The sequence below is a fragment of the Bos mutus genome, chromosome 4 (assembly GCF_027580195.1).
Source record: "Bos mutus isolate GX-2022 chromosome 4, NWIPB_WYAK_1.1, whole genome shotgun sequence".
Taxonomy (NCBI): Eukaryota; Metazoa; Chordata; class Mammalia; order Artiodactyla; family Bovidae; genus Bos; species Bos mutus.
In genome coordinates this window covers 83,219,606-83,507,963 of record NC_091620.1, presented here as the reverse complement: position 1 = coordinate 83,507,963, position 288,358 = coordinate 83,219,606, and positions in this window count along the sequence as shown.

Below are 288,358 nucleotides of genomic sequence, written 5' to 3'. Positions count from 1 at the left end.
GTTTTCCAAGGATAAATACTTCTATCTCTTTTTAAATTAAAATATGTTCAATTTATTTCTCAAAGGAAAGAGACTCAGCTACAAATTTGTTCAACCTCCCCTTATCTATATTACACCTGTACCTATTCTTATCCATTTAAACTGTATCTTAAAATTTGAAGCTAATCTGTCCACTTATGCTCTTGACCTCTTCTGTCTTCATCAAGAAATTCAGTCAGTTCAGTCACTCAGTTGAGTCCAACTCTTTGAGACTCCATGGACTGCAGCACGCCAGGACTCCTTGTCCATCACCGACTTCCAGAGTTTAATCAAACTCATGTCCATTGAGTCAGAGATGCCATGCAACTGTCTCATCCACTGTTGTCCCCATCTCCTTCTGCGTTCAATCTTTCGCAGCATCAGGGTCTTTTCCAATGAATCAGTTCTTCACATCAGGTGGCCAAGGTATTGGACTTTTCGGCTTCAGCATCAGTCTTTCCAATGAACATTCAGGGCTGATTTCATTTAGGATGGACTGGTTGGATTTCCTTGTAGTCCAAGGGACTCTCAAGAATCTTCTCCAACACCACAGTTCAAAAGCATCAATTCTTCTGTGCTCAGCTTTCTTTATAGTCCAACTCTCACATCCATACATGACTACTGGAAAAACCATAGCTTGATCAGATGGACCTTTGTTGGTAAGGTAATGTCTCTGTTTTTTACTATGCTGTCTAAGTTGGTCATAATATTTCTTCCAAGCAGTAAGCGTCTTTTAATTTCATGGCTGCAGTCACCATCTGCAGTGATTTTTTGAGCCCCAAAACATAGAGTCTCTCACTGTTTCCATTATTTCCCCATCTATTTGCTATGAAGTGATGGGACCAGATGCCATAATCTTAGTTATCTGAATGTTGAGATTTAAGCCAACTTTTTCACTTTCCTCATTCATTTTCTTCAAGAAGCTCTTTAGTTCTTCTTCACCCTCTGCCATAAGGGTGGTGTCATCTTCATATCTCAGGTTATTGATATTTCTCCCAGCAATCTTGATTCCAGCTTGTGCTTCATCCAGCCCAGCACTTCTCATGATGCACTCTGCATATAAGTTAAATACACACGGTGACAATATACAGCCTTGATGTACTCCTTTCCTGATTTGGAACCAGTCTGTTGTTCCATGTCCTGTTCTAACTGTTGCTTCCTGACCTGCATACAGATTTCCCAGGAGGCAGATCAGGTGGTCTGGTATTTCCATCTCTTTCAGAATTTTCCACAGTTTGTTGTGATCCACCCAGTCAAAGGCTTTGGCATAGTCAATAAAGCAGAAATAGATGTTTTTCTGGAACTCCCTCACTTTTTTGCATGAAAGTTCCCTTGGTATCTCTAATTTCCTTAAAGAGATCTCTAGTCTTTCCCATTCTATTTTTTCCTCTTTTCTTTGCATTGATCACTGAGGAAGGCTTTCTTATCCCTCCTTGCTATTCTTTGGAACTCTGCATTCAAATGGGTATATCTTTCCTTTTCTCCTTTCCCTTTTGCTTCTCTTCTTTCCACAGTTTTTTGTAAGGCCTCCTGAGAAAACCATTTTGCCTTTTTCCATTTCTTTTTCTTAGGGATGGTCTTGATCCTGCCTCCTGCACAATGTCACAAACCTCCGTTCATAGTTATTCAGGCACTCTGCCTATCAGATCTAATCTCTTGAATCTATTTCTCACTTTCAATGTAAGGGATTTGATTTAGGTCATACTTGAATGGTCTAGTGGTTTTCTGTACTTTCTTCAATTTAAGTCTGAATTTGGCAATAAGGAGTTCATGATATGAGCCACAGTCAGCTCCCAGTCTTGCTTTCGCTCACTGTATAGAGCTTCTCCATCTTTGGCTGCAAAGAATATAATGAATCGATTTCAGTATTGACCATCTGGTAATGTCCATGTATAGAATCTTCTCTTGTGTCATTGGAAGATGGTATTTGCTATGACCAGTGCATTTTCTTGGCAAAACTCTGTTAGCCTTGGCCCTGCTTCATTTTGTACTCCAAGGCCAAATTTGCCTGTTACTCCAGGTATTTCTTGACTTTCTACTTTTGCATTCTAGTCACCAGAACTTACTGCATCAAATTTCAACATTATTTCTTTCTTGACTATAGTCGCTGGTTATATCTCTTCAAGTCTCCTTTCTTTTACAGTCATGGTTCAAGATGATGTTGCTATAAATGCTGTATATATTTCTTCCGTTTCCTCATATTCCTCAAATCAGTTTTCCTATGATAACCTGTAATGTAAGAGGTGATATTTCCAACATACATTTATTATTTACTCTGTCTACCAACTCTGACACTAATGATTAATAGTGAATTCTTCTTGAGTTAATTTCAGGTTGGTGTGAAATTCTGAATTTTGAATTCGAAATTTCAAATAGTGAATTCCTAAAATAGTGAATTCTTGAAATAGTGAATTCTTCAATTAATTTCAGATTGGTTTCTTTCACTTAGTAATATGCATTTAAGTTTCTTTGATTTTTTTTTATGGCTTTATAGCTCATTTGTTTTACTGTTGAATAATACTTGACTGCTTGGATGTACTATAGCTTATTTATCCATTCACCTACTTAAGGACATCTTGGTGCTTCTACATTCTAGCAATTATGAATAGAGGTGCTATAAACATCTGTATGCAGATTTTTGTGTGGACTTAAGTTTTAAACTCCTCTGTTTGGGGTCAATACCAAGGAGTGTGACTGCTGGATGATGCAGTAAAAATATATTTAGTTTTATAAGAAATTGCCAAACTGTTTTCAAAAGTGGCTGTACCATTTTTATTCCCACCAGCAATGAGTAAGATTCCCTGTTTCTTCACATTTTCACCAGCATTTGGTGTCCCTGTTCTACAGTTCGGCCATCCTAATCAGTGGGCAGTGCTGGCTCATTGTGGGATTCTTCATAGGACTGAATAACTAAAGACTGAGTCCAGAGAAAAAGAACGTGTAAAGGCTAGAACTAGTTTTACATTTATGGGAGTCAGGTAGGAACTTGAAGAAAGATTTTGACTATATAGAAAAGAGAAGCATGCTAAGGAGCAACATACATGGAAAAAGCTGGGAGGAAGCTTCTGTTTCTTTATACCACATGTTATCAGGTTTCTTGAAGACCCAGAAATCCATGTGCGAGAATCACAAGCAAGAAAAATAAATAGGTTTCTTTTATGTACACTAGAATTTGATAATTTTATCTATAGTGTTTGTGATACTGAAATCAAAAACTCTCTTTTTTATAACAAATAATCATGAAGCATTCCCTGTGAAAGTACTACAACAATGCAATTATTGCACAAGATGGTTAAATTAATCCAAATTTTATCTTGATTTGAAAAAGTAATTTTCTGTAATGGAAATAATAAGATTTTTAAGCATATTTTACTTTCTGAGTTATTTCCAATTTGGTAAAAGTTCACTTACTATTCAATGTACCACATAGTTTAAAAGCCTTTAGAAGAAAGTTCCAAAAAATCTTTGCATAAAAACAGTGCTATTTTTTTCCCCGAATCAGTCTTTAACAGTTACAATCATACCTAGTTCTGTTTACTGAGTTAAGTGCTCTCATAATGGCTTACCATCAATACTTTGCTCCAAGAAACTAATATAGTCTGTATATTATTGAAATGTAAAATTTGATTAATAGCAAAACTACTTATTTATAAAAGGGACTTCAATCAATGCTTTATTCTGAGTAGGCAGTAGATATATAAACACTGGACTCAGATTAAATGCACAGTTGTGGGAATGAAGAGAAACATGTTATAGACTAACATGAGCTATTTGACCATATTTTGCTGACTATAATCAAAGATTTAAACAAAATCATTCAACTTATATTGATACCTATCACTTGCATCATTTAGTTTATACTAAAAGAGAGTCAAATATAAACAAAGCTGCTGAATAAAACACAGCAGCTTTGGTAATTTTGGCCTCTTTACTTGATTGGAAGTACATTAGATAATGAAACAACTCTTTAATAAATTAGAAAATAGTAAAGATACAATATAATTTTATATAGATAAGTGTGTTCAACAATGCTTATCTAGTGTTGATATGTGTACATCTTTGACGTGTGATGTGGTGGAAAAATTAGGCTGGGAATCATGATCCTGGGTACTATTCTGGGAATTGACTCTAATAGATGAATTCTATCAGATTTCTTTCAGAAAAATGAGAATGTGTGGATAAATATGAGTTTTTAGAATATTCTTCTAGAAAATATTAACAGGTATGAAACTTAAAGAGGGTGAGTGATTATATAAGTTTGGGAGATACTGTATTTTATATCAGGTCTTGAAAATCCACAGTGTATATTAATAAATGAGACTCTAAATAAAGGCTGCAATTTAACTTTCAGGGGGATATGTGTTTAACAAGTTTAGTTGAACATGAAACACATTTTTTATGTTATTTTTAGACCCATTTATAAGTCAGATGACTTTCAAAGTTTTTCCTCATTTTTTTAAAGTCCATGATTGTCTTTCTGAGAGCACTTAGATAACATGCCAGTTAAAAGAAATCTGTCTTTTTCAATGGTATCTAAATTCGTGAGCAATGACAAGAATAGAAATGATTTTAAGGTATTTTGCTTTGATCAGGCACTGATGGATGTGGAAATTACGGACTCCCTATTTTACTTGTAAACTGTGTTTTTCTGAGCATGTCACGGAAATACTTACATTCTTTTAGTAACATTCACTGGGATCAAGGACGAGTGATTAGGATTTTGGGGATGGGAGGAGGGAGGAAGTTTGAAGCATCAGTCAGTTCAGTGGCTCAGTCATGTCTGACTCTTCTGAGACCCCATGGACTGCAGCACACCAGGCTTCCATGTCCATCACCAACTCCAGGAGCTTGCTCAAACTCATATTCGAGTTGGTGATGCCATCCAAATATCTCATCCTCTGTCGTATTCTTCTCCTCCTGCCTTCAATCTTTCCCAGCATCAGGGTCTTTTCCAATGAGTCAGTTCTTCACATCAGGTGGCCAAACTATTGCAGTTCCAGCTGCAGCATCAGTCCTTCCAATGAATATTCAGGACTGATTTCCTTTAGGATGGACTGGTTGGATCTCCTTGCAGTCCAAGGGACTCTCAAGAGTCTTCTCCAACACCACAGTTCAAAAGCATCAATTCTTCGACACTCAGCTTTCTTTATAGTCCAACTCTCACATCCATATGTGACTACTGGAAAAACCATAGCTTTGACTAGATGGAACTTTGTTGGCAAAGTAATGTCTCTGCTTTTTAATGTGCTGTCTAGGTTGGTCACAGCTTTTCTTCCAAAGAGTAAGCATCTTTTAATTTCATGGCTACCATCTGCACCATCTGGAGCCCCCCAAAATAAAGTCTCTCACTGTTTCAAGTGTTTTCCCACCTATTTGCCATGCATGATGGGACTGGATGCCATGATCTCCATTTTTTGAATGTTGAATTTTGAGCCAGCTTTTCACTCTCCTCTTTCACTTTCATCAACAGGCTCTTTAGTTATTCTTCATTTCTGTCATAAGCGTGGAGTCATTTGTATTTCTGAGGTTATTGATATTTCTCCCAACAATCTTGATTCCAGCTTGTGCTTCTTCCAGCCCAGTGTTTCTCATGATGTACTCTGCATATAAGTTAAACAAGCAGGGTGACAATATACAGCCTTGATATACTCCTTTCCCTATTTGGAACCAGTCTGTTTTTCCATGTCCAGTTCTAACTGTTGCTTCTTGACCTGTATACAGATTTCTCAGGTGGCAGGTAAAGTGTTCTGGTATTCCCATCTCTTGAAAAGTTTTCCACAGTTTGTTTTGATCTAGACAGTCAGATGCTTTAGAGTAGTCAATAAAGCAGAAGTAGATGCTTTTCTGGTATTCTCTTGCTTTTCTGATGATCCAACGAATGTTGGCAATTTAACTTTAACTTGATTTAGCTTCTCTTGATAAAAATCTTCCTTAAGAACAGGTCAGCAGGTTTAAAAGTTGGCTGTCACTAGATAAGTGTATGTTGGAATGCTGGGCTCCATGGCAGGACACCTGAGGCTTCCCTAAGGGTACTGAGATCATTTTTGAGTCTATTTACTACAATCGTTTCATCTCCCATTTCAAAAGGGAAATTTGCCTGAGAAGTTTGGATGATGAAATTTTGCAGCAACTATAACCATTTGCATGTGGAAAAAAAATACTCCTGGAAGATACATCTTTTCTCTTTCATTCTCTAGAAATCACAAACATTTCTCCAGATAAAAGAGTGAGATGACTATCTCTTGAAGCAATTATTCTTCTCTCCCCACCAGCTCCCACTGAAATTATCAACAGAATATAAATAGAAGAAAAAGTTGCATCAGCATGGAAAACTAAAGAAGTCTACTACTGAAGACCTCCCAGAAACTTCAGAAACTGTTATATCTAGACAGATGGGATAAGGTTAAAGGAGAGTATGGTAAAAACACTTGGAATTTTCCCTTTATTACTGAAGTTCAGAGTACTGACAAACTCCACTAATATCACCTATACATAACAGAAACAAGGGCAATTTAAGGTGGGAAGGATTATCAATCCAAAAATTAGATAGTTGGGGGCTGTCCTTGATTTGTGCAGCCAAGCCCGACTTCAGACCCTACAAGGCTCATTTATGCCCCAGGACAGGATAGCTTCATAGGAGATTCCATGCTGTGACGTCTCTGACTCTTGACTGTCTTCATTCCCCAAGTGATCTGAAGATTTCAGGAAGAGACCCATCAATATCTGACAGGATTTTCTCATCTTCTGGCTTGATTGTGAATCAGCAGTCTCCATAGAAAAGGCTTAAAGGGAGGGGCAAACAATAACAGGAAAACAAGAACTATAACCATATGAATAAAAGGATTCTGCACTGAAAAAGTTGGAGGTCTGGCAGTCGTAAGCTGGTAGCTAGACCTAATGTTTCCAACCGTGCATAAACGATGCTTACAGAATACTGCTATACCTCGTTTGATTATGATTCACTGTATTGCCTTCAGCAGATATTGCATTTTTTTACAAATTGAAATTTCATGACAATTAAGCAAGTGTATTAAGTGCCATGTTTCTAACAACATTTGCTCACTTTGTGTCTCTGTGTCACATTCTGTCAATTTTCACATTTCAAACTTTTCTGTTGTTACTATATTTGTTTTGGCGATTTGTGATCAGTGATCTTTGACGTTACTACTAGGACTTGCTAAAGGCTTGGATGATGATTAGCAACAAAGTATTTTTCAATTAAAGGTACAGACATACTTTTTTTTAAACAATGTTATTCCACACTTCATTGACTATAGTACAGTGCAAACATCCCTTTTATAGTCACTGAGAAACTAAAAACCACATATGATTCATTTTATTGCAATATTCACTTTCTTGCTGCGGTCTGGAAAGGAACCTGAAATATCTCAAAGGTATGTCTGTATAAACAATACTCAAACCCGGCCACCTGGTGACTATGGTGGACAAGACAGATGAGGCCACTCAGTGATTATGCCTGAAACAAGACAGAGACAAGGATACCCAGAACTATAAAAATAACAGCCCTTCTGCTAATTATCACAAGGGACAACGGCTTCTTTATCAATGACAACTTTAGCTTGACTTTAATCCTTTCTCTTTCCAGATAAAAATGACTAAGACAACTGTAACTGAACTGCTCTGTTTCCTGAGAGAAATCACTCCAAAATGGACCTCCATGTTCTCCATCCCTTTGTGGAATCACAGAATCCAGACCCTAATATTACAATAAGCATCGCCCACCCCCCTAAACTTCTCCAGAAAATCCACGTGTTGATAGTAAGGCAAATAAAGTGTGTTTTTGGAAGTCATGGCTGGTGGGCTTTGATCCCAGTTTGACTCATCAGAGGCTGTGACTCTATATGAATTAGTTGGACAAAAAACAAACCAAAACAAAAATGGCAACATTAAGGATAATGGGGAAGAGAAAATTTCAGATTTCTTTTATTTTTTTTCAAATTTATTCAAGAGAATATAGAACTCTGAAACCTGAGCAGACTGATAAAGAGAAATTTGAACCAAAAGGAGATTTCATGAAGACAAGAAGCAGAATCCATAAATTTACAAGTAAAAGGTGGTCAGTGACCACTAGATTGGAAATTGCCTAAAATTAGCTGAGTGAGAGAGGACAGTGGAATGCTGAGCAGACAGAATGATATAAAGCACACAGTGGATGAATGAGCAGGGATTGAATCCAGCACCTGGAACCTGTGCCAAGCAGTAGGTTTTACGAAGCTGAATCCACCTAAAGAAGAGAAGCATTTTTACCATCCCCTTCTTCAAAGCACCATCTGTGCACAATACATAAAGGTTAGAATATGTTAATGACAGACCTGAAGAAAAGTATATTTCAGGCATATTTCATGATTTAGGTTAGTGCTTCCCATGTAATGGGCCACAACACATGCAGGTTGTCAGAAACTCAGCTGCTCATCCTTTGGGCACCCCTAGGATCTGGAGTCGGCTGGAACCCTGAAAGTCAATACTCTCCAGCTGCAAGTGACCACATCTATTCATCCCTCCTTGCCATACACTTTATGAGCCTGCTGTGACATGAAAAGATATGGATTCATTGGCCTTAAACAACTCATTTATTCAGTCAACCAGTACTGATCATGGTGTGTTTAGTTCTGTAGAACAACTGGACAAAAACACTAAGGACCCTACAAGTTTTCCAATTTTATCGTCTCTGCTGCCTGTGTGTTCAGTTGCCTCATTCGTGACTGACTCTCTGTGAGCCTATGGGCTGTGGCCCACCAGGCTCCTCTGTCCATGGGATTCTCTCCAGGCAAGAGTCCTGGAATGGGCTGCTATGCTCTCCTCCAGGTGATCTTCCCAACCCAGGGATTGAAGCCACATCTCTACACTGAAGACAAATTCTTTACTGCTGAGCCACCAGGGAAGCCCTATTATTTCTCCTGCTACCGTCTCTCCTAATACCATGCAGCTCTTGTCTTCTATCTTTCTGTCCCTCCTCTTCAGGAATCTTGTTAGGTACTGAACCTGGACTCTTTATAAATATAATTTCATTTATGTATTTAATTTTGGCAGTGTTGGGTCTTTGTTGCTGTGCATGGGCTTTTTCTAGTTGTGGCGAGCGGGTGCTACTCTTCGTTGCAGCGAGCAGCCTTCTCATTGCAGTGGCTTCTCTTGTTGCAAAGTACAGATTCTAGGTACATGGGCTTCTTCAGCTTTATAGCACAGGCTCAGTAAAATGGCACACAGGCTTAGTTACACCTTGGCCTGTGGGATCTTTGCTTCCTGGATCAGGGATCAAATCTGTGTCTCCTGCATTGGCAGGCAGATTCTTTACCATTGAGCCATCAGGGAAGCCCTGGACTCTTTCTTTAGCAGCCTTCACTTCAATTCCTTAAAAGGATTGTATTAAGATACATGGATCAACAACCCACAAAATTCTTAAAATTGTTACTGGCAAGCAAGCATCAGCTCATGGTGGCAAAGAAGAGAAACACTGTGCCTAACTTCAGCAAAAAAGGAATGAGTGAACTGTAAGCAAATTCAGATTGATAAAGCTTGGTAAATTGCCTTAAAGAGGAGAAGGGCTGTGTGGCCCTATTTAAATGGTTATAGCTGGATGTCGAGTTCTGCTGTGCCTTCCCAGGTGGCACTAGTGGTAAAGGTTCTGCCCGCCAACGCAGGAGACACAGTGAGATGTGGGCCCAACCCCAGATCAGGAAGATCCCCACTCCAGTACTCTTACCTGGAAATTCCTTGGACAAAGGAGCCTGGCGGGCTGTAGTCCAGCGGGTCGCAAAGAGTTGGACATAACTAAGCACACACATACACACACTGTGACCTATTTAGGTATTTTTCTGAAATAGAAGTTGTGTTCTAGAAGTTCAGATGTTCTTAGCAAATTCCAGATAGAAATTCCTTATTTCAATGTTGCTCTCTCCTGTTCTACTCTTTCTGTTCTAGCTCCTTTTTATGGGATGTTACTGCTAGTGCCCATTTTCCTGTTTATGATGTGCTCAACACAGTGTCTGACACACAATAGATGATAAATTAAGGTGAGTTTCACTTTTCTTAAATTTTCTGCTTGAGTAGATCTTTTCCCCAAGGTTCTTCTCTCCTATCTAACCTACCAAAATTTTTCCCATACCTTTTATCACACTTCCTTCTGTATATAATCTGGGCTGACATTGTTCACAATTCTGGACTTCATCACATTTGTAATTTAATGGCAATGCCAACTTCAACTATGCTTTTAAAATACTAAAGGCCCAGTGATTACATTTCAAAACAAATATGTTAGGCCCATTGTTTGGAAAAGTTATCAAATTCATAGTTCTTTTTCTGGATATGATGTTATTCTAATATTCACCCCTCCTGGAAGTTGTTCCAACTAATTAGACCCAGAGTCTTTTCCTTTTACACATCTCTTCACTTAGCCACTTGTTCAAATCCTATATTAGGAAAGTCAACCAAGGGAAGAGATAAAAACCCATTCCTAAGCTTTTAAAGTTTTCCCCTGAGTTCTCTTGAGAACTAGGACTCAAAACCATATAGATGCTGCTCCCTTTAAGATAAAAGGAGATACTGTTACCCCACATGGTGAGTAAATCATAATAAATCTAAGACTCAGAACAAGATGAGCATTAGCAAGGGACCAGAGAGCAAGTTTGGAGAATCTGAGGATTAGCCAATTGCTCCCTAATGTCAAACCAAGACCCGGTAGAAATAATCATTCTCACATCTGACAGAAGAAGTCAAAGGTCAGGATTTAATGTCACCATAGTCTGATTCCCCAACTTCACTGAGCAGGTGCTTAATAAGGCATGATTATTTGTTACGTTTAAAGAGCTCAGAGCAAATAAGATATAGAATCACAAGAGAGAATGATTCCTGGCTCTATTATTCTGGTGAGAACACTGTAACCTTTTTGTTAATGACAGTTATGTTAAGGTCATTACTTTATCATAGTTGATTTCTCTGCCTAAGGAAAATATGGAATGAAAACATATTATATTACACGAAACTAGTAATGTCACTGATGAGTCTTCAGTGATTACGAAGGATAAGAAAGAATTTAGGGTCAGCAGAAAGAGCTCTGGGTGATCAGATAAAAATGCACTTAACTGAAATTTCTAAGTGAAAAGTTTGTGTAAAGCAAGCAGAAATTTTCACACAACCATCACAATTTATCCATGAAAAGAAAGAGAATAAGAGCAAGCACGAGATCAAAGAGTCAGATCTTTCCACCACAAATATAGACAATGCTGTGACCATAAGTAGGTTCAGTTAATGAGAACTTCTTTAAGCATAACAAGCATAACATCAAGCATTGAAAATATTTCTTAGTAGGAGTCAATTTTTGTCCTTAAAAGTTGTTTATATAAACAAGTTTATATAAACTGAAACAGTTAACAAAATGGGCAGGGGCTCAGGAATCCAAAGTGCCTGGGTTTGCGGCCCATGTTCCCCACTTACTGAGGAACCCTTGCTTGAGCGTGTTTCTTAACTTCTGTATCTCTGTTACTTTGAAGTAACAGTACACGATTATGAGATTAGTAGTGACAACCCTCATGAAATAAATACTTGCTGAAAACTGAACCAACACTCAAGAACACTAGTCTCCAAGTCTCTTGGTATTTATGCCCTTGTGCATTTTCCTTCCATCTTGAATCTGCTGGCTCCATGACTCACGTTAAATAATAGCAATCTTTAAACAATAATAGTGAAACAGTACAGAAGTGACACTGTGCCAAGTCTTACATCTAATCCTTAAGAAGGTGTGGAAGGTTCTATTTTGAGCTCTGGGGAGCCCTGTACCACAGATATATTAAATCTGGCCATCTTACTGGAGAGACCACAAGCAGAGATCCTGAGGCTTCAGGGCAGGAGAGAGAGGCCTAGTTCAGCCTGGTCTTCCAGCTCTCCCGGCCAAAGAGCCAGACCTGTGATAAGGCCACTTTGGATATTCCAGCCCCAGTGGTTCTCTAACACCATCAGCATGAAAGACATAAAGCAAGAACAGAAAATTATTGCAAGGTCAACTGAAAGCATTATGAGATATAATAAGCTATTGTTATTTTAAGGTAATAATTTGGCAGGAAGGGGTAGTTTGTTATACAGTATATCATAGAAACCAACAACAAGGAAAACATTTGGAGTTATCCTGTTCAGTGAGGTTAAGCACTTGAAATGTAGCTTGCAAGCCTGAGAAATGAAATTTTGAATTTTTTAAAATTGCACTTCACTTTGCTTCTTGATTTCCTATTTTATATAGGAGTAGAGATGATTAATGATGATCTGATGATCTGACATGATGAGCTGATGATTGCAGATCATCAGCTCTTACAGCAAAATTCAGGCTTTAATTAAAGAAAGCGGGGAAAACCACTAGTCCAGTCAGGCATGACCTTAATCAAATCCCCTATGAGTATACAGTGGAGGTGATGAATAGATTCAAGGAATTAGATCTGGTAAACAGAGTGTCTGAAGAACTATGGACAGAGGTTAGTAATACTGTACAGGTGGCACTGACCAAAACCATACCAAAGAAAAAAAGAAATGCAGGAAGGCAAAGTGGTTGTCTGAGGAGGGTTTACAAATAGCTGAGGAAAGAAGAGAAGTAGAAAGCAAGGGAAAACAGGGAAAGGTATACTGAACTGAATGCAGAGTTCCAGAGAATTGCAAGGAGAGACATAAGGCCTTCTTCAATGAACGATGAAAAGAAGTAAAGAAAACAACAGAAGGGGAAAGACGAGATCTCTTCAAGAAAACTGGAGATATCAAAGGAAAATTTCATGTAAAGATGGGCACAAAAAAGGACAGAAACAGTAAAGACCTAATAGAAGCAGAAGAGATGGCAAGAATACACAGAAGAACTATACAAAAAAGCTCTTAATGACCTGGAAAACCATGAAGGTGTAGTCACTCACCTTGAGCCAGACATCCTAGAGTGTGAGTTCTAGTGAGCCTTAGGAAGCACTGCTGCCAATTAAGATAGCAGAGGTGATGGGAACTCCAGCAGAGCTATTTAAAATCCTAAAAGGTGATGCTATTAAAGTGCTGCACTCAATATGTCAGCAAATTTGGAAAAACCAGCAGTGGCCACAGGACTGGAAAAGGTCAACCTTTATCCCAATTCCCCAGAAGGGCAGTACTAAAGAATATTCATACTACTGGACAATTATACTCATTTCTCATGCTAGTAAGGTTATGTACAAAATACAGGTTTCAGCAGTAAGTGAATAAGAACTTTCAGATGTACAAGATGGGTTTAGATAAGGCAGCGGAATCAGAGATGAAATTGTCAACATCCGCTGGATCATAGACAAAGCAAAGGAATTCTAGAAAAACATCTACTTCTGTTTCACTGATTATGCTAAAGTCTTTGACTGTGTGGATCATAACAAACTGTAGAAAATTCAATGAGATGGGAATACCAGGCCACCTTATCAGTCTCCTGAGAAACCTGTATGCAGGTCAAGAAGCAACAGTTAGAAACTTATATGGAAAAACTGGTTCAAAATTGAGAAAGGAGTACAAAGAGGTTGTTATATTGTTACCCTGCTTATTTAACTTATATGCAAAGCACATCATGCAAATGCCAGGATGGATGAGTTACAGGATGGAATCAAGATTGCCAGGAGACATTTCAACATTCTCAGATATGCAGATAATACCACTCTCATGACAGAAAGTGAAGAGGAACTAAAGAGCCTCTTGATGAGGGTGAAAGAAAAGAGTGAAAAAGCCAGCTTAAAACTCAATATTAAAAAAAACTAAGATCATGGCAGCCAGTCCCATCACTTCAGGCCAAATAGAAGGGGAAAATGTAGAAGCTGTGACAGATATCCTCTCCTTGCACTCTAAAATCACTGTGGATGGTGACTGTCACCATGAAATTAGAAGACGATTCTAGTTTCTGCTTAGAAGTAATTTCTGCTTCTTGTCAGAAAGCTGTGACAAACCTAGACAGTATTAAAAAGCAAAAACATCAGTTTGCCAACAAAGGTACATATAGTAAAAGCTATGGTTTTTCCAGTAGTCATGTATGGATATAAGAGGTGGACCATAAAGAAGGCTCAGGGCTGAAGAATAGATACTTCTTAACTGTGGTGTTGGAGAAGATGCTGGAGAGTCCCTTGGACAGAAAGAGTTCAAACCAGTCAATCTTAAAGGAAATTAACCCTGAATATTCACTGGATGGACTGATGTTGAAGCTGAAGTTCCAATACCTTGGCCACCTGATGCAAACAGTTGACTCATTGGAAAATATCCTGACGCTAGGAAAGATTGAGGGCAGGAGAAGAGGGTGACAGAGGATGATATGTTTGGATGGGATCACCAATTCAATGGATGTGAACTTGGGCAAACTCTGGGAGATAGTGAGAGACAGGGAGGCCTGGAGTGTTGGAGTCCATGGGGTTGCAGAGTTGGATATGACTTGGTGACTGAACAACAAATAGATGATTAATAATGTTATGCTAGCTTCAGATGTACAACAAAGTGATTCACACACACACTTATGTGTGTGTGTGTATATATATACGCACATGTACCTATTTTTCAAGTTCTTTTCCCATTTAGGTTGTTATATAATATTGAGCAGAGTCCCTTGTGCTATACACTAGATCCTTCCTTGTTGGCTATCCATTTTAAATACAGCAGTGTGCACGTCAGTCCCAAACTCTCAATCTATACTTTCCCCACACATAACCATATGTTCATTCTCTAAGTCTGTGAGCTTGCTTCTATTTTATGAATAAGTTCATTTATCATTTTTCATTCTGCATATATATATACATGGAAGATGTGGTACATATATCCAATGGAAAGTTACTCAGCCATTAAAAAGAATGAAGTAGTGCCATTTGCAACAACACAGATGGATCTAGAGAGTGTCATACTGAGTAAAGTAAGTCCGATAAAGATAAATATCATATAATATTGTTTAAATATGGATAGTTTTGAATTTTATATAATCTAATTAATTTAAACAAAAGCTGAAGCAATGTATTTTTTTCCCCCACTGAACACAACTTCATTTAGTTAGGGTGATGTTTCACTTTGAGCATTATTTGTAGTGTTATTAGATTGTAGTTCTATCATGACTTGTGTGATCTGCATATAACATATTACCAAGAAAAGATTGTGATAAATGTTGCTAATAATATTTATGTCAATTAATTATTGAAATGATATTATTTTGGATATATATTGTGTGTATATGTGTGTGTATGTGCTCAGTTACTCAGTCATGTCTGACTCTTTGTGACCCCATGAACTGTAGCCCACTAGGCTCTTCTGTCCATGAGATTTTTCAGGCAAGAATATAGAAGTGAGGTGCCATTTCCTCTTCCAGGGGAACTTCTCAACCCAGGGATCAAACTTCCGTGACTCCTGCATTGGCAGGTGCACTCTTTATCACTGAGCCACCTGGGAAGCCTCATAAATATATTAGGCTACATAAAATGAAATGTATTATTAATATTAATTTCACTTATTTCTTTTTACTTTTTGAAATGACTTCTAGGAAAAAAAATCACATATATGGTTTACATTATATTTCTGTTTGACAGAACTGTTATAAAGGATTAATCATAGAGTTGTTTTAAAGCAGACTTTGAGCTTTAGAACAGTTTTAGATCCAATATGACCCACACCCAATTTCCATTATTATTAACATCTTGCATTAGAATGGTTCATTTGTTACAATGGATAAACTAATGTTTGTATATCATTATTAACTAAACTAATTCTTTATTCAGATTTCATTAGCTATTTCCTAATGTCCTTGTCTTTTTCAGGGCCCCAATTCAGGATATCAGATTATATTTAGTGCTCATGTCTACTTAGGCTCTTCTTGGATGTCACAGTCTTTCAGACCTTCTTGGTGGTCCTCGAAATGGTGGTCCTCAAAAATAAATTTCCATGTTTTAATTCCTGAAATCTGTGAATGTGTCTTTATCTGGAGTAGTCTTTTCAAGTCTACACTCCAACCACTAATGTCAAAGAAGTTGAAATTGAAAGGTTCTATAAAGATCTACAAAACATTCTAGAACTAACACCAAAACAAGATGTCCTTTTTAACATAGGGGGCTGAAATGCAAAAGCAGGAATTCAAGAGATACTTGGAGTAACAGGCAAATTTGGCCCTGGAGTACAAAATGAAGCAGGGCAAAAGCCAACAGAGTTTTGCTAAGAGAACACACTGGTCATAGCAAACACATACTTCCAACAACAAAGAGATGACCCTACACATAGATATCACCAAATGGTCAATACCAAAATCAGACTGATTATATTCTTTGTGGTCAAAGATGGAGAAGCTCTATACAGTCAGCAAAAAGAAGACCAGGAGCTGACTGTGGCTCAGATCATGAATTCCTTACTTCAAAATTCAGACTTAAATTGAAGAATGTAGGGAAAACCACTAGGCCATTCAGATATGACCTAAATCAAATCCCTTATGATTATACAGTGGAAGTGACAAATAGATTTAAGCGATTAGAGCTGATAGAGTGTCAGAAGAACTATGGACAGAGGTTCATAACACTGTACAGGAGGCAGTGATCAAAATCATCCCAAAGAAAAATAAATGCAAAAAGGCAAAGTGGTTTTCTGAGGAGGCCTTACAAATAGCTGAGAAGAGAAAAGAAGTGAAAGTCAAAGGAGAAAAGGAACGATCTATCCATCCAAATGTAGAGTTCCAAAGAATAGCAAGGAGAGATAAGAAACCCTTCTTAAGTGAGCAATGCAAAGAAACAGAGGAAAATAATAGAATGGGAAAGACTAGAGATCTCTTCAAGAAAATTAGAGACATCAAGGGAATATTTCATGTAAAGATGGACACAAAAAAAGGACAGAAATTCTAAGAAACTAACAGAGGCAGAGAAGATTAAGAAGAGGTGGCAAGAATACACAGAAAAACTATAGATAAAAGGTACTGATGACCCAGACAACCACAATGGTGTGATCACTCACCTAGAGCCAAACATACTGAATGCAAAGTCAAGCAGGCCTTAGGAAGCATTACTACCCACAAAGCTAGTGGCGGTGATGGAATTTCAGCTGAGCTATTTAAAACCCTAAAAGATGATGCTGTTAAAGTGCTGTACTCAACATGCCAGCAAATTAGGAAATCTCAGCAGTGGCCACAGGACTTGACAAGATCAGTTTTCATTCAAACCCCAAAGAAAGGCAATGTCAAGGTATGTTCAAAGTACTACACAATTGCACTCATTTCAACTACTAGCAACGTTACGCTCAAAATTCTTCATACTAGGCTTTAGCAATACATGAATCAAGAACTTCCAGATATACAAGCTGGATTTACAAAAGGTGAGGAACCAGCGATCAAATTGCTAACATCTACTGGTTATAGAAAAAGCAAAGGAATTCCAGAGATACATCTACTTCTGCTTCACTGACTTTGCTAAATCCGTCAACTGTGTGAATCACAACAAACTATGGAAAATTCTTAAACAGATCACCTTATCTGCCTACTGTGAAACCTGTATGCAGGTCAAGAAGCAACAGTCAGAACTGAACATGGAAAAACAGACTGCTCCCAAATTGGGAAAAGAGCACATCAAGGCAGTATATTGTCACCCTGCTTATTTAACTTATATGCAAAGTACATCATGAGAAATGCCAGACTCGATGAAGCACAAGCTGGAATCAAGATTGCAGGGAGAAATATCAGTAACCTCTGATATGCAGATGACACCACCCTAATGACAGAAAGTGAAGAGGAACCAAGAGCCTCTTGATGAAAGTGAAAGAGGAGAGTGAAAAAGCTGGCTTAAAATTTAACTTTCAAAAAAAACTAAGATCAGGGCATGCAGTCCCATCACTTCATGGCAAATAGATGGACAATGACAAACTTTACTTTCTCAGACTCCAAAATCATTGAGGACAGTGACTGCAGCCATGAAAAGACACACTCCTTGGAAGAAAAGCTATGACAAATCTAGACAGCATATGAAAAAAACAGACATCACTTTGCTGCAAAGGTCCTTATGGTCAAAGCTATGGTTTCTCCAATAGTCATTTATGGATGTGAGGTCTGAACCATAAAGTAGGCTGAGCGCTGAAGAATGGATGCCTTCGAACTGTGATGCTGGAGAAGACTCTTAAAAGTCCCTTGGGTGGTATGAAGTCAAAGCTGTTAATCCTAAGGGAAATCAACCCTGAACATTCATTGGAAGGACTGCTGCTGAAGCTGAAGCTCCAATACTTTGGCCACCTGATGCAGAGAGACATTAGAAAAGACTCTGATGCTGGGAAAGTTTAAGGGCAGGAGGAGAAGGGGATGACAGAGGATGAGATGGTTGGATGGTATCACCAATTTAATGGACATGAGTTTGAGCAAACTATGGGAGATAGTGAAGGATGGGGAAACCTGGTGTGCTATAGTGGGTGGGGTCTCAAAGAGTTGGATACAATTGAGTGACTGAATAACAACCAGTGAAAGATCCCAGGTAAGACCTTCCTGAACTATCTGAGCAGGCCCTCAATCCATTACAAGTGTCCTTATACAAGGCAAACAAAGAAGACACACATAGAGAGAAGAGGAAGAAGCAAAGTGATCACAGAGGCAGAGACTGGAGTGATGCCACCACAAGCACAGGAATGCAGAAGCTGGAAAAGTCAAGGGACAGAATATCTCCTAGAACCTCTTTGGGGAGAACAGCACTGCCAATTCACTGAGAAATTAAAACAATGACTTTGACAGCTTTGATAGTGCCAGTCAGGTTTTTTTCCTCACATGCCCTCTATTGGCATTTGGCTGATGTGTTTCTCATCGTTAAAATGGGGATATGCATTCCTGGGAGGAAAACCACAGAGATAAAGTACACAGTGTATCAAATGCACATACTATCAACATGATTTATCACTGCTGATATTGACCTTGATCATCTGGTTCAGGTAGTATTTCCCCACTATTAAGTTACTCTTTTTTCCCCTCCTTTGTATACTGTATTCTTTGGAAGGTATTGTGACAAATCAAAATAAAATTTATAATCCAAAGGGAAGGAAGAGATGGCCATGAGAGTTTCTGAAAGGAAGGCATAGATACTGAGTGACTAGTGGTCTTGGAGAAAAATAGATCAATAACAACCATGATTTAAACTGGTGGGATCACACTTGAAAAAGAGGGGAGAACTCTACTTCTCTGAAACAAGAAACAAAGAGAGGTAAAAGAGATAGACATGGATTAGGTAATGTAAAGAAAGACTGGAGACCTCATAGAGGTCTCTTCTCAAGAAAGCAAAATTCACTTCAACAGACATTGAAATTTACTATATATCAGACATTTAACTTAGATTCTGAAGAATTCAAATTTAGAATATTTAATTTGTCTTAAGGCTTCCCTCATAGCTCAGAAGATATTTATCACTTGAAAATGAAGAATATCATATGAATAAGGTATAAAAATAAGTATAGCAATGTAGGGATATTTTAAAAGAGCAGGAGAAAATAATATTCACATCCCTCTGAAACTCAGGAAAGTTTCCAAAGATTAGCTGGTATTTGAGAGAAAAACCACTAACCACAAAAACTGACATGGTAGAATGACCTAAAAATAATTGTCAAAATAGTTCTCAACTTTGCTGTTCCTGAAATGCTATTTGTCACTGACCCAGAATTGATTAGACTTGGGGATAGAATTCAAGCCAAGAAAAATCATAAAAATATAAACCAGACTGAAAAGTATTAATTATATTGAGAACTAAAACTGTCAGACAAGCTCTATATGGAAAAGTTATGTGAAAAATTGAAATCTTAAAAGATTGTTTGATAAACTTTGAATGGGAGAATGGAATATTTGTTTTTTACATGGGTTCAATGTGTAAGATCATTAACCAGGCAAGCTTCAGTTGCATGGTCTGTGAAAAATGAGAATAGAAATAGGTCTTACATCAAAGGATCAAATGGAGGAAGGCATGCTCGGCACAGGGTCTGGAACATAATAAACTCCCAGGAATTATTATCATTACTATGACCGTTATATTTGTTTAGTCATCAATTTCTTTCCTTATCCTGGTTTCCTTCAAGATGGCAGCCATATCATACTCATTTATGCCCCTCAAGTGGCCAACAAAATACTTGTCATCAAGAAGAAATGCAGTAATCAGCTTATTCCACTTAATTAAAAAGGAGCTGATTGTGTCAAAGAACAAGAAATAAAAATAATTTAGAAGTTGATAGAAACAATGTGCTTCAAATGAATTTGCTCCTTAAAAAAAAGGAAAACGTAAAATATTTACCCATTTAAAAAAAATATCTTATTAAAAGCAATTTTAAGGCTCTTAAAGGTATAGTTAAGAAAATGTATACATGAAAAAGTTGTAATTCCCTTTATAGCAATACTATGTCCTGTTCTTGATTAAATGGAAAGAAGGACAAGCATGAGGGAGTGGGGTTGGGGTAGCTGTGGTTTGGAGACTAGGTTACTATTTATAAGTAAAGAATGGAAAAGAAGGTGTCATGAAGTTAAACTAGGGAGGTCCAGCACTAACTAAATCGTGGGATTGTCTCTATGGACTGACTTAAGCCCTTTAACAACTTCTCTGTTTTATTCTCTCCATCTGTTTTACCAGACTATCAGGAGGATTATTTAGTTAATGTTGAAGACTATATTTATCAGCTCACAAAATGTCTGTGATTTAATGATGAGAGAGCTCTAAATGATGCCATGGGAGTATCACAGGGACCAGCAACAGCGTTATTGTCAGTTGAGTCCTTCAGAGACCCACAGGACAAAATATGATATGCCATACTCAGAGCACTTGGAATTGCATTTCAATAATCATTTCTCCCTTTTACTCGTCCAAGGCAATTGAGTTTTATACTTTGTGGGCTTGAGAAGCAATTTGGTTTTTATGATGGTAGAAATTTAGAGAGGTCTCAACATTATCCTGAAAATGATTCTTTCAAATAGAAATTAAATAGTGACACGATGTACTACAACTGATAACTTTTCTTTCTAAGGATCTAAGAACATGAATTCTTTGCTTGAAATCCTTGTCTAAGATCTTTCTCTTTTCCTTTAGTAAAAGAAACAGTATCATGTTTAGTAACCTGACCCTAAATTACAGACTTGGAAGCCTTTAATATATCAAATGTTATTAACCGCATTTATTTTCTAAAGGCCATACAGTACAGAGTAACTCAGAATTTGAAATAGTGTATTTTGAATAAGTCAAGGAGAAAAGAATTTCCGTTATGATTCAGGGTTTTAAACAGTCTGCATTTTTAATAATTCCATAATAGGTATCATCCTGACTCAGTGAGGATGATAACACAGCCCAATACGCTTCAGCACACCAATGATTTTCAGGTCTAGAATGTTAACTCAGCGCCTTGTAACCTGCAACTAAATATCAACCTTCCTATTTCAAAAAAGGACCATAGGGAAGCAAAATATTCCAATACATTCTTAATCAGCATGCAATGTGTCGGTCTTACAATGAAGCCTGGTAAATAAAATTTCCTCTAAAATGAAACCTCCATATGAGGTAAATCAGTTTTTTTGAGTCAGTAGGGTACCATTTGGTAAATTACCTCTGTTCTTTTCTACCATAAGAGATTGATAGTCCCTCACCTATGTGAGCTAGTAATGCTCAACACGCATTAGACTCTTCTGAATTGCTGCTCCAAGGATCATGCCCCGTTTGAATAAAACTGAAAATATTATTAATGGATAATTTAGACTTTAGGCCTGAGGCTAGATTCATGCTGTTACTTGGTCAGGATATTGGCACTTTCTCTTCTTTATGTTTGCACAACAGTGACACGAGCTAAGCTCAAATATCCTCCCAGAAATCTGGCCTGAATCCCTCTTTGTGTGGGTTTAATTTGCACCCTTCAAGGTATTTCTGTGTATTATAGTTGCTTTCATACCAGGTTGAATGGAATTTCAGACATGATTGAAAGGAGTTCTATTTTCATAATTCAAAATAATCATGCCCAGCTACATGAATGGAGTTCTCTGGGTGGTAATCCTGCAGTTAATCCTCTCACTTGAAAATGAAAACATTCATTTGTGATCTTTATTGAAGGTTATCATGTCTACAGAGCATGTGTTTGGCGTGACTTCAGAGTATGGTTCCAGTAATTTCTACTGTGCTGTATATTAATCATGTCAGTGCAGGGGCTCAGTCTCATGTCAGAATCAAAAACAGAGTCTTCATGTTTTCCAGTGTGGAGGAGGGTGGTGGTAACCAAGCAGTCCAGGAAGGGTCAGCAGGCTCAGAGGAAGTATCATAGAAAATGGGGATTAAGAGACAGATTCCCTTCCCTGAATTTAAATAGTGTCTTTTTTTTTTCCCTCTGTACTAATAGAGGGGCTTGCAGGCATCATGGACTTGGAAATCACTTCTGGAAAAATTAGTACACTCAATCTATGTGTTCCAACATAAATTTCACAAATCAGCATCATCCATTCCTGTTGTCTCATCCAGTCAACTCAGTTCCTCTTCCTACCTCCCCTTACTCTCACAATGCAGGTTCTGCCTCCTGCCCAACCACCCTCCAAAAACTGCTATACGTTCTAGCACAATAGTCAGATCTGGATCATCATTCTTACAATAGTGATTACTTGACTGGATTGGGGATTCCCTAGTGGCTCGGTGGTAAAGAACCCACCAGTCAATGTAGGAGACGAGGGTTCGATCCCTGGGTCAGAAAGTTCTCCTGGAGAAGGAAATGGCAACCCACTCCAGTGTTCTTGCCTGGGAAATCCCATGGACAGAGGATCCGGATGGGCTACAGTCCATGAGGTAGCAAGAGAGCCGGACACAACTTAGACTTAGCGATTAAATAGCAAATAACAAACAATAGTTGAATGGATTATTGGAATTTGAATTAGCCATTTGACACGCACACTGTGAATGTGTGTGAGAGAAAGAGGTTTTCCTTTATCTGCTGCAAATCATTTTCTTTTTTTCCCTAGGGTTCTATTGCACTTTCTTGTTCTTCCTCCCTTCCCTAGTTCCCCTTACTCTCTTGGTCTCTGAATCTCCTTCTCTTTGTCTTTCTCTTTATTTCCTGTCTCTTTAGCTTTCTGTCCTTTTCATTTTCACTCTTTTCTGTACTCTCTCACTAATTTTTTTTCTCTCTCCAATTCTGCTTCCTCCCCTCCATCTCTCTTTAAACTTGAATTTCTCTAGATTTATTTTCCTTGCAATTAAATAGAATGATGGTTGTTAAGCATCTTGTAAGACAAGCAAGCAATCCAAGTTTATTTTGTAAGTGATTATGCTGTTTTGGGAGATTTCCTTTGCACCTCACAAATCACCCACTTTATCTAAGTGTAGGCAGGAACAGCATTTGTGGCGATGCCTTTTAAACACTGGATATTAAAGGCTCTGCTGACCTATTTTGAAAAATGGCGTGAACTGTTAGCAGAACTATGATCTATTTTCAGATGTGAGAATGGACATTGTGAACTCTGAGAAGCCTGGTGGTATTACTGCTAAATCATTTGTAAACCGTTAAATGATATAGTGATGGGGGTGCCAGTTCCTTCAGCAGTATTCCCTTTATATTTCCAACTCTCCAAGACTTCTCACAACTGCTTTCTCAAAAAATTTTGAGTAGAAAGGGACATAAAATGTAGAAATTTGGAATTCCATCTTTCATTTGGGAATTCACTAACTAGAAGGGGATGTGTGTTCTTCCAGCCGTTTAAAGATCTGAGGACAAAATAGGAGAAGTGAAAGCTCAACATTCTGCATGATGGTGTAGTTCCACACGTGGCCATTTTAATGAGACTAAATTATCACCTGCCTAAAAAAGCAATTGGTTTAAATAACCTAAGGTTATTTCCTCACCTTTACCCAGATTAAATACTCTGTTATGTTGTTTTTCCTGACTTAAACTTTATCTCAAAACTATACATTGATGCAAACAATAGTTTATAACATTACATCTACATGTTTCTACATGTTAAACTGTAATAAGAATATCAACCACATGTACCTACCAACCAATTTGAGAAACAGATCACTTGACTAAAACAAGCCCCTCTATAATCCTGGTACAAATTTTAGTCTTTTTCAACCCATTTTGTCCTTCTGGCTCCCTGCAACCCTTCCCCTCACCTCCCATATGTCCCTGCCTAGGATGCAAGGCAAAGGAGAATATAAGGAAAGACAGTATTCATCCTTGCCTATTCTCATCTTATGGTTTTCAGTGTTTTACTACTAAGCATGACTGATGTTGAAGCTGAAACTCCAATACGTTGGCCACCAAATGCGAAGAGCTAAGTCATTTGAAAAGACCCTGATGCTGGGAAAGATTGAGGGCAGGAGGAGAATGGAATGACAGAGGATGAGATGGTTGGATGGCATCACTGACTCAATGGACATGGGTTTGGGTGGACTCCGGGAGTTGGTGATGGACAGGGAGAATCCATAAACCATCAGAATCTTTTTAAAAAAATTCTTTCTGCACAGTATACTATTGAAAGAGTGTATGAATCTTCTTGTTAGATGAAGGACAAAGTATTATATTAATTTATATTTAACTTAACACACAGTATACTTAGGGGATCATCATAAACTGACAATATTTCTCATTATATATTTTGGTACAATGCCAAGTTTGACATTAGTTGACAGTTATTCTGACATATAAATAAATCAGCATTTTTTAAAAGTCCTCAGTGACAAAGTAATAAGCCTACATGCATCTGTGCATGGATGATAAACACATTATTGATGTAGCACATAGAAACAAAGAGGTGTGGTGCAGGTTTGGGCCAAGTGGAATGACAATGAATTATGAAAAAAAAATAAAAGGCACAACAAAATTTAAAAGCCAATGATTTAAATTCCTGTCCAGGCATGAAGGGTTGGAATAATTTTCTATCAAACATTTCCAAAATAAAGCCATCTGTCAATCATCAACTCAAAACCCTAAGGATATTTAACAATGCAATAACTTATTGGGATTTTTCCTTTAGCTGTCAGTGATATTTGAATATATCCAGGAGTCATGTACAGATGTGAGAGTCAGACCATAAAGAAGGCTGAGCACCAAAGAATTGATGCTTTTGAACTGTAGTTCTGGAGAAGACTCTTGAGAGTCCCTTGCTTGGGCAGCAAGGAGATCAAACCCCTCAATCCTAAGGAAATCAACCCTGAATATTCATTGGAAGGACTAATGCTGAAGGTGAAGCTTAAGTATTTTGGCCATCTGGTGCAAAAAGCCAACTTGTTGGAAAAGACCCTGATGCTGGGAAAGACTGAAGGCAAAAGGAGAAGGAGCTGGCAGAGGATGAGATGGTTAGATAGCATCACCAACTCAATGGACATGAACGTGAGAAGAGACAGTGAAGGACAGGGGAGCCTGGCATGCTGCAGTCCATGGGGTTGCAAGGAGTCAGACACAACACAGCAATTAAGCAAAAACAATAATATTTGAATTGTTATTAGCTTCTCATTTATTTTAATTTAGAAAGCCACTTTCTAATAAGATTGAATTATGGAAAAGTGGGAGCTGGCACTCTCTGCAATAATTTACCTGCTGAATGATACACAGTATGGAGGAAAGTAATATTTTCACCAAACTGTCAGTGAACAAACCTGGAACTACTTTTATATCAAGAAAGTGGATATACAAATGGGCAGTGGCCAGATCATATATGACAAAGACCCCTGACTCATAATCTGAGTGATCAGCAGGAAAGCCAAACCATAAACCATGGTCTCTGAAGCCCAGAACAGACAGCATTTGGTCAATGAGTGTCAGCTTCCCTAGTTTTTATCCCTGCTTCCAACTCGTGATCAACCAGTAAAAGCCAAACACTCTCTTCAACGAACCATATAGAATTCTTCACTATAGTTAACCTCATCTAGCTTCCCCTTGCCAACAACTTTTAATCGTATACATAAAGCCTCCCTCTCCCTTTTTAAGCTATAAAACTGTCTTTGGGTCTTTGCCAAACCAAAGTGATGGTGGCCAACTCCTTTGTAATAGCAAGCTCTGAATAAGTAGCCTCTGTTTGTTCTCATTTGGTGGTCCTCATTTATTTCTACCACACATTTTTCTGTAACAAGATATGTTGAATATTCACTGAAAAATGTAATAACAGAACATTTTATTCTAATTTTTTAAATATTTAAAATATTTCATAATATCTTTGAGGAGATATCTAGGGCCAGTGGTAGATTGAACACATGCATTATCTACTTTCAATGACCACTCATTAAAATGAACTTTCATCAATGAAGAGAATGGTTACTGAGCATTAGCAGACAAGGTATCTCAGTAGATTTCTAAAAGACTAGGTAAATTACCTCATGGGCACTGTGGTGGACACTATAGTCAAGTATAGAATGGAAGAAGCATGTTTCTCTGAAGTCACAAAGGCCTTAATAAATGGTCTTATGTTCAGGAAAAAAAAAAAAAAATTTTCCCTATAGAAACTAAATGAATTTCGCCAAGAGATCTAAGGGATCTAGTGTCCCCAAATAGAGAGGTCTGGGTTTTTGGACTTTAAACAATAATAAGCAACTCTCTGCCCTCCTATATTTATCTGAAGAGCACGAGATAAACATAAACTGTTCCTAATTGGCACAAACAAATGGGGAATTCTATTGCTGTATAAGATATAATAAGTCCAGGCAAGACCAAATTTCTCATTACAACAGGTAGAAAAAGCTGATTAAATTACAAAGTTCATATTACTTTTTAAGGCATGAGAGATCTGTAGAGTGAAAGAAGTCCTGACTGGCTAAAACTCCAGAGATATGCTCGTCATTCACGTATAAGCTAACAAGAAGCAGCTTATTTCCTTCCATGGTATCTGGTGATTCTGAGAATGGACTTAGCAAGTAGCCTTTATGAGGGGAAAGAAAATCCAAGAAAAGCTTTTAGCAGCTGCAAAGAGAGGGTAACAAACTGGGTATTTGCAGGTCCCAACTGAGGAGTGAATTTGTGAAGAATTTGCTTGTCTAAAGGTCGTGGAACAAATGAAGCTTAGTCTGATAGGAATGTAATCTGCCTTCTTATATTATTAAGCAGAGATTCTGGACTTAAGGTGTTAAGCAAAGAGAATGATCCTGACAGTTTTCTTGGTTGGTCTACAGCAAATGAATTTGAAATTGCAGATTTTCCTTGATATGTTATAGAGGAAGGTGTGCAAAAGCTCATAGAGACTGGAAGCCTAGAGTAGATTTATCATTTAAGGTCAGTTCAACCAGTAAAATGTTCTTGCCTGGAGAATCCCAGGGATGGCAGCGCCTGGTGGGCTGCCATTTATGGGGTCGCACAGAGTCAGACACGACTGAAGCGACTTAGCAGCAGCAGCAGCAGCAACCAGTAAAAGCGTATGCCTACAATGAGGGAGACAAGGGTTCAATCCCTGGGTCAGATAGGTCCCCTGGAGAACGAAATGGCAACCTACTCCAGTACTGTTGCCTGGAAAATCCCATGGATGGAGGAACCTGGTAAGCTACAGTCCGTGAGGTCGCAGAGTTGAACACAACTGAGCGACTTCACTTTCTTTCAACCATCCTCTTAATATGTCCCCTGGGAGTGTCTATGGAGAAGGCAATGGCACCCCACTCCAGTATTCTTGCCTGGAACATCCCATGGACGGAGGAGCCTGGTAGGCTGCAGTCCATGGGGTCGCTAGGAGTCGGACACGACTGAGCGACTTCACTTTCACTTTTCACTTTCATGCATTGGAGAAGGAAATGGCAACCCACTCCAGTGTTCTTGCCTGGAGAATCCCAGGACGGGGAGCCTGGTAGGCTGCCGTCTATGGGGTCGCACAGAGTCGGACACGATTGAAGCGATTTGGCAGCAGTAGCAGGGAGTGTCTAGTGGACACTCTCTTTACAAAGTTTTATAGGACTACATTGTTGAGGAGAGTCCTGGCATCCTACAGGAGTTCTGTGGAGGCTGTTCTCCACTGGCTAGGGATACTTTCAGAATGCCATTGAACTGGACTCTGTGCGTTCACTATGGATGATGTGCTCTGACAGTGGAAGCCAAGTACTGGCACTTAATCACCACAGAAAAGGTGATTGTGGGGACTGTGATGGGCATCACAATCAAGGCAGTAATTAAAATGGCTTTATCAGCTGATGTTTTTGCCTTTGGCTAATTGGCCCTGGTTTCCCTATAACTGAAATGACATTCTACAAAAATCTTAGTTGATTTATATATGTAAAAGTATTCTAAATCTGGTTAATGTTAATAGAAATCTGACTTGAATTAACAAAATAGAGAGGTCTAATCCCTCCACCAATTCCTATACTTGATTCGGTTCACAGACTCAGAACCCCTAGACTATATGAGAGGGCAAGACCTCTGGAAGAAGGACCTTGCTATAATGACAAAAACATACCATAAATCTTCCTCCTTCTTCAAAGAACTTCTGGCCATTTTTCAGAGTGACTGCACTTGTGAAGGGGGAATAAACAAACTACTCATGGATTACTGAGCACTGACTCTGCACTGACCCTAAATCCTGGAGACACCAAACAGTAACACTGGCCCAGCAGTGAGAGTTGGAGTTATATGGAAGTTACATGATCAATGGAGGGTTGGCTCAAGTCCATCTCAGGGTGAGTCCTGTCAGTCCATAAATACACTCCAGGTTTATGTTTTTGTTTTTTGATTCACTTCTGGGATTCTTTGCTGGAATAAATAAACTTAGTAACTAGTAGAATCCTTACATGTGTTCCTTGACCTATGGACTTGGTGAATGTTGGGTAACTTCTGCAGCCCACACTCATAGCAGATGGGGGATGGGTGATCCATCGAGTAAAGGGGATCTGCAGATATTTCTGGGTGATTGGGTATGGGGATGGACCCTGACATTTAAATTATTTACTTATATTTTATTTTCATCTCATTCCTTTAAATCCTCATCATTCCTTTGCATGTTTGAATTTTATTTCCATAGGATATTTTATACCAATTATAAACAATTCAGAGATAAATGAAATTCTACCTTTGAATTTGACCTTAAGGTAATACAGTAATGGTTTTAAAGCACCTTTTTAACAATTTCTATTGTATAAACTGGGGATGCCAATGATTCAACCCAAAGCATAATGCCTCATTCTTCAGAAAATGTGGGGTAACTGATACCAGTTGGCTTTAAAATGTCTTGAATTTATTACAATTCTCATTATTTCTCCATGTTTCTGCTGATATTTACATTGTGTGATGAGAGCAAAAAGGTCTTTGCAAACATAAAACAGAATCATCATGTTAGTACTGAGAAACTTGGAAATCACTTGGCTCAACTCCCTTATTTTAGAGATAATATTGTGGACACACAGAAGATGATGAGTTGATGGAGTTGACAGATACTTAGAACTAGGACCCCCCTCTCCTGTGCTGTGTATTTAGTCACTCGGTGGTGTCTGACTCTTTATGAACTCATGGACTGTAGACTGCAGTCTCCTCTGTCATGGGAGTTCTCCAAGTAAGAACACTGGAGTGGGTTGCCAGGACCTCCTCCAGGGGATCTTCCCAACCCAGGGATCGAACTGAGGTCTCCCTCACTGCAGGAGGTATCTTTACTGTCTGAGCCACCAAGGAAGACCAACTCCTGTGTTGCAGTCCCCCGTTTCCCCACTTTTCACAAATTTATGAAGTCTTAATTTTTAGACTGAAAAGGTTTGTTTATTGGGCTTCTCTGATTATCTGTTATGTTCTTATATATCAGGGAAGAGATAAAACTAAAGAAGACTTCTTTTGTTGCAATGAATATTCAGTTAGTTGACTATTAGAAAGAAATGATGGGATGATTTATTTATCAACGTTTTCCTTAGTATATACATTTCCTCCCCACCATCGCTCCCATGTAAGGGGAGAATAGATTGTGGGAACGTCTGGATAGGATGAAAAATTTCTATTGTACACATCAGAAGAGAAGACAAGGTAGGAGCTTGCGTGACCCAGAGATAGCCAATAAGGCTAACTAGGCTACAAACTAGTGGTCAATTCCAGGGAGGTTGAATAAGGAGAGGGGAAATTTACTGATTAATATATCTAATAATAAGCAGGGTACAAAAATGTGTTAATCATACTCTGCAACAACATGTATAAAAGTAAATAATATTTTTGTATTTACCTTCATATATGCAAAATATCTCTGGGAGGATACATAAAGAATTGGTCATATGAGTTTCTCCTGACAGGAAACCAACTGGTTGGAAAGAAGGAGGAATGAAGATTCTCCAATATATACTCTTTGTTAATCTTCATTTTTAAATCATTTAAATTTTAAACCATTTAAATGTGTTGTCTACTTTAATTTTGAATTATGAAATGAAGGTAGAGCTCCAGATTAAAAAATTATGATGACAATAATATTTAAAACCTTATATTTGATAACCACACACATATGACTGGTATTTTACATGCATCGCCTCATTTAATCTTTACCTCTGTCTCCTTTTGCAGACTTGGGAAAACTGAAGTTTGATGAGGTTCTTTTTATAAGTTTATGTAGGTTTCACTCTGTGTGAAAGACAGCTATTGCACTAAACAGTTGCTTTCAATATGACACTAAAAATTAAATATCCAGACAAATCTTGCCTACCAACTGGCATTACAATTTCCCCAACTGTTTTCTGGTGAACATTGCATGTTAGCAAATCTATATTCTAAAATTGTATTGACGTGGACTAAAATAGAAACAGTATGAGGTACCCGAGGAATCGACCAGAAAGACTGAATTGTGGATCCAGAACCTTGTTGACTGCAGTTGCAGAGTACTGCCAGTGGATTTGGACCTGAAATCACTCTGCCCTTGGTATCTTCCCTCTCCTGCCATTGAGAATGATCTTCAAAGCAGAGAATTGGTTTGTGGCATGTTAAAAGCCATGTGGAAAGCATTTTCCTCACTGACTGCTGAGATCGAGTGTGAGCTTAAGTTTACCTTTTGAAAAATCTTTATATCATTTAGCAGATTGCCCAATATTACACTTTGCATAGAGAGATACTCATACAAATTCTACCCATAATTCAAACATTATGTTTATAAGAGAAGCAACCTAGACTTGAACCAGTGTTACAATTCTATAATCTTGCTTTATATTTTGTTGAATATCTGAAAGAAGATATTTTTCAAAGAAACTTCAAAGGTTGTAAATAATTCCTAAAACAACAAAATGTGTGATACTTTTACACATGTAACAAATTCATGAATCTCTGAGTGTTTCTCATTTGTGTGTGTGTGTGTGTGTGTGTGTGTGCTGGATATTTGTAAGTTTATCTCAATTATTGCACAAAGTTTGAAAAGAAGTGATTTTAAGTACATAAGAATTATGTTGATCATTTTAACTTCCTGTCCTCAATCTATAATTTCAGAATTGATCCTGTTAATATATACTAATTACTAATTATTTTAATAAAATAATACTTCTTGTATTGGCTCTTTTTTGTGTGTTATCAGATCATACTTGCTTCAACAACAGATGCTTATTCCACTTTAAAAGAATTTCAGAGATAGGCCTTTCCTAATAATTCCTGTATTCTAATATAAATACCTTCTTTTACATTATGAACTCAAACTGCATTCCATAAATTCCATAAGTCACTTTTAGTGACTTAGTATGATTCTTAAAGCAACTCAAATTGAGAATTATACACTTCACATGCCAATAACATTAGCACAAAACTATAGCCTTCTAAAACTGTATTTCATCTCCTATAAATTTATTTTTAAAAGAAACTAAAATTTTCAAGAGCAAACTCAAATGTCCTTCATACTGAATAACATTTGAAACACTATATTCTGCAGAATGATGTGGAATGAATCCTCCATGTTATCAGATTTTTATTTTTCTAATACGGGAAAAATTGGCTTCTAAATTTCACTCACACACCACTCTTTTCATGAAAACGCCACACCACCTGAAAATAATCTAGCACAGGCTACATCTCACCAAGTCTAAGGGAGATGGAAACATTTAAGTATCTCTTTGGAGGGAAGGAAATGCTATCTCTAGTGTGCCTCTCTACACACTGTGTCAACTTCATAGTTAAATTATACTGTGGACTCATACCAAGCCCTCCTCTTGGTCATACCTTTTATCGCTTTATTAACCTTTAGGCTTTTATGATGTGTTAGGTATAGATAGATACACATCTGCTCCACAGACGAAAATCATACATAGGCACCTGCCTAAATATTTCAAAGGCTACTAGTAAAAATACCTTGATGTATAAACAGTGCCCAGCTTCACTTTAAGATGAACATATTTTCGATGCACCACAATCCTCCTGGCCCTGTTTTCAGCAACTCACATGGTTGACACCTGTGGCTAGTTGGTTTTGGATTTGTGTGAGGCTTAATAACATCTCAGTTTCAAAGTATCTTGCATCATTTAACAGGAGGAGGGTGCAAATCAACCATGGGACCACATGATAAAAATTCACTAAAAAAGTAGTTGTACCCAAGTGGAAATTTAATTTGAATGGGTCCAAATAATATTATTGGAATCTTAATTTTTTTGAAAAGCAATATTAGAGTGTTTAAAAATACCTTGATTTTGTACCATTTATTTCGAAGCCTTAAAGAAGCTAATTAATATGAGATGGATATTTTATCATTTAAACATTTTTTCATTAAAATTTTCTAGTTTTTTCCCCAAATGTCCCAACAAATGTTAGTGTATGTTAAAATATAAGGAGTACACTCAATAATGAATAAATCTGGGTTTAACTGAAGACAACAGAGATAACAGAAGTTCACTTTTAACTAGAAAAAGTCTGGATGTCTATCAAATGGTACATAGAAATAAGAAAGCTATAGTTAAGATTATTATTATTTTTCTTTAACCTTGGCAAAGTACTGTATTTAGAAACAGTCACAAGTAAGAATATAATACTAATCATATAATTGATGGGGCCATATTATTATACAATTGAGAGAAACAGTATTCAAAATGACACCAGGAAGCTAAACTGGCTTTTATAGTATTTAAAGAAAATATGGCCAAACAGCTATATGCCAAATTTAGGATTGTGTTGCATTTGGGAAAAATATAGTCCAGAAAGCCTTTGTTAACATTTTGGCAATGCTATAAGAGGAACAGAAAAAGACGCTGGGGATTCAGTTTGAATAAGGGCAAGAAAAATATAAACAGGAGTAGCACTGTTCATTGCTACTATAATATGTTCTTTTGTCGAAGACAACAGGGTATTCTTAGGGGAGTATTATTTGCAGGCCATGAAGTTTAGAAATTAGAAAAATAAAAGATTTCACAAAATGCCATTAATTTTATAATTATAGAAGTTTCCTGCTATCTTGAATAATAAATGATAGAAATCTGACTTGAAAATGCAATGTTATTGATATGCAAATAGAGAACACTTTCCATTTCCTCTTTCTCCCTCATCCTGAAGGAATACTAAAGTAGATGTGTTATTAGCAGTTGACTGTATCATTAAGTGTCTGTAGAATTTGAGTGGATTTTGAGTATGGCTACAGTCCCCAGCAAAATAATTGTTCAATGAAGACATTACAGGCAATTTTTAATATTGTTAATTTACAGTGGCTTCTGTGGTCTATTTTTTCATGAAATCAGGAAAAGTCAAAAAGTTGAATGTGTGGAAAATCCAATAGCTCATGAGCAATTGAACATTCATCACATTGTGTGTATTTACAGTAAAAATAACACTTAAGATTTACAGCTAAAGACAATCTACTTATTGCCCAAAGCTACCTCAAGAATAGATGATTTTTATTACATTGTGTGTCATATGTCTTTCAGTTCAGTTCAGTTCAGTTCAGTTCAGTCACTCAGTCGTGTCTGACTCTTTGTGACCCCATGAATCGCAGCACACCAGACCTCCCTGTCCATCACCAACTCCCGGAGTTCACCCAAACTCATGTGCATCGAGTCGGTGATGACATCCAACCATCTCATCCTCTGTTGTCCCCTTCTCCTCCTGCCCCCAATCCTTCCCAGCATCAGGGTCTTTTCCAATGAGTCAGCTCTTTGCATGAGGTGGCCAAAGTACTGGAGTTTCAGCTTCAGCATTAGTCCTTCCAGTGAACACCCAGGACTGATCTCCTTTAGGATGGACTGGTTGGACCTCCTTGCAGTCCAAGGGACTCAAGAATCTTCTCCAACACCACAGTTCAAAAGCATCAATTCTTTGGTGCTCAGCTTTCTTCACAGTCCAACTCTCACATCCATACATGACCACTGGAAAAACGGTAGACTTGACTAGATGGGCCTTTGTTGGCAAAGTAATGTCTCTGCTTTTTAATATGCTATCTAGGTTGGTCATAACTTTCCTTCCAAGGAGTAAGCGTCTTTTAATTTCATGGCTGCAATCACCATCTGCAGTCATTTTGGAGCCCCAAAAAGTAAAGTCTGACACTGTTTCCACTGTTTCCCCATCTATTTCCCATGAAGTGATGGGACCAGATGCCATGAAATTAGTTTTCTGAATGTTGAGCTTTAAGCCAACTTTTTCACTCTCCTCTTTCACTTTCATCAAGAGGCTTTTGAGTTCCTCTTCACTTTCTGCCATAAGGGTGGTGTCATCTGCATATGTGAGGTTATTGATATTTCTCCCGGCAATCTTGATTCCAGCTTGTGCTTCTTCCAGCCCAGTGTTTCTCATGATGTACTCGGCATAGAAGTTAAATAAGCAGGGTGACAATATACAGCCTTGATGTACTCCTTTTCCTATTTGGAACTAGTCTGTTGTTCCATGTCCAGTTCTAACTGTTGCTTCCTGACCTGCATATAGGTTTCTCAAGAGTCAGGCCAGGTGGTCTGATATTCCCATCTCTTTCAGAATTTTCCACAGTTTACTGTGATACACATAGTCAAAGGCTTTGGCATAGTCAATAACACAGAAATAGATGTTTTTCTGGAACTCTCTTGCTTTTTCCATTATCCAGTGGATGTTGGCAATTTGATCTCTGGTTCCTCTGCCTTTTCTAAAACCAGCTTGAATATCTGGAAGTTCATGGTTCCTTTGGCACCTTAAATTTTATTTAATTGTTTTTATAATGATACTATTGAAAATAGTACCATGGGAAATGTTTTTAAAATAAGATGGAAGCAAAGATATATTTAGTTGCATATTTCTCATTGGTTACTACAACTTTCTCTAAAAACCAAGACACAAATACCATTATAGGTGAAAAACATGGACACAGATGCCTTCACAATTCTTTGTTTTTGGTTTCACTGGGTGTTCTCCAATACTATGAGTAAAATAACAGCAAGTAAGACACAATTATGTTGTCAAGGAATCAAGAGCAAATGTAAATTTGCTGCTGCTTCAGTACTTCTCATAATTTTTAGTGTCTAGCCCTTTAATACAGGTGTTGCAGTTATCACTGAGAGAATCTCTTAGCTTTACTTCTCTTTCAGTCAACTTTCACTGACTTGTTGATGCAAGGAGTGCATTTGCCTCCAGCAACTAGCTTAAAAGCACTTGTAATTCAGAGAGGGACATTTATATTGTTTCTGCTAAAACATTACAATTATAATGTTCTGCAAAATTTATAGATGGAGAAAAGAATCAATTTATGATTTCCAGGTGGAAATTACTGGTGTCATGAGAGAAAGGAACCAGTAATTTTGCAGTTATTAACAGTTTCAAGAAGGTTCACGTCCACTCTTGTTTACCCCTCCAGTTGAAATTTGAAGGTGCTGTCTGACTGATGGCAACTCTTACACAGGTTGGAATGTGAACAGCTTGTGTAACCAGTATTTCTTTAGACCACCACAGGAAGCTAAGGAATCAACACTGTCATAATCATAATGAAAACAGTTCAAGCCGAACTGTAGAACTGTGAGGATTACAGATTCCTTCAGATCCTTATGCTCAGTCGTGTCCAACTTTGTGACCTCATGTCCTGGAGCCCACAAGGCTCCTCTGTCCATGGAATTTTCCAGGCAAGAATACTGGTTGGGTTGCCATTCCCTACTCCAGGGGATCTACCTGACCCAGGGATTGAACCCACATCGCGAGTCATTGGATTGGCAGCCGGATTCTTTGCCACTAGCACCACTGAAGCCTACCCAACTATTTTAAGCATTTCCTATTAGGAAGGGGTCTCACAGTGCTCCCAAGAACTCTTTTGGATTCTATAAAATACATAGTTACATTTTAAGTGTATTCCTTCTCTGCTAAGGCTCAGATACTAGTGAATGGGGGCTGAATTTAGTAGTCATTTTAGAGATACAGTATCAAGAGCTAATATTTCTCTCTCACTCCACACTTTATAGATGTTGTCTCTCTCTTTCCTCAGCAAGGTGTTCTTCCTTCAAAGCATCTCATATATGCTGATCCACGTCACTGGCCCTTTAGATTTGCTGTTGCAGGCCTTCTGATATTTAAAAATAATTTTTATTGTGGTAAAATGTACATAAAACCTACCATCTAAACCATTCTTAGGTGTACAGTTCAATGGTATTAAATCATTGATATTGTTGCACAATCAGCAACACAATCCATTTTCAGATGGTTTTCAACATTCCAAACTGAAGCTCTGTACCCATAAACAATAATTCCCCATTGTCTCTGCCACCCAGGCCCTGAAAATTGCCCTTCTACTTTTGTCTCTAAGAATCTGACTGCTGATGTGACCGGAAGGGCTCGTGACGGACGCCGTCCCTCCTCGGCGCGGCCTGAGCGCCCGGCCCGACCCCCGCCATGGGGTGCTGCTATAGCAGCGATAAAAAAAAAAAAAAGAATCTGACTGCTCTAGGCATTTCATTAAAGTAATATTGTACAATATTTGTCCTATTGTGTCTAGCTATTTCTCTTGGCATAATGTCTTCAAGGTTCATCCATGTTGTTACATATATCAGAATTTCACTTATTTTTAAAAAGGGGTAATACTCCACTGTATGTGTATGCCATATTTTGTTTATTCATCCATCAGTGGACATTTGGGTTGTTTCCACCTTTCAGGTACTGTAAAATAATGCTACTATGAACACTGGTACACAAATATCTGTTCAAGGCCCTGCTTTCTATTTTTCTGGGTATATATGTGGTAGTGAAATTGCTGAATTATGTGCTAATTCTATGTTTAACTTTTTGAGGAACTGGCATACTGCTCTCCATAATGGCTGTACCATGTTACATTCCCACCAGCAAAGAGCAAGTGTTCCAGCTTATCCACATCCTCACCAGCTCTTGTTATTTTCTGATTTTTGACAATAGCTATGCTAACAGGTATGAAGTGGTATTTCACTATGGTTTGATTTTCATTTCCCTAGTAATTAGTGATAAGCATTTATCATATCCTTATTTGGCCTTCTGATATTTTTAGATCATGCTACCACATCTAGAATTGTTCTATGCTAGAGCATGTAGATGGAGAAGGCAATGGCACCCCACTCCAGGACTCTTGCCTGGAAAATCCCATGGACGGAGGAGCCTGGTGGGCTGCGGTCCTTGGGGTTGCTAGGAGTCAGACACAGCTGAGCGACTTCACTTTCACTTTTCACTTTTATGCGTTGGGGAAGGAAATGGCAATCCACTCCAGTGTTCTTGCCTGGAGAATCCCAGGGATGGGGGAGGCCTGGTGGGCTGCCGTCTATGGGGTCACACAGAGTCAGACACGACTGAATCGACTTAGCAGCAGCAGCAGCAGAGCATGTAGAAACAACAATAGATTTAGCCATTGAACTGTAGGTCAAGAAAACAAGATCCTGGTCCTTAAAATTCATTTCTATACAAATTAAGGGAATCTTTTTAGGCATCTAGTGCCTTACTTATACTGAAATTAGTACCTTGAAGAAGGTACAATCATAAACAAAAACTGACTTGTAGGTCATGGGCCAAGGTATTAAGTTGCAAATGGCAAAAATAATAGCTATTCAAGGTTGGAAAACTGATGAGCTATCATATGCAAAGTGAAAATTTTCTGTAATAGCTGGAGGGGAACTAGCAGATTTTGATCCCACTGAGAATAATTCTATGTAAACTTTTTTCTTTGAAAAATAAACCAATGTCATTAAAACATGCCTCAAAACAAATCCAGGGTATAACCTTTAAGACAAAGCCCCAGGACATGATCTACTTAAGGCTGTGACTGGTACAACCTTTGTTAGGCCTCTGAAAGGATTAAGGTAGATGCTTTGAGTCAGACATGAAGAAACAATCCTAAGAAAGTTTAAACTCACAGTGTGCAGAAATCTGGTATGTCCAAAGCCTTAGTGAATAAGTCTAGAGGAAATGTACAGGTCAAAAAGAGTTATCAGTTATGACTCATACTGTGGAATAATAGCTACTGTATGATTCTCATCCCTCCCCCTTTTACATGGAGTGTTTATTACAGCTGTTCTCTGGTACTAATGGTATGCAGAGGACAGTTTATTTATCTTTTAGTTCATCAGTCTCCTGATCAAGAGGCTCCTCATCTGGCTCTAAGGTAAATCATTAGATCCTGGACCTCAAGCCTGATGTGACTACATGGGAATTTGGGAGTTGGGACAGGGAGAGTGAATTTTGCAGTGGTAGACTGAAATTCCCCCACAACTCTCCACATTCCTTTTGCCATAGGATCTTTCAGGTCTCTAGAATAAAAGGATATACGTTCTCATACCACTAATACTGAGCAAGGCCACATGACCAGTTTTGGCTGAAGAAATTTTACTGGAATGTGATGCAAACCAAGATCTTTAAACTGTTTGCATGGCATGGCTTTGCCTCTTGTATTCTACTTAATAATCATGATATAAACATGCTCTGGAACACTGCAAGCACAGGAACCTTTAGATACTTGTGGGCTGAATGAAATCCAGCGTGAAGCCTGGACTCAACTTGAGCCATTATGTTAAATGATTGCCTTCCTATTCAAATTACAAACCTGTCAGTGGGAAAAGTAAATGCTCTTATTGCAAGCTACTAAGATTCTGCAGGTTTGTTTTACATCCTTATGGTGGCAATACTTGATTAATAAGGAGATAATTAAAGTAAATTTCTATTCTGCAAGGAATTTGTCCTTTTAAATTGCCTCTAAAAATTATTAATAATGAAGAGCCATTCACTGAGGACAACCTAACTATTGATACATTGCTTTTGGTATCTTGGTTATATTCTTCTTAAAAACAATTTTCCACTTCTCCATCCACTCCACACACCTATTTTAATATAGTAAATGAACATGATTTCAATCTACTGTCTACATATTTATTTAGAGTTTTTGTATAGTATAAACTATATTGTATCTGTGCACATTTACTTTGCATAAATTATACACACGTTTCTTATTATTTTTCACAAAAATATTTTATTTTGAGACTGCAATGCTGAGATATATGTCATATTCCTTGACTGTGAATTTTCAGTGGTATTCCAGCACAAGTATGTAACAATCTTGATTCTCCTATTCCCCTGGTCATAACAACCCAGATGGTTTTTTCTTCCACAAATACCAATAAGATAAGTACCCTTGTCTATGTTTCGGTATGAACTGCATGCAAGTTTCTCTGTGTTGTATATCTAAAGGTAAAAATGCTTGGATACCCTGAATTCTGGAAAAATTTTCTACTTTGAGTTTATAGTAGTATTCGTTATTTTAATTTACACATATGTGATTACTTGTGAATTTGTACCACTTTCCCTTTCCTATTGGATTTAATACGTTTCTACTTTTCCCAGGGCAAATGAGGAACAGTCATAAGGACACAGGGCTTCCCGGGTGGCACTAGTGGTAAAGAACCCACCTGTCAATGCAGGAGACATAAGAGACGCGAGTTCGATCCCTGGGTCAAGAAGATCCCCTGGAGCAGGGCCCCACTCCAGTATTCTTGCCTAGAAAATCCCAAGGATAGGGGAACGGGCTACAGTTCATGGGGTAAAGAGTCAGACACGACTGAAGCTACTTATCAAGCATAAGAAAATAAAAAGCACTTGTGTCTGAAACCCTGTCCCCTTTGTTGTTTGCTAAAGATCCTCCCATGCCACATCCAAAGCACCCTGGGTCACCCTAATGATTTTTCCTAGTGCTGAAGGGTGTTGGTAAGAATTGGCACTGAGATCAATTAACCTCCCTAATCTCTCTATGGCACACTTAAGCTTGGGATTCATGCTATTTTCCACAAAATCCAAAGTCTCTAAAATATTTTAGCTTTATCAGCTTGTTATGTTAGTACTTTTTAATAGTCCAATAGAAATTTAGAAAAAAAAAGAACATATTTAAAATCAAGTAATATATTTCAGCACTAATGTGGACTGAATATTTATGTCCTCCAACATTCTTATGTTAAAGCCCCAATTCCCAATGTGATGGTATTTGGAGGTACAGCCTTTTGGAGGTAATTAGGTTTAACTTAGCTCATGAAGGTGTGGCCCCATGATGGGATTAGTACCTTTATAAGAAGAGAAGAGAATGGGAATGTAAACTGGTATAGCCACTGTGGAAAACAGTATGGAGATTTCTCAAAAAATTAAAACTAGAACTACTATATGATCCAGCAATCTCACTTCAGGTTATATATCCAAAGAAAATGTAAACAGGATATCTATGAGATAACCACACTCCCATATTCATTGTAGCATTGTTCGTAATAGGCAAAATATGGAAACAATCAAAGTGTCTGTCAATGAATGAACAGATTAAAATGATGTGAGTTTAATACATGTAATTATATTAATACATGAAGTGAGGCAATGGCACCCCACTCCAGTACTCTTGCCTGGAAAATCCCATGGAGGGGGAGCAGCCTGGTAGGCTGCAGTCCATGGGGTCACTAAGAATAGGACAGGACTGAGTGACTTCACTTTCACTTTTCACTTTCATGCATTGGAGAAGGAAATGGCATCCCACTCCAGTGTTCTTGCCTGGAGAATCCCAGGGATGGCGGAGCCTGGTGGGCCGCTGTCTGTGGGGTCGCACAGAGTTGGACACGACTGAAGGGACTTAGCAGCAGCATGAAGTCAATAAATACATAATGGAATATTAATTAGCCTTACAAAAGAAAGAAATCCTGCCATTTGGATAGGACATGGATCAACCTAGAGGGCATTATCCTAAGTGAAATAAGTTTAGACAAAGTCAAATGTTCTATAGTATTACTTATAGGTGAAATCTAAAAAGCCAAACTCATAGAAACAGAAACTAGTTACCAGGTAGTTACCAAGGGCTGAAAATTGAGAGGAGGTAAGTAGGGGATATTGTTGATCAAACAACATAAACTTCCAGCATAAGATGATTAAGTTTTAGGGGCTTAATACACTGCATAGTAATTATAGTTAATAGGCTGTATTATATATTTGAAAGTTGCTAACAGAATAAGTCAAATATTTTTACTACAAAAGAAAACGGTAATTATGTGATGTGTTGTAGGTATTAACGAAAGCTATGGTGGTAAAATAGCAACCCACTCCAGTACTCTTGCCTGGAAAATCCCATGGACAGAGGAGCCTGGTAGGCTACAGTCCATGGTGTCGTGAAGAGTCAGACACGACTGAGGGATTTCACTTTCACTTTTCACTTTCATGCATTAGAGAAGGAAATGGCAACCTACTCCAGTGTTCTTGGCTGGAGAATCCCAGGGTCGGGGGAGCCTGGTGGGCTGCTGTCTACGGGATCCCACAGAGTTGGACATGACTGAAGCCATTTAGCAGCAGTAGCAGCAGCATGGTGGTAATCAATTCTGTAATATATTAGTATGTCAGATCAATATGTTGTTCATGTGTCTTAACATTACACAATAATATATTTTATTGCGTTAAACTTCCATAATACTATGTATCAAGTCTATCTTAATAAATCTGGAAAAAGAAAAAAAGAAGAGGAAGAGAGACTAGAGCTGTTGCTTTCCTTCATGTGAGGACATAGACCAGCTGCCTGCAGGCCAGGAGGAAAATGTCACTAGGAATCAAATTAGCAAGGAACCTTGATCTTGGACTAAAGTTGCCCCATCTATTTTGCTATGATGGCTTGAGCTGACTAACACAAACGTCCTTCTATGAGCAGGTTCTCATGCATAAAAAATTATCTAGTGGAATACTTTGCTATTTTTCTTCAAATTTATGTCAGTGCTATGCATAGAAAGATGATTTGTAACACCTTCCAGCACCTTTCTTGAATTATTGCTGGTATTCCTCCACAATTCCAAGCACATTAGTGTGGGGATTTTCTTACTTCTTTCTGGGGTATTATAGATGAGCACCTATATTTTTACCTTACAGCATTGTCTTCACCATTTTATACCATAATGAAATAACTATAAACTAAAAGATCTTAAGTACAAATTCTGAAATTTAAAAATATTACTTATCAGTATTATGTCTTATTGACATGTAGAACTAAAATTTTTCAGACTATTTGTTGTAGGAAGGGGGGAGGGCCCTCTCCAAGGCCCCAAGAGAGGGCTCTTGTCTAACACTTAGAAAAGAATTATCCGAGGAGATACGTGCTAACAAAGCAAGAGACTTTATTGCAAGAAGGCACCGGGCCTTCTTGCAATTAAGAGAGCAGCAGGGTAAGGGAACCCAGGAGAACTGCTCTCAGTTGTTAGGGGAAGCACACCGACTGAAACCGCCTACCCTGGCCAGGATCTCTGGTAACAATTCGCATGAGTTGTTTTAGACAGGAGGTCCTGGTAAGGAATAGGGAAGTAATAAGCCACCACCAACCGGAAGAGTTTGGGAAAGGTCAAAAGGAGACACCGCGTGTCCGTCCACTTCCCAGAATCCCTGTCTAGCATCCATCTTGGCTGAGCGATGCGTGTGCCACCAGGACGGACTCAGAATCAGAATGATTGGCCAAAGACAACCTGGAAATCAATCCCATCACCATAAAACCTGAGACTGTGAGCCACGTGGCAGAGCAGTTCTCCTGGGTTCCCTTCCCCTGCTGCTCTGTGCCCTGGTGCCTTCTTCCAGTAAAGTCTCTTGTCTCCTTGGATGATTCTTTTCCGAATGTTAGACGAGAGCCCACTCTTGGGGCCTCTTCCTACAACACATTCAGTCTCCTTTTATTTTCTAGACAATTTGAAAAGTAAATTTTAAAGTTCAGTGTTGTTAATTCTAATTTACAGGCAATTAAATTCAGTAAATAAGCAAGTGATTATATTAATTCTTATCAATAAATTATTTCTTTCTATATATACTCATACATACACAGAGAATACGAATTCTATGCAGATCAGAAAGATAACAGAAATGACTTCTTTAAAAGGGGAGGATGTGTTTCCCCATCTATTTTCTATTTGGAAATTCAAACCAGTGGAGGATTCAAAGTCATAAACACTATCCAAGTGACAATGCAAGACCACACAGCCAAAGAAGACAGCTCTTTCCAAGGGTCATCACAGTTGTCAATTGTCTTTCATTAGCATGTACACAGTGTCAGTTTGAACAGACTCTATTGATAACCACTGAAAATACATCACTTCAATAGTTGGGTAAACATAAACACTCTCAAATTGAGATTAAGACATCTTTCCGATCATTTTTAAGGAAAATCTTGCAGATGGTGTGTTTTCAACCCCAGGACCAATAACATAGTTCAACGGGGGACGAACATTTCTCGATACATTCCAGTGATAAAAGGTATATGAATTAGAATGAAATAATACAGATGGCAGGTTTTTAAAATATCTTACGATGCCTTTCAAACATTATTTTAAACTTTTTAAAAGCACATGACTTATCAGAAAACATTATACTGAAAATAAGGAATTATAAGACTGTATACATTTTTTTCCTTCTGTTGAAGCCATCTATCTCCTCTCTAGTCATTTAAAAGCTTTTCATTTCTTTTTACTGTAACTTAACTTTCGAATCATAATTTCAGCTACCTTTATTGTAGCTTACTAACCTGAGGTTCAAATATATTTCAGAGGAAAATGATAAAATAATACATAATTAGCTACTTCATATTAAAAATATTTATAGAAAGTATTCTCATTATTTTCATCACTGGTATGTATTCTCTACTTAATGAAGTTAGACCAAAAAGTAAAGGCCTACTATGGAGCAAAATGTATCTACAGTTAACACTTTATTATCAGTGTAGAAATTCACATCCCCTTTGCCTAATATGAAAACATTTGAGGAAGGAATCTCAAAGTTATCCAAAGAAATGACTTTTCTTTTTTTAAAATGTCAATCACCCACTCGTGTGTATGGGTACAGAAAAGGATGCTTAGATCTACCCCCACCTCCTCACACACACACACAAAATAAAAGCTAAAATGAGATTTCATGGACTTTAATTCCCACAGAATTTAGCAAGCACTGAAATTAATCAGCATTATAAAAGTCTATGTAAATGTGCAGGAAACTGAGACAACAAGGATGAGATTTTATTTAAACTAGAATCAATTTAGTTGAATACAGTATGAGAAAAACTGGACTTCATTCAAATCAATTTTCTCCAGGCTAAAATGAAAATACCCCTTTCTCTTATGGACTATTATGCAAAATTCTTTGACTTTTTTATCTATTATGAGTCTATTTTTGACATAAGTAGATACAAAAACAATTATCATTTGAATCTACTTAGTGAAACAGAAAAAAGCTATAGAAATTCTAGGAGAAAATAGCTATTGAGATACAAATTAGTTTGCAAGAAAACATCAAAAAGGGCAATTAACATTCTGTTGAATACCTTGTCTGTAATCTCTGTATAATAATTAATAAATTAAACTGTTTTTTTAAAGAATTATAAATGAAGTCTATTAACTTTTTATTTCAAAGCCATGTGTGAATATTGAGTCGGTCTTTCTTACTCAGAAACCCAAGTTAATTTTGAAACTAGGACATTTAAGTATTTTATACATCTATTCCAATAACAAAATCTCTTTACATTATAATACCTATAGATTCTAGAAGGCTATTAGATAAAGAAATCATATGTATTCATTAGGAATAAGGGTTTACTTAGACTTTCTACCTCATAAATAACACTGTTTTCCTTTACATGCTTACTGTAAATTAGACTGAAAGTTATGGCTATGGGGAAATGCAATTAAACATAATAGTTTAATATGAATAAAATTTTACTTAGCACTTGAAAGTCCACTTCTCCTTATCTTACTCAAAGTTACAGTATTATTTGGTTTATAAGATAGGGCATATATAGGTGACTATTACTCAGATATTGAAGAAAATAGATAATAATCAATTACACTGTGGTTCTGCCCTTGTTGTAGGTGGGGAAAAGGACTGGGATTAAATACAGATTTTACTCAGGGATTAACTCCACTGGCTATGGTTTTACATGACTCCTTTTCATCTTCTAGGAGAGCCTTCTTTGACCACTTCCTGAAGTGGGTTTGGAAAGTATTCCTTCTTGGGTACTGAATGAATTTCACAGCAGGAATCCTGATCCTGTAAATCTGGGCATCCAATGTTTGTTTTAAATTTCAAATAATCAAATGACTTTGAAACCCAAGCTTGTGAGGTTTCTTTGGAATACACTTTACTCAAAAATGTCTTAGGCTTCTGGTCTGTTTCTCATGAATAACCAAGCCAGGAGTTCTTCCTTAGAACTAGTTTTCATGAATAAGCTCTTTCTTTGCATTCTCTCTTCCATGACTCTCTCAACTTAATGCTGTCTATTCTAAAGCTATCTGGGAAAGAGGGATCTCCATAGTACCTTTAAATTCTGCTTGCAAACTGGCCAGTTTTTTTTTTTTTCCCCTTTCTCTGAGCTTATCTCTCTTGTGGTAACATCATGTACATGCTGCTAGCAATAATGCACTCATGATATCAACATTCTGCCTCACAGCTTGGCCAATATCAGAAGTTCTTTGGGTACATTTTTTGACTTCCAGGTTACCACAGATAACACTTTTACCAAATATTTTGCTACAGTATAATGGAGATTTTTATGTTCTCAGTCCAGTATAACAGTTTCATCGACATCCACTACCCAATTGTAAAGTCAGCTCTTGGCACACATGTTTTGGAGTTCTGTTGCTGGCACCATTCTATTTCTGATACCATTTTCTATTGGTCAGCTAACACAGAAATAAGTTTGCACAGTGAAACTCTCCAAAATTTGATGGCTTACAATAACAAGTTTTTAATTTTTGCTCATGGTAAACCAGCTACATGCTAGGTTCCAGCTTGAGGCTGCAGGATGGGTTCAGGCATGCTGCATGTGTTTCTATGTATTTTTGGACAAGCAGCTACCCAGGCCAAGTCATCTCAGCCAAACCATGCAAGCTTGTTTAAGATCTCTGTAAGTCATGCCCCTTAATATTCTGTTTATCAAAGTTAAGTCCTGTGGGCAAAGCTCAACATCAATTAAATGGAAAATTTTACTCTGGGGCACAGCAGAGTCATTTGGTTGCATGACGCAGGTGAAGATTGAAGAAAAACAATTAAATCTACATACATTCATCTATCATCTGTTCTTACCTATTATGTTTTTATTTTTTTCCTATATAATAAGCAGAAGTGATGCTATAACAATATAAAAAGAGATAATGTAATCTACAAACTAAATGCCAACCTATTTGTGTTTTTTAGTAAACTTCTACCCTCTTTTTAACATGATAATTTAAGAGAAAAGATATATACCTATGTATACATATATATATATATGCATGTGTATGTATATATGTGTAAATGAATATACATATTTTACACATAATATGTAATATCTATTTTGTCTATAGTTTAATACAAATTATGTATAATACTTATATATCTGTTCTATGTATAAAGTACACATTTTATTTGTAGATTTTTTGATGATGGACTCTCTGGTCTGAGGTGATACCTTATTGTAGATTTGACCTGCAATTCTCTAATAATTAGCACTATTGCATCTTTTCACATGCCTGTTGGCCATCTGTATGTTTTCTTTGGAGAAATATCTATTTAGGTCTCTGCCCATTTTTGATTTTTTTTTAACATTAAATTGTATGAACTCTTTGTGTATTTTAAAAACTAATCCCTTGTAGATAGCATTGTTTGCAAATATTTCCTTCCAGCCCATAGGTTGGTTTTTCATTTTATTTATGGTTTCCTTTGCTGTGCAAAAGCTTTAAAGTTTAGTTAGGTCCCAATTGTTTATTTTTGACTCGATTTCCATTACTCTAGGAGATGGAGCCAAAAAAATATTGCTGAGATTTTTGTCGAAGAGTGTTCTGCCTATGTTTTCTTCTGAAAGTTTTACAGTATTCAGCCTTATATTTAGGTCTTTAATCCATTTTGAGTTTATTTTTGTATATGGTATTAGAAAATGTTCTAATTTCATTCTTTTACATGTAGCTGTCCAATTTTCCTGGCATCACTTACTGAAGAGCCTTTTTTCTCCATTGTATATTCTTGTTTCCTTTGCTATAAATTAATATGTGTGGGTTAACTTCTGGTGCTCTTTATTCAGTTCCACTGATCTGCATATCTGTTTTTGTGCCAGTTCCATACTGTTTTGATTGGTATAGTTGTAGCATAGTCTGAAGTCAGGGAGCTTGATTCCTCCAGGTCCATTCTTCTTTCTCAAGATTACTGTGGCATTCTAGGTCTTTTATAATTGCATACAAATTTTACATTGTTTTGTTCTAGTACTGTGAAATGCCATTGGCATTTTGATAGGGATTGCATTGAATCTGTAGATTGCCTTGGGGAGTATGGTCACTCTAACAATATTGATTCTTCCAATTCAAGAACATAGTAAAACTTTCCATCCGTTTGTGTTGTCTTCAGTTTCTTTCATCAGTATCTTACAGTTTTGAGGGAATAGGCCTTTTGCCTCCTTAGGAAGTTTTGTTGCCTGGTATTTTTGTGATGCAATGGTAATTGGTATCTTCTTAATTTCTTCTTCTGATATTCCATTGTTCATGAATAGAAATGTTATCGATTTCTCATATTAATTTTGTATCCAGCAACTTTACTGAATTCATTGATGAGCTCTAGTGTACAAATAATAATGCTGCAGAGTGTAGGGAGGAAAAGGAACCCTCCCACGCTGCTGGTGGGAATGTAAATTACCACAGCCACTGTAGAGAACAGTATAGATGCTACTTAAAAAAACTAAAAATAGAGTCATCTCATGATTCTATTTGACGGGCATATATCCATCCTGGGCATATATCCAGAGAAAACTCTTATTCAAAAAGATACCTGAACTCCAATGTCCATAGCAGCACTATTTACGATTACCAGAAATGGAATCAACCTAAATGTCCATTGACAGATGCATGTATAAACAAGGTGAGGTGGAATATTGTGTGTAAATGTGTGTGTGTGTGTGTGTGTGTGCATGTGCATGCTCAGTCACTTCACTCATGTCCCACTCTTTGTGACTCTATGAACTGTAGCCCTCCAGGCTTCTCTGTTCATGGAATTATCCAGGTAAGAATACTAGAGTACGTTGTCATTCCCTCCTCCAGAGGGTCTTCCTGACCCAGGAATTGAATCAGAGTCTCTTAGTATGTCTTTCGCATTAGAAGGCAGTTATTTAATACCACTAGCGCCACCTGGGAAGCCCTACAGTGGAATCATTTTTTTAAGATTCTGCATATAAAATATATTATATGATATTTATCATTCCTTACCTAACTTACTTCACTTAATATGATAATTGTGGGGCCCATCCATGTTGCTGCAAATGGCATTATTCCACTCTTTCTTATGGTACAACCATAAGGCTCCTCCATCCATGGGATTCTCCAAGACAAGAATACTGGAGCGGGTTGCCATTTCCTTCTCCAGGGGGTCTTCCTGACCCAGGGATCGAACCCGGGTCTCCCACATTGGAGGCTGACGCCCTAACCTCTGAGCCACTCAGGGAAACAATTATTAAGTGAAGGCAGAGAAAGACAAATATAATATGATATCATTTCTATGCAGGATCTTAAAAAAATGATACAAATAAACTTATTTACAAAACAGAAATAGACTCACAGACTCAGAAAACAAACTTATGGTTACAGTTGGTGGAGTGGGTGGGGGAGAAGAGGGAAATTAGGAGTTTGGAATTAACATATACACATTACTCTACACAAAGCAGGAACAACAAAGCCCCATTCTATAGAGCAGGGAACTACACTCAATATCTTTAAAAATTCAGATTTTAAATATTCTATAGATCCATATATAAACTTTATGCAATCTCTTTACTGGTAATCTACACAAAAAGTGAAGCTTTTTATTGAAATGTCAGGACAGCTGATTGAATAGTCATTTATTCACTCATTTCTTCGTAAAACATTTAATGTCTCTCTATATGCTGGACGCTGTGAGAGCAACTAGGGGTTCATAATCATCATCCTCCATTTTTCCTTTGGTCATATTTATTTTTAGGGATTCTTTATATAGAAAATATATTACCTTTTTGTTTATGATGTGTTGCAGGTAAGTTTTCTACTTAGTTTATCATATATGCCTGCTTAGGTGTGTTTTTCATCTACATACAGTCAAATTTATTGTTTGATACATATTTAATTGGATTCATCAATCACAATTTATCAATTATGGATTCTGAAATTTAGTCATAGGCGAGCTGCACTGTTGAGAAAAAAAATACATATAAAAAAGTTAATGGGAAATCTTGGGAAATAATGGGAAATCATTATTTAATGAGTCTGTAAGGAAGATGACCATTCATGCCATAAAATCAAAATAAAACAAAACAAATAAAAGCAAGAAGGAATATATTCTTTAGAATCTGTGACTTACAGAAGCAAAGAAGAAAAAAATAAGAAAAGGGAAACATGAAACTATAGTCAGTTGTTTTCAAACCAAAAGCATCACAATCTATAGCAAGGTAAGCCAAAAGTTTGTCTCTCATTTAGTTTTTAATCATAGGCAATTTTACCAACTGAGCAGATTATTCTTCAACTGTCAAGCTTCCCTGGTGGCTCAGATATTAAAGAATCTGCCTGCAATGCAGGAGACCTGGGTTTAACCCCTGGGTTGGGAAGATCCCTTGGAGAAAGAAACGGTTACCCAATCCAGTACTCTTGCCTGAAGAATTACATGGACAGAGGTGGCTCCCTTTCAACAACCTTGAACTGCTTCTTAGAGTTCAGTCTTTTGATATATTTAAATCTGGAGACAGTCAAAGCTATCTGAGAAAAAGACTAGGCTTTATAGAGTGGAGTCCATAGTCATCTACTTTTATGGAACCATAGAAAGCCTTTTCTTGAATATGATTTGCCATAGTAAAGCAATTGTGAAGCCTGAATTTATTACAGTAATCTCAGCATTACCTGATACTGCATCAACTTATATCAGGCACCCAGGTGCTAAGCAAACCTCACAGTATAAAGCAGCTGACAAGTTGAAGATAACCAGACGTTCAGTAGAAGTAAAAAATGTGGTTTCTAGCCAAAAAAATAAGAGAAATGTCCATGTGAATGACAACATAACATACCAAGGGTTGGTAGTCAAAATGAACAGTAATCGCTGCAGTGTTCTATAGTAACAGATGCTGTGTGCTTTTAGTGTGTGTGTGTGTGTGTGCGTGTGTGTGTGTGTGTGTGCATGAATAACCTTGTGCATGGAGAAAGGGGATCCTAGTATGTTTAAATAAGGATAGATACATCACCTTTATGTAAAGTTCTGCTGAAAATATGACACTTGTACAAGCCCATTTTTGTTCTTGACGGTAGCTTGCTTTGCTTCACTACATTCAGTGCACATTCTTTCTCTTCATTGGGAAGCCATAAATAGACCAGTTTATATAAAGAATATCACAAAGCTATTTTACTTCAAACATTTTTTTAAAATATTTACTTTAATTGTCTCCCTGCACGTGCTGTTGTGTTTGAAGACCCAGTGCTAATATAGAAAAGATTCTGTGCCAGTTATGCCATTAAGATATTCAGGACGCTGTACTGTAAAATAATTGGACATTGGAGAGCCTGGGAAATTTGGAAAAATCATTTGGGTAGCCAAACATTTATGATTTTACAGAGGGGAAGCTAAAGACTCTTTAATGTGAAGAATGCAAGACAGAACATCTGAGAAAGATCTGGCATATTGTTACTGAATCCCACTCCCTAATGCATATTATTAAACTCTTCAGATCACTTTAATCTTATAAATCATGAAATCACTTCCAGTCTATCCTTGTCTGTCCTTTCCAAACATTTTTAAACACACTCCTGATTCTCTATGTATTATCTGCATGCCTGTTGAGAAATGCAATGCCAATGTTTCTTATTTCCAATAAATTTATGTCGTTGCTATCTAGGTGACAAGAAAAGTAAAAGGAAAAATATCTTTCTAAAAATCCTTTGATGTTATGATACTTTCTCACTGATTAAAAAAAGTCACTGTTAGACTATCACACATTTAAGAGCTAAAGCATAATGTTATGGCAGGTTTGAAATTTAGAAACAGTAGGACTTCATCTTGATATGACTGAACATCGCATCATTCAGATACAACTCGTAAAATTGGGCTACTCTTCCCCTAATTAAAATGAAATAAACATTTTTATACCCAAAGCAATATACATAACTGTATTACTGGTCTCCAAGATTTATATATGAGTCTTGCTGCACAGTCATTGAATTTTTCATGAAAGCAGACCATTGGATAGTTATTGAAAAATTGTAAACACTGGAAACAATTTTTGAATTGTTTGAATTGTTTTGTATCAAATGGGTAGGAATTACCATTAAGAAAATGTATTGTTTATATTTGCTTTATTAGTACTGATGATCATTTTGAAATTAAACAATTATAGTAAAATAATTTGGTGATTAGAATTTTATCTGACCACAGTTTAACAAGCCAAAAAATGATATACACCACTCTCTCTTTTTCCTGACAATTCTGTGATAATCTATTAGGAAGATAATGTATGTCAGGTTGGTTTATATATTTATACATCTTACAGATATTTTGAAGGTCATATTTGCTTAAAGTCCACAATAAATAGTCTAAGTAAACACACTTCCCACAGAAACTAAGGGGGAGATACATGTTCAGTTTCCAGGAAAGGAAAGAGATAACTGGGATTATAAACTAGCATCCCTTTAAATATGATATGACTGTACAGTGAACTTGACTGCATGACTAAACACAATTATATGAAGTAATATCTCTAAATCTGGTGTAACATCCTCTGATTGGATTGAGTCTCTTTCTTAATAATACCTACTATTCCTTGGGTAGTATGAAAATAAAATATTAGAACTTACAATAATTAGACATGTTGATTTGTATTGTATTTTAGACTCTACACATAAGTGGAGAGGAGGAGAGGAGGAAAGGATTGGGAGTCTGGGATTAGCAGAGATAAATTGTTGAAGACAAGGTGGGTAAACAACAAGGTCCTACTGTTTTACAAAGGAAACTGCATTCAATGTCTTGTGATAAGTCATAATGGAAAAATATGAAAAATAGTATATATATATATGTATAACTGAGTCACTTTGCTGTACAGAAGACATTATCACAACATTGTAAATCAACTAGATTTCAATAACATTTGAAAAAAGTAATTACTGCAACTACACTCAGTTCAATAGTCACTTTGTGAAAGACATGGCAGCTTAAAAAAGATATTTTTTGGCTATTCTATCCAATGTTTGGAAAAATTAACTGGTGAAATATAACACCTTCATTTATCTGAAGCACTTAAATTATTTTTATTTTTAAAAAAGATTGTATTTAAACCCTACTGTATGCTAAATTTAAACCATACAATTCTGTTGCTAGTCACTCAGTCGTGTCCAATTCATTGTGACCCCGACTGTAGCTCGCCAGGCTCCTCTGTCCATGGAATTCTCCAGGCAGGAATACTGGAGTGGGTAGTCATTCCCTTCTCCAGCAGATCTTGCAGGCCCAGGGATCAAACCTGGGTCTCCCACATGACGGGCAGACTCTTGACTAACTGAACCACCAGGGAAGCCTTACCTGCCTGTCGATGCAGGAGACGCAGGGGGCCCGGGTTTGATCCCTGGTTTGGGAAGATCCCCTAGAGAAGGAAATGGCAACCCACTCCAATATTCTTGCCTGGAAAATCTGATGGACAGAGAGAGCTTGGCGGGCTACAGTCCATGGGATTGCAAAGAGTCACATATGACTAAGTATGCACACGCATGCGCACATGCACAATTTTGTCTCATGAGAATATTATTTTTGCCTAACAGGACAACTACACATATTTTTTGGAATATCAAGCTGTATGTCTGGGAAATGCTTTTGAAAGTCAGTAACTTGTCTTTTTTCCACTTTGGCCACAAAATTTCATTTTCCCAATACCAACCACTTATTCATCTCCAAATCTTATTTTAGGAAAAAGGTGATACCAAATCTCATGGCTTAAATGAAAATGGTTATTGGGGAAAAACAAAATAATCTATTAATTACTGCAAATTGATATTTAAAATTCTTAATCTAACATAGCTATTGGTTTAGGAGAGACTTGGGGTCTCTTAGACACCAAAGCCATTGACCTCTAAATGAATTTTTATCTTTTTTGATTCTTAGGCTGGTTACTTAACCCATATTACTTTGCCCTAAGCTACTGTTCCAGAAGTGTATGGAGAAACCATATGATTAAATATTTGCACTTACTCTTATGGGACAACAGAACAAGCAAAACATAGCTTCTGACAGATTTATAGTCTAATAGAGGAAAATAATAAGTTTCTATCTTACATCAAGTCATATCATGAATTCCAAAATGCCAAATTAAGACTTAAATTGAAGAAAGTAGGGAAACCCACTAGCTCACGCAAGTACTACCTGTATCAAATCCCTTAACGATTATACAGTGGAAATGACAAATAGATTCAAGGGATTAGATCTGATAAACAGAGTGCCTGAAGAACTATGGATGGAGGTGCATGACATTGTACAGGAGGCAGGGATCAAGACCATCCCAAAGAACAAGAAATGGACAAAGGCAAAATGGTTGTCTAAGGAGGCCTTACTAACAGCTATGAAAAGAAGAGCAGAAAAAGACAAAGGAGAAAAGGAAAGATATATCCATTTGAATGCAGAGTTCCAAAGAATAGCAAGGAATGATAAGAAAGCCTTCCTCAGTTATCAGTGCAAAGAAATAGAGGAAAACAATAGAATGGGAAAGACTAGAGATCTCTTCAAGAAAATTAGAGATACCAAGGGAACATTTCATGCAAAGATGGGCACAATAAAGGACAGAAAAGGTATGGCCCTAACAGAAGCAGAAGATATTAAGAAGAGGTAGAAAGAATACCAGAAAACTATTTTTTAAAAAAAGATCTTCTTGACCCAGATAATCATGATGGTGTGATCACTCACCTAGAGCCAGACATCCTGGAATGCTCAGTAAAGTGGGCATTAGGAAGCATCACTATCAACAAAGCTGGTGGAGGTGATGGAATTCCAGGTGAGCTATTTCAAATCCTAAAAGATGATGCTGTGAAAGTGCTGCAACAATATGCCAGCAAATGCAGAAAACTCAGTAGTGGGCACAGGACTGGAAAAGGTCAGTTTTCATTCCAATCCCAAAGAAAGGCAATGCCAAAGAATGCTCAAACTACCGCACAATTGCACTCATCTCACACGCTAGTGAAGTAATGCTCAAAATTCTCCAAGCCAGGCTTCAACAGTACATGAATGTGAACTTCCAGATGTTCAAGCTGGATTTAGAAAAGGCAGAGGAACCAGAGATCAAATTGCCAACATCCATTGGATCATCAAAAAAGCGAGAGAGTTCCAGAAAAACATCTACTTCTGCTTCATTGACTATGCCAAAGCCTTTGACCATGCGGATCACAACAAACTGTGGAAAATTCTTCAAGAGATAATATCAGACCACTTGGCCTGCCTCCTGGGAAATCTGTATGCCGGTCAAGAAGCAACAGTTAGAACTGGACATGGAACAACAGACTGGTTCCAAATTGGGAAAGGAGTACATCAAGGCTGTATATTGTCACCCTGCTTATTTAACTTACATGAAGAGTACATCATGAGAAATGCTGGGCTGCTGGAATCAAGATTGCCAGGAGAATTATCAATAACCTCAGATATGCAGATGTCACCACCCTTATGGCAGAACGTGAAGAAGAACTAAAGAGCCTCTTGATAAAAGTGAAAGAGGAGAGTGAAAATGTTGGCTTAAAACTCAACATTCAGAAAACTAAGATCATGGCATCCGGTCCCATCACTTCATGGCAAATAGATGGGGAAACAGTGAAGCAGTGACAGACTTTATTTTTTGGGCTCCTAAATCACTGCAGATGGTGACTGCACCCATGAAATTAAAAGATGCTTACTCCTTGGAAGAAAAGTTATGACCAACATGGACAGCTTATTAAAAAGCAGAGACATTATTTTGCCAACAATGGTCCCTCTAATCAAAGCTATTGTTTTTCCAGTGTCATGTATGAATGTGAGAGTTGGACTATAAAGAAAGCTGGGTGCTGAAGAATTGATGCTTTTGAACTGTGGTGTTGGAGAAGACTCTTGAGAGTCCTTTGGATAACTAGGAGATCCAACTAGTCCATCCTTAAAGAGATCAGTCCTGAATATTCATTGGAAGGACTGATGCTGCAGCTCAAATTCCAATCTTTTGTCCACCTGATGCAAAGAACTGACCCATTTGAAAAGACCCTGATGCTGGCAAAGATTCAAGGCAGGAGAAGGGGATGACAGAGGATGAGATGGTTGGACGCCATCACTAATTCAATGAACATGAATTTTAGTAAATTCAGGGAGTTGGTGATGGACAGGGAAGCCTGTCGTTCTGCCATCCATGGGGTTGCAAAGAGAGGGACACAACTGAGCCACTGACTGAACTGAACTGATCACGTCATAGGTATAATCTATTCTGATGAGAAGTGAAGAAAACTTCACAAAGTGACATCTGAACTACTTCTTGCAGAATCAAGAGTCTGATAGATGATGATAGGCAGTAAGTGGAGGAAAACATTCTGAGAAAAGAGTGCAAAATGGTCCATGAGTTTTATCAGTGTGAACCCGTCATTTGTGTGAATTTGAAATTATAGCAGAGCTTCGCTGTAATAGTTTTCTTGTAGTATATGTCACAATTCTCCTTCTTGGAGCAAAAACTAGAATTTGTATAGCTTGCCTTTTCAATAAAGTAAGGGTCAAGTGGGAAAATTAAGGTAGTTTTAGTTTAAAATAAATGTCATGCATTGCCTTTTGTTATCTGCGTAGTAAAGTTTCACTCTTTATTTTACAAAAATAATATTAGAAAAGTTTGAATGCTCAACATTTGGAGAATATTATGTTAATAGGCAAGAGTTAGTATTTCTCTAGTACACGATCTTTATCATGAGTCCTTCAGAACTTTATTTAATATTAACATTTCTAGTTTTTAAAAACAAACTTTCTTTTCTTTTACATTATCCGGAGAAGCAAACTGACAATTATGGAATAATTGTAAAAAAAGTTATGGAGTAAAGTAAAAAAAAAAAAAAAGAATTAGCTTCCAAAACACATATAGTTTGAATACTACAAGCTGAAAACAGTGATGATAATCAAAGTCTGATGATGAAAACAATGATAGCAAGCAGATTATATATGAAGAGAAAAATCAGTTCCACATGTTTGATGCCATGTTTATACAGTCTCTGAATTCATGAGAGGTGGGTGAAAATCTACTGAAGAAAGATGGGTAAGACCGTATGTAAAATACTGAATTCTATTCTTACTGGTATTGACAAACTGTGAAAGACATATATAGGAAGCATGAAAATGATCAAGAGGCCAAAGACTCAATTCTTGATAAAATATTACAATGTAATTTGGAGAGATTAAGTAAACAATGTGATGCCCATACAAATATTAATAACATATTACTCATAAAGAAGTGAAATTACTTGGATAACCCAAGAGCAAATTGTTAGAAATGATTAACTATGATCATATAATTACCTTTTATCTTATTTTTTTTGTAAACTGTTAAACTTAGTATTACATATTTGCTATGTCTAATGACATGATAAAAGAGCAAATTGTTAGAAATGATTAACTATGATCATACAATTACCTTTTTATCTTAATTTTTTTTGTAAACTGTTAAACTTAGTATTGTACGTTTGCCATGTCTATTGACATGTGATAGAGTTTGAAGCGATAAATATGAGGTCATTCTAAACCCTTAGTTTCTTGTTGAAGATATTTTGAAAATTATAACGCTAGTACTTGCTGTTTCTGGAGCTACAAAAGGTGCCATAATCAATTAGAAAGGAGCAATGTGTGTGATTTAAAATTAAGCACATGTGTTCAGGTTATTTTTCTTAATCCTTCAAATACATATTTTTCTTAATACCTTTTACTGTGGACACAACTTTATTAGAATACTAATCCTGATCCATACAATTGAATTTCTGTTGATTAATTTTATCTCAAGTGGGAGATTTCTAAGGGGAGGCTAATGTGTAAATGATATTCAGAATCATTGTTACTTTGACTCTGACCTGATTAAGTGAAATAATAATATTTTGGACACACTTGCTTTTCTTTATGTTACAATAAGTATAGTTATCATAGAACATTCACAGATAGTTCTCCCAAAAGCATTATATTATAGTCATGAAAAACAGTTCCTTAGGATAACAAAATGATATCTGAACATTCTTCTGCCCTTTGTCTTTTAAGTTGTGTCCTGAAATAAATGAGAAAGTGGAAAATGCAATTTCTACCTAGCCACTTTCATTCCTTTATTGATCAGGAACTTCTCTGAGAATTCATTAACTTGCACTTAATAAGTTGCTTCATCATGTGTCTGATATAGTTGGGTGTCTGACATGTATAGGAGACATAGAATTAGATTACGTTAGGTAGCAGAAGAAGTGGTGAATTAAAAATGAAGAATGAATAAAGACGTAATTACAGGAAAAATACAGTGAATAAAAGAGGAGGAAAGATGTATGTTGAGTCAGTCTTTTTTCCTCCACTCATTATTCATACATTAGCTTGAATTAGAATTTCAGTAATATAATATTTTTATACTCTTAAAGTAACTTCTAATCCACTATCCTAATTTTAGGCACTACAAGAAGACAATGTGAATTTTATCAAATCTCTCAAACATCCTAGTTTTAAAATTCAAAGGGTATATTATCTTAAGCAGGGAACCTTGATCTTTTTGAAGGGAATTGATATTAAGTAGGTTATTGCTCATCATGTATGAAACTATTTAGCTTGAAGTCTTTGAGTAGAAAAGGCAGGGAATGCTAATGCTGAGACCAGGTCTCGCAGGATACCCCTGAAGGGTGGGATGCAGGTACACTGCAATTGACAAGCTGGCCACCGAGTTTAAGTTTATATATCAGTACTTCAAAGCCTCTTCCAACTTTAAGATTTTGTGGCAATTTAGTAATTTCCAATTAAAGTTTTATTACTGGAAAGGACAGAAGACTAAAAAATTGAATAGAGGACATTTACTTGGAGTCAACATGTACATAAACTAATAGAACATTTTATAACAAACATATCTATGATCAATACATTCTTACTCTTCCTAATTCAATCTCAGATCACAGGAAAGTGATATTAAAAGTCACTAGTTCTGATATAGGTCAGCCTTAAAGAGAAACTTGTTTTGCACTTTATCTAATGCAAATCTTTTTCCACTTCAAGAAACAGCTCAAAGGTTTTCATCATGAATAACCATAACCATAAATGCTCAGTAAATATTTAAGGAGAACTAGCTAATGCTATATAACAGAGCTTTCCCATTTATAAAACCAACAGTTTTGGCCTGCAAACTGAACTATAAAGTGTATTTTAGATATTTACAAACTATTAAAATTGTTCATGAGTATCTTCAAAATAAGATTTGAAGAAAAGAAAGAGTCTGGAGTTTAAGATTCGCAAAATAAAATCTTATAATGCATACCAGTGATATTTTTAATCTGTGTTAGAATATATTGTACTCTAAGATTGATTCCATTTGAGAAATAAATTTATGGCAGAAAAATTCACCAAAACATTCAATGTACTTTACATTTAAATTTCACATATAATAATGTACGTGTTTATTTCTAGTAGTATATAATGTCCTAAATTGACTCATCTTAATTCACCTATATACAGACTGGCAGATTTGCCTTTATCTATTCTTTTTGCAAGTTTTTAGGGTAAAATTTATAACTAGATCATGAAAATGTATAGGTTAAAATTCTCAACTCAAATTCCCAAAACTTTTCAATTCATGGTGAAATTAAAATAGATTATATGGAGAGAAAAAAGTTGAAATGTGCCAAAATTAGAGACTTTGACGCTGCCCAACTTTAGAGATCATATGGCTGATATTACTCTGGATTAGTTCATCTGATATGAGTAGCTATGATCTTATGAAATGATGTGAATTACCATTATGATAGGCTATAAATTATTATTATTTTTTTTTGCAGAGAATCAAAAACATGGAAAACAAAGATAATCTTAAATGCTATTGCAAAATATCTGCCAAGCTAGAAAAACACATTTAGTGTCATCAAGAGGTATGAGTCAGGCAGATGATTTCTGGTGATGACAGTCTGGGTGATTCCTTCTTTGAATCCCTTATACAATTAGATTGCAGTTAGATAGAGACTGAGGCTGGTGACCTTTGAAGACTTTTCCCCCTCACCTGCTTAGCACCTGGGCTGGGATGACTGAAATTCTTGAGGTCTTTATTGGTCACCTCACTCCCTAGGAAGTATCTTTCTATTTTGTACAGGCTCTGTGGCTTTTAGTCAAGCAGGAAATGCCTCTTCAAGTATCACTCTATTAAGAACTTTGAGCTTCCTATTAATAATATTAGAATTTACTATAAAAACAAAAGACATGGCCTCAAATCGCCTTCAGAAAGGTTATTTTCTATTTTGGGCCCTATGTCAGGCTGTTGTGGAACAAGTTCCTTAAAATTCTCAGGAGCCCTATTATTTAACAAAATTCTTTAAGGCCCTTAAGTCTTTTGAGATTTTCTATGGTGCAGCATTTTTTATCTTTTTTTTAAATTTTGTATCTTAGTAAAGGATTTAACTGCCTCATTTTGAATTGTATCTTTGCCCATTTCTCACTCTGAGAATACTTTGCTGGGGAAAAGAAAGATTTTTATTTTTAAATCCAGCAATTCCTTGTTCCTATATATGTCCTCTAAATTATGCTAAAAAATGGAACTACTTTTTCTTTAAGGCATCTTTCTCTTCCCTATTATATACATCTAAAAGAAACAATGTAGAACTTTCAATTTTTGGTGTTGAAATCTTAATTATACACAAATTATAACCCCTTTCCATTTTTCACATTACAGAGAAAAAAATTTCTGCAACTTTTCTGTCAGCATGTAATTGGTACCTTTCCTTCACTGTCCTTCAAGCCCACATCAACAGTTTCCTTGAGTCCTTTCAAGCTTCTAATAACTTTTTTAAATGTCTTTTCCATTTCTGCCCACTGCATGGTATGAAAGCTAATGACATACATTTTATATTTTTTTCATACATTTATCCTGCATCTAAAAAGTAAACACCATTTCAGTTATTTATTGCTGCATAATGAATTACCCCAATATTTAAGGATATACAGTGACAACCATGTACATAAAATATTGGGGCTTTCCAGCTGGTGTCAGTGGTAAAGAATCCACCTGCCAATGCAGGAGACGTAAGCGACATAGGTTCAACCCCTGGGTTGGGAAGATCCCTTGGAGGAGAGCATGGCAACCACTACAGTATTCTTGCCTGGAGAATTCCATGGACAGAGGAACCTGGTGGGCTATAGCCCATAGAGTCGGAAAGAGTCGGATATGACTGAAGTGACTTAGCACCCAATGACAATTAAATTTTTTAAATTTTATTTCTTTTTAATTGAAGGATAACTACTTTACAGAATTTTCTTGTTTTCTGTCAAACCTCAACACGAATCAGCCATAGGTATATACTGAAATTCTGTGGTTAGGAACTCAGGTGGGCCGCAGCAAGGAAGGCTTAGCAGTGGAGCCCTACCTAGAGTAGGTCAAATGGCCGAAGTGGCTGGGACAGCTTAAGTAGGGCCGTAGGTTTTCAGCTTCAGCTGTTGCTTTTAACTTTGAGACCTCCTAGAGCTGGAATTGGAGAAGGCAATGGCAACCCACTCCAGTACTCTTGCCTGGAAAATCCCATGGGCGGAGGAGCCTGGTAGGCTGCAGTCCATGGGGTCGCGAAGAGTCGGGACACGACTGAGCGTCTTCACTTTCACTTTTCACTTTCATGCATTGGAGAAGGAAATGGCAACCCACTCCAGTGTTCTTGCCTGGAGAATCCCAGGGATGGGGAGCCTGGTTGGCTTCCATCTATGGGGTCGCACAGAGTGGGACATGACTGAAGCAACTTAGCAGCAGCAGCAGAGCTGGAATATGCAAGGTGATTCCTTTACTCACATGGCTGACAGCTGGTCTGGGATAGCTATTTTTATATGTACTCAGTCATTCAGTCATGTCCAGCTCTTTGTGAACCCAGGAACTGCAGCCTGCCGGGCTACTCTATCCATGGAATTTTCCAGGCAAGAATACTGGAGGGGGTAGCCATTTCCTCCTCCAGGGGATCTTCCCGATCCAGAGACAGAACCCACATCTCCTGCATTGGCAGGCAGATTCTTTACCACTAAGTCCCAGGGAAGCCCATAGCCATCTCCACGCAGCCTCTTTACTTGGCTAGCCTGAGTATTCTCATAGCCTGGTGGTCTTAGTTTCTTCGACTTTTGACATGGCTATTGTGATAAGTGGGTATTCCTAGAGTCCAGTATTTGAAAGCTAGTTTTGAACCCATGCGTCATTATTTATGCCATGATCTTTTGGCTATATATGGTCAGACCAGATTCAGTGCTAGCATGGCCCATCCAAGGGTGTGAATATCAGGAGGCATGATTCACTAGGGGACTATTTTGTAGTCTTAACCAACAAATGCCTATTGTCTAGTACAAGAAATGGCTAGAGGCCCAGCAGAGCACATAAAATTAAAAGAGCAATTCTAGAGATTATCATACTAAGTGAAACAAGTCAAAGAAAAATATCATATGATATCACTTACATGTAGAGTCTAAAAAGATGATATAAATGAACTTATTTACAAAATAGAAATAGACCCACAGACTACAAAAACAAAATTATGGTTACCAAAGGGGAAAGGTGGGGATGGGGAGGGAAAACTTAGTTTGGGATTAACATAAACATACTGCTGCTGCTGCTGCTAAGTTGCTTCAGTCGTGTCCGACTCTGTGCGACCCCATAGATGGCAGCCCACCAGGCTCCTCTGTCCCTGGGATTCTCATAAAATACATAATCAACAAGGACCTACTGTATAGCAGAAGAAACTCTACTCAATATTCTACAGTAACCTAAATGGGAAAGGAATCGAAAAAGAATAGGTATATGTGTATTTATAACTCAATCACTTTGCTAATAGTCTGAAACTAACAACACCATAAATTAATTATACTCTAATATAAAATGAAAAATTTTAACAATCTTGAGCAATTCCATAGTCTTTTATTGCTCCATAGCTTCACCAGCTCTCATCAACATTTAATGTCTTCAACAGTCAGGTTTTAAAGGCATTTTACTGTGGTTTTCATTTTTATTTACGTTATTAGTTATTCAGTTGTGCATTAAAAAAAATCGGAGACTCATTTTTAATCTTCTATGTCTTTTGACTATGGACTGTTTTTTCTTAATGTTTTTTAGAAATTATACACACATGCATATGTAATTCTCCTACTAGATGGCATGCTATTTTTATTCCCTTTATAGTGTATATTGATTGTCAATAATTCTTAATCTCAATATAATAGAATTTATCATTCCTTTCTTTTATATTAGTGCTTGAAATTATTTACCAACCTGGGGTCATAAAGCTATCTTCCTGTATTTTCTTTTAAAAAAAATTTTTAATTGGAGGATAATTGCTTTACAATGCTGTGTTGGTTTCTGCTATACAACCATGCGAATCAGCTATAAGTATACGTATATCCCCTCCCTCTTAAGCCTCCCTCCCACTCCCCACCCCACCCCTCATAGAGCATTGGTGGGAACTGGTGAGGCTATGGGGCAATAAAAGATTGTGGAATTGCTAAAGATTGTTTAAATTGGTATAAAAGCTTTGAAAAACAATTTTGCATTATTCAATACAATTGAAAATAAAGTTACCTTTACACCATAAGAAAAAAAGAGTGACAACTAGACATATGTCTCTAGAGGAGATGCAATAAGAAGACATAGCACCATCTGTAAAACATCTTGGACTGAATGTGTAGAAAATATAAGAATAAGGGAGTAAGTTAAATCTCACCACGAGGAAGTCATCACCCATTCTAGAATGTGTAATGCAAATGAAAAAACGGGGCGGGGGCGATAAGAGGGGAACTCTTACAATTTAAAAGTAATTTAAGAGAGTGTACTAGTCAAATGCAATGTGCATACATTGTATACAAAAGGAATATTGTATATACAATATTTCAACTGATTTCAACAAACCAACTGTAATGAGAAGCTTTTAGACAACTGGGGAAATGCAAATATGGACTGCACAGTAAGTGATATTAAGGAATTATTGTCTATTTTGATAGATATGCTAATAAAAAGGTTTAAAAGAAATTTTTTTAAATCATTTCTGGTAAGCTAGAATTTAAAATCGTGGTAGAATTTATAAATTTTAATTTATTGCCACTACTGGTAATTTTCATATTCTTTCATGTAGATCTCAACATACCAACATTCATCTTATTAGGATTTTTGCAAATCCTTCATAAAAACATATGGCAATCATATGTATACTTCTGTACATATCAAACTGAGATAATGTTAGATTTTTTTTTCCTTTGAGGCTGTCTTACAATCTTACCTGATTATTACAAAAATTAATGATTTGTACCACTAAAAGAATTTTCATTCAATCCCTTAATTATGATAATTTCTTCTTTCTTCAAATTTTTATGTCAGTCCATGGATGACATTCACGGTTAAAACTTAATCAGCTTGAAATAATTATCTTAAAAAATTCTAGTCTATTTAAAGATGCTTCCTTGCTAACCTCAAGTTTAAAAAAAAAAATAGCTTTTCCTATTTGTTAACCCTGAAAAGTTCTCAGTTGACCAAAACATATTTGGGGAATTCTAAAGAGATAAATATTGTCTATATGTTAAGACATAGCTTTGGAAAGAGTAGGAACTCAAGGGACACATTGTGTTTGACACTGATACTTTGTTAGTAAAATAGAGATTCAAAATATTCTTTGAGTGTGTGATTATCAGATGAGACATTATGGGCACAGCATGGAACACATACTGTGACTAATGATCCTAAGGACGCAAAGTGTGGAACAGAGCATGAAATGGTATTTGAATACACAAACCTTATGTTGCCCATCAAATTTAGCAGGGAATATTGTGTCTACGAACATGAAATAGACCACTGGTTCACAGGGTCAGGGAACCGGAAAAAAGAAGATAAGATAATGAATTAAGAGGGGGGAAAAGGAGGCGAAACATGTAGCACAGATGGTAAATGAAGTATGAGATAAGGGGAAGAGGGGTGGCAGTGATGCTCTAGTTACATGGTTTTGTTTTTCACATTTTTAAGTGAGTAAACTTGGATAGATTATTTTAATAGCCTGGTCATAGTTTGTTTTCTTCTCCTTCTTTCCTTCTGTGTACATCAGTTCAAATCATTTCCATATTGGCATAAAGGGCGCTGATACAGATACAGGTGGAGGAAATGGTCCCCTGCTAGTTTTTCTATTAATTTAAAGCAGAAACAATCCTTCTCTATCCATCTTCTCCTTTTCTTCTTTGGGTTCTTGAATATCTCCTTCCAGCTTTCCCCAGACTGTTGCAGCTACAGCTGCAAAACACACACTAAATAGATAGGGAAAAAGAGAGAAGTTAGAAGAGCTTTGGTTCAGTGAGTGGTCTCCAATGTCTGTTCTTTGTAATATCTGTGGACAATTATCATGTGATCTGATTGTGAATCTTTTTCTTTCAAGAGAGAAGGTGCATTTTCTTTTTTTTTTTTCCTGGTGAGTTTATCTTTTATTCTTGGTTACTGCTCTGGTGTGTTTACTACATGGGGGCATGAGGAAATACCCATTCTGCCCTGTAAATATCTTCAAAAGGAGATTTGTGTTTCAACAAAATTACATTTAACAAATGAAAATAATCCTGGTATTTCTGCCCTATAAATTTTATTTCCATTAGGCTAGAAGTTTAAAATTGAGTCTTATAATCTGTTTATTCTTATTTGGAGCAGAATTCATGACTAAAGAGAATTTCTTTTTGATCCTGAATGTTTGACAGATAGTGAGTGGTCAAGACCACACAAGATTAGCTGAAGCTGTCGGAAGTAAATTTTAGAAGGGAGATGATTAAACTACTTTCTTACAAACATGAATTTTTGAAACTATTCCCTAAAAGAGTTCTATACACCTCTACAGTATTCTTTTAATAAGATTACACCTGGAAATCTGTGTGTTTTGCTCACGGCATTTTGCTAGAGAGGTATTTGAAAGGTATCAGAGAGATAAATGAAACCACCTGGAAACTGTCACTCCAGTTGCAATCACTTGCCTTCCCTGGGTCGGAGTCATGTTCTCTTTACCACAGCTGTCAAGCTCCTCCCCTGCTCTTTACAGCTCCTCTCAAAGCCATACCCATCAAAAGGTGTCAACTAGCTTTCATAGGCAGCAGCAGCTCCACTTTTCTGAAGTGCTGTTATTAAAAATATGTTAATAATATTGATAATAACTATTTAAATATTTATGAGGGCAAACTATATGACTCAAGTCCTGGAAGAAAATAAAATTGCTCACAAAGTCAAGAAGCCCAAGAAAGCAGAACAAAGCACCTCAAAGGAGTATAAAATAATAATTTTCACCCTAAAATATTAAAGTCTGAGAGACAACCCAGGAGAGGAATAATCAATAGGAGAATGTAATAAAAAAAGCTTGAGTAGCCCTGTTGAAATTATTGTCACTATGCAGATGGAAGTCCCTTCTCACATAAAATATGCCTAGAATTTTCAACTTACTTTTATATTTTCTCTTCCTCAGATTTTAAGAACTTGTAAAAAGCATACACTTGGGCATAAAGCCAGAAAAAAACCACAATTCAAAAAGATATACACACCAATGTTCACTGCAGTACCATTTACAATAGCCAAGACATGGAAGCAACCTAAATGTCCATTGAAAGAGGAATGGGTAAATATGATATGGGACATATGCACAATGGAATATTACTCAGCCATAAAAGTGAAATAATATAATCTTCACCAATATTCATGGACCTAAGAGATTATCCTAAGTGAAGTAAGTCAAACACAAATGTCATATGATATCACCTATACGTGGAATCTAAAAAAATGATACTTAAGAGACACACAGAATACAAAAACAAATGTATGATTACCAAAAGAGAAACACTGTGGGGGATAAGCTAAGAGTTTGGGATTAACACATACACACTACTGTACATAAAATAGATAATCGACAAGAACCTACTACATAGCAGAGGGAACTTTACTCGATATTCTGCAAAAAATTACATGGGAAAGAATCTGCAAAAGAAAGGTATATATATAAATCAATATAACTTAATCACTTAACTGTATACATGAAACTAACACAACATATTCAGTAAATCAACTATACTTCAATATAAAATAAAAACTAAATTAAAAAATATATAACATGAAATAAGGAGAATTTAGAGAATCATATGTTAAACATACCCAAATATTTCTTCAGGTGGATGACAAAGAAAGATAACACTGTGTTTAAAAGGGGTGACAGAAAATGAACAAGCAGTAGTAAAATGTAAACTCTGTATTATGACCACACAGATATTTCCACTTTTAAAAGCCTACTGATATCCTTAAACAATTTTATACATATTTAATCTTCTACCTTCATGCATATATACTCAGAATAGTTGCTCAGGCATGTCTTATTCTTTGAGACTCCATGGATTGCAGCACACCAGGACTCTCTGTCCATCATAACTCCCAGAGTTTACTCAGACTCATGTCCATTGAGTTGGTGATGCCATCCAACCATCTCATTCTCTGTCATTCCTTTCTCCTCCCTCCCTCAATCTTTCCCGGCATCAGGGTCTTTTCAGATGAATCAGTTCTTTGCATGAGGTGGCCAAAGAATTGGAGTTTCAGCTTCAGCATCAGCCCTTCCAATGAATATTCAGGACTGATTTCCTTTAGGATGAACTGGCTGGATGTCCTTGCTGTCCAAGGGACTCTCAAGAGTCTTCTCCAACACCACAGTTCAAAAGCATCAATTCTCTGGCACTCAGATTTCTTTATAGTCCAACTCTCACATCCATACATGACTAATGGAAAAACCATAGTTTGGACTAGATGGACCTGTGTTGGCCAAATAATGTCTGCTTTTTAATAATCTGTCCAGTTTGGCCATAACTTTTCTTCCAAGGAGCAGGCATCTTTTAATTTCATGGCTGCAGTCACCATCTGCAGTGATTTTGGAGCCCCTCAAAAGAGTCTGTCATTGTTCCACTGTTTCCCCATCTATTTCCCATGAAGTGATGGGACCAGATGCCATAATCTTCGTTTTCTGAATGTTGAGCTTTAAGCCAACTTTTTCACTCTCCTCTTTCACTTTCATCAAGAGGCTCTTTAGTTCTTCTTCACTTTCTGCCATAAGGGTGGTGTCATCTGCATATCTGAGGTTATTGATATTTCTCCTGGCAATCTTGATTCCAGCTTGTGTTTCATCCAGCATTTCTCATGATATACTCTGCATATAAGTTAAACAAGCAGGGTGACAATATACAGCCTTGATGTACTCCTTTCTCAATTTGGAACCAGCCTGTTGTTCCATGTCCAGTTCTAACTGTTGCTTCTTGACTTGCATACAGATTTTCCAGGAGGCAGGTCAGGTGATCAGGTATTCCCATCTCTTGAAGAATTTCCCAGAATTTGTTGTGATCCACACAGTCAAAGGCTTTGGCATAGTCAATAAAGCAGAAGTAGATTTTTTTTTTTTTTGGAACTTTCTAGCATTTTTCTATGATCCAGTGGATGTTGGCAATTTGATCTCTGGTTCCTCTGCCTTTTCTAAATCCAGCTTGAACATCTGAAAGTTCATGGTTCATGTACTGTTGAAGCCTGGCTTGGAGAATTTTGAACATTCCTTTGCTAGCATGTGAGATGAGTACAATTGTGCCATAGTTTGAGCATTTTTTGGCATTGCCTTTCTTTGGGATTGGAATGAAAACTGACCTTTTCCAGTATTGTGGCCATTGCTGAGTTTTCCACATTTGCTGGCATATTGAGTGCAACACTTTCACAGCATCATCTTTTAGGATTTGAAATAGCTCACCTGGAATTCCTTCACCTCCACTAACTTTGTTCATAGTGATGCTTCCTAAAGCCCATTTGACTTCATATTCCAGGATGTCTGGCTCTAGGTTGGTGATCACACCATTGTGATTATCTGAATCATGAAAATATTTTTGGATAGTTTTTTTCTCTGTATTCTTGCCACCTCTTCTTAATAGCTTCTGTTTCTATTAGGTCTATACCTTTTCTGTCCTTTATTGTGCCCATCTTTGCATGAAAAGTTCCTTTGGTATCTCTAATTTCTTGAAGAGATCTCTAGTCTTTCCCATTCTATTGTTTTCCTCTATTTCTTTGCACTGATCACTGAGGAAGGCTTTCTTATCATTCCTTGCTATTCTTTGGAACTCTGCATTCAAATGGGTATATCCTTCCTTTTCCCCCTTGCCTTTCACTTCTCTTCTTTTCATACCTTTTGTAAAGCCTCCTCAGACAGCCATTTTGCCTTTTTGCATTTCTTTTCTTTGAAATGGTTAATCCCTTTCTCCTCTGCAACGTCATGACCCTCTGTCCATAATTCTTTAGGCACTCTGTCTATCAGATCTAATCCTTTGAATCTATTTGTCACTTACACTGTATAGTTATAAGGGATTTGATTTAGGTCATAACTGAATGGTCTAGTGGTTTTCCCTACTTTTTCAATTTAAGTCTGAATTTGACAGTAAGGAGTTCATGATCTGAGCCACAGTCAGCTCCCGGTCTTGTTTTTGCTGACTGTAACAAACTTCTCCATCTTTGGAAGCAAAGAATATAATCAATCTGATTTCAGTATTGACCATCTGGTGATGTCCATATGTAGAGTCTTCTCTTGTGCTGTTGGAAGAGGGTGTTTGTTATGACCAGTGCATTCTCTTGGCAGAACGAACTCTGTTTGCAATTGACCTGCTTCATTCTGTACTCCAAAGCCAAATTTGCCTGTTACTCCAGGTATTTCTTGACTTCCTACTTTTGCATTCCAGTCCCCTATAATGAAAAGGACACCTTTTTTGGGTGTTAGTTCTAGCAGGTCTTGTAGGTCTTCATAGAACCGTTCAACTTCAGCTTCTTCAGCATTACTGGTCGGGGCATAGACTTGGATTACAGTGATATTGAATGGTTTGTCTTGGAAATGAACAGAGATCAATTTGTCATATTTGAGATTGCATCCAAGTACTGCATTTCGGACTCTTTTGTTGACTATGATGGCTACTCCATGTCTTCTAAGGGATTCTTGCCCACAGTAGTAGATATAATGGTCATCTGAGTTAAATTCACCCATTCCAGTTCATTTTAGTTCACTGATGCCTAAAATATTGATGTTCACTCTTGCCATCTCCTGCTTGATCATTTCCAATTTGCCGTGATTCATGGACCTAACATTCCAGGTTCCTATGTAGTATTGCTCTTTACAGCCTCGAACTTTATTTCCACCACCAGTCATATCCACAACTGGGTGTTGTTTTTGCTTTGGCTCTATCTCTTCATTCTTTCTGGAGTTAGTTCTCCATTGATCTCCAGTAGCATTTGAGCACCTACCGACCTGGGGAGTTCATCTTTCAGTGTCCTATCTTTTTGCCTTCCCATACTGTTCATGCATATATACTACATGTACATAAAATACTGGGTCTTCCCCAGGGCGCCAGTGGTAAAGAAATGCCTACCAACATAGGAGACATAAGAGACAGGGGTTTGACCCCTGGGTCAGGAAGATCCCCTGGAGAAATGACTGGCTACCCACTCCATTATTCATGCCTGAAGAATTTATGGACAGAGGAGCCTGGCGGGCTATTGTCCATAGTGTTACAACGAGTCAGACATTACTGACATAACTTAGCACGTATGCACACATAAAATATCAGACTGCCATGTGCTAATTTTCATTGGTATTTTTGCATGTTTATGTACAGAATTCATCTTATCAGTAGACTTGGAATTCTCCAACTATACCTCTACTATCTTTTATAGCTGGTTTGGCTAAACCACAATTCAATCCAGACTCATTTACTGCATTTACCTGCCACATCCCTTAAGTCTTCTCTTCTTTAATCTAAAACAGATTTTTTGTTGTTGTCATCTGTTTGGTTTTGTTTTCATTTCAAAGATTCATTAAAGAGACTAGGCCGGTTTTCCTGATGAATAATCTATTTTGATTTGTCTGATTGCTTCCTTGAGGTATCTTATAACTTGTTTCTCTATGCCCTATATATTATATATTTTTAATTTAATTCAGGCAACTTTATTTATTTTTTAAATTAATTTATTTAATTGGAGGCTAGTTACTCATAATTCTATGACTGTGAATGTGGATCTGAAAGGTTGGATATTTTTTCTTTCCAGAATATGTTCAGGATGATGTTGTACACTTTATATTTTATCTGCCCAGGAGGCTCAAAATATATGCTTGAACCACCATTACGGATGCTGAATCATCACTAAGGTTGCATAGCACTCACTTATGCTTCCTTGTACAACAAGAAAGTAACATGTGCAATGATATTTTGGTACTACATAAATATCCATCTTCTCATTTATTGTCCACCTAATGGTTTTTAAACCATTCCAAAATTGGGACAGGAGTATATCAAGGATGTATATTGTCACCTTGCTTATTTAACTTATATGCAGACTACATCATCTGAAATGCCAGACTGGATGAAGCACAAGCTGGAATCAAGATTGCTGGGAGAAACATCAATAACCTCAGATATGCAGATGACATCACCCTTATGGCAGAAAGTTAAGAACTAAAGAGCCTCCTGATGACAGTGAAAGAGGAGAATGAAAATGCTGGCTTAAAACTCAATGTTCAGAAAATGAAGATCATGGCTTATAGTCCTATCACTTCATGGCAAATAGATGGGAAAATAATGGAAACAGTGACAGACTTTAATTTTTGTGGCTCCAAAATCACCGTAGATGGTGACTGCAGCCATGGAATGAAAAGATGCTTGCTCCATGGAAAAAAAGCTATGACAAACCTAGACAGCATATTAAAAAGCAGAGATACTGCTTTCCTGACAAAGGTCTGTATACTCATAGCTATGGTTTTACCAGTAGTCATGTATGGGTGTGAGACTTGGACCACAAAGAAAGCTGAGCACCAAAGAATTGATGCTTTTGAACTGTGGTGTTGGAGTAGACTTTTAAGAGTCCCTTGGAAAGCAAGGAGATCAAACCAGTCAATCCTAAAGGAAATCAGTCCTAAATATTATTGGAAGTACTGATGCTGAAGGTAAAACTCCAATCATTTGGCCACCTGATGCGAAGAACTGATTCATTGGAAAAGACCCTGATGCTGGCAAAGACTTAAGTCAGGAGGAGAAAGCGATGTCAGAGTTGAGATGGTTGGATGGCCTCAATGACTCAATGGACATGAGTCTGAGAAATCTCCAAGAGTTGGTGATGGACAGGGGAGCCTGGCATGCTGCATCTCATGGGATCACAAAGAGTGGGACACAACTGAGTGACTGACTAAATGGTTTTTAAATTGTCACTTATCTTTTGACCTTGATGACAGTGTTTTCTATCTTGGATGCCTTTGGCTTTATAGAGGCTTTTCCTACTACAAAATTTAGTGGTTTGCATTTAGATCTTTAGTCTTTTTGCAGTTTATACTAGTGTATGGTGTGAGGCAAAGAGTCTAACCTGAATTTTTTTTTAAACAAACTGTACCTACATGACCCAACACCATTTATTAAGAAGTCCATTTTTAACTCAGTAAATTGAAGGGCTGTCAATTTCCAAATGTGTGTGGTAGTATTTCTGGCTTTTTGGTTTCATTTCCTGTCTTTTTATATGCCACTACTACTAATTTTTTAGGTTTTATGATATAATGTAGTATCTGGTAATGCAGCTGCTGCTGCTGCTAAGTCACTTCAGTCGTGTCTGACTCTGCGTGACCCCAGAGATGGCAGCCCACCAGGCTTCCCTGTCCCTGGGATTCTCCAGGCAAGAACACTGGAGTGGGTTGCCATTTCCTTCTCCAATGCATGGAAGTGAAAAGTGAAAGTGAAGTCGCTCAGTCGTGTCCGACTCTAGCGACCCCATGGACTGCAGCCTACCAGGCTCCTCTGTCCATGGGATTTTCCAGGCAAAAGTACTGGAGTGGGGTGCCATTGCCTTCTCCCATCTGGTAATGCTAGCCCTATCTTATTTCTTTTCAGACTTCTCTCGGCTGTTCTAGCTGATGTTTTCCCCATAAGAGCATCAGAATCTATTTGTCTGCTTCCATCAAAACACCTGTTTGTATTTTGTAGGAATTAATTTTTAATTCATAAATTTTCAAATATAATTGATATCTGTATGGTTTTAGTTTCCTGTTGAATGGCATGGCAGATCTTCATACCCAAGTTTACTTCTGTGTCCTTGAGGAGTATGTTAAAGTTTGCTTCATTTAAGAATCAACTCTTTCAAAAGGACTGATGTCTATTTTATGTTTTATTACTCCCAAACCTACAATTTGGAAAGCATATACATATATATAATCTGACAATACTTCCTCCTCTTTTCTATGGGTTAGCATACCTTTATGAAATGTCTTAATTTCTTCATTTTCTGCTATCTCTTTTCTTTTTCATGTATAACTTACCCTAACATATTATTGGCATTTGTTTTAAAATTTATGTTTGAAGGGAGACTTCCCAGCATTACCTATGCTGACTCCCCTCTGTGTTTCTTCTTTTTTTAAAGATGTCTTTATTTTAAAATGAGGCTGAGCCACATTTTAAGTTACATAAACTCCATTTCGGTGTTCTTAAGATATAGCTGTGATAGGTTAACTTCAGAATGTAGTATCTTAAAAAAGGTATGAAAGGATTTTATTCTGAAGCAAAAATGTCCACACATTATTAAGCCTGCATATAGTACTTTTTAAAAGTTAACACATGCTGTGGAAAGTAAACTATGCTCACCTATTTTGTCTGTTGTTTCTGGAGAATTTCGCGCTATTCCTAAAAATTAACAAATGTATTATAAAATAAAAATATGGTCATATCAGTAAAATTCAAATTCCATCTTAAGGCTTTAGGAAAATACAAATATTAAAATTAAATTTAATATTCTTAATATTTAATGTTGATCCTTCTTAGGTGATATAAGAAAAGAAATACTGTTCAGAAATAAACTTTAGACAGAGGTAGTGTTCCCATCTTTACAGTTAAAGTAATTCATGAACTGTCTACATTTCCCAGACAGTTTTTTTAAAAAATGTCATTCTTTTTAAAAATGAACCAATACCAAATGAAACATAGTACACTAAAAGAAAGTAAACATATTAATAAAAAAGATTATATGTGAAATAATCTAGCTGCCAAAAAATAAAAATAATAAAAATATATCACCTACCTAAGAACAACTACAAAAGCTGAGCCACCAATTATAGTAAACAGTACATTAAAACTAATATGAAAATTTTAATTTAGTGAAGAAAAACAGCAAATAGTTTAGAAATATGTGAGATTTCTCATTTTTCAGGTATAGAACTAATTCTTGGAATGTGAAGTCACTTACTCAGAAAATCTATCTCCTTATTTCAAAAAAAGAATTGCAATTTAAGTTTTCTGAAAATCAGTCTAAAATATTAAGCAGAAAGTGAAGAAGAACTAAAGAGCTTCTTGATGAACGTGAAAGAGGAGAGTGAAAAAGTTGGCTAAAGCTCAACATTCAGAAAATGAAGATCATGGCATCTGGTCCCATCACTTCATGGGAAATAGATGGGGAAACAGTGGAAACAGCAGCTGACTTTATTTTGGGGGGCTCCAAAATCAACACAAATGGTGATTGCAGCCATGAAATTAAAAGATGCTTACTCCTTGGAAGGAAAGTTATGACCAACCTAGACAGCATATTAAAAAGCAGAGACATGACTTTGTCAACAAAGGTCCATCTAGTCAAGGCTATGGTTTTTCCAGTGGTCATGTATGGATGTGAGAGTTGGACTATAAAGAAAGCTGAGTGCCGAAGAATCGATGCTTTTGAACTGTGGTGTTGGAGAAGACTCTTGAGAGTCCCTTGGACTGCAAGGAGGTCCAACCAGTCCATCCTAAAGGAGATCAGTCCTGGGTGTTCATTGGAAGGACTGATGCTAAAGCTGAAACTCCGGTACTTTGGCCACCTCATGCGAAGAGTTGACTCATTGGAAAAGACTCTGATGCTGGGAGGGATTGGGGGCAGGAGGAGAAGGGGACGACAGAGGATGAGATGGCCGGATGGCATCACCAACTCAATGGACATGAGTGTGAGTGAACTCCGGGAGTTGGTGATGGACAGGGAGGCCTGGCGTGCTGCAATTCACGGGGTCACAGAGTCAGACGCGACTGAGCAACTGAACTGAACTGATGGTACTGAATGCCTGTTATCTTAGTTATCTGAATATTGAGTTTTAAGCCAACTTTTTCACACTCCTCTTTCATTTTCATCAAGAGGCTCTTTAGTTCTTCTTCACTTTCTGCTATAAGGGTGGTGTCATCTGCATATCAGAGGTTATTGATATTTCTCCTGGCAATCTTGATTTCAGCTTGTGCTTCTTCCAGCCCAGTGTTTCTCATGTAGGTTAACAATAACACTCTTTCTCATAGTGACTACTGGGATTAAAACCTAGTAAATGAGTGGGTAAATAGTTGAGTTAATCCATGATCCACTAAAAGTAGATCTTTTAATCTTTTTTACCTTCATGAATTACTATACCATTACTGTTGATCTCATTATTGTAACTACAGCTATTTTATAATCAAAAACTAAAATCATATGCTGATTATGGATTGAGTTAAAAAAAAGAATAAGATCTTAAATCAAATTTTAAATATGTCAATACTTGAAATAATTCTGGTACCTTCATATTATGAAAATAAGACCATTTATATTGGAGCAAACCAAATTACATCACACTTTGGAGGATTCTTAATGATACTTGATGAGTGTTACCTGTGCATTTTTTAGTTTAGGTTATCTAATTTGACATGATTCTTTAGAGACCACTGAACTTAAAAACAGGAATTGGTTTAAATAATTGGAAAAATAACCTTCACTACAAGTTATGGCAATTTCCTACAGCCCTGAATAATGATAAACCCTCTTCTTATTGATTAACATGAGGTTTTATTAGTATTAGGGCAAGAAAAAGGTATAATTGGATTCACTTTAAATAGAAAATTGCTGGCAGAGGCCAGGTATATAGATTATAATTGCTCTAATTCTAAAGAAATCTAAATTCTTCTGAATGGTTAGGGAAATGAAAGGTGGCTTCAATTTAATGTGGAAAAATCCTATTGTAACTGTGTCTACTAAAGCATAATAGACATATGGAAATAGCCTGTGACTCAAATGAACTTCCATATATAATGCATTTATTGCGATCCTATAAAATGCCAAGATCAAAAGCCGGCGGTATTGGCTAATCCAGGGACTGTTACAATTATAGGAGGAGGATCCTGTCATTTACTGTGTGTCACTTGGGACTCCTTTGTTACGTTTAGTGCAGATAGACAGGATATTTTCAGATTACAACTTATTCAGAATAGCTGATATTAGAGTTCATTTTGATATCTGAATAAGCTTTCCTCCCCATATTGCTTTGTTGGCCCCCATGACTGTCCTGTGCTGTTTCCGCTATGCTTAACTTTCAAATAATAGATTTTCTCTGTTTAACTTATTTTATAGGGCTTAAAGCGCTTTAGCCAGTTCCTTTTAAGGGATGCTGAGGAATCCTAGTGATTTCATGGATAATTATGCAGTGAAACTAAGTCTCTCTAAATTAGAGTGAGTTAGGTTTCCAAAATCTAGTTGAAGGGATACTGAAACAACATGACATTTTTAAATTAAAATACTGTCATTAAAGATACTGTCTATCACTGCTCTAGGAGTAAGATTTTGAGAAACCATCTTAAAAAATAATTAACAAAAATTAAAAAGTGTAACATATTTTTAAGTGACTGTTTAACTTAATGAAGTACAGACAGACTACCTATATTAAACTTTCTATTCTCTGAGGAGCCATTACACTGAATAAGCTTCTGTGAATATTTTACAAGAAAATTTAAAGAAAGGCACTTTCAGGATACCACTATATGATTTATCTGTGAAAACATGTCACCACATGAAAAATTCCGTTCTGAAATTCCTCCTCAAAACTCAGGGACTATGCGCTAAGGCAACAGCACAGGCTGTGCTATGGAGGCCAGTGGGGATTACTAGCTTGGGTCCGTTTTCCTCCCTTTGGAACTGAAACCATACTCAAACCTCTAAACTGCTAGCCCCAGGGACTTGGAAGCATGGTGAAAATTTTTTTTTTACAAAAACACTCTTCAAGTAGAAGAATTGCAAAAAATTCACACTTACTAGTTAAAAAGCCACAGCATTTTAAATGATGTTTTTTGAGAAATAAAATTAAAATTTAAAGGATATTTAGTATGTTAGCATATGATAGGCTAACTTAGTTCAATTAATTCAATTTTTGCTCCAAGATCTGGGATATTGCTGAAATTCCCTGTATTAAATTACATTAAACCAATATTCTAGGATCCATAATTCTAGGGTCATCTTTCTGCCTCTCTTTCCATGGCAACTGGAGCAATATTAAAGGAAATCAGATCATTTATCTTTCTATTTATCACTCTGGATTACAATTTTTAATGGCTTTCTTTCACTGTTAGAGTTGCCAGATAAAATATAGGATGTGTTACGTGTTATATGTCATATTACTGTAGTATAAGTAGTGATGAAACATTTTATAATAAAAGCTATTGTTTATCTGAAATTCCAATGTGTATATTTATCTGCTAAATCAGTCACTCTAGTTTAGTTCACAAAACAAGTGCTTTTTAGTGGCCTACACATCTCATCTTCTCTGGGACCTGCTTATCTTGGCTACCATTATCATCCTAATCAGTTTCTACCATACTCTTTTCTACCCTGTTTTACAAACTGCAAGGTGAGCAATTAGGAAAAAGTGAAATCAACTTATGGTTCTCATCTATATAGAGAGACAGAGAGAAAGAGAGAGAAGAGGAGGAGGGGGAGAAGGAGGAAACTGAAGCAAAGATCAAAGCGTATTACAACATGTAGTAAGTAAAAATGTTTCATAAAGCTCTTTCAATATACATATGTGTATGTGTCTGGGTGTATATTAGGTGGTAATATAAAACTAATTAACTTTGCTGTGTGTCAGAGTCAAGAATTTTGAAAGTCAGTGCTTAACCACATTGCCATTCCTTACCTCAAACCTGAAAGTGCATTTTCCTGTTTCTGGGCTTTTTAAAATTTTCTGTGTCCTCTGCCTGGAATAATTATCTCCACATACCTTATTCCTCTCATGTATCTATCTGTTTGTCATTCTTTAGTTCTAAATTTAAACAGCACTTTCTAAAGAGGCTTAAAACAGTGACATCTGTTGAGTATGGAGAGCCTGCTTGGCCCTCCTCTAATGCCCTGGGTCTGACAAATACAGTATGTTAAATGGTAATACAAACCTTTTGAACTGTGGTATTGAAGAAGACTCAAGAGTCCCTTGGACCCCAAGGAGATCCAACCAGTCAATCCTAAAGGAAATCAATCCTGAATATTCATTAGAAGGACTGATGCTGAAACTTCAATACTTTGGCGACCTGATGCAAAGAGCTGACTCATTGGAAAAGACCCTGAGGCTGGGAAAGATTGAAAGCAGGAGGAGAAGGGGAGGAGAATTATATTTCATGCTTTCTCTTTGTTAAACATAATCACAAGTAATGAAATTTGAGAATAGGAATTTATATTGGTTGATCTAATTTACATATTTCTTATAATGTATAACTACCTGATTTTTGGAAAATAACTTTCTGTGTTCTGTTTTAATACATAAGAGGGATTCACATCTTGTTGTGTGAAGTAATTTGTAGAAATCTGTTTTGAGGATCGGAGAAAAACTCTTCTTGAATATGCTTATGTGGACTAAATAGCACTGATTTTATTCTGAGTGATACTTATAAAAGCCTTTGCATAATGTCACTTTTTTCCATTTATATAGACTTCTAAAAAATGAGCATGCTTGTCTTCTAGCTACCAACAACAGATGTGCTTAGCAGAAAACATCAGAAGTAGATTTTGCAGACTGTAACTAAGATCTAGTAAAATTGGAATGAAAATTTGCCTTCAAGGGAGCCATGTGCTATTTTTTTTCCTGCAAACCTGTTTCATATTTTCCTTAGAAGGGTAGGGGAAAGTATGAGACCCATTCATACTTCTGTGCTAGCACTACCTCTGCTTACCAACTTTTAAAAGACTTTTTAAAAAGGTTCAAATTAGTCCTTGTTTTAGGTTTTTAATTAAAAATCCCTTCTGCCACTTGTACCTAAATAAGCCAATTTAAAATTCAATCGCCTTTGTCATAGAGTTTTCAACCTAAGCATTCGTTTTCATTTTTTTTTCTTTTTAAAATTTGCTCTGAATTTAAAAGCCATAGTGTTAGTCGCTCAGTGGTGACTTTGTGACCCCATGGACTGTAGCCTGCCGTGTTCCTCTATCCATGGGATTTCCCAGGCAAGGATATCAGAGCAGGTTGCCATTTCCTCCTCCAAGGTAAACTCAAAAGCATATGAGACTGCCTCTTCTAATTTATGACAAAGAAATTTACTGTGTAGGCTTCTTTTAATATTTATAAGCACTTTTCTAAAGTATTATATTCTATCACACACAATTTTCCTTTTAATAAAAATTATGAGAGGTTTTCAACTTCCTAAGAGCAATCTTTTGATATACTGCAATGTTTTGGTATATTTGTGTTAATAATTTGGGTAATAGAGTGGCTATTAATAGTAGATTTCCATAGCACTGCAGTTTGGGAAGGATAAATTTATTCTTTTAAATTCTAAACTATATTTTTATTTTGCAAAGATTTAAATGTTTTGCTTGGGGAATTTTAACAAACCAGATTCAATTTTTAAGCTAGGTTGTTTTTTAAAAAATTAAGACTTGGGATCTTTTCCATTAACTTTTTAAACTGGCTCTATTCAACTATGCTATGAAAGTCAAAGGGTTAGTCAATTAGTCGTGTCCTACTCTTTGTGAACCCATGGACTGTAGCCCACCAGGCTCCTCTATCCATGGAATTCTGCAGGCAAGAATACCAGAGTGGGTTGCCATTCCCTTCTCCATGGGATCTTCCTGACCCAGGGACTGAACCCGGTGTGGGCAGATTCTTTACCATCTGAGCCACTAGGGAAGCCCATGCTATGAAAGCTCTTTATTAAAATCTATAACTAATCATCAGGAAGTACTATGTAAATATTTTACAAGCAGTAAAAAATATCTTTTATTACATACTTTTGAGCCTTTATTTCAAGAAAAATATTGAAATTTTATTTATTTATCTGGATTCATTGTACTATACCTTTGTAGAAATACTATGCAGCTGTGAAAGAAATTGACTATATCAGCATATACCCCATTTTTTGTGGAACTGATTAGTTTTGTGTTTTGTAATATGATTTGCATGATGACAGACTAGAAGTTTGTTTCATATTAATGCACAAGTAAATTCATTCTTTGATTTGCTACTGCAGAACTAATCACTAATCACTATTTGAAAAATTGTTTCTGACTTGTCGTTGGCTAGAAGTCTTGACTGCAGAACACACCCATTCTTGAATGTAAGGCACCAGGTGCTATTTTTTTTTTCCCTCAAAACTTGACAGTTGCAACAGTGTAAAGCCAAGTCTTGATGCATTGCTAAATTACTCTCTTCTTCCATGTATAGATTGACATTTCATAACTTTCAAGCATTTTGCTCCCTCTTTTGTTGAAATGAGCACATGATTGAAATCACAATAGGAAATGAAATTCAAAAGACTACAAAATTTTTGGTGATCCTGTATTGGCTTTTTAATATAAAAATTCCTGTAAGAGGAAAGTAGTAGTATTGTTAGAGAAACTGACAATGAAATATAGAAAGTATTTGTGGTATGTTTAAATTTCAAGATTTCATCTATAAAAGATGATTGAATATTATAATTTTCAGATTGCCCCCAGTACTTGATCTATGCTTGTGCATCATACAACACCTTGAGCATTTGCTACATGTGATTTTCATCAGTTTTTTCTTACATTTTTCTTAATGTGCTTCATTAAGTAAAGAATTCAGAGGGAAGAAGCTGCAGTGACAAGTGTGCAAGTCACATGAATTTCCTGGAATATGCTGAAAAGTGTCCAGCCTTAACTATCCAAAGCACTGTAAGAATTCTGCAAGACTTCCAGAAGCCTCACACATTCTAGGATCTTAATTCTAATTGTTTAGTTTATGCACTTAACAAGACAAATTGGAACTGTGTTCAAGATGACAGGAAGCAGATGTTGATAGCACCTGTAAATCAATGGTCATTTTATGTTTATTTCTAAAGGAACAAATTTAAAGTTTAAGAGTTTGACTCATCTGGACTCACTCTGCAAAGGCCACTGAACAGTCAATGTAACTAGGGTGACGATGAGAATTGCCCCAGTGGCTCCTCAGATCTTCAGCTACAGGGAGTTTACTTGTCAGATGACCCAGAATGCTTTGAAATTCACATTGCTTCTTGTGCCCAGGGGCTTCCCTCAGGCTGTTCCTTGCCAGTGAGTGAGCAAGTGAGGAATTCCAAGACAGGCTTGTTCCTGGGAGACACAGGAGTCCGCTGATGAATATTTTGCCTTATGGACTCAAGAGCTGCCTTGCATAACTTTTCTGAGAACTGACTACATGGTAGTCTGAGATGCTGCCATGCTCACTCACCTTCTTTTCTGCTTAATTTTTTAGGAATTAGACTTGCATCATGGTCATGGCTAATCTCTCCCAGGTTTATCCCCAGTTCCTTTCACAGGCTTTTACCTTTTGAGATTTCTTTCTAATTTAATCCTGTTTTGGAGGCTGCATCTCAGATGACTTCAGTTCAGTTCAGTTCAGTTCAGTTGCTCAGTTGTGTCCAACTCTTTGCAACTGCACAGACTGCAGAGTACCAGGCCTCCCTGGCCATCACCAACTCACAGAGTTTACTCAAACTCATGTCCACTGAGTCATTGATGCCATCCAACCATCTTATCCTCTGTTGTTCCCTTCTCTTCCACCTTCAATCTTTCCCAACATCAGGGTCTTTTCAAATGAATCAGTTTTTGTATCAGGTGGTCAAAGGATTGGAGTTTCAGCTTCAACATCAGTCCTTTCAATGAATACTCAGGACTGATTTACTTTAGGATGGACTGGTTGGATCTCCTTGCAGTCCAAGGGACTCAAAAGAGTCTTCTCCAACACCATAGTTCAAAAGCATCAATTCTTTGGCGCTCAGCATTCTTTATAGTCCAACTCTTACATCCATACATGACTACTGGAAAAACCATAACCTTAACTAGATGGACCTTTGTTGACAAAGTCATGTCTCTGCTTTTTAATATGCTGTCTAGGTTGGTCATAACTTTTCTCCCAAGGAGTGTCTTTTAATTTCATGGCTGCATTCACCATCTGCAGTGATTTTGGAGCCACCCAACATAGAGTCTGCCACTGTTTTCACTGTTTCTCCATCTATTTGTTATGAAATGATGGGACCAGATGCCATGATCTTAGTTTTCTGAATGTTGACTTTTAATTCATTTTCATCAAGAGGCTCTTTAGTTCTTCACTTTCTGCCACAAGTGTGGTGTCATCTGCATATCTGAGGTTATTGATATTTCCCTTGGCAATCTTGATTCCAGTTTGTGCTTCATCCAGCCTAGCATTACTCATGATGTACTCTGCATATAAATTAAATAAACATGGTGACTATATACAGCCTTGACGTACTCTTTTCCCAATTTGTAACCAGTCTGTTGTTCCATGTCCAGTTCTATTTGTTGCTTCCTAACCTGCATACAGATTTCTCAGGATGCAGGTCAGTCGGTTTGGTATTCCCATCTCCTGAAGAATTTTCCATAGTTTATTGTGATCCACACAGTCAAAGGCTTTGGCATAATCAGTAGAGCAGAAATAGATTTTTTTCTGGAACTCTCTTGCTTTTTTTATGATCCAGCAGATATTTGCAATTTGATCTCTGACTCCTCTGCCTTTTCTAAATCCAGTTTGAACATCTGCAAGATCATGGATCAATTGGTGAAGCCTGGCTTGGAGAATTTTGAGTTACTTTACTAGCATGTGAGATGCGTGCAATTGTACAGTATTTTGAACATTCTTTGGCATTGCCTTTCTTTGGGATTGGAATGAAAACTGACCTTTTCCAGTCCTGTGGCCACTTGAATTTTCCAAATTTGCTGGCGTATTGAGTGCAGCACTTTCATGGCATCATCTTTTAGGATTTGAAATAGCTCAACTGGAATTCCATCACTTCCACTAGCTTTGTTCATACTGATGCTTCCTAAGGCGCACTTGACTTCACATTCCGGGATGTCTGGCTCTAAGTGAGTGATCACACCATTGTGATTATCTGGGTCATGAACTTTTTTGTACAGTTCTTCTGTGTATTCTTGCCACCTCTTCTCAATATCTTCTGCTTCTCTTAGGTCCATACCATTTCTGTCCTTTATCGAGCCCATCTTTGCATGAAATGTTCCCTTGGTATCTCTAATTTCCTTGAAGAGATTTCTAGTCTTTCTCATTCTATTGTTTTCTCTATTTCCTTACACTGATCACTGAGGAAGGCTTTCTTATCATTCCTTGCTATGCCTTGGAACTCTGCATTCAAATGGGTATATCTTTCCTTTTCTCCTTTGCTTTTTGCTTCTCTTCTTTCAGCAGCAATTTGTAAGGCCTCCTCAGACAGCCATTTTGCTTTTTTGCATTTCTTTGTCTTGGGCATAGTCTTGATCCCTGTCTCCTGTACAATGTCATGAACCTCTGTCTATAGTTCATCAGGCACTCTGTCTATCAGATCTAGTCCCTTAAATCTACTTCTCACTTCCACTGTATAATCATTAGGGATTTGATTTAGGTCACACCTGAATGGTCTAGTAGTTTTCCCTACTTTCTTCAGTTTAAGTCTGAATTTGGCAATAAGGAGTTCATGATCTGAGCCACAGTCAGCTCCCAGTCTTGTTTTTGCTGACTGTATACAACTTCTCCATCTTTGGAAGCACAGAGTATAATCAATCTGATTTCGGTATTGATCGCCTGGTGATGTGCATGTATACAGTCTTCTCTTGTGTTGTTGAAAGAGGGTGTTTGCTATGACCAGTGCGTTCTCTTGACAAAACTCTATTAGCCTTTGCACTGTTTCATTCTGTCATGCAAGTGTCTGTTCCTCGGTTCTTCGTCTCGTCACAACAAAGATTTGGAGCAACGGACATTAAAGCCCTCGGCGCGTCACAGCTCTCAGGTCTTGGACAAACCGTGCTACAGCTCTTAGGCAAATCAGTGTTACAGCTCTATTTTATTTTAAAGATAGGAGAAGAATCCAAGACCCGAAGAGAAGAGAGTGGAGAAGTGCGTGGGGAGGGAGAAAGAGAGAGAGAGAAAGAGAGAGAGAGAGAGAGAGAGAGAGAGAGAGAGAGCGCGTGCATGCACGCGGGAGAGAGAGTCCGAGAGAAAGCGCTTTCTCTCCTCCTTTTATATGTTTTTTCCTCCACCTGGACCTGCCCTATGCAAATTGGGCTTAGCCAGGAGTGCTGTTTGTTCTGTTTGTTCTGCCTGAAGTCTTCACTCTGGTCCTCGGACCTTCCTTGTCTTTTAGCCACCACCATTTTGGACTCCTTTTCCCTATTCTACCTACCTAACACTATGCAATATAAATCTTTACAGCATTGGACCTTGCTTCCATCACCAGTAACATCCACAACTGGGTGTTGTTTTTTTTTGGCCTCATCTGTTTATTCTTTCTGGAGTTAGGTCTCCACTGATCTCCAGTGGCATATTGGGCACTTACTGACCTGGGGAGTTCATCTTTCAGTGTTCTATTGTTTTGCCTTTTCATACCATTCATGGGGTTCTCAAGGCAAGAATACTGAAGGGGTTTACCATTCCCTTCTCCAGTGAACCACGTTTTGTCAGAATTCTCCACCATGATCTTGGGTGGTCCTACAAGCATGGCTCATAGTTTCATTTAGTTTGACAAAGCTATGGTCCATGTGATCAGATTGGTCAGTTTTCTGTGACTGTGGTTTTTAGTCTGTCTGCCCTCTGATGGAGAAGAATAAAAGACTTAGGAAAGTTTTCTGATGGGAGAGACTGACTGAGGGGGAAACTGGGTCTTATTCTGAATAGCAGGGCCATGAGTAAAGTTAATCCAATTTTCTGTTAATGGGTGGAACTGTGTTCCCTCCCTGTTATTTACCTGGGGCCAAACTATGATGGAGGTAATGAAGATAATGGTGACCTCCCTCAAAAGATCTCATGCATGTACCGCTATGCTCAGAGGACCTAGAGTAAGACAATAACCTATTCTTACACTGTGAAGTCTTGACGAAGTCTCTGTGAATATGTAGATCTATTATTTTATTATAATGAGGTCCACACTTACTATAAAATATCCAAGGAAGTCAGAAATAATTTCATAAGTAAATTCAGTTTGATGAATAAACAAGACATAAAATATAAACAAAAAAAAAGGAAGAAAAATGCTTTCCATACCTCCATACCTGAAGATGTAGAAATAAAATATAGTGCTAACCTCCATATTACATATTTTAACAATAGGAGTAAGAGGAATAAGTGAGTTAATGCTTTAAAAGACCTTTGCAAAGTGATTGGCATTAGCATGTAATCCATAAGAGTTAAACATTAGCTATTTTATACTGAGAATTGTATGTGTAATTGCCAGGGTCCAGCCCCAGTGGATCCAGGGAATTCGAAGCGGGGACGGCGTCGGCGAGGATCAGGAAACAACTGCTTAATTAAACGTTAATTAAGGATATAAAGAGTAATAGAATAAGGATAGCTCAGTGAGGAAATTCAGTGGAGAAAAGAGGCTGAATAATTCAGCCAGAAGGTAAGAGAAAGAACGACATGGGGAGACCAAGTTTTGGTGAACAAGGCCCGCACTTTATTTTCCAAAGTAGTTTTTATACCTTAAGTTATGCATAGAGGATAATGGGGGAAGGGGTAGAGTCATGCAGCAAGCCAGGCTTTCTTCCTGCAAACTTACCATATGCAAAAGCTTAGGTGATTTGCATCATCTTCTGGCCCGGAGGCCTGTTAACATTTTAAGACCCTTTCTTCAGAAAACTTATTTTTCTCTAAAGGTGATAAGTCAAGCGCCACCCTCCAAAAGCATTAGATAAAGTTGCATTCCTACAGAGCAAAGGTGTGGCCGGCTATAACAAGAAAAAGAATTAACTCAAGGGTCCCAGGTTACAAACATTAAAGCTACTACTTACACCAATTATATTAATCAATACACTGCCAGGGACACAGCCGGTAAGGGATATGGAAATTTAGCAGCAAACATTGGCCCAAAAAGTGGAAATCCTTCACCAATACAATTTCTAATCAATCTTTTAACTGCTCAAAGGAATCTGTATTTAGACAGTTTAGAACATCTCATGCCTCTCACAGTTGGGAGGCTCTGAGCAATCACATGTGGCCGGAAAAACCTATTCAGGCAGGCTAGAGGACTTCCAAAGGAGTTTGTAGGTTGAAACACTGTCACACCCAGGAATTATTAACTGGAGCTGTAAGCTAACTCTTTTTTCAGAGAGAGGTAGTGGGGGACAGCCCCCCATAAAGTCAGAGGTGTAGGTGAAAGCACAGAGCAGAAAGTAGGCAGACTCTGGTTTTGGGTGTAAATGCTCGAGAATTTCCAGGGGGACCCCTGAGGCTCGATCCCGCCTTTGCGTATGCTGAGCCTCCTTCCTCATGACCTTTGTCATGGGCAGAGTTCCTCACACTGGCTCCCAGCAGTGACAGAATTCCAATTGAGCTATTCCAGATCCTGAAAGATGATGCTGTGGAAAGTGCTGCACTCAATATGCAATATGCACTCAATATGCAATATGCCGGCTCCCGGCATGTAATCATATTTCTAATTTCAGGATTGTCTTGGTTTCGTTACGTGTTTTTATTTTTATTGTAGACTACCACTAGACTATTTATCTTCATTTGTCTTGATCCCCTTGAGGACAGAGACTATGACTAATTTACTTTGTATTTCAGGTACCAATGAAGGGCAAATTCAGAGTAAGTGTATAATTGTGTTTAGTTGCTCAGTTGTGTTGGACTCTTTATGACCCCATGGACTGTAGCCCACCAGGCTCCTCTGTCCATGGGGATTCTTCAGGCAAGAACACTGGAGTGGGTTGCTGTGCCCTCCTCCAGGGGATCTTCCCAACACAGGGATCTAATCCGCGTTGTAGGTGGTTCTTTATGCTCTGAGCCACCAGGGAAGCCCAAGTGTATAATCACCACCCTTAAAATTTTCTAGTCAAATTGCCCCAGGGCAGCATTATTGGCACCATCTCAGGAAAGTTATGACCAACCTAGATAGCATATTCAAAAGCAGAGACATTACTTTGCCAACAAAGGTCCGTCTAGTCAAGGCTGTGAGAGTTGAACTGTGAAGAAAGCTGAACGCCAAAGAATTGATGCTTTTGAACTGTGGTGTTGGAGAAGACTCTTGAGAGTCCCTTGGACTGCAAGGAGGTCCAACCAGTCCATCCTAACGGAGATCAGCCCTGGGATTTCTTTGGAAGGAATGATGCTGAAGCTGAAACTCCAGTACTTTGGCCACCTCATGCAAAGAGTCGACTCATTGGAAAAGACCCTGATGCTGTGAGGGATTGGGGGCAGGAGGAGAAGGGAACGACAGAGGATGAGATGGCTGGATGGCATCACTGACTCGATGGATATGAGTTTGAGTGAACTCTGGGAGTTGGTGATGGACAGGGAGGCCTGGCGTGCTGCGATTCATGGGGTCGCAAAGAGTCGGACATGACTGAGCAACTGAACTGAACTGAACTGAGGAGTTTGTTAGAGCTGCCAACAATTCAAAGTTCCCCTACAGCCTTTATGGATTCTAACTTTGCACTTTATCAAGATCTCCAGGTGTACATATTAAAGTGTGAGATGCAGTGATCCAGAAGACCTGTCTATTGAATGTTCATCCGTTCTATATCATCTTTCCTAAAATAACCCTGGTTGTAATCAGGTTATCACAGCCATTTAATTCAGAGAAAATGAGTACTGCCTTTGCATGAGGGGAGAAGCCACATTTATCTAACCTTATGGGTGCCTGATTCTTTTTGCAAATGATTTGTTTACCCACAGGCCAACAAGTCAGGAGGTAAATATACTGGAAGGAACTCTTCTGGGCAAGGAGTTATTTATTTCAAAGAGAGAAAATGCCCTTTTTTATCTTCAGATGTTGCTGTTTCTTTATGGCACTCTTAGCACTGACTTGGCTTCTTTTTTACTTTCCTGATAATGAAGCCAACAGAAGGTAGGATCATGAGAAAGAGAGGGGTAGAACCACAGCCTTGACCTATTTTTATAAATGGTTTTTGTCTTTGGAAACCAAAGCCTTATTGACCGTATTTCAGTTTAATTACTCTGTCAAATACTCAAAATATATAATAAGGGTAATACTCTTTGAGTATTTAAAGCTCAAACCCTCCTTCTTGAAACACGTGTCTTTGGTGGCCTATGAGACTCCAGTCTCTTCTTTATGGATCTTTTACCTGAATTCTTCAAATTAAGCCTCTTCATTACCTATTCTTTGCATTCAGGTATTACCTGTGGACAGCTTGTAATCCCATGCCAGACATTTTTCTTGAGCCATTCCTTCCACACTGCCATGGCTTTAACCACCATACACACGCAGATGACTTCAAAAATCTGTATTTGTTAGCCTCAGCTTTACTTTTGAGTTTCACAGAAAACTAAAAGGTACATAGTGCTTTCAATATGGACCAAACACTGAACTAAGTGCTCTAAGAATATTAAATCACTAAATTCCCACAGTGATGCTTTGAGGTTGGTACAATTATTATTGCCATTTTAGAGATGATGGATTTGAGGTACATAAGGTGTGATGGCTAGTTTTTTATATTAACTTGACTGAACCACAAGGTGTCCAGATTGAACATTATTTCTGAAGGCCTGTGGGTTTTCTGGATAAGATTAACATTTGAATTGGTGGACTCAGTAGACTGTTCTCTTCAGTGTTGGTGGGCATCATGCACACTGCCCTTTCCAGTATCTGTGGGTATTATCCAATCAAATCAGTGGGGCCTGAATACAACAAAGAGAGGAAGAAAAGTAGATCCATCCCCTTCCTGCCTGCCTGACCTGGAACACAGCTCTTTCCTGCCCTCGGGTTGGGGTTTACACCATTGGCTCACCTAGTTCTCAGATATTTGGACTCAGATTGAATTACACCACTGGCTTTCTTGGATCTTCAGCTTGCAAACAGCAGATCATAAGACTTTTCAGATTCCACAACTGTGTGAGTCAATTTCTCGTACTAAATCTCCTATGAAGTTAGGCAGCTTGACTTTCAATCTGAGCTGTACTTCTCAACAGCTCTGCAACTTAGGCAGCCCTCCCAGTGGTCTGCATCTCTGGAGACCTTGACTAAGTCACAGAGCTAACAGTTTTACAAAGAGAACACACTGGTCATAGCAAACACCCTCTTCCAACAACATAAGAGATGACTCTACATATTGACATCACCAAATGGTCAATACCAAAATCAGACTGATTGTACCCTTTGCAGCAGAATATGGGAAGCTCTTACAGTCAGCAGAAACAAGATGTGGAGCTGACTGTGGCTCAGATCATGAATTCCCTATTGCCATTTCAGACTTAAACTGAAGAACGTAGGGAAAACCACTAGACCATTCAGATATGACCTAAATCAAATCCTTTATGATTATATGTAGAGGTTATGAATAGATTCAAGGGATTAAATTTGGTAGACACAGTGCCTAAAGACCTAGAAACAGAGGTTTGTAACACTGTACAGGTGACCAAAACCATTCCAGAGAAAAACAAATGCAAGATGGAAAAGTGATTGTCTGAGAAGGCTTTAACATGCTTCAGTCGTGTCCGACTCTGTGCGACCCCTGAGATGGCAGCCCACCAGGCTCCCCTGTCCCTGGGATTCTCTAGGCAAGAACACTGGAGTGGGTTGCCATTTCCTTCTCCAATCCATGAAAGTGAAAAATGAAAGCGAAGTCACTCAGTCGCTCAGCAACCCCATGAACTGCAGCCTACCAGGCTCTTCTATCTATGAGATTTTCCAGGCAAGAGTACTGGAGTGGGGTGCCATTGCCTGCTACCAAGAAAAGAAGAGAGGTGAAAAGCAAGAGAGAAAGGGAAAGATAAACCCAAGTGAATGCCGAGTTCCAGAGAAGAGCAAGGATAGATAAGAAGACCTTCTTAAAGGAACAATGCAAAGATACAGAGGAAAACAATAGAATGGAAAGACTAGAGATCTTTTCAAGAAAATTAGAAATATCAAGGGAATATTTCATGCAAATGTGGGCACAATAAAGGAAAGAAATGGTAAGGACATATAGAAGAAGAAGAGATTAAGAAGAGGTGGCAAAAATACACAGAAGAACTATATAAAAAAGGTCTTAATGACCTCAATATAACCATGATGGTGTGATCACTCAACCTAGAACCAGGCATCCTGGAGTGTGAAGTCAAGTGGGCCTTAGGAAGCATCAGGACAAACAACGCTAGTGTAGGTGATGGAATTCTAGCTGAGCTTTTTAAATCCCTAAAAGATGCTGCTGCTAAAGTGCTTCATTCAATATGTCAACAAATTTGGAAAAGTCAGCAAGTGGTCACATGACCAGAAAAGGTCAGTTTTCATTCGAATCCCAAAGAAGGGCAATGCCAATGTTCAAACTACCATACAGTAGTGCCAATTTCATATGCTGGCAAGGGTATGCTCAAAATCATTCACTCTAGGCTTTAGCAGCATGCGATTTGAGAACTTCAGATGTACAAGCTGGGTTTAGTTATGGCAGAGGATCTAGTGATCAAAATGCCAACATCTGTTGGATCAGAGACAAAGCAAGGAAATGTCAGATAAAAGGGCTTCCCTGGTGGCTCAGCTGGTAAAGAATCGACCCACAATGTGGGGGGATACCCTGGGTCGGGAAGATCCCCTGAAGAAGAAATTGCTACCCACTCCAGTATTCTGGCCTGAAGAATTCCTTGGGCTGTATAGTCCATGGAGCCACAAAGAGACAGACACAACTGAGCGACTTTCACTTCACTCTGTGTTTCACTGAATACGATAAAGCCTTTGACTGTATTTAGTTCAGTTCAGTTCAGTCGCTCAGTTGTGTCTGACTCCTTGAGACCCTATGAATCGCAGCGTGCCAACCCTCCCTGTCCATCACCAACTCCTGGAGTTCACTTAAACTCGTGGCCATCGAGGTGATACCATCCAGCCATTTCACCCTCTGTTGTCCCCTTCTCCTCCTGCCCCAAATCCCTTTGAGCATCAAGGTCTTTTTCAATGAGTCAACTCTTTGCATGAGGTGGCCAAAGTAATGGAGTTTAGCTTTAGCATCAGTCCTTCCAAAGAACACCCAGGACTGATCTTCAGAATGGACTGGTTGGATCTCCTTGCAGTCCAAGGGACTCTCAAGAGTCTTCTCAACACCACAGTTCAAAAGCATCAATTCTTTGGTGCTCAGCTTTCTTCACAGTCCAATTCTCACATCGATACATGACCACTGGAAAAACCATGGCCTTGACTAGATGAACCTTTGTTGGCAAAGTAATATCTCTGCTTTTGAATATGCTATCTAGGTTGGTCATAACTTTCCTTCCAAGGAGTAAGCGTCTTTTAATTTCATGGCTGCAATCACCATCTGCAGTGATTTTGGAGCCCAGAAAAATAAACTCTGACACTGTTTCCACTGTTTCCCCATCTATTTCCCATCAAATGATGGGATCAGATGCCATGAAATTAGTTTTCTGAATGTTGAGCTTTAAGCCAACTTTTTCACTCTCCTCTTTCACTTTCATCAAGAGGCTTTTTAGTTCCTCTTCACTTGCATAAGGGTGGTGTCATCTGCATATCTGAGGTGATTGATATTTCTCCCGGCAATCTTGATTCCAGCTTGTGTTTCTTCCAGTCCAGCGTTTCTCATGATGTACTCTGCATGTAAGTTAAATAAGCAGGGTGACAATACACAGCCTTGACGTACTCCTTTTCTGTATGGATCACAATAAATTGTGCAAAATTCTTAAAGAGATGCAAGTATCAGACCATCTTACTATCTCCTGAGAAACCTGAATACACAGGTCAAGAAGCAACAGTTAGAACTGGACATGGAACAACAGACTGGTTCCAACCTGGGAAAGGAGTACGTGTAGGCTGTATACTGTCACCCTGCTTATTTAACTTATATGCAGAGTACATCATGTTAAATGCCATGATAGATGAATCATAAGCTGGAATCAGGATTGCTGGGAGACATATGAACAACCTCAGAAATGCAGATCATACCAGTCTAAAGCAGAAAGAGAAGAGGAACTATAGAACATCTTGATGAGGGTGAAAGAGGAGAGTGAAAAAACTGGCTTGAAACTCAATGTTCAAAAAAATTAGATTATGGCGTCTGGTTCCATCACTTCAGGGCAAATACAAGGGAAAAAGCATAAACAGTGACAGATTTTATTTTCTTGGGCTCCAAAATCACTGCAGATGGTGATTGCAGCCATAAAATCAAAAGACGCTTGTTTCTTAGAAGGAAAGTTATTATAAATCTAGATAGCATATTAAAAAGCAGAGGCATTTCTTTGCCAGCAAAGGTCTAGATAGTCAAAGCTATGGGTCTCCAGTAGTCATGCAGAGATGTTTGAGCTGGACTAAATAGAAGTCTCAGCACTGAAGAATTGATGCTTTTGAATTGTAGTGCTGGATAAGACTCTTGAGATTCCTTTGGACTGCAAGGAGATCAAACAAATCAATTCTAAATGAAAAAAACTCTAAATATTCATTGGAAGGACTGATACTAAAGCTGAAGCTCCAGTATTCTGGCCACTTGGTGTGAAAAGTTAATTCAGTGGAAAAGATCCTGATGCCGGGAAAGACTGAAGGCAAAACGAGAAGGGGTGGCGGAGGATAACATGATTAGATAGCATCACCAATTCAATGAACATGAATCTGAACAACTTACAGGAGACAGTGAAGGACAAGGAAGCCTGGTGTGCTCCAGTCCATGGGGCCACAAACAGCCAGACATGACTTAGAGTGACTGAATAGCAACAAAGTCACAGACCTAGTGAAAAACTGAACCAGAATGTCTGTTTTTAGACACTGTTCTATTTTCTAGTTGCTTTCATATTACCAAAAAATGAATTAAAAAAAATTTGTTGCTTTTTTCCATATAATAATGTTGACATCTACCTAATCACCAAATTAGAAACCCAAAACTCATGCTGAACTCTGTATTTCCCTCTTGTGTTATGTAGTCGCTCAGTTGTGTTTCATTCTTTGTGACTCTATGGACTGTAGCCCACCAGGCTTCTCTGTCTCTGGGATTCTCCAGGCAATAATACTGGAGCGGGTTGCTATTTCCTTCTGCAGGGAATCTTCCTGACCCAGGAATTGAACTGCGTCTCCTGCATTGCATGTACATTCTTTACCACTCAGTCAGATCAGTCGCTCAGTCGTGTTCAACTCTTCGTGACCCCATGAATCACAGCACACCAGGCCTCCCTGTCCATCACCAACTCCCAGAGTTCACCCACTCTCATGTCCACTGAGTTGGTGATGCCATCCAGCCATCTCATCCTCTGTCGTCCCCTTCTCCTCCTGCCCCCAATACCTCCTAGCATCAGGGTCTTTTCCAATGAGTCAACTCTTTGCATGAGGTGGCCAAAGTATTGGAGTTTCAGCTTTAGCATCAGTCCTTGCAATGAACACCCAGGACTGAACTCCTTTAGGATGGACTGGTTGGACCTCCTTGCAGTCCAAGGGACTCTCAAGAGTCTTCTCCAATGCCACAGTTCAAAAGCATCAATTCTTCAGCGGTCAGCTTTCTTCACAGTTCAATTCTCACCTCCATACATGACCACTGGAAAAACCATAGCCTTGGCTAGACGGGCCTTTGTTGGCATCTGCAGTGATTTTGGGGCCCCAAAAAATAAAGTCTGACACTGTTTCCACTGTTTCCCATCTATTTCCCATGAAGTGATGGGACCAAATGCCGTGATCTTAGTTTTCTGAATGTTGACCTTTAAGCTAACTTTTTAACTCTCCTCTTTTACTTTCATCAAGAGGCTTTTTGGTTCCTCTTCACTTTCTGCCATAAGGGTCATGTCATCAGCATATCTGAGGTTATTGACATTTCTCCCGGCAATCTTGATTCCAGCTTGTGCTTCTTCCAGCCCAGTGTTTCTCATGATGTACTCTGCATATAAGTTGAATAAGCAGGGTGACAATATGCAGCCTTAACATACTCCTTTTCCTATTTGGAACCAGACTGTTGTTCCATGTCCAGTTCTAACTGTTGCTTCCTGACCTGCATACAAATTTCTCAAGAGGCAGGTCAGGTGGTCTGGTATTCCCATCTCTTTCAGAATTTTCCACAGTTTATTGTGATCCACACAGTCAAAGGCTTTGCCATAGTCAGTAAAACATAAATAGATATTTTCCTGGAACTCCCTTGCTTTTTTGATGATCCAGCAGATGTTGGCAATTTGAGCTCTGTTTCCTCTGCCTTTTCTTAAACCAGCTTGAACATCTGGAAATTCATGGTTTACGTATTGCTGAAGCCTGGCTTGGAGAATTTTGAGCATTACTTTACTAGTGTCTGAGATGAATGCAATTGTGTGGTAGTTTGAGCATTCTTTGGCATTGCCTTTCTTTGGGATTGAAATGAAAACTGACCTTTTCCAGTCCTGTGGCCACTGCTGAGTTTTCCAAATTTGCTGGCATATTGAGTGCAGCACTTTCACAGCATCATCTTTCAGGATTTGAAATAGCTCAAGTGGAATTCCATCACCTCCACTAGCTTTGTTCATAGTGATGCTTTCTAAGGCCCACTTGACTTCATATTCCAGGATGTCTGGCTCTAGGTGAGTGATCACACCATCGTGATTATCTGGGTCATGAAGATCTTTTTTGTACTGTTCTTCTGTGTATTCTTGCCACCTCTTCTTAATATCTTCTGTTTCTGTTAGGTCCATACCATTTCTGTCCTTTATCGAGCCCATCTTTGCATGAAATATTCCCTTGGTACCTCTAATTTTCTTGAAGAGATCTCTAGTCTTTCCTATTCTTTTGTTTTCCTGTATTTCTTTGCATTGATCACCAAGGAAGGCTTTCTTATCTCTCTTTGCTATTCTTTGGAACTCTGCATTCAGATGCTTATATCTTTCCTTTTCTCCTTTGCTTTTCACTTCTCTTCTTGTCACAGCTATTTGTAAGGCCTCCTCAGACAGCCATTTTGCTTTTTTGCATTTCTTTCCCATGGGGATGGTCTTAATCCCTGTCTCCTGTACAATGTCATGAACCTCTGTCCATAGTTCATCAGGCGCTCTATCTATCAGATCTAGTCCCTTAAATCTATTTCTCACTTCCACTGTATAATCATAAGGGATTTGATTTAGGTCATACCTGAATGGTCTAGTGGTTTTCCCCACTTTCTTCAATTTAAGTCTGAATTTGGCCATAAGGAGTTTATGATCTGAGCCACAGTCAGCTCCCAGTCTTGTTTTTGCTGACTGTATAGAGCTTCTTCATCTTTGTCTGCAAAGAATATAATCAATCTGATTTCTGTATTGATCATCTGCCGATGTCCATGTGTAGAGTCTTCTCTTGTGTTGTTGGAAGAGGGTGTTTGCTATGACCAGTGCGTTCTCTTGGCAAAACTCTATTAGTCTTTGCCCTGCTTCATTCCATACTCCAAGGCCAAATTTGCCTGTTACTCCAGGTGTTTCTTGACTTCCTACTTTTGCATTCCAGTCCCCTATAATGAAAAGGACATCTTTTTTGGGTGTTAGTTCTAAAAGGTCTTGTAGGTCTCATAGAACCATTCAATTTCAGCTTTTTCAGCCTTACTGGTTGGGGCATAGGCTTGGATTACCATGATAGGCTGAGTGCTATTACCACTCAGCCATCTGGAATTCCATCACCTTTGTTCCTAGGCCCACTTGACTTCACATTCCAGGATGTCTGGTTCTTGGTGAGTGATCACACCATCGTGATTATCTGGGTCATGAAGATCTTTTTTGTTCAGTTCCTCTGTGTATTCTTGCCACATTGTACAGGAGATAGGGAGCAAGACCATCCCCAAGAAAAAGAAATGCAAAAAAGCTAAATGGCTGTCTGAGGAGGCCTTACAAATAGCTGTGAAAAGAAGAGAAGCCAAAAGCAAAGGAGAAAAGGAAAGATATACCCATTTGAATACAGAGTTCCAAAGAATAGCAAGGAGAGATAAGAAAGCCTTCCTCAGCAATCAATGCTAAGAAACAGAGGAAAACAACAGAATGGGAAAGACTAGAGATCTCTTCAAGAAAATTAGAGACACCAAGGGAACATTTCATGCAAAGATGGGCTCAATAAAGGACAGAAATTGTATGGACTTAACAGAAGCAGAAGATATTAAAAAGAGGTGATAAGAATACACAGAACTGTACAAAGAGAGCATATTTTTGGCATGAAATAAATATTTAATAAAATATTGTTTCTATTGAGTTTAAGTCAGACTACTCTCTGTGGGCAAATACTTCTATGTGCCTAGTTCTATGTGAATATATTTTACCTGTTACCAGTTTGCACTCTGATTTATCAATGTCCAGCAGTCAAACATAGTACATGTAGAATAAATATATAAACGCATGACTTACATCACTCCAAATGTGTACGCTGTTGATTTCATTACTAAAATTTTTTTTTCATTATATATTTAGTTACTGGATTAGTTGGAGATGGAGTAGGAATAGGATTCATGAATCCAGAGATACCAACTTAAATGCATTAAAGGCTTATTTAAACATTTATCTTGCTAGCTCTTGATTGAAGGATTTTAAATTACTAGTGAAGAGCAGAACTAGACATTACCATGTGCACTGTGACTAGCTAGAGTCAAGATACTATAAAATTCAGTCTTTATTTAACAGAGTTGACCCTTTACATGAAAGATTCCTGCTTTTGATTAAGAACTAATTCAAGGGTTATTCAGAGACTATTATGTAAGGCCCTGTGTGTGTCCTCCTGGGATACAGGTGCTTAAAGCAAAATCTTGAAAGAAATAATAGATATGGAATGCCCAAGAGATACCTTAGAATAACAGAGTTCTGTTAAGAAGGAATTAGAAAAATGTATAAATATCTTAACATATATACAGACTTTTTAAAAATACCCCTGTATGCACAATTTTTAATTTTTAAATAAGAGAAGGAAAAAGAGATACACTACAGAAACATTTTGAGCATACAGTATAGTCTATAAAGTAGTCATCGAGAAATGTATCAAGATTTTTCAAAGTTAGAAAACGTGCTTCTTTAGAAGTTTACAATTATTTTTAGTATGGTATCAAAGGATTTGTAGATTTGATCTTGATGCAAAAGAGAGATCTCTAACTTGTTAAGAAAGACACTGCATGCTAAGGGGAATTTACAAGACTTATTGAATAACAGAGTAGGACATAGTGAGTTGGTTTTCTGCATTAGAAGGACAAATTCTTGGTACAGTTCACTGTATCAAGTTGATCAAACTTGAGAAGGCTGACTCATGTTGATTAAAATCAAAAGTGACATATATAAGCTACAATGCCAATTTATTTTTTTACAATAGAAATATAGCTGTCATAGCACATTTCCTTCACACAAGCTACATGAGGAGACCATTATCAGAAGATGGCCAGCTGACAACAGGATCAGAACTGGAGTCTGGGTGGTGGCAGTATGGTGGAGGCATAGTTATATGATCTGAATATTTAATGCCCACAGGTTAAATTAGACAGATGTATCCATTTTCTCAATAGATTTTGCTTTCTCATTCCATAAGAAGAGTTACATTTTTAATTCAGGGCAATCTCTTTCTTGAATAATGTTAGATGGCTATTGCCAAAACTCTCCTTTTTCCCCTCCATATACATTTTTGACAAAATTCATTTGGTACAATTTTTTTTTTTTTTTTTAGCAAAGTTAATTTTTTAATCCATTTGCTGTCAGGTTTTTCTTAATTCTATGTTCATCCAATGTTATCTCTGGCCTTATATTTAATGAGTTGAATTTAGAGTTCATCTTTTCAAGTGACATTCTTTCTGTCATATTTCATGCTTCTGGGTAAAGCTTCCTTGCCCTTCCATGCACTAAAATGGCCAAAGAGCTGAAAGCTAGATTTACAGAGCCAACACACAATAGTTTCTTCACATTAAAATTATTCTGCACATTTATATTATAGTAAACTGTATTTTTACTACCATCATTCTGTAGAATAATGATTAGTGAGATAACATTAGATTATTGGAGGCTTACATAACATTTAAACTGTTACTACATATCTAACAAAAATACTCAGTGACATTGATAAGGTGCTTCTGTGTAGCAATTAAGGGATTGATTAAGAATAACTTTTTCTTTTTACATTCAATCAAAGATTAAACAAATTATCTTATACACAGTAGTCTGTACATCCTAATTCCCTACCCCTGTCTTGCTCCTCCCTTCCCTTTTCCCACCAGTAACCAGTCTTAACATTCATGCAGACTTAAAAAAAATCCTCTTGTATGCATAATATTCAATTTTTTTTAACAAGGGGAAAAGGATATACCACAGAAACATTTTTAGTCTGTAATACAGTCTATAATGACATGATCTAGAAATTTATCAAGATTTTTCAGTTAGAAAACATACCTCCTGGGATGTTTATAACTATTTTTATTTTATGTTTATTCTATCTGTGAGTCTGTTTCAAAAATCAGTATTTTTCACAAAGGCAAGCTTGGTTGACATATGCCTAACTTTTTGGTTTGGGAGACCTGATATTGTCAAAGCAGAATGCAACCTAAAAGTCTTAATTACTCAATTTCCTTCACAGTGTCTCAAGTGAGATAAATTCAATTAAATGAAATTTGGGAGTTGCATTATAGGTAGTTGTTATCATTCTAGAATTTTGTATAAACTGCTATAGAAAAAATTAATTTATAGATAATAATTGCTGAGTTCAAAAAGAGATTTCTGCTTATCAGTGTATTTCATTTATGCCATCTACTGAATGGGGAGACCATTCAGAATTTATTAAAGGCATTTAAGGCTCTTTCCATAATTTTCACAATTAAGAAGTTCAGATGACCAGAAATAGTTTTACTAAGCTATTTAGCAATTAAAAGAAAAATCATGTTATAAAAAATAATTTTCTTATAAACTATTTACCTAATGAAATACAGAAAATGTTCTAAAATTGGTAGTTTATTAAAATTTTCTTCAAGTTTTGTATATTAGCAGTTTTTGCATATACTTAAAAACAATATTTTTTACAAATAACCAATATATTATTTTGGTTGATATATTCAATATACATTCACTGAGCACCGATGGCATAATACCACCATTCTAAGCCTGGGAATATTCTTGAGAGGGAAGTTAGACAATAAACAAGTAATTATAAAATATGTCAAGTAATGAAGGCAGTCTGAACCAAAAATAGAACAGGATAAGACAGTAAAGAGTGAAAGATGGTTGGGGAGAAAGGGAAGGTACTATTTTAGATAGAATTGTGAGGGAAGCCCTGGCATTTAAGGTAGGCCATAAAAGAAGTCAGAAAGGTGGCAGCTACAATAGGAAAGAGTATGGAGATTCCTCAGAAAACTAAAAGTTGAATAACTGCGTGATCCAGCAATCCTACTCTTGGGAAATTACTGGACAAAACTATAATTCAAAAAGACACGTGCACCCTATGTTCATGGCAGCAACTATTCACAATAGTCCAAACATGGAGACAACCTAAAAGTCCATAAAGAGATGAATGGGAAAAGATGTGGTAAATATATACTGTGGAATACTACTCAGCCATAAAAAAGAATGAAATAAGGCAATTTGCAGCAACATGGATGTAACTGGAGATTATCATACTAAGTGATGTCAGAAAGAAACAAATACCATGTGATATCACACATATGTGGAATATAAAATATGGCACAAACAAATTATCAACAAAACAGAAATACTCACAGACATAGAGAATAGACTTGTGGTTGCCAAGGCAGGGGTGGGGATAGACAGACGGACTAGGAGTTTTGTATTGGTACATGTGAACTATTACATTTAGAATGGATAAATAGCAAGGTCCTAATGCATGTAGCACGAGGAACTATATTCAATATCCTGTGATAAACCACAATGGAAAGTAATATAAAAAAGGGATTCATATATGCATATAACTGAGTCATTTTGCTATACAACAGAGATTGGCACAACATTGCAAATTAACTATACTTCAATTTTTTAAAAAAATGAAAAAAAGAAGTTGGAGAGGTATACTTTATATTTCTGGATAATGGGCAGCAGTTGGTCTGAGATTGAGGCTGACCAACTACACTTAAGCTTTTTACAAAAAGATTTACCTTTAAGTCTAAACCTGACTACATTACTCCATTAAACTTTATTGGAGATTTCAGACTACAATGCAGTCTAACACTAAATGAAGTTCTGAAGAAAAAAAAATGGACTTTTAGTGCTAAAATCTAAGGGAATACAGGGCCCAGCCTCATTGTCCTTGAACTTAAGAAACATTCAGGTAACATATCTAGTATGAGTTAGGCCAATTTTAAGTGATGTATTTGAAGAGTATATTGACTTAGATGTGGGGGGAGAGGCAGTGGTTATTTTATTAGAACAGAGGTAAGGATTATAAACGGAGAAGGCAATGGCACCCCACTCCAGTACTCTCGCCTGGAAAATCCCATGGATGGAGGAGCCTGGTGGGCTGCTGTCTATGGGGTTGCACAGAGTCGGACACAACTGAAGCGACTTAGCAGCAGCAGCAGCAGCAAGGATTATAAAACAGCCTCGAGCTTGGCTTAGAGTAAACACTTCACAGGGGTACATGCTATTGCTATTATTATTATATTGGTGCTTGCTACTATTATTATATTGGCCTTGAAAAATGGAGGTAAGTGGGAAAATATGTTAACTATGCATAGGATGAATAAATGATGGTGGACCAACTGCTAATCCTCAATCAAACATGGCTTATAAGTCTTAAAAATCTACCAAAAGAGATGTTTCCCTGATTTTCATCATCCTTATGGAATTTTTTAATGCTATAGCCACTGCCCTATTTTAACTCAATAGGTGCATGTAGCCCACTAGAAAATGCCAAAGAAGGGATTTTCCTGGCAGTCCAGTGGTTAAGATTCTTTGCTTCCAATGCAGGGAGCCCAAGATCAACCCCTGGTGGAGGTACTAAGATCCCATATGCCATGCAGATTGAGCAGAAAAAAAAAATAATATTTTTAAATTAAAAAAAATGATATAAAGCTGAATTTCTCTTAAAAAAAAAAAGCCAAAGCAACCCTCATTGCTTTATCCAAAGTTACAGAGATTTATCCAGTCAAACCTCTGTGGAAGAACTGTGGAGTAGAAGGGAATTAAGAAGGTATAGGCTGCTGTTGGAGAAGGCGATGGCACCCCACTCCAGTACTCTTGCCTGGAAAATCCCATGGACGGAGGAGCCTGGTAGGCTGCAGTCCATGGGGTCTTGAAGAGTCGGACATGACTGAGCGACTTCACTTTCACTTTTCACTTTCATGCATTGGAGAAGGAAATGGCAACCCACTCCAGTGTTCTTGCCTGGAGAATCCCAGGAATGGGGGAGCCTGGTGGGCTACCATCTACGGGGTTGCACAGAGTTGGACACGACTGAAGTGACTTAGCAGCAGCAACAGCAGCAGTAGCAGACTGTTGCTGCGTTTCAAATGTATCACACTGGAATCTGACTTTTTGTAATAAAAATACCCAAATACCAAATTGTTCTTTCCAGCTATTTGTCTAAATTCATACTGTTCTCTTTGACAGGACTGCTGTTTCCCCACCCACTACTTTCTTTCCTATCCAAACAATTTCTCATGTTTCATGACTCAAGAATAGAATGAACTTTTCCAACAAGGCTTCACTTATCTCTACCCGTAACTTGCTTTGATGGGTGCTGCACCTTCACTTTCCAACAGCATGTTACATTTTGGCAAAATTGAACCTTGTGTATGAAGCTTAGTTCTTCCTAAGTGTTTGCCTGCTTCCATAGAGCAAGACAGTTTGTTTTGGTTTGAATGCTGTCTTGACTCAATTTTAAGGCCCTGGCTAGAGGCCCTTTTCCTTTCGTGACAGTTAATTAGGACCACAGCAGACCTTTCCCTTTCTGGCTCTTATACTTTGGGCCACCTCAGGAACAGGTACCAGAGACTAGAGACAACCCCCTTGAATGTGCAAAATTATTCAAACTGGCCAAGCTGCAGAGATTCCGCAAAACCTAGTTAATTCTACCTTGCTTGCCATCCTTAAACTAGACCCCACAGCTCCAGCTTGTTCCTATGGGTCCTCAGTGCAATCCCCTTTGTGAGTCCACAACTATAGCCTTCTCTGTTTGAGCTGCAAATACCAGAGAGTCCTGTCTTTTATCTATCCCAGTGTCACTGTATTATGTCCTTCCATCAAAATAATCTTAAAATTCTATAAAATATATAGCTAGCACACCACTGTCTGGTTTCTATCAAGATTACAGGAAAAATTTCTGGTTTCTAGGTACACTGGGTGGTTGTATACCCCACCAGCTGGAGTCTCTCTGGAGAGTTTCACACTCATTCTCACATTCCATTAAGCATTCCTATAAACAGAACCCACCTGTGATCACTTGAAATTGAATCACATGAAAATGCTAATATTTAATATTCAGTTCAGTTCAGTTCAGTCTCTCAGTCATGTCCGACTCTTTCTGACCCCATGAATTGCAGCACGCCAGGCCTCCCTGTCCATCACCAACTCCCGGAGTTCACTCAGACTCACGTCCATCAAGTCAGTGATGCCATCCAGCCATCTCATCCTCTGTCCTCCCCTTCTCCTCCTGCCCCCAATCCACCCCCAGTATCAGAGTCTTTTCCAATGAGTCAACTCTTGGCATGAGGTGGCCAAAGTACTGGAGTTTCAGCTTTAGCATCAGTCCTTCCAAAGAAATCCCAGGGCTGATCTCCTTCAGAATGGACTGGTTGGATCTCCTTGCAGTCCAAGGGACTCTCAAGAGCCTTCTCCAACACCATAGTTCAAAAGCATCAATTCTTCGGTGCTCAGCCTTCTTCATAGTCCAACTCTCACATCCATAATGACCATAGCAAAAACCATAGCCTTGACTAGACGGACCTTTGTTGGCAAAGTAATGTCTCTGCTTTTGAATATGCTATCTAGGTTGGTCATAACTTTTCTTCCAAGGAGTAAGCATCTTTTAATTTCATGGCTGCAATCACCATCTGCAGTTATTTTGGAGCCCCCAAAAATAAAGTCTGACACTGTTTCCCCATCTATTTCCCATGAAGTGATGGGACCAGATGCCATGATCTTTGTTTTCTGAATGTTGAACTTTAAGCCAACTTTTTCACTCTCCACTTTCACTTTCATCAAGAGGCTTTTTAGTTCCTTTATCTCAAATAGAAATTTCATCATCAACCTGAGTATATATACCATATCATATAACACACAGCATGTGAAATATCTAGAGGTAGGAGACGTCACTACTCCATGCTTCTAAACTCTTCCCTATCATTCTCCAGTCAAATAGTAGTTGGTAAATTGGTTGATTATAGTGATGGCTCTTCTCTAAGGACCATTCTTACTGTGGCTCAAAGCTAACACCTGTACACTGCCCACTCTCCGCTGTAAGCAAGTAAAGCAGGACCTAGTGCCAAGGCTTCTGCCCATATTTGTCAGTTCTTCCAAGCCATTGAAATTAAAATTATCCTTAGAATACTACTGGGAAGGGTAATTTAGGACAGAATCATCCCTCTTCATGCATGCCTATTCTAGTTTTCACTTAGAGATTTCAGTACCATTTCTGATAAAACCACCACATTGGAAGTTGCTTTATCAGAAATTATAATCAGCAACATTTAGGAAGGAGGCTATATGGCAGAGGTCGTGTGTTCTTACTGACTCTCATAAAACACAGACTTGGGAAAGGTCAACAATAGTGGTAGCACAAGGCTAAGAACATGTTTTGTTACAAAAGCAAATTTAATCTTTTCAGTTAATTTCTTGATATGAGGTTTGGGTTTGGTGATGTTTGAGGGGGAAGGAGGGTAGTGCTGGAGTCTCTACTTAAACCAAAACAAATGCTTCAACAATTCATCCCTTGACAGAGTACACTGTATTGCAGAATGTGAGATGTTATTCTTCTGTTAATGAGGAAGTACCTTGATTCGGAATATACTCTGCACTCCTATTTCCTAGGGAAGTTTGGATGAATTGCGGGGCAAGATTCAGGAAGTTTGGGGAGCTGGTAAAATCTTATCATAGCTCCAAAATCTTTTTTCTACTCTCTAAGAAAATCTTACTTAAACAATAAAAAAACATAATGATATAAGGGGATTGACCTACTTCAAAGACAAAGATCCTCCAGAGAATTCAGAAGCTATGAGAATGATGAGGAGCAGAAGAAAGGAAGAATGTTTAATGTGAAAAGAGATTACGTGCACACGCGCGCGTCACACACACACACACACTTTTATGATCCAGAGAGGAGCGCCATACAATCACATTTAATTATTTCTTAAAAAAGCTATTTCAATGATTATCTATCCAGCAATTAATTCTATCACTGAAAGTTCTGACTAAAATGCCAGAAGTAGCTCCACTGATCTCTAATAGGAAATCACTTAGAAAATTCCTTTCTTCTGGAACCAACTATTCTCAACCAACTATTTCTCTTTGACAGCCTAGCAAATTAGAGGGGTGACCTTGACGAGTTCCTGACAACAGCTGTGAGAGTCTGTCATAAAAGACTAGCTCTGAAGATATATTCCATATGTGATAGATTAAATGAGGTCAATGAAAAAGTTCTAGCTGATTTCAAGTGTGCAAATACGAGGGTCACATGTGACAGACAGGTAAAGGACGAATCAGTTCAGTTCAGTTCAGTTGTTTAGTCATGTCCGACTCTTTGTGACCCCGTGAATCGCAGCATGCCTCCCTGTCCACCAACTCCTGTAGTTCACTCTAACTCACGTCCATCGAGTCGGTGATGCCATCCAGCCATCTCATCCTCTGTCGTCCCCTTCTCCTCCTGCCCCCAATCCCTCCCACAGACAGGTAAAGGAGGAATACACCTACAAAATTGTTTTTCTTTATGTCTTCTGCCATTTAATAATTGCAGTTAAAGTCAGACTGTAAGAGATTAAGTATAAGGCATCACTGTGAGAAATTTGGCATTAAGTGAAAAGAAACAGAGTGTTATGGGATTTTATTCATTTGTATGTTGTGTGTATGCATGCATGTGAGGACATGCATTTTGTTATTCATAACACAGGGAAAAATGTTTGTTGATGGAATGGAGTAAGAAGAGGCCATAAAAATGCTACACTGTGAACAGGTGAAATTAGGAACGAAGATGAAATTAACCATGGACATGGGTGGGAAGCTCATGCTAAAAAAGGAGGTAAAGAATAAGAGATATGGTTCCTTCAAAGACCCTTACTGACCTGTGAATTAAGTGATTATTCCTGTAATTTATTCCTTTCTGAGGTATTGTATTAATAAAGTTCCCAGCACACTGGATTATTTGCCCCAAGCTTCTCATTTCTCACTGTGTTTTGCAGTTAATATCACAGGGTTTTAAGCTGACTGTGGATGTGTTAGAAAGACTTGAAACCCTTGAATTTTCTGTTACACTGGCTGCAGCCCAATTTTTACTCTTATAATTACAGCGCATTCTTAAAAAAAAAAAAAAAAAACTCACAGAGTTGGATTGGGTTTTAACAAGTAAACAATGCAAGCTAAATGACCGCATTCCCTTAAAACCACTCAGTAATTCGTCATTTTCTTGAAGAGACCTAAAATCAAGACGCTGCTATAGAAGCTTTCTTCCCTTCCATTGCAAGTATGCTATGCTTTCCCTCTTGAACTTCATGTTTTAGAATCTCAGGTACAATTTGTGTTTCCCTGAACCCAAAAGTCCTCTTGTGTATGCCTTTTTTACTCAATCTTTTCTTTTCCTTCATCTCTACCTCTCTGTTCGAACTAAACCCATGTCCCCAGGCCTCCCTTAGTGCACACACACTTGATGGGTGTTAATTACCACTAATCATCTAAGTCTCAGGCTGGTTAGTACTTCCACAAAGACCCACATGAACTTTACTTCTATGACTTTGATTTCTGGTTTCTTGGAATTAATTATAACTTATCTAAACAATATATTTACTAACCTGTTATTTGCTAACCAGAGAGTATGCTCCTTGAGAACAATCCATTTCATCATTTTTTATAACAAAAATCTTAATTATGTCTGGCACATGAGTAGTCAATACATACTTTTCTTATGTATGAACTCTAAGCCTTTTTTTGTTTGTTTTGAAGTGGCAACCCAAGGGGAGAGGGACATATTTCTAAGTTCTTGTTTTTAGTAGTTTACATATAGAAGATTATACGCAGATAAGTGATAGATGTTATTTTTAGGTAAATGTTTAGAAGGTACAGAATGCAAATAAGAATTACCAGTGATTTAAGTACAATACAGTAAGTAAGGCAGTGAAAATTCACTCTTCTGGTAACTGGTAATTTCTCAAGATAATTTAAGCTAATTTGATAACACTGAACTCACTGATACAATACACAGCTAAATATTAATGTTTATAAATCTAGTATTTAATACAAAATACTTGCTTATTTAAGACATTTTTAAGTTAACTAAGACAAGTTAAGACCTTTATGTGAAATAATTAGAAAATTTGTCAACAGGAGTAGAAAGATACAGAATCCATGTGTATAAATGGAAAGTTAATACTAAGCCAAATTAGTAGCAAGACCAATGTTTATAGGAATATATTTGTTTCAAAGTGGTACCAAATAATGTATCTACTTTTAATTTATGTACTTAAATGCCTTCTACATTCTTTCAAAGAAAAATCGGGGGATTCTATGTCTCAATGCAAGAGAAATTACTGGTTCCCCCTACTTGGAAATGCCATCTAGGTGGCACATTTCCTAGGGGTAAGGCATATTTTTCAAAGATAACAACTGTGTATTCTCTAAAGCTACCCTTTGGTTACTTTGAACGCTTCAACTGCAATATAAGGTCATTTTATAGAAGAGCAAATATTAGTCATATATATATATGTATATATATTACCAGCTTTCTACTTACCAAATGAAAGCAGTGAACTGATCCACTTTTTATCAAAAAAGAAAATCATAACTTTAAAAGTAATAATTCAAATTAAGCATCTTATGTTTAGTTATAGAGGAGCATATAGATACTATTTGTAATCACAATATTATGCTTTCATGTTAGCCTGAAGTAACAGCTGTCTACTGAAACCATTTTGAAAATTTATAAAATACGTAAATATGTTTTAAATTACATATGTTGTATTTGGACAAAATTAATGTTTTTACCATTCTAGAGACTGAGATATAAAACTGCCATATAATACACATACCATTTATAATTAAGCTACACCTTTCAAAACACACACAAACACAAAACCCACCATAAATTTTAGAACATAAAAGATGCACTGTTTTTATCAACATGTAATTTTTCCATTTAACATATATTTTGAACATTTTAATTCTGAAAGTAATCACAAGGATTGTAATACTTCCTTATTAATTGAAAAAAATGCATTCTACCCTGTTGATAATTAAGATTATTAAAAATATATCTAAATAAGAACTGTTCTAAGTTGAGGGAAAGTTTAGGAACATTCAGTCAATAAGCTATTGTTCAAATTAAATCACTTACATTTATTTAGGAATAAACAAATTTGAATTAGAGGTAAATTATTTCAGGCTAACTATAACAAAGTAAGATTTCCTTTGTATTTATTTTTCTTCATTTCTGTCAGAGTTGAATGTTTCTTCCAATTTATTTCTGTAATGTTTATTCATATATCAATTGATTCTAATTCAAGTAAGTTACATTCAACTGAAGTTCATTCAATGTTGATATTCCATTCAACAATCATTTTAAAATTAACTTTTCATTTTAAAAAATTTCAAAAGCAGGTTAAAACAGGTAAGACAGTATAATAAACTTTCACTTACCCATCACACATTTTATCACACAATTATTAACTCATGACCAAGACCATGTCAAATCAATCCCTACCTATTACTCCTTGTTCATTATATTATTAAATTCCAGACATAATATCATTTATATGAATTCCAATAAATATCTGAAAAGACGGACTCTTACTTTTCTAAAATAAAATCACAGGACCGTTGCCATACCCAAAATAAGAATACTGATATTCCTTCACTGTCACCAAATATCCAAAAGTTTTTCTTGAATGTCTCAGCTTGTATGTCTGCTAAAAACAAAACAGGCCCCAAATGAAGTTCCTGTGTTAAGCGCCACATCACAAACACTGAAAGTTTATTAGTTTCAGCTTTAGCAATAAGGAATCTTAAACCAGTTAAGTAGGAATCACCCTGATCAGCATTAATTAAATAATCTGCCTAATTCACGCAGTTCCCTCAAGGAAAGTTAACTTCCAATAACCAACTGCTATTTTTGCCTAATATAACTTTCTTGCTCCCTTTCCCTTCTGCCAAGCCTTTCATTTTGTACAGGTCCTCAGAACAGTTTACTTTCTGCCAGACTGGATACTGTCCAACTGGAATCCATTTTTGTACAAATAAACACTTACAACTTTTTTAATATCCCTCAATTTATCTTTTAACAGTCCTGGTATCTGAAGAGGGAACTGAAGGAGGCTCCTGCCACCCCTACCCAGCCCAGGCCAAACCCCAGGCCCCTGGAGCACTGAGCAACCAGCCCTAGGTATCTGTTAAATCTCACAAGGTCGCTGCTTTCTCGCTGCCTCTGGAGGCGGCAGGCGCATCCCTGGATCTTAGTTCTGCAGCTTTTGCGTTAAGAGCCTCCAGACTTTATTTGAGCACTTCTTTTTCTGAACTGGGTTGAAAAACTAGCCAGAGTTGAACAAGGACTGACTCAAAAACCCGGCTGGGCCCAGGGATGAATCAGTTTTAACTCCGAAGCTGGACCGGTTCCGGGGTAGGAATGATTTCGACTCAGAAGCAGGATCAGGTTTGGGGACGGACTGGTTCCGACTCAGAAATCTGATGGGTCTGGAACATGAGTGGATACGGCTTAAACTGAACTGGGCCTGGTGTCAGGCCTCAAATGAGTAACATTTTGTTTCAAGGCTGTACAAGTAGGTTAACAGTAACTAAAGATAATCTTGACTACCCGTGGCCACAGTGGGGACAGCCTAAGCTAGATAAAGGGAATTGTTTATGAGGTGCCCTCAAGAAAAAAAAAAACAAAACAGCCTGTCGGCACTCACTAGAAAGGATGAAGGGAAAATTATTTTTCATCTTCTACGGTTTCTAGTGACCAGGATAGGAAGTGCTGGCTCACCCTAGTTACTCTTGGTGCCGGTAGACTGGATCCTGAGAAACAAGCAGAAGTTACCAAAAGGTGAGAATTCTTACCAAAGTCATTTCTTCCTAATTTCTAACTGTGGTGCATAGTGGAGAGAAAGATAAAATTTAATAGGTCCTTTTCTTTCCTTTTTATTTATTTTTTTAAAAGAATTGCCTTTTTGCAAAATGGTAGTCTGAGGAGGCCTTACAAATAGCTGAGAAAAGGAGAGAAGCTAAAGGCAAAGGAGAAAAGGAAAGATATACCCATTTGAATGCAGAGTTCCAAAGAACAGCAAGGAGAGATAAGAAAGCCTTCCTCTGTGTTCAATGCAAAGAAACAGAGGAAAACAATAGAACGGGAAAGACTAGAGATCTCTTCAAGAAAATTAGAGTTAGCAAGGGAACATTTCATGCAAAGATAGGCACAATTAAGGACAGAAATTGTATGGACCTAACAGAAGCAGAAGATATTAAGAAGAGTGGCAAGAATACACAGAAGAACTATACAAAAAAGATCTTCATGACCCAGATAGCCATGAGCAAGACATCCTGGAATGCAAAGTCAAGTGGGCCTTAGGAAGCATCACAATGAACAAAGTTAGTGGAGGGATGAAATTCCAGGTGAGCTATTTCAAATCCTGGAAGATGATGCTGTGAAAGTGCTGCACTCAATATGCCAGAAAATTTGGAAAACTCAGCAGTGGCCACAGGACTGGAAAAGGTCATATCAGATCAGATCAGATCAGTTGCTCAGTTGTGTCCGACTCTTTGCGACCCCATGAATCGCAGCACGCCAGGCCTCCCTGTCCAACACCAACTCCCGGAAAGGTCAGTTCATTCCAATCCCAAAAAAAGGCAATACCAAAGAATGTTCAAACTACAGCATAATTGCACTCATATCACATGCTAACAAAGGAATGCTCAGAATCTTCCAAGCCAGGCTTCAACAGTACATGAACCGTGAACTTCAAGATGTTCAAGCTGGTTTTAGAAAAGTCAGAGGAACCAGAGATCAAATAGCCAACATCCATTGAATCATAGAAAAAGCATGAGAGTTCCAGAAAAACATCTATTTCTGCTTTGTTGACTATGCCAAAGCCTTTGACTGTGTGGATCCCAACAAACTGTGGAAAGTTCTGAAAGAGATGGGAATACCAGAGCACCTGACCTGCCTCCTGAGAAATCTGTATGCAGGTCAAGAAGCAACAGTTAGAAGTGGACTAGGAACCACAGACTGGTTCCAAATCAGGAAAGGAGTACGTCAAGGCCATATATTGTCACCCTGCTTATTTAACTTCTATGCAGAGTACATCATGTGAAATGCCGGGCTGGATGAAGCACAAGCTAGAGTCAAGATTGCCAGGAAAAATATCAATAGCCTCAGATATGCAGATGACACCACCCTTATGGCAGAAGGTGAAGAAGAACTAAAGAGCCTCTTGAAAGTGAAAGAGGAGAGTGAAAAAGTTGGCTTAAAGCTCAACATTCAGAAAACTAAGATCATGGCATCCAGTCCCATCACTTCATGGCAAATTGATGGGGAAACAATGGAAACAGTGACAAACATTTTTTTGGGGGGGGAGTTCCCAAATCACTGCAGATGGTGACTGCAGCCATGAAATGAATAGACACTTGCTCCTTGGAAGTAAAAGTTGTGATCAACCTAGACAGCATCTTAAAAAGCAGAGACATTACTTTACCAACAAAAGTCCGTCTAGTCAAAGCTATGTTTTTTCCAGTGGTCATGTTTGGTTGTGAGAGTTGGACTATAAAGAAATGAGCACCAAAGAATTGACGCTTTTGAACTGTGGTGGTGGAAAAGACTGTTGAGAGTCCCTTGGACTGCAAGGAGATACAACCAATCCTTCCTAAACGGAATTAGTCCTGAATATTCATTGGAAAGACTGATGCTGAAGCTGAAACTACAATACTTTGGCCACCTGATGCGAAGAACTGACTCATTGGAAAAGACCCCAATACTAGGAAAGATTGAAGGCAGGAGGAGAAGGGCGTGACAGAGAATGAGATGGTTGGATGGCATCACCTACTCAATGGACATGAGTTTGAATAAGCTCCTGGAGTTGGTGATGGACAGGGAGGCCTGGCATGCTGCAGTCCATGGGGTCACAAAGAGTCAGACACGACTGAGCAACTGAACTGAACTAAACTGAATTGAAAAATATATTTTATTTTATAATCATGCAGAATACTTACATGGTTCTAAAATCATATTATAAAACATGACATAGGCAAGAAATCTAGTTATAATCTCTAATGGTATACCTGCTTAACTCCTTCTATAGGTAAGCATTTTAAAATTTTTATTTTCTTCCACTTTTACATATATGAAAAAATATTCATAGACATAGTGTGTATCTATGTATATGTATTTACATGCATATGTGTGTATGTATGTGGATGTACATAAATATTTTCAAATCAACCTCCACCTTTCTTTGATAAGCAGGGGAAAGCATATAAACTTTTCTCTACTTTGCTATTTTCACTTAATATATTTTGAAGATCACTCTCTGGCAGTGTATAAAGATTTTCTTCATTGTTTATAACTTGATAGACTCTACGGTGTGAATTTTCCATAGTTTATATTACAGCTACCTTTGGGTTTCTTTTTTCTTTCTTGTTTTTTTAAGCAGCATTTACAAATACTGCTAAAATAAATAACCTTGTTATGGATACCTCTGTATATTTTCCAGTGCAAAAATATGTGAATAGAAAGTGGAATTGCTGGGTCAAATTTCATATTCATGGCATTTTTTTTTTTTTTTTTTTGCCAAATTTTCTCAATAATGATTTTATTTTGGCATACTCTTACTGATTTTTGTAGGACATAAGAAATATAAAATGACTATCTAGTTTCTAAGGTTACTTTGTGCCTTCATCTGATTATTTCTCTGGGGAATAAGAGGACGCCTTTTTGAAATCATAGACCACAATGAATAGGGCAAACAAGTTGAATTCCTATTTGAAAGTTGGCCTAAATAAAAAGTTGCTCATGCCACTAAATTATATGCATCCATAAGGTGGAGAGTACATTTCTGGAAATGATGCAACTGGATGAGTTATCAAACCATAAATATTTTCTTATATTTATAGTCTCATAGAATTGCAGGTACCATTAATGCTTGTTGACTATATATTTCCATGTTTTATTCATTTTTGTATTTGTTTGTATTTGGGTATTCTCTTGTGATTTTTTTTTCCTGAGATGATGCTCAAAAAAAAAAAAAAAGAAAAAAGAAAAAAAAACTTTTATCATGAAAATAATGGAACTAGAAGGGAAGATTTTGCAAAGTCTGGCATGTTGAAAAACTTAAACATTTTAAAGTCTTCTGTGTAACAAAACCCCACTGTTACAAAAAGTAATTCTAGATTTTATTGGTTAATAGTTCACTTAAATTACAAATTGGGTAATTTTTTCCTAGAGTAGTTCAAGACCTATAAATCATTTTAAGAATGTTTCACTTTCTTAAAGTGAAAGCAATGAAAATTACTTGTAATCAACAGAGCATTAGAAATTTTTTGTTAAAAGGTATAAAGAGGGAAGATAGGCAGAGAAAACATCTCAAAGGATTTCAAGTTTTGAGCTACTTCTCATTGTCACTCTTCTTTTTCAGTAAAGTTTTGTTTTAGTCCAAACTCATTCTCTTTGCCTTATCATCTTGCATTCACACTTCAGCTCACCTTTATCTGGCTTCCACTCTTCTCTGAAATGCCTCCCAAACTCGGAAACAACATCCCACTGACACTTTTTAATTCTTATCTTACTGGATATCACAGGTGCTTTGAACACTGTTGACATCTTCCTCCTTTTTAAAACTTACTACTCTAGAATCAGTGGACCAATCCTGTTCTGATCTCTTCCTCAGTCTCCAGACATTAAATGATGGAGCTACTCAAGTCTCTTCAAAATTCCTTCTTCAATTTTCTTTTTCCTATGTAAGAAAAAGTTTCACGTGTATCTATTCTTTTTCTTTTATTCTTCTGGCCCTCTGTCTCATTTATACATTTGATTCCACATAAGCATGACTATAGAGTTTCTGAATCATGATGATGTTTCTTGGTATCTCTAATTGAACGTGCTATAAGCCATGTTCAAATATTGATGGGAAAGGTTATGAAGAAAGATGAAGCTTAAAATATTAATCTTTCTTCATAATCTTTCCCATCAATATTTCTAATCTCAGTTTATGTAATATTCACTAACAGAATTTCAAAACTTGAGCTTTTATTTCAAAATTTCTTTCTCACATTCACCTCTAATCAGTTATGGTCTTGATATTTCTCCAGTAACTCTCATTACCTACCTGTCTTTTATCCAAGGACCGGATTTAACCCCTTTTCATTTCATGCCTTGTCCCTTTCAGTAATCACTCAACTTGTCTCCTTGCCTGTAGTCCTACCTAAATCAAGCCAGTTGTCTACACTGGGGCCAAAGGATTATTATAATGCAATATGAATCCTGTCACTGGCCTGCTTAAAATATCCATTGTGTTCCCATCACATACGGATATAACGCAAGTCAACAAGAAATGCCTGTCCCCCTGGCTCATCCCTTAAGAATCATGCATTTGTTTTATTAGATGATGTTTCCTAGCTCTATACCTTCACAAATGTTTCCTCTGGTCAAAATTGTCATGTTGCAGTTCTTTCTTATCCTGCTAACATTTACATATGCTTCAATATTCAACTCATTGATTCCCCCAGAACAATCTTATCATTCTCTGTACAACTTTGTCATAGAAATGGCCACAAAAAATTGAATGTCTATCATTGTCTCTTTTCACAGTAATAGCATTGATTTTCTTCTTGTTTTCACAGCCTAAATACTTTATTTTTTTATTTTATATCTTATAATCAACTAACAATATTGTGTTAAGTTCAATTGTACAGCAGAGTGATTCAGTTACACATACATAGGCATCTATTATTTTTCAAATTGTTTTCCCATTTAGACCATTACAGAGTATTGAGCAGAGATTCCCTGAAATATATAGTAGGTCCTCATTGGTTATTTGTTTTTAAAATAGCAGTATGTTCATGTAGTGGTGACTTCTTATGCTCCAAATTCTGGCAGATTGTATGGTGTGAGCAGTGTTTAGTAAATGTGAATTAAATTGAACTAAGAAAGGTGTATTAACATTTCTGTACTGATTATGAAATCAGATAAGTTGGTGGAAAGAAAACCATACAAAAGAATCAAGTCAATGGCATTGAAAAAATATAGACAGTAGCAAATGCTGCATGAACATCATGTTTCTTTTCAGCTTGTGAATTCCTTGATAGTGTTCAATAGCCACAGAGAGGCTGAAGATCAAATACCCAGAAATTAGCCTTCAAGATGATCCATGCAGTGAATTTATAGACAGTTATGGAATTCCAAGCCTTGTTACTTACACCAGATTTCCTATCCAGCTTTTTAAATTTGTATTTCATGCTCATATTTACTAGACCTTTTTTTTTCCTGCATATTGCAGTGGGCATAGCTTAGAGAAAAATTGTTTATAAGTCGTGTTGAAAATATTTCTATATGCAAAGCATTTAGAAACAACTTGTGGCATTTTGAAGCACTTAGCACACTGCTAAGTTCTTCTGTCTTTCATCTCCCCATTTGATATAGCCTAATTATTGCCAGTGCAGACAATTCTTACAAAGGATTAAGAACTCATATGACAAATAAACAATAGGAACAGATGACTTCTTCAAAGCAAAGCTTTCTCAAAAAATAGAAATTTAAATAAAAATCATATATATAAACCCTGCTTGAAAAGTTTATATGGTTCTTGCCTTGGAGATTGCAAAAAAGAAGACATAACAAGCCTCAGTTAAATTTGGAAATTAACTTCAGAAATAATGTGGTTGGCATAGAAGTTTTCTAGAGAGTCTGGTAGGTAACAAATGAACAAATATATACCTAACTAAAGATGTATTGAATGTGTAAATAATTTATGTAAGTTTCATGTTATATGTATATATATATATATATATATATATATATATATAATTTTCTGAAAGTTTCTGTATACTTCTCTTCCTACATACTTTTATGGTTTCAAGAAAGACTCATTTAATATTCATTTTATGAAACAGATATTCGTCATTGGTGTTACAGCATTTTTCATACTGCATTATAGTCTGTAAATATTAGTTTCTCCCACAAGATATTTCTTTGTGACTAAAAGTACTAGGTCAGCACTATATCCTTTCAGCCTAATTGTTTCATATTGTATAGACCTATATTTTTTGAAAAAAACAAATAAACACATAAAACTTCTATTTATAGTATCTCTTTGCAAGCTTATAAGTATGGATCAAACAGTTTGCAAGCAGACAATAAGCAAATGAATAGAAATATTAAATGAAACATTCATCAGTTTCTAAGTGTTATTTTTCAGCAATCTCAAAATAGTCAATATTTGATGGATGCTATCCAAAAAATATAGTGTAGATGACATAATTATAACTAAAGCATAAATATTATTTCTGTTGGATAGAGGTTATATAATTTTTCCCTGTATTTAAAACAAGGGAGCAGTGGGAAGGGCATAAATAACAATTTAAGCAAAAATTCTCTTTAGATATTCCAAACATTTTTTTAAAAGTATAAGCTCTCAAAGCAAAAGCATGCTTACTTTTAAATCTAAAACCACTGATTATGTATTAGCAGAGGACTGTTTAAATCACAGTATATTGAATTATTCTGTAATTGAATCTAGCATAAATAGTACTTTATTAATCAAAGAAATCAAGGACTTCAGCCTGAGTTTTACATTCTACAACTTGTAACTTTAGATGAAAATTAAACTGTATTTTTGGTATTTCTGACATTATTCTGTACTTGACTTGCACAAAACAAGACTCAAATCAGAGAAGCAGAGGATCTTGTAGGAACTTTACCACTTTAATGATTATAGATGGATATGTTGGTAGCCACAGATAAACTGAGGGGGTTAGACAAGTACACAAATCATATATAGACATATAATGGACTTTTCTATTGTGGTTAATAACATTTCAATGTAATAAACACATTGTCTGGATTTGTGAGCACTACTTTCTCATGATAATCAACATCCAACACCCCTTCCATTACTGCTCTGTTGTCATGAAGAGCCTAAAATGACAAGGGCCAGTTTTAGATGTTACTGGTAGAAATATCTCCTCCCTATTCACAACAAAACAAAACCCACATTTCAGAAAGCAATAATCATTTTCAAATTGATGTTAGTTATCTAATGTCTTTTGCCTTAAAAAATGTTAACTTATAATGTTTCCTTTAGTTCTAAACACAAAGCTATATTTTTAGCTATAATCAAAAATACATGCACACATTACAAAACAAGCACATTTTTAAATGTACAAACATTTTATGGAAAAAAGTTGGTTTTATTTCAAACTTTAGTCCTTTGTAGAAGAAGTGAAAGAAATAAAGTATAGATATTGCCACTATGGGGCTTCTCTGGTGGCTCAGATGATAAAGAATCTACCTGCAATGCAGGAAACAGGTTCACTTGGGCTGGGAGAAGGGAATGGTAACCCGTTCCAGTATTCTTGTCTGGAGAATTCCATGGACAGAGGAGCCTGGTGGGTTACAGTTGACAAAGGTCTGTAGAGTCAAGGCTGTGGTCTTTCCAGTAGTCATGTATGAATGTGAGAACTGAACCATAAAGAAGACAGGGCACAGAAGAATTGGTGCTTTCAAACTGTGGTGCTGGAGAAGACTCTTGAGAGCCCCTTGGATAGCAGGGAGATCAAATCAGTCAATCTTAAAGGAAAGCAACCCTGAATACTCATTGGAAGGGCTGATCCTGAAGCTGAAGCTCCAATACTTTGGCCACCTGATGGGAAGAACTGACTCATTGGAAAAAACCCTGATGTTAGGAAAGATTGAAGGCAGAAGGAGAAGAGGGTGACAGAGGATGAGATGGTGGATGGCATCATCAATTCAATGGACATGAACTTGGGCAAACTCTGGAAGATGATGAGGGACAGGGAAGCCTAGTGTGCTGCAGTCCATGGGGTCACAAAGAGTCAGACAAGACTTGGCAACTAAATAACCATAATAACAGTAACTGCCACTATTGCTAAGGTATCTTATCTAATATTTTTGCTTTAAAATTAGTTTCTTAACTGCATGGAAACTGATATCATGATTCATAATAAAAAATGTTTATTTTGTCTGTCTCTATTTCTGGCACAAAGTTCCTAAAACCCTTAGAATTTGCTAAGTGATGAGAGTCACAAAGATGTCTTTGGTTTTGTTCAAAAGGTTACTTCGGATTGCGGATTGCAGCTAAGGTTGGGGGCTGGTTGCCAGGAGAACCGACCAAGTGATTGGAGGATAGAAATGTTTAAGGGAGAGAGGGTAGAGGTTGAATCAGTCATTGATGAAAAATGAGTTAATTAATCATGCCTATGGAATGAAGCCTCCACAAAACCCCAAATGGACAGGGTTTGGAGAGCTTCAGGGTTGGTAAACATCTGGGGCTTTAGAAAGAGGGGCATACTTGGGAAGAGCATGGAGGCTCTGTGCCCTTTCCTCATACCTTGCCCTATGCATGTCCTCCATCTGGCTGTTCCTTTTATAATAAACCAGTAATCCAGTAAGTAAAATGCTTCTCTGAGTTCTGTGAGCCACTCTAGCAAATTAGTCTAACCCAAGGAGAGGGTTGTGGGAAACTCTGATTTATAACCAGTCAGGCAAAAGTACAGATAACAACCTGGGCTTGCTTCTGACCTCTGGTGGGGATGGGAGAGGGGCACACAGTCCTATAGGACTGAGGTCTCAACCTATGGAATTTGATGTTATCTCCTAGAATATAGTGTTGGAACTGGTGTAGAACTTGCTTGGGTACATGCAGGAACCCCTCCACCCCCCACACATGCATGCACACACACACACACCTTTCACAGGCTTGAAATTTTGTCCCCAAACCCAAAATAGGACCTAATTCTTCTTACTAACAGTGAGATGAACTATATAGTTCTGTAATTTCAACATCAAAATTAAATTTGATATTATGTAATATGGTATTTCACATGCTATAAGTCTTTGATTCTATTATGCATTCATGTAGAAGATAACTTTTAAATATTCATTTTATATCATAGTAAGTTTTGGGTATAGATTGCTACATCAGGAAAAAAAAAAAACTGTCATAACAGCATTGGGAAGAAATCCAAGACATGTTGATCAATGTTGATCAATTCAAGATTAAAATATAAATATTCAATAAGTTAGATAAACTTTACTTATTAAGGAAATTAAATTCAATCTCTATCATGTTTATCATTTAAGTCAAAGCAAATGATGGTGTTAGAAGAGAGTAATGGGAAGTATTTTGTCTAGAGATTAAATTCATTGAATATAACTATACAAATGAAGGTATATCACATTCATAGGGATAATTTATAAAATGTATAAATTAAATATTTATTATAATAAAGTTATAAAAAGGAAATTTGTGAATGTTTAAAGATATTGCATTATCTAGATGTAGAATTCCATGTTTTAAATAGAAATGTGTCTAGCCACCAATTATCAGGTGTTGATCATCTGAGAGATAATAATTTAGGTGTTATTTGCTGAAAATATGCCATCTGTTGGAAGATTCAGAATATGTGGAATAAATTAGCTATTTCTTTAGCATCTTTAAGTCACTTTATATCTTTGTGATACATATAAGTTTTTAAAATATTTGGTAGTTAAAAAATATATCAATTCAGAGATGTGAAAATATATACTTTAACACATTTTTCCCCTCTGAAAGAGTTACAATTTTTACAGAACAGTAAGGCCAAATTTTAGCACTTAAGAATCTTCCCGACGGGGAACATCTATTTTGGCATGATATAAACCACCAAATATACATGCAAACTTCATGACTTAATACCTCAAACCATGACAAATGTTTTGCTGCTTTAGCTTGCCTTCATTTTAAAACATTATATGTACTCTGAACAGTAACAGAATATGTGCACTGTCAATAAAGCTAGTTTTCATCATAACATTTTAAAAACATATTTAACAATGGCTCTTCAAATGTATCAAAGACTGTCATTTGAAGGGAGGGATAAAAGGGAAAAAGACAGCAGTAGCATTTTGTATTAATAGTTTAAAATGTATTCTTAAGATTATAATTCATGTACCTGCTTATATATACATGTAGATTTTATATATATGATGATAAATGTTGACATAATATTTTAATAGTACTAAATACATGGATATGGAGTCATTGGTAAGTATTACTTATTGATGGTATACTTTATCCTTGATGCTGCTCTAGAAATTAAACATTTGTTTTAGAAAAGAATCTCCTTTTCTGCCAAGCCATTACTTTAAAATAAAGGCTATCTTAATAAATTTACCAAATGAGAAGCATATGTGACCTATGAAAAAGGCCTACTAGGTGTCTTATAAATTTTCGAAATCTAGAATCTTATAAGGACATTTAAGTTGTATTTCCTTTCTTGGGCGATCTGCTTATGAGACCAATGTAGAAAGTGTGACTGGTCATTTCAGGAATCGCCTGTCATCCCCACATCTTACAGGACTTATGCACACATGAACTTGGGGTGCTGCAAATGTATGTTAGAAATACTTCTTTGGGTTTTTGAGTGAATATCAGAGTGGGTCTTGCTGTGAAGATTGAAGAAAATGTGTATACCTAGTGTCACGTAAGGAAAAAACGATGGTTTGAAAAACTACACATATATACTCACAAAGAAAGAAAAGCTTAAATTGGTATACTGTACTGCTGCTGCTGCTGCTAAGTCCCTTCATTCGTGTCTGACTCTGTGCAATCCCTGAGACGGCAGCCCACCAGGCTCCCCCGTCCCTGGGATTCTCCAGGCAAGAACACTGGAGTGGGTTGCCAGTTCCTTCTCCAATGCATGAAAGTGAAAAGTGAAAGTGAAGTCGCTCACTTGTGTCCAACCCTCAGCAACCCCATGGACTGCAGCCCACCAGCCTCCTCCATCCATGGGATTTTCCAGGCAGGAGTACTGGAGTGGGGTGCCATTGCCTTCTCCAGGTATACTGTACTAGTTCAGTGCAAATTCTGGTGTCAGAACTTAAACTAGGTAATTAATTGCTGTGTGCTTTGGTCTTTCTCAGTTTTAAACTAAGAATGATAAAAAATAACTGTCAGGAGTTTTAAGAGAGCACTAAATGTATTAATAAATATCAAGTATTTAGAATCATGTTTGATCCTTAGGAAGAGCTTCATATTACCTATGATGATGATCATGATGATGATAATGATGGTGGAACTGGTGGTGGTGATGAAAACCAACTAGAATGATGTCTTAGTTTGAGTAATTCAAAAAGTAGACATCAAGACAGGGACTTAGTTATTGGGAAGAGGGTGCTCCTGTGAATGATTACAATGGAATAGGGAAAAGTAAGACCTATGAGAGAGATAAGATAATAAAGAGTGCATTATAAATAGGTTATTAGTAGGGGCAGTTGGAGCCCATTCCTACTGGGGACTCTGTAAGAAGCTATGTAGAACATGCCTTAGAATCATCCCACTGGATTGTGGAAAGGGGAGGGAAGGGAAGAAGAAAGAAAACTGGGCATTTATTCACTGACATCATGACCATTAGTTTAAGGTTGCCTCTGGTGTTGTTCTCAAAGGTCCCTGATGCAGAGAAAAGAGAGACATAGGTACTTAACAGGGAAACTCAGCTTACTGGAAACCATCTGCAGTGGCTGTAGGTGAACCTGACGGGCCAAGAAGTTAAGAGTTAAAGCATCAATGTGGTCTGCTTCTTCCAAGTTAACCTGTAGCTATGAAATTAAAACATGAAGCTTTAGACAAATTCATGCAGAATTCACCACTAGATTATAAACCAAAGTTTTTCTGATAATAATTGGCTTGGTAAAATATGAGGGGAAATTTGCATAATTCTAGATTTTACATGCATACATATATTTTATGTAACAAGTTTATTACATATTAGTTGTTAACTTATAGAGGAATTTTTCTTTATAAATATTGTCTACCCACTTTTTCTAGCTCTGGTCAGCAAAGGATTACTATGAAATTCATTGTTCAAGTACTTTATTTTTTCTATAACCTGTGACGGCCCCTTATAAGAGAAAATTCCACTACAGAAAGTTGCCAAAAGTAGAGCGACTTCGTGTTGTTTTCCGAAAGGCAGATTAAAAACTCTAAAAGCACTAAGTAGGACTTTGACTTTAATCTATTTTCAGCTTAGCTGTGGGCTAGTCTGATTTATGCACACATACAGTGTTTTGTAAAATGCATTTCCCATATGAATCAGAATCTGACATCCCACTTTCAGTTTTACTATAAAGAGACTGTCTTCTCAGAGGATTGATTCCTTTTATAAACAGAGCAAAATAACTACTGCACTGTAATACCAGAATAATTCAAAAGTAAGTGATTATACTAGAGTTGTGTTCCCAAACTGAGGGTGGAGAGTTTTGGATTTATGGGAACAGATACCTAATTTCAGGTATATACCAAGCATTCCTCATAGTCTGAATAAATAAAATATTTAGCACAGATATGTGACAATAAATTGTGTTTCATGATGTAAAAGTTTACTTAAGAACGTAACTGAATTTTTTGTAATATTTTATCAAGTATTTATTTACTAAAGATAACCCTTATACATATCTTAGCATTTTTGGAAAGAGCTGTAGATCTAGTATTAAAAATTTGGATTCAAGTCCTCTTTTAATTTTAGATAAATAAAATTAGGCTAATTTACTTAGCTTCTCTAGTTTATAGTCTTATTTCTAACTAATTCTAACACTTGTCAGCGATTGTTACTATGTATATATGTATTACTTTGTGTTTATGTAAATAGCATTTATATCGTGCTTACAGTATACACACATATACATATAAATTATAACATATATACTGTATATGCTCTTTAACATGAAACATTTCACGTTAAAAATTGCTAAGACTGTTGGGGATAAAGAAAAGAAAGAGACTGATGAAGAAGGCAAAGTCAGCGTAGGGACTGGGAGACAGTGGGAGATGCATTTAGGAGGGTCTACCTAGGGTTTTATATCATTGCGATTTTTTTTTTTCCTGAAACTCTTGAAGAGATGTGTTTGTTAATGTTATTTGAACTTTATATGTGCATCTTTATTTTTTTTTATGAAGACAGATCTCAAAAAATTAAAGAGGAAAAAAGTACTTGTAAATTGCCACTGTAGTATAAGCATTGCCCCAGAATCACTAGGGGAGCTTCTCACACTGCTCAAAGTTTCTCTGGGTAATGTTCTCCAAACTTGGGAAGTTGTGTATTTCTTTTTGTTGTTTATCTTGAATTTTTCAGTTTAAATTTTGCTGACATAAAAGTTCACTTGTTCAGTGAATGCTAAACTACTAAATAGTGTGATTAGACCTTTCATGTAATTTCTTATTAATACAGAATAAGTAATTTTTATACAAATATCTTTGGAAAAGATTTAGAGTATATTTCCTCTTTATGCTCTAATGGGGCCATTTTCCAGTTTGCCCTGGCAATCTAAAAAATAAAAGTAGTACAGTAAATTCAATTTTAATTTATATTTAATTTATATCAAATAACCTATAGTGAAATTTTCTATCTACCTCTTACATACTACAGAAAATTGTTACTACAGTGTTACCAAACTATTATTATACAGTTAATTTATTACCAGCTTTGTTTTTAATAATCAACATCATCAAAATGTCTAATATATATAGACTATATCTAATCCTAGTCTGAAAGAAAATAAATTTCTGACTAAAACTATTGGATCTTAACATGTGGCTCATTTACAGTATCAAAATTTATCATTACCATATACTCATAAAACAAGGGTCAATGATTTTATTATTTACTTCTCATCTTTGAAATAAGTGTTCTGCTTTTCAAGAAGTTACCTTAGAAACTTATTTTTCTCCCAGCATGTATAGAAGATAAAAAATTAAATTACCTGCCCATCATCATGTAAGCTTTTCAAAACTGGGAGATATAAAAAACATTATAAAAGTAAACTTGAATGTTTATGATTATGGCTAAGAGAAGTGCAGTCATGTAAGTTTCACTGTACCAAGAATAAATCTCTGGATGAAGACTTGAAGGAATCTAGTTTTTTCTTAACCTCAGAAGAGGCCTATAATATGTTAGTAAACTTATATTCTATGGTGACACACTGTATTACCATAGATTAACCCAGAATACTTTAGTCTTGAAGGATTTATCACATTCTGGTCAACTGATCTAAAAGCCAGCAAGAGGACAGATGTGCTGGTGGTCAGGCCCTTCAGAAATAGTTCACATGACCATGAAGTAGAGTGAAACAACATTTTCTTTTCCAAAATCTGGCCCTGATAAGGCACATTTTAATGATAAAATCATATTATCCTAGACTCTGATATGCAAGTAAAAATACCATCGTAATTTCTCAGCTTTAGATGGGCCCACTTAAGTTCTCTTAAAAGCAGATGTTGTGCTAGCCACTGAACATTAGGCTGATCCAAAAGTGCTCCTTCAAACCTGCTTACCTATTCCTTTACTCTTTCCTTTTCCTCCCATATGTCCTCCCTTTTCACTGTTATGTCTGGATGTTTGAGTCATCCTGTGGGTGAAGAAAAATATTTAAATCTACAAAGAGCAAAAATAAAATAGATTTGGAGTCCTGTTTAGCATACGTTTCATTTTGTGAGATCATCAATTGTTACTGCTTGCCAGGTTTTGATCATTTGTATCTGCTTTTATTGTGGTGTTAGCACATAGATCTTATAGTTAAATCAGAGTTGCACTAGTAAATTCCCAGTACAACTCAGTATAGGCATAAAGAAATTATCAACACAAGAAAAAGCAAGAATCAATGTTTCAATGCTTTGTGGCAAGAAAGAAATTATAGTTGCAGAAAAGATCAAAGACAATATAGCCCTGCAAACCATGATGGAGTTCAAACTTTAGTCTAATTACCAAGGGGAAGACAATGATGCATTTCAAGTAGGGGAATCATATGTTTTGGTTTTTATTCTTAAAAGATTCTTCTGATTTCAGGGGGAGAATGAGTTGTAAGGACAAGAAGCTAAGGAATTGTTAGAAAACTTATGCAAGAATAGTGGTTACTATATCATGATGGTAGTAGCTGCCCAGAAGGAGAGAAATCAGTTGATTTGAAATATGTTTTGAAATATATCCTATATAATTAAATGGTGGGATAACTATTAATAGAAGGAACTGGAAAGAGAATAATCAAAGATGGCCAATAGTTACCATTTGAGCAGTTGAGTGTTATCATTTACTGAAAGAGGAGCCTAAGTAAGAACAGATTTGATATTGGGGTGAGGACTAAAGAGTCCTTTTGTGACATGACTTCATCATATTAAATGCTAAATCTTTTTAACAACATTAAAGTAAAACAGCATAAAAATCTGCCTCAATCTTCCTGCTTCTCTTATTTTTCTACTATATCATTTCTTGAAAAAAGATTATGTTTCTATTGATACAGATATAGTTATTTTATTAAAAAATATATAAATATAGATTTAGATCTCTCACTCACTTGACAACCTCTTAAATTTTGCACTCTGATTCCACTACCTCACTAATATGCTTGCAATTATTGCTATAGTTCATTGATTCTCAATGTGTAGTTCTTAAATCAGCTATATATCAGCATCACCTGGGACACTGTGAAAAAAAACTTGCAGGCTCTACCCAAGAACTGATTCTGAATCAGAATGGGCCAAGGAATTTTTGTTTTAGAAAGTACTCCAAGTGAGTCTGATGTGAGGCAAATTATGCAAAAACACTTCAGCGTAGGATGCTCTAGTGCATCACCCGGATCTCCCCTTCAGGTCTGAGGCATTCATTCTCCCACCTTCTAGGAGCAGAGATACTCTTTTGGCAGCAGGGAACTCTTGAGTAAGCCACCTTCACTAAGAGAAATTGCCCTCCCTCAAAGAGAGCTCAGAGCCTTCTTGTCCCAACAATATATCTTCCCCTCAGAAGCCTCCTGTCTTATATAACAATAGGTGGAGGTGATGGTATTAAAGACAAGGCTCCCTTGCTTCAAGGTGGGCAACTGTGAAATGTTATCCCATTGTCAGCATTTCCTCAAATTCCAACTGTAATCACATTACAGTTCATTGTCTCCCTTTGTTCAATCCTGATTCCCTCACCCTTCATAGGTACTTTTTCCATAGTATGGTCCAATAATCCTTTTACAAGCAGATCTCAGACTTTTGATTTCTGATTCCTGGGGAATCTACACTATGATAATTACCAGTGGCATCCTCAATGACAAAGGTAATATAATTTTCAACATTTCATTCAACTGCTGTAATAGTGTTGTTATACAACCACCATTCTCTACTTTTTGAAACATTCTCTATTAGTTTCCAGCACACCTTTCTTGCATTTTTGCCTGGTCTTTCTCTCATCTCTTAACTTCACTTTCTCAATGTTCCTTTGTTTCTTGTTTAATAATTTTATTTATTTGTCTATTTTTGTCTGTGCTGGGTCTGTGTTGCTGCAAAGGTTTTTCTCCAGTTGCAGCGAGCAGGGGCTACTCTCTAGTTGCGGTGCATGGGCTTCTCTTGCAGTGGCTCCTCTTCTCGTGGAGCACGGGCTCTAGAGCACAGGTTGAATAGTTGTGGTGCACAGGCTTAGTTGCGCCACAGCATTCTCAGTGTCCTTTTGAAGATTCTTTCCCTCCATTCATTCCCTCAGTCTTGATATTACTCTATTCTTCCTTGTCTTTCCACCCAACTCTCCCTAAAAATGTCTTTAACCATGTTGTACATCAGATCTCCAGAACTTATTCATGATGACCATAGGTAATAGCACTGTATTACACACTTACCATTTGCTAAGAGAATAGACTTTAAGTGTTCTTACCACAAGGTATAAGAGACAACTATGTAAGAGGTGATGGATGTGTCAGTGAACTTGGTTGTGATATTTTTTTCACATTGTATATGGATATCAGATCATCATGGTATACATCTAAAAATTTAAAAACCTCATCATATTCTACAATCTAAATATATACGATTTTTATTTGTTACTCATACCTCAGAACTGGAAAAATATTTTTTACATCCATAGAATCAAAAAGATGCTAAGCTTATATTCTACTTCAGACCTCCAGTATTATGTACTCATTTATTAGACATTTACAACCTGATATTCAAACAGCATTTCATGGAATAATTTATTAAACACGTACTGATTAGGTATATCTTATCAGACATGAATCAGCAAATTCAAAATTGAACCCTGTCTACTCTCTCAGATTCTGACTTGGTGTGAACAAGGTATGAGAGTGAAAGATAAAATTGTCTGAACTTGGAGAGCAACTGTTTAGGGGATTTAAAGCAAGTATCTTGTTTCTGGAAGCCTGTGTTGGATCAATAGATTTTAAGATAAATTGAGAAATGAGTAGCTTCTACCCTGAGAAGAGGGAGCCAGCAGTCCCAGGGAAAACTGCTATGTCATCCAATAGATGAACCCATTGGTCTTTCAATTCTGTCCTAGAATAGAGTCCAAACTCTTTAGAGCCCTTCAGATAACATGTGAAGTCGTTCAGTGGTGTCCGACTCTGCGACCCCATGGACTTTAGCCCAACAGGCTCCTCCATCCATGGGATTCTCCAGGCAAGAGTACTGGAGTGGGTTGCCATGTCCTTCTCCAGGGGATCTTCCTGATCCTGGGATCAAACCCAGGTCTCCCACACTGTAGGCAGACTCTTTACCATCTGAGCCACCAGGGAAGTCCAATAATACAGTGTAATTTTCTAGTCTCACATCCTGACATTCTGGTCACACAAAGCTTGTGATTTGCTTAATACAACTTTCTTTTTTTACCTCAATATGTTTTCATGTGTACAAATTATTTATTTTGCCTAAAATGCCTATTTTCTTTCTTTCCCATGCTTTTCTCATTTTTTCTTTTTTTTGGGTTGAAGTATGAAAGTGAAAGTGAAAGTTGCTGTCATGTCCTACTCTGCAACCCCATGGACTATGCAGTGCATGGAATTCTCCAGGCCAGAATACTGGGGTTGCTGGGACCAGCCCAACAACGAACTGACCTGAGGGAGAGGTGCCGCAGAAGAATAAAGAAAAATAAGACTCAAAGGTGGGGATCAGGAGGCTGATGCCGCTCGCAGGCAAAAGCCCAGATCCTAATCCTTGCGTGCTTTTTATTGCTAACATCTACTTCCTTGTACACACTCTAGATATATCTGTTTTTTACAATCTCAGATCGGGGATAAAGATATACAATGCATAGTTCTCAATGTCAAACCTTCAGGCCTTTCATGACTCTGTTTAGCCCTTCAGCTAGTGACAACCTTTCCCAGCAACTCCCTCAAGGCTCTGGTTACGGGAACAGTCACTAATGGTTTTCCATCAGTCACATAACTACTTCAACATCTTGTTTTCAAGATATTTTTCCAGGATGTACTTTTTACTGCTCCCAGCCCTTTGCCTGGGAGTGATGAGAAGGTCATTCTTATTTTTCAAAGAAGCCCTGTTATAGTACAGGCCTGTGCATAGCATATTCCCTATAGGAATGGGTAGCCATTCCCTTCTCCAGTCAGTTCAGTTCAGTCACTCAGTCATGCCCGACTCTTTGAGACCCCATGAATTGCAGCACACTGGGCCTCCCTGTCCATTACCAACTCCCAGAGTTCACTCAAACTCACGTCCATCGAGTCAGTGATGCCATCCAGCCATCTCATCCTCTGTCGTCCCCTTCTCCTCTTGCCCCCAATCCCTTCCAGCATCAGAGTCTTTTCCAATGAGTCAACTCTTCGCATGAGGTGGCCAAAGTACCGGAGTTTCAGCTTTAGCATCATTCCTTCCAAAGAAATCCCAGGGCTGATCTCCTTCAGAATGGACTGGTTGGATCTCCTTGCAGTCCAAGGGACTCTCAAGAGTCTTCTCCAACACCACAGTTCAAAAGCATCAATTCTTCGGGGCCCAGCTTTCTTTACAGTCCAACTCTCACATCCATATGTGACCACTGGAAAAACCATAGCCTTGCCTAGATGAACCTTTGTTGGCAAAGTAATGTCTCTGCTTTTCAATATGCTATCCAGGTTGGTCATAACTTTTCTTCCAAGGAGTAAGCATCTTTTAATTTCATGGCTACATTCACCATCTGCAGTGATTTTGGAGCCCAGAAAAATAAAGTCTGACACTGTTTCCACTGTTTCCCCATTTATTTCCCATGAAGTGATGGGACCAGATGCCATGATTTTAGTTTTCTGAATGTTGAGCTTTCAGCCAACTTTTTCACTCTCTACTTTCACTTTCATTAAGAGGCTTTTTAGTTCCTCTTCACTTTATACCATAAGAGTGGTGTCATCTGCATATCTGAGGTTATTGATATTTCTCCCAGCAATCTTGATTCCAGCCTGTGCTTCTTCCAGCCCAGCATTTCTCATGATGTACTTTGCATATAAGTTAAATAAGCAGGATGACAGTATACAGCCTTGACGTACTCCTTTTCCTATTTGGAACCAGTCTGTTGTTCCATGTCCAGTTCTAACTGTTGCTTCCTGACCTGCATATAGGCTTCTCAAGAGGCAGGTCAGGTGGTCTGGTATTCCCATCTCTTTCAGAATTTTCCACAGTTTATTGTGATCCACACAGTCAAAGGCTTTGGCATTCCCTTCTCCAGGTAATCCCACCCCAGGGGTTGAACCCAAGTCTGCTGCCTTGCGGTATAGTTGATTTATAATATTGCATTAGTTTTAGGTGTACAGTGTAGCCTTCCCAGGTGGCACTAGTAGTAAAGAACCCATCTGCCAATGCAGAAGATACAAGAGACATGGGTTCGATCACTGAAATGGGAAGATCCCCTGGAGGAGGACATGGAACCCACTCTAGTGTTCTTGCCTGGAGAATCCCAGGGACAGGGGAGCCTGGTGGGCTGCCGTCTATGGGGTCGCACAGAGTTGGACGCAACTGAAGTGACTTAGCAGCAGCAGCAGCAGTTTCTTCTTTATATCTGTGATGAGACCTACTTAACTTTAAGTTTTGCTAAATAGATGATTATCCCACAAATATTTATTGAGTATCTACTCTGTGTCTGGAAATCCTGAAAACTAGTAAGTAAATGTAGTATGACTCTCTGCCATACAGAACTCACATTCAAATGAGAGAAGATAGACAATAAGCAGTAAACAGTATAAATAAGTATGCATGCGATCAGGTAATATCTGATATGGGTTAACAAAACAGAGTAGGTTAAGGGAGATTGGACAGTGCCAGAGGATACAAGCAGCCTTGCTGTATTTAAATATGGTGATCTAGTTAGGTATATGGAGAAAGTCATCTCTGAGCACAAACTGAATTGAGATATGGGAATTTGCCATGTGTCTCTCTGGTAGAAGAGTCTTTCAACCTGAAGAATCAGTCAATGACAGGATCATAAGAGTGTACCTGACATCTTTGAGTGATAGAAAGGAGCTTTGTGGCCAGGTAAAGTGTGCAAGTAGAAGACTTGGAAACTATCATAGGAACACATCATAGACAATACTATGTGTCACTGTAACAACTTTGGTTTTGGATGAAATTGGAAACTATTTAAAGTTTTGAGTATAGGAGTAGCATAATCCAAATGTCTTTTTAAAAGAATTCCTATAGGTGTTGTTTTGAAAATAGCTATGGAGGGAACAGGGGCAGAGCAGAGATAAAATTATTGGAGCCATGGCTATACATAGAGGTTTTGTGTGTGTGTGTGTGTGTGACTAAAGTTCTGACATTTTTTATTATATCCCAGGTTTTATTTTACATACTTCAAACCAAATATTCTATTCAGCAACTCTGTAAACATCTCTTTACAAAAGTGTTAGGATACAGTCCTGCACTTTAGGGGGAATGTGTACAACTAAGTCAGGGAGAGCCAGCGACTAAACACTTGGCCATCACAATAGTATGAGACTGAGCGTGATAATATTGGGGTATCCCAGTATTGTGCCTGGGATACCCCAATATTAAAAGTCATGAATGAAAAGGAAGATTGAGAAAAAATAGCTAAGGAATTACTTCCTTTCTTACAAAGAAAACAGGGAGTTTGGTGACATAGAAGCTAAGTTAAATAAGAAAAAGTTTACTGTGGATGAGGAAATAATCAATTTGGCAGCTCTGTGAAATAAGATTACATCTTCTATTACTTTTCTATTATACCTAACAAAGCACTGCAAACTTAGTTGTGAGATAACTTGCTATTTTAGAGTTTTCCATGGTCAGAAGTTCGGTATGTTTTAACTGGGTTCTCTGTTCAGGATCTCCCAGGGCTTAAATCAAGGTGTAAGCTGGTTCACCCTCATCTGAAGACTCAACAAGGGAATGCTCTTCCAAGTTAATTCAGGTTGCTGGCAGAATCAAAACTATGATCATATATTTTTTTTCCTTTTTTTTTTTTTTTTAAAGCAAATACTTATCAAGTATCTTACAATGTGAAGTTGCTGTACTACGTGCTACAAAGAATTAAAACTTTAATTAAGTTGAGATATTTTCTTTAGAGAAAGTGTAATATTGTCGGTTAGATAAAATCAATAAATGAACAACTATGGAGATTATTCTAAGAAATACACATTTATTTTAAATTGGGGCCTTAAGAGTGTGGGGAACACTTTTTAAATGAAGAATAGAATATCACAAAAAGAAAATGCCTTTAGCTACTCAACTACCATTCAATCTGATCAAAAACAAGCACAACTGTCTTAACCAATTGTCATTAAAATATCTAATTTTGCAAATTTTCAAATAATGTATAACCATGTGGACACAAAACTAGTGTTCCCCCTAAGGTCAAAGACAGAACACATTCCATAGGAGCCCTGAAACCAAATTTCATTCACTTCATGGGAACCCCACTTATGCTGGAAGTGTATGGAACCAGATCACGTAAGGGTTGAAGGCATGGCTAAGCAATTGGTCTTTAGTAGTTAAGGGGACTTACTAAATCAAATGTAAATGTGAGGAATTACCTGAGTGATTTGAGTCATGAGCCAATTCTACCTAGAACATCCAGATAACTGATGAGGGAGAAAGGAGTTTGTTGGATTTTTATTTTGTTGTGACCTGTGTATAAATTTTATTTCACTCTCAATGTTATATTATACAAGTACATTTAAGAGAATAAAAAGAAACCATTTATTCATGTGTATTTTATTAAATATTAATTATATGTGTTTATGAAGAATAGGTCCTTTTACAATTTATTTAGAAATATGAAACATTTAAATGAGCTTTGGGATTTGCCTTTGAAGTGACATAGTAAAGTATGTAGATGTACTATTTTTTCCAATAAAAGAAGGAAAAATTTACAGTTTGTGTTTATTGTTACTATTTTCAAATTTATATTGTCTACTCCTTGATTCCAATTGCAAGGTGAAATTGAATAAATTATTTCTCAGAGTGCTACATAACTTTAACTGAATTAATATGCCTTTTCTAATCTGTTACCTATAACCTTGCTACTCAGAGCGTGGTCGAGGATATCATTAAAGTTTGAGAACAGGCCTATAAAACCTAGAAAAAAGACCATTCAGGAAGTTGATGGAAACACTTTAAAAATCCTTGTCAAAAACCCCATTATGTTATGTATATAAATACAACTAAAATGTCTTTATTTGATCTTTATTGGTGATATAATTATAGTGACAATCTGTAGTAATAAAACTGGCAGCTAAAAATGTTATTCCCATGCCTTCTAATCCCTCCTAATTCCAGGAAATTCCTTCAAGGAAGAACAAGGGAAAATAAAGTCTATTCATTTATATGAATAATGGAACACAATTCATAAGGCATTCACAAGATTGGACTAGCTATAAAAATAATTTTTTGAAAGCTGAGAGTGTACTTATATTGTATGTGCTTATTATCTTATGATTTATATAAATACTACTGCCAAAAATGAGCAGAGACCATTTTTTACTTTATCATAAAGAATTATTTTATTCCTAAACATAAAATACCACTGGCAGTTTTGTTAAAATGATAACCTATTATTTGTGAAATCCTCTGTATTGCTTTCTTCCATGTAAAGATGTTAGAATAATAGATTTGTAGAAGTGAAATCATAAAGGTCAATTAATCCAACCTCTTACCCAACAGATAAGTCTGTTCTGTATTAGAAGTTTTTGCTTGGTTATATGGTGGTGACAAGCAATCCCCAAATTTTTGAAGCGTACAACACTTAAGTCATATTTGACTGCAGGCTTAGGGTGTTGTGTGAGGTTCTATTCCTTGTGGCTTCATTTCAGAATCTAAGCTGAGAGATCCAGCTTCTATTATTGGAAAAGACTCTGATGCTGGGAGGAATTGGGGGCAGGAGGAGAAGGGGACGACAGAGGATGAGATGGCTGGATGGCATCACTGACTTGATGGACGTTAGTCTCAGTGAACTCCGGGAGTTGGTGATGGACAGGGAGGCCTGGCGTGCTGTGATTCATGGGGTGGCAAAGAGTCGGACACGACTGAGCGACTGATCTGATCTGATCTGATCTGATTCTCAAAACAGAGAAAAAGAAAGGAAAAAGAGAGATCTAGTAGAAAGACCAGTCAATGGTTCTTAAAACTTTTCCTCAAACCAGGAATATGTTATTAATAGACTTTCATTTTATTGACCAAAGCAAGTGTCATTCATTGCCTTTCCATGGTGCTAAAAAGGAAACTCCTTCCAAGAGAAGGCAGCATAGGTACATCACATTTGTGGAAATGGATTAACTTTTTACAGGGAAGAGAAGACAAAATAATTAGGAATGATAACTTTTTAAATACAGTTCCAGATTTGTATAAGCTTAAGTTACCAGACCACCTGATCTGCCTCTTGAGAAATATGCAGATCAGGAAGCAACAGTTTGAACTGGACATGGAACAACAGACTGGTTCCAAATAGGAAAAGGAGTACGTCAAGGCTGCATACTGTCATCCTGCTTATTTAACTTATATGCAGAGTACATCATGAGAAACGTTGGGATGGAAACTGGAATCAAGATTGCCGGGAGAAATATCAATAACCTCAGATATGCAGATGACACCACCCTTATGGCAGAAAGTGAAGAGGAACTAAAAAGCCTCTTGATGAAAGTGAAAGAGGAGAGTGAAAAAGTTGGCTTAAAGCTCAACATTCAGAAAACTAAGATCATGGCATCTGGTCCCATTGCCAGATGGGAAACAGTGGAAATAGACGGAGAAACAGTGGAAACAATGTCAGACTTCAATTTTTTGGGCTCCAAAATCACTGCAGATGGTGATTGAAGCCATGAAATTAAAAGACACTTACTCCTTGGAAGGAAAGTTATGACCAACCTACATAGCGTATTGAAAAGCAGAGACATTACTTTGCCAACAAAGGTCTATCTAGTCAAGGCTGTGGTTTTTCCAGTGGTCATGTATAGATGTGAGAGTTGGACTGTGAAGAAAGCTGAACACCAAAGAATTGATGCTTTTGAACTGTGGTGTAGGAGAAGACTCTTGAGAGTCCCTTGGACTGCAAGGAGATCCAACCAGTCCGTCCTAAAGTCCTGGGTGTTCTTTGTAAAGAATGATGCTAAAGCTGAAACTCCAGTACTTTGGCCACCTCATGTAAAGAGTTGACTCATTGGAAAAGACTCTGATGCTGGGAGGGATTGGGAGCAGGAGGAGAAGGGGACGACAGAGGATGAGATGGCTGGATGGCATCACTGACTCAATGGACATGAGTCTGAGTGAACTTTGGGAGTTGGTGATGGACAGGGAGGCCTGGTGTGCTGGAATTCATGGGGTCACAAAGAGTCAGACACGACTGAGCGACTGAACTGAACTGAAGATACTTCAGTTACTTATTTTAAATTGCACAATGCTGAAGCCAGTCCAGCCTGGGGGAGCAAACTCGGCGTGCTGTGTGTGCTTATTCGCTCAGTTATGTACGACCCTGCGACCCTATGGATGGACTGTAGCCTGCCAGGCTACTCTGTCCATGGGATTTTCCTGGCAAGAATACTGGAGTGAGTTGCCCTTTCCTCCTCCAGGGGATCTTCCTGACCCAGGGATAGAACCTTTGTCTCCTGATTTTTCTGCATTGCAGGTGGCTTCTTTACCCCTGGGCCACCAGGGAGGCCCATAGTCTGTACTAAGTAACAATTATTTCCTTCTAGTAGCAGACAGCCATCCGTCAACTCTTTGTTGTTCATTTGCCCTATTGTATCCGATTCTTTGCAACCAACATCCGTCAACTCTACTCAGTCATGAATTCACTTACTTCATACAGTAAAATACAGACTCCAGCCATTGTGAAGAAGAAAAGTTTATCTCAATGTGAATATTCTCCTTTCTTTAATAATCCTACCACTTTAAGCTTCAGTGCCTGATTTTCCTTTTCTGTATTTGATAAGCCAGAGCTGCCTGTGAGCTCATTTCCCCTTTTATTTCTCTTTTTCCAATCCTAGCTTACTTCTACAGCTTTTAAAGCTTTACTTTCTAATATGTAAATACTGTAACCAAAAATCTACAACACTACATTCAATAAGTTGACTTTTCTCTCTGCAGGCAACAATTTCAGACTTGTTAATGAATAGCTATAAATAAGTGAGAAGTTAAAACATGGGGAAATGATAACTCTCAATTTCTAATACTAAGGATTTTATTATAATACCAAAATCAAGGAATGCCTTTTTACCTTTATTTCATAATGAGAAATAGCTCTAAGTTTAGCTCTAATTTCTCAAAAAAATACAAAAAAAACACCTCAAATTGATGAACAGTGTTTTCTTTTCTTTTTTTCTTCCTTGCCCATATATTCACAAAATAAAATAAGCAATTTGCTAGGCAATTAAAAAAATGTTTCTCCCAGAGGATGACATATGAATTGACTGGATAATTTCCTGAATTTCAATTTCTATTTGTATATGTAGACATGGCCTGATTTTTTAAAGCTCAGCCAAAAGTTTTTCTGTGGTAAACTTTGTTTCCTCTCAGAAGATCATTTGGGTACTGTTGGAAAAACTGTTCAAAGGATGAGGATTTGTGCTGCCAATCACTTATATTAAAAACAATAAATTTACAAATATTTAAAATCAAATATTGAGGTGTGTTTGAATGAAGTACAAGTCCTTTGTTGAAAACTTCTCTGGGAAGAAATTATTTCTCAAAAAGCTTTAGAAAAAAGAAATAAAGTAATCACATATACCCTAACCTCTGTGGATTACACAATTCCTTTTCACTGTAAAATCTGCTACTACTTCAAGTCTAATGGGCTTTCCATTTGTTTGAGTGACTAAACCAGGGAGCTGCACCGTAGAACACTGTGTGACTGATTTATCACTACTGCTTCTAATCAAGGAGCTGTTTCTTCAGATAGACTCTCTTGCCTGAAATATTTTCCCTGCTGTGCCATTTACTTTGATTGGAAAAGCAGTGATCCTTCCTCCATTTTTGTAGTAAGGCCAGAAGATTTCCTTTTTGCCCTTGAACCAACTATTAAAATGTATTTCAATAATTCAAAAGTTTGTAAACTTATAGCAATGTGACATTTTGTCCTTGGAGAAACATAATCTAGTATATCAATTGAAGAGTAAAGCCTATTCTTCCAGACTAGTGTTTCTGTAGCACTAGATTTTATAGAAATCTGATCTTTTAGGTCACTATTTTATCTTAAAGACGGCAATAAAATTCCATGGCATCCACAGTTACGCTGCTATGCTGCTGCCTTTCTTAAAAGATTATTTTGTATATGCAATAGAAACATGCTTACTGAAGTTGAATTTCCAAGTACAGGTTTTTTATATTTAGGGTTTTAAAATTTTTTGTAGAGTATAATCATTGAATCATATAATTAGACTTTATATTGTAAACAAAATAATAGTTCTCATACTTCTGTTTCTAAATGAGTTAATGCAAATGAAAATGAAAACCATTTAGAAATGTTTAGATAGCTGGCAGGGATTCACCCTGAAAATAAGATTTGGACCAGAGGTGATAAATCTTGCTTATTTAAAAATGCTAAAAAGGAAAGAGTCCAAAACACAGTTTAGACAGAGCAACTAGGATTAACCTTTGCCTGCAATTCTTAGTACTTCTATCACTATAAATTCTGTGTTATTTTAAAATGGTTAAACTTTTAAAAAAATTTTTGAATATTAAAATTTGTTAAAAATTTTAAAATAAAGCTATTGTTAATATTGTTTAAAATTTAAACTAAGCTAAATACAGATACATGACCTATGTAGCTAACCCTATTATTCCACAAGATTCTAGAAAACTTCTAATCTATTTGAATAATTTACTCTTCTTGAATTACAATTTGTTTTAAATAATTGTATGACTTTCTTGTGGGGCTGCAGCTGTGTGGGACGGAAATTGGATAAAACTTGGAATTACTGATAGAATTTGTAAATTTTTATTTTATAATACAATCTAACATGACACTTTCTTCTTAAATGAAAGCACTGAGTCTTAGGCTATGTTCAAAAGGAAGATTTGAAACAGTCTTTTAGGAAATTAAGATGTTTATAAAAGTTATCTATAATATTTGATTAATTCCAGTTCCTCAGATACTGTTGTATGTGTCACAGATACACGTATGTATACATAGACACCCAAAATCAAATAATCATTTAAGAATTTTAAAATAAATTCAGTGTGAAAAAATTGGTCAGAATAGTAAAATTGTGGCTATGTGTTTGTTTCAAAACATAATGAATGATATGTTTAGCCTTGTATTTTGTTGTAGAATATGATGTAACCAAAATTGTTATTAAAATATGAATTTATAAACATATAAATATATTTTCCAAAATTAGTTTCAGTCTTTTGTATGCCAACATAAAATGCAAAAATGTGAAATGACTTTTCACTAATTTATTAAAACCTATTATATTTAAAAATGTATTATATAAAGTTCTAGATTTTTAATCATAAAGTTGGCTCATAAACCCCTAGAAAATAACATACTTTTTAGGCCATTTAACACCTTACTACCCTTTTTTTTTTCACACTTTGCTAAAAAAAGACATTCGTGGAAAAAAAGTGCTGTGGTAGAAAAAGTTCTGTTTTCATTTTCCTAGCAAAATCAGGTCACCCCAATTTCATGGTGCAAAGTCGCCCCATAACTAGAAATTGAGCGATTTTTTTTTAAGTTAAAAGAAATTCTATAAAACAATTTCCATTTGATGCTCAGCTATATCAAATCTTAGAACATGTCAACTAAAATGTATGCCAAAAATGTGAAATCAGAGTTTAAAATCATTAAAATTTAATTATTGAGACTTTTGTTCAGTTATTTAACCAAAAACAAAGGGATATAGTTTTATTCATATTCTCTGAATTTATTTATATATGTATGTACACAGCAAAACATAAAATGGAATGAAGTGTTAAAAGTAGGCAAATCTAAGTAACTGATATATGATGTTCCTCATAATTATTTTCAAATGGAAAGTTAAAATTTTTAACATATGAAAGCTTATTTCCATTAGTTGTAACAACTGAATTTTTGATCCAAATTCAACGAAACTGTTAACTTTGGAGCTCTGTAGCTGTATACTATTAAAATTTATATATATCTGCTGCTTACTTTTACTTCCATTTATTCTCATTTAGCCATATTTCTTACCACCTAAAACCCCAACTTCAAATAAATAAATTTGAGAATGTTGATCACACTCTCCTCCTTGAAAGTATTCACTCAATTTTCAAGATGCCATAATTCTTTTGGCTTTCCTCCCACATTCTTGCTGCTCCTTCTCACTCTCCTTTTCTGGTTCTTCCTTTTCTCCCTCATTCTCTAAACATTGGAGGACTCAGTCCCAGTCTTTGGTCTCCCCTGCCACCCCATCTTTATTCCTAACTTGGTGACTTTATTTAGTCTCTTACCTGAAACTACAATGTGTGTGCTAAAAATTCTGAAGTGGGCAACCTGAGTTAGTACTTCTATTATTTCCAGATTGAATACATGATATCTCCGCTTTGATCTTAAATTGGCATCTACAACTCAACCTTTCCAAGTGAGCAACTACTTTCCCCTCAAACTTGCTCCAGCCTCAGTCCTCTCTATGTTGGCTAATGGCAACTCTAACCTTTTAATATATTTTATTTTTAGTTATTTCAGTGTGCCATTAGCCATATGTTCAATAATTTTTAAGACATGTCTCTTTCTATACATTTAGTTGAGGATACACATTGTATCACATTTATATGGGTGAGCAAAACCCCTGGAGTCACCCCTGCTCATCACTTTATCTCACATTCCACATCAAATTCCCAAATCAATTACATCAGGTCTGCCTTCAACATGTATCTTTAGATTCTGATTCAACTCTTAGCTACTTCTATAATTATATTTCTCTCCCAGACCAGCAACATCTAACCTAGATGATTTCAGTCTTCTAATTGGTCTCCTTACCCACACATTCTATGTATTTTCAGACTATGTTTCTTTCTTTTTTTTTTTTGTTACTAGGTTGTTGTCTTTTAAAAAATGAAAAGTAAGGTTTTATTGTATAGTCTGAGCAAAATTTCTTTTTTTTTTTTAAATCTCATTTTATTTATTTATTTATTTTATTTTTAAACTTTACAATATTGTATTTGTTTTGCCATATATCAACATGAATCTGCCACAGATATACACGTGTTCCCCATCCTGAACCCTCCTCCCTCCCCGTACCATCCCTCTGGGTCGTCCCAGTGCATGAGCCCCAAGCATCCAGTATCGTGCATTGAACCTGGACTGGCGACTCCTTACATATATGATATTATACATGTTTCAATGCCATTCTCCCAAATCATCCCACCCTTTCCCAAAGAGTCCAAAAGACTGTTCTATACATCAGTGTCTCTTTTGCTGTCTCGTATACAGGGTTATTGTTACCATCTTTCTAAATTCCATATATATGCGTTAGTATACTGTATTGGTGTTTTTCCTTCCGGCTTACTTCACTCTGTATAATAGGCTCCAGTTTCATCCACCTCATTAGAACTGATTCAAATGTATTCTTTTTAATGGCTGAGTAATACTCCATTGTGTATATGTACCACAGCTTTCTTTAAAACAATGTTTCCCTCTAAATATTATTTAATTATATCCCACAAATTTTGATATGTTAATTTTTACTATTGTTCAACTCATAGTATTTTCTAATTGCTTTAGTGGTATTTTTGACATGTGAATTAATTAGAAGAGTATTATTTAGTTTTATAAATTTGATATCTTCTAGATATCTTTGTGTGACTGATTTCTAACTTAATTTGATTATAACTACATAATCCTTTAAATTGCACTTTTCTTGCCATCCTTAGTCACTTCAGTCATCTCCAACTCTGTGACTCTATGGGCTGTAGCCCACCAGGCTCCTCTGTCCATGGGATTCTCTAAGCAATAATACTGGAGTGAGTTGCAGTGCTCTCCTCCAGGGGATCTTCCCAACTCAGGGATCAAACTCACATCTCTTGTCTTCTACACTGGCAAGTGGGTACTTTACCATTAGTGCCACCTGGGAAGTCCTGCAGTTCTCTTAAATATATTGAAAAGTGTTTTATGACCCAAGGTATGATCAATTTTGATGAATTAATTATGTTCACTGGAAAATAAGGTATATTCTACAGTTGTTGAGTGTGCTTTCCCTACAAATAGTAGAGGAAATTAATTGATACAGTTGTTCACATAATCTATGCCCTCACTGATCTTTTATATTTTACTTTTTAGTTCTAGAATTTCCATTGGTTCTTTTTTTATAGTTTCCATTTCTCTGCTGAGACTTCATTTTTTTTTTATTCATAGAAGCATGATTTTCTTTACTTCACTGAGCACAATTAAAATAACTCCTTTAAAGTTAACTAACTTTTACTAATTCTAGCATCTGAACCTCCTGATACTGGGATGCATCTTTTTGGTTCTTCATACGTTGGGTAATATTAGATTATATCTCAGACATTGTGATTATTTTATTATGCAGACTCTAGAATCTATTACATTTTTTCAAATGGAATTGATAATATAATATAATGTATATGATAGATATAAAATAATAAAATATTATATATATAAAATTTATATATATGTATAAAACAGTATAAACATTTCTAATCTATGCTCTTGTGGTAAACATGATTATCAATTAGAATACAGTGCTTTTTTTTTTTTTTCAGTCTTAAAGACTCTACTCATTTCCAAGTTTTCTTAGGTCAGCAGCTGTCTTTCACATTCCTTCAGCAAGGTTGTTTGTAAGACAATTAGATGGTTTTGTCACACTCTGCATTTCATCCTGAGATGCACTCAGTCTCCTGTCTTTTTAAAATTTGTATACATTAAAGTTTACTTCTTGTTCATTTGATTTTGACAAATGCAGTGTCATATCCACAATTACACAGGTACAGTGTTACAGAAAATAGTTTCACCATTTGAAACAAAAGTCCCTTGTGTTTCACCTAGCTAGTGCCCCCTCTTCTCCAGAATCCTTGGATGATGCTTTTAGAGTCTTAAGTGTTTCCCTTTTCAGAAATTCATAGAATTGGAACCACAGAGTGTGTAGGGTTTTTTTGTCTGACTTCTTTCAATTAGCAATAGGAATGTAAGGTTCATCTGTATTGTGTTCATTACTTGATAACTCAGTTACTTCTATTGGTAAATAATATCCCATTTTATAAATGTAGCATAGTTTATCTGTTCATATATTGAGGTAGATCTTTGATGCTTCCAGTTTTGGGAAATTATAAATACGATTGTTATACATGTTCATGTACAGGTTTTGGTGTAGATACAAGTTTTCAAGCGACTTGGTTAAATACTTAGAAGCACAATTATGAAATCATATGATAAGACTATATTTAGCTTTGTAGGAAATGGCCAAACTATTTTCCAAAGTGGATTGTGCCATTTTTCATTCTCACCAGTACTGGATGAGAGTTCTTGTTGCTCTGTGTCCTCGCCAACATTTGAAATTGCCATTTTCTTAGATTTTAACAACTTTAATGGTGTGCAGATGTATCTCGTTGTTTTAATTTGCAATTCCCTAATGAAAAACCATATTGAACATCTTTGCATATACTTACGTGCCTTCTGTGTGTCATTGTTAATACTTAGATTTTTTGTCCATGTTTTAATTGGTTTGCTAGGTTTCTTATTGTTAAATTTTAAGTTTCCCTTGCATAGAGTGAATACTAGTTCTCTATCAGAAAGTGTGTTTTCCAAATATTTCCTCTCAGTATGTGGCTTGTTTTTATGTGTGACTCTCATATTGAAGAAATTAATCTTTCTACTATCGCTCAATTTTTTTCCAAATAAAATGAGGTAAATGTGTTAAAAAAAATGCATAGATCTGAGGTTGTTACTCTATTCTAATGCATAGTGTTCCCAAATATAAGCAGCTAAACACATAGCTTGCTTCCTCTCTCTCTGTTTGTGTGTATGTCTCTTTCTCAATAGAACAGTTTCATAAGTGTAAGTGAACGTCTGTGTACATGTGTGTATTTTACCTGTACTCTGAAGGCGTTCACTTGCCTGATTTAAAAAAATCACTCAATTCATTGGTCTTTATGCTATGGGTATTCAGGAAAAACAAAAAGATTATATCATCAGTCAAATTCTAAATGAGTAACAGATCCCCCGTTGCACAAAACTGGAATGCAGGCACTAACATGGTAGCAGTGGTTTTAACTGCCTTACCACCCAGTATGGAAACCACTGTATGTCAGTGTTAATATTTCTTTCAGCCCTGATGTTTCTGTCTGGAAATTGTTATTGTCTGTAAATTAATTTCAGTTATGGTAGTATAAGAATTTAATCACGTTAAATGCTGGTATTTTGTTCATTTTCTGAAAAAGAAAATAAAGAGTCTCAATTGTTTTTGTACCTCTTGAATTTCATTATTCTTCACTGATGTTTACTGAAAGAGCTCAGTTGAGGTAGGTTTAACTGTAAATTCCATATGTCAACTAATAAAGCTTAGTTGCCAAATTTGAAAAATAGAAACAGAAGGGAATGCTTAACCAAGCACAATACATACCATCTAGTCACTGTTGGAAAACCACTGTTGAGTGAAATATATGTGAAATTATTTTGGTGGTCTGAGAAGTTTAGAAAGTGATCCATAATAGAGTAAAGTAAATTGGTTATAGATAATTAAAGGAAAGGATATGTATGTACTTATCATTGTATACCATTTCCAATAGCTTCTGCATGATTTAGTATTTACTGCTGTCTAGAACTGGGGAGAAAATGAGCTGTTCTACTAATACAGCTACCTTCTCAAAACAGTGATTGTTTCATTACAAGACTCTAGGTATTTAAGAATTTATACTAGTTTTTATTTGGGAAATACGAGTAATAATGATGAAATAAGATGAATATTTTCAGTTTCCTTTTTCCATCCTCTAAGGCACATATAGAATCTCTGAGAGTAACGTAGAAATCCATATATTATACAGTGGAATACAAACAGTATGTATCTGAACTTTGCATCTGAAAAGTTGTATGATACTTTCTATATAAATAAATGATGATCATACCTTTGAACTTAAAGAATAATTATTTTAGTAATTATGATTCTGCATTTAATGGACCTGAAAATTATTTGTAATTTTCTATGCAAAAGGATAATGATAGATTTTATTATTATAAGTTCAAAAATTCATATATAGATTGACTATTTTAGATCTTTAATCAGAAGAATTCACCCTCTGAATATCTGTCATTTAACTAATAATTGCAACTTCATATGAATAGAAACTGCAATATGAAAAGATAGTTCTCACTGTGAGAAGCCAAAATCTTTAGCAGGTCACAAAACAGCAAGATAAACACTTGGAAAGGGAACTTCGCCATCTTCCCTCATTAATAATAGAAATTAATTGATTTAATTGATTCAATTATTTTTATTCTTCACATGCTCTAAGAGAATCACATATTTTAGCCTTCTTTTTCAGTTCAGTTTATATTTTAGTGGTTTTAGTGCTTCCCTCCATATTTTTCCCTTAATAAATACTATTAGGAGTTTATGAGCACTGTAATTACATTTCTTTTTTATCATTCAAGATGTGACATTGGGATACATATTCTGAGTCTTAGTTTTCTCATATGTGAAATAGATTTTTCTTTGTAAAACTTACTGTTGAAAGTTGTGAAAACTGAATGGGATAATCCCACAGGGGCAGTTAACATGGTGATCAGTATGTAAAAGTGGTAGTTATTACTAGTAGCACTATGAATTGGAGATGGTATGTGATATGTGTCATCAGATTTGAGAATACACTCAAACCAATGAACATTTCTCCTACTTTCACCTCAAACCAAAACTTAGAAGCTTTCCAGGAAACAAGCACCATGTCCCATTCTCATAGGATGTAAACACACTTTGAAGAACATTGAACTTTGATTTTGCTAGTCTGTCAAATTATTGAGGTGCCTCTCCTGAATAACTTAATGCAGAAACTTAATTTGCCTGAACTATCATACCTTAAAAAAAAATTGTTCTCAGATACATTTGCTTTACATGTAAGTTAATTTCTATACTACAGTGCATAAAAACTGCCATGTTATTTTTATTAATTCTAAAGGGGTTACTGAATAGCTATAATAAATATTTGTACTCCATATTTTAAAATGCTCAAATAAATGTATAAAGCAATGAACTTTCTTGAACCTATCATAAAATATATAAATTAGTAAATTGCAAGAAATTTCTATCAAAATACTTTATAGGCTAGTAGAAGAGATTTTATTACTGTTAAATCAGAAAAAGACAGTGGAGTGTCTGCCGGAGATTGTGATATATATTTAATTTATGCCTTCCTATATTTCCTCATTCTGACAAATATTTCTTGGCACAGTTCTCTGTGAACTCATTAATATCAAGTATCTGTACAGTAAACCTATACTCTGTGTGTGTGCTAAGTCACTTCAGTCATGTCTGATTCTTTGTAATGCTGTGTACTGTAGCCCACCAGGCTCCTCTGTCCATGGGATTCTCCAGGCAAGAATACCGGAGTGGGCTGCCATGCCCTCCTCTAGGGGCTCTTCCCCACCCAGGGATTGAACCCACACCTCTTATGTCTCCTGCGCTGGCAGGCAGGTTCTTTACCAATAGTGCCACCTGGGAAGCAAAGCTATATTTTACTTGTATATAGTGTAAGTGACTTTCATTTTTAAAGCATGATAAAACAAATTCTGGTTTTTGGTAGTTCTTACTGGTTTTTGTGTGCATGCTATGATATAAAAGGTAAAGAGCAAGGTCAAAACAGTTACAGAGAAAGTGTAAAACATTGAGGATGTTACAAAAAAAGCAGAGCACAGTCAAGCAGAGTGGTGGCTTGAGGTTAAAGCTATAGGGCTATTGGGGGCTGCTGCACCAATGTCATTTAGACACACATATTCACATGTGCACATCCACATTAATACACATATGTGTATGTGTAAAATCTCAATAAGAATTTGATTCTATTTCTTAGAGTTTAAAGTGGGAATCAAGTTTATTGAACGTTTACAACTGATTTATTTATTAATTCTTATAATTCTAAATAATTCTCTGCTGACATTTTCTCTTTTCCTAAGATGCCAACAGCTCCGCTAAATATTCCAGTAAATCTAGATTGTTTTGCAGGAGAGGTCATACAAGCAAATAGTTGTGTTTATACAGGATAAGTCATACTATTGGAAAAATTATTTTCAGTAGACTCACCAGCATAATTGTCAGTACAGTAGAAGATAAAATAAGTCATTTATTTTAGATTATTTAGAATATTTAGTCAATACCAAAACTGCCAGTGGTAACTATAACAAACTTTATCTATTTTTATAGTTGATTTCTTTTTTATGCCAATGTTTGGAATCTTTATATAGTAAAAATACTTTTAGTGCACCTCTGTGAATTAATTTCAAAATGTTATTGTATGTGTGTGGTTCTTTCCATTGTAGGTTATAAGGACATGTTTAAAGTATCCTATTACTTTCCTTCATGTTTAATGGGAACTCATTATTTTGTGGGCAAAATTTTGAAACTCAATGAGAAACATGTTAGTCTTTCAGTTGAAAAATATTAATTGAAGTTATTTAATATTGCATTTATTACTTTGAAAAATATAAAGCTATCAGTATCATAGATTATATTTTTTTCTTATTAAACATGCACAGGGTGGAACTATTACCTTGCATTCTGCTTTTAATAAAATGGTATTCATTTATTTTCTTTTTATAATAAATATTTAATATTAACTTAATACCAAACTAAACCATGGCACCAAATTTAGCGGTCCTGGAAAAATACTGGTTTTATTTGAAAGATAATGAAGTGTAGTAGAAAGAACACAGGCTGAATGTCAGTACAGTAGATATGTCTCTAGGTCAGAAGCTGGTCAGACTAGCTATGTAACTGTCCTTAAGATATTTGGCTTTTGGGGGTCTCAGTTTCCTTACTTATACAATAAAATTTTATAAAAAGGAGTAAATCATTCTAGAGGAGATCAGTCCTAGATGTTCTTTGGAAGGACTGATGCTAAAGCTGAAATTCCAATACTTTGGCCACCTCATGCAAAGAGCTGACTCCTTGGAAAAGACTCTGATGCTGGGAGGGAATTGGGGGCAGGAGGAGAAGAGGATGACAGAGAATGAGATGGCTGGATGGCATCACCGACTCGATGGACATGCATTTGGGTTAGCTCCGGGAGTTGGTGATGGACAGGAATGCCTGGCATGCTGTGATTCATGGGGTCACAAAAAGTCGGACACAACTGAGTGACTGAACTGAACTGAACTGAACTGAAATCTCTTTTGTTCTCTACTACCACCTCTAATTGGATTACAAGGATGTAGATGCACATTTAAAAAAGAAAAAATGATAGTCATGTATATTATGTTACAAAATGGGTATTAGGTAATGGTTTAACTTACTATTATTTTTTAAAATCCTGTATATATTTGAGGAAGAATAAAATCAGTTGAAAGCAGGATGATTGTTAAAGCATAATAGAGCATTTTAAATATATGCAAATGATACCACTTTAATGGCAGAAAGTGAAGAGGGACTAAAGAACCTCTTGACAGGATGAAAGAGGAGAGTGAAAAAGCTGGCTTGAAACCTAGTGTTTAAAAAACTAAGATTGTGGTATCTGGTCCCATCACTTCATGGCAAATGGAAGGGTAAATAAAGTGGAAGCAATGACGGGTTTTATTTTCTGGGCTCCAGGATTACTGTGGATGGTCACTGCAGCCATGAAATGAAAAGACATTTGCTCCTTGGAAGGAAAGCTATGACAAACCTAGACAGCATATTAAAAAGCAGAGACATCACTTTGCCAACAAAGGTCTATATAGTCAAAGCTATGGTTTTTCCAGTAGTCATGTATGGATGTGAGAGTTGGACCATAAAGAAGGCTGTTGATGTTCAGTCACTAAGTTGTGTCTGACTCTTTGCAACCCCATGGACTGTAGCATGCCAGGTCTCCCTACCCCTCACGATCTCCCAGAGTTTGCTCAAATTCATGTCCATTGAGTCTGTGATGCCATCCAAACATCTCATTCTCTGTCATCCCCTTCTCCTGCCTTCTATCTTTCCCAGCATCAGGGTCTTTTCTAATGAATTGTCTCTTTGGATCAGGTGGCCAAAGTGTTGCAGCTTCTACATCGGGCCTTCCAATGAATATTCAGGGTTGATTTGCTTTAGGATTGACTGGTTTGATCTCCTTGCTTTCCAAAGGACTCTCAAGAGTCTTCTCCAGTGCCACAATTCAAAAGCATCAATTCTTTGTCTCTCAGCCATCTTTATAGTCCAACTCTTACATCCGGACATGACTACTGGAGAAACTATAGCTTTGACTATATGGACTTTTGTCAGAAAAGTAATGTCTCTGTTTTGTAATATTCTGTCAAGGTTTGGCATAACTTTCCTTCCAAGGTGCAAGCATCTTTTCATTTCAGGGCTGCAGTCACCATCATGGTGATTTTGGAGCCCAAGAAAATTAATTCTGTCACTGCTGAAAAGGCTGAGCACCACAGAATTAATACTTTTGAATTGTGGTGCTACAGAAGACTCTTGAGAGTTCCTTGGGTAAAATTTAAAGGTCTATTGTACATTATATGGTTTCAGATGGCATTCATAGGGAATTTGAGTAGAAGTATTTTAAACACGGACTGTCATCAAAGGAAGAAAATACAGATATATCTGAATTCCATGGACTTCAGAATCTGTAAAGAAAGGTGAAACAGGTTGGATGTAGTATGAAATTCATCCATCCATCCATTCATTCATTCCAAAAATGTTTATTTGGCATTTACAGTGTATAAAATATCACTTGTTAAGGGTAACTGTGCTAGAACTGTTTGAAAAAATGTGAAGATAGCTACGGAGTGATAACCAGAATAGAGGCATTCTTCCACCTCTCTGTGGACATGTGTGAGTTTTGCATGTGTGGGAGAGGAGAAAAAGAAGAGAGAAGGAAAATGAAGGAGACCAAGGGACAGGAAGAGGGATGGGGGTGGGGCTTGGGTGAAGAGAGAGAACCTAATCAGACTTGTCTGGGTGTTGTAAGTGGTTATTGTGTAAAAATGCATCCTTTGAAGCACAGAAATTATAATCCTATTTGAAACCTTAGTTGACTGAAAGACTATAACATGGGGCAAAATGTCACATTCAGTATTTAGTAAAGGAGGAAGAAAAGTCCTTAAACATTATCCTCAAGGATTTCTAGTCCTGACATGTTTCAAGCTTTGGCAAAAAAAATGGAAAAGGAAGAGAAAGTTAAATACAAAAAGAAGGGTGCATAGTAATATTTGATCTCAGTATTTTTTTTAAAAAGTGCATTGCAAGCAGGCACACATGCACACACACTCACCACACACACACACACACACACACACACACATGTGTTTATATAACCCTGGTTACTTTAGAAGGTAGAATTAAATGTGTATGGGGGGACTTTTTTCTGTACATATTTCCATACTATTTTGACTAATACAATTAAAATGTAACATTTGCATAAAAGGAGTAAGACCTTGAAAAAAAGGGCCAGTAATAATATACTTTTAGACTGTTTATCCATATTTTATAGTAGACTCTACAAAAAAAAAAAAAGATTCTCTTTTTCTTTCACATGGGTTTGAGTTTTGAATAATGATTTACTTTGGTTTTTTGGTAGGACATTGTTACAGGTACATGAGGACAGTGAACACTGAGATGCCCTGTAACAGTTGATCTTAGCTTATAACTTTTCACACTTGATTAGGGACTAAGTCTGTCAAACGGCATGACTATCTTCTGTTTCAACCTTTATAAGAAGGGCAGTATTGGTGCAGTCTTAGGCGCAGAGTTTGCAGCTTATGGTTAGTGCCAAAACAAAAAAGGACTCACTGGCATATTATTTTTTTCTTAAATACAAGAAATAGTTACTTCATGTCTATTACATAGCAAACAAACAATCCTAAGGAATATAGGTATTAATATGACAAACCCTGATCTTAAAAGAATTCATACTCCACTGAAAAGACACACTCTTCTATATAATTTGTTGTAATACAGTGTGATAAGGCCATTATAAAAGCATGTATTGATAAAAACACAAGGAATGGCACTGGATGTCTCCATGAAATTGCTCAAGAAAGACTTACTTAAAGTGAAAATTGAGCTGGATCTTAAAAAAAAATTGTAGAGATTTGCTAGTTAGATTTATTACTGGCAAAGGACATTGCATCTCATAAGACAGAGAAATGAAAAAAAATAACAATTTTGGAAAAGTGAAAAGTTACTTTTTCAGTCAGATTATAAGGGGCAGAGCAGGCAGCAGCTGAAGATGTGACTAAAGGAGAGATGTGGGCATGGGAACATTTATGCCTTGAAAAAGTTTGAACTTTCTTCCATGGATCATGAAAAACCAGAGAAACACTATACATAATAAATCAAAGATCAGCCCTGTTCCCTTTTTAGCATTGTTAATTTTCCATTTTCTATTGAATCACTTGTTTTGTTTTTTTTTTCCCCAAAAGTTTATTTTTTCCATTTTCTTCTTTACAGAGGTACACTATTGATCCAAAGATCACATTTTATTTTTTTTTTTCTAAAGAAATGAGAGAGAAAAAGCGACTATTCAAAAAAAGGCTGAGTATAAAATAAAGAATGAGACGGGCACACATGTGGACTCCCATTAATCATAGTAGTCATTGTTTCTATATTTTTACTTCTAAGCATATATTCAGGGAAAATAATGCAAAATATTTTATAATCAGTATAAATAATGAAATTGGCATCTATCTAAACAACTTAGAGTAGAAGCCAGTGAACATTTTTGACGTCATCTTTCTAAAAAGACTCTATAGTAGTGTTTCTCTGTAATTATTTTGTTAGTGGTGTGTTATATTCAGGGATTAGTTCAGATTTTTACAAATATCAAGACACGCAAATACTGTACTTCAGGTTTCTGTTTGAATTAAGTTGTGTGTGGTCCTACGCACAACTGGGATCATTGGCAGTTAATCCTCATGTCTCCCAGAGAACAGAATTCCCATTGTTGCAGTTCTTTGCTGGTAACAGCTGGGCTACCTTTCCTGGGTTTGTTGGCAGGATGGGCAGCTGCAATCCCCAAATCACACAAATCATCACTGAAGCTTATGTTGATTGCTAACTTCTGCTACATCAAGATAACTTTTTTTTTTTCACTGTTTTTTTGTATGTTGCAGTAGATTCTTTCCATGCTCTCTTTCACCCAGGAATATGTTTGATCTGCAGATCTCTTTTTCCACTGTAAGGATTCAGGCCTTCCCCAACTCGGGAAAAATTACTCTCTGAGATTCATTGCTGCAGTTTTGAAGGGGGAAAAAATACTTTATTTCTTCCTTTTTCAGTTGTATTCATAGTTTCCCCCAGGGCAATTTTGGATTTTCAGCATATATTTCAATTTACGCTAAACGTAAATAGTGTGAGTTTGGAGCAGTTTGGGGCATGGGGAAATGTGTACTTCCTTTCTGTGGAGGGAGGTTCTCCACTGATGGACTTTCTTCTGTGAACTAAGAGATCTGCCTCTTTTTAGTATCAGTGTGAGATAGAAAGGGATGGAGAGAGAGCACGGTCATGAGAGGAAGCAATCTAAAATTACTTAGTTTGTACCCAGCATGGTGCTTTAAATTAAGTACTGATTGATTTAATGGGGAGGTAAAGACTATTTATTTACATATAAAGACTCATATGTATATCCATTATAAAAATGTTTGAACTTGAGAGAGTATAATTAGGAAATGTTTCTTTTTCTTTTCCTCTCACTGTTTCCCCACAGAAAAAGTCTAGAATCTCTTTCCATTTATTAGGTCTCATAGGTTTTCAGATACTTTCAGTTATTTGAAAGTATATATCTGAAAGTTATATATCTGAATATATATATATCTGAATCACTTTGTTGTACACCTGAAGTCAATACAACATTGTACTCAACTGTACTTCAATTAAAAAAAAATCAAGCTGTTAATATATTCCTTTTCAGATTATTTTCCATTGTAGATTATTATAAGATATTTAATATAGTTCTTTGTACCAAACAGTGGGTCCTTCTTGTTTTTCTGTATTGATTGAGACAGAACTGTGTTTGAGTGTTTCCTGTGGAGGTATGGTCCAGGAATGGACTGCTGCAGATTCAGGGGCTCTGGGTGCAGCAGACCTGGGTATGGCATAAGCTGTCTTGGAAGAGGTCGCCATTAACTCCACCACAGAGCTGCCAGAACTTACCCAAGACAGGGGAAACAGACTCTTGGATGGCACAAACAAAACTTTGTATGCACCAGGACCCAGGAGAAAGGAGCAGTGACCCCGCAAGAGACTGACCCAGACTTGCCTGTGAGTGTCCAAGTCTCCAGCAGAGGCGTGGGTCGGCGGTGGGCTGCCGCAGGGTTGGGGGACTGAGTGTAGCAGAGCATGCATGGGACCTTTGAAGGAGGTCGCCATTATCTTCATTACCTCCACCATAGTCTGGCCCCAGGTAAATAACAGGGAGGGAACACCCAACCCATCAACAGAAAATTGAATTAAAGATTTACTGAGCATGGCCCTGACTATCAGAACAAGACCCATTTCCCCCTCAGTCAGTCTCTCCCATCAGGAAGCTTCCGTAAGCCTCTTATCCTTCTCCATCAGAGGGCAGACAGACTGAAAACCACAATCACAGAAAACTAACCAATCTGATCACATGGACCACAGCCTTATCTAACACAATGAAACTATGAGCCATGCCGTGTTGAGCCACCCAAGACAGATGGGTCATGGTGGAGAGTTCTGACAAAACGTGGTCCACTGGAGAAGGGAATGGCAAACCACTTCAGTATTCTTGCCTTGAGAACCCCATGAACAGTATGAAAAGGCAAAGAGATAGGAAACTGAAAGATGAACTCCACAGATAAGTAGGTGCCCAATATGCTACTGGAGATCAGTGGAGAAATAACTCAAAAAGAATGAAGAGTCAGAGCCAAGCAAAAAGAATACCCAGTAGTGGATGTGACTCGTGACAGAAATAAAGTCCAATGCTCTAAAGAGCAATATTGCACAGGAACCTGGAATGTTAGGTCCGTGAATCAAGGCAAATAAGAAGTGGTCAAACAGGAGATGGCAAGAGTGAACATCAACATTTTAGGAATCAGCAAACTAAAATGGACTGGAATGGGTGAATGTACCTCAGATGACCATTATATCTACTACTGTGGGCAAGAATCCCTTAGAAGAAATGGAGTAGCCATCATAGTCAACAAAAGAGTCCGAAATGCAGTACTTGGATGCAATCTCAAAAATGACAGAATGATCTCTGTTCGTTTCCAAGGCAAATCATTCAGTATCACAGTAATCCAGGTCTGTGGCCCAACCAGTAAAGCTGAAGAAGCTGAAGTTGAATGGTTCTATGAAGACCTACAAGACCTTCTAGAACTAACACCAAAAAAAGATGTCCTTTTCATTATAGGGGACTGAAATGCAAAAGAAGGAGGTCAAGAAATACCTAGAGTCACAGGCAAATTCAGCCTTGGAGTACAGAATGAAGCAGGGCACAGGCTAATACAGTTTTGCCAAGAGAACACACTGGTCATAGAAAACACCCTCTTCCAACAACACAAGAGAAGACTCTATACATGGACATCACCAGACGGTCAATACTGAAATCAGATTGATTATATTCTTTGCAGCCAATGATGGAGAAGCTCTATACTGTCAGCAAAAACAAGGCCAGGAGCTGATGGTGGCTCATCATGAACTCTTATTGCAAATTTCAGACTTAAATTGAAGAAAGTAGGGAAAACCACAAGACCATTCAGTTCAGTTTAGTTCAGTCACTTAGTCGTGTCTGACTCTTTGCGACTCCATGGACTGCAGAATGCCAGGCCTCCCTGTCCATCACCAACTCTTGGAGTTTACACAAACTCATATCCATTGAGTCAGTGATGCCATCAAACCATCTCATCCTCTGCCGTCCTCTTCTCCTTCTGTCTTCAATCTTTCCCAGCATCAGGATTTTTTCAAATGAGTCAGCTCTTCACATGAGGTGGCCAAAGTATTGGAGTTTCAGGTTCATCATCAGTCCTTCCAATGAACACTCAGGACTGATCTCCTTTAGGATGGACTGGTTGGATCTCCTTGCAGTCCAAGGGAATCTCAAGAGTCATCTCCAACACCACAGTTCAAAAGCATAAGTTCTTCGATGCTCAGCTTTCTTTATAGTTCAACTCTCACATCCATACATGACTACTAGAAAAACCATAGCCTTGACTAGAAGGACTTTTGTTGGCAAAATAATGTCTCTGCTTTTTAATATGCTGTCTTGGTTGTTCATAGCTTTTCTTCCAAGGAGCAAGTGTCTTTTAATTTCATGGCTGCAGGTAACAACTTCAGTGATTTTGGAGCCCCCCAAAATAAAGTCTCTCATTGTTTCCCCATCTATTTGCCACGAAGTGATGGGATCAGATGCCATGATCTTAGTTTTCTGAATGTTGAGCTTTAAGCCAACTTTTTCACTCTCCTCTTTCACTTTCATCAAGAGGCTCTTTGGTTCTTCTTCACTTTCTGCCATAAGGGTGGTGTCATCTATACATCTGAGGTTATTGATATATCTCCCAGCAATCTTGATTCCAGCTTGTGCTTCATCCAGCTGAGCCTTTCTCATGATGTACTCTGCATATAAGTTAAATAAGCAGGGTGACAATATACAGTCTTGCCATACTCCTTTTCCTATTTGGAACCAGTCTGTTGTGCCATGTCTAGTTCTAACTGTTGCTTCCTGACCTGCATACAGGTGTCTCAAAAGGCAGATCAGGTGGTCTGGTGTTCCCATCTCTTTCAGAATTTTCCACATTTTATTGTCATCCACACAGTCAAAGGCTTTGTCATAGTCAATAAGTCAGAAATAGATGTTTTTCTGGAACTGTCTTGTTCTTTTGATAATCCAGTGGATGTTAGCAATTTGATTTCTGGTTCCTCTGCCTTTTCTAAATCCAGCTTGAACATCTAGAAGTTCACAGTTCATGTATTGCTGAAGCCTGGCTTGGAGAATTTTGAGCATTACTTTACTAGCGCGTGAGATGAGTGCAGTTGTGTGGTAGATTGAACATTCTTTGGCATTGCCCTTTTTTCAGATTGGAATGAAAAGTGACCTTTTCCATTCCTGTGGCCACTGCTGAGTTTTCCAAACTTGCTGGTGTATTGAATGCAGAACTTTCAGAGGATCATCTTTTAGGATTTGAAATAACTCCGCTGGCTTTTCATCACCTCCACTAGTTTTTTTTTTTTTTTTTTTGTAGTATTGCTTCCTAAGGCTCATTTAACTTTTCACTACCAATATCTGGCTCTACATGAGTGATCACACCATCATGGTTATCTGGGTCATGAAAATCTTTTTTGTATAGTTCTTCTGTGTATTTTTGCACCTCTTCTTAATATTTTCAGCTTCCATTAGGTCCATACTATTTTTGTCCTTTATTGTTCCCATCTTTGCATGATATGTCTGTTGGTAACTCTAATTTTTTTGAGGAGACCTTTAGTCTTTCCCATTCTATTTTTTCCTTCTATTTCTTTGCATTGGTCAGTTAGGAAGACTTTCTTATCTTTTCTTGCTATTCTTTGGAACTCTGCATTCAGATGGATTATCTTTCTTTTTCTCCTTTGCCTTTCACATCTCTTTTCTCACCTATTTGTAATGCCTCCTCAGACAACCGTTTTGCCTTTTCGCATTTCTTTTTCTCAAGGATGGTTTTGATCATCACCTCCTGTACAATGTTACCAACCTCTGTCCATAGTTCTTCAGGCCCTCTATCTACCAGATCTAATCACTTGAATCTATTTTTCACTTCCACTGAATAATCATAAGGGATTTGAGTCCTGGCAATTTATTAGAATTACCCAGGAGATTTTTAAAGAAAAAAAATACCAAGCCCCTGCCAACCCCAATAAACCAAAATTTCTGGGGTTGTGTCTTGGGCACACAAGTGTTTTTATTAAAAAAAAAAAAAAATTCTTAAAAGTTCTCAGGTGATTCTAATATATAATTTTGTTTCAGAACCACTGATTTAAGTAGAACTCACAGATCAATGAATCCAGGAAAAGAGAGAAATTGAAGGTAAGACTTGAGAAAAGAAAAAATAAATACAATAATAGCAGGTAGTTTCAGAGACAATAAATGAGATTTTTTTTTTTTTTGCCTAGTTAAATAATAAATATTTAGTCTTCATTGGGGCAGTAGTTTTCCAGGTAGACTTCTGAAAAGATATATATGCAAAATGATTAAAATGAAATATGTATCTTTGTTCTAATTAGTTTGAAATTATCTGTAATACCAAATATGCTCAAATCCTTTTACTTTTGCAATGACTTTATTTTAAAATAGGTAAATATTTTTATATGGAGTACCTGTATATTTTGATAAACTTCTATGTCTTTATGATCAAGAAGAAGTATCTTCAGAATTATAGCTGAATTTAAATATAGGTTGAGGTAATGTCCTCCAATACTGTGTTGGTAGGATTATACTATTGACAAAATTCTCTATGTGTGTATCCATGCAGTTTGTTGCATAACTTCCCAATCCTCTTACCAAGAGCACAGTATCTTTTTCTGCCCCTTGGCACTAGGCTTAGCCGTGTGTGTTTCTTTAACTAGTAGGATGAGAGTAGTCAGGATACAAGCCTTCCTGGTTAGCTCAGCTGGTAAAGAATCCACCTGCAATGAAGGAGACGCCAGTTCAATTCCTGGGTCAGAAAGTTCCCCCACAGAAGTGATAAGCTACCCACTCCAACATTCTTGGGCTTCCCTGGTAGCTCAGATGGTAAAGAATCCACCTGCAATATGGGAGCCCTGGGTTCAATCCCGGGGATGGGAAGATCCCCTGGAGGAGGGCATGGCAACCCACTCAAGTAGTCTTGGACAGAGGAGTCTGGTTACTTAACTCTATGAGGAAACAGGATGAGAGCCATGTGGGGCAGAGCCAAATAAAAAATATGCAGTGAGAAGAAGAGCTCTCTCATTACTGCAACCTGAAATAGAGATTCTGTACTCAAGTTCAGGCAGACCTCATCCTATAGATTCTCAGACTAGGAGAATAAATGCTCTTAAGTCACTGAGTTTTGCAAGTGGTTTATTATATAGTACTATTAGAGCAATAGCTATAAATTTAGGCAGAATAGCAAATTTTTCTGAGCTCATCTTTAATTCTGGTAATACAAGGCAGCAATCTTTAATTATACAATTAAGGAGGAACTTAAAATGACAAAATTTCGGGAACCATTTGACTTAAATAGTCTCTACAAGATTGTTTAGAGCATATAGTTTTGTTTTGTTTTGTTTTGTTTTTGAGTTGGGCCTTCAGAGTCAGTGATTTTCTATTGGTGACTTTATACTGAAAGATCCAGAAAAAGTAGGACTGGGCAACAAAAAGCAAAGCCTGATGATTATATAATTTTACATAGAAAATGTATTTACAACAATTTTGGAAGACTTTTATTGTGGGATTTTTCACTAATAATTATTGACAAATACTTCTGGTGCTACCTGTTTATTCTTGATTTAATTGATTTTTAAACTTGTTTCCAAATATAAAGCCATTACTTTTCAAAAATCAGTAAGATACTTAATATTTAAATTACTTCATTGTACACTTGAGTTTGAAAAGTAATTATTGATTTTGAGCATTTTAGAGAAAACATTATATTTATAACAACTAATATAGCTAAGTTTCATGAAGTTGTAATTTATGGTTTGGAAGAAAGGGCCAGAATTCCAAATGTATTTAAATAAAGTGTTGACTTTATGATGCATCACTAAGAATGTGTCATTTTTTACTTAGTTTAATATATTTTTATCTCTGAGAGAAAAAAGTTATAGCAAACATTGTATAAAATCACAAAATTATGATATTTCAGTAGAAAAATGTAAGAGGATATGAATTCTGGAAATTAACAAAAAAGAGTTTATCGCATCAGTGTGCACATTCCAAAAATTCATGGAGGCTTTCAGGAGACAGCGAAGTGGATCAGTTCCTTTCAAACCTATTGCTTTTGTTTTCATATAGCAGTTCTTTACTCTGAAAAAAGTAGACTCATTAATGGAATCTCACTCAGAAACAAACTCATAGTATTTCACTCCCAGGCATATGCTGTTATTTTAAAATGAATTTTATAAAAACATGAAAGAACTTCTACTAAAATACAAAGAGGGAAGTATCTTCTTATCATTGTTTATATTTCTAATAGTATACTTAGAGGTATACTCATTAATAAATCCGTATACATTTGAAAAATAAACCTTAGCATAGTACATGCAGAAGTATTTGCATGTTTCTTAATGTGTTTTTCTTCTATGAAACTTAAAAACACGTTGTTTTTCATTTTGTTTATTGCATTCTTGGAAAGATTCTAGGCAACAGTTTTTGAGAGAGGAGAAAAATATTTTGATGACATATACATATATATAACTAATTCCTGGCTGATTCCTCATATTTAAAAGGGGACATTTAAAGATAAAGCCAGTGTTAACCTTTGCATCCAACACAATTCTTGAAACATGTCTCATTCTCAGTTGCCACCTTAATTTATCAGTTGCCACATTAATTTCACCCTGTATTTCTATGAAGACAGATATTAAATACAGCAGGATGTTTCTGGAAGCTTGCTCTTTAAGTCTAGGATGCTGATATTGAACAGAACATTTTTGTTCTATTTAAAATAAAGCAAAATTTGAGAGTTTGGTATTTAAAATAATTAATTCAAGACAGATTACACTTATAGCATTCCTTTCAGTGGTGGTTATGTGCTATGTGGAATAATACATAAACATTAAGGGTAAGTTACCCATTTTTTATCTGCAAGTAAAAAATATGAGTCAAAAATCCATTTTCATAATAGAATCTTTAGTTTTTCCAATATGATTGGTGCATATAAAACATGTGTCAGACTTAACTTCCCTTCTACTGCAAGCTGAATAGATTTTAGTCACCACTTCACCTGAGTAGAGAATGAGCAGTGAAAAAAAGTTTATTTCAAAAAATGTAAATTTTTGTTAAATAGTTGATTTGTCACTAAATTTGTCCCATTGTCACTTTTTGTAGGTTAAGAGGATTTTTGTCTTGGGAGTAGGATAACTTTTTCATATGATTGTTTTGTATGTCTCTTAGTATAAACTTGACAAATTATTTTTCTGTTCTTGCATGAAACAATTTATCCAATACTGATAAATATTTTAGAGTGCAAATGCATCATGCAAGCACCTCTAAGTTTTGCTGCATTTCATGTTAATGTTCTATATAAAAATAAATTTTGTTTCAGCAGACTGATTTAGAAATTAGTAATTCAGTGTATTTATTGTGGTTCTCTGGTAAGTAAACTTTAATGATAGTTTTTTTTTTTTTTTTTTTTTTAGATTTCTGTGCTGATTTCCTAATACTAATTGTATTTACTGGAAAGGATTTTTGTCCTTTCCTTATGAGAAAAGCAAAATATCAGAATAGGTGAAAAAATCTTCATATAATCTAATGTTTCTTTATAATCAAATATTAATCATCTGATACTTTTAAACTTCCATTCTGTGTTTTTAATGTGTTATTATACCTTCAAAATATTTTTATTGAAGTATAGTTGATTTACAATGTTGTATTCTTTAAAATAATTTTTAAAGATTATTCTGAAGCATTATCTTCTCACTGAAATTTAATACTACTTTGTGTGGGTAAAATTTACTAGTACACTATGCCTTCAAAGCCCATTTTGCATTATTCTATTATAGCAACCCTTACCTTTGTGCTTTACATGTCTTTTTCCCCAAACCTTGAGAGCAGGAAAACATTTAAATATTTCTTCACAGATTCTAGCAAACAAAATAGCAGGCATGTAAGTGTCTGTTCAAATATTTACAAACGACAGCGCAATGGAAATGGTTAGTGAAAGTAGCACCTTCACCAAACAAGGACTGTTGTTGAAGTTCTGTGACCCCATTGCCATGGAAGTCTGGAAACTGACCCAGTATTACTTCAGTGAGGGTGTTGGGTAATGTGTATTGGACAATAACAAGTAAAGAAAATAATTAACATTGACATTTTAAATATGTTATTTTGCCATTTAGGTATATGTTTTCTGAAAGTAAACCTGTGGGGAGCATGGGCTAACAGACCATGCATAGCAAGTGTTAGGAATTCAGTGCTTATATGCACAACTGCATTTTTTTCTCTTCATCACCTATGCTGCTCTAGTGACTCAACACCACTCTAGTTAATCTTTCTGTAAACGAACTGCTCTTAGTTACAGAATATTTTGTGGTCACGGATTTGTTCTCTTCTTCTTTAGTGATGCTCAAACTGATTCTCAATGGCTACCCCCTGGAGTTTCATTAAGGCACTATTCCAGTGAGTTCCCAACACTAAACCATTGTTACTGGTCATGTTTAACCAGCAACAAGATAAATTTCTCCAATTAGACAACCTGAAGAACAGAGCTAAAATGATTAGGAAATGTTACAAAGGAAAAAAATAGCAACATTTATACATGTAAATATTTTAGTGTACATTTAAATTTTCCACTTATATATTAATAAACTTCATAATAAGATAACATATCATATGTTATTTACTTGTATATAATATAAATTGTCTCATAAATAGCAAATATGTACTTCCTGACTTTTTTTCAATTGAGACATAGTCACTCTTTCATATGTTTCCACAGCCTTCTGTAACATACTGAGATGATGTGATTTAGTTCACATTAATTTTTTTTTCCTAGATGGATTCCTACTGTGCTTTTTCAACAGCTTCCTTCTCCCTCATTTCCCAAGCAACTCTGCTGAATTGGTACATAGGCATTAAAGTCAATTGGTCTTTAAACGGTTCTTCTGGTTCAATTTTTTTCTCTCCCTGGGATAGAAGACTAATAATGACTTCTAAAGCTTCCAAGCAAAAGTGAAAACAGTCTTTTAAGAAAAATATTCTATTTTAAACTTAATGCTTCTTAAAATATATGAATGGATGACATGTATATATATACACACACATATGTATATGTCATCCATTCATATATTTTAAGAATCAGTTTATATATATGTGTGTATATATATGTGTGTGTGTGTCATATGATCTCTTTCTCAAAAGTCTTCCAGCGAATAGCAACAGCAATTTTTTTTAAAGTAGCTAAGCCATTTTTAGAACAGCCTAGTCAGAACATTATTCTTGAAATACTATCAAATACAGAAACTATGTCTATATTGTATAAATGTAGTATAATTTAATCTATCTCAAATAATGAAAACATATTTTCAGGATGTATATTTTGAGGGTATGAGGAGTAGTTCCAACATAAAAATGAAATCATTATATATGGTTTTCAAAATAAAACTGTGCGTATGCTTTTGGATGTAGATTCATGGAAAAATAATTGTATCCTCTGTTACTGAATATTGTCCTTATTCAAGTACATGGGATACTGTATTTATTTTCCTCTTCTGTGGGTGACACTTCATTACTAGAAGTCTGTGCCTTTTTATTCTTTGCCTCATAATTCAGATTCTTGGCACATGATATTGAATTTTATGACTAAAACTAAAGTAAATCATGCACAGCTGTCCCTATTGTAGGTGTCCTCTATGCTTATTCTAGTAGTATTACTGTTGTATAACTCAGTGTTTCTGAATCATTCGTCTTCCACAACTTGAGATTAATTATGCAGATTTGTAATCATTTTTGATTCTTGGTCACTTTCATGAATGTTCTCTAAATGTGGTTGCAAATTTGCAGATGGTATTACTCAAATTTTGGTTCAAAAACCACAATCGTAATAACGATAATATACTCTAAAAGCATTTTAGGTCACAGATCAACAACCTATAGGCCATTAGCCAAAATCCAGCTCATAGTCTGTTTTGTTATAGTTTCTAAGCCAAAAAAAAGTTTTTATGTTTGTAAGTGGTTATTGAAGAAAAAGGAGAAGGAGAATATAACAGAGACTGCAAGTGGCATTACAAGTCCTAAAATGTTTAGTATCTTGCCCTTACAGTTTGCCAACTCATGTTTTTTAGGTTATCTCACCATAGTTACTCGCTGCTTTTACAACAGCTTGTTCATAATAGTAATTCAACAAAATATGTTGAATACTGGTGTTATTCAATTTAGTGTTCTGTTAATTTCATTTTGTTTTATATTTCTAAGGTAAAAATATAGCATTACTACAAAAGGACAATCTTTGGAGAGATAATGCCTTTAATACTTGTATTAAAGGCTTTAAATAAATAAAATATATCATCATTAATATTACCCTAGATTAGGAAAATTATTTTTAAGAGATGATTTCTGAACATTTTAAAAGTATTTTCTCAACTCCGAGTGAAATTACATAGAACGTTGAAAAGGTCTTATGAATAACCTACTTGAGGATATAGAAGTTTTTCAGTGAGGCCAGCCAAGTTATAAATAAATAACCAGTTAAGGTTTTATTGGCCAAAACTAATTCCGCTTTTGATGTGTAAGGAATGTTCACTTAATTAGAAAGCTGAAAATAGCAATAACGAATATAAATTTGAAAAAAATTTAGCAGGGAATCTATCAGAATATGCATGTTTAAATTTATTGATTTCTAGCCCAAAGAAAAGAAGCATGAAAACAACAAATTAATATATTAAAACATGTATATTAATAAGAACGGGAGTAGATGGAGAACTTATTTCATAGATTTTCTTACATCCTCTTCAGGAAACTTCTCACTAAATCTGTGACCGAATTCCCTTTATAGATTGACTCAAGTCTCTTTTAATCAGAATCATCCCCATTTTAATTGCCATATCCACTTAATTTCTATTAAAGGCAGAAACATAAGTTTTTGACTGTAATTATTAAACTAAAATTGTGTTAAAAATACCTTCTGTATTTATTAAGTTTGACCACTTCAGTATTGATTATATTGTTATGAATAACTATCTAAATCTACATATTTGACTGAAAAACATACATAGTGATTGACAGTCTTCTTGTCCTTGAGATCTGTAATATGGAGGTAGCTCTTTAACACCACTGGGTATAAGTATTGCTACATTTTTCTTATTCTCAACCTTGGCTGCCTATTGGAAAGAGTGGGGTGTTTTAGCATTGCCTGAATTCCACACTCATATCAGTTCAGTATAGTTCAGTCACTCAGTTGTGTCCAACTGTTTGCGACCCCATGGATTACAGCATGTCAGGCTTCCCTGTTCATCACCAATACCCAGAGCTTACTCAAACTCATGTCCATCCAGTCGGTGATACCATCCAACTATCTCATCCTCTGTTGCCCCCTTCTCCTCCTGCCCCCAATCCCTCCCAGCATCAGAGTCTTTTCCAATGAGTCAACTCTTGGACTCATCAATTCTTCCACACTCAGCTTTCTTTATAGTCCAACTCTCACATCCATACAAGACTACTGGAAAAACCATAGTTTTGACTAGACGGACCTTTGTTGACAAAGTAATGTCTCTGCTTTTTAATATGCTATTTAGGTTAGTCATAGCTTTTCTTTCAAGGAGCCAGAGTCTTTTAATTTCATGGCTGCAGTCACCATCTGCAGTGATTTTGGAGCCCAAGAAAATAGTCTCTCACTGTTTCCATTGTTTCCCCATCTATTTGGCATGAAGTGATGGTACTGGATGCCATGATCTTAGTTTTCTGAATATTGAGCTTTAAGCCAACCTTTCCACTCTCCTCTTTCACTTTCATCAAGAGGCTCCAATTTAATTAGTTTTGGATGGGGCCCGAACAGTGGAATTTTTAGAAATTCCTCCTGTGACTCAAATATACTGGGATTCTCGGGAAAAACTTAAATTACTTGCTGGTGGACTTGTCACTTGCTTGTCCACATCTTCAAAAAGCAGTTGTTGCCCAAGATTTGACCTGTAGGATGAGGATAAGCAGAGGGGTTAAAATTTACTTTATACCTTTATGTTCTTAAGATTATTTCCTAAAATGTGGTCTCTGAACCAGCACCATTAGTATCTCCTGGGAATGGGCTAAACATGCAAATTCTCAAAAACACAAAAAATGGAATCCAGTGATCTGCAGTTTAACAAGCTCTCTGGATGATTCTGTTTGTGAGCTATTAAAGCCAAAATAACTCAGGAATAGGGATTTATACTCTTTTCTTTTCCATTGGGAATTTTAAAAAATCTATACTACATATTTATTTTATAATTTGTATGTTAAAGGAATATATAATTTATATCTTCACAATACATACCAGTTTCTATAGGATCAACTTCATGTTAAGGTCTGATCTACTTATTTAATTCATTAGTCATGTTAATATAGAAGACATGTATGTATATATGTATTATGATATATCTCTGAAGTATGTTTTTGGTTTGCTAGTATAAATATTTGAGGTATTAAGTTTTTAACTTATAGCAGTATGGTTGCTTGGATTGGAATAAGTAGTCATCTGGTATAATCTGAGTATCTAAAACTCTATAGAGAGATGCATAATTTCAAATCCATGTTCATATACAAGTATGTCTAAAATAAGGTAAGTATCTATAATTTATATAGTCTTGTTATATAGAAAATATAATGTATGTTATATAAACATATTATTTATTTATTTATTTTGGCATTTTAAAACACAAGAGAAACTTTGTATAAATAGATACTCTCATTCGGCTGCATTATTGGAGGCAGAATCCTCTGCATCTGAGCCTGGAATCTTTCAGACTCTAGTTCATATCCAGCATTGCTCATATTTATTAGATGTGATTTTGAGCAATTACTTAAATGTTTCAGTTTTGGCTAAATTTTGTTTCCTTTATATTAATTTCTAGGAGCATCAACAGAGATAATAGTATCTATTTCAAAGGGCCATCATGAAGTTAACATATTGGGGATAATATATGCAAGGCCCTACAACTAGTGACTGCTAGCACTGAATAAATACTAGCTATTTTTATTTCTATTATGTAGAAATATTTATTTATATAACAATAACATTTTTTCTATTTGAGAATATGTAATTTCAACATATTTTAGAAGTTAAATGAAAATAATCTTATTTTATTTTTCTAAAATATTGATTTTTCAATATTGACATTAAAAGTTTGGTGGTGGAAAGTCTCCAGACCTAAAGAACTACTACGAGAGTTAATAAAGAGATCTACAGAGTAACTATTGTTCATTGTAAATGCAGTGGAACCTTGGTAAAATATGACCTGCCATAGCATGAAATTTAGTATAATCCTATTGATTGGTGCTTGTTACTGAAACAACCAGAAGGTTCTTGTTATACTACTTTATCTAGTTGCCTGGCAAAGACCCAAAGAATCATGTTTTAATGAAGTCCATCTTTGAGAGAATAATGGAACAAAACATGATTCTTCTTCACTTTTATAGAACTCATAAAGTATTTATGTTGAATAAATGAAGTGTAGGCACTGATATGGAGGCATCGTATGTCTGGGCGGCAAACAAAATAACCAGATTTTATAAATACAAAAAGTTGGAAGGTTTGTTCTTGAGAAATTGTGGATGTAAAACATCTGATAAGAACTGAAAGATTGAAATTGGCTGAATTTAAGGTAGCTTATTCTCTTTCAAGACTGTATTTTTTAAATAAAATTTGATATAGATTTTTATCTCAGTGATTTCATTATTTAAATAAAAGATTCTAACATTATAGTGTAAATCTCTAATTTATGTCGAATACCTCAAATTATTTCTGAGGTTCTCTTTTGAATATATTGCATAGTTATAGAATGTAAACTTTTTGAGATTAGAAACCATATTTTATATGCTTTATATTTCAGATGCTAGCACAGTGCTAACAGAAAGCAGATATTCCATAAATATTTTATTAATGAGTAGAAATCTTAGCACTTTTCATTCATTGATGATAAATCACTATGTCCAAGATTGACTCCTACTCAACGTTGCCTTCTTTTTAGAGGACAGTAATCCTATTCCTGATGATTCCCTTTATTTAAAGGAATATCCATAGGGCAACTCTCCCCCATCTCTTTCTCTGTTATCATTTGTGCCTTCCCAAGAGTGAAGGAATAACTTAACTGACAGGTGGCTTTGGGAGTAGGACCTGAGCTTGCTTTGTCAGTCCTTTTCTTACTCACTGCTCTTTGGCATACATCTTTCAGTGTAGGTAGAGCAGGTAGCCAAGTTCTGGACAGTTGTTAAGCTTGGAGGTAAAGGCTTCAAGGCAAGACCTGTGGTTTTGCTGCTCTGCCTAAACTGTACTGATAAGTTTGTCCATTTTTGGGGTGCAGATGAGACCTTCACCTAAGAACTAGAATTCTGCATACATAAGCAATGATCTATATCTGCTCCATCAGTAATAAAGCTGACATTTTTATTTCTCTTCTTGTGATTCATCTACATTACTTGGTTCAGAATTCAGGCAGGAAAAAGTAGGTGTTAAAAGTTCAACCCCTCAGAGTATGTGCATGCTGGTTTGCTAACAATCAGAAAGGCAAGAGCCTTGAACTGGTGACTGCTACCTCTCCTCCACATTTCCCAGTCTAACGGGGTCCTGCTCATTCCATACTACAGCCTAGTAGAAGATCAAGGCAAATGTTTGGTCTAGCTATGTAGAGACAGACTAGGATTCCTGGGATGAGACCTGGGTGGAGTCATGGAGACCACTGTCACAGCACACTGGATGATGCCATGAGAACACAGAGAGACTCAGCACTGAATCTTGGGTAGACAAGCCCTGGGCAGGAATACATAGCAGTTCATTTCCCAGTGAGAGTGCCTTGGTTCCGCATGCTCCACACCACAGCTTAGTGCTTGATCTCGGCAGACAAATACTGAAAAAAGTCTACCACGGAAGCAGCCCAGACCTTAGATGGCCCTGCAGCCACCTCAATTCCTATAGTCACAGTGCCTTGATACCCAGCCTTAGCCTGTTCCACAACACAGCCTTGTACTAAATCTGGGACATATACAAGACACAAGAGAAATTAGATACAACTTTGGGCTGCTTCTGAACGGAACCCTAGATGCCTACACAGGCAGTGCAAAGGCCTGTTTTGAAGGCACAGGACTCACTTGCTTGAGCCCAACACCTCTGGGTCAAGGAGCACACTCAAGAGCATAGGAACTTGATCAAACTCAAACCTCAGGGTTTTTACTGCAATAATTGGAGAGCAGACCTTACCCAATAGGGCAGAGATAGCCACAGAGTAGAGAGAAATCTCGACCTCACATCCAGCACAGGATCTAGGCAATACAAAACTAACCACACCCTTTAAGAAGGGCAAAATGACCAAAACACTCTGAAGAAAGACATGTATGCTATCCATACAAAACTCAGCCCTTGCACCAAAATTATTAGACACATAGTCTCCACAGGAATGTTCCCACATAACTATATTCCTTCAAGACTGTGATAAAGAACTGTTCCTCCTAAATTCATAGAGACAAAGTTAAGTAAAAAAGAAGGCAGAGTAACCACCCCCAATGACAAGAACAAGAAAAATACCCTGAAAGGACAGATAATTAAGCAGATTTCACCATTATAATAGACCTTGACTTGAAAAAGGAGATAGTAAAAATGCTAAATGAATTAAGAAAGATTATTGATAGAAAAGCAGATCACCACAAAAAAAGAACTAGAAACTGTAAAGATGAACCAATCAAAAAAAGGCAAATCAATTGTGGAGATAAAAATCATTGTAGAAGCAATGAGTAGCATACTGAATGACATTCAAGAACCATATGATTTGGAAAATAGAATAATGAAATTACCCAATCAGAAAGCAGACAGAAAGGCAAATGAAAATAATGAAAGCAACATATGAGATCTATGGGACAGTGTAAAGCCTGCCAACCTACATATAATAGCCTTTACAGAAGGAGAAAAGAGAGAGGAAGATTGAAAGGTATTTGAAGGAATTATGGCTGAAAACTGAACTTTCTAAACCAAAAGATAGAAACAGTACCCAAGTACAGAGAGCACAGAGGGCCCTGAATGATATGAAACCAGACCCACACCAAAACGTAATATCATTGAAATGGTAAAAGTTAAAGAGAAGATTCTAAAGGCAACAAGAGAAAATAAAAATTGATTGCGAGGGAACCCCCATAAAGCCAGTAGATGATTTCTTTGCAGAAATGTTGCAGCCCAGCAGGGAATGGCAAGATATATTTGGAGTCCTGAAAGTGAAAAACCTGCAACCTAAGATAGTCTATCCAGCAAGATTATCATTTGAATACAAGGAGAGATAAATAATTTCTCAGACAAGCAAAACCTAAACTAATACAGTGATAGTAAGCCTACCCTAAAAGCAGTATTAAAAGGTCTTTTATAAATAGAAAAGAAATAAGTTGGAAAGGGAAAATCAGAATAGGAAAAGAAAATTTATAAAAAGATTATAGATCACTTAAATAAGTCAGTACATAGATTTAAAAAAAAAACTTGTGAAAACAATTTTAACTATAATGAACATCAAAAGGATGTTTACATGAAGATGTAAAATAGGACATCAAAATCAAACGTGAGTGAGGGAGTAAGAAAAAAAATAGATTAAAAAAATGTATTTAAACATATGAGAACACCAGTTGAAAACAAGTAGATATATTAATGGGTTAACATACCTAAAAACCAGAGTAACCATAAATCTAAAACATGTAAAAGAGTGAAAGAACCAAAAAGAGAGCTAAAGCACAGTACAAAAGAAAACCATTGTACCATAAAAGGAAAAAGAAAGAGAAGGCAACAAAGAAGAAATATAAAATCAGCAGAAAAACAAGGTTTAAAATGGCAAATAAATAAAAGCTATCAATACCTACTTTAAAGGCAATGGGCTAAATGTTCTGATCAAGAGGAAAGGAGTGGCAGGTTGGATAATAAAACAAGAACCTATAATATGCTGCCTATAAGAAACCCACTTTAAGGTGAAGGACACACATAGATTGAGAGTGAAAAGATGGTAAAAGATATTTCATACTAATGGAAAAGACAAGAAAGCAGATATGACAATACTCATATTAGACAAAATAGACATTAAAACAAAGTTCAGAAAGAAAGAAGTGTTCTATACAATGATGATGGGATCAATACAAGAAGATAATATTACACTTGCTAGCTTATTTTCACTCAATATAGGAGCACCTAAATATATAAACCAATGCTATGCTATGCTATGCTAAGTCACTTCAGTCATGTCCGACTCTGTGTGACCCCATGGATGGTAGCCCACCAGGCTCCCCTGTCCCTGGGATTCTCCAGGCAAGAACACTGGAGTGGGTTGCCATTTCCTTCTCCAATGCAGGAAAGTGAAAAGTGAAAGTGAAGTCGCTCAGTCGTGTCCGACCCTCAGCAACCCCATGGACTGCAGCCCACCAGGCTCCTCTGTCCATGGGATTTTCCAGGCAAGAGTACTGGAGTGAGGTGCCATTATCTTCTCTGATATAAACCAAATCCCAACCTAAATAAAGAGATAAATTGATGAGAATACAGTAATAGTAGGATACTTTAACACTGCACTGACATCAATGGACAGCTCTTTCAGATAAAAAATCAATAAGGCAACAGAGCTCCTAAATGATATAATAAATCAGTTAGACGTATTTGGTATTTTCAAGACATGACATTTGAAAAAACCAAAATACAAATTCTTTTCAAAGAGCACATGGAGCATCCCCTAGGATAGACCACATAGTAGGACACAAATCAAGGCTCAGACATTTTTAAGAGGATAGAAATTATTTCAAGCATTTTTTCCAACCACAACAGCACAGAAAGAGAATGGGGCAGGAAGGTGAATGGATACTAAACAACATGCTACTAAAAGAACAATGGGTCAATAATTAAATCACAGAGGAAACTAAAAATGCCTTGAGCCAGTTGACAATGAAAACACAACCATACAAAACCTATAGGATACAGCAAAAGCGGTCCTAAGAGAGAAGTTCATAGAGAAGAAGACTTGCTCAAAAATAAGAAAACTCTCAAATAAACAACTTAATCTACCAACTAAAGGAATTAGGAAAAGAATAACAAACAAAACATAAAGTCAACAGAAGGAAGGAAATAAAGTTCAGAAAGGAAGTAAATACAGTTGAGATTAAAAAGAAAATAGGAAAAATCATAAAACCAAGGGTTGGGTTTTTTTTTGAAGGGATAAACAAAATCTATATACCTCTGATCAAGAAGAGTGCAAATAAGCATCAAGAAGAAAAATGAGAGAAACCAAATAAAATAATAAATGAAAGAGGAGAAAAAACAACCAATAATACAGAAATTTTTTTTAAAAAGAGAATACTGTGAACAGTTATATGCTAACAAACTGGACAAATAAGAAATGGATAAGTTTTTTTAGAAACATACAGCCCACCAAAACTGAATTAAGAAGAAAAAGATCATTTAATCAGACTGATCACTGGAAGTGAAAAAGAATCTCTAATAATAATTTAAAAACATCCAGCTAACAAAAGTGCAGGACCAAATGGTTTCATTGGGGAATTCTACCAAACCTTCAGAGAAGAATTTGTACTGATTCTTCTCAAACTCTGCCAAAAGATTGAAGAGGAGAGAACACTCCCAAAGACATTCTATGAAGCCATCATCACCCTGATACCAAAGCCAAACAGAAACCATACAAAACATTATAGGCCAGTATCTTTGAGGAATAGTATTATTGTTCAGTCACTCAGTTGTGTTCAACTCTGTGACTGCATGGACTGCAGCATGCCAGGCTCCTTCATTACCTCCCAGAATTTGCTAAAATTCATGTCCATCGAGTCAATGATGCCACCCAACAATCTTACTCTCTATTGCCCCCTTCTGCTCCTTCCCTCAGTCTTTCCCAGCATCAGGATCTTTTCCGATAAGTTGGCTGTTCGCATCAGGTGGCCATAGTATTGGAGATTCAGCTTCAGCATCAGCATCAGCATCAGCATCAGTCATTCCAAAGAATCTTCAGGGTAGATTTCCTTTAGGACTGACTGGTTTGATCTCCTTGCTTTCCAAGGGACTCTCAAGAGTCTTCTCCAACACCACATTTCAAAAGCATCAATTCTTCAGCACTCAGCCTTCTTTATGATCCAACTCTCACATCCATACATGACTACTGGGAAAATCATAGCTTTGACTAGACGGACCTTTGTCAGCAAAGTGATGTCTCTGCTTTTTAATAGGCTGTATAGGTTTGTCATAGCTTTTCTTCCAAGGAACAAATGTCTTTTCATTTTGTGGCTGCAGTCACTGTCCACAGTGATTTTGGTGCCCGAGAAAATCAAACCTATCACTCTTCCCACTTTGATTAATATAGATGGAAAAATAATAAAATATTAGCAAGTTGATCCCAATATCACACTAAAAGGGGTTGTATACCATGATGAAGTTCAGTTCATCCTAGTGTCACAAGGATGATTCAACATATGCAAATAAGTTGATGTGGTAAAGCATATCACATCAACAAAATAAAAAATAAAAACCACAATATTATCTCAATAGATGCAGAAAATTCATTTGATAAATTCAGTACCCATTCATGATTGAAAACTCTTAGCAAAATGGATATAGAGGGACCATATATCAACATAATAAAAGCTACTTATGATAAACCCACAGCCAACATAATACTCAACAGTGAAAAGCTGAAGACTTTCCTGCTAAAATCTGGAAAAAGACAAGAATGCTTATTCTCACTACTTCTGTTCAACATCATTGGAAGTCCTTGTCACAGCAGTCACACAAGAAAAATAAATAAAAGGCTCCCATATTGGAAGGGGAGATGTGAAATTGTCATTACATGCAAATGACATTGTATTCTATATGTGTGTGTATGCGTGTGTGTGTCAGTCAGCCATGTCTGTCTTTGTGATCTCCTGGGCTGTAGCCTGCCAGGTTCCTCCGTCCATGGAATTCTCCAGGCAAAAATACTGTAGTGGGTAGCCATTTCCTTCTCCAGAGAATCTTCCCTAACCAGGGATTGAACCCGAGGCTCTTGTATTGCAGGCAGATTCTTTACCATCTGAGCCACCAGTGAAGCTCTTGATACTTCACATAGAAAACTTTAAAGACTGCAAACAAAAACTATTAGAGCTAATAAGTAGATGTGACAAAGTAGCAGAATAAAAGATTAATATACAGAAATATGTTGTGTTTCTTTACAGTAACAATGAAATATCAAAAAGAGAAAGAAAGGAAATCATTCCTTTTAAAATGTGTCCAAAAAATTAAAGTACCTAGGTCTGCACCTGACTAAGGAAGTAAAAGACTTAATCTCTAAGAACTATAAAACATTCATAAAGTGAATTGAAAATGACTCAAAGAAGTGGAAAGCTATCCCATGTTCTTGAATTTGAAGAATTAATATTGTTAAAATGGCCACGCTACACAAAGAAATCTACAGATTTAATGTGAACCCTATCAAACTGCCCATGACATTTTTCACAGAAGTGGAAGAAATAATCCTAAAATTTATATGAAATCACAGAAGACCCAGAATTAACAGAGCATTCCTGGGCAAAAAGAACAAAGCAAGGCATTTAATGGCTTCCCTGTAGATCAGACAGTAAAGAATCTACCTTCAGTGCAGGAGATCCAGGTTCAGTCCCCAGGTTGGGAAGATCTTCTGGAGAAGGGAATGGCAACCCACTCCAGTATTCTTGACTGGAGAATCCCATGGACAGAGGAGACGGACTAACACTACTACTAGGAGTATAACCCTTCCAGACTTCAAATTTTACTAAAGGCTACAGCAATCAATCGGAGAGGGCAATGGCACCCCACTCCAGCACTCTTGCCTGGAAAATCCCATGGATGGAGGAGCCTGGTGGGCCGCAGTCCATGGGGTCGCTAAGAGTTGGACACGACTGAGCAACTTCACTTTCACTTTCAAGATAAATTAATAATGTATTTTGGAGAAGGCAATGACACCACACTCCAGTACTCTTGCCTGGAAAATCCCATGGACAGAGGAGCCTGGTAGGCTGCAGTCTATGGGGTTGCAAAGAGTCGGACACAACTGAGCGACTTCACTTTCACTTTCACAGTAATCAATGCAGCATGGTATTGGCACAAAAAGGCATTTAAATCAGTGGAACAGAATAGAGAGCCCAGGAGTAAACGTGTGTCCCTACTGTCAATCTTTGACAAAGTAGGCAAGAATATACAATGGAAAAGACAGTCTCTTCAGCAAGTGGTGTTGGGGGAGCTGGACAGCTACACGAAAAATCAATGAAATCCAAACACTCCCTGATACCATACATGAAAATAAGCTGAGAATGGTTTAAATACCTATATATAAGACTTGACACACTAAACTCCCAGAAGAGAACATAGACAAAACATTCTCTGACATAAAATGTAGCAATATTTTCTTAGGTCAGTCTGCTAAGACAAAAGAAGCAAAAGCAAAAATAAACAAATGTGGTGCAATCAAACTTATAAACTTTTTCACAGTACAGGAAACAATCCACAAAAGGAAAAAGGAGCCTATGGAATGGGAGAAAATATTTGCAAATAATGTAACCAGCAAATTTGGAAAGCTCAGCAGTGGCCACAGGACTGGAAAAGGTCAGTTTTCATTCTGATCCCAAAGAAAGGCAATGCCAAAGAATGCTCAAACTACCACACAATTGCACTCATCTCACACGCTGGTAAAGTAATGCTCAAAATTCGCCAAGCCAGGCTTCAGCAATACGTGAACTGTGAACTTCCAGATGTTCAAGATGGTTTTAGAAAAGGCAGAGAAACCAGAGATCAAATTGCCAATATCCGCTGGATCATGGAAAAAGCAAGAGTTCCAGAAAAACATCTATTTCTGCTTTATTGACTATGCCAAAGACTTTGACTGTGTGGATCACAATAAACTGTGGAAAATTCTGAAAGAGATGGGAATACCAGATCACCTGACCTGCCTCTTGAGAAACCTATATGCAGGTCAGGAAACAACAGTTAGAACTGGACATGGAACAACAGACTGGTTCCAAATAGGAAAAGGAGTACATCAAGGCTGTATACTGTCACCCTGCTTATTTAACTTATATGCCGAGTACATCATGAGAAACACTGAGCTGGAAGAAGCACAAGCTGGAATCAAGATTGCTGGGAGAAATATCAATAACCACCGATAGGCAGAAGACACCACCCTTATGGCAGAAAGTGAAGAGGAGCTAAAAAGCATCTTAACGAAAGTGAAAGAGGAGAGTGAAAAAGGTGGCTTAAAGATCAACATTCAGAAAATGAAGATCATGGCATTTGGTCCCATCACTTCATGGGAAATAGATGGAGAAACATTGGAAAGAGTGTCAGACTTTATTTTTGGGGGTTCCAAAATCACTGCAGATGGTGACTGCAGCCATGAAATTAAAAGACACTTACTCCTTGGAAGAAAAGTTATGACCAACCTAGATAGCATATTGAAAAGCAGAGACATTACTTTGCCAACAAAGGTTCGTCTAGTCAAGGCTATGGTTTTTCCAGTGGTCATATATCGATGTGAGAGTTGGACTATGAAGAAAGCTGAGTACCAAGGAATTGATGCTTTTGAACTGTGGTGTTGGAGAAGACTCTTGAGAGTCCCTTGGACTGCAAGGAGATCCAACCAGTCCATTCTGAAGGAGATCAGTCCTGGGTGTTCTTTGGAAGGAATGATGCTAAAGCTGAAACTCCAGTACTTTGGCCACCTTATGCGAAGAGTTGACTCATTGGAAAAGTCTCTGATGCTGGGAGGGATTGGGGGAAGGAGAAGGGGACGACAGAGGATGAGATGGCTGGATGGCATCACCGACTCGATGGACGTGAGTTTGAGTGAACTCCGGGAGATGGTGATGGACAGGGAGGCCTGGCGTGCTGCGATTCATGGGGTCGCAAAGAGTCAGACAGGACTGAGCGACTGCCCTGAACTGAACGGAACTGATATACCCCCAGTGTTCATAACAGCGTTGATTACAGTAGGACATAGACATGGAAACAACCCAAGTGCCCATCCACAGATGACTGGTTTAAGAAGACATAATATATATATTACACATATATAATTTGTATTATATATGTAATGGAATATTACCAAAAAAGAATGAAATTTCAGCATTTGCAGCAACATGTACTCAGAGAATATTATGCTTAGTGAAGTAAATCAGACAGAAAAAGGCAAATATTATATAATAAATGAGATCACTTGCATGTGGAATCTAAAAATGTAATTCAATGAATCTACACGCTTAATAGGAACAGACTCACAGATATTGAAAACAAAATTATAGTTACCAAAGGGGAGAGGAAATGGAGGAGGGGCAAATTAAGAGTATGGGATTAAAGGATACAAACTACTATGTATAAAATACATAAGCAACAGCATTTACTGTATATTACATGGAATTATATTTAATGTCTTCTAATAACCTATAATGGAATATAATCAGAATAAATAACTGAATCACTATGCTCTACACATGACAATGTAGAGCATTTATAATAAAATATTATCAATCAGCTATACTTCAATTAATAAAGGACATTCTATAACCATAACCATCTGGTATGTAAATAACTTTAATACTGGAAGTATCACTGACACAAATGGCTCAGATAGGTGTGGAAGGCATGCAAGTATTGCAATTACCATTCACTTGGATGGAGCTCCTATCACACCTAGAGAAATATGACCACTCTGTACCTAAGAACTCTTAAAACAAGGTTTGTAGAAATATCATGCCACCAGAAAATATTAGCAAAGGTATTCATATTGTGACTTGGTATCCCTAATTTTCTACGAATATTCACCAGATTGTTTTTAATAACATGTACATAAGTGGAAAGAAAATATTCCCATACCTAGTTCCATGGCCACTGTTACAGTTTTGTTTTCCGTGTACCCTCATACCTTGTAATAGTAGCCTATATCTCTGTCTTCTCCAGAGCAATGCATGTGTCCGATACAGATCAAACTAAACTTTAATCGTATATCGGCAGAAATATTTTCCTTATTCATTAAATTTCCATTTATATACCACCATTATAATATAATCAAAAATTCCATACTTAATATTTTCCTTTATTTCCCATTTTTAGTCAGAAGTTCAGCCTCTTCTCTCATATAAAGTTATTATTTTTATAGCACTCTATATTTACATGACTAGCAGCCTATTTTTCACATCTTCAGAAAAGATGAAATAGTGGAACATATACACTATCATTTTTTCCTGGTTGATGCTCTGTTGGAGAAGTGAGTTTATTATTCAAAGCAAGTGGAGCTCAACTGTAAAAATATATAATATCAGTCATGGGATTTATCAGGAGATGAAAATGACTATAATAAATATATATCATATGTAGTATATAAACTATAAGTGATATATAACTGTATTGGTACCCAATAATAAACTTACAATTGCCTCTCTTGTTTGATTTCTCTAAATTACAACTTTTCCCTATTATTCCTGTTTCTCCCCTTGGTTTCCTTCCCTCTACTTCTGGCTACACTAAATCCCCTAAAGCACATTTGCCTCTTAAAGTTAAACCTCTCTCTGAACCATGCATGCCACATAGTAGGCCCTCAATAAACAATTGCTGAATGAATGAATGAATTGCTCAATTAATTAAGGAATGATGGTTAAGATCAGAGGAATTAAATTGCAATCTTAGCTTTACCAGTTTAGAGATAAAAAACTAAGTTTTTAGTAATCTCTGTGAACATCTCTTTTCTCTTCTGTACTTTGCTGTGATAAATTCTCCTTTTCAGAGTTGTTAAGAGGATGAAAAGTCAACAAATTAAGTGTTTGTTGTGTGTAGGTGTTCATTAAAAGGTTATTAGTGTTAATAGATGTTTGTGTATTATTAATAACTGTCATAATTAATGATTTAGAATATTATTCATTGCTGTTAATCATTTGTATATTATGATAATTTGTAATTTTAGTTGATAATTAGTAATTATCAAAGATAAGGCCACTTAGAAAAAAAGAAGCTCCAGTGGGTTATACAATATTACAAACATTTGGGAGGAGGGATAATATGGAACTAATACCACATGCATGGTTTCTTTCTGGGCACATGCCTTGACTCTCCTCAGGCTGGATTTTCCTACATTTTGAGTGAGAATCATAACTCAGAGAACATGCCTGTGTGGGAACTGGGTCTGGGATATTTACCTTCTCAATTCACAGCAAATATTCTTGTTGTAAAGTCCTGTTTTGACCCTGGTGACCAGTTTGTAGGGCATGGTATTCTTTTTCAGGCATGGCTTTCCACTGTTTCCTGCAGTAACTGTATAAGAAGCCTCAGAGGGACTGAGTGTGCTGTAGAGGAAAAGGTAGTCCGTTTTACCGCATTTTAGGTCCATTTGGGATACAGCAGATTTTTGTGGTTTTGCTCTGAAACCTAACCTACAAAACATCATGAACAATATAGTTTCAGTGGGGAAATTCTTTCTGAGTTCTAAACAAATGATTTACAAAGAAATTTTAGAAACATACCCCTTTATAATCGCAGATGAGCTATGTTTCAAAGGTTTCAAATGGCTACATACAATTTACATCCACTTTGGAGTTTTCTCTTCATCATCAATTCGTGAAACAGAATGAGCATTTCTAAGTGGACAACTTTGATTTTGAGATTACTGGGCACATTATTACCTGCTTTATTTTCCCCCTTGTATTTTTTCCCACGTACATTTCCCCTTAATGTGTACCTTAACACCACTATCACAGTTCTCATATCAACGTTTAAAAGCTCACTTTTGAAAAGCATAATGCCCTTATAAAGGCAGATTTGTGTTTGGCTTTACAGAAAAATAAACTTAAGAGAAACATTACTGAAACATGAATACTAACCCAAAGGGCATTGAATTCCAGTGAGTGTAACCTTGCACTACTTCTAAGAAGCTGAGATTGTTGAATTCTCTAGCCTTTGTACCAGGCCTTGGGGGAGACACTGAAATAAAGTCAGCCCATCTCTAGCTCCTTTCTCTTTTCTTTATAATGGATAATACTTCTTAAAACATTTTGTGTTTCAAAGATGAAAGACAATAACAGAAAAAAGAGTATTGCTTTCTGATTAAAATGAAAACAGATACATTTTTACTGAGTAATAAATAGATTTATCTCTGGCAAGACTGCAATAGAATGTTGTTCTAGAATGTCATGGGATTTAGTCTGATATACTAATCTCAGAATCTGAATGGGGATCAAGCACTGTCTTAATTTCAAGCCTATTGAAGTTTTCTTCTCAGCATATTCATGGTTTTGATGAGATAAGAATTTACGGCCACTTAAGCCTGTTTGAAGTTTATAGAGTGTGACCTATTTATGAAGTTGTATATAAACAAGTTATATATCCCCATAGTAAAGAACAAAGGTAGCTTATTTGAGCAACAATTTGAGTATTAGGTACTGATTAAGCCAATTAGATTCTTCATGAATGCAGCATTTAAATGTTAAATCTAATAGAATTAGCTACGTTGTTAAATATTTCTTTCTATTAATTATTTTATTTTTAATATTAATACTTTTCATATTTGACTCAGAACTTTTCTCAAAAATTTTGGTTTGAAAATTTCAAAGCTACAGAGAAGTTGAAAAAACTATAGAGTGCCTATCCCTTATATCTTCATCTGGAGTCACTCATTTTAACATTTTGCTACATTTGCTTTATCTTATTATATACACTCACACACACACAAATGCACACATACATGCACACTTGCCTACAGTTAGATCCATATGTGTACTTCAAGTTAATTTTTGTGGTGTCATCAGACAAGGGTACATTAATTCTTCTATATGGATATCCACTGGTTTTAGTACCATTTTTTGATTAAAAAATGCTGTTCACCTAACTGAATTACCTTGGCATCTTTGCCAAAAACAAGCTGGCCACATATGTGTAAGTTTATTTTTGGACTTTCTATTTTTTTTTTTTTTTCATTTATCTGTAGTTTTATCTTTATGCCAGTACCATGTAGTCTTGATTACTGTCATTTTATAGTAAATCCTGAAATTAGATAGTCCTCCAAGTATTCTTTTTTCTAAGTTGTTTTGGCATCCTTTATTTTTCCATATAAATTTTAGATTTATCTTATCAATTTCTGTACATGTACTTATAGAGATTATGTTTGGCATCATGAAGATTCTATAAATCAAGATGGGAAAGATTGATACCCTAATAGTATTTTCTCTTCCAATCTTTGAACCATTAAATAGCTCTTCAGTTATTTAGGCCATCTTTAATTTTTCCTGAGATGTTTGTAGTTTTCATGTTGTTCATTTCCAGCTCTTTGTGACCCCATGGATAGTAGCATGCCAGGCTTCCCCGTCCTTCACCATCTCCAGAGTATTCTTAAACTTATGTCTGGCTCTAAATGCTGCTTCTTGACCTGCATGCAGTTTTCTCAGGAGGCAGGTGAGGTGGTTTGGTATTTTGTGTCAGGTCATGTATATATATAAATATATATATGTGCATGTATATATATCTACTGTATTATAATCAGAAATCTTGTTTTTATTAGTTTTGCCTCATAGAATTTTTCAACTTTTCTAATATATGGTCAGTTTTTTTTAATGTTTCATGTTGAGAATAAAGTTTATCCTTTATGATTAAGTTTTAAAGTTTCTTTCTTTATGGATAGTGTTATTTAGAACTTCAATATATTGACTCAGCTATTATCTATTAGATCTGAATTGGACTAAAAATAATTCAGTCCAAATAACTGGACTGAAAACAATAATGAAAATAATAATTGGACTGAAAATAATGTTGAAGATACCATCCAAACATCTCATCCTCTGTCATCCCCTTCTGCCTTCAATCTTCTCCAGCATCAGGGTCTTTTCCAATGAGTCAGTTCTTTGCATCAGGTGATCAAACTATTGGAGCTTCAGCTTCAGCATCAGTCCTTCCAATGAACATTCAGGACTGATTTCCCTTAGGATGGACTGGATGGATCTCCTTGCAGTCCAAGGGATTCTCAAGTGTATTCTCCAACACCACAGTTCAAAACATTAGCATTTATAATATATTTTGTAATAATATATAAATGATAGATACTATTATGCCTGAATATTACTGAAAATACAGTCTCATATTTCACAATCTAAAGTCTTGTACTTTAGTCTTTCTCTTTAATCCTTTACTTATCCATTACTTTAGTGATGAACCATGATATCGCCCCCCAACTTCCTAATGATACAAATAGTAGCTCAGCAATCATTTCTATACTTTTCACTTTATGGATTTTCTGGCATATGATACCCATATTTAATTTCATCTAGATTTTCTGGAAATATACCACTTTCTAGATGGACTCTAAGGTTGAGATTCCCACCCATAGTACACTACAGTTCCCATCTCTGTTTGTTCTTTCTAATATTACCCACCTTTTTAATTTTTGTCTTTGTAACAGGTATAAATTTATGTCTTTTTTTTTTAAATAGAATTTGTTTGAAGAGATACATAAATTTTTATTATGGAAAAGTTTTGTTACATTAAGCTATTTCATTTATTTGCTACTGCTAGACAACAAACATTCATTACTTTTCTTTAATCTTTGTTGCTTGAATTAAAAATGTGATATAAATGCTTTAGTTATGAAGGCACCACAGTAGAACTCATACTGATATGAATGTCTCATATCAGTAAAGACAAACAACAGTAATTGAGCTAAGAGAAAGAGGCAATTTGATATGTCACTTTTGAGTAAACAGTGACATACAGAGCTGCTATTAGAATTCCTTAATATGTGGATAAGTTAAAAGTCATCTTCCACTGCAGATTTAATGGGTTACAATAGAATTACAGCAAATGAACCTTGCAGGTCCTTTAAACTTGATCAATCACAGCATAATTGTCAAGGCAGAAAAACAATTAATTTTCATTAAGCTAGGAGGTAATTTATACTTGTTGTTAGGGAAAATGGCTATTAAGTTGTGATTTAAGAGGTTTTTTTTTTAAACAATTGAAAACCTTGCTTAATTCACTGGTTTCATACAGGCAAGGAAGCTGGTATAAAGTTATAAGTCTTACTCCATGTAAAATTGATATTATGACATACAACTATGAAAGCAAAAAATAGCCCTGTGTGTATTGTATATGTTTGCATGTTAATGGGTAGCTGAAATATAGCTTGTAAAAAATATTTTATGGTAAAATCAGGCTGAGTTGATACAATGTTGTTAGATTGGCTTCACTGGTAGGTTATCATATTTCTATGTGTTTTACCCTTTTTTTCATAAAAACTTTATTTTTACTTTAAAAATATATTAGTGCACCTCTAGACTTCTTACAAACAGATGAATTAGAAAGAAAGCCTTACCCTAACTTTAAAAATTGGCTTAAGCATTCAGGTACTTGGTATTGTCACTGTGCCGTGCCGTGTTTAGTTGCTCAGTCGTGTCCGACTCTTTGTGACCCCAAGGACTGTCGCCCCCCAGGCTCCTCTGTCCATGGGCATTCTCCAGGCAAGAACACTAGAGTGGGCTGCCATGCCCTCCTTCAGGGAATCTTCCCAACCCAGGGACTTAACCCAGGTCTCCCACATTGCAAGCGGATTCTTTACTGTCTGAGCCCTGGTATCAGAGAAGCCCTGATATTGTCACTGACACACATTTGTTTAATCAGAACAACAGAATATATATACTATCTTCAAATCTATTTCTTCCTTTCCTAAATTAGAGTATCATGGGTATAAAATATAGAAAAAACTTAATATGAAGTTTACTGGGATTCAGCCCTAAGATAATTGTTTAGCAAGTATGAGTCAGGGTTCAGGCCTACAGTTTAAATCAGAATGGCACATGATTCTATGAATTTTCTGAAGGCCTCACTACCTTGGGTTTATTCATATATGTTCTTTATGTAAATAAATAAAAATTTCATATGTATATGTTATGTAATCTGCTTTCGTCATTTTATTATGCATTGTGGTATTTTCAATGCCAATTATAAAATTTATATAACATAATGCCATTTAGTGGTGGTGGTGATTTATTCTCTAAGTCATGTCTGAATCATGTGACCCCATGGACAATAGTCTGTAAGTCTCCTTTGTCCATGGGATTTTCCAGGCAAAAATGCTGGAATGGGTTGCCATTTCCTCCACCAGGATATCTTCCCAACCCAGGGATCAAACCTGGGAGACTGCAAGCAGTCTCTTGCATTGCAGGTAGATTCTTTAACAGCTGAAACACCAGGAAAGCCTAATGTCAATTAGTATGCTCATATATAACATGGTCTTTAATTGCTATATAGATTTCCAGTGTATATGTAATACTTTATTTAATTTGTTTCCTGTTGTTGATAAATTAATCTGTAGGCCTTAGGATCACCACATAACCATACTTTCTCTCCTGAAGCTAGAGGAATCCTAAAGAAATGAAATAGCCTTCATAATCAACAAAACCATCTGAAACACAGTACTTGGGTGCAAGCTCAAAAATGACAGAATGATCTTGGTTTGTTTCCAAGGTAAGCCATTCATCACAGTAATTCAAGTCTATGCCCTTAGCACTGATGCTGAAGAAGCTGAAATTGATCAGTTCTATGAAGACCTAGAAGACCTCTTAGAATTAACATCAAAGAAAGATGTTCTATTCATCACTGGGGATTAGAATGTGAAAGTTGAAAGTCAAGAGATAGCTGGAGTAACAGGTAAGTTTGGTGCCTGGAGTACAAAATGAAGCTGGGCAAAGGCTAACAGAATTCTGCCAAGAGAATGCACTGGTCACAGGAAACACCCTTTTCAACAACCCAAGGGACAACTTTTCATATGGACATCACTAAATGGTCAATAGATAGCATATTCAAAAGCAGAGACATTACTTTGCCAACAAAGGTCCTTCTAGTCAAGGCTATGGTTTTTCCAGTGGTCATGTATGGATGTGAGAGTTGGACTGTGAAGAAGGCTGAGCACCAAAGAATTGATGCTTTTGAACTGTGGTATTGGAGAAGACTCTTGAGAGTCCCTTGGACTGCAAGGAGATCCAACCAGTCCATTCTGAAGGAGATCAGTCCTGGGATGTCTTTGGAAGGAATGATGCTGAGGCTGAAATTCTAGTACTTTGGCCACCTCATGCGAAGAGTTGACTCATTGGAAAAGACTGATGCTGGGAGGGACTGGGGTCAGGAGGAGAAGGGGACGACAGAGGATGAGATGGCTGGATGGAATCACTGACTCAATAGATGTGAATCTGAGTGAACTCTGGGAGTTGGCGATGGACAGAGATGCCTGGGGTGCTGCTATTCATGGGGTCGCAAAGAGTCGGACACAACTGAGCAACTGAACTGAACTGAAATGGTCAATATCAAAATCAAATTGATTACATTCTTTGTAGCCAAATAAGGAGAAAATGTATATAGTCAGCAAAAATAAGACCTGGAGCTGACTGTGGCTCAGATCATCAGCTTTTCATATAAAAATTCAGGTTTAAACTAAACAAAGTGAGGAAAACCACTAGACCAGCCAGATATGACTTAATTCAAATCCCCTATGAATATGCAGTGGAAGTAACAAAGAGATTCAAGGAATTAGATCTAGTTAATAGTGTGCTAGAAGAACTATGGATGCAGGTCAATAATATTGTAAAGGAGGCAGTGAACAAAACCATCACAAAGAAAAAGAAAATCAAGAAGGCAAAGTGCTTATCTGAGTAGGCCTTACAAATAGCTGAAGAAAGATGAGAAGCAAAAACAAGAGAGAAAGGGAAAGGTAGAACCAAATAAATTCAAAGTTCCAGAGAATAGCCAAGAGAGACAAGAAGGCCTTATTCAATGAATAATGTAAAGAAATAGAAGAAAACAATAGAAGGGGAAAGACTAGAGATCTCTTCAGGAAAATTGGAAATATCAAGGGAAAATTTTGCCCAAATGGGCACAATGAAGAACAGAAATGACAAAGACCTAGTAGAAGCTGAAGAGGTCAAGAAGAGATAGAATATGTGGAAGAAATGTACAAAAATGACCTTAATGAACCAGATAACTATGATGGTGTGGTCAGTCACCCAGAGCCAGACATTCTGGAGTATGAAATCTGGTGGAACTTAGGAAGCACTGCTATCAATAAAGCTAGTGGATGCAATGGAATTCCAGTAGAGCTATTCAAACCCTAAAAGATAATGCTATCAAAGTGTTGCACTCAATATGTCAGCAAATCTGGAAGATTGAGCAGTGGCCACACGACTGGAAGAGATCAATTCTCATCCCAATTCCCAAGAAGGGCAGTACTTGAACAGTTTGAACAGTACAGAACAATTTGAAGATTGTTCAAATCATCAGACAATTGCACTCATCTCCCGTGCTAGCAAGGTCATGCTTAAAATCTTGCATGCTAGGCTTCAGCATTACACAAATCAAGAACTTCCAGACATCCAATATGGGTTTAGAAAATGCAGAGGAATCAGAGATCAAATTGCTAACATTAACTGGATCATAGAGAAAGCAAGGGAGTTCCAGAAATACATCTACCTCTATTTCATTGACTATGCTAAAGCCTTTGACTGTGTGCATCATAAGAAACTGTAGAAAGCTCTTAAGGATATGGGAATAGCTGACCATCTTACTTGTCTCCTGAGAAACCTGTATGTGGGTCAAGAAGCAAAAGTTAGAACCCTGTATGGGACAACTGATTGATTCAGGATTGAGAAAGGAGTACCTCAGGGTTTTCTGTTTTCACCATGCTTCCCTGGTGTCTCAGATCGTAAAGAATCTATCTGCAATGTGGGGGACTCAGATTTGATCCCTGGGTCAGGAAGATCTTCTAGAAAAGGGCAACTCACTCCTGTACTTTTGTCTGGATAATTCCATGGACAAAGTAACCTGGCAGGCTACAGTCTGTGGGTTGCAAAGAGTCAGACACAACTGAGCAGCTAACCCTTGAGCACATCATTAGAAATGCTGGGCTGGATGAGTTACAAGCTGGAATAAAGATAGGCAGGAGAAGCATCAACAACCTCAGATATGCAGATGATACAATTCTAATGGCAGAAAGCGAAGAGGAACTAAAGAACCTCTTGATGAGGGTGAAGGAGGGGAGTGAAAATGCCAGCTTAAAACTAAATATTAAAAAAAAAAAAAATTAAGATCATGGCATCCAGCCCCATTACTTCATGGCAAATAGAAGGGAAAAGGTGGAAGAAGTGACAGATTTCCTCTTATTTGGTTCTAAAATCACTGTGGATGGTGACAGCAGCCATGAAATCAGAAGACATTTGCCTCTTGACAGGAAAGTTATGATAAACCTAGATAGTGTGTTGAAAAGCAGAGACATCACCCTGCCGACAAAGGTCTGTATAGTCAAGGCTTTTGTCTTCCCAGTGGATGTGTATGGTTGTGAGAGCTGGACTATAAAGAAGGCAGAGCACCAAAGAATTGATGCCTTTGAACTGTGGTGCTGGAGAAGACTTCTGAGAATCCCTTGGGCAGTGGGGAGACCAAAGCAGTCAATCTTAAAAGAAACCAACCCTGAATACTCATTGGAAGGACTGATGCTGAAGTTGAAGTTCCAGTATTTTGGTCACCTGATGAGAACAGAGGACTCATTGGAAAAGACCCTGATGCTGGGAAATATGGAGGGCAAAAGAAGAGGGTGTCAGAGGATGAGATGGCTGGATAGCATCACTGATGCAACAGACATGAAATTGGGCAAACTCTGGGAGATGGTAAGGGACAGGGAGGCCAGGAGTGCTGCAGTCCATGGGATTGCAAAAAGTTGGATAAGATTGGGAGACTGAACAACAACAATCATATAATAGAATGAATCAATGCGATTATAAATTATCTGTTTTCTTTAAAGCTCATACAGTTTTCTGTCTTAAGTAGAGCTTGATAGTATTTTAATTTTTTTAGATAAAATAAACCAAATATTCTTTTTGTGGTTTTTAAATATGTTAAAATGCAAAGGAAATACGTTATTAAATAAATCCCAAACCTTTAAATATACCTTGATTATCCATTACTCTTTATTTAAGGGAACTGTAAATTGCTTCTTTCTTATTCTGTTAGGAGGGGCTAGTGGGGCAACAGTATTTTTTACTCACAAAGTAAAAGGTTTGAAAATTGAGAACAAAAGTAATTTTTTTTCTCATCACTTTTCTTTTCAATATTATGCTTACCTTTCTTATTATAACTTTATATTTATTAATATATTTATAGTATCTACGTAATTCCCACTTTAAATGAATAAACAGAATATCTACCTATCAAGTAGATATTTGATAACTGACAAAGTTAAAAATGTCATGAGTCAAATTTTATTTCTGCACAGCAAACTATGCACAAAACAAAAACACAGCTTATGTAATGAGAGAAAATATTTGCAAGCTACAAATATGATAAAGGGTTAATATCCAAAATATACAAGAAACTCATATTTCTCACTAACAAAAAGCCAAATAACTCAATTAAAAAATGGGCAAAGACCCTGAAGACTTTTTTTTCAAGACAAACAAATGGCCACTAGGTACATGGAAATACACTCAACATCACTACTCATTACGCAAATGAAAATCAAAAGTGCAACGGGATATTAATTTTTCAGACAACCTGCTAGGATGTCTTTTATCAAAAAGATGAGAGATAAGCAAATCTCAGAGATGTTGCAGAGAAAAGGGACCCTTGCACAGTTGGTGGGAATGTAAATTAGCGCAGCATCTAGGGAAAACAGTGTGGAAACGCCTCAAAAACTAAAAATAGAGCTATTTATGACCCCAGCAGTCCCACTTCTGGATATGTATCCAGAGGAAATGAAATCAGTTTCTCAAAGAGATACTTTCATTTCTATGTTCAAGGTGATGTTCTTCAAAATATTCAAGATATGTAAACAGTGAAAGTGTCCAATGACAGTTGAATGGCTAGAGAAGATGTGAAGAGAAGTTATATGTGTGAGAAGTTTTATATACATACATACATACATATATATATATATATATATATGTCTGCTGCTGCTGCTGCTAAGTTGCTTCAGTCGTGTCCGACTGTGCAACCCCATAGACGGCAGCCCACCAGGCTCCCCCATCCCTGGGATTCTCCAGGCAAGAACCTGGAGTGGGTTGCCATTTCCTACTCCAATACATGAGAGTGAAAAGTGAAAGTGAAGTTGCTCAGTCGTGTCTGACTCTTAGTGACCCCGTATATATAGAAAATATGGAACCTTAAGAAGGAAATTCTGAATTCCGATATTTTTGACAATGTAGATAAACCTAGAGGGCATTATGCTAAATGAAATAAACAAGACAGACAAATACTACCTGATATCACTTTTATGTGGGACCTAAAAATAAGAGTTCAAACATATAGAAACAGTAGAATGGTGGTTGCCAGGGCCTGGAGATAGGGGATATAGGGAGAGGATGGTGAATCAATACTTTGAGTTATAAGATGCATGAAGTCTGAAGATCTAATGTATAATATGGTGACTACTACTATAAGCATTATAAGGTTAAAATATTCTAAACAGGCAGAACTTAAGTTCTGTCTCAAAAAAAGAAAAAAAATAGGTGAAGTAAGTGTTCAAGTTGGTTCCAATGTGTTTTGGTTTTTTTTTTTTTTTGCAATTTTCCTGGATGACTGTTGATTATATAAATTGGAAATAAGTATAATGATTACAATGATTTGGAAAACTGAAACTATAATAATAAGATATTTGTGATATCTTGAACATCTAACTATGAAGTTAGTTTACAAAGTACTTTTAATTGGAAAATTTCCTAAATGAATAAAAGTTATGAAACAAGGTTGAGACATACCACTTTAAATTAATATTGAATAATGAGTTTGATTAATTTTAAAGTAAAATGATTTATCAAAAATTTGCTATATTTAGTCTGATATACAAATTGTGTGTCATTTATACATGTATATAAACCCATTTTATATGTGATTTATATATATTTATATATACACACACACAATTTATATTTTGTTTAATATAATGTGTGACCCCATAGATGGCAGCCCACCAGGCTCCACCATCTCTGGGATTCTCCAGGCAAGAACACTGGAGTGGGTTGCCATTGCCTTCTCCATAGCATATATAAGCAGTTGATATATATATATATAAAACCCATTTTTCAACTTGCACTTATGTTAAAATGGGCTTCCCTGGAGGTTCAGTGGTAAAGAATCTGCAATGCAGGAATCATAGGAGACTCATGTTCCATCCCTGGGTCAGGAAGATCCCCTGGAGGAGGGCGTGGCAACCCACTCCAGTATACTTGCCTGGAGAATCCCATGGACAGAGGAGCCTGGCAGGTTACAGTAAATGGGGTCACGAAAAGTCAGACACAACTAAATGACTGAACATGCATGCAAATAGTATTCTAGTAACAATATTGTAAGTTCATAAAAATTAAAGTTCAAACTGAAAATGTTATGGACCTAACAGAAGCAGAAGCTATTAAGAAGAGGTGCAAGAAGACACAGAACTATACAAAAAAGATCTTTATTACCCAGATAACCAAGATGGTGTGATCACTAACCTTGAGCCAGACATCCTGGAATGCGAAGTCAAGTCAGCCTTAGGAAGCATCACTACGAACAAAGTTAGTGGAGGTAATGGAATTCCAGTTGAGCTATTTCAAATCCTAAAAGTGCTGTGAAAGTGCTGCACTCAATATGCCAGCAAATTTGGAAAACTGAGCAGTGGCCACAGGACTGGAAAAGGTCAGTTTTCATTCCAATACCAAAGAAAGGCAATGCCAAAAATGTTCCAACTACCACACAATTGCACTCAACTCACACCCTAGCAGTGAGTGAGTGAGTGAGTGAGTGAAAGTCATTCAATAATGTCCGACTCTTTGCGAGCCCATGCAGTATGCAGTCCATGAAATTTTCCAGGCCAGAATACTAAAGTGGGTAGCCTTTCCCTTCTCCAGGGGATCTTCCCAACCCAGGGATCAAACCCAGGTCTCCTGCATTGCAGGCAGATTCTCTACCAGCTGAGGCACAAGTAATGCTCAAAATTCTCCAAGCCAGGCTTCAATAGTACATGAACTGTGAACTTCCAGATGTTCAAGCTGGACTTAGAAAAGGCAAAAAAACCAGAGATCAAATTGCCAAAATCCATTGGATCATCGAAAAATCAAGAGCGTTCCAGAAAAACATCTACTTCTGCTTTATTGACTATGCCAAAGCCTTTGCCTGTGTGGACCACAACAAACTATGAAAAATTCTTTAAGATATGGGTTTACCAGACCCTCTTATATGCCTCCTGAAAAATCTGTATGCAGGTCAAGAAGCAACAGTTAGAACTGGACATGGAAAAACAGACTGGTTCCAAATCGGGAAGAGGTACGTCAAGGCTGTATACTGTCACCCTGCTTATTTAACTTATATGCAGAGTACATCATGTGAAATGCCTGGCTGGATGAAGCACAAGCTGGAATCAAGATTGCTGGGACAAATAACAATAACCTTAGATATGCAGATGACATTGTCCTTATGGCAGAAAGCAAAGAACTAAAGAGCCTCTTGATGAAAGTGAAAGAGAAGAGTGAAAAAGTTGGCTTAAAACTCCACATTCAGAAAACTAAAATCATGGCATCTGGTCCCATCACTTCATGGCAAATAGATCAGAAACAATGGAAACAGTGACAGACTTTTTTTTTTTTTTGGCTCTAGAATCACTGCAGATGGTGACTGCAGCCATGAAATTAAAAGACACTTGCTCCTTGGAAGAAAAGCTATGACCAACTTAGACAGCATATTAAAAAGTAGAGACATTACTCTGCTGACAAAGTCTGTCTAGTCAAGCTTTGATTTTTCCGGTAGTCATGTAAAGAGAGTTGGACCATAAAGAAAGCTGAGGGCTGAAGGGCTGAAGAATTGATGCTTTTGAACTGTGGTGTTAAACAAGACTCTTGAGAGTCCCTTGGACTGCAAGAAGATACAACCAGTCCGTCCTAAAGGAAATCAGTCTTGAATATTCATTGGAAGGACTGATGCTGAAGTTGAAACTGCAATTCTTTGGCCACCTGATGCAAAGAACTGACTCACTGGAAAAGACCCTGATGCTGGGAAAGATTGAAGGCAGGAGGAGAAGGGGATGACAGAGGATGAGATGGTGGTTGTATGGCATCACTGACTCAATTGACATGAGTTCGAGGAAGCGCCGGGAATTGGTGATGGACAGGGAAGCCTGGCATGCTGCAATCCATGGGGCCACAAAGAGTCAGACATGACTGAGTGAATGAACTGAACTGAAAATACTAAAATAGATCATGGAATAAGTCAATTCACCTAGTAACAAGGGTTGTATTTCAGGAACCTCATTCTGAGAGTCCTGTCAGGAAGAATGTAGCTCAACTAAATCCACAGAAACTGCAAAATGTTTTCTCACAGATAAATGGTACAAGAGAGGAATCTTTCTTGCATTTTTCAATATAAAACTTACAATGTAGTTTCTATTTATGTTGTATCTTTTGTTCTGGCATCTGAGACCTATATCCTTTGGTGTCTCCAAAAAATAGGCTCAAGGTTCTTCAAATTTCTCCTATAGTCTCCAACAGAAGCAAATGTATGACAATTGCCTCTGACTTATTGGCATACATCTCCTTCCCCATCTCCATGCCAATTCTCCTTGAGGTTCAGTGAGTTGTGAACTACATAGCCCTCAAATTGACCTTGAATACACTCCACATTTTTGCCCACTCCCCAGGGTTGAGTTTCTGCTTACATTTTCTCTCTATAGTACCACACTGGTACTCCTTTTACTGTAGACCTATAATTATGCCCTGACAACCAACCAGTGTTGGAATCTTTGGTGCCCTTCTTGAGTCTGGTCAGTTCCTTTCTAAAGAAATAGAAATGCCTCTAAGCATCTTGCCAGCTTTCTGCATATTTATTTTGATCCACCTCCCAATAGATAAGTCTAAGTTCAGAAATACCATCTTAATTTGACAGTAACTACTTCTACATTGCCCATTTTGTTGAACTCCACAGGCATAGGCAAAATTCTTTTATTTCTAGGAGTAAGTTTGAAATCCTTATACAAATTTTGCTTCTACTCAAAAACTTTCATAATCATTTTGGGTTCTTTACCTTTCTTTATCAACACTTAGCTTTGTTTTCCTCTTCTCATGTCTAAGACATATGGATTATCTCCAAGCTTTACAGCCAATAATAATCACTTCATGTTTTTATCACCAAGTAGAACTTGTACATCTTGCTGTCAAGACTCTGTTAAAACACTAATTTAAAGAATTTATATCAAAAAATATTAGCTAAGAACACTCTATTATATCACTTGTCTAGGTATTCTGAATTCTATTTCTCAAGTTATGTGACCAAAAACCATGCACTTGGAAGTCATTAACTCCTCTTGCAACATAAAACATCTTCAACACTCCATATTATAATGTTGTATTCTCAGGTTTAATTGTAAGTCAGTCTAGAAAATAGTCTCACAAAAATATTTTGTATCTTCTTTAAAAACATTCTAAGATTTATTTAAACTAACAATTACTGGATGTCTAGCAAGAAACAAATAATACTTAGGCACAAATGATACAAAGTAGATTAAATCTAAATCATTATCTTCAAGGTATTTATAGCCAAAGAATTTGGGGAGGGGAGGAAGGAGAGGAGACAAGGTATGTAAACAAACACTTATGTTACACACTGTCCCTTTAATGACATTCCACATCCTAAATGAATTTTATTAAACTAATAATTTAATACATTAAATAAATGTGTTAAATTCATGACAAAGATGCTTCCTTTCATTTAGTAATGAGAAACATACTCTCTGCCATTGATTACTTATCAGAAAGTATAATTTAATTGTAAACTCAAGGTGGGCTATTTATTGGTCACAGTGATAGAAGGAGTTAATTTCTTCTCTCTATATATTTTGCAGACACTACACGTACTCTTGGGCTTTCCTGATGGCTCAGTCAGTAAAGAATCCACCTGCAATGTGGGAGACCTGGGTTCAATCCCTGGAAGATCCCCTGAGGAGGACATGGCAATCCACTCCAGTATTCTTGCCTGGAGAATCCATCCCCATGAACAGAAGAGCCTGGTGGGGCTGCAGTCCATGCGGTCACAAAGAGTCAGACACGACTGAACAACTAAGCACATCACAGCACACATAGTCTTATTATATATAGGGTAAAACATAAAGAGTAAAAGTAAATGGGTTTCTAAAATATGTATTCATAAATTTTATAAATTTGCCCTACCCACCAGGGTAAAACCCAGTTTTTCCCATTACCAGTTCATCCTATGTGGAAGCTTACACAAGCCTCTGAACTTCATCCATCAGAGGGCAGACAGAAGAAGCAAGAAGAACCACAGTCCCACAGTGGCTAAAACAAAAACCATTTTACAGAAAGTTAATCATGATGAAAGAGCAGAAAGTTATATTGCAGATGAAGGGACAAGATAAAACCCCAGTTCAGTTCAGTTCAGTTGCTCAGTCGTGTCGAACTCTTTGTGACCCCATGGACTGCAGCACGCCAGGCCTCCCTGTCTGTCACCAACTCCCGGGGGTTGCTCAAACTCACGTCTGTCGAGTCAGTGATGCCATCCAACCATCTTATCCTCTGTCATCCCCTTCTTCCCCTGCCTTCAATCTTTCCCAGCAGCAGGGTCTTTTCAAATGAGCCAATTCTTCGCATTCAGTGGCCAAAGTATTGGAGTTTCAATTTCAGCATCAGTCCTTCCAATGAATATTCAGGACTGATTTCCTTTAGGAGGGACTGGTTCAGTCTCCTTGCAGTCGAATGGCAGTCCAAGAGTCATCTCCAACACCACAGTTCAAAAGCATCAATTCTTCAGTGCTGTTTTCTTTATAATCCAACTCTTACATCCACATGTGTTTACTGGAAAAACCATAGCTTTGGCAAGACGGATCTTTGTAGGCAGAGCAATGTCTCTACTTTTTAAAATGCTGTCTAGGTTTGTCTTAGCCTTTCTTCCAAGAAGCAAGTGTCTTTTAATTCCATGGCTGCAGTCACCATCTGTAGTGATTTTGGAAGCCCCCAAAATATAATCTTTCACTGTTTCCATTGTTTCCCATCTATTTGCCATGAAGTGATGGGACTAGGTGCCATGATTTTAGATTTTAGAATGTTGAGTTTTAAGCCAGATTTTTCACTCTCCTCTTTCACTTTCATCGAGGCTCTTCAGTTTCTCTTCACTTTCTGCCATAATGGTAATTGCCGGGAGCCGGCATATTGCATATTGAGTGCATATTGCATATTGAGTGCAGCACTTTCCACAGCATCATCTTTCAGGATCTGGAATAGCTCAACTGGAATTCTATCACTGCCGGGAGCCAGCATGAGCAACTCTGCCTGTGGCAAAGGTCATGAGGAAGGAGGCTCGGCATAAGCAAAGGCAGGATCGAGCCTCAGGAGTCCCCCCTGGAAATTCTCGAGCATCTACCCCCCAAACCAGAGTCTGCCTACTTTCTGCTTTGTGCTCTCACCTACACCTCTGACTTTATGGGGGGCTGTCCCCCACTACCTCTCTCTGAAAAAAGAGTTAGCTTACAGCTCCAGTTAATAATTCCTGGGTGTGACAGTGTTTCAACCTACAAACTCTTTTGGAAATCCTCTAGCCTGCCTGAATCGGTTTTTCTGGCCACATGTGATTGTTCAGAGCCTCCCAATTGTGAGAGGCAGGAGATGTTCTAAACTGTCTAAACACAGATTCCTTTGAATAGTTAAAAGATTGATTAGAAATTGTATTGGTGAAGGGTTTTTCACTTATTGGCCCAATGTTTGCTGCTAAGTCTCCATATCTCTTACCTACTGTGTCCTTGGCAGTGTATTGATTAATATAATTGGTGTAAGTAGTAGCTTTAATGTTTGTAACCTTGGATCCTTGAGTTAATTCTTTTTTGTTGTAGCCCACCACACCTTTGCCCTGTAGGAATGCAACTTTAATGCTTTTGGAGGGTGGCGCCTGCCTAATCACCTTTAGAGAAAAATAAGTTTTCTGAAGAAAGGGTCTTAAAATGTTAACAGGCCTCCGGGCCAGAAGATGATGCAAATCACCTAAACTTTTGCATATGATAAGTTTGCAGGAAGAAAGCCTGGCTTGCTGCATGACTCTACCCCTTACCCCATTATCCTCTATGCATAACTTAAGGTATAAAAACTACTTTGAAAAATAAAGTGCGGGCCTTGTTCACCAAAACTTGGTCTCTCCATGTCGTTCTTTCTCTTACCTTCTTGCTAAATTATTCAGCCTCTTTTCTCCACTGAATTTCCTCACTGAGCTATCCTTATTCTATTACTCTTTATATCTTTGATGAGTATTTAAATAAATAGGTCAACCATGCCGTCTCTCCTTCGAATACCCTGGACCAGCCAGGGCTGGACCCCGGCAGGTAATGTCATCTGCATATCTCAGGTTACTGATAGTTCTCCCGGCAATCTTGATTCCAGCTTAACAACTAAATGCAGTGGAAATAAGCAACTTTCCAGCAAAGGAATTCAGAATAATGAAAGTGAAGATGATTCAAGATCTCAAGAAAACAATGGAGAAGATCTAAGAAATATTTACCAAAGACCTTACAAGAACCAAAGAACAAACAGAGATGACTAATACAATAGAAGAAATCAATAGCAGAATAACTGTGGCAGAAGAACAGATAAATGACCTGGAGGATAGAATGGTGGAAATCACTGTGGCAGAACAAAGGGACAACCTTAAATGTACCAAGATTCACATTTAGAGGTCCCAGAAGGAGACGAGAGAGAGAAAGGACCTGAAAAAATATTTGAAGTATTAATAGCTGAAATCTTCCCTAATATGGGAAAGGAAACAGTCAATCAAGTCTGCACAAGGGATGCACGGAGAGTCTCAAGCAGGATATAAACCCAAAGAGGAATACACCAAGACACATGGTAATCAAACTGACAAAACCTAAGACAAAATATTAAAGCAACAAGGGAAATATGATGAATAACATACAAGGAGACTCCCATCAGCTCTCAGCTGATTTCTCAACAGAAACTGTACAAGCCAGAAGGGAATGGCAGGATATATTTAAAATGATGAAAGAATGAACCTACAACCAAGAATACTTTACCCAGCAAGACTCTCATTCAAATTTGATGGAGAAATCAAAAGCTTTCCAGACAAGCAAAAGTTAAGAGAATTCAGCACCACCAAACCAGCTTTACAAAAAATGCTAAAGGAACTTCTCTAGAGAGGAAACACAAGAGAAGGAAAAGACCTACAGAAAAGAAACCTGAACCTAAATTCCCTTAAATGCAAATGGATTAAATTTACCAATGAAAAGACATAGACTGGCTGGGCAGATGAAAACATATGCATGTATGCACTTCCACTTACCACATCACTCTGCTTGACCCCCCGCTCAAGTTGTATGTAGTTATATTGTTAAGTTTATTCAGGTTCACTTTATGGCTTGCAATTATAATTATCTTTTTTTTTTTTTTTTTGGTCAATGGAAACTGATAAACATGTGTCACTATTGTGATTATGTAACTATAACTCACCTGGGCTTCCCTAATGGCTCAGACAGTAAAGAATCCACCTGCAATGTGGGCGACCTGGATTCAATCCCTGGGTAGGGAAGATCCCCTGGAGGAAGGCATGGCAACCCACTCCAGCAATCTTGCCTGGAGAATCTCCATGGACAGAGGAACCTGGCAGGCTACAGTCCACAGGGTTGCAAAGAGTCAGACATGACTAAGTGACTAAGCACACACAGCACACTCACTTAATACCATTATGTCATGATTGGTCAAAAGAAAAATAATAGAATTCTATATCATGATTTAATAGAAAAACTTGTAATCACTTTTAAAAATGCAGATGCATATCAGAATTATCTTGAAAGTTTTTGAAAAATATAAATGCCCAGGTATTGCTTTTTTATCTCCAGATCCCCAGATATGTTTTTAATGAGCAGTCATGGTTAAAAACATCTGGACTATATGATGATATTTTTGCTTTTATCTAGTTTGTTTTACTTTTTCATATTCAGTGCTTCCATTTCATTTAGTTTATGCTTTCCAATTTCTCAATTGCTATCTCTTTTTTTTTTTATGTTCTTTCTTAAACCTTTATCATGTATAATAGAAAAGCTTTTGTATACATATATGTATGTGTACATATATAGACATAAGTGTCTCTTTCTATATATATATAGACATAAATATGTAATATATATATATTTTAGAAAATATATGAATTTTGCTTTAAAATTATGACATTTTGATTCCACTTGTTTGACTCAGTATGAATAGAATGCTAGATTTCTAATTAAAAAAAAATAGACACGCAGCAAGCAACAAAGGTTTACTGTTTAGCACAGGGAAATATAGAAAATATCTTGTAATAATTTATATTGGGAAATAATTTCAAAAATAATATACATGTATATGAATAACTAAACCACCTTGCTGTGCACCTGCATCATTGCAAGTCAACTATACCTCAATAAAACATATATATTAACAAATAAAGCAGTTCTGGTTTCAGCTTCAAAATGGAGAAGGCTTGGAATGGTCATCCCTAAAACAAGAAAATTCTCAACAAATTGAAATTCAGTGACTTTTCTGGAACCTGTAAGGGAACTACATTGGCTTGGCAAATTGCCACACTCAAATCTGAAGAGACATTTGAATACAGAGTGTCACAACTGGGATCTGCTTACTTGGAGCAGAAGCTTCTGGAAATGCCAACTGATAGGAATATTTAAATTTTAATTTTTCTGATTTCTTAAAATCTGAGAGATTTAAAAAAATGCCAGGACTGGGAAATGTCCTGTAGTCTGAGTTTGTGGTGATGGGGAGCACACTTTTATGCATTTGTCTCCAGGAATCCCACTAGCTTCTCAGAGTAGAGAGTCGAGAAACATTTTCCTCTCTTGGCTCTGCCAAGAGAAGGGGAAGAATAATTGTTCTGAAATATACCCAGAATATGTTCTCTCTACTAAAAGCAAAAATAAAAACTGGACTCTGCAGATGACTTTGCCAGTGCTTTATCCTTTACTGCTGATAGAAGAACATTTCCCTAATTTCACAGCCTTCCTGTCTCAACTACAGAGAAAGAGAAAGTTTGGAAACTCTTTGACTGTCACAATACAGGGACACAAGTCCACTAAATGACTGAGATTTAATCATAAGATTCTAGAACACTTAACCTCCTCCATGCCTCACACCAACGTGACTCTAGTATAACACCAGAGGGCCACAAATAAAAGAACTGCAAGAAGTAGATGGTTTATGAGAAGGAAGAGTGCTTAGAGAAGCCAAAAGGCAACAGAAGAGACAAGAAAGTACATTACAGAAATTTGAAGCCACTTAATACATTAGGGCTCTCATGGGAAAAATATACCACATGCAATAACACAGAAAATGATACCCTTAGAAAGAATCAAAAAGAAGTTCTAGAAATCAGAAACACACAAATAGAAATGAAGAATGCCTTGATTGGCCCATCAGTAGACTCAACACTCAGAAAATGTTAGTGAATTTGAAGTTAGATCAGTGGAAACTTCCCAAAATGAAATGCAAAAATAATAGTAATAATAATAAAAAGAGAGAGAAGGACCAAAAAAGAAGACAAAAACTACAGAACATCAAAGAACAGTGGCAGTTTCAAAAGGTGCAATGTAAGGATAATTTGAATATCAGAAGAGAGAAAGACACAGCAGAAATATTTAAAGAAAAAAACAGAAAATTTCTAAATTTAATGATATAAAAAACTCCAGATCCTGGAACCCCAGAGGACACAAAACAGGATAAATATCAAAACAAACAAACAAAAGACACTACACCTAGACATATTATTTTCAAACAGCAGAAAACCAAAACCAAAAACAGAATCTTGAAAGAAGTCTAAATAAACAAATAATAAAAATTAAAATGAACTGTACTTCAGAAACCATGCGAGCAAAAGAGTGCAATGATATATATATATATATACACACACACATATATATATGTATGCTGCTGCTGCTGCTGCTGCTAAGTCGCTTCAGTCATATCCGACTCTGTGTAACCCCATAGGCAGCAGCCCACCAGGCTCCCCCATCCCTGGGATTCTCCAGGCAAGAACACTGGAGCGGGTTGCCATTTCCTTCTCCAATGCATGAAAGTGAAAAGTGAAAGTGAAGTCGCTCAGTGCAGTCCTGGTAGGACTGCAGCCTATCAGGCTCCTCCGTCCATGGGATTTTCCAGGCAAGAGTATTGGAGTGGGGTGCCATTGCCTTCTTTGATATATATATGTATATATCCCCTTAAATTCTGTGTTGAAAGGGAAAATCTCCACCAACCTAGAATTCCATACCCAGAAAAAGTAACAATTTGAAAGTGAAGGAGAAATAAAAACTTTTTCAGACAAAAACTGAGGGAATATATCCTTAGCAGACCTCCCATCAGAGAAACATGAAAAGAAGTTCTTCAGGGAGAAGGAACATTATATTGGTCAGATCTACCATGAAAGGGAGAATGTCAAAGAAGGACTAAATTAAGGTAAAACCTAATATTTTTTATTTTTACCATTAATCTATACTTATAAAAATTAATATAGAATGTTTTTATAAAATATGGATGCTAGAATAATGTCATTGTTATAAGATGTTCTGCTAAGAGAACAAGTAAAATGCAAGCCAAGTAAATTAGTCAATTAAACCCAAAAAAACTGGAAAAGCAAGCAAACAAGAAAACAATAAAAAAAAATGAGTAGAAATAGCTGCAAACATGGTAAGTGCTAATTCAACTGTATCAATAATACTTTATTTTTCTTCCAATTTTATTGAGATATAATTGACATGTAGCATGTATAAGTTGAAGGTGCACAGCATAATAATTTGACTTTACACACATCATGAAATGATTACCAAGTTTAATGAGCATCCATCATCTGCTATAATACAAAACAAAAGAAAAAGAAAAATTTTTTTCTTATGATGAAAACTCTTAGAACTTACTTATTAACAATTTTCATATACTTCAGAACATTTATTCTGTGAAAAATGTCATTGGTATTTTAATAAGGATTGCATTATCTATAAATTGCCCTTAGTAGTATGGTCATTTTAACTATATTTTTTTCTTCCAGTCCATAAGTATGGTATATGTTCCCATTTTTGTGGTTTTTTTTTTTTTTTAAACTGAGCTTCTTTTTCAAGTGGCAATGGTACAAATGGGTGTTCTTTTAAATATAAATGGTCTTAATGCATTAATTAATTGAAATATACGTACTTCCTTTCCCTACAAATTCCTGTGTTAGACACAGGTAGCCCTATGAAATATAGTTAAGGTATTCTGTTGTACTTTGATACCATTAGCTTTGTATGTTTGCCTTATCCCATACTTTTAGATAAATCACAACAGCAGATTTTATATCAGTTCATACATTTTGACTCTAAATGTTTGTGGTTTCTAAATAAAAGTTAAAGGATAAAAGTTGACATTTTCATGCTAAGTATTATATGGTATCCATTATTTGTATGGCAGTATATCATTGTAATCAAAAGGAGCTGTGGAAGCTGGTATGCATATGGTTTTGACCAAAAATACTTTCTATTAAAATAAATTATTTTCATTTTTGCAAGATGACCTACTGCCATAACTCATATTCTGCACAATAAAAGAGCAACATAAGGCTACAGTGTTTATTTTCTAACTGAAATATTTGCTATGCAATTCTCTTATGTTTTTTCCATGAATTTCACATATTTGATTTCTAGTTAATTTGTCACATATAACTTTATCTGCACAACCTAATTCATGTCAGACATCATAAATCTTTTTAAGGACAACTTTCTTTTCTTACAACTCCCTTATGTGGGTACAAGGCATTTTTCCTATAGAAAACCTAAGTTATTTTCATTTTTTTGGGTCTCCAAATTGGTAGTTTTCTTTGGGAAACTACCCACTCTACCAATGATGTCACAGTAATATTTGGCAATCAATAGTTTTAATATTGTAAAGCAGTATGCAATGCAACTAATTTAAATAATATATAATATGTTGCCTTAGAGACCTGTGTCATTATGTTTTGGCTTAATTACCATTTTCTTCCAATTACCATTGGCTCTCAACATCCACAGGGCCCACATCTGTGGATTCAACCAACCATAGATTGCATACTAAAATCATTCCCTGAAAATACCTAGGGACAACTATAATCCATCCTCTGCAACTTTATTTTTACCATATATAATAAGAAAATGCCTTAATTCATATTATTTAAACTGTGATTCAAAGCTCTTATTTATTAGTATATATCATGGATCAGCAAATCTTTCTGTAAAGAACCAGATAGTAAATATTTCAGATTTTGCATGTCATACAGTCTTTGTTGCTGACATAGACAATGAACAAATATATGTCACTATGTTCTAATCAAATGTTATTTATGGACTCTGAAATTTGAATTTCATATAAGTTTCATATGTCATGAAATATCATTTTTTCAGTCATTCAGTCATTTTAATATAGCTCACTGACTGTGCAAAAACAAAGACTGGATTTGCCATAAACTGTAATTTGTCCATTCTTATAATATATATATATTATATATTAATAATAAATAAATATAGAACTAGACTTTTACAGAAAAAAATCAGATTTTTGATTCAGTATTTACAGAGACTTTTATGTTACTAAATTTTCATCATACATTAGTTTTTAAAGTTTGCAGTAGTTTCTGCCAGACAAAACATTATTACAGACTCTTATTAAGAAATTTGTAAGAATGAAGATTGCAGTGGAAAAAACTAATTTATTAGAACAAATCAGGTTTGGTTTAAATTTGACCTGGTTTCTTACTAGTTTTAAAAGTTATGCTGCTTTTCTAATTCTCTGTTTCCTTACCTAAACTATGAAGAAAACATTTAAAAATTTTAAGATAATTGTGGGGATTGAAAATAATATATGTAAAGTCATTCAGTAGTTCATAGCTATCATAATAATTATCTTAGAATTATTTTATTGCAAAATTCTGTTCAAAAAGCAAGTATTTTATAGCATATTTTATGGAATATCACTGATTCATTGTTAGCTGAGGATCTAAGTTTTATTCATCTGCTTTTCTTCCATTTTTTGGGGTGTTCTTACTTTATAGCTAAAAACAACCTGGAGGAATATAATGTTTAAAAACCTGAATATTAAAAAATTTGAAAATCCACTAGCAATATGCCTGTACATGGTAATCATCTCAATATGACAAATTTTTTCAACATACATAACATAATTGATATAAAAATTGATTCATTTTAAAAATAGAAGTTTATGGTTATATACTCATGCTGCTGCTGCTGCTGCTAAGTCGCTTCAGTCGTGTCCAACTCTGTGCGACCCCAGAGACGCACACCGTCTATGGTCGCACTCTGTCTTGACGCCATAGACCTTACACCCCATAGGCTCCACCGTCCTGGGATTCTCCAGGCAAGAACACTGGAGTGGGTTTCCAATGCATGAAAGTGAAAAGTGAAAAGTGAAAGTGAAGTCGCTCAGTCATGTCTGACTCTTAGCCACCCCATGGACTGCAGTCTACCAGGCTCCTCTGTCCATGAGATTTTCCAGGCTAGAGTACTGGAGTGGGGTGCTCATAGGCTTATTTAATTATGATTAAATATTAAAAATTATTAGAACAACTCACTGTAATTTTAGTCTTCTATGAAATATTATAGCAATGACAAGGTGAAAACTTACAAAGTTAATGAGGCCTCTTTGGTTAGATATATCAAAGTTCAGAAATGTATTAAAATCATAATTATTTCTGGATGTATAACTTAATATCCAGTTTTGATTATCTTTCAAATTTTTTTAATATACATTTGTAATTCAGTAACAATTACTTTTCTAAGTTATGAGTTATTCAAAGAAGTTAAACACAGAGTGAAGTAAGCCAGAAAGAAAAACACCAATACAGTATACTAACGCATATATATGGAATTTAGAAAGATGGTAACAATAACCCTGTGTACAAGACAGCAAAAGAGACACTGATGTATAGAACAGTCTTATGGACTCTGTGGGAGAGGGAGAGGTGGGAAGATTTGGGAGAATGGCATTGAAACATGTATAATATCATGTATGAAACGAGTTGCCAGTCCAGGTTCGATGCACGATACTGGATGCTTGGGGCTGGTGCACTGGGACGACCCAGAGGGATGGTATGGGGAGGGAGGAGGGAGGAGGGTTCAGGATGGGGAACACATGTATACCTGTGGTGGATTCATTTCGATATTTGGCGAAACTAATACAATATTGTAAAGTTTAAAAAAAAAAAAAAAAAAAAAAGTTAAATAAAGTCATTGTGGAATACTCTACCCACTAAAAACCTGAGCTCAGTCTCCAGTACAAACTAAGCACAATTTTGGACTATAAATTACTATTCTAAATTACTATTCTAAATCTCTGTAGAATCTAGTACAACCAGTGTTTGTATTCCAATATTCAATGACATATGTTTTAGCAGTGTGTTTATCTGACCCAAGGCCTTCATAATGCTGTATTTTAATTGAGCTACAATTTCAGCATGGAATTATTATATCAAAGTTATATAGGACAACATTTTCACATTTTCTAGAGAACCATATGTATTTGTAAATATTTTGGTGATTGTTTGGCTTAAAATGACCATGTGAATGTTTGAGTATAAAACACTGAATCTTAGAACAACAGGATAGAATTAGACATCAACTGTCCACTTTGACTTTTGTTTACTTTGGATAACATGTCCTGTTTTTAAAATAAAATGATCAAAACAATTTACTGGGCAATCAAGTATTTTTTCCCCCGAACAACTTTTTGATGAGTTAAGTGTAAATGAATCAGAACCATATGGAGAGAGTTTGTGTTACAACATGCACTGCTTTAATGGGAAAAGTGTTTATGAGAATGCATTTTGCTTTTCAAAATTTTGAAAAATATTTTGAGAAATAGTTTAACAATTCAAATGTGTGGCTTATTCATCTGTTCTTGGTACAATAGACATCAAAAGAAAGTCTTGGAAACAAAAACAACTCTAGGGCATGGTTAATCAGGGTGATATCCCTAAATCTGCAGTTTATCACAGCCTCTTCAACTAGGACAGGGCATTGTCTCAGGGAAGTGAACAAGGTAGTGAAAGAATAGGTTCTGTAAATTTGAAAAAAATAAAAGAATTTGTGATCATCACACAAACTTTCATTATCATCAAGGCAAACTTTTAGAGCCCTTGTAGGGGCCAGTACAAAGTACCTCCCTTCCTCACCTAATTTCTGAAACAATTGAAAAAATAACAAAAGAATCAAGAAGTGAAGAACTATAATAACACTAATATTGTTGGGAAAATAAGCCTGAAATTAGAGAAAAAATAGGCCTGCTTCAGAGGACACAAAACAACTAATTTGGGAACTTTGACAGACTCCCATCAGAGAAACATGAAAAGAAGTTCTTCAGGGAGAAGGAACATTATATTGGTCAGATCTACCATGAAAGGAGAATGTCAAAGAAGGACTAAATTAAGGTAAAACCTAATATTTTTTATTTTTACCATTAATCTATACTTATAAAATTAATATAGAATGTTTTTATAAAATATGGATGCTAGAATAATGTCATTGTTATAAGATGTTCTGCTAAGAGAACAAGTAAAATGCAACCAAGTAAATTAGTCAATTAAACCCCAAAAACTGGAAAAGTAAGCAAACAAGAAAACAATAAAAAAAAATGAGTAGAAATAGCTGCAAACATGGTAAGTGCTAATTCAACTGTATCAATAATACTTTATTTTTCTTCCAATTTTATTGAGATATAATTGACATGTAGCATGTATAAGTTGAAGGTGCACAGCATAATAATTTGACTTTACACACATCATGAAATGATTACCAAGTTTAATGAGCATCCATCATCTGCTATAATACAAAACAAAAGAAAAGAAAAATTTTTTCTTATGATGAAAACTCTTAGAACTTACTTATTAACAATTTTCATATACTTCAGAACATTTATTCTGTGAAAATGTCATTGGTATTTTAATAAAGATTGCATTATCTATAAATTGCCCTTAGTAGTATGGTCATTTTAACTATATTTTTTTCTTCCAGTCCATAAGTATGGTATATGTTCCCATTTTTGTGGTTTTTTTTTTTTTTTAAACTGAGCTTCTTTTTCAAGTGGCAATGGTACAAATGGGTGTTCTTTTAAATATAAATGGTCTTAATGCATTAATTAATTGAAATATACGTACTTCCTTTCCCTACAAATTCCTGTGTTAGACACAGGTAGCCCTATGAAATATAGTTAAGGTATTCTGTTGTACTTTGATACCATTAGCTTTGTATGTTTGCCTTATCCCATACTTTTAGATAAATCACAACAGCAGATTTTATATCAGTTCATACATTTTGACTCTAAATGTTTGTGGTTTCTAAATAAAAGTTAAAGGATAAAAGTTGACATTTTCATGCTAAGTATTATATGGTATCCATTATTTGTATGGCAGTATATCATTGTAATCAAAAGGAGCTGGAAGCTGGTATGCATATGGTTTTGACCAAAAAATACTTTCTATTAAAATAAATTATTTTCATTTTTGCAAGATGACCTACTGCCATAACTCATATTCTGCACAATAAAAGAGCAACATAAGGCTACAGTGTTTATTTTCTAACTGAAATATTTGCTATGCAATTCTCTTATGTTTTTTCCATGAATTTCACATATTTGATTTCTAGTTAATTTGTCACATATAACTTTATCTGCACAACCTAATTCATGTCAGACATCATAAATCTTTTTAAGGACAACTTTCTTTTCTTACAACTCCCTTATGTGGGTACAAGGCATTTTTCCTATAGAAAACCTAAGTTATTTTCATTTTTTTGGGTCTCCAAATTGGTAGTTTTCTTTGGGAAACTACCCACTCTACCAATGATGTCACAGTAATATTTGGCAATCAATAGTTTTAATATTGTAAAGCAGTATGCAATGCAACTAATTTAAATAATATATAATATGTTGCCTTAGAGACCTGTATCATTATGTTTTGGCTTAATTACCATTTTCTTCCAATTACCATTGGCTCTCAACATCCACAGGGCCCACATCTGTGGATTCAACCAACCATAGATTGCATACTAAAATCATTCCTGAAAATACCTAGGACAACTATAATCCATCCTCTGCAACTTTATTTTTACCATATATAATAAGAAAATGCCTTAATTCATATTATTTAAACTGTGATTCAAAGCTCTTATTTATTAGTATATATCATGGATCAGCAAATCTTTCTGTAAAGAACCAGATAGTAAATATTTCAGATTTTGCATGTCATACAGTCTTTGTTGCTGACATAGACAATGAACAAATATATGTCACTATGTTCTAATCAAATGTTATTTATGGACTCTGAAATTTGAATTTCATATAAGTTTCATATGTCATGAAATATCATTTTTTCAGTCATTCAGTCATTTTAATATAGCTCACTGACTGTGCAAAAACAAAGACTGGATTTGCCATAAACTGTAATTTGTCCATTCTTATAATATATATATATTATATATTAATAATAAATAAATATAGAACTAGACTTTTACAGAAAAAAATCAGATTTTTGATTCAGTATTTACAGAGACTTTTATGTTACTAAATTTTCATCATACATTAGTTTTTAAAGTTTGCAGTAGTTTCTGCCAGACAAAACATTATTACAGACTCTTATTAAGAAATTTGTAAGAATGAAGATTGCAGTGGAAAAAACTAATTTATTAGAACAAATCAGGTTTGGTTTAAATTTGACCTGGTTTCTTACTAGTTTTAAAAGTTATGCTGCTTTTCTAATTCTCTGTTTCCTTACCTAAACTATGAAGAAAACATTTAAAAATTTTAAGATAATTGTGGGGATTGAAAATAATATATGTAAAGTCATTCAGTAGTTCATAGCTATCATAATAATTATCTTAGAATTATTTTATTGCAAAATTCTGTTCAAAAGCAAGTATTTTATAGCATATTTTATGGAATATCACTGATTCATTGTTAGCTGAGGATCTAAGTTTTATTCATCTGCTTTTCTTCCATTTTTTGGGGTGTTCTTACTTTATAGCTAAAAACAACCTGGAGGAATATAATGTTTAAAAACCTGAATATTAAAAAATTTGAAAATCCACTAGCAATATGCCTGTACATGGTAATCATCTCAATATGACAAATTTTTTCAACATACATAACATAATTGATATAAAAATTGATTCATTTTAAAAATAGAAGTTTATGGTTATATACTCATGCTGCTGCTGCTGCTGCTAAGTCGCTTCAGTCGTGTCCAACTCTGTGCGACCCCAGAGACGCACACCGTCTATGGTCGCACTCTGTGCGACGCCATAGACGCACACCCCATTGGCTCCACCGTCCCTGGGATTCTCCAGGCAAGAACACTGGAGTGGGTTTCCAATGCATGAAAGTGAAAAGTGAAAAGTGAAAGTGAAGTCGCTCAGTCATGTCTGACTCTTAGCCACCCCATGGACTGCAGTCTACCAGGCTCCTCTGTCCATGAGATTTTCCAGGCTAGAGTACTGGTGGGTGCTCATAGGCTTATTTAATTATGATTAAATATTAAAAATTATTAGAACAACTCACTGTAATTTTAGTCTTCTATGAAATATTATAGCAATGACAAGGTGAAAACTTACAAAGTTAATGAGGCCTCTTTGGTTAGATATATCAAAGTTCAGAAATGTATTAAAATCATAATTATTTCTGGATGTATAACTTAATATCCAGTTTTGATTATCTTTCAAATTTTTTAATATACATTTGTAATTCAGTAACAATTACTTTTCTAAGTTATGAGTTATTCAAAGAAGTTAAACACAGAGTGAAGTAAGCCAGAAAGAAAAACACCAATACAGTATACTAACGCATATATATGGAATTTAGAAAGATGGTAACAATAACCCTGTGTACAAGACAGCAAAAGAGACACTGATGTATAGAACAGTCTTATGGACTCTGTGGGAGAGGGAGAGGGTGGGAAGATTTGGGAGAATGGCATTGAAACATGTATAATATCATGTATGAAACGAGTTGCCAGTCCAGGTTCGATGCACGATACTGGATGCTTGGGGCTGGTGCACTGGGACGACCCAGAGGGATGGTATGGGGAGGGAGGAGGGAGGAGGGTTCAGGATGGGGAACACATGTATACCTGTGGTGGATTCATTTCGATATTTGGCGAAACTAATACAATATTGTAAAGTTTAAAAAAAAAAAAAAGTTAAATAAAGTCATTGTGGAATACTCTACCCACTAAAAACCTGAGCTCAGTCTCCAGTACAAACTAAGCACAATTTTGGACTATAAATTACTATTCTAAATTACTATTCTAAATCTCTGTAGAATCTAGTACAACCAGTGTTTGTATTCCAATATTCAATGACATATGTTTTAGCAGTGTGTTTATCTGACCCAAGGCCTTCATAATGCTGTATTTTAATTGAGCTACAATTTCAGCATGGAATTATTATATCAAAGTTATATAGGACAACATTTTCACATTTTTCTAGAGAACCATATGTATTTGTAAATATTTTGGTGATTGTTTGGCTTAAAAATGACCATGTGAATGTTTGAGTATAAAACACTGAATCTTAGAACAACAGGATAGAATTAGACATCAACTGTCCACTTTGACTTTTGTTTACTTTGGATAACATGTCCTGTTTTTAAAATAAAATGATCAAAACAATTTACTGGGCAATCAAGTATTTTTTCCCCCGAACAACTTTTTGATGAGTTAAGTGTAAATGAATCAGAACCATATGGAGAGAGTTTGTGTTACAACATGCACTGCTTTAATGGGAAAAGTGTTTATGAGAATGCATTTTGCTTTTCAAAATTTTGAAAAATATTTTGAGAAATAGTTTAACAATTCCAAATGTGTGGCTTATTCATCTGTTCTTGGTACAATAGACATCAAAAGAAAGTCTTGGAAACAAAAACAACTCTAGGGCATGGTTAATCAGGGTGATATCCCTAAATCTGCAGTTTATCACAGCCTCTTCAACTAGGACAGGGCATTGTCTCAGGGAAGTGAACAAGGTAGTGAAAGAATAGGTTCTGTAAATTTGAAAAAAATAAAAGAATTTGTGATCATCACACAAACTTTCATTATCATCAAGGCAAACTTTTAGAGCCCTTGTAGGGGCCAGTACAAAGTACCTCCCTTCCTCACCTAATTTCTGAAACAATTGAAAAAATAACAAAAGAATCAAGAAGTGAAGAACTATAATAACACTAATATTGTTGGGAAAATAAGCCTGAAATTAGAGAAAAATAGGCCTGCTTCCAGAGGACACAAAACAACTAATTTGGGAACTTTGAGTTTTCTGGGAAAAAAAATTAAACGCTGCCTCTGACTGGTCAAGTGGAAGAGGCCAAATATACTTCGTACAGAATTTTTGATATATTGTTTTCAACTAAAAGGGAACTAGATGAATGCCGATATATTAGTTTGCTAAGGTTACCATAAAAAGGTACCACAGAGTGGCTGACTCAAACAGCAGATTTTTTTTTTTTTTTGCAGATCTGGAGGCTAGAAGTTTGAAATCAGATTGTTAGTAGAATTGATTCCTTCTGAGGGCTATGAAAAAAGAATCTCCAGGGTTCTCCACTTGACTTGTAGATGGTGATTTTCTCCTGTGTCTTCAAGTCATCTTCCCTCAATACATGTATATGTCCAAATTTCCTCTTATAAGGACATCAGTTATATTGATTTGCTGCTGCTGCTAAGTTGCTTCAGTCGTGTCTGACTCTATGCGACCCCAGAGACGGCAGCCCACCAGGCTCCCTCGTCCCTGGGATTCTCCAGGCAAGAACACTGGAGTGGGTTGCCGTTTCCTTCTCCAATGCATGAAAGTGAAAAGTGAAAGTGAAGTCGCTCAGTTTGTCCAACTCCTAGTGACCCCATGGACTGCAGCCTACCAGGCTCCTCCGTCCCTGGGATCTGCCAGGCAAGAGTACTGGAGCGGGTTGCCATTGCTATATTGATTTAATCCCACTTTAATGATTGAATTTTAACTTACCCACCCTTGTAAAGACCCTGTGTGGTCTTTTTCTGTGGTACTAGGGTTGGGACTTCAATGCACAAATTGGGGTCAGGGGAGGCACAATTTGGTCAATGAAAAGTGGAAATGTTAGTCCACTGGGTCTATCCTCTGTCCCTGGAATTCTCCAGGCAAGAATACTGGCGTAGGTAGCCATTCCCTTCTCCAAGGGATCTTCCTGACTCAGGGATCAAACCCAGGTCTCTCACAATGCAGGTGGATTATTCTTTAGCATTTTAGCCACCAGGGAGCCCTAACCAACTGTAATTCGCTAATCAGGGTCTCAATTCACCTATACTGGAATTCCTTTAGCAGCAACTTGGCCTGCCTCTAATTCAAACAAATATAGCTTCTTAAAATATTCAGAAGTTATGTTTGTTCAATTATAAGTTTCTTTTGAGCTTTATTTTGAAAGAGTCACATATTTGATAGGGAATAGAAGGAAATGGCCACCCACTCCAGTATTCTTGCCTGTAGAATCCCATGGACAGAGGAGCCTAGAGGGCTATAGTCAATGGAGTCGCAGGAGTCGGACACTTAGCGACTAAACAGCCACCACCACGTGATTAACACAGCACTGGCCCAACCACTACCAAATTTAGAAAACAAGCTAATCTTGCTCTGAATAGCAGTTGTACCTAGCACAATCATGTTCTGTTCCCATTACAGTTAACAAAGACCATAGTAAGAGTTACATGCTCTCTGAATGGAGAAATGCAGATACAAAATATATTCTTGTGTTTAGTCTCAGCAGGATGCTTGGTTGTTTATGACAGTTGCCCAGAACCCACTAAATGAGAACCAAGGTTGAGTTGAGAAAAAGTTGGCGCTATTCATTTCCCATGTCTGGGGAAAATAGCCATTTATGTGTACATAAACGGTCAGCTCTCAGAGAATAGCATTTGTTGTTTTCTTAGGCAGTTTAGCAATTTACTTTAGTGGCAGCCACAGTCAGAGGGTCTTATTTCTAATTATTCTGTCTACTTCCAAAATTTTCAAACTGTCTTAATTACCATTTCCCCTTTGTCACGAAGAATTTAAATATAGCCCCTCCTTAATGCTCTGAATGGATACTGAACTCAATTATCTGCAAATTTAAAAGCAACAAATAATGCTTTGCTTGCTAACACCTAAAAGGCCTTTACAGATCGATCCTTTTTTCCGTATAATTGAATCCCTGACTCGGCTGCATCTGCTTGCGGTCTCTCGGGGTGTGAGGCAGCCTATTGCTGGCGCACACATGCTAAGTTTTGTTCAAGGTCAAGGTCTGGTATTCTGTGCTCTCAACTTGCCTGCACCTGCTAAAATCATCTATCAGGGTTAAACAAAATGATGTCTTTGATTTCTTCATGCCCTATATCCCTTTAGGAGTGGTTTTACTTTGAAAATAAGTAATAAAACCTTCCCTTGTACTCAAAAATATCCAACTCTTTTCAGTTGTTAGTTTTTTCCATATAGAAAATTTAAATTGCTTTGTAAGTACTTGCTTTAAGCTCATTGGATAGCCTGATGTCTAACTAAAAAATCAGGAAATCTATTTCAAGAGTTCTTTGATGAGTATGACTTGTAGCCTGAAATTTATTTGTAGTAAGTCAGTAAGCATTATGGACCACAAAACTAGATTTATTGTACATCAGTTTTGTTAGAAAAATTGTTCTAAAATTAATGAAAGATTTCTTTTGGAATAGCTGTTGCTTTTTTTCTACCCCAAACTCCAATCTATCCACTTCTCTAGAAACAAGCTGTTCCTTGGCCTATCAGGCAATTGCATGGGAATGAAGCCTTTGGATTTCTTGGGTTTTACTGGTAGGCGGTCAGGAGTTTCATCACTGTACTGTAAGCCCTGAAATGAGAGTGACAGGTTCATGGATGCCAAAGGGAAGGTCCACATTAGTCTCTGTGACAAAGAAGGGCCTCTGGTACCAAAAAAGATAAAGAGTATCTTACTGGTGGGTAGACCATCTTCTACTCCTGAGAACTGGAAAAGGATAATGATAGAAGGGGCCCAAAGGCTTCTTAACACTTCTGCAGTAGACTGCTAGGCAACCTGCTGCCACACCTTTGGAACAAAAATGACTTTATCTTTAAACATTTGTAATGGAACTCTAAAACAAGAATAAGACAATAAGGAAAGAAAGAGATTGCTAAGGGAGCTCAGTAGCCATAAGAAATGGCAATCAACAAGACAACACAGATCATGTTGCTCAATCATTGAATCAAAGAGTTAAACCTGTACACCCTTCAGACCAATTTCTTGTTCTTTGCATGCTCTTCTCTGTTTCTGGGACTGATCTTTACAGGTTTCAGTAAAGATCACTCTACATTCTAGTATTACATTGCCATTTCCAGGTCAAACAATTATTGAAGTACTTATAACTGTGTGTTACTCTCTAGGAAAATGTGAATATATAGTTTTTGTCCCATATAACTTTAATATAATAACCTTACGCTGAAAATATAGCTCAGTTAAATGCAGCATATGAAGATTACTAAAACCAGACCTTGGATCAGATAAATACATTACTAAAACATGTGTTTCAATGAATACTGTAGTAAAAACATCAGTACAATTTTATTTCATAGAGATTTGATGATAGACATAGTGATTTAATTCAAAAGTGTACCTATTAATAATTTAACTGAGACTGAGTTCAGTTTTACTAGTGAAGGGAATATGTCCTTAAGGACTTTATGTAGCTCCCTTGAGTAACTCATAACTTAGGTATATAAATATTATTTAGTAAAAAATTTAGGTCTTTAAGGTGACGTATTTGTTATATTGTGTACTGGCTCACATTTTTAGAACTTATTCCCTAAAATTATTTTGTGACAACAACACTGAATAATTAACAGACTCAATAAAATAAAAATATACAAAAAGATAAATTTGTATCCTTCAATATAAACTATATGTATATAGCAAATAATAATGTATCTGATTATAAATAAAACTTAAATTTTGTAGAATGTTGATTAAATTTTAAAAATTAGAGGGCACATTCCTTAATGAAATTTAAATCTTAGAAATAACTGACCACAGCTTTTAATTATGTGCAAATTATAAATGAATTACTAGATGACTGTTGAATTTAAGAGAAAAATTTATCAAAATAGGTTAAGGATGATTAGTGGTGCTCAGTCCATTTCATTTCTTCATTTTCTTATAACTTAGGGTGTTTATAAGCAACAGTAAATTTATTTTATATCCTTAATGGTCTTGTGTTGGTTTGTTGATTTCTTTCTTTTTTTTTTTCTAAGATGAACTTTAATGTGTCCCAGTGAGAGTGAGTAATTTCCTATATGTGGGAGAGTAGAAACGGAGGATAAAAGGGAGCTAGATGAGACAGGGCAGGATAAGGATATCATGCTTTTTATGAAAATATTAGTTTTAATTTTTGTCCACTCCGTTAGCCCATCAAACAGGAAGTTGATTTTTCAAATGAAACATTGATTACTGCCAAACAGGACAAGTTAATTCTTTCAAACCCACACAGAATCTATTTTGTACTTATTCTGCTTTTGTCTGAGTTTGCATGTACATTTTGTGAGTCGCCTTTCTTGAAATGGGTTGGATTTCACCCTGACCTAGCTCCTTTTTGTTGAGCTCCTTTATTGATAGATAAGATGATATGCAACGATTTCCACATAGTAAGAACTGCTAAAAGTAAAAGGCTTGGTCTTTCATTTCCATATTTGGCAAAACTAATACAATATTGTAAAGTTTAAAAATAAAATAAAATTTAAAAAAAAAAGAACATTTTAGTTTTACCTTAACCTGCAGAGATCTACTTGAAAATAATTTTTGACAATTTAAATTTCTTGATTAACCAGGGACAATTCTCACTAAAGGAAAATATGTTTCATTTCTCTTTAAAGCTAAAAGTAGTAACGATTTGATTCACTCTGTTTTACTTGATTTAACTTGCTTAAAAGATTGTTTTCTGAGTAGATATGCCAGATAATTTTAATAGCAGACATTTTACAGCTATTAAGATATTACAACCTTACTGAAAATGCTAAATCTTGAAACAGATATCCTATTCTTTATTGTCATCATTACTTGCCAAACTGATAAGATACTTTTTTACTTCCAATAGTCAAAAAAATAAAAAAGGAAAGCCTGGTGTATGTCTTCTTATTTGTGTTCATGTTTGTTCTCTAGAAGACTCACCAGTATTTATATTGATTTACCATTTTATTTTTCACAGAGTTTCAATACTTTAAAATAGAGAGATTTCATATTTTTGCATTCTCATCACATAGTACTTAATATATAGCCATTTCATATCTACTTTATTATTTTATGGAGTTGTAAATAATTGAAAATAAATTAAATACCTCAATATTTCTAAAGGGCCTCCATAGCATAAGGACTTAGCTAAGGCGTAAAATGATTATACTGAGCTCAGGGACAGCTTTCAGTCTTGTTTGCATGGTTCTTTGCAGTTAATTTACATTTAAAAATCTCAACTGTAAATTTCTAAGAATATGCAAGTTCACAACGTATATTGCTCTCAATCACAGATGTTAAATAAAATTGAATTATTTGGGATGTTTATTTTTCCTGCTAGGAATTTCTATTTAATTTGGAATGGTGTAAGTTAGACATCAGTATATTTTTATTTAGAGTTAACATAAACTGTTAAGGCTGTAATTGGAGCAAGAAAGTGTATTTATTTTGGGGGGGCATAATTTTGTTAAGATTTTTTAATGAGTCTGGAAATCCATTAAAAGCTAAACTAAAACTGACGAGACATGTACTGTGGTATAGTTTAGATGAATTCTATAGCCTTACTAAATATATATGGATAAAACATGAAGATGCTGAAAAGCATTCTTGTAATAAATTGAAATCATTGAGACATTGCTGGAAGGCATTTTTCATTATTAAACACCTAAGCATTTCATTATACATTACATAGGTATATTTACTAAGTGAAGACCAAAAATAAATATATAGAACAAAAATACATTTGTATAATCTTGTGCCATGTTTTAGGATAAAAAGTGAAATTCTGAAACATGGGATTCTTAGTGTGTATCTCATGGCTACTTAGCATGCTTTGATGGCAGTTAATAGGAGGTAAATATCACACTTTCAGAGTACAAGGCATCTCAGTGCCTAAGTTACACTGGGATTAAATATGCTAATATTTTTGACACATTAATTATGACCTGTTTTCATGTAGTGTTACCTCTATTTAGCAGTGTGCCACCAGTAAGGACAGAGAAGACAATGGCACCCCGATCCAGTACTCTTGCCTGGCAGATCCCAGGGACGGAGGAGCCTGGTAGGCTGCAGTCCCTGGGGTCGCTAGGAGTCAGACACGACTGAGCGACTTCACTTTCACTTTTCACTTTCATGCTTTGGAGAAGGAAATGGCAACCCATTCCAGTGTTCTTGCCTGGAGAATCCCAGGGACGGCGGAGCCTGTTGGGTTGCCGTCTCTGGGGTCGCACAGAGTCGGACATGACTGAAGTGACTTAGCATAGCATAGCACAGCACCAGTAAGGAATGCCTTGTCTCCCATTTCTAATCTGGGTTTGTGAGACTGTCACTTTGAAAGCAAATAGGTTTTTAGTGCAGCTTCATCCTATCTTCTCCCCAGGGAATCAGCAGTCAAAAAGTATTTAGAATTCAGAAAGAACTCAACTACAGCCAAGTTGTAGCAGCAATGAAACATGAAAAGATGTCATAGGTGGAGCATTTTTAAGGAATAATGTACAAGTCATGCAAAAATGCTCTCAGAGTTTGTACTTCTCTGTACAACATCATTATTTTCTCCCATTTTCACTCCCTATATTGTGTATAAGGCTTAAACCAAGAAGTATGCTACTGCTGCTTCTGCTGCTGCTAAGTCGCTTCAGTCCTGTCCGACTCTGTGCGACCCCAGAGACGGCAGCCCACTAGGATCCTCCGTCCCTGGGATTCTCCAGGCAAGAACACTGGAGTGGGTTGCCATTTCCTTCTCCAATGCATGAAAGTGAAAAGTGAAAGTGAAGTCGCTCAGTTGTGCCCGACTCTTGGCGACCCCATGGACTGCAGCCTACCAGGCTTCTCCGTCCATGGGATTTTTCAGGCAAGAGTACTGGAGTGGGATGCCATTGGCTTCTCCGAAATCATGAAGTATAGTAAATAGTAAAAGTAAACTGGAAGTAAAACTCATCTCTATTTCTTCAAAAATCTAATATATATATATATTAAAAAAAAAAAAAAACTGTACATAAAAGCACAAGTCTCTGACTCTTAACTTACTGCCCACATTCATGTAACCAGCATCCAAATGAAGAAACAGGACAGTATCAGTTGTTCATAAGTCTTTTTGTAAACACTTCCAGTGATTATCTACCCAATAGTAAACATAATCTTGACATTCAACAACAGAGATTTGTGTCATTTGTCTTTGTACTTCAAATAAATTAAATCATGTTATTAGTCTTGCTTTGTCTGCCTTATTTTATTCAAAATGCATTTTTGAGACTCATCCAAGAGTCACAAGTACATGTAGAAAATTACTCCTGTTGCTGTAATCTACTGTTCTTTATGTCATTTATCAAAGTCATAGATTCAATATTAATATACATAATAGAAAATGAATAGACAATAAAATTCACAATAATATAAAAAACAGCTCATTGTAGGAATACCTAACAAAGTATGTAAAAAACCTCTACAATAGAAACTAGGAATCATTGAGAGAATTTCAAGAAAGTTTAAAGAAAAGGTGAAAATCCATGTAAATATTGGGAAACTCAATATTGCATCATATCAACTATCTTCCAAATTAATCTATAGATACAATACAGTTCTATTAAAAAGCCCAGAAGGATATTTTACATAAATTAACAAGCTGATTCTACAATAAGTATAGACATTTAAAAGGCAGTTATTTACAAAGGAGTTTTTGATGAAGAAATGATGGCAAGAAAATACGTGTAATAATGTAGGAAAGAGATGAAGGTCTAAATTGAAGATTGTGGCCTAAAAGGGAGAAGAGGGACAGATGGCAAAGACAAGGAGGAATTGACCAGACTTGGCAAAGTACTGGATTTTGATATGCCTTTAGGATTATGAGTTGGAAATTTTATTTGATAACTAAACACAGATACTTGAGGTCCGGAGTGAGGCCTTAGCTAATGATTTGGATTTCATCATCTTCAGGGTCTCTTACTCTGTTCTCTCCGTACTATTCCTACACTTGTTCAAACTCACCCAGATTCCACTTCCACTCTCTAACTGCTCTAAATTCCAGTTCACCCTTTGTGCTGCCATGAGATGTGTCTTCTGTTCATTCTGAACTAATCGTGTCACTATTTCAAATATCATTTTCCTGTTATCTATTATATTTAAAATGGCATTCACATCACCACACCTTTCATCTTCTGGCATTAATACCCTACCCTATATTTCACCCTGATTTCCCACTAATCCTGTATCCATGATCCACATTCTGTAGACAAATACAATCCCTCTAAATTTGTCAAACACAACCTGAATTTAACAATCTTTATGCCTTTCCCATGCTGTTTCTTTCTTTGGAAATGCCATTTTTATTTTGTGGAGGTGCAATTCATCCAATCTCCTGTATCACTTCCTTAGCAAACTGGTAAACATCTGTGAAGAGACACTATATTTCTGACTATAACAAATGAATACAGTCATTTTGTCCATTTTTTGAAACCCTATTAACTTGCATTTCTGCAGCATTTTGCAATTTATGTTGGGCTATATAAAAAGGATTCTCTTGATTCCTCATAAAAAGTCCCATTTTATAAGACAACTCAGTCAACTGAAATTCAAAGACTCTTAATGATTGCATGATCACAAAGCTAGTGATTTGTGGGACTGGACTTCACATTGGTCTGGCTCCAAATCCCGAGATTTTCCTTCAAGTTCTTCTCTGATTATACCTACATTCACTCTTGGGATTGAGGTTTTTGCATTATCAAATTCCATTAGTCTCAATCTCCTTGTGAGTAGTAGTGTTGCCCCAGTTATCTCTATGTGTCTGGCAGTGCTTAATATGACATTTTATATATATATATATATTTAGAGAGAGAGAGAGAGATTTGATTCAGTATATTTTTTGTTGAGAGACTTTGCAAATAAAAACTAATAGTTTTAGGAAAGCCAGTTTTAAATTTGCCAATAAAAATTACTCTGCTACAACAGGAAAAAAATAAGCTTTCATATATTTTTTATTATGCTTCAGTTGTACAATGTTAGATCTCAGCATCTCTATACACTACAGAGTGATCACCACTACAAGCCTAGTTGCCATCCTTCACTGTATATTTAACCCTCTTCACCCATTTTGCTACCAAGCCTCCTCCCCTCTGATAACCACTGGTTTGCTCTCCGTATGTATTTTTGTTTTATTTTGTTTGTTTGTTTTAGATTCCACATATAAGTGAAATCATATAGTATTTGTTCTTTTCTATCTGGCTTATTTCACTTAGCATAATAGCCTGAAGGTCCATCCAGATTGTTGCAAATGGCAAGATTTCATTCTTTTGTATGGCTGAGTAGTATTCCGCGCGTGTGTGTGTGTGTGTGTGTGTGTGTGTGCATATCTTCCTTATCCATTCATCCGTCGATGGAGCCTTAAGTTGTTTCACATTTTGGCTATTATAAATAATGCTGCGATGAACACTAATTTACGTTCACAACAACGAGTGTCCCCTTTTCTTTATATCATCTCCAACATTTCACTTTTCATATGTCGATTAATGAGAAGAAAAACTAATCATTTTCTTCTCTAATAAAACAGTTAAAATGACTTTTTCTAGTGTTGAACTAATACTAATGTTATTCTTTTGATAGAAAGAATAATAATGGTAGCAAGGACATTAGAATACTTATGTGAATCTGAAAAACTTGATTAAACTGAAATTCATCCACCTGGGAAGGTATAGCTGTTGCTAAAATTAAAATTGTGATATAGTGTAGAATATATGTGTTTTTAGTGGGGCAATTAGACTATAAACCTCAGACTGAATTAACAAATCTGTTTCTCTCTGTCTATACAGACTATGGTCTATTCTAGATATATGAAGTTTTTACTTACCAGTATCTGCTTTATTTCTCTTTTAATTAGTATTAACCTCAAGGATAAAATTTAACCATAATATATATGCCTAACAGGAAACTTTATTGTACTTCTGAGATGTAAATTGACATATTAATTTGGTTGCACAGGCATTCTTTAAGCAAATGAAAATTTGTGTTATCTGTATATATAGTACATATATATATATATATAGTAATATAGGTGATATAGTTTTGCCTGTATGATTCTTGTCACATGTTGGATAATGTGGATCAAAACATGAGCCATCACTAATGGCTGGTGATCTGGTGCTTCAGGGGTCCTGTTCATAGAACAAAAACGTTTTGGTGAACTAGTGTAAGTGATTAGGTTGTGGTTTTTCACATGGAGGAAAGAATATGTAAGGCTAATACTTCATTCATCTGTTGACTTAAAAAATGCACAACATGAAGATTGCAAGTTAAGTTTTATTTGGGGCAAAATGAGGACTGCAGCCTGGAAGACCGCACCTCAGATAGCTGTGAGAAACTGCTCCAAAGAAGCAGAGGGATAAAGGTCAGTGTATATGTGATCTTGATGGAGGAACACACACAATCAAGCATATATTTTTTCAGGTTTCTACTAGTCTCTTGAACCTTTTCCTAGTCACAAGTAACAGTCATCACTATGAAGGATTTTAGTGTTTTTCTAGAAATGGGAGATGTAAGAATTGGGCTCATAAAATTGGCTCCTGAAAATATCCTAACTATCTGAAGACCTTCCCTGCCACTTTTCCCTGAGCAGAGAGTGCCTCATTGCTCCTCCCTTAACTCCTTCCAGTGGGTGTTGAAGGTTAGCAGCTGCAGTAGCACATGATTTAATCCTTGTAGAGGCAGATGACAAGTGTCAACTTATAGTTGACACATCAATGCCCTAGATTTCCAATTTCAAAGCAACTTTAGTATGGGAAAACTTTTTGGTTTACCACGAACACTCCATTTTCTCCACAGTATTCCATCTTCTGCGTGTACCTCCACTTACACTAGTACCTCTCTTCCCCAACTTGTCTGGGTAAATCTTGATTATTTTCCAGTCTCAGATTTCAGCTGTCCCAGATTTAGCCACCTCTCCCTTTTTCTTGGATCAACTCGAAGAGCAGAGGAAGTTCCTCCTTCTTTCTTATGCCCAAGAATTGCAATATTTCCTGTTCTTTATATGTCATCATTTCCCTCTCACCCTAGAAGAGAACACACCTTTAAAATCATCATTAATACTATTTAAAGTTCTAAAGAAATTACTCTGTAGCTATGATCTTTCGTTTCTTCATATGGACAAAGGACCTCTATAAAAAATTAAATAATCTCAAAGATTCTAAGATTAAATAATAAGACTAATAGAAAAGGTCCAAATAAAATATATATTTTTGAGTTATTTTGAAATGTTTCCCAACTCAACAGTAACAAAATTAGGGCTGGAGAAAAAAAATGTTATGTCACTTAGAAGGTTTTCTCAGTTCAGTTCTGTTGCTCAGTCGTGTCTAACTCTTTGCGACCCCATGAATCACTGCACGCCAGGCCTCCCTGTCCATCACCAACTCCCGGAGTTCACTCAGACTCAAGTCCATTGTGTCAGTGATGCCATCCAGCCATCTCATCCTCTGTCGTCCCCTTCTCCTCCTGCCCCCAGTCCCTCCCAGCATCAGAATCTTTTCCAATGAGTCGACTCTTCTCATGAGGTGGCCAAAGTACTGGAGTTTCAGCTTTAGCATCACTCCTTCCAAAGAACACCCAGGGCTGATCTCCTTCAGAATGGACTGGTTGGATCTCCTTGCAGTCAAAGGGACTCTCAAGAGTCTTCTCCAACACCACAGTTCAAAAGCATCAATTCTTGGCGCTTAGCTTTCTGCACAGTCCAACTCTCACATCCATACATGACCACTGGAAAAACCATAGCCTTGACTAGGCAGAATTTTGTTGGCAAAGTAATGTCTCTGCTTTTGAATATGCTATCTAGGTTGGTCATAACTTTTCTTCCAAGGAGTAAGCGTCTTTTAATTTCATGGCTGCAGTCACCATCTGCAGTGATTTTGGAGCCCCCCAAAATAAAGTCTGACACTGTTTCTACTTGAGTGCAAATCACACATTACATCAACTCTAGGCAGTATTATGTTGGTGTACCACTTGCATTTCTATGTGAAAGAGGGATTTGAAAAAGAGGTTAGGAAAGAACTGGGATGAGGATAGGAAACAGGTTGCTAGTGGAGAAGACTTTGTTGAAAAAGATAAGTTCATCTTTGTTTATTATTCTTTCCCTGCCTTCCTGCTGTGTTCAAGAGTAAACAGAATGTTTTTAAAGTAATTCAGTTTCTCTGTAGAATTGATAATCATGGTGCTGGTGGTGGTAATTTATCTCTTTAAAAATATAGATATAAAATGGCAACTTTAAGTTGTTTATAACATACCCTAAAATGATTTGCAGTTCCTTAATGGTTGCCTGATTATTGAGAATTTCAAAGTATTTTCAATTTAGAATCATCACTCATGCAGCATTCAAAAAAATTAATTTTTGCTTCCCCACACATAAATCAGGAGGTTCCATTAAGTAGTTTCATTTCCATGATGATAAGAAAGGAAGACAAAAATCATGATTAAAGATTAAAATGGTCATAAGAGCATGCTAATTTGCATAGATATATACATAGATATACACATATACATACATATGTACATACATATACATATATACATTTATATATATATATATATATGTATATATGTCAATAGGTCACAGAAGCTATCTAAAAGAATTTTAAATGGCTAAAGCTGGAAGAATTTTAGCAACAAAATAAAGTTGTACCAGCTTATAATCCAAAATACAGAATTAACATACATATGTTCATACAGTATAAATGAATGATTGAATAAATAAATTAGAGAGTATAACATATTTCATGAAGAAAAATTTCAAAAAATTTATGTAGATACTCTGTCCTCAGGGAGGTGGAGCATAACTTCCTACTCCTTACATGTGGACTGTACATAGTCAATAGTGACTATCTCTAAAGAGTACAATGTGGAAAGGGTTACTTATACAACAGAAACTTAACAAAAGCTCCCTCTCTCAGGTGATCAAAGTCAAAGCCAGTGATAAATCATGTTGATAGTATATACCTTTAATATGATTTGATGAAAATAGTGACCCCTCTGATCTTCAATCCCAAATCCCACCTGAGGTATATTCCATAAAACATCTAAGCCATATTCCTTGAAAATATCATAGTTTGAGAAAAGGTTACAGCCAAAAAAGCTTAAAAAGACACAATAACTAAACCCAATATGATATTACAGACAAAATCCTGAAATAGAAAACAAGCGTTTAGGTTTTAAAAAAAACTAAGATATCTGGATAGAGTGTGAACTTTAGTTAATAATAGTGTATCAGTATTGGGTCATTAATTGTAATGTATATTCTATGCCAATTTAAGATGTAACTGGATAAAGTACCTGTGGAATATATAAGAATTCTATCATCTTTGTAAATTTTTATGTAGATCTAAATATATTCTAAAATAAAATATTTATTAAAAATAAAAGAAACAAAAAATCTAGTACATTAAATTAAATTCCATGTATATACACTTGATTATGTTTGTGACTGCTTCTCTGAGATTAAGTGAACCTCTTTACCCATTGCAGGGAGTGGATAGGAAAGAGTGTCTTTTTTTAGTAGCTTATTTTGTTTGAAGTCAATTCTTATACAGCTGAGAATTTATTTGGCAAGGAATCAGTGACCTTTACTTCCCCACTGTAGATAGTGAAGAACAAGGGATGCTGGTACATTTAAACCTCAATTCAATGTGCTTTGCTGCATAGAGAGTGGAAGGAAAGTCTGATTAGGGTGGGGCAGGCATGCTCCCCAGATGCTGAGTTTCATTTTCACCTTGCATTAAAAAACAATGACTGTATGGTACAAGTGAGTGGAAAGGCTAACTACATAGGTCAGAGCGTTACTATTACTTTACCTAGAGGTAATCTTTAGTGATTAGTGCCTCATGGATTTTACTATGTAATGAAAGCAGCTGTTGAACACTAAAGTCATGAAGTATAAGCAGTTTCAGGAGACTTGCACAGTTTATGTACTTTGTATTTATTTAGCATTTATACACATATATGTACAATGTATATATACATACATACACACATGTATGTATATGTTTACTTATGTTGTATGTAAACAGTGGATTTGTACATGTGTCCATTAATTTAACTTTACTTTCTGTAAACATTTTAAACACATAATTATAAAGAATTGCACTGTCTTTTTAATGATTGAAAAAATTGGCATTGTTTTAAGCCTCTTTTAAAAAAACTTCATTTAAGCCAGCCATTTGTCAATTATTTTTCCATTTAAAGAAATCATGATGTTAAAACAGAAGGCTGTCTTAAATCAATTCCTCTAGTAGCCCCAAGCCCAGTGAAAACATCAAAGTACCTAAATGAGGCGAGAGGCCTGGATTTTCAGTGATGTGAAGGTAGAAAATAGCCTTTCCACCTTTGAGCACAACATATGCTGTAACTTGAAGGAAAAAGGTCTCAAATGGTATTCCAATACAGTGTCTTGTAATTAAACTCAGATGTAGGTTTGACCCTTGCACTCCTAACTTCCCTCCAGATACTTGAAAGGAGAGTGAATTGAAGACATTTAAAAGTTTAACCTGTGTTGGTTGCTTTAGAGGATGAGCTTTTTTTTTTTCTAACCCAGAGGGGCCTGTACTAGTCAATTCAGAGAAGTTGTTCCTTAGACACTTGAGGTCAGTGGTAGTGTTCCAAGTGTTGGTAACTTCTTTTATGACTATGTAAAAATGACTAAACTTATGCTAACAGGAAAATGATGAACAGAAATGCAAAAAAGAAATTGGTTTAAATGATCAAATCTATATATTCTAATTGCTAATTTATTTTAAACCCTCAGGGTTTTTGTTAGGCCTACATAATAAAGTGAAAGTAAGATTTAACAGAAGGTTTCAAATATGTGGGCTCAACAGCTAATCAAGATCCGTCATTCATCCAGGTGAGCACTTGGTATTGAAATTACATAATTGGTTCTCTCTTCTGCCCAAGGTCTGAATTTCCACTTGTAGTGCGTGTATGCCTGAGTACATGGGCATATGCAAACACTTTTAAGGTTTTGAATCAAAGCAAGTTGATACTTTTTATACAAAGTCCTGATTTTTGCATATAGATCACTAGGAATGACCCTAACAGGAGTCACATGTTTAATTCTTTGCATCAGTGTGAGCGAAAAATATATTCAACAATAGTAAATTATCTTAACCTTTCTCATGAAATATGAATGGCTCCACAGTGAGAAAGTGGTTGCGTGAGTCAAAGGCATAAAAATGCCAGCCATAAATAAAGGTGAAAAGCCCTCATCCCCACTGGGATAAAATAACATTACATTCCTGAAATACTGACTGGAGACAGACAATTTCTTTGGAGATTTGCTTAGTCCAGGAGCAGAGAGAAAATAACTTCAAATAATTTATTATCATATATCCCCAAATCATAACCTTGAGCATAAAAGAAGAAAATCTACTTTCAAATCAATTTTGCATTGACACTTAGGGAACTAAAACTTTGGTGGGAAAAGTTATCTGTGGTAAGATTTATATCTCTGAAGACAAATGCATTTATATTGTAGAGGTAGTATTTTTATCATACATGTATATGATTTTCTCATAATTTTAGAGTTAACAAAAGGAAACCTGAAATCTTTTGGAAAGATTGTTTTCAACCCATTACAAATGAAAAACATCATAAAATGGTAGATCTCATTTTATTTATCCAGGTACTCTTACTTCTCAGTGGTATTTAAGGAATTATTATGCTTGATCATTGATAAGTATTTCCAGATTCAAACTAAACAGAGACAATAGTACTTTTCCCTCAATAATTGAAACAGTGAAATTTTAAAACTTCATTTTACAATTAGTCATATATTTGAGCTAAAGATCCTTAACATAAGATTTGCTTTTAACACTATTTGGCTCTAGAAATGAAGAGTAATTGAAAATGAAGTAAATAATGATAGGTCCATTGTTTGGTTGCTTTTCATCATCAGAAAGTTACAGTTCTAGCACTGAAAGAAACTCCAGGCTGCCACTGGCTGGGAAAAGACTAGTTTCATGTTATTGCTGTTTTCTTATGTGTCACATGCATTTAATCACACTCACCTTGTTCTACTGTATATTGTTTGGCCTAACAAATTAATGGCTGTGAAGTGCTTTGAAAATATAAATCTCTATATAAATAATAAAACATTATTACAGCCTTGGGATAAGTCAGAGGAGGCAGGAGTTAAAGAGTGATGACTTGTCCTCCAGGATTGTAAAGATTTCAAAGAGCGGAGTTTTTTAACTGACGGTTTCTTACAATTATATAAAATCTTCTCAGGACAGCCTAAAAGCAGTTATTGGATAATTTAAGACTGTATAAATAATTATAATTGATCCATGATGTTAAAAGACTGTCCATGTTAGCCTATCATACTGTTATAATTAAAATAATAGGACACCCTCCCTTGCCTTTTTATTCATTATATACTCCTTCAGGTATTATTTTGCGTGTGTGCACGTTCTCAAACTACGACATGCTTGATGATGTGGAGATTACAAACAGCTAAACAAGATGATTTCTGGTCTCAAGAGTCTTTCAGTCTTATAAAGGAACTAAATGTATACAAATTTCCTTAGTATATATTTGGATATGCTTACTACTCTAAGGACTATAAAAAAAAGAGTTGGTTTAAGAATTGCAGAAGGAAGTGAGCTAATTGGACACTGATGTGGCAAGGCAAGATGGGGATATAGGAGAGACAAGGATATGAGTGTTTCTATTAATGAACCAGTACTGGATTTGAGCCTTGAGGTAGGATAGTCTTTGGAAATACAAAGACAACTTGGAAGGCATTCAAAGCAGAATGAAGAGCTTGAGCAAAGATAGGTAAGCAGAAAAATACAAAATATATTTAGGAAAAGAAATAGCTTAGCAGTTTGGGATGTGTCAAACTAGGTCAGAGGAGATAAAGCTCTAAAGATTAGGTTGAAAGAAAAAAAGATTAGATTGGCGCCAGGTTGTGTAGTCTCTTGAGTGATAGGTTAAAATGTATGCACTTTATTTAGTGGGAGATTGTAAACTACCTCTTAAAGTCAAATAAACATTTTTGTAAGAATTGTTTTAAATAGTCATAAAAAAAGACTTTTTATTTAAGATGAGGTTGTATATAATTCATTTAGAAATATCCTTCCTGCCTGTGGTTAGAAAAATAAATGACAGTCAATTTGACACTAGATTTCTGACAACATAGTGATGATGATATTTAGAATAAGGCTGTATTAATGTGAAAAGGCAAATGACTTAACTATTCTCAGAGTTTAATGGGGAATTATTTTTAATAGAATACAAACTTTTTACTTATTAGTGCATTTAAAAGATAATTTGATTTGTGCAAATTTGAGTCATCACAAGTGTCTCTATGGATCTTAAATTTTAGAGCATTTCCTTTAGATAATTTCAGAACTTGAGAAATGTTAACATTTATTTGCATTCTAAAGGTAATAGAATTCAAAAACCACCAAAGATCTCAGTTTCATGAGTAATTGCATGGGTGTGCACAGTTGCTCAGTCGTGTCCAACCCTTTGCAACCCCATGGACTGTAGCCTGCCAGGTTGCTTTGTCCATGGGATTCTTCGAGCAAGAACACTGGAGTGGGTTGCCATTTCCTTCTCCCAGGGATCTCTCAGGCCTGAAGATCAAACCCACATCTTCAGCAGCTTCTGCACTGGCAGGCAGATTCTTTACCACAGAGCCACGGAAATTTTGGAGAAGGAAATGGTAACCCACTCCAATGTTCTTGCCCGTGAAATCCCATGGACAGAGGAGACTGCTGGGCTACAGTTCATGGGGTCACAAAGAGTCTGACACGACTTAGCAATTTAACAACAACACATAAATGTATTAATATTATTAATAAATTAATATTTAATCTTAAACCAATTGGTCGCAACAACTTCCTCTCTGGAAAATTCCTTTAGAAGCAACATTGAAATGAGTTGGGAGGCACCCACCTTGGAAATGATTTGATCCCGGCTTTTTGTTTGGATGAAAACAGATTAAGAGCCAGAAATATAAAGTAACTTGCCCAAAGCCACACAGGAAAAAAATCTGACTGTCAAACCCAGATCTTTTTTTTTTTACCTAAATTAAATGATTTTTCAGTTATAGCATGTTTTCAAAGGCAACTTTGAAATATCAGCTTTTTATGAGGCTAAGCCACATCCATGGGCTCGCAGAGTTGGACCCAACTGGGCCACTGAACAACAGCAAGCCAAATACAATATTTTCCTTTAATTATTGTTTGATTTTAAAAACTGGCTTATAAGTAATATCAGTGAAGCTAATTACAAATATTAGCGGCCTGTAATTTTGTGGTTTCTATTGCACACCTTCTTCTCTAAAATAAAGCAACGATTACATGACCTTTGAGAAGTTATTCTAAATGAATGTTTTCTTTACTGACAAATTTAAAATTAACAAATAACAAATATAATAAATGTCTCTTAATGGATACATGCATGATTTTTTAATATATACACATATATTCAACTTTTGTAGAACTTTTTCTTGACTAGTTGGCTTATTAAAGTCATTGCTGACTTATTAAAGTCAACAATGGATTATTAACTCCATTTGAATTATGGATTCCATCAAAAGACTAATGAGATTTAGACTTTGCTAATAGAAAGGATCAATATGGCTTACGATTTTAGAAATCAAGAATGTTTTATGAAATAACAGGGTGGAGTTGGCTATGAAAGTGTTTGATGATGATATGCGGTTTTGTAATGTATAGTTATAGAGATATCAAGTTTAATTTTTTTCTACTGATTTTATATAATTGTATTGATTCATTTTTATAGATTTTTTCTTTAATTCAAATTTTCTAATTATTTTCCTAGGATGGCAGTTTGTAACTGTAAGTGTATAATTCTACTTGCTACCCAATAGTTCTCAAGGTTCTTTTTGGAGCTTTTTGACTGTCTCACATAATTCTGTAGTCTAATAAACATATATGGTATTGAAGGGGGAGAATATTAAATACATTTCACTTTCTTAACTCCAGTAAATAGAAAGTAACCATGATTCATGAATTATATAAACTCTGACATAAAGATTTGGAAGAGAAGGGAGGATTACATATGCAGAAAAATTAGGAGGGATATAGAATAGTTTTACTTTTCTTCTTCACCCTGATGCCTCGGTCACCTCTTCCTACCCTCCTCTTCTTCCTCTCCTCCTCATTTTATTTATTTGTCATCACTTTTGTCTTTCTGAGTGAATAGAGTATTAAAATAACTCTAAGCAGTAAGGCTACATAATATAATTTGTAGGCCTCAGTGCAAAATGAAAATTTTATTAAAAATTTGTTAAAGATTTTGAGATGCGACAGCAGAGTATTAAAACAAGAATGGGGCCTTTCTAAACATGGGTTCCTGTATTATGCTGCAGGTCACATGCTTATGAAGCCATACCCTGCTACAGCTGTCAAAAGGAGGTGCACACCTTTCCGGCTTCATCTTTTTCTTCTAAATTTCTGACAATTTCTACATGGGCAAATCTCTTCATAGAAACAGAACTGTAGGTTGCTTTGTTTATACACTTTCCTAATGTGCAGGAGCTAATGATTGGAAGAAAATCGTTAATTAGTGTTTGTACTAGTTTCTTATTGCTTCTATAATACATGACAGTGACTTAAGATAAAGTGAATTTGTTATCTTACTATTCTATAGATCACAAATATGAAACAGGTTTAACTGGGAATCAAGGTGTCAATAGAGCTCTAGGGAAGAACCTCTTTCTTTGCCTTTTCTAGCTCCCAGCCACTCCCTCATGAGTCCTTTCTCCATCTTTAGAGTCAATAGCCTAGCATCACTACTCTGGTAGTCTGCTTCATCATCACATATCCTACTCTTTTAAGAACTTTGTAGTTTACTTTGGGCCACCTGGATAATACAGGCTACTTTACCCATCTTAAGGTCATATGAGCAAAGTTCCCCTTAAATATAAACTAACATATGTACAGGTTCATAAGATTAGGTTATAGACATCTTCAGAGTAGCTGTCTGCCTAATACAGTAGTTCTTTTTTTTTTTTTAATTTTATTTTATTTTTAAACTTTACAATATTGTATTAGTTTTGCCAAATATAAGAAAGCTGTGGTACATATACACAATGGAGTATTACTCAGCCATTATACAGTAGTTCTTCTTGTACAAATACTTTTTACTAGTTATTGTAATTCTATGGGCAATGTCATATACTCGTATCAAAGTTTTCTGACTTGAAATGTATCTAAACAATTAATTTTCCCTAGACTTCCAGTTAACTGGGTGCCAAATTTAGTGTAAGATAAGGAAGATATCTATTTGTTTTCCTTGGCAAGAGTTTTCATTTTATCATCAAATATCATCTGTTACATATAAGCTTTGCCTTTTATCTAAGAAAGACCTAAAAGCTAATGTTTATGGGACATATATGTTCTTTCTATACAATATGAATGATCACTCTTTTTTTAGATACACATATACATACATACATTTGTAAATTCATTTTTTGTTATATTCCCAGTTAATAAATTTTCACTAGCAACTTCACTTATCCATAATTGCTTTTTAAAATAGATTCAAATTTTCTAATCATTTAGTGAATTGTAAAACCAGTTTCTCACAAACAAAAATTTATTAAATGTTTAAAAGACTTGGATTCAGGTATGTGTTCAGTGTTTATTGCATGCATACTCCAATAATTTCAAAGGAATTACTTGGAATATAGAGCATAAATTAAATTTCTAGGGAAAATTATGCAGATATCAAGCAATAGACATAAATTCAATAAAATAAGATATACATCAACTCATGAGCAAGGTGGTCCTGAGGTTTGGTATTCATCTAGAAAGTCTCCTTGGAAAATATTTTCTTTGGAGAAAGAAAGTATTGATGGAATAAGAGGATTTGGCTGAGTGAATAAAAGAAGGTAGTCCTCATGGTAACTAAATACTGTAACAAAAACTTCAGGACTGCAAACAGAGGACTAATGAAGGGAAAGCAAACATGCATACTCAATGTAATTGGGGGGGGGGAGGAAACAGCAAGTGTAGCTGCAGAAGAGATTCCTTGTTAAGGATAACCATAACAAGGATCCATGTGTGTGTTTAAGCAGTTGGATTTAATCTTCAAGTAATACAGTTATCTATTATCAATGTAGTAGTAGTTTTTCTATGTTCAAAGTATGAATCACCTGTGAAGATTTGAAAAATAAATTATGGCACTTTGGCTGAAAGATTAAAAACAAGCTTGGAGTGAAAAGGTAGAGTCTAGAAAATTAAACTGTTACAATGTTGCCAGCATATCCTAGACAGAGCTTGGATTTAATGGTGGAGGTAAGAGAAAGATAGGCAGAAACAGCGAATATTACACACACACACAGGCACACCAGCTGCTTAAGATGCATTTCATGTGTAGTGATGCATTGAAGGTCATATCAAATGTCTAAACTTAAGTGATGCTAGTAATAATGGTAGTTAGCATCAAATATATGTTGAATATATTTGTAAATGCCAGACACTGACTTTGGGACTTTCTAATAATTCAATCCCGATAATAATTTTGCATAATCCTTTTTAGAGATGGGGAAGCTGTAAGGGCACTTAAATGATTTGCTAATAACCTGTAAATAGATAACTAGAATTTAAGTCCTGGTTTTTGAACTTCAAAACCTGCACTCTCTCTAGTTTATCAAACCAAAGACAGTTACGTTTGGCTTAAGATGCATTCCTTTGGTATGACCAAACCTCATTTGATGCTAAAATCATTAAATCAAAGCATCAGAAATCTCATACATCTCATTTAATCCAAAATTGTATTCTATGTGGGAATAACTACTGCAACCACTATAAAAAATGTTCACTGCTCCTTGAACATTTCCAGGAAAGAAGACTTTATCAACTCTAATTTAAATTTTTGTATATTCCAGTGGCTAGGAAATTTGTTATTTTGAGTTGAAATCTGCTGCCCTGTAACCTTCTCTCTCTACCTAAGACACTGCCCTCTGGAATTACACAAGAAAAAATGTATCTGTTCCACAGACAGCTCTTCAAAGATGAAAATGACCATCAAATGTCTATTCTACATGAAGCATCTTCAGTTGTCTAAGTCACTGAACAAAGTGTTCATACCCCTCACCATTCTTTACACTGCTCAGCATGCTACAGCATGACATAGGTAAATCAGTGCTATTAATCTGTAAGACAATCTGCTTTTTTCTTTACATTTCACCTTGGTCCAGAAGACGGTCTATAACATATTTCGATAAATGTACTAGCTTTCTTTACATGAGCACCAGTCAGCAAAAGCAGTGTACTTCAATCAATACCTTCTCCTTTCCATAATTAAAATAGACACCTAACTTTTGATAAAAATAATACCTTATTTCCAGATGCAATATGAACACCTGTGAGGCTAGAACTCTGGAAATCTGAGAATTGTGCAGGCACTTAATCATCGTTTACACTTCGTATCTTTAGTGCTCAGCTGTGAAGGCACAGCCAGTGACCTGCTGACGGCTTTTCCAGTAAAACAGCGGAGACATAAACCAGGGCAAATCAGATATGCTTAACTAGAGGCCTTCTCGCCAGCTGTCAATGAGCCACACAGCACTGAGGATGCCCAGTAGGAGGCTCTCCTATATTTGACTTGTGAATAGTTTAAGAGTGTTTGGTTAAACATTTCGAAAAGCGATAGGTGAGTGGGGTCTTGAGTTGAAGTTATGGGTCAAATTCCAGGCTTGCAGTAGCACATAGCAGACAGAGGAAAATAAATTACTGGACTTTCAAGTGCACATAGATATAAAATACTTCATGGTGTGATTGAAAGCTATGCTCTATAAGTTAACATAAGTAAGAAATATTGTTAAAGGGAAGTTAAAACTCCCAAAATTTCTTGTCAATAAAATAATCGCAAAAGAAGATAAATAACAGAGAGGTGGGTATAAAAGGCACATGAAAGATAAAGCAGGATGTGGACTTAAGAGAAGAGAGAAACACATCCCCCTCTTTATCTTAATACCCTGGAGAATATTAATTTAATATTATCATCCTGTTTTCTCATTCATGATATGTTCAAGTTATTCAAAAGAAAATTAAACATTTAAGATAAATGTATTAAGAGGAAATACATTATTTGACACTCACTTTTAGGATGAAATTTTATAGGGAAGATCTGTTTATCATCTACATAAATTTCTTATAAAAATGGATTTTTTATCATAAAGATGTGACCTCTTGATCCTACTTGGGTCTCTTAATTAAAATGAACATGTATACATGGAAATGTGTTTATTTGTAGATATGAATATGTGAATCTATATATACGTATACATGAATGGGGAAATATTTATTATGTATTAATGATGTGTATTAATGTCATGTATGTAAAGTGTACATTTAAATATTTCAATCACCTAAATTAGATATTGTATTAATTTGTTGCATGATATTAATTAGAATTAATAATGATAATACAATTATTAATGTTATGTATTATTAACATACTCATGATATACTGAGGTATTATTGAATCACAAGATACCAGTGTTAACTAGAAATCTGTATTTTCTCAGAAAGCTGAAAATGCTATTTAACATTTCTGCATAAATAATTTATAATTAAATATATCTATTAATACAAATTTCTAATATTAATGCAATTTAGTTATGTAAATATTTTTCACAAACATCATCTCATTTGATTCTTTCAATAATATTTAACCTTCACTTTGCTTAAGGTCATCATATTCCCTAATTCAGAGTTGATGATGATGAATTTTTTGGTTATTTAAATGATTAACAAAAGATAGAGAAAGTATCCAAATTCAGTTTTTCTGACTATTTAACCTAATCTTTTCCTCTTTATAATGAGAACTTATGTGTCCAAAAAAGTAGCTTTTATATTTTCAATCATATAGATAATACATTCTTAGATTTGCAGTCAGTAAGAATTGATCAACAGATCTGTAATATCTCAAAAATAAACAAAGCTTTCCAGATATCTAAGAATCATATCTTAGCATGTTTTCTCTGACATTTTTATCCAAACATATTTTATGAGGAACAGCAAGAGAAAGAGAGCAAGAGCTCTTCCTGAAGAGTTCTTTATTTTGAAACAAAAGCACTTATTTTTGTATTTTAACAAAAACAATCTTTTCTTTCTAGATTATGCACAGACTAGTCAGAAAATAGCCCTGGTTGATTTTTCCCCCTTTGGCTAATGTTATGACTCAAGTAAAAACATTCAGAAACACAATCCATACGGTTGGCTTTTTGAAGTGTGCTTAGTACTCCATTTGGGAGTCTCGATTTATACCTCTAAATCTGATTTGGATAACATGCAGATTCCCTTCCGTGAACAGACCCGATGCAAACACGCAATGGATTAATTCCATAATAAATTATGGGGGCAATAAAGCTTTCTAGATGAGTTTGCCTCTTAAGTAACATCTTTTATGTTGCCTTATAAAATTAAACTTATGTTTTATTTGTTAGTCATTCTGGCATAATAAACTGTTTGAATTTGGGGCACTTAGTTTTGGGTCTGAGCATTTTCTTTCTTGGTGCATTGTTTTATGATGGTTCTGTAGCTACTTATTTGCCAAAGCACCTGAAAGTTCCTGGAGGATACTAAGATCTACTCAAAATAACATCACACCTAAAGGTGCATGGAAATATAGACTCCATATAATGCTGAACTCCAGCTGTTTCCCATCTATTTCTACTTCTATTTACTTTATGTCTAGAGAAAGCCTACCATTTGCCATGCACTGCTGTAATAAGACCGCTGTGCTTTAGTTTTGTGTGAAATTATATTGCACAGAATATGCACTTTAGGCCCTTTATACGATTGCTGTTAGGGTAGGAAAGCTGTCTCAGGCAAATAAACAAAATATGGTTTATTTGATCGTATCCTGATGAACACTAGATTGTAGAGATGCCTAGAATAATAATTATTGTCCTTATTGAATAAATTCTTTGTTGTACTTACAAATAACCCTTTTTATTACCTAAATAATACTGCATGGGATTGTCTTAAACATTTAAGGAAACTTTATTTTGCTTAGTTTTGAAATTCCTTAGGGCCCAACACCAGAATTAGTAATCTCTATTCTAGAGCTTTATAAAAGTAAACCAAAGTTAAAATCTAGTCTTTTATAAATAAAGGAGAGTTGGAGATATTGTGCTTGAAAAGCATTCTTGATTTATTAAAATTAGTGAACCTTTAACCTTATATTGCATCAATAAATTTAAAAGAAGTTTTGGAAACAACTGAGGAAGAAGCTAAGGCGTTTTTGATACCCATGAATTCATGGCAGAAATGGCCTAATCCTAATGAGAGATTACCACTTTTACTCCCAGATGAATCCAGGAAGATAAAAATAAACAAACAAATAACATAGAGTCAGACAGACAGAGTCCGAATTTCATGTCTACCATTATAGACTTAGCTTCTCAATGCCTAGTCTCTATTTCAGAAATGGAGACTCATTCAAAGCAAAAGAAAACATTTTCTTAGTACTTTTAATGCCTTTCACTGGAAACAGAGAACTATAAAGCACTGTCCTTAAGGAATGAATATTTATTATTTTTTAATGGGTTCTGTCTACTCTGCTTCATATGGTTCTTGTGAAGATCAAATGAACATGTATATTAAAGTGCTTCCAAATCTGTGAAACACCATAGAAATGGAAATAATAAAGACATTAAAGTAGTATCAGATTCAGTTAATTTAATTAAGATTTTAAATATTCACTGAATTTATTACATTGATGACCATGAGTAGAAATAAAGTCATGCTTTACCACCTTACATCATTTCTAAGGACAGAAGAGCTTCTAGGGCTGGTGAAGAAAATTCTTCAGTTAAGGATGTTGTATCAATAGTAAGCCTTTATGGGGGCAAACCTTGTGACTTTCAGAGTTGATTCTCAATGAATCAGTCTTTATAAACTATCAGAGTTCTCTGTTAGTTTCATAGGGCTGCCATTTATAAATTACCACAAATCCATTGTTTATAGGAACAGACATTTATTCTCTCATAGTTCTGGAAGGTAGAAATTGAAAACCAATAAGGCTCTAAGGAAGAATCCTTCCATGTTACTTCTAGATTCTGTTGATGGCCAGCAATCGTTGAAATTCCTTGGCTGGTGGCAGAAAATCCACATCTCAGCCTTTGTTTCACACAGCCATCTTCACTCTGTGTTTCTGCTTGAAACACATCTGTTTGTGTCCAGTTACCCTCCTTTTAAAAGGATATCAAGCATAGAGTTGACGTAGGGCCTACTTCAATTGACGAAGACTTCAGCTTAACTGATTATACCTGCAAAGAATGTTATTTCCAAATAAGATCACATTCAGAAGTACTGGAGTTGAAGACTTCAACATTTCTTTTTGGGGAGACTAATTCAACCAAAGTGAGTCATAGGATTAAAAATTTGAATATGTTTTTAGGTGGAAGTAGCAACATAGGAAATTTGAAAACTCTGATCCTAAACCACATATGGTTAGTGGTTGCCATGCTGGACACTGCAGGTCTCTCAACTTTGCATAAAGTTACAGGGACATTACTGTGAAATACGGTACTTTTCAGTTTCTTGAAGGGTTCATTGCAGTAATGTTGACAAACTGAAAAAAAAAAAAAGAGAAACAAGTAATCTTTTTTTCACATCAGTGTTAAATCTCTTGAACTAACAAAGTCTTAAATTGAGTGGGATAAGAGGAGAAATGATGAATAATTTTGCTATATCAAAAGCCATTAAAGAATAAAACTTGTTTTGGCATAATTACTATGTACTTTACAGCTCATTTAACTAACTGCTCATTATCCCATGAAATAGAAAAGCATCTTGGCACTCAATTCCATCTGGATAACTAGAGGTCACTGAAGACTACTTAGAAAGTCAAGTGAAACTGATTATTTCCTACCAGATAAACGCTTACACCTAAACTTCTATTCATATATAAAATACCAATTGGCATCATTTTTTGGCAAGTTCAGCAGAGAAATATTGAAATTAAAATTAATTATTTGAGAGAAAATTATTCATTTTAGCCACAAGGGTTATTTTACTATTACTATTTTTATTATATACTCAAAAGTATTATGGAGAAAGCAATGGCACCCCACTCCAGTACTCTTGCCTGGAAAATCCCATGGACGGAGGACCCTGGTAGTCTGCAGTCCATGGGGTCGCTAAGAGTTGGACATGACTGAGCAACTTCCCTTTCGCTTTTCACTTTCACGCATTGGAGAAGGAAATGGCAACCCACTCCAGTGTTCTTGCCTGGAGAATCCCAGGGACAGGGGAGCCTGGTGGGCTTCCATCTATGGGGTAGCACAGAGTCGGACACAACTGAAGTGACTTAGCAGCAAAAGTATTAAAAAATTGGATTTTTTGTTTTTATTACTGCCAGCGCATGTTTTCCTTACAGACAAGAATAGTATAATACTCATTTTTTAGTGAATATATGTTTTAAAATAATTGGCATTTTAAAGTGTGCATTTAAAGAACACATGAAAAAATGAATTAGGATTTATGATTGTCATTTTTAAAAAAATGTCACATATCACAACACAGTAATAACTAGACTACTTTGTCCACATATATATGAGACTTTTAAATGCTTATCTCTACTGAGTTTTCCATTTTATAATTCACTCTTTATAATTACTTAATTCAAGTGTTTACAGGGTGAGTATCACCTGTAGATATTTTTAAGCTGTGTTTGCTACTTAGAGTTCTTTCTTTAACCTCTTTTTACAGAATAGTCTTCATAATTCCTCTCCTTTGGCATCAGAAGATGTAGGATGAAAAGGCCAGATAAGTTATGATGTAAGGACTGTGAATTCGATTACTTATTCACACTGATAAAACATACTTTCTATGTAGATAAAAATAAATTATTTAAATTTGTAAAAAAAAGTAGTATTTTCTCATTTTGCTCGTAAAACTTAATTCTTTCACTTTAAAATTTCAAGTAGTATTTTCTCATTTTGCTCGTAAAACTTAATTCTTTCACTTTAAAATTTCTACCTGCTTTAGATAGTCTGAAATCCTTCCAGAAATAATGTCTGTTTATGGAGCAGCAGCACAAACTCCAGAGAGAACTCAGCAGGTTGGCTTTCAGGAACAGAAGAAAAAGCAAACTATCTAATTATTGGGACTTCCAAGGATAGAAAAGGTCTTATGTCAAGCCTAAAATATTTACATTTTTCTTAAATTAATTTATAGCTGAGAGAATACAGATAGACTGATTTCTAGTTCTCAAAAATAAACTAAAAGACTTAAAAGGCCTACTTGAATTTGTATGTTTCTTTAAAACAACATAAGTCAAATGTAAATGAATCAGAAACATACAGATTAAATTTCCTCATACTATTTATAGCCATAAATAGAGGAGGAAACTAAACAGTTGGCCAAACATATTGTGGGCTTGCCACACAACAATCAGTTGACAATTACTTAAATTATCTACCAGCAATGAAGAGGGTTGGTTTATCTCTCCACCATTACTTTGAATGTGGTGAAAATATCTGTGGAATTTAGTGAACCCCATTAATGGAAATTCTTAGTTCTCTTTTCCTATAAAGCTAAAGTTTCAAATGCTCACTGATATTTAATCATAACTGTGTATAACAACCATTGGGAAAGAAGTTATATTACTTTCTCTCGATTATTTGAAATACTTGCCTTTCTAATCAATGAATTTTATATAAAATGCTATTACAATTGAATATGGAAAAGATCAATAAGACTGAAGGTAAACATTGCTATTTCAATAGTAGAGAATAAATGAATAATGATAATTTGGAAATAATGAATACACATGACTTTATGCTATTTGGCAGAGGGTTGAGGGAGAAAGTGAAGAATAAAAAGAGAAGAGAGACATTTTAGGACAGTAAAAATTCTATGTACAAATTATAATGATAGATATATGTCTTTATATGTTTATCCATATTCACAGGCTGTGCAACATCAAGAGTGAACTATAACATAATCTATGGGCTTTGGGTGATTTGCTGAGTCAGTGTAGGTTCATCCTTGGTGAAAAGTGTACTATTCTGTTGAGTAAGGTTGATGATGGGGCAGGCGATGCACATGTAGGAGAAGGAAATATAAGAGTATCCTCTCTGTTTCCTCCCCTCAATTTTGCTGTGAACCCAAATCTGCTCTTAGAAAATGAAGTCTTAATAATGTATTTAATTTAATCAATAATTAGAAAAAATCAAGTGTTATGTTGCTCTAATTAGAAGTTAACTAATGAATGAGTCCTGAATAGTCATTGGAGGGACTGATGCTGAAGCTGAAACTCCAATCCTTTGGCCACCTGATGCAAAGAACTGACTCGTTGGAAAAGACCCTGATGCTAGGAAAAACTGAAGGTAGAAGGAGAAGGGGACAACAGAAGATGAGATGGTTGGATGGCATCACCTACTTAATGGACATGAGTTTGAGTAAACTCCGGGAAATGGACAGGGAGGCCCGGCGTGCTGCACTCCATGGGGCCACAAAGAGTTGGACACGACTGAGTGACTGAACTAAACTTAACTGAATGAAAATGAAGTTCAAAATCTTCTTTATCTTTTCTGTTCATTGATTTTAACAATGTCAGACTTAGTGACTGTAATATAAGTCACTGTGTTGGGCTGGTTTAGGGAAGATTAGTTGAAATTACATCTTTTTTTCCCTCTTTAATGAACTGAATCTTTAAAATAAGTAGAATTTTAGCATATCTCTTAGAACATTGTCATATATGTGATGGTGTTCATTAAAGTAATAGCTAAGACTTTATGGAGTTGGCAACCTCAGAAAGAGGTAAACCAAATGATACAATACCAGAAATCATGACTTGGATTGCTTCTGTTCTTTTACCTAAACATAAAAAATAAACAATTATTTAATAAATAAATATATTCATATATAAATAAAAACTATCAATAGCTATGCAAAATAGTCATTTTACTGAATTAGTTCATATTAATAATTACAACGATAATTTTTCATTCACCCAACAATTTTCAGAGCTAATCATTTTAATTCTTATATACAATCCCTGATCTCTGTTGTTATTCTAATCAAAATGTCTTATTGCATTACTCTTATCATAATTCCTCATCAGACCATTCATATTGAAAATTTACCAGTAGTAAATTACAGTAGCCATTACATCTTTGTCATCTACAGACAGTAGAGACTGTAGAATGAGTTCTATTCTTATACTTATCTGAAAGCTCTGTCATGTGCAACATGACGGAATTTGCGTCTTCCACAGAAATAAAGGTAGTCTCTGAGTCTTGTGGAAAAGGACTGTGAAAGGAGCTCTAAATGATTAACACTTCACAGAACAGACTCTTGGATACAGGCTTCCATGAAACTCCATGGGTATAGGTTTCTGAACATGTGTCTCTTAGACAGCTTTCAGACTTCTACCAATCGACTGAGGTAGGATTTCCAGTACCATTTTTATCTAGAATCAAACAGCTTCACAAAAAAATACTGTTGAACCAAAATGCACAAGAATTATTATATGATAGTTAATTGATAGTGAAATGTATTGATTTTTTGAATAGTTGTAACATTGTCTTAATGTTATATCTTCTGCTTCTATGAAAAGGCTTCTTTTCTTCCACTTTTCTTACTAATTCATAAGCTCTGCTTTTGTGAAATAAAACAAAACATTTTAAACTATCAGATACTCACTGATTCCCTCAGAGTTCAAAAACTCTTACTAAGTCGCTTTCAGGGCAAAATTGTTATTTACATAGGTTAATAAGAATCTGTCTTCCTTTTAACCAGGATGTTTTCGAGCAAATTTGTGGGAGTGTCCATTTGAGAACAATGCTCATTTAAAAAGGTTTGACAAACCACTTTTTATGGAACAAAGGTGTTTTTAGTTATGAAGTCAATGCTTACAAAGTCCTACCGGGAAATCTGGTCTGTTATCAGGCTTTGCTGGGTCTCATCTTTATAGGTAGTAACAAAGGTCACTGGCTGGTATTCCAGGAACCTACTAAATTTGGGGAGCCTTGTGGAGAGAAGGATTTGCCTTAATATATGAGTATAACAGGTGAAAGCAAGTTGGAGCAAATTTGTGGATTTTGTTTTCCTAGACTTTGCATAGTAATTTAGAGACTTTTAAAAGTCTAATCTGATTTTTTTTATTATGAATTATCAAGACAGCATTCATCCTGTGACCTCAGCAATTTTAAGTATTGTATAACTCTAGATTTGTGAAGTAAACTGCAGAACTGTTTCATAAATTAATGTTCTTGCTGAAAGTTAAAGTGTTATTCTCTCAATCGTGTCCAACTCTTTGTGACCCAGTGGGCTGTACCCTGCCAGGCGCCTCTGTCCATGGAATTCTCCAGGCAAGAATACTGGGGTAGGTTGCCATTTTCTTCTGCAAGGGATCGTCCCGACTCAGGGATGGAACCCAGGTCTCCTGCATTGCAGGCAGATTCCTTACTGTCTGAGTTGCTAGGGAAGCAATGTTCTTGCTGCATGCACGTACATAATCAGGCCAAAGGTAGTGATCAGACCAAACATATTATGTAATCAAGAATAATCTACATGTTAATCTTATTCACTACCAAATATCATGTAATTAGGAATAATCTATATGTAAATCTTATTCACTACCACACTAAAAATGTCAGCATTACAAAAATTAATATTTAAGATGAAGATCTACTAGAGTTTGATGTTGATTCTATTGCATTTTCCTTACTTTCCTTTTCCTGGGGTTTTGGATACTGAAAAGCAAAGCATTGAGTTATTGAGAACAAAAACAATTGCCTTTTTGCTTTAACGGCTCTTAAACTTATGTACAAGAATTTTCACCACAGCATTTCTTAGAATTTCAAAAATGGGGAAAACCACAAAGGGGAAATGGTTGAATATATCAACATGGTAGATATTTCAGCCATTAAAATATGTTCAAAGAATTTTTAGTGACAAGGTACAAGCCGTATATTAAGCTGTATCTCAATTATGTAAATGTATGTGTACATATAAATGCACTCTCTGACCATAAACTTTCACTGTTCATTATTAACAGTGATCATCTTTCACTGTTAATGATATTTCATCTCACTGATACTTATGTTCCCTTGACCTGTTCAGTTTCTCCCTATCCATTGTGCTCTTGCTACATCATCTTCGATTTCAAGCTGGGATTCACTGTATACAAATAACCTAACCTAGCATGATTAAATCCTAATTCATAAAATTTTAAATCAAAACATTTCCTATCTACATGCCATCACAAAACAGCTGGGGAAAACTGGTTAGCCATCAGAATACATAATTGTAACAAGTTCCTCATCACTTAGAAGACATCTTAATTAATATTTTTCTAGCTACTTCTATCTTCCAATTTCTAAGGTGATCCATCTACCTCTCGCATTCTCAGTTGCTAATATTAAATCATGGAGGAAATATTGCTCCTTTTGTCATAGGCCATTTTTCCAGGTCCCCTTGGGACCACATCCCTTCCCAGGTTCCTTTCTGTTATCTTTATTTAGTATCTTCTACTTTGCCTTCCTTCCTTCCTAAAACTTTTCCTGTAGCAGTAGATTTATATGTACACATACATTTACACTTAGTCTCCTCATCTCTCCTCCTGTCATTATCCTTAAAATATATTAGATTTTTGATTATGTATAAAATTAAGTATTTTTTCCTGAAAAGTTGATATTGGATCACTTGCAATTTTAATGGTCTCAGGGCTCTAAATTCTGCTAAGTATAGCTCAAAAACCTACTTGAAGCACTTTCTGATAAACATTTAATAACTGTCATTTACTGTGTCCTTAATAGGTGACTGGTATTATACTAAATATCTTACAAACCTATTTTTTCCTTTTTTTTAATCTCATTTTTAATAACGAGAACCTTGCAGGATTGATATTGAGAACACGAAGTTCATACATTTATCAATAGTTTACAGCTAAATAGTGGCAAAGCAGTATTTGAAACAAGTGCTTCTGACTTCCAAATGTGAATAAAATTGTATGTGAGTCCCTAGATTTTAATTTTCATTGCCTTGTTTTTATGTATACTTTTCTCCTTTATTTTTGCCTATATCTACTTTTTTTCAAAAAATAAAGCTCATATGTGTAAGGAAGGGTGGAATATAGGTTTATTTTATCATAATAATGTTGAATCATTCTCAAGCAATCAATTTCATTAAGATTTTGAAGCTCAACATAAACTTAAATTTCCATTTTTTACCTTCTCTAATCTTACTATAGTGAACTATCAAGCTGTAGAACAAACCACCCATCATTTTATAAAAGACTTTTCTGTTTCAGTTTGGCCTTGGGCAAATTGTTGTGTCATCACTACACTAGAAATTAAGCTGTGTCTGTGATGACAATTACTTGTGCAATTTCCTGAAATCCCAGACTAAAGCCGAGACCAGACCCATGATTAAAGACAGCACAATGGAAACATATTCATGAAATATGGAATATATCTATTGCAAAAACGATAGGAAACGATTGTTTCCTTAGAACAACAGAATAAAGAATTCTTAGAGAACTATTAAATTTAAGAATGCCTGCTTGCCTAGAGATTAAATATCTTACTTTTCATAGTTTTTCATGTTCTTAGATTGTATGTAAGACTTTATTTTTAGTCCAAGACTTGCTCCAAATAAAATGTTATACCTTTAACTATGTTTCAGTTCTGTGTATCTTGATTAGATTTTCTTTTTGATCAAAGTCCTGATTTTCACATTTGAAATATTAAAGCACTTTCACACTTGCTTCTCATTCTCAATTCAAAGAGGTGAAGAGAAAAAATTAAAAAAACTTTATAAGCTTTTCCCAGACTCTGGAGGGGCTAATTTGCAAGATCTCGAATTTCTGGAATAACAGTTTAGTTTAACTATAAAAAGAAAATGAATCTTAGATGTTTTCTGATAACCTGTAAATCATCATCCTGATAAGTACATCTTTTTCTTGTGGAAAAACCAAATGCTTCTGAACTACACAGTCAGGGAGATAATTAACCTGATTTTCAGTTTTTCAAGCAATAGGTATAGAATCTTAAGCATCAAAGCATTCAGATCTCTTGTGCAAACTACAGTGGCAGTAATGTAGTCATTTCAATAAGCAATTTTTTTTTCTGTTTCAAATCCAAATGCTACCATCCAGGCTGTAAAATGATCCTAATCTATTTCATTTGAGTTATCTGTTTGAAGGCAGTCAGAATACGAAGTCCCATACGGAAACAATCTTTATTTTCCATTGGCTGCATATGTTGCATGTCTAATGAAATGCGTTTCACATATTTATTTTAAGTATGTGATAGAATTACAACACTGACAACTTTCATGATCTTCAAAAAATGGGATGCATTTTAAACATATGGCAATGCCTCTCTTTGTGATAGAAATGCTTAAATTTAATATATTTAATTCTGCAAATATGAACACGTAATTACATAGATTTTATTTGTGTATCTATACATTTATATAAATATCAAATGCATTTGATATTTAACAACAAGTATAGTTTTGAGATACTTGGATATTTATTTCATCTTGTTCATAGCAATTTTGTGAATATGACAGTGAAGTGTCACTGAAATTCTGCAGGTGGGATCACAGTTAATTATCAATTTGGATTTGTCTATGACAGACAGATTGGTTGATAAAGCTTTCTCTAAATTAAATCAGGAACACAATAATTTCCACCTATATTTTGCTACAAAGTTTTCTCCAGTTTTTCGTAAAACTGAAAAGTCTCCCCCCATTTTCCTCCAAGTCTCCAAATTAATGTCATTTATCGAATTCATAAATGCCCATCTTTTAAATATTTTAATGCAGCATGTGATGTCTCAAAGATTATAGCAATGATAATAGTGCTACTACAGCACAATGTCAGAAATTTCTCCATTGATGACTAATAGATTTCTAAGTGCCAATTTTGAGATCAGCAAAACTCCTAAACTGCACAGGAAAATTAGAATTGAAATTTTCTCTTCTTTGATACAGAGATGCTAAAAATACAGTTATACTTAAAATTCTCAATTTGGAAGATAATGTTTACAGAGGTTTCTACACACACTCACTCTTTTACATGTGGTTTCTAAGTGTATTCAACATCTTGCTGTTAAGACCTTGATATACTACTAGGCAGTGTGAATAATTTCTCTTTCAGGTGAAGTTTATATGCACATCATGTAAAATAAATCCAAGCACTTCAAATATTTTTCAAGGAGAAGGAGAAAGATGTTACTAATAATTGTTTTAAAAATTCTCCTTTGAAATGAAAATTGCTCCTAAAACTCTCGTGCTTTAGGTCAATTGCTGTTTTATGGTTTCATTCACATTCTACATCACCTACTTTGTGAAAGCGGATTCAAAATTAAATAAATGTGAAACATATCTTAGTCTTTTACTACTTTGAGGAGAAAATTGTATATTTGGACAGGTGTTCTTAATTTGGACTCCATTGACACCTAGGGGTTCCAGGGAAGGGATTCAGGAGGTTCATGAACTCCCTGAAATTTTATGCAAAATATCATTTGTTTGTGCATAAATGAATTTTTATAGGAAGAAGATCATGGCCATTTACATCTGCAGAAATTTAAGAGTCACTTGCACTATAGCAAGATCTTCAGCATTTCTATCTGCAAGTCCTTGAGTTTAGTCTACAAGATATTTATTCATCAGTACATATCTGCTGAGTCACTTCAATTGCAATCAACAGAGAGAGCTTCAGGCTGGCTTTAGCAAAATGAGAACTTAATGTAAATGCACAAAAGAGCTCTGAAAACTTAGAGTAATAATGAGGAATCAAATTTAGAAAGAGCTGGAACCAGGGCAATCTTAAGGCTACAAGTGGAGGAAGCTAACTTGTAGTCTTATCAGGCAGTTACCGCTGAGAAAAATCAGTAGCTGAACTTTCTCTACTTTTGTTAAGTATTCTAAAATGAGTCAGAATACAAGGAAATAGTCCAGTTCTCCTAACCTTGGTCAGCAAAGGCACAGCATGTTGCCTGAAATCCAATGATTTCACAAAATTAGAGTGAGACAATTTCCCCAAAGAATATTAAAGGGGTGGTCTTAAAAGGAAAAGGAGTATGACATTCAAACTAATCTGTACCACATGATATTAAGTAGAACCTAGATAGAACCCACTGTTAGAAATAGTCCTTTCAAACCCAAATTCAGTCAGAAGTCTTCATTGTTTTAAGTCACTGTAAAATAACTTTCCTTTGTGCCAACATACAGTTCGTTTGCAAACTCATAGAACTTATAAGTGCCATTACCCATCCAGGATACCTACTTTGTCTGAGACACTGAAGTTACCTCTCCACATGTCTCCCTGCATCTTTGTTTTGTTTCTTCTATTTTTTCCCCCTCAGCAGACAGAATAATCTAAAGTGCAAATCAAATCATGTCAGTCCTCTTGGAACATCTTTCAAGGACTATGCATTATTTTTAGAACACAATCCAAAGTGCTTAACTTGGTGTACATTTTTCTTCCTGATCTGGCTCTTGCTGCATCTCTGTCTTAAGCCACTCTATATAATCCCATGACTCCAGAAATGCCAGTGCTTTCTTTGAAGCACAATGCATCTTCTCTCAGTACAACTTTATTTGAGTTGTCTGTATTCTTCTAGAACTGCGTTGCCATTGCCTTCAGTTACCTAATGCCTATTATCTTTTTCATATTACCCAGTATAAATGTCATTTTGTAATGAATTCTTTCCTAGATTCTAATACCAAATCCAACTTTTAAACACTGGGTTTATATTTGAATTTCCTATCATAGTTCTATAATTTCATGTTTGATACCTCTCCAATAGGGGGGAAAAACCAGTTTCTCTTATCCGGCACCATATTGCCAGCAAAAAGCACAAAATAAAATGATAAATTAATGATCAGTGATAGTCAATCTTCTGCTAGAAATCTGATTAAACATAGATCCTAGCTGCTTTCCCCTAGCATATAACACATAGCCTGAAAAATAACAGTTGCAGAAGGGCTATTTGTTGAATGAATTAAATAATACCACCTTGTATTAACAAAACATCTGCTATATACCAGAAAACATTAGGCACAGCACATTTGTTTTCATAATTCTCACAACTATGGATGTCCTTATCAACTTCATTTTACAGTTTCAAAAAAGAGTGGCATAATTTCAATTTTGACTATGATCTGTTCGATTCCAAAGCTGAAACATGTTATATGATGCTGACTCAAACAATTATTGAAAGTGTTAGTCACTCAGTTCAGTTCAGTTCAGTCACTCAGTCGTGTCCTACTCTTTGCAACCCCATTAATTGCAGCATGCCAGGCCTCCCTGTCCATCACCAACTCCTGGAGTTCACTCAAACTCAGGTCCATCGAGTCAGTAATGCCATCCAGCCATCACTCAGTCGTGTCCAACTCTTTGTGACACCACGGACTGTAGCCCACCATACTCCTCTGTCCATGGGACTCTCCAGGCAAGAATATTGAAGTGGGTTGCCATTTCCTTCTCCAGGGGATCTTCCTGACCCAGGGATCAAACTAGGTCTTCTGCATTGAAGACAGATGCTTTACCACCTGAGCCACTTGGGAAACCAACTAATTACTATTAGGATTTAAATGCTAACTTTCCTCCAACTACTCAGTACCTACTACAAAAATGTCTATAGTTTTTTAAACATAGATTTTTACTTTACTTTTCTGGGGCTTTAGAAAGTGTGTATATGATAGGGTTTGGTATATTCTAGGTTTAGTTTCTGGAAAGCAGAAACCAAATTAAGGCAGATACTTAATTTGCTTTGTATCTGTATGTTTCACATGCTTTCCACTTGTCATAGTCAGTAACTGAATGTTTAGTAAGTAATACTGGTAATGATACAGGTTTTACGTTTTTCTGAAAGGTGGCACTCCAGAGAAAAAGCACTTAGTTGACAGAGAAAAACTCATGATAACCCGAATCTAGTGTTGTGTGGTTTAGAATTGGTCTATTTGTTAGGCAAATCCTACTGAAGAAGCTGGCTGTCTTGACATAGGGGTGGGTAAAGTACCTGCTAGGTTTTAGAAGCCTTGCTTTCAGGCTTATCTCTCTTATATATTAACCATAATGTTTTGATGAAACTATCAAATCCTCCTTCAGTTAACAGAGGGAGAGATTAGTAATCAAAAGCTCTCTGATTTTGCTTCAAAACTCTGCCTGGCTTAGGCATTGAAAACAGAGGTTTTTTGAAGATGGATTGCCATAAATCTAAGAAGGGTATATTGGTTGAAAATTTATATAATGAGGATTTAGATGGATACTCAAATCTCATGTGCTACCTTGGTCAGCTTAACAACTGTCTGGTAACAAGCCCTATAGGGCAAATAAAATTTGGTCAACTCGATTTGTGCTGCCTCACTAAAGACAATGATGGGTCACAGGAAATTTTATAGATGCAGCTAAGGTGAAAATCTAAGGTCAACCGAGAACTTAGACATGTTCAAGCTGGATTTAGAAAAGGCAGAGGAGCCAGAGATCAAATTGCCATTTGTGGGATCATAGAAAAAGCAAGAGAATTCCAGAAAACACCCACTTTTGCTTCATTACCTGTGCTAAATCCATTGACTGTGTGGATCACAACAAAAATGTGGAAAATTCTTAAAGAGATGGGAATACCATACCACCTTACCTGTCTCCTGAGAAATCTGTATGGAAGTCAAGAAGCAATAGTTAGAACCGGACATGGAATAACAGATTGGCTCCAAATTAGAAAAGGAGTACATCAAGGCTGTATATTGTCATCCTGCTTATTTAACTTATATGTAGAGTACATCATGCAAAAACCAGACTGGATGAAGCAGAAGCTGGAATCAAGATTTCTGGGAGAAATATCAATAACCGCAGATATGCAAATGACACCATCCTAATGGCAGAAATCAAAGAGGAACTAAAGAGCCTCTTGATAAAAGTGAAAGAGGAGAGTGAAAAAGCTGGCTTAAAACTCAACATTCAGAAAGCTAAGATCATGGCATCTGGTCCCATCACTTCATGGCAAATAGATGGGGAAACAATGGAAACAGTGACAGACTTTATTTTTGGGGGCTCCAACATCACTGCAGATGGTGAATGCAGCCATGAAATTAAAAGACACTTGCTCCTTGGAAGAAAAGCTATGACCAATCCAGACAGCATATTAAAAAGCACAGACATTATTTTATTGACAAAGGTCCATATAGTCAAAGCTATGGTTTTTCCAGTAGTCATGTATGGATGTGAGAGTTGGACCACAAAGAAGGCTGAGCTCCAAAGAACTGATGCTTTTAAACTGTGGTGTTGGAGAAGACTCTTGGGAGTCCCTTGGACTGAAAGAAGCTCAAACCAGTCAATCCCGAAGGAAATCAGTCTTGGATATTCACTGGGATAACTGATGCTGAAGTTGAAGCTCCAAAACTTTGGCCACCTGATGCAAAGAACTGACTCATTGGAAAAGACCCTGATGCTGGGAAAGATTGAAGGCAGGAAGAGAAGGGATGGCAGAGGATGAGATTGTTGGATGGCATCACTGACTTGATGGACATGAGTTTGAGCAAGCTCTGGGTGTTGGTGATGGACAGGGAAGCCTGGCGTGCTGCAGTCTATGGGGCCAAAGAGTCAACACAACTGAAAGACTGAACTGAACTGAAGGTGAAAATAAGAGATAAAGGATAATAAACTAAAAGGGAAACAAGGAAACTGTAGAAAACAAACAAACAAAAAAAGGTTACAGAGAAGGAATACCCTCAGAAAGACATGAAGCAAGAACAGTATGGTAGTGGATTATCCAGAGAACAAAAGTGAGTCTTTGGAAATTTAAAAATTGCAATGAAGAAAGAGAGAAAAAGTGGAAAAATCAGTAAGAAAATTTAACAGATATCATTTAAAAATGATAAAGAGAAGTATCTGGTTATTCTAGTAACGTGACATTATAAAGAGAAGAGAGAGGCTGGAGAGAAAGTTAAGGGAAAAGTTCCTACTGCTGAATGCCAAGAGTTAAATTGAAGAGTTCTCACTGAATATTTAACACAATTAATGAAAAGAAGAGGTAAATTCAATCTATAAGGTCATTCATTAATTGAATGTGAAGGTTGAATTGAGACATGCAAATTTTCTAAGGAAAACTCTGCACCTGAATTAATAAGTTTAATACAAACATTCATTATGACCTTGATCAAATTACTTAAACTCTGGGTCTGTTCCTCCACCTGTAAAATAAAGGAAACAAAATTGTGGATCTCTACCTTAGGGAAATAATTAAAGGTATCACAGAATAATTAAGTAAGACATATAAGTTCAAGTGTTACAGACACTGCTGCTGCTGCTAAGTCGCTTCAGTCGTGTCCAACTCTGTGCGACCCCATAGACGGAAGCCCACCAGGCTCCCCTGTCCCTGGGATTCTCCAGGCAAGAACACTGGAATGGGTTGCCTTTTCCTTCTCCAGTGCATGAAAATGAAAAGTGAAAGGGAAGTCGCTCAGTCATGTCCGACTCTTAGCGACCCCATGGGCTGCAGCCTACCAGGCTCCTCCATCCATGGGATTTTCCAAGCAAGAGTACTGGAGTGGGATGCCATTGCCTTCTCTGGTTACAGACACAGGCTCTTATAATTTTTACTTTATTCAAATTGAAACTTGTCATACAGTAACATCTGTCACTCTCTCAAATCAATAATCCGTATTTCTGAGTTTGGATAAATAGTTCTCCCTATTCTATCACCATTTCCACTTACACAGAGAGTTTGACATGATATTGTAAAGTTTAAAAATAAAATAAAAAAAAAAAGAATAATGATTCTCTTCCAATCCACATGTAAGAGAATCACATGAAGGGAAAGCTTTCTTAGCTAGACCCAATGAATCCCTAAAAGTTTTCCAAACTCAAACAACAGATCAAATTAATTTTAAGCCTATACAACCAGTTTGAATAGGGTTTATTTCCTAAACTGTTTTTCATCTAACTTTAAAGATGACAAAATATTATAGGAGGAAATTTGACAGGAGCTATCATAGAATTAATAATCCTGCTCTGGCTTTCTAATTGCACCACATTTAAAATTGAGTTGACTGAATTTAAAAAAATATGTTAATAGCTTTTATTGAACTAAATCATATAGGATCATGTGAAGTTATTTCCCTTTGAAGAAAAATGACTTAAAATGTCAATTTTTGAGGAATTTTGCACAAACCTGTTAACATTTTAGATATATCAGTTATACAAACAAAAAATGAAGGCATATATACATCAATTTGTCTTCTTACCTACCTGATATCTTCCCCCTCCAAATAGGCTTTGAGTTTCTTAAAGTCAAGTGCTCTTTCTTATTTGTCTTAGTCTTTTCTACTCTGAGAAATATACTTTGATTTGTAGGTGCTAAATAAGCACCTGTGGAATGAGTGAATAAAATGTAAGAATATACTGTTATTTTTACTCCTCAGCTAATACTTCATTTCCTTCTTATAATTTTAAACACATTTTGAATTTTTTTAGCACAATTGACCATAACAATCTAAATTGATTTAAACTGCAGAGAAAGCACTTGGACTGACCTTGCCACAGATTCTATTAGAATGTAATTCTAATCATTTTAGGTCTTACAAATGATGTAATTGACATTCCAAAGATTAATATTTCAGATTATGATGCTAGTATAATTCTCTGGATGAAAATTTCAATAATCACTGCCAATAACTAAGAACATGTTAAGGTATGAATTCTGATAATCTATTTTGGTAAAATAATATCATAACATTATTTGTTCTTCCTTTGAATCTTCAATATTTCATTCTTTGTAAGCTCATCTTCATTGCTACATTGAAAATCTCTTTGATTCTACTGGTAACTGTGGAATGAAGTTTATTTTCTTTTATATTACTCAATACAATCTAAATAACATATAATAAATGGTGTAATGCCTTCTGGCAAAATCTCTTCCTGACACTGGGTCTTATTTTTAGTAACAAAAATCTTACATCTTTAAAATTTGCATGCTTACTATTTATTTTGGATTGAGTTACTTGAGAACATACTAAATGATATGCAAAACAAATTGTAAATTCAATATTTGATAATATATCAACTGTTGCAGTAACCCCAAATCCCTCTTTCCAGAATCAAGCTGATGAAGTTATTAAGTACAGGTGCATGGTCTAATAAGTTAGAGCAGAGAATCCAAATATTTTCCAAAAACTTGCCATATTTGAACTATAAAATTACTTAAAGAATCAGCAATGAAAGATGTTTACAAGCACTGCAGAATTATTTACAAATTATGCTTTTACTTCCTGATTGGTAACTGAATTTATGCTTAGATTCTCAAGTGACTTCACTTTTTAGATTATAGTTTTGATAAATAAAGGGGATGTCACCACACTTTTCTTTTTCTTTTTTATTATAATCCATTTCTTCTTCCACAATGATACATTTTTAATTTATAGACATAAAATAATGTTTAAATAGAATAAATTATTCAGTCTTTTATCTATGAAGATTATGGTAGATAGGAACTGATTTATAATTAGTGAAGCATGGTTATATGCTTTGTCAGTTTCATGTATTCATAAAATGAACATTTATTGGTGGCTTCTTTGCCCTTGGCTCTTTGCAGCACACTGGAGATACAACAGTGAAAGGAACAGAAAATGTCTACTTTCTTGGAGCTTATGCTCTACTGAGGAATAAAGACAAATAATTAAGAAATTATTATATATTCTATGTTGAGGTACAATTTTGGGAAGCTGAGTCAGAGGGTGCTATGGGGACACATGAGAGGACTTTTAAATTTAGACTTGTGGATTTGGGGATTGATTAGAGGAACTTTCCAGAAAAAGGAATATGTAAGCTGAAACCAGAAAGAAAATGGTTAAAATGAGTAGGAGTTAGTCATATGAGGAATGACTGGGAGAGGCGGGCAGTGACAACAGAAAAAAACATTCTAGGATAAGAAAATATGTGCAAAGGTGAACAAAAACCTAGTCTCTGGATTAAAGATAGTTATTTAATATGTATAAAAGTTAAAGTAGGAGGTCGGTTTGCAGGATAGTGAAGAAGATGCAGCTGGAGAGATCATGGGAGCAAGATCATCCAGTGTTGGGTATCACCTATTATTGAATAATTTGGATTTTATGTTTTGAATAATGGGAAGCCAATGGAGTATCCAATGAAGAAGAATGGTATAATTAAGTTTGAGTTTGTGAAAAATAATTCCTATTGTTGTGTACAAAATACTGTGAAAGAAAAAAAATTAAAAACTGAGGAATTTAGAAATAATCTTGGTGTGAGAATACGTGAACCAGGTTACTGGCATTGGGGTGGAGCTAAGGACTGAAGAGACTAGTAGGAGATTCACATGTATTTACTGATTCATAAAGGATGAAGAGCTTGGCTTAACAATTGGATAGATGGAGAGAATCACAGAATAATCAAATAAAAGGAAGGGTAGTTTTCTGACTGAGGACAATGTTCATCTTTGGAGATGCTGACTTATGGAATATCTAAGAGTATTTTGGATTTGGGGACATACTGGGCTTTTAACATTGTTTTGAATATAGGTGAAAATTGCAATCACACAATGCATGAGACTGTTCAGTGAGCATAGTACAAGGGAGCACACTGATGGGTACCAGCCTTCAAAAGAAAGACAGGTGAAAAAGAAACCTGAATAACTAAAGGAAAATCAGTAGTGTGCTATAACAGATGTCAGGTAAGAGAGTTAGGAGATGATCAAACATGTCAAACGATGTTGTGTGCTCAAGTACAATCAGAATGTTGTTAGAAGTTCAATTGGTATAGCAATATCAATCTTGTTAAAAAAAAATTGACTCGAGTGATGGGGCCAGGGAAAATTTTGGTTTTGAAGATAACAAGTGAGTGGAAGGCAAGACAATAGAGACAAAAGGTGGTTGTGAAAAGGAGGTAAGAAACAAGACGATGACTGAGGGAGAATATGAAGCTGAAAAAGTTTTCTTTTTTTTTTAACTTTTGTCAGTTTTTAATCTGAATTGATTAATGAAACAAATATGGCAGGTCAACATTGAAGACCCAACTGAGATTCCCTACTTCATTGCCTACAAGACCTTTTAGAACTAACACCCAAAAAAGATATCCTTTTCATTATAGGGGACTGGAATGCAAAAGTAGAAAGTCAAAAACACCTGGAGTAACAGGCAAATTTGGCCTTGGAGTACAGAATGAAGCAGGGCAAAGGCTAACAGAGTTTTGCCAAGAGAACTCACTGGTCATACCAAACACCCTCTTCCAACAACACAAGAGAAGACTCTACCCATGGACATCACCAGATGGTCAACATCGAAATCAGATTGATTATATTCTTTGCAGCCAAAGATGGAGAAGCTCTATACAGTCAGCAAAAACAAGACTGGGAGCTGACTGTGGCTCAGATCATGAACTCCTTATTGCCAAATTCAGACTTAAATTGAAGAAAGTAGGTAAAACCACTAGACCATTCAAATATGACCTAAATCAAATCCCTAATGATTATACAGTGGAAGTGAGAAATAGATTTAAGGGACTAGACCTGATAGATAGAGCACCTGATGAACTATAGAATGAGGTTTGTGACACTGTACAGGAGACAGAGATCAAGACCATCCCCATGGAAAAGAAATGTAAAAAAACTAAATGGCTGTCTGAGGAGGCCTTACAAATAGCTGTGAAAAGAAGAGAAGCGAAAAGCAAAGGAGAAAAGGAAAGATATAAGCATCTGAATGCAGAGTTCCAAAGAATAGCAGGAGAGATAAGAAAGCCTTCCTCAGCAATCAATGCAAAGAAATAGAGGAAAACAACAGAATGGAAAAGACTAGAGATCTCTTCAAGAAAATTAGAGATACCAAGGGAACATTTCATGCAAAAATGGGCTCGATAAAGGACAGAAATGGTATGGACCTAACAGAAGCAGAAGATACTAAGAAGAGGTGGCAAGAATAAACAGAAGAACTATACAAAAAAGAACTTCATGACCCAGATAACCATGATGGCGTGATCATTCACCTAGAGCCAGATATCCTGGAATGTGAAGGGCCTTAGACAGCATCGCTATGAACAAAGCTAGTGGAGGTGATGGAATTCCAGTTGAGCTATTTCAAATCCTGAAAGATGATGCTGTGAAAGTGCTGCACTCAATATGCCAGAAAATCTGGAAAACTCAGCAGTGCCCATTGGACTGGAAAAGGTCAGTTTTCATTCTAAACCCAAAGAAAGCAATGCCAAAGAATGCTCAAACTACCACACAATTGCACTCATCTCACACAGTAGTAAAGTAATGCTCAAAGTTCTCCAAGCCAGGCTTCAGCAATACGTGAACGGTGAACTTCCAGATGTTCAAGCTGGTTTTAGAAAAGGCAGAGGAACCAGAGATCAAATTGCCAACATCCACTGGATCATGGAAAAAGCAAGAGAGTTCCAGAAAAACATCTACTTCTGCTTTATTGACTATGCCAAAGCCTTTGACTGTGTGTATCACAATAAACTGTGGAAAATTCTGAAAGAGATGGGAATACCAGACCACCTGACCTGACTCTTGATAGGTCAGGAAGCAACAGTTAAAAATGCACATGGAACAACAGACTGGTTCCAAATAGGAAAAGGAGTACGTTAAGGCTGTATATTGTCACCCTGCTTATTTAACTTCTATGCAGAGGACATCATGAGAAACGCTGGGCTGGAAGAAGCACAAGCTGGAATCAAGATTGCTGGGAGAAATATCAAAAACCTCAGATCTGCAGATGACACCACCCTTATGACAGAAAGTGAAGAGAAACTAAAAAGCCTCTTGTTGAAAGTGAAAGAGGAGAGTGGAAAAGTTGGCTTAAAGCTCAACATTCATAAAACGAAGATCATGGCATCTGGTCCCATCACTTCATGGGAAATAGATGGGGAAACAATGGAAACAGTGTCAGACTTTATTTTGGGGGGCTCCAAAATCACTGCAGATGGTGACTGCAGCCATGAAATTAAAAGACGCTTACTCCTTGGAAGGAAAGTTATGACCAACCTAAATAGCATATTAAAAAGTAGAGATATTATTTTGCCAACAAAGGTCTGTCTAGTCAAGGCTGTGGTTTTTCCAGTGGTCATATATCGATGTGAGAGTTGGACTATGAAGAAAGCTGAGTGCTGAAGAACTGATGCTTTTGAACTGTGGTGTTGGAGAAGACTCTTGAGAGTCCCTTGGACTGCAAGGAGATCCAACCAGTCCATCCTAAAGGAGATCAGTCCTGGGTGTTCATTGGAAGGACTGATGCTGAAGCTGAAACTCCAATACTTTGGCCACCTCATGCGAAGAGTTGACTCATTGGAAAAGACTCTGATGCTGGGAGGGGTTGGGGGTAGGAGGAGAAAGGGACGACAGAGGATGAGATGGCTGAATGGCATCACTGACTCGATGGACGTGAGTCTGAGTGAACTCCGGGAGTTGGTGATTGACAGGGAGGCCTGGCGTGCTGTGATTCATGGCATCGCAAAGAGTTGGACACGACTGAGTGACTGAACTGAACTTCATTGCCACTTCTGGAGCTTGCTATAGGAAATATTACTCAAACTTATTTCACTGCATATTAAAACATAAGAAGATGCTCTGCTATTCAGAGTTGGTTTTAATAGTTTTTTTATATTTACAAATAAACAGAAAAATTTGGATCCTTTCTTGATTCTGTCACTTTGGCCAGATAAACTTTCTGTCACTTAAACTTTCTGAATCACAGTAGCTTCATATGTATAAAGTCCCTTCTACATAAGGTAATATGCCATAATTATATATATAACAAGTAATTATGTATACATTCAAGACCAATATAATCCTCTAAGCTCAGATGAAAAATATAATAAGTAATACAACCACTTAATCATATATAAAATATTCCTAGAGGAAATTTTCTAAATATACACGAGATCTAAAATTAACATTTCACCATTTCACTTTCTTGAGGAAGCCTGCTTCTTCTGAAATTAATTATGACTTTATTTAGAATTATTAGGGAAAAATAGCTACAGTAAACTCCCTGTTTCATAGGAACATATATCTTGAGGTACTTAAAAAGATTTTTTAAATGTAGTCTCAACATTTGTATATTTATAAAAATATAAAGCAATGATACTTTTTTGTAATCAATTTCCAGATATGAGGCTTACTTTTTCTTCCATGTGGAACTTTATCACCAGAACACATCTAGTTCTTTGGCACTGAGATCTGGTAAAGAGGACAGATTTGCAGATTCATTTTCCACTCCTTTAAATGGGAGTTATGACTGTTCATCAAGAGAGCAAATGTCTCTGTAATATTTATTCATGATTTGGTACAGATGCAGCTATAAAAAAGTATTCCAAACTCCAGTGGGTCATGGCAAAAGATTCTACTTATATGTAATCAGGACTAAATATTCACTGGCAACTTAATCACCTAATTTTTTTGTATTATTTCTCCATTTTAATAGAATATATAGTAAATATAAAATATTTAAAATTTGATCCCTTTATAATTACTGTGTAAAGAAGGAATACGACTCTGGAGATGTGAAAGTAGGAGTAGTTAGAGAAACTATAAATATACCTTTGTTTTTCATTATAATTAAGTATACTTAATTCTTACAAGTAATAATAATTAGGGCATTTTGAAATGTTAATGCTAGTTTGTGTCATAAGTTCATAAGATTCATGAGTAATGAAATTAGTGTGCTTAGATCTATAGACTGTAAGGTTTATTTCTTTTTATAATGAGAACCTATTACTTGTTTTGTTTTTTTATTATTTAATTGGAGGAAAATTGCTTTACAATGTTATGTTGGTTTCAGCTGTTTGACAATGCAAATCAGCCATCACTGTACATATCTCACCTCCTTCGTGAGCCACCCATGCTCCCCATTCCACGCCTCCAGGACATCACAGAGCACAAAGGCTGGACTTCGTGAGCTATACAGCAACGTCTCACCAGCTATCTGTTAATATAGCATGATGCTGCTTTCTCAGTTCACCCCACTCTTTCCTTCCCCCACTGTGTCCATAGATTCATTCTCTAAATCTAAATGCCTCCAACAGTACTGATTAACTTGTTCTGGTCTGAAGCCTTATAGAAATATGGCCACAAAAAGTATGGCAAGATCATCAGTGTCAAAACATGCTGTTATACATAATGTTATTGTAATGGATGCTAACTACTGACAGGAATCATTGTCATGATTATTAACGCTTACTGAGTTCTTATTCTGTATTTATTTTTTATTCTCATAAGATCTCCGTGACATCAGTACTACTTTCCCATGCACATTTAAGAGAGCTAACATATGAGAACTTACCGTCCCAAGTCTAGAGATCATGAATGTAACTACCATGCAATCCTACCTCTATTTGTAAGATAAGACAATGGAGAGCCTCAGAATTGTGCCTTTTTAAGGCTCACACTTGTTCCCTTTTACCATCTCTCATTACTTTCGCAAACACCTACCTTCCTTACAGGTTTGAGTATTACCAACTTGTCTGTTCAACATGGTTTTTCTAGCATTCCTCATACATTGTTTAATCCAGATCTTAAATGAATATATTAAGTATAAATTGCTTCTAATTCTTTTCTAATATGAAATTCTTGTGGACACTCCACAATGGTAAGGAAATGTTCAAGTTACTTTGATTAAAATCAAATAATATCTCAAGAAAACTATCCTCAAAAGTAGGCTTATTAAGTAGAATTTAGCCACCTAACTTAAGGTGTTTCTGGCGTAGTGTGAAATACCATTTCAAGGTAAGTTGGTACCTAACATAGGTATCAATCCCAAATCCAAATCTCTGGATTCTTTTTCTTATTATCTAGTAGTTATCATTAACTAAGTCACTTATTTTAAAGTACTTTTAAAAATCCCATGCATCTACTTTTCTGCCATATTGCTGTTTGCCCTGTAGAAATAAGACCAGTTTTGCAGAGTGGTTATCAAGAGGCCAAATACACAAAGCTAAGTTCAGGCACATTTTGAGGTGGGCTGTGTACTAACTGGTTGGCTTGACTGAGGGATTGAGGTTGGCAAGGCCAAAGTATAGTAACTGATATTTTCTGGGAGCCTAAAATCAAACCAGAGATCACTGAACATGTGCCTGTGTCCGATTCTCTGTGGTCCTATTGACTGAAGGCTGCCAGGCTCCTCTGTCCATGGGATTCTCCAGGCAAGAATACTGGAGTGGGTTGCCATGCCCTCCTCCAGGGGATCTTCCCAACCCCGGGATCAAACTTGTGTCTCTTACATCTACCTGCATTGCCAAGTGGGTTCTTTACCACTAGCACCACCTGAGAAGCCCTCACTGCACCTAGCATGAGTCAAAAATAGCAAGAGTACAGTATTGGTCAGAGATGAAATCAAGGACCCGGAGCTATAGGTTGCTGAGTTGGGTACTTGTAAACATGCAGAAATTCTGATTTGAGTTGGAACAAACTAGGAAATGACATAAACACCAAGAGGTGAGAGTGACTTATAAAGAAACTAGGTAATTTATAAAAGAATTATTACAAATGATCCATTTGTTCACTTTAGTAGATAAGGTATACGGGTGTGTCAGACTGTCTCAAAGTTTGAAATAGATTAAAAATACTTTTATCTCTAGTCAGTGTACCATTCACTTACTTCCATCATATTGAAATAAAAGCACGTCTTCACTTTTTAATAATAGGAAATTTCATCACTTTGTCCTCTTTTCTGACAATTGTATACACAATGACAGGATTGATTTTTAAGTTTAATTGAATGTAGCATCTCTCCATAGCTTAAATGATGAAGTACTTTCTTTTCTTGCAATTTTTTTGTCCAACCAATAGCAACTAAATATTGGCATTATTTTCCAACTTGTCCTAATATTTATTACAACGCCACAATTTTGTATATAAAGCCAACACATGATTAGTTATCTCTTCTTAGACATCTTTATTATTCCTTAGTAGAAATCTCAATGTTAAAATTTACTTGCTGTAGGTTTTCCTTAAAAGAATAAAACTAATGTTTCATAAATATGGTTACCAAAGTACATGAAAATAGTTTTTTTATGAATTCAATAAATATTTAGAAATCATTGGTGACACTATTACAATCTGAAGTTCACAAAAAATCTTAGGATATAGTTGCTATGTATGTACTACATTTTAAAAAAAGGAACAAAAAGAAAAAAAATCAATATCTAGCAGTTCTTATGTTAGCAATGTATTTCTCTTTATTCATTGACTATAAAACATTTGTTATGCACTAAAAACATATTGTTAAGATCACTGGAGAGAGTGTTAAAAAAAGAGAGAAACATTGAGAGTCAGATTAGTAAAATTAGGTATCAGAGAACCTGGTCCAAATCCCAATTCTGCAACTCGTGTAAATAATCTATTTTTAATTATAAAATTTAGGCTTGGGTCAAATGATCCCTAATAATCCTTTGAGGTCTTCAGTAGTACTCAGAGCTAAAATTCTTTAAATTGACAAGTTTTAAAATTTTTATTAGTTACAGAGAGAATAAGCAAAGACATAAGACATAATTTACATAAAATTTTGCCTGGGAGACAAAATAAATTGGCATTTTAAAAAAAGTTTCTTTCACCTGTGAGAAACTGTACACCACAGAGAAATTTTGTGACAGGTCATCACACAACACTGCTGCTCCCTTGCCCCATGCTGGGTAATTGGTGCAGAACTGACTCAGAGGAAAGATCACCACCTACTGTATCACCCATAACACTTCCTGCAGCACCTGGGTTTTTCTTGGAATGTTTCCATCCAAATGTAGATCATATCTCTCCTTGATCTGTTTGCAAAGGCTGATAAGATCAAGCTGGGGTGTAGTGGCTCTGGGCCATGAATATATAAAAGTATGTTTGTTTGTTTTTTTCCCTAATAATTACGTAAAGGATGATTTAATCACTGGACTGGTCACTAACATATGACCAATTAGGATTTCTTGAAACAGAATTTCCTTAATGGTTTCCTGGTTGTAAATGAACTCACCAATTTCCGATTAGGATTGATTTTCGTCACAAACTTTAACACTCAAGATCCTCATAATTTTTTTTTTTTTTTTATGTTCTGTGAAAGAGTGGAAACTTACAAACTGACCAAATTCTGGTAAAGGAAAACAAATGATGTTCTGGTCATAGGAAATATATTAAACAGACTTTGGTAAGTGGTGCTATTTCTGTAATGCTGATATTTTGAGAGAAAGAAGCACAGATTTTTCTTTTCTTTTCAGAGAAAATAAAAATCTGTTCTTTGCAGAGAAATCTGTAATTCTGTGGATGGTACTTTAGCATCACTGTTTATCCATTTAGCAATATTTTCATTAGCCTTGAAAAGATGCAGAAAACTAGTGTGCATTCTATTAAGTAAAACCAAGCATTTTATTAAGTGAAACTGACTATTTGCCACGACCTTCTTTAAAATGATACATTTAAATAGATTTAATACTTGAAATGTATTCAAAAGTCTTTACTGATTGTGTAAAACATACAGATTGGGTATAGTCTTCAAATAGCCAGCTCCTTTTATGAAAAAGAAAATTAAAAAAAAAAAAACTAAGAGAAAAAAAATCTCCCTGATTTTCCAGTTTATTTCCTTATATAGAGACGCTTCCCTTTTTTCTTTTGGCTCTGTGAGAGAAATAATGCAGGACAGGATAAGGTCAACACCCTTCAGAGAAATACTACCAGGAATACATCTTTATAACTAAACACATTGAGTTTAATACAGCAGAGGGAACGTCATGGAACAAGGCCCACACACATTATAGAAGGTAATCTGCTTACTCAAAGTCTACCTGTTAAATGTCAGTAATATTTTAAATATCTTCAGAGTAATATCTGTAGATGGTACGTGGCCAAACAACTGGACACCAAGCCAGTTAACAAGTTAACATTACCTGTCACAATGAGTAACCATGTAGTGTCACAATAAGAGTATTAGAAAGAATCTGTTACAGAAATTGGAGGGCTTTTGTGGGCGATTTGGGGGAAGGCTTAAGGAGGCCACAGTAGTCAGCCTGGTGCTATAAACTGGATGCTTAGAGAAAGTGGGACAATTTTATGATTGGTATTTCAATACATCTTATTTGTAGGAAGAAGAGGCTAGGATGAGGATAAACCCATGATTGATAAAGAGTGAAAAGTTACTCATTTTAGCCAAAAGAGGCAAGGCGAATGTCTGTTATTTTGTGGTGACTTGTTTTAGCCTGGACTTTGGCACAATAAGTGGCCTGGCCTTGTTTTGTTTCACTTTGTCTTGGACTCAAAGTAATCTTGTTTGAGGTTGGTATTCTGTGAGACTGTTTTTGGTCAATGGGAGAACTACATGGCTTAGTGGAAAGCATTAGGCCAGGATCTGAAGGTTAAATGGCTGATTTTCTTTTTTTTTTTCCTTATTCTCTTTTCTTAGTAGTTTGACATTTTTTTGTACTTCTCTTCAAATTACTGGTAGTAGTTGGTTTTGTTTTACTACACTCTCAAAACTGACATTTAAAAGTAGGTATACTTTATTTGTTACATGGAACCTGATATAAAAGAGAAATATTTTAGTTTATATCTTCACCTTCACTCAGCTTTTCTCAGTCATTTTGCATTCCTGTCAGTACCATTGCAAATTAGTCCATAGCCACAGGACTAGACTGAATAGATACAATATTTTTTTTATGTTGTATGTGGATTATCTGTTGCTAATTCAGCTTTACTAACAGCCCTTACAAGTTTCCCTTTGAACTCAGACAAGAATCCCTTCTGTCTGTGGTTCTCTGTAGTTGGCCAGTGAAAGGAACACAGTGCAATTTGAAAGACAGAATAGAAGAAATATAGTGGACAGCTGTATTTTGGAAGTGACTGCATAGCCACAGAAGGTTCTCCGGCTATATTTGAGAGTCACTCACCTGACTATGGCACAAGAGAGAATTCATAGGTGCTTTACAGTTTTTCTTGAGAATTGCAGTAGTTATTCTTTATACTTTTAAGAGCTACCCAGTTTTGTGCCTCAAGCTCAGATCTTCAGTAGCTTCTTCACTGATGTTCCAGCTGCTGTTCCTTAAATTTTGCTCTCCAATTCTTCTAACATTTCTTGGAGCCCTAATTCCTATGTTATATCCTTTGTTCTCCAGATCTTAAAGGTAGCAATGTTTTCTTGACTGAATCCAAATTAATGTAAAGCCCACTGGCATTGCTACTCTATTTTCAAATAGATTCATGCTTCTGCTCTATTTTAGGCCACTCCCTCTACAGAGTTGGAGAAGGCAATGGCACACCAAACCAGCACTCTTGCCTGGAAAATTCCATGGACGGAGGAGCCTGGTGGGCTGCAGTCCATGGGGTCATGAAGAGTCGGACACGACTGAGCGACTTCCCTTTCACTTTTCACTTTCCTGCATTGGAGAAGGAAATGGCAACCCACTCCAGTGTTCTTGCCCAGGGAGAATCCCAGGGACGGGGGAGCCTGGTGGGCTGCAGTCCATGCAGTCGCACAGAGTCGGACATGACTGAAGAGGCTTAGCAGCAGCAGCAGCAGCTCTACAGAGTTCATTGTGTCATGTATGTGTTGATGGTACATTCAGAGGGTGGACACATCTGCTAGTAACCTCCAATCAAAGATGGACCAAAAAATTCTTTCAAAAGTTAATAAATGTATTGTCAATGTTATTATGATTTTGACACTCAATTAAAAATACTGTAGAATATTAATTTGACTCTGAAATGTTGATCACAAAATGGATAGCTGTAAAATTTCAGGTAGTGGTGAATTGAACACATATTAATATCACTCCCTCACAAAAGCAGACTAACATGACAATAAAGATCTAGATTCACAAGAATAGAATGAATATGAGAGAAAAATTGAGAATCTGACACAACAGATTCAAAAAATCTGAAACTTAAAGCAGCAGTGAGAAATAGGAGGCCAAACCGTTTGTACTGCACATCCCCCAGACTTCAGGAATTGGTGTCCCTAGGTCACTTGTCAGTTGACTAGAGAGAAAAGTCTGTTAACAGAAGATTGGTTAAAAGCCTGTTTATAAAACATGTAATTGTTCCAATTTTTTACCCTACTATAAGTAGCTAATTTATAGTCCCATGCTGACAGGAGACTGGAGGCTTGTTTTCTGGAGAGAATAAAGCAGAAGATCTGTGAACTGTTGCATACTCTGTACAGTTGAGTGTGAAGCATTAACTAAAGTATGTATATTTAAAGGAAGGGCTGAGACATCCCCTCTGCCCATCCATCTTCTTTCTCTTAGCTCTCAAAACATTGGTTCCAGGCAGAAGACTAAAGAGTCTGCAGAATCTAACCACACCAAAAGACAAAACATTAAGATCCTGACATAGGGATTTTCCAATGAAAATGGCCCAGTCGGATCATTTTTCAATGAAACCCACAGTTGACCACCCACACCCACATGCTCAGAACTTCCAAACAGCATTTTAATCCCCTACTCTTGAATATAAGTAGCAAACTAATGATGAACAGATATCCGAGAAAATTCTTCAATATGGAATTTAGTGAATAATCTAACAGAGGGGAAAAAAGTATATAGGGAAAAGCAAACTTCAAAAAGTAAATCATTAGTATCCTTAGAAAGACTTTGTAAGCTCATTTACTGAGTGTCCAAAGTGTGCCTTCCAGTTTAAAAGGGAGTTAAGTGCTGCAAAGAGGAGAGACTAGAGCATGATTTGAGGTCGCTGAGAACAGATTGCATGCACACTAGGCTTGAGTGGTACCGGGAAAGGGCACAGGCTCAAGCTTTTTGCACTGTGTCAGTGCCCTGTGGACCTCAGATCTACTCTGCAGCCCATGTGGTTGTAGAGCTGTATACAATCTTTGTGCTGTAGTAGAAGGACTTCATTCTCTCCTCTGTAAGTCTGAAACACAGATTCAGACTGTACTTAACCAGAAAAAGAGGGGTAATACCTTAAATCTGAAACAGGGAATGATATTCACACATGCGGTAAGCTCAGCTAGACTGGGAAGATCTTTTATTAATATCACTTGGTAAGGAAGGGTTCCAGGCCCAAAGTCCATTCTTACATGGCCAAATGGAGGTCAAAAGACTGAGTGCTCAAAATTACCTTTCCCAACAGATATACAGGAATATGAATTAAATATAGTTTGGTATTTAAAAGGGATATTCAGATAACAAAAGAGAATAAGAGGAGCATTCAAAAGAATGCAGCATCCAAATAGTAATAGTTCCATAAGAAAAGAACAGATGAAAACAGAGGGAAAAAGTGATCAAATGATCTCTGTGTTTAACAGATAAAAACAGAGGAAAAGAAATGATCTCTGTGTTTAAGAGTTATCGTTAATAAACCAAATGCCCAGAGCAAACCATAAAACAATCACTGCAAATATCAAGGAAAATATATTTCCTGCTCTAGGTTGTTATTTTTTATTTTAACACAGACTGTGTGAATTATAATACTGGAAATTCTATGTATTTTTTTTGTCAGCAGATCTCCTTCCAGGTGAATCTAAACTTTGAGTAGGGAGGCTTTTTGGCAAAAAACATGTAACAGCTTTTCTTCCCCCTTTCTTTTGTGCTGAGCAAGTGCTCTCTAAAAACACATGAAATCCGAATACCAACTTACACTGTTGAGTATACAGCAAGTGACACTTATAAATCCAAGTAATAATAACAATAATAAAAACATAAAAAAGGAAAGGAAATCCTGGCATGAACAGCGGAGGCTTGTTAAGGCACTAATGGTGTGAGGGCTGCATGTGACCAAGGAGTGTGACGGGTGAAAAGGAAATCTATATTTCCTGCATTATTAACTCTTTAAGTGTGGATGTAGCAATTGAGATAACAAGACTGGCCTTGGGCAAACACTGAAGAAGGCCAGATTTGTTTTCCCCCTGCATCCTGCCCACTTTCTATTCCGTGTACTGTTTCTCTCCCATTCCCATTCTCCTTACAAACCATAACTCCACAGGTGCTTTCAGACTTCTTGGGACCTTCTGATTGTGAATCTTGACCTTTATAATCCTGTGTGTCTACCACACAAAGAAACATTTTTGACCCTGCCATGGAGATCCTCTGTAGTCCCCATGCAAACGTATCTGTAACCATCTCTGGTTTTTTTTTTTTTTTTTTTTTTGCAAACATGTACAGATTTGCTCAAGTCTTTTCTGTTTTATTTTCTAGGAAACATTTGATTCCAAAGAGCAACAACCAAAACCCAAAGGAATGTATCATCTTTTGTCTTGTACTAGAGTAATGCCATCTCACAGACTCGGCTTTCAGATATGAGATTATACCATATTTATCTTTGTATACTCTTCACTATTTCTAAAAGTGTTTTGGGAATAGTAGGCAAAGATGGATATGTGGAATTAATATGAATTGGACTTCCCAGAGGGCACAGTGGTAAACAACCCATATGCCAATGCAGGAGATGCAAGAGATACAGGTTCAACCCCTGAGTCAAGATGATCCCCTGGAGAAGGAAATAGCAACCACTCCAGAGGGTGGTAGCCTGGCAGGCTACAGTCCATGGGGTCACAAAGAGTCAGACATGACTGAGCACATGCATGCACGCACACACACACACACACACAACTAAATTAATGAAACAATATTCCCATAGAGATTTTTGGGGAAATGGATGATCTTTTGGCATCTGTCATTTAGATATATTTTGATAATTTTCAAAATATTCTTTGGCTGCATCACTCTTCAGTAAAGACTATCAGAACAGATGACTATAGTACCTGATCTGCTTTGGTGATTGTTTCATGCTGGTGGTGGTTTAGTCACTAAATTGTGTCTGACTCTTGCGACCCTGTGGACTGTTGCCTGCCAGATACCTCTGTCCGTGGGATTCTCCAGGCAAGAATGCTGGACTGCATTGCAATTTCCTTCACCAGGGATCTTCCCAACCCAGGAATCGAACCTCGGTCTCCTGCATTGGAGGTAGATTCTTTACTGACTAAGCTACAAGATTGACTCATAGATACCTCCAAAGGCTCTTGAGTCTCTCTGCATCATTTTGACCCTCTGTGCCCTTGCTGCTGCTAAGTCGCTTAAGTTGTGTCCAACTCTGTGTGACCCCATGGACGGCAGCCCACCAGGCTCCCCAGTCCCTAGGATTCTCCAGGCAAGAACACTGGAGTGGGTTGCCATTTCCTTCTCCAATGCAAGAAAGTGAAAAGTGAAAGTGAAGTCGCTTAGTCGTGTCCAACTCTTCGCGACCCTATGGACTGCAGCCTACCAGGCTCCTCCATCCATGGGATTTTCCAGGCAAGAGTACTGGAGTGGGGTGCCATTGCCCTTAAGTCCTGTTTTTCTCCTTGAACTCATCCTGCTTCCTTCTTCCTTTCTAAGAAGTACATGAACTGTCTTCTGTACTCATTTTTTGTGGTGTTCATTTGCTTCTGGGAAATTTTGTGATCATTTGGCATCAGCAAAAAAAAAAAAGAAAAAAAGAAAGAAACATGAGACAGACCACATGATAGATAGTTCTGCAGTTAATGACATGTCTTATGTGAAGCATTGGACACTATATTATGTTGTTTGTAAGGGCACAATCTCAAGGGAAATTGCTATTCTGTTTGAAGGGCTGTTAATAAATATGGATATAGTGTTGTCTTTCCCCACAAAACTACCATCCCTTCAGGGTATCTGTTAACGAATTCAATATTGGAGGACGCTGAGAGAAGCACTGTGAAGGGAACATTTGCTTATGTGAGTTTTGTCCTTGTTTTCTTTGGGAAAGAAGGATTTCCAGGAAGTTTGATAAGATGGCCATTTCCTATTGCACTGTCATGACAAACTTAGAAAGATACCATCCAGGATGCAGGTGTCCAGGTCAAAGGAAATAAAAGGGAAGTTCAAAAGCACTCCTCCCATAGTTGCTGATTTTATATCTCTATTAGTATGTCATGGGGAGTTTCTATGTGAGCATATTGCTGGAAATTAGGCAAAACTTAAATTGCATTTCGCGCAAATGAAGCAAGTTAAAAATGTCTCTTAAAAATTCATTTATACTTAATATTATAATGTTCATTTAAATATTTGTTAAGTGGATATATTTCATATTAAGTATCCTTTTTACACACACATATACACAAAATTGGGGCAAGAGTAAACTTTTGGAAGTGATGATATATTTACTACCTTGATTGTGATAGTAGCTCCAGGGGTATATGTAATATGTCCATATTCACCAAATGGAATACAATAAATATGTGCAGCATTTTTGTATATCAGTTCTACTTCTATAAAGTTAATTTTTTTTATTGAAATTGCTGTTTTCAACACAAAGCCCTTTTATTTAAATTTTTAAAATTTTATTTTATTTTTAAACTTTACATAATTGTATTAGTTTTGCCAAATATCAAAATGAATCTGCCACAGGTATACATGTGTTCCCCATCCTGAACCCTCCTCCCTCCTCCCTCCCCATACCATCCCTCTGGGTCGTCCCAGTGCACCAGCCCCAAGCATCCAGTATCGTGCATCGAACCTGGACTGGCATCTCGTTTCATACATGATATTTTACATGTTTCAATGCCATTCTCCCAAATCTTCCCACCCTCTCCCTCTCCCATAGAGTCCATAAGACTGTTTTATACATCAGTGTCTCTTTTGCTGTCTCGTACACAGGGTTATTGTTACCATCTTTCTAAATTCCATATATATGCGTTATTATACTGTATTGGTGTTTTTCCTTCTGGCTTACTTCACTCTGTATAATAGGCTCCAGTTTCATCCACCTCATTAGAACTGTTTCAAATGTTTTCTTTTTAATGGCTGAGTAATACTCCATTGTGTATATGTACCATAGCTTTCTTTAAAACGCATTTAGAAAGAAATATAAAATATTTTTTTCATATTCAAAATATTGATTTTATTTTCAAATAACTTCATACTTCCTGAAAAGTAGCAAGAAGAATGCAAACAACTGCATACCATTTACTCACAGAACCTTTTAAAATTTCAGTTGTGCCCTTTATATTGAAAGCATCCAATCCAGGATCATACATATACCCAGTTGTCATATCTTTCTAATCTGCTTCATCCAGGAAACTTCTTCAATGGTCCTTTGATTTCATAGCCTTCATGTTTTTCAAGATTTCAGGCTATCATTTTGTGAAATATTCTTAATTTAGGTTGGCTTGATGTTTTCTCATAAAGAGAGTCAGATTATTTTTTAGAGACATTACTTTGCCAACAAAGGTCCGTCTAGTCAAGACTATAGTTTTTCCAGTGGTCATGTATGGATGTGAGAGTTGGTCATGTATGGATGTGAGAGTTGGACTGTGAAGAAAGCTGAGCACTGAAGAATTAATGCTTTTGAACTGTGGTGTTGGAGAAGACTCTTGAGAGTCCCTTGGACTGCAAGGAGATCCAGCCAGTCCATTCTGAAGGAGATCAGCCCTGGATGTTCATTGGAAGGACTGATGCTAAAGCTGAAACTCCAGTACTTTGGCCACCTCATGCGAAGAGTTGACTCATTGGAAAAGACTCTGATGCTGGGAGGGATTGGGGGCAGGAGGAGAAGGGGACGACAGAGGATGAGATGGCTGGATGGCATCACTGACTCGATGGACGTGAGTCTGAGTGAACTCCGGGAGTTGGTGATGGACAGGGAGGCCTGGAGTGCTGCGATTCACGGGGTCGCAAAGAGTTGGACACGACTGAGCGACTGAACTGAACTGAGAGACATATCAGGCAAACAATACTATGCTTTCGTTTTTATGCATCTTATCATGTAGCACATAATTGTTTCTGTCTTAATGTCTTTGTTTCTGTCTTTGTGTTGTGTTAACTTTGTTCTCATAATTAAGATGTATTAGCTTTCTCCACTCTTTGCTTCCTAATTAAGAATTCTGTGTAGAAGTAATTTGAAACTATATAAATACCCATTTCCTCATCCCACTGTCATCTATTTTTAGCAGTCATTGATGTTTCTTGCTTGAATAAATTGTGGCTAGGATAGTGTCAAATCATGATAGTTGTCGTTAACTTCTACTTGTACTTTTTCCCATTTATTTATAGATTTGCTTATTTATAACAGTGTGTTTTCATTGATTTCTTTTTTATTGTCTGTTAGTATCATTATAGAAATAAATGGTTAGATTGACCTTTCTTTGGCCAATATGAGCCCCTTAAAACTGACTTATGAATCCTTTTATTACACTCCCGTTTTTCTTTGAGTTGTTCCTTACTGTCCCAACAAGATATTTCTGGCAGTACTAAAATCACCTGTTTCTCTAGTAGTCTATGGTGCTTTTTAGTGGAGAGGTGGTACTTAGAAGTTGGTAAGCTCATTATTAATGTGCTGCTCCAATGTCAAAAATCTTCTAATATGTGTGCCTTCATTCTCTATCATGGAGAAACTTAGTTTCCAATATCCTCAATGTATTTAGTTTTTTGATAAATTCCCTGTGTGTGACTAATCTCCCAAAACTTGAAGGCTGCCCTTACTACTTCAGTCTGACACACAACCTCTGCATGGGCTGTCCTGACCACATCTGCCCACACTAACGAGCTCAGTCCACATGAAGCCTGTGCCTGCGGTCACTACTACCCCAGCCTGATGTCTTTTGGAAACAAAAGAGGATAAAGGAGAAGGGTTAAGGCAAAGAGAGGATTAAAGGCAGGAGAAGAGTGAAGCAGGGAAAGAATGTTCGTATGCTAAACTTTGCTTATATTGTAGAATAGACTGAAATATTCCAAGCTGTGTGAGGTTTAGATAACAAAAACAGATATACATATTTTATAATTATTATGCTCTTCATATTGATAATTGAAATGTTGCTAAAACAAAACTTTCTAAAACATAAAAATAATTTTCTAAAGTAGATTTATTTGTTGAACAACTGTGAGGGGAGAAAAAATTATATGTCTTATATTCCAGACTGAATTTCTTATGTATGTCATTTTCTACTTATGGCATTTTCTACAAATGTTAAAAAAATTATAAAAATGTCTTTGACTTTTCTTGTTCAAGAAACACATATTATCAAAATCCCAGCATTTCTCTGTAAACACAGCTTCCCATGATTCCATTATCCACCACTGGCAAGGTCTTAGAAATAATGACACATCCACTAGTATTTAACAGACACATGATGAGCATAAGCTCCAGTCTGATCAGTCAGTGAACTAAATATAAAAGGAATGCTTTATAAAGTGCCATTTAGATTCCAGTGTAATAGAGATGTAATGCATATGTCAAGTTATTGAGTTGTCAACTTAAATAGAAGCCAGTATGTCATCCAGTAATTATTGCTATTTAGGCCTAAGGCATTAGTGCTAATATTAGCATGTGAGTGTTAAGTATGCAGAGTACAAAAGGAAAAAGATGAGATTATATGAAGCAAATCCTAAAGAATTCATTCTGTTACTAAAGGACCACAATCTATCCTTTAGATTTGTGCAGGCATTTTCAAATCAGGAAACATTTTGTAAGAATATATCATCCTTTGGGGGGAAGAAAGACAACCAGGTGCAAACATTTACCTGTCATTTTTGGAAAATGTTAGCATATTATTATTACTCTACGTAGTTAAGTTGCTTGTGAAATCATCAGAAATCTATATGAATTTAAATTTGGTGGTTCAGTTTCTGGCAACAATTTTTTGACCGATATTTGCAACTGCACAGTTTTTTTTTTTAAATCCCTAAAATACAATTTCATATTTGACTAATATTTAAAACCTAACCTTTAGTCCGATAGAACTCTCCTGCAGCATTTCACCTGCAGGAGCTAGGAGATTACACACACATACACACACACACGCATATAAATACTAGGTCCCTCTTACAAGCAGAGCATCTAATTCAAAAGCACAGTCACTCTTTCAAAGAGATAGATTGAAACCTGCTGTTTGTAAGTGTATATATGCGTAGTCCAATAAAAGAAAAGAGAGGAAAAAACACACTCTGGTATCCCTCTCTGGCCCATTCCTAAAGAACATTAAGTAATAAAAGAATCCATGTGAAGATTAAGATAAAATCTAGCAGGACCAACACTGTCTTTCCTAATTCGCTATGCAGACAACAGAGTCAGCAAAAAAAGATTGGACTATTTCCAAGCGCTTTTAAAAGCACATACTCTTTAAAGCAGAAGGCATCTTTACGTGAACAGACACCGCCATGTACACACTATCCCCATCCTGGCCTGAATTTTATTCTGATGAATTAAAACCACACGATGTGGGACCACATTCTTCTAAATGAAGGTTTCTATGTATTTAACAGTAGGCTACACAAGGCAAAGAAGAAAAAGGCAGAGTCTGTCTGTAAATAGGTAGATGATTTTTTACTTCCGCTTGGCATTTGTACATGTTGCAATGCATGCTTTCCAGCGGCTCCAGTCCTCTCCTTCCATCAAGGTTCAACTCAACCATCTTCTCCTCTAGGAAACATTTCCTTTCCAGAAACATGTCCCAAGGTGGCATTAAGCACCTTTCTTTTGTCTTCTAATTGCATTTTTGAGTATACACTTCTTTGGAAACACTGACCACTTCTGTATACTTCCTTCACTAAACTGTGAATTCCAGCACTGCAGAGCCAGTATGTTGCTTGTCTTCCCCATGCCTATTTCACATGGAAAATGGTTACACTGAGGATCAGTGTTAAGGCTGTAGTTTTTCTTAGTCTTTATTGAGAAAGAGCCTCTGCATTCCAAAACAGGTTTAGCTAGTTTTTTTCTCTTTAGAGAAGTAGAGGGAGATTAAAATCAATTTTCATTTTCATTGTCTTCCCCTCTATTCTCCTATACACAAAACACTAAACCACATAAAAAGAGCTAAAGAACTTGTAACTACAAGTTTGATCTTAATTATGCCACGTAATTTGGAGGATTTTTTTTAAGAAAAAAAAATGAGAAGCTTCCCACAGACAATCTCTCCCTACTCATTTCCTGGTATTTGAACATGTTTCTATAGCAATAAATATAGTTGTTCATTTTACCCCATTAAAGAGATGTTCAAGATACAAAAGATGAAAATGCAAATATCTTTGTTTAAATGCCAGGTACTAGTTACTACACATATAGTCAGTGAATAACAAATTGGTAGTGTTATATGTTCAAAGGTTGACAGGAAAGATTAGGTTAAAGAAGATTGTAAGCGTTCAAATGAAGAACGTATTTCCACATAGAAGCAGTCAGGGTGGTTCAGGGATTCTTTGCCTAACATGTTTGTTCTTAGCTGAGTAAGGATACATCTCACTATGGTGAGAGATACCTCTTATGTTTTAGTAGTTTTTAGTACCACAGTTCCTGAGATCTAGAGAAAGATATCTAAGATGGATTACATTGTTAAAATGCCACTGATATTTTTCTCATTTTCTGTAATCTTATTTATCCCATGGTTACAGTTCATTTCCTTTAATTGGAAACCCTAAAGTACAAATTAATGCACATTTATACATACCCTGTTGTCCCCTCCAAGAGTGCACAACAGAACCTTGTGCACCAGGACCCAGGAGAAAGGAACAGTGACCATATAGGAGACTGTCCCGTACTTGCCTGTGGGTGTCCGGGAGTCTCCAAAAAGATGTGGATTGGCGATGGCCTGCTACAAGGTTGGAGGCATGGGCTGCAGCAGTCCATGCATGGGATCTTTTGAGGGAGGTAACCATTATCTTCATAACCTCCACCATAGTTTGGGCCCAGGTAAATAATAGGGAGGGAACACAGCTCCACCCATCAACAGAAAATTGGATTAATGATTTACTGAGCATGAACCTACCTATCAGAACAAGACCCATTTTCCCCCTCATTCAGTCTAGCCCATCAGGGAATGTTCATAAGCCTTTTATCTTTCTCTGTCAGATGGCAGAGAGACTGAAATACACAATTACAGAAAACTAACCAAATTAATCACATGGACCACAGCCTTGTCTAACTCAATGAAACTATGAGCCATGCCACGTAGGGCCACCCAAGACAGACAGGACATGGTGGAGAGTTCTGACAAAACGTGGTCCACTGGAGAAGGGAATGGTAAACCACTTCAGTACTCTTGCCTTGAGAACTCCATGAACAGTATGAAAAGGAAAAAAGATAGGACACTGAAAGATGAACTCCCTAGGTCGGTAGGTGCTCAATATGCTACTGGAGATCAGTGGAGAAATAACTCCAAAAAGAATGAAGAGACAGAGCCAAAGCAAAAACAACACTCAGTTGCGGATGTGACTGGTGATGGAAGGAAGGTCCGATGCTGTGAAGAGCAATACTGCATAGGAACCTGGAATATTAGGTCTATGAACCAAGTCAAATTGAAAGTGATCAAACAGGAGATAGCAAGAGTGAACATCGACATTTTAGGAATCAACGAACTAAAATGGACTGGAATGAATGAATTTAACCCAGATGACCATTATATCCACTACTGCAGGCAAGAATCTCTTAGAAGAAATTGAGTAGCCATCATAGTCAACAAAAGAGTCCGAAGTGCAGGACTTGGATGCAGTCTCAAAAACAACAGAATGATCTCTGTCTGTTTCCAAGGCAAACCATTCAATATCCCAGTTATCCAAGTCTATGCCCCGAACAGTAAGGGTGAAGAAGGTGAAGTTGAATGGCTCTATGAAGACCTACAAGACCTTCTAGAATTAACATCCAAAAAAGATGTCCTTTTCATTATAGGGGACAGGAATGCAAAAGTAAGAAGTCAAAAAACACCTGGCTGCTGCTAAGTCACTTCAGTCGTGTCTGACTCTGTGCGACCCCATAGACAGCAGCCCACCAGGCTCCCCCATCCCTGGGATTCTCCAGGCAAGAACACTGGAGTGGGTTGCCATTTCCTTCTCCAGTGCATGAAAGTAAAAAGTGAAAGTGAAGTCGCTCAGTCATGTCTGACCCTCAGCGACCCCATGGACTGCAGCCTACCAGGCTCCTCCGTCCATGGGATTTTCCAGGCAAGAGTACTGGAGTGGGGTGCCAAAACACCTGGAGTAACAGGCAAATTTGGCCTTGGAGTACAGAATGAAGCAGAGCAAAGGCTTATAGAGTTCTGCCAAGAGAATGGACTGGTTACAGCAAACACCCTCTTCCAACAACACAAGAGAAGACTCTACACATGGGCATCACCAGATGGTCAACACTGAAATCAGATTGATTATATTCCTTTCAGCCAAAGAAGGAGAAGCTCTATATAGTCAGCAAAAACAAAACCAGGAGCTGACTGTGGCTCAGATCATGAACTCCTTATTGGCAAATTCAGACTTAAATTGAAGAAAGTAGGGAAAACCACTAGACCATTCAAGTATGACCTAAATCAAATCCCTAACTATTATATAGTGGAAGTGATAAATAGATTTAAAGGGCTAGATATGATAGATAGTGCCTGATGAACTATGGATGAAGGTTTGTGACATTGGACAGGAGACAGGGAGCAAGACCATCCCCAAGAAAGAGAAATGCAAAAAAGCAAAATGGCTGTCTGAGGAGGCCTTACAAATAGCTGTAAAAAGAAGAGAAGCAAAAAGCAAAGGAGAAAAGGAAAGATATAAGCATCTGAATGCAGAGTTCCAAAGAATAGCAAGAAGAGATAAGAAAGCCTTCTTCAGTGATCAATGCAAAGAAATAGAGGAAAACAATTGAATGGGAAAAACTAGAGATCTCTTCAAGAAAATTAGATATACCAAGGGAACATTTCATGCAAAGATGGGCTCAATTAAGGATAGATATGGTATGGACTTAACAGAAGCAGAAGATATTAAGAAGAGGTGGCAAGAATACACAGAAGAACTGTACGAAAAAGATCTTCACAATCCATATAATCACGATGCTGTGATCATTCACTTAGAGTCAGACCTCCTTGAATGTGAAGTCAAGTGGGCCTTAGGAAGCATCACTATGAGAAAATCTAGTGGAGGTGATGAAATTCCAGTTGAGCTATTTCAAATCCTGAAAGATGATGCTGTGAAAGTGCTGTACTCAATATGCCAGCAAATCTGGAAAACTCAGCAGTGGTCACAGGACTGGAAAAGGCCAGTTTTCATTCCAATCCCAAAGAAAGGCAATGCCAAAGAATGCTCAAACTATGGCACAACTGCACTCATCTCACATGCTAGTAAAGTAATGCTCAAAATTCTCCAAGCCAGGCTTCAGCAATAAGTGAACTGTGAACTTCCAGATGTTCAAGCTGGTTTTAGAAAAGGCAGAGGAACCAGAGATCAAATTGCCAACATCCACTGGATCATGGAAAAAGCAAGAGAGTTCCAGAAAAACATCTATTTCTGCTTTATTGACTATGCCAAAGCCTTTGACTGTGTGGATCACAATAAACTGTGAAAAATTCTGAAAAAGATGGGAATAGCAGACCACCTGACTTGCCTCTTGAGAAATCTGTATGCAGGTCAGCAAACAACAGTTGGAACTAGATATGGAACAACAGACTGATTCCAAATAGGAAATGTAATACATCAAGGCTTTATATTGTCATCCTGCTTATTTAACTTATATGCAGAGTACATCACAAGATATAGTGGGCTGGATGAAGCACAAGCTGGAATCAAGATTACCAGGAGAAATATCAATAACCTCAGATATGCAGATGACACCACCCTTATGGCAACAAGTGAAGAAGAACTAAAGAGCCTCTTGATGAAAGTGAAAGAGGAGAGTGAAAAAGTTGGCTTTAAGCTCCACATTCAGAAAACAAAGATCATGTCATCTGGCCCCATCACTTCCTGGCAAATAGATGGAGAAACAATGGAAACAGAGGTAGACTTTATTTATTTGGGCTCCAAAATCACTGTAGATGGCTACTGCGGCCATGAAATAAAAAGGTGATTACTCCCTGGAAGAAAAGTTATGACCAAACTAGACAGTATATTAAAAAAAAGAGACATTACTTTGCCAACAAAGGTCCATCTATTCAAGGCTATGGTCTTTCCAGTAGTCATATGTGGATGTGAGAGTTGGATATAAAGAAAGCTGAGCACCAAAATTTGATGCTTTTGAACTGTGGTGTTGGAGAAGACTCTTGTGAGTCCATTGGACTTCAAGGAGATCCACCCAATCCATCCTAAAGGAAATCAGTCCTGACTGTTCATTGGAAGGACTGATGTTGAAGCTGAAACTCCAATACTTTGGCCACATGATTAACGGAGCTGATGATTTGAAAAGACCCTGATGCTGGGAAAGATTGAGGGCAGGAGGAGAAGGGGACAACAGAGGATGAGATAGTTGGATGGCATCACCAACTCGATGGATGTGAGTCTGAGTGAACTCCGGGAGTTGGTGATGGACAGGGAAGCTTGGCATGCTGTGGTTCATGGGATCGCACAGAGTCGGACACGATTGAGCGACTGAACTGAACTGAACTGAACTGATACATACCCTGTCTTTTGAAGGGTTTATCCCAGGACGGATTAGATTATGTCTTTTCTGTCTTTACATAAGGCTTCTTTTGATGTGGAGTTTTGTTGCTTCACAACCTTAAACTTGGTTAACAAATGTCAAAGAATTTTGTATACATAATCATTAGGAAGATTGTTCTTTTGGCTTTTTGTTATAAAAGTCATGCACATGTTATAAAATAAAATGAGAAACTTTTTGTACACCTGGGAAAACTTCAGTAACATGGGAATTATCTGTTTTTTGAAGATTAAGTGACTCTTTTTGATGATAGTGCTTTTAATTATACTTCATTTCTTCTTTCATACTTACTATATTAAAGTTTTTTATTTCTTCTAGGGCAAATTTTGGACTATTTCTACTTTGTACAAGTCATATGTTTTCCCTGTATATCATATTCATTACCTAGTAACATGTAATGATCTCAATTTTTTTAAAAGTCATTTCTTTATGTTTAGGTATTTTTTTAAATTGTATATATTTTCTCTCTCCTTTATCTTTATTAGAATTTTAAAAGAATTACCTGCATTTGTCTTACTGGTATTTTTAAAGAATAAGCTTTTAAACTTTAATATTCTATTTTGATTTCATTAATTTTAAAGTTCAACTTTTTAAATTCCCTTTCCTAGTTTCTAGTAATGAAACTTGAAAGTATTTTATTACTGTTAAGAGACAAAGCAACTATTATTTTCTATCTTTTAATATGGAATATGATATCTAATATTTAAAGGTTTAAGCCTTGTGTCTAAGATATTTCAAATCATCTTTTATTTAATTTATGAAGTTAATAATGTTTATCTCAAATATTCTGTAAGTCATTACAGAGTTACAGAAATGTTAAACAAGAATAAACCTTTATATGTCAGTAACATTTGAAAAAATATTGATCAGTATGCCATAACAAGTTTTTTTGTTTTTTGTTTTAAATGCTGATACACATCTGCTCCCATAACTTTCTCATCTTGATTGATGTATTTTTCAGGAATAAGTTCATCTGCCAATGAAAAGGTTAACCTGTTGGGCCTCTCTGTTTAAAAATATAAAGTGACATCCTTTGACCTGCTCTTGGCTTCTTGTATAACAAGAATGTGTGAAAGATAGCAACAGAAAAAGGAGGTCAGCTGGAAGAAGGGCAGGATGAAAAAGGATTCTGTAATTCACCACAATCTCGTGGTATCTTCTGAAAATATTTCCTTCTGCTGTCCCCCATAGAAACATCATGTCCCTGCCCCTCCTTCCCAAAGCCATAAATTATCTACTTTGGAATAAATATAATTCTTATTTACATAATGTTCTTTTTTAGGTTATTGTAATTAAAAATTATGTGACTCTTTTTTTAAATTTTATTTTATTTTTAAACTTTACAATATTGTATTGGTTTTGCCAAATATCGAAATGAATCCGCCACAGGTATGTGACTCTTTTACAACTTCTTTGAGGTATAATTTGTGTATTATAAAATCTATGCATTACAACTTTACAATTCAGTAATTTTCAAATAATATATAGAATTGTGAATCACAATAAGCAATCATAAAACATTAAAGATTCCTTTAAGCCTTTTTGCTATTAATCCTTTTCCCTATATCCAACCTCCAGGTACATCACATTTTTCTTGGTACATTCCTAGGAGTGGAGCTGGTGGATCATATATAAATTTATATTTAACTCTTAAAGAAACTACCAAACAGTTCTTCCTTGTTAGCTCTACCATTTTACCACATCCTCACGCTTGCCATTGTTGGCCTTTAATTATAGCCACACAAATTGGTATGTAGTGGTTTTAACTTTCGTTTTACTAATGATTAATGATTTTATACATCTTTTCATGTGCTTATTAGCCATTCATATATCTTCTTTGGTGGAATGTCTGTTCAAGTCCTTTATTAATTTTTAAAGATTTAGTTATTTGTCTTCTTATCAGTTAGCTGTAAGAGGCTTTTCATTTGTTTTGTTTTGAATACATCCTGTTTGCAAGTTTTAATCAAATACATAATTTGAAAACATTTTCTCTTTGTGATTAGTCTATTTTTAATGGAGTCTTTTACACATAAAGTTTTTATTTTTGTTGAAATCTTGTTATTTTCTTCTATAGGTTGTGCCTTTATTGTTGTATCTAAGAATTATTTGCCTAACCCAGACAGTCATGAAAATGTTTCATATATTTTTCTTCTAGAAGTTTTATAGTTTTAGCTCTTAAATTTAGGTCTAGGATCCATTTTAACTTCATTTTGAAAAGTGTTGTTCATTGTGTTGTTCAAGTGCTGTTGAAAGATCTAAGTCCATTTTTTGTATGCAGATATCCAACTGTCCAAACACCATTTGGTATTAAGAGACAACCTTTCCCCCACTGTGTAGCCTTGGCACCTTTATCAGAAATAAATAACCAAACATGTAAGGATTTATTTTTAAACTCCCAATTCTGTTTCATTGATTCAAATACCCCGTGGCCAATACCCCCATTACCTTTTTTATTTTTTTAAGTACAAACTATTTTAAAGAAAACAAGATGTGTTCTGGATTTTAGAGAGAAAATGATTGTATATTCTCTTATTACAATTTAAGAGAAATATTAGTCAATTACATCAATTTCCTGTAGAGAATTTCATTTACAATTTAGTAATCAAGAACAAGCAGATCATGTTTGGATTTAGTCACATAGCATTTAATCAATGACATTCATTTTTTTTAATTTATGTACATATTTGACAAAAATCTATGAGGTATCTATTATGTACAAAGCACTAAGATCTCCTTACCATGTTGTCTTGATTTTTGTAGTTTTATACTAAGTTTTGAAATCAGATAATATAAGTCCTCCAACTTTTTTTTTTTCCATTTTTAATGTGACTTTGGCTATTCTAGGCCCTATGAATTTCTATATACATTTTAGGATCAGTATATGCCCAGAAGAAAAGTCTGCTGGGATTTTGATATATAAATAGGTGTTAAACAGACTTATAGCATACTCTAGGGAATATAAACTTTTGTTTATACTTCGTTTTTATTTTGAATAGGCATTTACTTTTAATTGCTCCTTACATTAGTTTGACAAAGAATTAATTGAAATCTAAAACCTAATTTAGTGACATGCCATAGCATTAACACTCTAATAATAAGAAGGTGACAATAATTCTTATAATATCTACATGCCTAAAACACTATTATGTTATATAATGTAAAGAGCAAGAGATCAAGTGCTGGAGACTTTGGTTCAACTCATATATTTGCCACTTACTTGATGTGTGACCTTAGATAAGTAAGTTAGCTTCTTGGAAACTTGACTGCCTCATTTGTAAAGTTTGATATTGTCATTCCAGCTCCATTTTTGCAATAAAATTGCTATAAGAATAAAATCAGATACCATGGGAAAGCAATTTCAAAACTTGTAAGAACACTCTGCCACTTATTCAAATGACTTTGTACAAGTCACTGAATAAATTCATGCCTCTGCTAACTAATCTGATCATGAGAGTAACAGTAGGTATTTTTCAGAGTTTGATCCACATAAAGAACTGAGCATATTGGGAGTCTGGAATATTGCTTACACTCAGTAAGCATTAGCTACTTCTACTACAAATAATGATAATAGAAATAAAAAGTATAATAAAATAATTGACTGGGGATAATACTAACCTACATGCAAGAAAGGCTGAATATTATGTAAGTCTCTTAAAATTAGTTGATGAATTTGAAGCAAATGGTTTAACCTTTCCAGGACTGAGCATAATCCTAAAATGAGGGTAATAAACAATGTGATCTCAAATACTGTCCTTTTTCTGAAATTCAGACAATATGTTATCATTATAGGGACTTAGTAAATGAATGTTAAGTGCATCTTAATAAGTATTATGTATTAACCCTCTCTCAGCCTTTATATCATTGCCAATTTCATTTATATATAATATATACAGTATTATTCTCTGCTTCAAAAGAAAAGATTAATCTAGGGAATTATATTTAAAGCCATTCCATTGATTTAATTTTCCTTTCTATTGAAATTTTCTTGGAAGAATAAATTAATAACCTCCTTATAACTATATAATGTTACCTTGGTGTTTTTGTAACATGATTAATTCAGTTAGAAAAATTCCTGAATTCTCTATTCTTAAAGATGTTACTTCAGTTATAACAGTAAGACATTTCTCTAATAAAACTTCAAGGCTGAGCAAAATTCTCATTCTCACAGATGAATACATTTATATAGAAAGGTATTTATTGCCTTCACACATTCTTCCCTTATATTGTAAGATGAAGAAAGTGAAATAAAAATTATTGAATTATTAAAGGCCCTAGTTTGTGAATTGGAAAGGCTGCAGAAGAGATATCCGTAACAATGGAACATGCCCAATATGACAGACTCAATGAATCAAATATTTAAAATATCACTGTGCTGTATGTAGAGGTACACTACGCGAACTGTCATGTACAGATCTACAGTAAATATGAGGCTTGTAATATTTATTATTTAATTCTTAAAAAAATAAAGACAGGTGTCTTTGGCAGCTTGAAACAACATTCATGTCTGTGCAACTGCATTCTAATCACATTTAACAGATGACAAAAGCAGTCATTACCTGGAATTTTTCACTTGATGGCTCTGTACCTTCTGGGGACAGGAGATAAATGAAGGAAAGCCGACACCTTCAGATGTTGTCTTGATTAGTGTTGACATTTTTCCTTGGGGGTTGACAGCTGCTAATTAATTTAATTTAGACATGAAACAGAGGATAAGAAAATATCTTTTTAAAAAAGTTTTACTAAAAGAAATATTGAGGTACCTCCATCACAAGTAGTAAGAGCAAGTCTAATTTGCAAGATCCCAAATTGCTACTATGACAGACTCATGTAACTGCATTCTTTCATTCTTAAGTGTAACTGCTCAAATGTAGAGAATATAGAACATATATGAAGTTAAATCAAAATATTTCCTCTACAGATATGCCATTCAAATGGGGTTTCTATTTAAAGGTGAAAAGTACAGCACAAAACAGTTTTTATGCAAGTTGTCTTTATTCTTAAATTATTTTTAAAAATGATGCTTTAATAAGATGTTTTTTAAAAAAACATAGTTTATAGGCAGACTACTTAATATTTTTCCTTGTGTTCTAAAGAACATGTGATCATACTTTGTTTTCTGACACAGAAATATCTAAATTTCTGGTTTTCTTTAAAGAATGAAAATAAAACTGAAATGTATGAAAGTGTCATCATAATTAAGGGAGAATGTTCATAAAAACAACAAGTATGTGTGTAAACCACATTGTAGCTTGAAAAACACATTTCTCATCTAGGTAAGATCTACATGGACAAGTTGAAACAGTCTCATAAAAATACAGGACAGGGTTGTCTGCTGTGACGATGAGAATAAGGGCATAGAAAACCAGCATTTTAAAAAGGAAGTTCCAAAGTGGCTTGAGGTGGGGGAGTGAATCAATAAAGGTTACATTAAAAGACTGAAGAGCAGAAGTATTGCTCTATTCAGAGTAAAGTTCAAATTTGTGGTGAGCCAACAAGTGTTGGAGATTATGAGGACATGACAGGAAGCAGGGGGAAGAAGGGAGTTTCATATTACCCAAAGTATGCATTTATCTCTTGCTTTCCTTGGAGTGCAGAAACCAGTGGAATTTAGGATATGAGTAACTGAAGGGGGTGGAGAAATACCTTATTTTTCTCAAACTGTGGTACTTCCAAAGTGAATCACTGTTGTTTTTGCTTCTCAAGAATGGATTTATGTGCTAAAACATGAGATTTCAGATATCCTTTTGCACCCAGTTTATACTCTACTACCACACCACAAGACTTGAAAAAAAAAATTATTGGAGTATAGTTGATTTAAGACGCTGTGTTAATTTCTGCTATAGAGCAAAATGATTCAGTTATACATACACATATATCCACTTTTTTTAAAGATTATTTTCCCATATAGATACTGAATAGAGTGCCCTGCGCTATAGAGTAGATCCTTATTAGTCATCTGTTTTATATATAGTAGTGTGCGTATGCCAATCCCAACCTCCCCGTTCATCCCTACTCCCATTTCTGCAACCCTGCCCAACCCAGCAACCATAAGTTTGCTTTCTATATCTGTGAGTCTGTTTCTCTTTTGTACATAAGTCCATTTGTATCATTTCTTTTAGACTCCACACGTAAGTGATATCATATGGTTTTTGTCTTCTTCTGTCTGACTTCACTTAGTATGATAATTTCATTGTATATATGTACCACATCTTCTTTATCCATTCATCTGTTGATGGACATTTAGGTTACTTCTATGTCTTGGCTATTGTAAATAGGGCTGCTGCTGTGAACATAGAGATGCATGTATCTTCTCAAATTTTAGCTTTGTCCAGTTATATGCCCAGGAGTGGGATTGTAGGATCATATGGTATTCTACTTTTTAATCATCTTCATTTCTTTCATCATTGTTTTTAAGTTTTCAGAGTAGAGGTCTTTTGTCTCCTTAGATGCATTTATTCCTAGGTATTTTATTCTTTTTGATGCCATGGTGAATAGGATGGTTTCCTTGATTTCTCTTTCTGATCTTTTGTCCGCAAACTTTTCTTTGTGATAACTTATTTTCTGGATGTGCCGTTAGACTGGTAATAATGGAAGCAAAGAAGACAAATTTGAGAAGAGCTGGGATAGCTTATGAAACTCAAACTATTAATTAGGCAGTCTAGACAACAAGCAGAATGGGATAGATGCATTCTGGGAAGATATAGGGTCTACAATGGAAAAAAAAAAAGTTCAAGTGGCTCAATTCTAAGGTGATTATGTGCTGAATTTGCAAGTGAGACTGGGGAAATTTTCTTTATTCAAAAAGGAAAAGGGCTGTCGAGGAAAGCCATGCCATTTAGGATCAAGAAGACTTAGGTTCCTAAGGGGGCTTTTCAAGCTAATCTGCACATAAGATCTTGTTTTCTCTAGCTTTTCACCAACCTTGAACACTTCCTACTTTGATTGTTTTTGGAGACTAAATGAAATATTCAACAAGGTGTAACTGCAAGTAAGAAGATATATGGTCTGAAGAGGTAACATCGTATTCCAAAATTCAGTTATTCTTGTTGCTCTCATTGTTATCATTACAATTTTATATTATGCCATATACTGTACTAAACACTTTATGTGGCTTAGTTTATTTAATCCTCATCACAGCTCTGTAAGGAGGGTTACCGGTACTGTTATAATCTTTAACCACAGGGAGGTTTAAGCATCTTTTCCTAGATCAGATAGCTAATAAGTAATAGAATTTAAAATCTGTAAGTGGTCCTAGCTGATGAAATATGAACAAAAATTATATATATCATTTTCAGGTGAACCTTTAAGAACTCGTTTTGCCACACTCTATTTTACCACACTCTCTTTCTGCCGTTATTTCCGAGAGTGACTTTTTCTTGCTTACGGTGATGGTGAGAGTGGGGTAGCAGGAGGGAGACATAGTGTGTGCCCGAAATCTATGTTTGTTGTTTTAAACCTTTGAAATGTAAGAGTTATTTGTTACTGTAGCATAACTAGGAATATTCTGACTGGTATGATATATTTATTATATAGGTATATCCTAGATCACTTCAGATTATTGTTTGAAGGACTAATTATAGGGCTTCTCAATTTCTTTCTGCAGTGTTCATAGTTTCAAAGTTAAAGTACTTTGTTAATGATGTCTTTCTTCCTGTTCATTAGTTCACAAGTCCTTATGGTAAAATAAGCTAAGGGCACTCACTCTCACATCAAACTGTACAAAACTGATTAGCAAATTATTTGGGAAAGCCACTCCTGCCTTTTGTAGTATGAGAAAGCTAAAATAGATTTCAAATGCTACCCCTATTGTTAAAAAAGATTTTAATATTTTTTTCTATGGCAGTAAAGTGGTCAGTACAGCATAGATGTTTTATATTAACAGTATACCCCACACTGAAGAGTTTCATGAACATATAAATTTGGATAAGCAAATTGGAACATGTTTTTAATATGTAAAGCTAAGCATTTGATACAGACTTCATTTTTTTGGACTCCAAAATCACTGCAGATGCTGACTGAAGCCATGAAATTAAAAGACACTTGCTCCTTGAAAGAAAAGTTATGACCAACCTAGACAGCATATTAAAAAGCAGAGACATTACTTTGCCAACAAAGGTCCATCTAGTCAAAGTTATGGTTTTTCCAGTAGTCATGTATGGATGTGAGATTTGGACTATAAAGACAGCTGAGCACTGAATAATTGATGCTTTTGAACTATGGTTTGGAGAAGACTCTTGAGAGTCTCTTGGACAGCAAGGAGATCCAACCAGTCCATCCTAAAGAAAATCAGTCTTGAATATTCATTGGAAGGACTGATGCTGAAGCTGATACACCACTACTTTGGCCTCCTGATGCAAAGAACTGACTAATTTGAAAAGACCCTGATGCTGGGAAAGATTGAAGGCAGGAGGAGAAGGGGATGGCAGAGAATGAGATGGTTGGATGGCATCACAGACTCAATGGACATGTGTTTGAGTAAACTCTGGGGGTTCTTGATGGACAGTGAGGTCTGGCGTGTTGCAGTCCATGGGGTCGCAACTGAGCGTCTGAGCAATTCTGACACAACTGAGCAACTGAAATGAACTGAACTGAAGCATTTGATTGTGTGAAATCTGTATCTCCAAAAGGGTCAAGTGGAAAACTATATCTCTTCTCCTCCTCTCCCCAATCCCCAACTTAACTTCTTCTCTCTTCTCTCCTCCCTTCTCTCCCCAAATCTATAGACTTTAATAAAAATTATTCCATATCTTCATGTAACACTATCAGCTATTCTCTCTGGCTGTAATACTTGAGAGTCTGTTGTTGTTATTATTTTAATCATTTCATTAACACTCATAAGTAGGCTACATTATGATTGCAACTGAACTTTCCATTTTCATAGATGTTGTTGTGCACTCTTGCAATACCCAATTCTATATTTTGCATGCCATAGGCATTAATATATATTTGTTGAACTTTTTCCAATTCTATTATTTGTTAGTGAGCACTTTGAGAGAAGTTAAATGGTTCCTGCTTTTCAGACTCTTAAAATTGAATCTTGATAGGGGATTAAGGTACTTTAGGGCTTTGCAGTATAAATATATGGAATAACTGTAATATTTTTGTCTGATACCTGTTTAACAGATAGACCTTCAAATCCAGTGACTTAATCCAATAAACATTGTGTTCTCAAGCATCACTTTGTACTGGTCTTCCTAGTTGGCTGGAGAAACGATGTGTTTCATGCTGACATGCTGAGTCGCAGTTTACTAGTCTTCCACACAGGACTTCCAACTTGCCTGGGTATCCACATCCTATAGGCAGGTGAGGGGAGAATATGAATGATTTCACAGCAACGTTTTTGAAGCTAGGACCTGAAATACAATGCCACTGCTGCTTGCTTTTAGACTCAGTCACATGACTATAACTAATTACAAGGAAGACAAGAAAATGTAACCCAGGAAGAAGCAGTCTCTGCCATAGTATTTTATTATTACTGTATTTCAAGTCCAGAATTTACATTCCCCCCCCCCTTTTTTTTTTACCTACTTTGGAATCAAGATACATCTTAACATTTAAAATATTACAGATTTTTAATATGGTTTAATTGGCAATATCTTTTTTTCTTAGTAGTACATCAAAAATAATAAACTTAACAATTAATAATGTCATATTTTTCAATTAAGTGCAGTAATATCTCAACAATTTCCCAAGTGCTAAGATGTTATGAAATCTGACAATTTAAACATATTATCATGCTAAGTAATGCAAATGGATTGTTTATACCTTCTTACTCTTTCTTGGAAGACACAATCATTGACAATTAGTACCAAAAAAGCAATGAGTTTGTCCAGTGAAATTTGATTAGGAAAATAAAATACTGAGCAATTCTAAGGAGTAAGGCAGTAATTTATATCCATAAAAGTGCCACATTAAAAAAAATATATTTGATTGATATACAGTTCTTGAAAAGTAATTTTGCAATCTATTAAAAATCAAGCAGGTAATATGGGAAAAGGGATAATTAACTAATATTTCTTTCTAGATATCTTGTAATAAAATCAGTCCTATGAAGATACTTACAACCTATCCATATAAGTTATATAGCTTGGAAGACTACAAAACAGTGAATAATCAAGATATTTCATGTCCAAAAAATAATGCCTTTTAGCCCATTTCGATTTTTAGCTTATGGTTTTTGTGTTAACAGTTGTTTAAGTATTTTTGAGAATAACTCTAAAATAATCTAAATACAGGAGTAGAAATGTATGTTGACATTAAATATCCCTAATTATTTGATAAGGAAAGGGATACATTTAGTGGAGTGAAGAGTTAATATTCTGGCTCATTTATTGAAAAGCCTTATCTCAACTTCAAACATTATGGGTCATATTTTCTTAAAAAATCCTCCAAAACTTTAATTCTTAAATCTTTTATTGAAAGAAAAACATTTCTTTTTTTTTTTAACCTGATGTTTAGGTTTTTTCTCTCCAGTGTTCATAAAATAATTTTGTGTCTTAAATTGCATTTGGTATAATCTATTCTCACTGCAAGGAGATCCAACCAGTCCATTCTAAAGGAGATCAGTCCTGGGTGTTCTTTGGAAGGAATGACGCTAAAGCTGAAACTCCAGTACTTTGGACACATCATGCAAAGAGTTGCCTCATTGGAAAAGACTCTCTGATGCTGGGAGGGATTGGGGGCAGGAGGAAAACGGGATGACAGAGGATGAGATGGCTGGATGGCATCACCGGCTGGATGGCATCACCGTCTGGATGGACATGAGTTTGAGTGAACTCTGGGAGATGGTGATGGACAGGGAGGCCTGGCGTGCTGCGATTCATGGGGTCGCAGAGTCAGACATGACTGAGCGACTGAACTGAACTGATTCTCACCGCAGTTCAGTTCAGTCGCTCAGTCATGTCTGAATCTTTGTGACTCTATGGACTGCAGTACCCTAGGCTTCCCTGTCCATCACCAACTCCCGAATCTTGCTCAAATTCATGTCCATCGAGTCGGTAATGCCATCCAACCATTTCATCCTTTGTCATCCCCTTCTCCTCGTGCCTTCAATCTTTCCCAGATCAGAGTCTTTTCTAATGAGTCGGCTCTTGCATCAGGTGGTCAAAGTATTGGAACTTCAGCTTCAGCATCAGTCCTTCCAATGAATATTCAGGACTGATTTCCTTTAGGATTGACTGGTTCTATTCCACTTAATGTATAAATGATTAAGAGAATCCAAGCAATGTTGTGTAAACTATCATCTTTCCATATCTATCACTTTTTCATATTAAAAAAGTGATATCAATGAAGATATACTGTATTACATTATCTTATGCTTTCTTACCCATTAATACACCATCAGAATTTTTAATTGAAATAAAGATGACTCATTAAAGCTATAAGGAAAAAATTTTCCTATTCCTGTACTCTTTTCTTCTATTGTATGTAAATATTACTTATTTTTTACTTTCAATTCAACCTTTTATAAGCACTTATTGCATAATATATTAATTTTAATACATTTGTATATGGAAGTGAAAACAGTCACAAAAATAGATGAGAACACAGTTCATATGTTTAGAAAATTGTCACCTTTGTGTGAAGAAAATTCAAAGATTTTTTGACATTTTCTTTATCTTGGAAATGGATAAGTGAATATAGCCCATAAATTATCTTACTTTGTTTTACTGGTAGTTCAAATTCCAGAGTGTACCGATTTAGAAAGGAATTTATCCTCTACATAAGCCAGAGGCTAATTGTCCATCTTCTGAGTATTAACCTAGAGCTAGCTACCAATGCAAACTTCTAATTTAGCACATCTCAGTATAGAAAATTTCTATTTTGTTGTCAGTCTCCCTCACTAGACTCTAAGTCCATTGAAAGTGTTTCTGATGCCTGGCATAAAATAGTCACTCAAATGTTTATTGAACTGAATATAAGCTAAGTGAGTAGAATTGTAATTAGAATGTTGAATGAGCTGTTTGGGGGACACATCACATGCTTTTGTTTATGGATGACAACTTTTGTTTTAGAAACTGAGTGGAAATCTGGTGTGTTGAGTATGCTGTGCATGGACTGATTTCTCTTAACACATAATCTTTCATGTTGCAGGAAACAGAAACTATTTTACACTTCAAAATGTTTCACACTGATCAGGTTCTCATTTTCTTCATTTGTATATTAACATTGGAGGGCTTCAGAGCTCAAACAAGATTTGAAAAATTTAAGTTCCACTATCAAAAGATAGGTAAAAGATTAAGTTTGTTTTCAGCCATACCAGGCAAAGTTGAATCAGTGATCTAATTTTCATACACAGTTTGACATCACAGAAATCAGGACTCTGGGTAATTTGGGGTAAGTCACGGAAACTCTTCCTTTCCTTATTTTCTTGACTATATAATGAAAGAAATATAATCTTCTCTACCTCTGTCTCTTTTTAAATGCTGTGGGAATGGAATAAGAGAGCAAATTTAAGACATTCATTTTAAAAACACACAAAATTTCTCAAAATATTTTAAGCATCAGTAAATAACAATAATAACTTTAGCTCATATTTACCAACTGTAAACTTGTTTCCTCAAAAAGCTATTTATAAAATCTTCTGCAACACACAGCTTTCACATTTCTGAGCTACTTACTGTAAATAGCTATTTGAGTAGTTGATGAGAGTAAAAATACATCTAGACTATCCAAGTTTAGAGTTTTTAAGAGAAATAGGATGTGAAATTGCTAGACTTCAGAATAACTGTATTCAAATTTATCTTCTTTAAATTTTCCTCTATCTTAAAGAAGTTTCCTTAAAGTAGTACTTATTTTTATAATAGGAAGTCATATGTATTTTCATGTCTTTCTAGAAAATATCAACCAAGAAAATAATGACTGCCCAGTAGAGTACAGAGAAAGAAAATAATCTCACTGATACTGAAGTTTCATTAAAGGCAATATTACTAATACTTTCTGGCAACAATAAAATGTTTAACATATGTATCTTCAATGTATTTAGTGGAAGCTATCAGATGAAGGCAGAAGTAGTGTTAATAAACAGAATAATCCTCCATGACTTAAGTGTTGTTAGTAGGATTTGGAGGGTTTGTAGAGCAAGTATAATTCCATATATGGGGTCTGTTCTTTTCAGCTACTCTGGTTGGATTCCCCATGTGTGTTTTGGCACTCTGTGCTGGAAGACGTGTCACAGACTTCAGTTCCAGCTCATCTCCACTTATTATCCCTAGACTTGTCCACTGTATGAAATGACCACCTCATGAGTACTGTGTAACATAAGACAGGGATGTATTGGAGAGGTTCAAAAATTTCCGCCTCAAAGAGTTGTTTCAATTTCAACTCTCTTCTTTTCTGTAACATGCCTACAGTAAACCTTCTCTGAGGCTACTGCCTTAACATACTCTGTGTGTATATGGTCCATTTCTAACTCTTATGGGGCATTTGGAGGGATGTGTTCTATTGTGAATATGTCCTGTGTTCTTTGGTTGACTAGCTATCAGCACCTCTCTCCTTTTTCTGCTGTCTTATATGCAGTAGAAAGCAAGTGGAGCTTTAAAATTGAATTAAATGCATAGGAGAGTTAATGCAGTTCTCTATCATCTTCCTATTTCTCTTCTTTTGCTCAATATTTACATTTTACTCTCAGCTAAAGAGAGTACAAGTTAAATAGAATATTCCCTACGTCATTATTGTTCTCATTTTCCCATGTCTTAGGGAGAAGAAAGTTTTTTGTTCTTAAAACAAAGAAACTTCAAGATTTTTTAAAAATATAAACCTATTTATTTTAATTAGAGGCTAATTACTTTACAATATTGTATTGGTTTTGCCATACATCAACATGAATCCACCACCAGTGTACACGTGTTCCCCATCCTGAACCCTCCTCCCACCTCCCTGCCCATACCATCCCTCTGGGTCATCCCAGTGCACCAGCCCTGAGCATCCTGTATCATGCATCGAACCTGGACTGGCGATTCATTTTACATATGATATATTATACATGTTTCAATGCCATTCTCCCAAATCATCCCACCCTAGCCCTCTCCCACAGTGTCCAAAAGACTGTTCTATACATCTGTGTCTCTTTTGCTGTCTGGCATACAGGGTTATCATTACCATCTTTCTAAATTCCATATACATGCATTAGTATACTGTATTGGTGTTTTTGATTCTGGCTTACTTCACTCTGTATAATAGGCTCCAGTTTTATCCACCTCATTAGAACTGATTCAAATTTATTCTTTTTAATGGATGAGTAATGCTCCATTATGTACATGTACCACAGCTTTCTTTTTTTTTTTTTTAACTTTACAATATTGTATTGGTTTTGCCATATATCAAAATGAATCCACCACAGGTATACATGTGTTCCCCATCCTGAACCCTCCTCCCTCATCCCTTCCCGTACCATCCCTCTGGGTCGTTCCAGTGCACCAGCCCCAAGCATCCAGTATCATACATCGAACCTGGATTGGCGACTCATTTCATATATGATATTACACATGTTTCAATGACATTCTCCCAAATCATCCCACCCTCTCCCTCTCCCACAGAGTCCAAAAGACTGTTCTATACATCAGTGTCTCTTTTGCTGTCTCGTATACAGGGTTATTGTTACCATCTTTCTAAATTCCATATATATGCATTAATATACTGTATCGGTGTTTTTCTTTCTGGCTTACTTCACTCTGTATAATAGGCTCCAGTTTCATCCACCTCATTAGAACTGATTCAAATGTATTCTTTTT